The sequence below is a fragment of the Anastrepha ludens genome, chromosome 5 (assembly GCF_028408465.1).
Source record: "Anastrepha ludens isolate Willacy chromosome 5, idAnaLude1.1, whole genome shotgun sequence".
NCBI lineage: Eukaryota > Metazoa > Arthropoda > Insecta > Diptera > Tephritidae > Anastrepha > Anastrepha ludens.
In genome coordinates, this window is record NC_071501.1 from 69735744 (window position 1) to 70024101 (window position 288358).

Genomic DNA, 288358 nt, shown 5'->3' on the forward strand with positions numbered 1-288358 from the left:
CTTACTCACTCCCAAACATTTCATCATTTCATAAAGACCTACTCACTCAAACTCAGCGCTTGCATACTCAAGTGTATTTGGACGTGTAAGTATGTGTGTGTGTGTCTAGCTAAGCAGTCGTACCTGTACACCAATTACGCATAGATATCTTATCGGTTGATTGGTGACACAGCTAGGGCTCCCAAATACCTCAACCATCAACCCCAAAACGATCTCAACCCTTTCTTGCGCAGCAATAATCACCCTGTGTGGCTTATGTTACCCCGTCTGGCTTCTACGCACACATGTAAGTATGTATGCACCTACATATGACATAGCTGGCTTAAATTTTCTAACTACCTCGTTTTCGTATGTAAAGCATACCTTTGGGCGCAAAACCACACATAGCTTAATTCATATATGTATGTGTATGTAGATGTGCTGCGTAATCTCGAATGTCACCGAGTGTACAAATGCAAAGGTTGGGTATAGAATAGAAATGTCTGTACGTTGCTTCATAAACATTCACTCACTCGTGCAATCAGTCAGTCAGACAGTCATTCATTCAGCCACTCAATATTGAGCTAGTAAAAAAAAAACTGGAATTTCCTTTGCAGCCTTTTTGTTTTTGTTTTTGTTTTTGTCATTTTCATGTGAATTTCTGCATTCATAAACTGCTTGCCTTTGCATTTGCTTTTGATTGAATCAATGCTTTTCCGCCTTTCTGCTTTGCTGCTTTTCAGCTGGTTTGCTAAGCTCGGAAATGCTGCTGCCATTGTTGGACGGGGACACTTTTGAGGTTTCACCGAACGGTCGACAGTGATGTCCTTTGTTGCCAACAATAACGTATTAAGTTATTAAAAGCAAATTAGGGTTGAAGTTTTCAATGCCAATCAGGCTAACGCATACATACAAACATACAAGTAGATTTAAATGAGAAGTATTCAAGTTTTCACCAGCGGCACAAACACCACTCGAAGTGTGTGAGCAAGCTGTGTGTGGATGTTAGCTGATAACTGTTTGAATGCGTTTTGTTATTGTAGACCCTTTCTGTAGCTACTTTTGAATTGTATTGTTGATGTTGTTTGTGTTGTCGGCCTGTCATTGCTGCTGGTAGCACTAACGAGGTACAGTAATTATAGTGCAGTATTAGTCCACGTAAGCCCACCAGCAAACACACACACCCGCTCAAGCTCGCAATGAAAATAACACACACGCGCATACATACAAACAATCTATAATCACATACGTACATGCACACACACACATACACACATTTTACGAAAATGGGAGGCCGTAGGTAAGTGAGTAGATATGTGTGTGTGCACATAAACGATTTCGTGCCACATTATGACATTATCCTTAGTTTTTCATTTTCCATTCAAATCAATTTGCCTGTAAACGAATTTGGTAACTGTGTAAGTAAGCGTAGACAAGTGTGAGTTTGGTAGTTTATTAATGTGTCGGTCGTTAACGTACACTTACATAAATTCAAGCCAACACTACTAAGAAAATACATACACACGAATATTTATGTGTGCCTTGTAGCCTTTCCCAATAGTTTTGCGCCTCGTCGGCGTTTTGTTTTTGTTGTTTACATGTGTTTTGCTTTTGTGCCGTAATGCCTGATGTGGGAATTTCAGCTAATAAATATGAATTAATGTAAACATATTTTATGACATGCACTCATATGTGTGTGCACTTACATTTACACAAATACACACATGCATACATTGTATACCTACAGTAGACGACCAAATTGTTATAACTCGTACTCAGTAATTATTTTTTTGGAAACAATTAGTTTTATTTAACATTTTTTCAAATAATATTAGCCTTAAAAATTTATTCTGGGTTTTTTTTTTTTGATAGTACGAAATTTCTTTAACCTTTCGCAAGTTGATAATCCTTGCTCTCATTTTTTCTTTTTATTTATGAAAATTGTTTATCTGCAGCCCAGTTGAGTCTTGCAATCTGTGCGCAAAATTGTTTCAGCAGGTGGAAAGTAAGACATCATCAATAGTTTTATATTTCGTCCGACTGCATATTGCTTGCGATAGCTCATCTTGAAAATAATGGGTCTTTCAGTAAGAGGTGCTATTCCCGTAAAAAATCAATGGTTTCGTTGCTTGTGTGGCACGTAGCGCCGTCTTGTTGAAAATAAACGTTGTCCAAATCAATACCACCCAATTCCGGCCATAAAAAATCGTTAATAATCTCTCGATAGCGCAATCCATTCACCGTAACTATTTCTCCAGCTTGGGGGTTCAAACCCCCCCTTTTAGGAAGATTTCAGCAAGCATTTATATTTCAAATGGCCAAATTCCATTCCATCTGATACTCTTTACAGCCTTAGATGCGGGTCGAATTTTTTGGTGGGTGTATGTATTCAAATTGTCATTTACGTTCGTGCACTCACTTGTAAGTGCAAAGCGGTTTAAATTTGCCTTATTACTTATAACTGAACCGCAAAAGCGTGAGCGAAATTAGCGAACAATATGAAATTGAATTGCGGAAGCCAAGTATTGCGTCGAAACAGACCCAACGTTCCAACGTACAAACTGATTCAGCTGAAGATTATTTCCGCATAACAATCTACATGCCGTTTATTGATTCGTTTCTGGTACAATTGCAATCTCGATTCTTAAATCACCGCAATATTTTATCAAATTTCGCTTGCCTTTTTCGCAACAAAATGCAAATTTTCGAGGAAGAGTCCTGCGCTCAACTATTCCAATTATACTGTTCAATTTTGCACGACGATTCCCGTGAAATCTGGGTGAACGAAGTACAACTTTCGCGGAAGCTCATTGCCGGAAAGGAAATAAAAAACTCACTTGAAGCACTCGATATTTGTAATGAGGATGCGTTTCCAAATGTTAACCAGATGCTTCACGTGATGGCAGTTTTGCCTGTGACAACAGCGACGAATGAACGATCCTTCTCAACTTTGCGACGACTGAAAACGTATTTGAGATCAACAATGTTTGAAGATCGCCTGAACGGCTTAGCCTCACTCAATGTACATCGCGATGTCAAAATCGATCCGCAAATAATTTTGAAAGAGTTTTTTTCAGTACCTCGAAGAGTTGATTTATTACATACCTAAATGTAGCTAATTATTACTTTTGACAAAAAAATTTCTGTACTCTAAAAATTTTTTTTTCTTTTTTCATTGATTACGTAACTTGAGTTAAAACCATCCCCTCGGAAATTTTCTGCGCACGGGCCTGGCTACAACCGCAATATTTTCGGCTGTTCTTGAGCGACGTGCACGGGTTTTATTCTTCACATTACTAACTTGTCCCAATAGCTCGAATTTGTTCACCAATTTCTGTATTGCGGTCCGACAAGGTGCTTCACGATGACCCAAAAATGTTCGAGTTTTACCAACCATCTCTGCGAAATTTTCACAATTTTTATAGTGAATTTTAATAATTTTAATAATTTTAATGGGGTAGTTTCTACCTGTCGAATTAAAAAAAAAAAAATGACAGCTTCAAAAGTGGCAACTACCGAAATAGGGGGCTATTCAAAATAACACCTGCTATGTGTAAACCCTATAGTAAGCGCCTTGATTACGAATGTTTTGAGCCGATATTTTTTTAAGCTTTCTTTTTATCTTAAGCTTCATTCAGTTATCAGATCAGTCGCCATTGCAAACCTTTTTAATGATTGTCTGGCAAAAGCAAGAAATTTTGTACAGTTGGAAGTTATATGCAATTGTTCCTATCTATAAATCTGGTGATCTTTATAATGTAAGCAATTACAAACGAATCGTAAGGCAAAGTACCTTTCTTGTGTGCTTGGTTTTGTTTTAAAATCCAAACTTTTAAATCAGGTTAATTCCTCAATAACAAGTTTTCAGCTTGGCTTTATGTCTCATATGTAAGCCTGATTTACTAATATTTCACTAATAGCTAACTAATAATTTAGATATTAATTATACTGATTTTTCCAAAGCCGTTGACAAAGTTGACCACGCAATCCTTATGAGAATACTATTCGCCTATGGTCTTAGAGGAAATATCTTGACATTTTTCCATAGCTTTTAAGCAGAGAAGCACCTTTTGTAGAAATGGGCACATCTAATCATCCAGATATTCGGGCATACCCCAGGGACCAATCTTGTTTCACATTTTTATGATTTTTTAGCTGAATGCTTAATCTTCGTTGATAATAAAAAAATCTATTCTTGAAAATCCAATGTTTGACTGATTGCAGCGATCTTCAAGACGGTCTAGAAAATGTTCATGGATTGTGCGCAATGAACAGTTTATATTTTAATTCTCTCTTACGGAGTATCTATGAATGTCAGATTTGAAATACGAGGGGTGCCATTTATATGTTGGGATTAGAGAACAAAAACAAATTTTAATCATCGAAAATCACTTTATTGTTTTTCAAAATATTCTCCATGAAGATCTATACACTTTTGCATGCGTTTGAACCAATTGTCGAAGCACTTTTGCCACTCTGAATGAGATACCTTCAAAACATGCATTCTGAATGCCGCAACCGCTTCTTCAGGTGTCGAAAAACGTTGACCTCTCAGTTTGTTTTTCACTTACGGGAATAAAAAGAAGTCGTTCGGTGCCAAGTCAGGACTATACGGCGGATGACCCATTAATTCAATGGTTTGGGTGCTCAAAAATGCAGTTGTTCGAGCCGATGTGTGAGAGCTCGCATTGTCCTGGTGAAGAGTGATCCGTCTTTGGCGATTGGTTTTCCTAATTTCTTGGAAGACAACTGGCAAACAAATGGTTGTGTACCATTCAGAATTTACTGTTCTGCGTTGTTCTAGTGGTACGGTTGCGACATGTCCAGTTTTTCCGAAAAAACAGGCGACCATTTGCTTGGAAGTGCTTCGTGCGCAAACAACTCTTGTTGTATTTGGCTCATCTTGAAACACCCATACAGTCGATTGCTGTTTACTTTCGGGCTCATACGCGTAAATCCATGATTCATCACCTGTCACGATGTCATAGACGTGTTTCGAAGCCCCACGATCGTATTTTTTGAGCATTTCCTTCGACCAATCAACACGAGCCTTTTTTTGAGCGATTGACAAATTGTGTGGGATCCAACGCGAACAAATTTTTTTGACAGTCAAATGTTTATGCAATATTGAATGTATGCTGGTCCCACTAATGCCTAAGATTGTCTCAATCTCAAGATAGGTCACATGACGATCTTGCAATATCAGTTCGCGTACAGCATCAATGGTTTTCGGAACAACAACTGATTTTGGACGACCTTCACAAAATTCGTCTTGGAGTGAACTACGACCACGATTGAATTCACCATCCCATCGATAAACACTGGTCCTTGATGGAGCTTCATCGGCAAAAAATGAATTAAGTTCATCCATGTAATGTTGCGGAGTTAATCCACGTCGAAAGTTGTAAAAAATAATCGCACGAAAATGTTCACGATTTAATTCCATTTTTGGGCCGAGATGAATCTTTTAAGTTACTGTAAACAACACAAATAGCGCTGGTATTTCAAAACGTTCAGAGTACGTAAAAGCCAAAAAATGTCAAACTTTGCGATACAGCTGTCAGTTGCCAGATTGCAACACCAGGGTTGCCAAATCCTGCCAAATAAAAGGCACCCCTCGTAATAGCCTCTGTTGCTAGTTGCCTTAAATGTGAAATACAAGGTGGCGAAAAATGAAGCGCCCTATCGGAAGATTTACAATTTTTGCAAATGGCATCGTACGTCAATCATATTTGACACTTCTAAACTAGACAGCTGGAGTATACAAATAACAAGCAATGGAGGCATGTACGTCCAAATAAAGATTTTCATCATTTTTCTCTGCTTTATTTAGTAGAAAAGTTTTTTAAAACTGAACGATTAATTTTATGCTATCTTGTATAATCACTTGCTATATTTATATTTCATTTAAGTACATAAATAAATGAATAAATAAGAAATAATTTTAGATCTGAAATTCCATCAAAAATTTACCATCCAATAAAATCGTCAATGAAGATGAATTCACGAATATTAACTAAGAACCTTTTGCCAAAATATCGATCTTAAAAATATTTAATTCTCAAACTAGCTTTTGATGAGAAGCCTCACTCAGTGAAATCTGTGCGACTAGTCACACAAAAATTATTAAAGCAATGCGCGCATTTTGTAGCTATTTGTAAGTGGACTAAAAATTTATTTTCGTACTGAATTTTTATATTTTCTTGAATTTAGATATTTTACTTACTATGGCGGGAACCACAACGCGCTGATACGAGTAGAAAAGTACTTTAGAGAATGTTACATCCATTACTGAAAGAACGGAATACTCCCCGTTGCTGTGGAACTCTGCAAAGGCCTGGCGAAGCGTGCTAAATGACTCAATTTGCCGAAAATGGCCTCACATTGGAGTATAGAAAATTGAAAAAAATGAACAAGCGATTGTATGCATTCCATGATCAATGCATTCTGCACATTATCGTAAATTCTTCTGAAAATTTTATTGAATTGGAAATTGAAAAGCATTTCAAAATAATTTGAAAAAAAAAAATTATGCAATAATTTAAAGATTTTTGTAGTGTTAAAAATTTTGGTAAAAATTTGATTGATTCTTTATAAAGTACACAGTATGTTCAATAAATAACATAACTTTCCAGATGTAGAATAAAACACGTATCGTACTGTGTTTGAAAGTTATTTTTTATTCAAAATGGTCTCCATTTAACTCGATACAACGGTCAGAACGATCAACCAATTTCTGCATGGACTTTTTTATGTCATCTAATGGAATGTTCTTTAACACCTGTGTCACGGCTGCTTGAATGGCTGGAATATCATCATAAAACGCACCTTTCATGGCAGTTTTCAATTTAGGGTACAGAAAATAGTCGCATGGTGATAGATCAGGAGAATACGGTGGGTGGTCGATAACACAAATATGTTTTTGCATAAAAAATTCACCAACATTTTTGGTTTTGTGAGGTGGTGCATTATCATGCAATAAAAACAGCTGTTTCCCCTCTGGATATTCAGGTCTTACACGAACAATTCTTGGCCACAAACGATGCAAAACTTGTAAATAGTATTATGCATTAATAGTTTGACCTTCTGCAACAAATTCCTTTTGTACAATACCCTTGGAATCGTAGAACGTGATCAACATTGTTTTGATTCTTGACTTCTGAAAACGCTATTTCTTTGCTTTTGGCTCCTCTTTCGTCTTCCATTCCGCAGATTGACGCTTAGTTTCAGGGTCATATTTGAAGCGCCATACTTCGTCACCAGTTATGATCGAATCAAGAAAATCTGGATGGTTTTCAGCTGTTGAAATTATGTCTTTACAATGCTCTACACGAGCGATTTTTTGATCTTCATTTAATTGGTGTGGAACAAAGCGTGCACAAACTTTTCTTTTACCCAAATCGTCAGTTAAAATTTTCCAAGTAGTACCAGTAGATGAATTTAATTCTTCAGCCAACATTCTTACAGGGAAATTTCCGTCAACAGCAATGATTTCGAGGACTTTTTCCACCAATTCAGCACAATTGCTTGCTTCCGACCAGGTCTTTCATCATCATTCAAATCTTCACGACCATTTTTAAATCGTTTAAACGTATATATACATACGAACGAGCTAAACAATATACATTTGAACGACCTAAACAATCATCACCATAAACTTTTTGCATCAATTCGTACGTCTCACTAAATGTTTTTCCAAGTTTAACACAGAATTTAATATTTGCTTTTTGCTCCATTGTATTTTTACGACACAAGCACGAAACATACTGTCAATAAAAGGCGCGTAACTTTTTAACCTGTCAAACGATTTACATGAAGTTGGCTGCAGTTGGAAGCTGACGTTTGTACCTTTTCAATATGATCAAAGTTTAATAGATAGCTCTAGAGTTCCATGATTAAAATAAAAAGATCTCGTTATTTATTGAACATACTGGGTATGTACTCTATATACAATAATCCCTAGAAGTTGAATTAATCGAATACGTGTAGCGCACCAAATACCTACTAATTTTGGAGACCTGACTGTTTCCAGAAATTATGGAATTATATCTAGATGATAATAATATCTATAGATCAGAACTTGGCGCCATTTTATAAAGCAAGCAATGAAGTTTTTAAAGCTGAGGAAAATAATCCGATTTTATTGCATTGGAAGCTACTCAGATTGAAAATAATACTAAAAAGAACCGAAAAAGTTTGCAATAAAAAAAATATTATTCATAAAAAAATTTCAATGAAAAAATTCCATTTATATTAAATTTTAAACTAAAGCGTGGCGCTGAATATTTGTGATACAACAAAAAAATTAAAAAAATGCATTGCACGCATGGACTCCTCCTCCAAAAAGTGAATACTTGAAAAGGAGAATCCGCTAATTGTTGAACCAATATTATTTTTCATAAACACCACAATATTTCTTTATTAAATTATTTTTTTGGTAACAAAATTATCAAATTATTTCTCTGTTAAAATTGATGGATTTTAAATGAGTACAATAATTTGACCATCTACTGTATAAATTAACGTAAACTCCCACCATAGATTTGTATTAACTTTAGTACGTTATTCGTTGGGATATTTGCTGTACCCATGCATGCGCATCTATATCCTTATAGTTGTATATCTTAGTACATACAGATACGAAAATAATCTAAGTATACAAATTGTGGCGTTTAAGTTTTTCTTGTAGTTTACTTTCCTCGCCCAAGTTTACTTAATAAACATTTGTATGTAAATAGCAATTATTTTTAGATTTATTTAATTAGACATTCTAAGTTTCTGCTAGGTTTCTAGTGATTATCATAATAGAATAATTTGAGTAACAGCGGATCAACTGCATTTAAATGCATAGGTATTAAGCAAAGGTATACTTAAATTTGTTTAGCTGGCTACACAAAAAAAAAATTAGATAAAAAAAAAAATTTTTGGTTTTCTTATTGCGCCACAAGCACACTTCCAAATTAATCTCCATATCATCTTGAACTTTATTTAAGACAGTTTGATACCTTTTTGCTCAAAGCGTTGTATCTTCTGACGGAATGTTTTCGACTGTAGTCACTAGCTTGACGTGGTTTTGAATAAAGCATAATTTATCAGTAAATCATTGTTAATTTGGTTTTGTTAGTCCCATGAAGTAAAAAAAAAAAATTGCTTAGAAATGCAACTCATACCAAACAAACTGCTGGCGCATATACGCCCGAGTTAAACGTTTAATGCGACCAATTCATTTAAGAGAATCCATATTGGTTTTTCTCGATTTTGCCGAAAAAAGTGTTTGTTAACTGTAGACTCATACATACATATACGAAATTTTATGAAACTATGAAACTAACTATGGGGAGGATGGTTCCATGTATAGAAGTCCACGCAAGTGGGGAAAGTTACTGATCGCCATTCACTTGGGAATGGCCAGGACGATTCTTCTGCATATGGTTCAAGCAGCTCACAACGGCCGGGATTAGCCCACGTATCCTCTGGGTAGCTTCCGAACACCCGTTCGGGAGTGAGCTAACGTGAGAAGGCGAAACATTCCAGGATAGCTGGTTGTGCGTTGGGTTTGGGACCTACCACTTAAAAATCCCCCCCCAATGAAAAATTTGAAAAAGCCTCGGATGAAACCTCCCTATGCTGATGACGACCCCTGCAAACGAAATAAGGAATATGATTTGAGGGCATGCACCTGGAATGTCCGGTCCCTTAATGGGGAAGGTGCCTCTGCCCGGCTGGTTGATGTCCTCGTGAGAGTAAAGGCTGACATCACTGCCATCCAAGAGATGCGATGGACGGGGCAAGGTAAGAAGACCATAGGACCTTGCGACGTCTACTACAGCTGCCATGTAAAGGAGCGCAAATTCGGTGTCGGATTTGTTGTGGGAGAGAGACTTCGTCGCCAAGTACTGTCGTTCACTCCGGTGGACGAGCGTCTCGCAACAATCCGCATCAAAGCCCGTTTTTTTAACATATCGCTAATTTGCGCCCACGCCCCGACGGAAGAGAAGGACGATGCGACCAAAGAGTCTTTCTATGAGCGCTTGGAACGCTCCTATGAGCGCTGCCCCCGCCACGACATAAAAATCGTGCTTTTTTTGGTCCCACAGTCGGAAAATTCAGCCTGCACAACGAAACATCCGGTAACGGACAGAGGCTGATCGACTTCGCCGGGGCCCGAAACATGGTAGTCTGCAGCACCAGATTCCAGCATAAGAAGATTCACCAAGCCACCTGGCTGTCTCCTGATCGAAAAACACGAAACCAGATCGATCATGTTGTGATAGATGGAAGACACGCTTCTAGTGTATTAGATGTACGTACGATCCGAGGACCCAACATCGACTCGGATCACTACCTTGTTGCGGCCAAACTGCGCACACGCCTCTGTGCAGCAAAAAACGTGCATCTACCTACGCAAAGAATGTTCGACATCGAAAAGCTGCAATCACAACAGACAGCCAGAAGATTCGCCACTCGACTCTCACTCCTGCTCTCAGAGAGTACTGCCCAACAAACCGGCATCCACGAACAATGGAGCAACATTTCTCGTTCTCTACGTACCGCCGCCGAAGAAGAAATCGGATTCCGGCGAGCCCGAAAAAACAATTGGTCCGACGAGGAATGTCATGCTGTCGCAGAAAGAAAGGATGCCGCCTATAGAGCCACGCTGCGATCGGGCGCAACGCGAGCCATGTGGGATCGCTACAGAGAGCTGAAAAAGGAAGAGAGACGTATTATCCGAAAGAAGAAACGAGAGGCCGAAATACGTGAGTGCGAAGAGCTTGAGATGCTGGCCAACAGGAACAACGCCCGAAAATTCTACCAGAAAGATCGGCGGCTTACAGAAGGTTTTAAGACCGGGGCGTTTTCCTGTAAGAACAAAGACGGCGAACTGGTGACTGACGTACAGAGCAATCTTAAATTATGGAGGGAACACTTCTCGAACCTATTAAACAGTGACAGCTGCTCATGTCACCGAGAAAGTGAAGATCCCGATACCCCAATCGTTGACGACGGAATTGTCGTTCCGCTGCCCGATCATGACGAGGTGAGAATAGCGATAACGCGGCTAAAGAACAACAAAGCCGCGGGCGCCGACGGACTGCCGGGTGAGCTATTCAAACATGGCGGCGAGGAGCTGGTAAGGTGCATGCATCAGATTCTATCGAAAATATGGTCGGATGAAAGCATGCCTGCCGATTAGAATTTAAGTGTGATCTGCCCAATCCATAAGAAGGGCGATCCTGCAATTTGTGTCATTTACCGCGGGATTAGTCTTCTAAATATCGCCTATAAGGTTCCAGCGAGCGTATTGTGTGAAAGGCTGAAGCCCACCGTCAACCAACTGATTGGGCCTTATCAGTGTGGCTTCAGACCTGGAAGGTCTACCATCGACCAAATATTCTCAATACGCCAAATTTTGGAAAAGACCCATGAAAGGAGAATCGACACACACCATCTTTTCGTCGAATTCAAAGCTGCATTCGACAGTACGGAAAGGAGTTACCTGTATGCCGCGATGTCTGAATTTGGTATCCCCGCAAAACTAATACGGCTATGTAAGATGACGTTGCTCAACACCAGTAGCGCCGTCCGAATTGGGAAGGACCTCTCCAAGCCGATTGATACCAAGCGAGGTTTCAGACAGGGTGACTCGCTGTCGTGTGACTTCTTTAACCTGATGTTGGAGAGCATCGTACGAGCCGCAGAACTTAATCGCTCAGGCACAATTTTTTATAAGAGCGTACAATTGTTGGCGTATGCCGATGATATTGACATCATCGGCCTTAACAACCGCGCTGTTAGTTCTGCCTTCTCCAAACTGGACAAAGAGGCAAAGCGAATGGGTCTGGTGGTGAACGAGGACAAAACGAAGTACCTCCTGTCTTCAAACAAACAGTCGGCGCACTCGCGTATCGGCACCCACGTCACTGTAGACAGTTATAATTTCGAGGTTGTAAAAGACTTCGTCTATTTAGGAACCAGCATTAACACCGATAACAATGTCAGCCTTGAAATCCAACGTAGAATCTCTCTTGCCAACAAGTGCTACTTTGGACTAAGTAGGCAACTGAGCAGTAAAGTCCTCTCTCGACGAACAAAACTAACACTCTACAAGACTCTCATCATGCCCGTCCTAACGTATGGCGCAGAAGCGTGGACGATGACAACATCCGATGAAGCGACGCTTGGAGTGTTCGAGAGAAAGATTCTGCGTAAGATTTTTGGACCTTTGCACGTTGGCAATGGCGAATATCGCAGACGATGGAACGATGAGCTGTATGAGCTTTACGACGACATAGACATAGCGCAGCGAATAAAGATCCAGCGGCTACGTTGGCTGGGTCATGTCGTCCGAATGGATACAAACGCTCCGGCTTTGAAAGTATTCGATGCGGTACCAGCTGGTGGTAGCAGAGGAAGGGGGCGGCCTCCTCTGCGTTGGAAAGATCAGGTGGAGAAGGACTTGGCTTCACTTGGTGTGTCCAACTGGCGCCGGTTAGCACGAGAAAGAAACGACTGGCGCGCTTTGCTAAACTCGGCCAAAATCGCGTAAGCGGTATAGCGCCAATTAAGAAGAAGAAGATGAAACTAACAAAAACTATGAGTTCAACCGTGGCTTTCCGCGGAATAGATCAGTTGGTCAGTGTCTGCGAATATTGCGTTTATCCATAAAATATTGTCAGCGATAATGGTCCGCCGTTTCTAAGATGCGAATTCATTCGTTTTTGTAAAAGCCATGGTATTAAAATTTATAAAAGTCCGCCCTATTACACAGAAGTTAACGGATGAGCGGCACGTTGTGTTCAGAAAGTGAAAACTGTGTTCAAAAATAGTGTTTGAGCAAAGAAAATTCTTTATCCATGGAATAGGAAAAAAAAGAAAGTTTTACTTTACAATGGTATTCGCATTAGACTTGTCAAGAAGTGAGAGAATAGTTAATTCGAAAGACATTGATATATACAGGGTAATATTACTAAGTCGAACAATGACGAAAATAAGAGACTAAAGCTGGATTATGAGGTAGAGGAGGAAATACTTGTATATTACTTAAAAAATGTTAAGAAACCTTTTTTGTAGAGAATTGAATTTCCTTACAAAATCTTTATTGTTCGTTGTTTTATATTTATTTGTTGATAATTTGCAGAATTGCAAAATAAAAAACTTGAATAAAAAAAATACATCAATGTTCAAAGCTTGATTACTTGGAAACGACTCATCTGCAAATATTTTGAAGGAGATCTTTTTTGTAGGGAATTTAATTTACTAAAAATCTATGTATACAAAAATTTCTTTACCTCACTAGTTTGGGAGCTTTGACGCAAATTGAAAGCAAAAATAAAAAATCAAAATTGAATCTTAATATTAATATTAAGGGCTCAAATCTTCACAATATTTTTTTTTTATCACCTTGAACAAGTTTTTGGAAGAAGAAAAAAAATAGTCGATTTTCTTGGCCCAGTCTAATATATAGGCAAAATAGCCCTTTCTTGATAAAAAAGGACTTTTAAGCACATCTACTACACATACTTGTACTCGTATATAAATACTACATGCATTCATATCTAAATATGCACTTTCAAACGTGTACATATGTAATTATACCAGTATATGTGCAGAGGCATGCGTTTTGAAAACTTTTCAAAAAATCAATTTATACTTCTGTGCCACAAAATTGTTAGAAAACTTTCTCCCATTGCGAAAAAAGTAAATTCTAACCTCACCCGCACTAAAAAATCTGCAACACATTTAAATTACTTTCGACAATCCCATTCAAAGTGCATTTAAAGTTGGCAAATACTCTTCGAAAATATTCAGCAAAACATAAAAAATTCGCTTGCAATGGACAAAAATAACACCTTAGTAAGTAATTTCTTGCAAACAGTAGCGGAACTTTTGCCACCAACAAGCCATACCGCCCATTTGCATACTAGCATTAAAAGCGCCCAAAAATATGCAACTATACATATCAGCAGGTGGCACACGAGTTCAGGATACTTCTGCAACCAGCTGGAAGTCAGCCAAAGTTTTAAATTAATATATCAAAATTCAATTCCTTATGCAAACAGTTTGCTTCACCGAATTCCCCAGCCAACCGGGTTTGGAGGTACTTTTACAGTACCTAAAAGTACACATACACTGCTGCGCTGCCAAGTGGGAGAGTTGAACGTACGATATGGCAGGGGCAGAAATGATGTAAAAGCGAAAGCTTCATGGTGGCACGTCTCTGACGAAATTCAACTTTTCGAAGTTTATCCAATGTAACAATTCTTCAACAAAGTAAAAAGCAATAAAAGCAATGCAAAAAACAAAATACGGGAGAAAAAGTCTGTTGAAAAAACGCAAATATATAAGTTTTCAATTGACGTGGCCTTCTTCTGACTAGTTCACTGGCTTCGTGCCACAACTACAACATTGCAACAAGGCCTAGCACCTGCCTAGCTTTTTTCTTTGTTTTCTTATCTACTGATATGCTCCTTGTAGGTAGATATGTGTGTATGTAAATAGAAGTGCATACTGCACTTAACCGCTTAAAAGCTGGCAATGAAGGCAAACATAAAAAAAGCTTCGTATTGAAAAAAACAAAAAACATTGAAGCAGTGCCAAATAAGTAGACAAATAAATTCCAAACAGCCGTGCAAATGCAAAGAGCGCTTTGCATTGCTATTGCTAGGATGGACAAAATGCTGCAACAGTAGGAGGAGCAGAAATACCAGTGTGTGGTGAATTGTAGCGGCGGCAGTTGAGGTAAACTCATATGAAATGCTCCACTGCATGCATTACAACTTTATTGCAGTATTGCAAGTTAGCTAAGTTGTATATGTGTATGTTGGCTTGTATCTGATAGGTACATGTGCACGTACATATATGTACTTGTGGATGATCGGTCTGGCTGCCCAGCTACTTTGTGTGCCATTTTTTTCATTATCACATTTTCTTTTCTTTTGAGTCTGTCAGCAAAATTTCGATGCAAACGAGGGAGCTAGTGGGGGAGTTTCGCTGCCGGCATTTCAGTGTATATTTTCAACTACATGTAATCTGCATCTGTATACAAAATACCTGTGATAATCCTACGCTGGAAGTACTTACAGTATCGGCCAAAACTGAAGCACTATAAACTACAATAAGAAACAAATTTTTTTATTTAGTTCTTTATGGATAGCCGAACCATTTAGTAGTGATAAACAAAAACCTTTAGAGATATAAAGCTAGTAAATATTATTTTTTTAGAAGCTTTTTCATGGCAGAAATGCAAGTAGAGGTTTGCCATTGCCTGGCGAGGGGCGGTGGTCTTAGAAAAAATCCCTTATCTAGCATTTAGAGAAATGCTTCATGCTCACAGTGGGTTTGCTCTACCAAAAGGTATACACATCCATCCATGCGGCTACGGGGTTGTACAAATTAAGTATATATTTATGCCATCCGTTATTATTATTTGAAAGTAGGTCACAACTTATACTTTATTGTTTATATTTTATAGTCTAGTCTACACCAAGAATATTTTTATACAGCCCCCACAGTCTCTATAAACGAAGTGTGACCAAAATCGCCAATGCATTGTAGATTCCAGGAAGCTGTTAAGAAACTTTAACATACAAATTCTGTGCTTTGGTAAATCGAACCGTTAAATCGTATTTTCTTAATACCTTGCCATCACATAAATACATGCATACACATATATACAGGTCGGTCCATAAGTTCTTGCGTTTTTTAAAGGTGGTTTTAAAATTAATAAAAGAGATGTTTAAAGTATTTATTAATCAATAATATATTTTCCTTCATTATTTACAATGTTTTCCCAACTTTTAGGCAAATTTTTAATTCCCTGCTCAAAAAGTTGTTTGTCCTTGAAGCCAAAATACCCTTCGATATCTCTTTTTATAGCTTCTTTTGAGGAGTAGTTCTTGTTACTCATATGCGATTGAAGTCCACGGAAAAGGTGTTTAGCGGTATTAGCTCTTATCCGATCTCGTTCAGCTTGCCTAATGTTTGGCTTGCGGTATGAGGTCTTGCGTTTTCGTGGTGAAACAAAACTTTGCGTCTATTCACTAAAGACGGTCGATTTTTTTTTAAGTGCTGAGTTGTTTGATAGCTGCTAGGAATAATAATGAGCAGTTATCGTCTGGTTCGGTTCCAGAAGTTCATAATAAACAATACTGGCCATAAAAATAAAATAAATAATTGGCGCGTACACTTCTGTTAGGTGTTTGGCCGAGCTCCTCCTCCTATTTGTGGTGTGCGTCTTGATGTTGTTCCACAAATGGAGGGACCTACAGTTTCAAGTCGACTCCGAACGGCAGATATTTTTATGAGGAGCTTTTTCATGGCAGAAATACACTCGGAGGCTTGCCATTGCCGAGGGGTGACCGCTATTAGAAAAATGTTTTTATTAATTTTGCTTTCACCGAGATTCGAACCAACGACCTCTCTGTGAATTCCGAATGGTAATCACGCACCAACCCATTCGGCTACTGGTCATATCCCACCAAATAGACAGGAGAATCTTCTTGGGGTGAAGGCCATCTCTGGGGGTCGGTTCTGGTGTTTCATCTTTATCTAACCATTGGCGTTTGCGAACAAAATTATTATAAAAACCCCATTTTTCATCACCAGTAACGATACGGTTCAAAACACTTTCATTTTCAAGCCGTTGCAGCAGCTGAGAACACACATTCACTCTCTGCGGAAGGTTGGCGACGGAAAGTCTGTGCGGAACCCATTTTTCCAGCTTTGAAACCTTTCCCAACTGAACCAGGTGCCTGTGGACTGTTCCATGGGATGAATTTAACCTCAGAGCTCTCATATCGACCGTCAAATTTGGCTCAACTTCCACGAGTTCGAGCAAGGCGTTGTAGTTAAAGACATCAGGACGACCAGCGCGCGGGGCATTCTCCACGTGGCAGTAACCGCTTCGGAATTTTGAAGACCACTTTTGTGCAGTCCTTACACTCACGGTATTCTCTCCGTGAACAGTGTTTATTTCTATAGCAGCAGTTGTTGCATTTTTACCACTTTTATAAAAAAATACAAAATATGCCTCTTATACGCGTTCGAAGATTCCATTTTATTTTTTAACAACACGTGTTTCTATCCGCTCAATATATCAAAGAAAATATAAATAGTTCCGTTATATTCCGTGATTAATTTTTTGTATGCAAAAATCGTACAAAAGTGAAATTAATATGTAAAATACGCACGAACTTATGGACTGACCTGATATTTGCAAACTTTATATTTAGAGTTTTTAGAATAATTTCTGAGATAGTTTTATAGCCCATTAAATTTTTGTATAATAAAATGCTAGTTTTAAGTGGCTAAAAAATTGTGCTGATTTTTGACAATTTCTTGTTTGCTGGCGGTTTTGTGCTATTTTCTCCATATAACGAACGCTCGACATTTTATCAATTGAAGTGGAGTTGGATAATCAACACAAATCGTGTAATATGATGATTAAAGCACCACCAACTGGATAAATTAAAAAAAAAAAATTTTTTGAGTGTTTTTCTAAGAGCTTGAGAATTGAAAGTAAAAATATAAAACAGAAATTTTATTGGAATGAATTTTCCATTTTATAATCTGACAGATAATTTTGTGGCATTTATTTTTTGATTATGATATCCAGCATATGGCCACCTTGGCTACGAGTTACATACGCCCTTTGATCGGCTCGATTTTTGACTACCCTTTCCAAAAAATCTGGTGTACGGCGTCAATAGTGGCTTAAATATTGCAATAAATTTATTGTTAAGCGCCGTCTTGTCTTGTTGCGACAAATGTGGACGATGTTTAGCTGATTAATTTTTGGATGCAAAAATTCAGCTTGGCTCGATAGCGCTCGCCATTCACAGTAACCTCATTTTGAAGTAAATAAGGACCGATGATGCCTCCTGTACTCAATGAAATTCGGTAACAGATTTTTTAATTTTTTTCAAAGTAAATTTTCAAATCAATAATTTGGAAGCATTGTTCTGGCGTTAAACGATTTATGTTGACTTGCCAAAACTTACTGAATAGAAATGTCAACATTGTTTGTTATTCTCAGCTGTCAAATCATAGTTATCGATATCGACAGTTATCATGCAGCTGAAACAACTTCCTATACATAGTCTGTGACCATGAAACAAATTCGAACGTAATAACAATGTGTCGAAATATTTCGACCCCAGCACCATCACCAGATTTCAATTATAGCTAAAAATTAAGGAGTGAAGCCATAACTGCAGATAAAATTTCATTAAATTAAGCGTTTTTAGAATAATATGAGAGATATGAAAAATAATGGAAAGATTTGTGGAAAAAGTTTTGAAAAAGCTTTGGAAATTTGATAGAAACTAAATTGATTTTCTTTTGTATATTAAAGACGCATAATTTTGTATTTCAAGTGTTTCTTTTTTAATAGTTGCCGCTTTCGATGTAGAATCTCTCTGCTCGCGAGGGAATTCCGCTGCTCGCCATGCGAAAAAGTCTATATGAAAGCAAGAACAGGTTATCTTGATTATCACAAAACTTTGCTAATAGACCCTTAGCCCGACATGACGAGATGAAGACTTCTAAGTATAAGTAAGAATATTTTTTTTTATTATTATTTTGCATTATTTTGGCGGGAGTCTTTGAAAAGCAATATAATTGCATAACAGTTTGTCAAAATGAAAATAACGCAGCGTTACTGAACTATATGCAACTTGAATACAAGGGAATTTTTTTTATTCACTACTCGCTAGGTAGCTGATGAATCCAAAGCAGTTAGTAAGTTAATCGAGGAAGATTATATCGTCAAAATAATATCAGATTTGTCCCAAGAACCCCACTTTATCTATTTTGAGTAAAAGTGTAAAATCGATTTCACAGAAGCAATTTCGTAGCGGATTTTTTTAGTAGATATTGCGAGTGGGCTTGTAGGTAACTTACAGAAAGTTGGTCTGCGCTCGAAGCGCATTCTGAACGTAAAATGTAGGGTCCTCCATGGCACAAATTGTTGGAGAATCTTGAATGCATGCGCAAATTATACACCTATATATATAGGGGATGGCGCCCGCCGTAGCCGAATGGATTGGTATGTGAATGCCATTCGGGAGTGCATAGCGTCGAATCTCTGAGCATGATGAAATGATAGAAATGGTTTTCTAAGTCGCCACTCAGCAGGCAATGGCAAGCCAGCGAGTGTATTTCTACCATGGAAAAACTCCTCATAAAAAATATCTGCCGTTTGGAGTCGGCTTAAGGTAGTAGTCTGGTCAAATACTCATTTTTTATAGATATTTTTTAAGAATTTTTTTTTGTTTAAGAAAATAAAATGCGATCGTTTTGATTTTACAGTATGCTATTATTGACGTCAAATAGTATACAAAACATTTTTTTTTTTTTTTTTTTTGAGATATTTTTTTGTAGTAGTGTGGCACCAAAGTAAGCGTCTTAAAAAACAGACAGGTGGCTTGTCAGCAGCATTTTGGCTCTTCACGACATCTGAAACGAAAAAGTTAAACTGATTACACTGTGGAACAAATTCAGGTTAGCAAAAATTAGGTCCATTCTGAGAGTGGCGGGTGAAAATAGAGGCGAAATTAGAAGACCCGTATTGCGCCGTTTTTTTATGTTAGTTCGAATTTTTTTTTAATCGGCCTTCGAAGTTTGCAGTCAAATGCCGATTTTCAGTATATTGTTTCATACGTACCATAAAAATTTTCGAAATCAATTTTTTCGAAAATTGTAATTGTTGCACAGGTCTCTAGCAATAATTTGGCTTTTACAGATTGAAAAAATATCAATTAGTCGACGAGTTATAGCCAAAAAACCATATAAACATCGAACTTCGAAGGCCGATTAAAAAAAAATTCGAACTAACATAAAAAAACGGCGCGATACGGGTCTTCTAATTTCGCCTCTATTTTCACCCGCCACTCTCAGAATGGACCTAATTTTTGCTAACCTGAATTTGTTCCACAGTGTTATTATTGTGTAGGCAGGTGCTGCAAATGGGACAATTTTTTTGAAAAATAACAAAATGGGGACTTGTGAAAAAAAGTATGTTTTTCGGGCGGAAATCAGACTGTAGTATGGAAAGTTAGGGCTGAAAAGAAACAAAAGTAGCACCTGCCAGAATGACAAGCCTACAGAATAATACTGATTTATATTATATTATATAATTGGCGCTTTCATGAACTCTAACCCGTAAGCAATACGACTGTCATAGTACAAAAGTAATTTATTGTTCACAGGCATCATCCCCGTACCATTATCTGAAAGATATTTTTTTTTAAATAATCTTAATAAAATAATAATCATTATTTACCACCATAATTTCGCACCCTTCCTGTTTTTTCTTGCTGGGTTTTATGAGTTTCTAATTGCTATGGCTTGAAAGTAGGGTTTGCATTTTTTCATCCTGAGGGGAATTCTAAAGCTTAATTAAAATATTTTAACATTTTTTAGTGTCGGTTTTCGGATTCTGCTCTATTAGTTAATTTTTTCTTATTTATGAGTCTAGAAAAATATATATCTTGCTTCCCAGAAGAAGTAATTTTAAAAGAAGGAATGTTCCTCATTGGGCAAAATAGAGTGTTCGCCTTGATTTTCTTGTGTGCGTATGTGTGGGGTGGTTCCCCCAATTTTGGAATTAGAATATATGATTTTTTAACTTTTACAGCTAAAATAACTTCTGTAATGTAGAAATTCTGTCTATTAGTAGGCATTTACAAAATGGGTCACTTTTCTCTTAAATAAATTAGAGAATATTAAAGTCGAATTAAAGTTGTTGTCCAAAATCCCACTATTTGCGAAAATAACGACATTCTGGCATTGGCAGATAAATCACAATCACAACTCAAGTCACAGCTCACCCCAAGACAATTCGTATTTCCGAGCAAACAGAACCCATGTGACTATGACTACGAGTAAATTTTGAATTTTGCCTTTCTCCTTTCTATACTCTATAAACATAAAAATTTAAGCACCTAAGTTTTCATGCTGGTATTTCCTCTATTCCCCATTTTGGTGAAAGTTTTAAAGCCTGGTGGGCTCATATAATTACTTATATGTGCAAAGCTACAGCTAGGTATATAAATGCATACAGTTAGCAAAAGTATAGTGAAATTATCTGTATCTAAGCACTCACAAATTTTCCTACGGCTGTTCTGCCTTTGAACTGACTGCTCCACTAAAAACTCATAAAAATTCGGAAAACAGCATAAAGGAAGGACATTTTCTGCATTGACATACATATGTACATATGTGTTAGGGTGGGTCGATTTGTCCAGTATGTGAACAAAATGCATATAATCGTGTTATAAAACTAAAAATATATGGCCTTAAAAATAAATTCGGTTCTTTTAGATTCTAAAAAATGTCTGCCTATAAAAGTTGCCTGTTTTACTAAGGTAGAAGAATATTGTTTTGCTTTGAATAAATAAATTTAAAATCCTTACCAAATAATTGTAAAATATTTTTAGCAAAAGGCATCTCAGATGTTTATGCTATGAATTAACCTGTAAACTATAACAATCAACCTCGCAAGTTTCAAAAACTTCTGGTCGAAAAAAAGCTATAACCCGGTGGGTGACTGCTTCAATCGAAATTCTTCTTCGAGCTTTCCTATGTGGGCGCCTTAACTAGGTAATTTCTAAAGTAATTATGCAACTTGAGATGAGAATCTCAAATGAGACTCTTTGTGAACTTTCATTTGTAATTTTTTCATCCGACGGGTACCAAACTCAGCAGGCAACCAGATCTGTTGATGTCATCTCAGAAAAATGGCAGTGAGGCGGCGAATTTTGTCTAAATATTATAAAGGGGCGCCTCGGCAAAATGCTTGTACCAGGCATAATATGACATATATTTTAATGAAAAAATTTCAGAATCCTGCTGAAATATATAACAATAACACCTGAAAGTTTCGTTTCAATCGAATATTTCTTTCCTTCCAAAAAAAAGTCCACGAAAAAATCGATTTTTTGAAGCTAAAGCAGGATCCCCCCTTAAGCAGTTATTTATTGTGATCACACAAATATTTCTTAAAGGAATGATTTTAAACTATCAATTAGGTTTTTGTTTCCCTTTGTTGGCACTGAATTACTTTGAGGTCTTAGCTGAGAAGTTTCAGTGTCTCTCTTCTGATTTTTGGAAGCAGTATCGAAAACTAGAATTGTTAACATTTTCTTATTTCGCAAGTCCGCTAGACTAATGGCAAACGAGTAATCCTAACAGTATTTACACGATAGATACATATAAATGAACAACTAAAAACCTAAATTCGATTCGACCGACTCACTCATACACAGACACTACCGCAATGAGACAAATAAAAAAGTACATTTGAAAAAAGCGAAATAGTGAAAATGTTGCTCACATAGCAAACATTAGAACGAATATGTTGTGTGAATATAGATGTCTGTACATATGTACGTGCACGCTAACATGCCTAGTCACTTGCATGTTGCGAGTGCGAGGAGCCAAGGTTGGCAAGAGGATACCACATATATTGAGGTAACTTCATACAGATAGATGTAGCAGGATATGGGTGGATAGACAGAAGAGCTCTATATGAGGCGCTACTTTTGCTGTTGCCTCTGCACTTGTCGGTGATGTTGCTATTGGCGCTCGAAGGACGAACTTTTCACATCGAATTTTCTAGCTCAATAAATTTTTCAACAAAACTTTGTCATTCGGAAAATGCAGGTGTGCAATGCCAACAACAGCAACAGCAGCAAACAGGAAAGCGGCAACCAGCCACGGTGTGACAAAAGCAACAACATGCATGCTCTCTTCAATACATACATAGAGTATATATGTACGTATGTATACATATACACATACAGATGTGCATATGTGAGATTTTGGCTATCCAAAGGATTTTTTTCTATCACCACCCGAGCGAGGTGCCAGTACAGGCACCTACTTGCTTTGCCAAGTAACACCAGCGTATTTTTCAAGCAGTTATAGTTATTTTGTAACATTTTTTGCCTCTAATTTTTTTAGAGAACTTCCATATGTGAGTATGAGTATTTGGGTGCGTGTGTGTGACAATGTGCCTTTGCCATTTCTGAGCGCATAAAAGTACTAGGCGAGCACTTAAAAGTCCACCTGCAAGTGTATGGGTAGTGTGAGAGTGTTTGTGACATGTGGTAGATGTGGCAAATGTGGTGTGGCACGTTGCAACGTGTTGACGGTGTGAACCGAAGCACTTGGGCTGGTGGCCTGTTATGCATATGCACTATACATACACACGCGCAAATACACAAGTGTGTGTGTGGTGCCTTAACATTTTGTGGCTTTTGGACCGATTAGTGTCAACATGTGTTGCAACATTTCACTTACATGCGGTGCGTCTGTAGCAACTATTACCCATACTTAAGCGCTTGTATGTATGTATGCATGCTACATACGTTTTTGTGTGTGTGTGTGTGTAAGTAAGCTGATTTGCTCTACTCGTGTACGTTGATTGCAGTTGGCCGCCGCGAAGTAGCTCCGCGTTATACTTTCACTTAGCCAAGTCAGAGGTGCACCTGCATACTCACCTTTGAGTTGACAAATTTACATACATACTCACAATCTAACTAGCTGTTTATAAACGTTTGTAAGCTTGTATGTATGTGTGTATATATATTTCCGCATATGCTTTTCTTGGCTTAACTGCTCCTGCAAATGCATTTTATTTGTACCCTTTTTATATTTTCTTGCGCTAACTTTCTTTAAGCCATTTTCTGTTCGCCTAGTATCTTATTTTTTATTACTATTTTTATTTTTTTTTTTTTCTTCTTTTCTTGGTACATTTTTGCAAAATTAAACTTTCAACTCGATGGCATGTCGAACAAAGGTAATGCTCTTATTCGCAAATACACGAGCACATATGAGCCCGTAGCGCTATTTACATACCTATAGTCGCACACGCAGACATACCCTTCCATATGTTTTATTCCTTCTTCCAATTGAATTTGCACCGCAGTTGGATGTGGCGCGACCTACTTTCTCGGTACTACGAGTATATATTCAAATTTGCACAAAAGTATGTTTGTGTGGGTGTGTGCCTGTATGAAAGAACGTTAAGAGTTCCTTCACCTGTGTCGCATGTGTGAGAGAATGTATCTGTTTGCAGCAGTTGTGGCAAATTTAAAAAGATTTGCATTAAACTTTATGATTTTTTTATTGTTTTTTACAAGAGTATTTACTAAGTCTCTGGCGCGGTTTTTAAGTAGTTAGACAGGTTTACGAGTGTTTGCCGACGTACTTAAATTTACGTCATTTAATGTTGAACAAAGTCTTGAATCAACTCAAAGCTTTTAAATTTTTTATTCATTTACGAAGCAACTGTCTTCTACTACTGGAGCGGGGTATATTCAAAGGAGGTTTAGGCGAATCATAAGTCTCCTTAGAATAAACTCAGAATGCTCACGGGCATTCACCTCACAGGTCACTGCAGATTGCATAGTCATCTGCACATGAGTGGGATATGTTCCACTAGTATCTGTTATTTTTGTTTTCGTATTTTAAGTTCCCGGAGACTCCAGCACATTTTCGTCCTGAATGTAACGCTATAGCTAGGGGAAGGTTGGGACATCTCGGCCACATGCGGTCGGAAGAAAGGCAATCACGCTGAGCCCAACTCAGTTCTATCTTACATTTATTAAGGAAATTGAGTTTGGATGAGGTACTATGATAAGGACAGCATCGATGTCGAAGTGCGAACCTCATTTTCCTTCATTCATTGACTGTCTTATACAATTTACAAGATACTTTTGAACTACGAGAAAATTGCCAGCCTCGGATTCACAAAAAAAGTTTAGTAGTAGCATTCCATTATTTGCCTGTAAGCCAATCAACTTCAAGTATTTGAAAATTGAAAAATTAAACCTATATATTTTTTAAGCACTTTTAATGGGCGCTGATATATTTTTAAACTGGTAACATTGTACGCTTAACTAGCCTGCAGACTTTCCATCGTCAAAGAAAGTAGTACTGTAATGTATTGCTAGTCACTTTATATATGTAATTGGCGCGTACACCCTTTTTGGGTATTTGGCCGAGCTCCTCCTCCTATTTGTGGTGTGCGTCTTGATGTTGTTCCACAAATGGAGAGACCTACAGTTTCAAGCCGACTCCGACGGCAGATATTTTTATGAGGACCTTTTTATTTCATGGTAGAAATACACTCGGAGGTTTGCCATTGCCGGCCGAGGGGCGACCGCTATTAGAAAAATGTTTTTCTTAATTTTGGTGCTTCACCGAGATTTGAACCTATGTTCTCTCTGTGAATTCCGAATGGTAATCACGTACCAACCCATTCGGCTACGGCGGCCGCCTTCACACACAGTCACATTAAGTTTGGTTTTTCTCAAAGTAAGTACATTAGGGCTCTAGGTTTACTTAGATCGCGGCTAACGACATACTTAAGCCACTGTGGTACCGTAGTTTGATTTATACTCTGCACTGAACAATTCACAGCGTTGGATGACTCTTACTAGCTCTTTTATGCCCATATCAACTGCCTGATTTCGAGTGGTTACAAATGGTGCGCCTAGGTACCGAATTCTATTCCCGTACAGTGCACAGGGGTTGTAAAAGAGTAGACATGAAATCGTTTCTCTCATCACATCGTCCTTGCAGCACCAGTAGCATTTTCGAAAAGGCACGTCTAGCTTTTTTTTATGCCTGTCTATTTAGTAGAGCTCTCTAAGCACCGCGATAACATTAGACACAGTCTGCATAATAGAAGCGTGACCGCCATAACTTAAAAACTATTTTATCAATTCGGTTCTAATAAACTGCATTGCATGGGTCTATAACATCGGGTTTGAGAGAATGCCAAAATGTGTTCAATAAGGCTTTTGAAGTCATCATTAATCGTTTATCTGTTCACGAAGCTTACAGAGCATTTTGTCCATTTTATGTGTAGTTTTCCCCGCTGGCATCATCTACTTCTTTTTCTTCTTAGCTTCACAATCCGTGGTGGACCATAGCTTCATCAACAATTTTTCTCCACTTTTTTCTATCCATGGCTACATCTCTCCAGTTGTGTGCGTTCATTTGCTTAAGATCTGATTCGACGACATCTAACCATCGCTTTCGTGGGCGTCCTCTTTTTCTTCCTCCAATGGGTGTTAAAATAAAAGCTTTCCTAGCATTTCGCTCTTTCGGCATGCGCAGTCCCAGTGCCAATCCATCTAATTCGTTGGGCTTTCATAAATCGTAATACATTTTGTCTTTGAAAGATTTCTTCGATTTCATTGTTGTAGCAAATGCGGTAGCTGCCCTCTATTGTTGCAACCGGACCATATATTTTCGTTATGATACGTCTTTCTTTTCTTATTTCTGCGCCATATGTAAGGACGGGTCATATCAGTGCTTTGTACATTCTTATTTTCTGTGCTCTGGACAAATCTTTTGATTTAAATAGTTTTACGTTAACATAATAGGCGTTATTTGCAGCTTGGATTCTGTCGTTAATAGCTACCGCCGAATCTTTATCTGCTGATAGTTTAAAACCCAAGTATTTAAATTCAGTGATATTTTCGAAAACAAAGTTGTTTATACTTAGGTCATCGCGTGTCGTGTTGTTGGCTGACCGAATCATGTATTTGGTTTTCTCGGTATTTACATGTAGTCCCAAAGCTTTTGCATTTTTATCAATACGCGTGTAAGAGTGTTTCTGTCTTTAGCCATAATAAGAATATCATCAGCGTAGGCACATATCTGAAAATCATTATTAAATAATGTTCTATTCGTGTTTATTTCTTGAACAGTCGTGTGTAGCATTAAATTGAATACTAAACATCACAATGTGTCTCCTTGTTTTACTCCCGATATGATTACGAATGGGTCTGATAGGCTTCCTTGCACCGGTACCTTACTTGTTTTGTTCGACAATGTACAGAGAATCAAATTAATTAACTTCAAAGGTATTCCAATTTTCTGAAAGCAGCTTTTTATTTGTTTTCTATTTATACTGCCAAATGCCTGTTTGAAGTCAACAAAGAGGCAAAATATATCAATTTTATATTCGTAAAACTTTTCGAATATCTGGTGGACAGTAAAACCTTGATCAATCGTTGAGCGGTTGTTTCTAAAACCACATTGGTAATCGTCTAGGATGTCTTCAGCATAAATATTCAGTCTTTCAAATAGAATGTTAGTAAATACTTTATAACCTGTATTAAGTAAAGATATGCATCTGTAAGTTTGGCATTCAGTTTTATGCCCTTTTTTGTGTATAAGTACTATTATGCTTGATGCCCATCCAGTGGGTATTCCATTTGAATGCCATATTTGGTTTACTAAGGTGAATATTTGTTTATGTAGTTCATGTCCACTATATTTCAGAAGTTCTGCGGGTATTCCGTCTTCAGGCGGCATCATTCGTCCTTATTTCTTTCGAAATGAGGAATGAGTTGCCGTTACGGTGATTGGCGAGCGCTATCGAGCCATGCTGACTGAGTTTTTGTATGCAAAAATTAATCAGTTAAACATTGACGACTTTTGGCGCAACAATCGATTTTTTGTAATATTTGAGCCGCCATTGACGTCATAAGGCCATATTTATTGGAAAAAGAAGTGCAAAATTTTACTGACCGAATGGACCATGTAACTCATAGCCGTGGCGGGCATATGCCGGATATCATATTCAAAAAATAAATGCTATGAAATTATCTACAAGATTTTAATAAAAAAAATGCATTTCTACTATAAATATTTTTGTTTTTTATTATCATTTCAAGTTCTCAAAAAACAAAAACGTTCTAATTTGTAACTGGTTCATCACAATTAGCATAATATTATCTATTACGCTCACAAACTTAACTTAACTGACTTCTAAAATATGCAAAGTGGCGCAAAATTAATCACTCTATTGGAATGTTTATAATTTTTGCATAGGGCTTCGTACGTCAATCATATTTGACACTTATGAACTAGACAGCTGCATACAAACAGAGAAGCAATGAAGGGCGTGAAGGGCAAATATAGATTTCTATCGCTCAAAATATTTTTTTGATTTAGTAAAAAAGTTATTCATAAACAAAATTGGATGATTAATTTTGTGCCTGAGGCTTAAGACAACAGTATTTGTCCTGCAATTTTTACATTTAAATGATTTGCCAAATTGCTAAATTGTATAAATAAGCTATTTATAATCTTGCTGCATTTTATGAGCTCAAGTATTTCCGCACTATTTCCAATTCACTACAGGTGCATACATACATACATTATTAATGGGTGAGTAAATAAAAGTTACCACTAATTAATTTCATTTGACATCATGAAGTTTTCTATAATTATTATAGTTAAATAAGCAAGACAAGCAGTAAATTATGGCTAACCAACAAATTGAAAAAAGGAAAGAAAAAAAAATGAGCTAGCAAAAAACAAAACTTTATCTCTGTATGAGTAATGTATGTGAGACCGAAAATAGCAATTATTTAATTGGCAAATGAATGAAAAGATTAATTGAGAAGTGAAAGGCGAAAAGATGAAAGGGCAGGGAATGGTGCTATTCCATATAAATACCTGTGTTGCAGGTTGAATGAGTAGCTATGCAAGTACGAAATGTAGGTGTACACATATAATACACATATATATAGGTATGCATAGATCTATGAGCTGTGTATGTGAGTGTGGGCTATACCTTAAACAAATACGCGTAGCAAAATTAATTACATTATGCAAACATGCAAATAGCGAATGCAATAAATTACAGCAAAAGGAATTTCGGGAAGCAAATAAACTCACATAAACATGAACACATACGTATGGAAATGCACTTGCCCACATACATAAATATAACTACATTAAGCGAGGAGTAGCTGCATGGTGGATGTATGTAGAAGTGGCTATGTTGGCAAGCAAGCATGACCGGCTGACAGGCGAATGAGTGACTACTTAGTTGGTGGCGAAGAGGCAAAGCTGTGGAACGAGCGAGCCAACGTTTGCAATAAGCCGTCAAATAGACCAGCATACGAGTATTCGTGCAAGTGTGGCCATATTAAGCTTCTGCTTGCATTCTTGAAGGTATTCATACCCACCAAACAAAACTGAATGCAAAAGGTCCATTTAGGTGTCTTGAAATGGTTAGGAAATTTTATATTGTGCATACAAATTTTGTGAATATGAAAGACTATTAAAATGTATGGAGCTATTCCATGTCAAGTGACGCTTGATATTATTGTCATATTATGAACATTCTCGCATATTTTTTTTGAAAATTGGTATATTATTATACTTAAAAGCTTACAAGAGAGTTTAAAAAAATTAATAATTTTGGAATATATTCAATGTTTAAAATTTTGCTATAGAGTTTTTTAAAGTGAAAAATCTTCGGTTAATTTTAATATTATATTAAAAAATATATATTTTTTGGTCAGTGCAAAATACTGCTCTAGCGAAGTGCCAGCACACTTATTCATATACTAAGTCCGTTTGAATATCAGTCCAAGCATTCGCTAAACGTTAGTAAATAAATTTGCTATATTTTTCACTGGTTCGCTGTATGTATTTGAATATAACTCAAAAATCATGGTAATCCTAATATGAAACTTTAAGGGACAACTGAGCACAGACTCAATCAATATAAAAAAATAAGTAAAAAAATCTGATGGCGTGTGTTTTTATAAAATTACAGAGAAAACAAAAGCACAATTTTTTCTCAAAAATTAAAAAAAAAAAAATCTTTTCCATAACTTTTTTTATTTATATTAATAAAATTTTTTTTCCATAACTTTTTTTATTTAAAAAAATTTTGTTTTCAGCGTATATTTTTTCATAACATTTTTTTATAAATGCTAAATGGAATCGAAGTTATTTCACTTTAGAAAGCTATGTACAATATTTTCAACATCAAATACCAATGCTAAGAGACACTGAAGATATCACTTTGAAAAACTCCATACCAAAATTTTAAACACTGAATAAATCTAAAAATTTTAATTTTTTTTTTCAAAATTTTTTCTGTCTATTTCTTATTATTACCCCTATAGAGATGAGTATAATAATAAATACAGTTTTAGAAAAACGTATGCCAATGGCCAAAATACTGGGATCACTTGAGATGTAATCGCTTATTTATTAAGGGGGGAGCCTGGTTTATAATGTCAAAAAAGTCATTTTTTTTTCGTTTTAAGCGATTCCTAATATATTTCAGAATATTCACACAAAGTTACAGAGCCTAATTCTCAATATTTCCGTAGATACAAAGCCAAAGGTAGGCGAGCGTTAGGTAGTTACGCTGTGACCGGACAGCTATAGTACAAACTTTATCTTCTTTTCTCGACTTTTCATTTTTATGATTTCTTTGAATTGGCGTACATGAATGAAAAAAGAACTAATGAACCTTTTGAAATGAATCATAGATTGTTCCCTTCAGTATTAAATTCTCTTCTATTTGAACTAACAAAGTAGATAAAACAAAATTTTTCAGGATTTTTATACCAAGTTGAAGTGAATTTTTTTTATAGAAAGGCATTTTTTTCTTTAAAACCTCCAAAAAGTTGAAATTTTGGAATTTCTCTCAGTTTTCTTAGTTCATCTAGAATAAAAAATCATGATAATTAGAAATCCATTTGAATTGTTTGCTTTAGATAATAATTACGAGCTGTATCTTGTACGCCAGTTGGAAACTCCAGCGTTGCAGCGCTCTACTAATTTCTATGTTAAACATTTTTTTCAACTTATTTTAACCAGTACAAAAATTTTCTATACTTTTTAAATATTCATTAAAATATAGAAAAAATTTGCAGTGCTAAATTAATTTTTTCCTTAAAAAAAAAAAAATCGCAAAGAGATGCAATTTTTAGAACTCACAAACAAGGCTCCCCCCTTAAGCAATGCGTCATAAGCTCAGTAAAATACACTTTTTTTTAAGAATTTAATTTTTTCAGTATAAATTGCTTTCCAGTAGCACATTAAGTTCTGCGAAAGTTTGTTCGCAACTTTGTAACATCTAAAAAGCCTTTCTCAAGTATGCCTACTTCGATTTTCCTTCCTAAAAAATTTTATTAATCCTCTGCCGAAGCAGCTAAGTTTTTTGCCGAGTTTTAAGTATAGTTCAAATTTTGTTTCTGATGACGAGCGGCTCCTTGGCTTTTCATCTGAAATATGTACCTCCATTTAGTGCGCTGCATATTCCATCTAAAGAGAATATTAAGTTATTGCTTTCTACTAAACTTTCTTCGTTCACCTACGCAGACGCACTTTTTAATTAAAGGTTGTCCGATGCTAACAGCTTCTCTTGAAGTTACCATATCATTAATGGCTTTTACGCTGTCTCCTGGGCGCACAGAGTGCTACATTAGAAGGTGATCAGTGCTTTCTCGTTACTGAATTCAACTGGTTCCTGGATAAAGAACTGTCAACTGCTAGAAACTCAGATTGGATCAAATCTGAGCAAGAACCCTTTGGCCATTCGCATAAGCTTTGATGGTGCCATTCTGGTGACACCCTTCTTCTTCTCCCTGATTGACGCGATAATCACTAACGCAATTTTGGTCGCGTTCAACTAAGCGTGCCTGTCGTTTCTTTCTCGTGTTAACCGGCATCACTTTACAAAGGGAAAATTCCGGTTTTCGAAGTGTATGACCCTGCCATCTCTCATATTTTTCACTGCTTTCCACATTGGCTAAGGTTTAAGAGTACAATATTTAGTAAATGTTTATCTTCAGCTACTTTCCTTAATGATTGAAATTTAATTACCGTTCCACCTAACTTCAAAAATGAACGTCAAGTCGATGTTTGTGACTCATACTAGTAGGTGTCTGGAGTATATTCTATTAAGAACAAATCGGTATAGATTTGTCTCCGTTGGCTCGATAGTATATACTTGCTAACCCCTCTATAGGCAATAGCAAACCTTCGGAAGTCTATTTCTGTGATTAAAAAGGCTTCTCATAAAAATCATCTTCTGTTTGGAGTCGACTTATAACTGTAGATCGCTCCATTTGTTACACAACACCAAGATGCACCCACAAATTGGAGGAGAACACCAATGACCCAGCCAAGGATTTTAGTACCAATTACATTTATTATATGAACCCACTTTCTTCAAGACAAATGAACGCTAAGACTAACTTCAAATGGGGAGTATCCCCGTACGCGTTGACCCTGATAAGTGGTCCCAGTAAGGTTTATATTAGTTCGCTTCGAAACAGTTGTTTAATTGCTGTCCTGGGGATATTTGGCCGTAATTGGTTAATTATTTCAGATTCATAGTACTGGTTTCTCAGCGTGCCAAAAATGGCAGACAGATCTTTTATTACTATTATTGGTGCATAGTACACTGCTATTGTGCTTGCATGTCTATAATTGGTTACTTCATATGAACTTGAACACTTCAGCCTTTTTGTTCTGACTCACCAGAGAATTTGGAGACGCACCACATAGGTGTGCGATTCTTTGTCTTATGAGAGCTGTGAATGGCATCTAGAGTTTCACCGCCCCCCTTGCAAAGAAAGCGGATGCTTAATTCAGTATCATTTTACTGAAATGATAACGAAGACTATACTGCCTATACTATACTAGTATCAAGTGAGGGCTCGTTTACTTTCTTCATCAAGTCTTAGGAAGCTACTTGATGTTCTGCTAGAAGGAAGACTATAAAATACTAAGGTAAAGACTCACAAACTATTAATTTTGGGGGTATCTCTCTTCAGCGACCATTGGAATCATGCTAGCTGCTGTGGAAAATATGCAGGCATACGGATGCCAAGAAACCTCACATAGCCATGCGAACAGTCATTTTTTGCATTTGGGAGCATTCAGATTCTTTTTAAAGTCTTTTCTGATTTTATAATGTTGCCAATACAAAGTGCGGTTGCATGAGACCTGCGATGAATGGTCACCATATCTTATGGCATGGTTTGCATGTGATTAGCGTCTGCATGCCGAAAAAAGGGCATAATAATTGAGAGAGAGTGATAGAATGTAATGTAACTCATAAAATTATAATTTATAATTTTCGGCAAATAAATAACTTGCATCTTTGATTTGTGGAAATAAAGCTCCCTTATTGAGAATTTTTCTGAAACTAAAAAAAATATTCTTGAAAAGCTTAAGAATGAATGTTTTATTGGGTTATTGAGTGAATACACACGTACGTATTAATTTGTGTGTGCATGTGCCTTTCGTTACATGTACCTGTTTAAGTTTGCCTTGAAATGAACGTCAAATCACAACCGCAGAACAACAGTTGCTCTGGTTTTCCAAGAAATTTCCATTTCTGGCTCCACAGCGTGCTTGCCACGCAGCAAAATAATCTACAGCCACTAGCATAAGTCCCTTCATTTAGATTCGTTCACTAGCGCACTCACTTTCATAGTCACCGACTGGCTCACCTTTAGCATACAGGAGGCTAAATGGGATTGTGGTGAGCAAGAGTGTATGCATAGCAAGCTTGCAACATTAGCTACTTTCCATTACATTTGTCACATTGGCAAGCATATGGAAGTGCTTTTTGACGCTTGTGGCAGCTACTAGCAACTTGCAACTTGCATGCAACTGCTACATTAATGCTCGCCAAAATACGAGCATGCCGCTGCTAGCAAACATGCCACATTTGGTGCTTGCCACACTGGCATAAATCTATACAGAAATGAGTGAATAAACCAACAAGCCAACAATTTTCCTCTAATAGCAATCCGTTACAAAAGTATGACGTGTGTGCATAGATGCCTGTATGTACAGAGAATATGCAAGGGTTTGCACAATTTGCCGCCAGTACTGCAATACTTTCCACTGTTGTTTTTATTGCATGTTGCTCGTGCGACACATACTACTATACAATACATGAAATTTATGTTGCCACTCATGTCATCATCTCTTCGTTGAATTATGACAAAGTTAATAATATTATTAAGTGTAGATGGTGGCAAGCCAACAGTGTTGCCGCACGCATAAACCAGCATATTTTATTGCATACTAACAAAGTTGTAAATACACAGTTCGCTATGCACTAATAACAAAGCTAATTCATGTGCTTGCATATGTAGGTGTGGGCGTGTGTTTAGTCACAAACTCATTTGCTTAGCATCCACTCTGAGTTATGTTATTTATGTTGCAAGTGTCAAAGTAATAAGCGCAGCTCCATGTTGTTCTGTTTAAAGCGCTCTCCATATACGAGTACATAAATCCATGCATAAGTACGAATATCCACACACGGTTTCTATGTATGTATCTATGCCTGTAAGTAGGTATGTGCTGCAAATGAGTAAAATTTATTGTGTTGACAATATTTTATAAAAGCAAATCAGGCCCTGTTGTGGATAGATTTAGTGCATTCACGCAAATGCGCAACTCTATTCCATAAATACTGGACCTATTACCTATGTTTGTGCACATCTACTAGCAAATTTAAGCAAGAACATAACTGAGCATGCCCGAATACATGTACGTAAGTGGTTACGAAAATTTATGCATACTTTGAAATAATTAAATTTAAATAAATTCATGCGTATGTATGTGGGCATACTTACAGATTGGGTTATGCAGCAATTTATTTTCAAATCACAATAAAATAGTATGCATACATTAATATATGTACATATGCATGTGCTGTCGAGAAACCCTTCCGATTATAAGAAAGATTATTGAAGGCTGGCTTCCAGTTCAATTGATTTACAGATTTATTTTCATGATCGATTGACTTGCCATAATACAACTTAACAGAATGTAGCATAACAGAATAACACAAAAACCACATAAAAATAACATACCTGTAATATGAAACAATGTAATACAATTAACAGTAGGCAGGAGACCGTGGAGCCCTGTTCCCGTTAAATTTATATTTTTAACAGAACAACAGAATGTAGTAATAGTATATAGGGTGGGCCATGTAAAACTTGCTTTTTGAATCGGATATAAAAAAAAAAAACTAATCAATATTTTTTCAAACTTTTTTTTTATTTTGAAGATTGAACATTGTCATTTATGAATGAAAAATAATATCGGCCACGACTGGCTTTACAGTAGGCCATTCGATCAACCCAATTTTTAAGCACATTTTCAATTGTTTGGGCTCCAATTTCATGAATGGCAACTTTGATTTCGTGTTTTAACCCTCTAGTGCATATAACCGCCTACAGGCGGGCAACACTTAAAAGCAAAAAAAAAATAAACTAAAAACACGAAGTGCTTTTTTGCTTGTCTTGCATCTTACACGATTCATATTCTTCAGTTTACCCTTGATCGTGAAAGCTGCATGTGCTCATATTACAAAAATTTTGCAAGTGGAATTAAAAGAAGTGATCAAATAACCGAAAAAGTATTTTTCTGAGAAGGTGTTTTTGTGAGACTTCCTAAGAAGTGCCCTATTGGAATATTGAGTTAAAAAAATATTTGGTAAGTAGATTGAGAAGTGTAGAGTGAGATAAAGTGCTCTCCAAGTTTTTTTCTTATGTACATTGTGGCACTGTGTGCTTCACGCTGCAACCGTCTACAGGAGGCCGTATGCAGTGCGTTCAAAAAAAATGTTCAGTTATTTTGAACTTCCAGTTCACATATTATGCTGATTTATATTTTTTATCACTAGAAAAATGTCGCGGTGGGGACGCAAACGCAAATACGACTTGTCGAAGATGTCAGATGAGGAGTTCAATGACTTTATGGACTTTTGCGAAAACAGTGATGAGGAAATTGAAGGCGATGATTTCGATAGTAACAACGACGTGAATGATCCAGATTTTGTGGTCCCCAATCAAAATGATTCCTTTCTACAAGAAACAGCAAACAACATTTCTGTATCTGATCTTTTCTTTCCCTTGCTGTACCAACTGGTCCACAAGAAAATCTAAAAAGCATGTCTGTACCGGTTTCACAAGGGGAAATTGAAATTACAGGAACAGACGAATTTTCGGGAAGGGGTATACCAACTTCTTCAGCGCACTTTGAATGCGATGTTGCTAATCTTCGAAACAATATGAAAGAGTTTCAAAACTTACTGTGGCGTAAAAATCATCTTCAAATAAATGTTGAAGCGTTGACGTTTCATAACCCGAATCTTGAAGAGTTTTTTCACTTAAAAACACCATATGACTGCTTCGCATACTTTTTTAATACAGAGCTATTGGAACTGATTTGTGACGAAACCAATCTCTATGCTCGTCAGAAGAAAATAAATTCAACTTTCGTCTGGACAGTGCAAGAAATACGAAAATATATTGGCATACTGATATTTATGTCTATATATCGTTTTCCGAATGTGCGATCATATTGGGGCAGACATTCTTTTCAACCAATAAAAAATGCCATGCCAGTATTGTCCGTTTGTCAAGAAACATACCAGACTTTTCAAACCACATAGTGTATTTCGATAATTACTTTACGTCGCTTGGACTATTGGTTTACCTTCGAAGTCGTGGAATTTATTCGCTTGGAACTTTTCGAGCCAACCGTGTGAAAAACTGTAAACTATCTACCGATGAACAGCTAGTGGTGAAAAAAGCTCCTCGTGGATATTCGGAGGAATTCGTTGCCACCGCATTTGGAGTAGATATTTCTACTGTTGTTTGGAAGGACAGCAAACCAGTTCATTTAGCGTCAACATATGCAGGTGTGCAGCCATTTAACTCGAATAATCCGAGCGACCGGAACACATTGTCCCGTCGCTATAACCGCAATAGAAAACAGTATGAATATGTGAGCTGTCCAAACATTGTCAAAGAATACAACCGGCACATGGGCGGAGTAGACTTGATGGACAGTCTAATTGGTCGCTACAAAATTCGCATGAAGACTGGTAAATGGCCATCTCGTATATTTCACCATGTTATCGACTTGGCAATAGTGAATGCTTACGTTTTATACCATCGCATCAATCGTGAAAAACATCAGCGTGTCGAGCTTCCACGATTTCGGTAAGAAACCGCCGAAACTCTCCTGCTCATATCGGAAACGAAAAAATTAGGTCGCCCCACTGCTGCAGAAAAACAAGCCGAAGAAGTACCAAAGGGAAGCAAGTTACTGTACCTACCACCACCCAATATAAGGTATGATAGTCTCAATCATTGGCCAAATTTCTGCGATAAAAGTAGTAAACGGGAATGTCGTAACAAGCCATGTAAATCGCAGACTCAAGTTTATTGCGAAAAATGCAACATAAAGTGGTATCTGTCTGTCAAAAAATCATGTTTTAAGGAATTTCATGCTGAATAAAGGACATTTTTGAAGATATGATGGGAAGTTATTTCTAAGTAAATGTATATGTACATATATTCGTTCTTCTTAGATTTTGAACCAAACTTAACAATTTGTATACTATTTTATATATTATTGTACTTAAATTTTTATAAATAAACGTTTTCTGTTTACTTGTTTAAGTGGTATTGTATTTTCAGTAATTTTTTTTTAAGCTACCTGCATAAGACCGTCCAGAGGCGGGGTGCTAATTTCCAGGGCCACAGAGCGAATTCGGGTCGTACAAATAAAAATAATATTATATTTGTGTTTTATGGCCTCTAATTAGTACAAAACATAATTTTATTATAAAAAATCTTTTCTATGCACTAGAGGGTTAAAGCATCAATCGTCTCTGGATGGTTCGCATAGCATTTGATCTTAACGGCTCCCCACAAAAAATAGTCCAACGGGCTTAAATCACAGCTCCGAGGCGGCCTATTGATATCGGAATTTCGGCTGATTATTCGGTTTTTAATAACGGTAGCCAAAAGTTCGAGTGTAACTTTGGCAGTGTGACAAGTTGCACCGTCCTGTTGAAACCAAATGTCGTCCATGTCATCCTCTTCAATTTTTGGAAACAACTCGTGTCAGAGTAACGCTCACCATTTACTGTAACCGCGAGTACATTTTCGAAAAAAAATGGCCCGATGATTCCGCCAGACCAAAAGCCGCACCAAACAGTGACTCGTTGTGGATGCATTTGCTTCTCTACAGTAACGTATGGATTTTCTGAGCCCCAAATCCGACAATTTTGTCTTATTGACGTAGCCACCGATGTGAAAATGAGCTTCATCAGAAAAGAAGAAGAAGACTCACCACTTTGGGAAATAGGTTTTCAATATTTCCCAATTTTGTTCAAGCGTATAACGTCCCATTTCGTAAATGTCCAACCTTTAAGTAAATTATGAACACATTTGACATGTCATTTGTGTTACCATTCTCAAAAAAATAAGTGGTTCAAAAAGCAAACGCTATATGGCCCACCCTGTATTATATAATAATGGAAGAGAACATAACAAAAGTACGCCATAACAAAACATTGCATAACGGAGCAACAACAAAATATAAATAGCATAACATAGCACAACACAACTTAACATAACAAGCACAGCATAAAGTATTATAATAACATCGTGCTGAACGCCCTGAAAGCCATTTTCCGCTTAAAGTACGACAATAAATGTATTTTACATAATAACGGAATACAGGGTTGCCCATATTCGACGGACCCATCTGGCAACCCTGTATCTTTTTACAGAGACGTCAAATCGATTAATGACATTCCGCTCTCAAATTGTTGAAATTTACATTCAACAAAAGAAGTCAAATGAAGAAGAAGAAGAACAAAATCATCATGTCCGAGGTGGCTCATTTCTTATTGAATGGGACTGTAAACAAGCAAAATTGCTGTATTTACGCCACTGAAAATCCTCACGAAATTCAAGAGGTACCTCTTTACGACGAAAAAGTCACTGTTTGGTGCGGCGTTAGTGCGAAAACGATTATTGGGCCGTTTTTCTTCGAAAATGAATATGGTCAAAGTGTTACCGTCAATCCACTTTTGTGATGCCTATTATTCGTCGAAAGCGTATGAGGCAGTTCTGGTTTCAACAAGACGGCGCTCCACCACACACGGCTCGTACCACAATCGAGTTTTTGAAGAAATTGTTTCCTCGTCGTTTGATGTCGAAAAATGGCCACCGCGTTCGCCCGATTTAACGCCACCTGACTTCTTCATGTGGGGATATTTAAAATAAAAGGTTTATATTAATAAGCCAAAGACCATAGAAGAGCTCAAGAACAACATCCGTGAGGAAATAGCCACTATTCCAGCCGAAATGTTAGCTAAAACTATGGAAAATGCTGTAAAACGGGCACAATACGCCGTACAGGCTCAAGGCGGCCATTTGAGAGATATCATATTCAAAAAGTGATGTCAACAAATTTACTTGAACCAAGTAAAATGATTATTATCAGCAACATCAGAAAAATTGTGTTTTGTTCTGAAAAAAAACACATGGGTCCGTCGAATATGTCGTTCGCCCTCCCTATCGGAAAAAGTTGAAAAAGTAGTAAAAAAAAATAAAATCTTAAAACCCACACAACTCTATTATTTTTAATTCAATTACAGTCAAATATAGCTCAGTTGATGCAAAATTAAATTTACTAATATAATATATAACAGTAGTGTACTAAAAAAAATCCTCAATATCGGATAATATCGAAAAAATTATGTCAAAGTTGAAAAAATAAAAAAAATCCAAATACTTCCGTCTACAGTCTCGTCAGTTGTCATTTCAGAAAAATTGTCAACACACAAAAAACAAATTCGAAATTGGATGGAAATTGGCGAAGTTAGGAGTGATTCTTCACATCAACCTACTGAAAAACGGTTTTATGGCCATAAAATGAGATTTTTGGGGTGTATTGGAAATTTCTCCTATACCATTTTTCTTAGTTTTACTATACCTACAAGTTGTACTAGGTCTCCATAAAAGTATAATTTCACTGTCGCACAGTGTAATAATAAACGTAACACAACTAAGCATAGAGAACTTGACTTAAAGTAATATAACTAGCATAACTTAATTTAACATAACATCAAATGACAAACATAATGCAACGTCACTTAACTAACATTCAGCTGAAGGCCCTGGGAACATTTAAGTAGGAAAATAATTGCATTTGACTAACATAATAACAGTGCATAACAGAATACAATATAACATAATATTAGATAACATATAACAACATGATATAACATAATAGGACATAACATAACGTAATATAATTAAATGAAAGCTAAAGGCCCTAGCAGCCATGTTCCCCTTAAAGTACGGCATTAATTGTATTTTGTTCTTATAATAAATAAATAATAAGCATGAATAGCGTAAAATATGTGTAAGCCTGTGTCTGAAAATTCCATCAGTTCTATGAATAATAAACGAAAATAAAACTTTGCCTACCGAGACCACACTGACGCTTCCATACTCCCTCCGGAGTATGACGCAATACTCTAACTTCGAAACAAACAAATATTTTTTCTTTGTCAAATATGACGATATTTTTTTGTAAATTTGCGATTCTTTTTATGCTCAAACCAAACCGATAGATTATATTCAGGAATGCAGAAAATTATTACCATCTCTTCAACAGAACAGCTTTAACTTAAACTGGGGCCTAGCCCTATAATGTTGATCTGATAAATAAGGAAGTAGGTGAATGGGCGAAGAAATGATCTGAGGCAGGAGATGGAGAATCGAAGTCCCCTTGGATCTCCTTTTGACAAAATTTGAGGAGAGGACTAGAACAGCTACATACTAATAGGACTCGGATATCTGCAGAGTATCGGGTTCGTTTTGAGCAGTAGTCGATGAACGAATGAGACGGACATTACTGACACCTCTGTCTCGGGGTAATACTAGTAGCTATTATAGGAGTTATAAGGTTGCAGAAAAGGTATAGTCCATAAGGCAATTATTGTGTTCACGCGCCCAGATTACTGGAAATTCATTTCTTAGAGAACGCTTGAAATACTTTAGAAACAATTTATTTAAATACTTTAGAAACTCTCGGTGTTAGGGTTGATTAAATTTGGCAATAGGTAATGTTTTAACAACAAGTAGGTATAGAATAGGAAAAATCTTTCTTGGGCACCATAGAGAGCCTCTGCGGTCACCTCATGAACTCTAACACCTAATTTTTGTGTTTGTATTTATATACTTCTTTCATTACTTACACTTAGAAACTAGTTTGTATCGGGTTATTTCTAAATTTTTGTCCCTTTGTATGTCTATGTACTACAATAGCAACGTTAGTCCAGAAAAGTTATGCCAGAGATAGATTGCGGTGTTAGGGTAGCTGTTTATTTTGAGAAATTTCATGCAGCTCGATTCATATGGCTCGAGTGGAAGTGCAGGGTGGACCAAATAAGACCTACTAATGTTAAGAACAAATAACTTTTTTATTTTTTGACATATTAATTTCTCTCTTTTTGTAGGTTATAATTGTTGGAAATTTATTATGGAACCCTACCACAAGACCACCAACAATGACTACAATACGCTATTTGTTTTACACAATTAGCCACACAAATTGATTTTTTAACTAATGTTTTGATGTCGGATGAAGCGCATCTCCATTTAAATGGTTATGTCAACAAACAAAACTGTAGATTGTGGGCCTCTAAAACGAAGCAAACACAGTCCGGTATTCTGACAACCGGTGACTCCATTACCTATAGAATTCCGCTAAATGCTTATGAAAATTTTCCTTAATTGGACTCGTCATCATAGAAACATTGACTGAATTGAAAGAGTTTATGAATTGCCCACTTCAGGAGCCTGTCTGGTTAAATGCGTGATGAGGAAGCAAATGTGAGTGGAAGTCAATTGCACTTTCCTGAACCAGCAAAGAGGAAGTGATATTCGAACTAAATAGTTAAATAGTAAAGAGATTGGACTGAAGAACAAAAGCACGAAATCTTCTAATTAGAGCAAGACACTCCGCAAAAATAAAGTTCTTCTTTGAAATAACCAAAAAATGTAACTGAGCAGTTACTTAAGAGATTAGCTGAATTCATCAAATATTAGTAGTGGCTGTGTGACAGTAGTAGTGGCTGTTAAGTGTAGCTTGTGAAAGTGTGAAAAAATTTGCCTTCCATAGCTATTATAATGAATATTTATGTCTTCGGGGCAGTACCCCTTTCATGTCAATCTGTCTTTTTCAATCTAATCCAATTGGATAATTTCATAATCAACTTTTGACTCAGTGCCTTTTTCTCCTACATTCAAGCAGATTTAAGCACAAACCATTTTTCATCCTTTATATGAAAATATTGCTTACAAGACAAAAAACCCCTGAAGCTATAAACTCCTACTCCACAATGACCTGCACAAATGTATAAAATTTTACGACCTACTCGAAAAATGCTTCGCTGAAAATTGAAAATACCTAAACAAATAAAATTTGTATGCAAAGCAGATGATGAGAGGCACGCAAGTTAAGATTGACATCTGTCAGTTTATAATTAAGTAAAGTGAAAACATATTTTCAACCCACACTTCAAAATTCGAAAAAAACCAGAAAGCGAGTTGATACAAACGTGGTAAAATAGGAACGAGTGGCGAGCGTTGGATGAGGACATAGCGACACCAGCGATAAACTCAACTTTGGCTCTGTCTACTACAAATTTCCATACGCCTACTTCCCACTTTCCAAGAAAATCTATGGCGTATAATCATTTTGCTTTCTCTATGTGAAGATATTAATGCTGTCGGCATCATCATCACCATCATCATTTTTAACAACAGCAACAAGAACAACACAAACGCCAGCACCCTACTGCCACATCACCATTTCATATCATCATTCACTCGCCCTCACTTTGCTTCTAATTATGTCAAACGCCGGCGGCAAATGACTGCTGCTAGATAGCTAGGTAAATAAATGGTTGAGTGGGTATACAGCCATGCCTTAAGCAAAGTCTTTCGTAGATGAAAGCGAAGAGCGCCACATGCGTTTGCATCCAAAGGAAAACAAATATACAGCAGTAAAGAGGAGGAGTGGGCCAAGTATAAATTAAATATAAGAGTGCCGAAGAAAGATAGACAAGAAACAACAAGCACCCGGTAACGCACATGCACGAAAAATTGAGTGTGCGCCTCCTGCTGCTTGAACGTAGCCGGGTCCTCTTTTCACACTACCACCAGTCATTGTTGCCATTTTGCCTTAAAATATTACGCAATTAAGTATAATTGAAAATCTTCACTTGAAAATATGACGAAAACGTGCTACAGCGGTGACAAGAGGCAATGAGTAAATTGGGCGCCTGAAAATGTATATGTATTATGTTTGCATGTTTGCTTGGGAAGGCAAGGTGGTGGAAATAGTAAGTTGGCAACCAAATAGTGTAGAAAAAATATCCAAGTAGGCTTCAAAGATACTAAGGAATGTAATTTTAAATTAGTTTTCCAGTTCTTTTTTTCTAAAAAAATTGTGTGTGAGAATTTTTTCCAATTGCAAAAATTTCACTGTCAAAATAACTCTTCTTACTGTCGCTTGATCAGACAAAAAAATGAAAAAAGTAAGATGAAATTCCCTGCAGGGCGCGTATTGCAGAAATACAATATATGTTTGCATCTATTCATACACACATGTGAAGGCATGTCTGTTTGTTCAAAAACGAGTGTGCACTGGAAGCTTTTCATGGTTTCCATCCCGTACTATTTTCTGGCGACTGCTTCAAGTCCAGTTCCTCTTTTAGCGGAAAATTCCATAGGCGTTCGTTCCATACAGCGCCTTCGCAATGATTGCCACATTTTGCAAAATTTTGATTTTGTTCAATAATATGCATATGTACATACTTATATACACCTGTGCTCATAATAGTAGCAGCGCGACATATTCTTTTTTGTTTTTTTTTTTGGCGGTGAGGTTGGGTTAAAAATGCCTTCGCACCATATAGTAACCGTCGCTACTACGTGTGTTGTGATTCCACTAAAAATATCCCTCCTCTTCTCTTGGATTTTACCCTCCACCCCGGGACTGCTTCCGCATTGCTTCGAGGTAGAGGGACAAGACGGCGTCCTAAGAAGGACACTTATTTACTCACCCTGCGTCCAGGGTCGCCTGTTTTGAGAAACCTATGCTCAATGCTCTTCACCATAACTTTCCATTTCGCGCTTCCTCTACAAAATTTGTGACGACATTCCATTTTTCTTCGTCTATCATCATTTTCTCGATAATTTCTTCAGTTGTAAATACACCAATAGCTCGTTGCAGACCTGTTCTCTCTACGTTCCACCTTTCGCATTTAAAGAAGGTGTGCTCCGCATCATCATACTCAGTATCTCCATATATGCAGTTTGGTTGGCTCACTTTTCCCATTCGCCACAAATACAGGGTGGCGCACGAATCGTGCTACAAAAACAAAACGTAATAACTTTTTTTCTAATCAATGTATTTAACTTTTTGTTTTTTTATTGTATAGATAATTCAATTTTATTTTATGTAACTAATTAAATAGTTTTGAAAATAATAGAACGTAAATGACCTCCATGCTCATTCACGCATATGCGACACCTGATGAGAAAATTATTCATTGCGCACTGAAGGGTTGAAGTCGGGATCGCCTCAATTATTGTTGTGATGGGCTGCTTCAATTCAGTCAAATTACTTGGTTTTGCTTTATACACCTCTTGTTTGAGATAACCCCATAAAAAAAATCTGGTGCAGTGAGGTCAGGTGACCTTGGGGGCCAGCGGAAAGTGGAATTTCTGGATATCAATTTTTTTCTAAATTTTCGTTGGAGCTCCTCCATAACCGGTCTGGCTATATGTGCAGTTGCTCCATCTTGCTGGAACCAAATGCTGTTAAAAGGGATACGTCTTCGCCGCAGTTCTGGATAAAAAACTCCTTCAACATGTTTAAATAACGGTCCCCATTTACAGTCGCTGTTACACCGTTTTCTTCGAAGAAGTATGTCCCGACAATGCACCTTGATGAAACTGCGCACCACACTGTGACTCGTTCTGGGTGCAGTTCCATCTCATGGAGTATTTGTGGATTTGATTGACTCCATATACGGCAATTTTGCTTGTTTACATTGCCGTTTAGATCAAAATGGGCCTCATCAGACATAAGCAAGCAATTTATGAAGTTGTTGTCTTATTCGGCCATTTCAATAATTTTTGGCAAAATTCCAGGCGAATAGGCAAATCCAGAGGGTTTAATTTGCTTGTGATTTGAACTTTGTACGGAAACAAGTTTAAGTCATCATGAACTATCCGCTGCAATGACCGTCTGCTAACTCCAATTTGCGCCGACAAGTTACGAGTCGAAACTCTTGGATTTGCCTGAATTGACGATGCTACAGCCGCGATTGTGGCTTCGACCCGAACATGGGGATCTCGATGGTACGGTCTGCGTGCGATGCTTCCAGATTCAGCAAACATGTTCACCAGCCTCATAATGGTCCATCTGCTCGGGGGAGTGCCGCCAAACTCCCGCCTAAATTCCCTTTGGACGGAAATAATGGGCTGCAAAGCATGGTACCGCTGCACTATCCAAATCCTCTTTTCGGTATCCCAAGCCTCCATTTTTTGTAAATCTAAATACTAATCTGCAAAATAAAAAAAAAAAAAAGCCGATTACTCACACAGAAAAAAGTTATTACGTTTTGTTTTTGTAGCACGATTCGTGCGCCACCCTGTACTTGCGAAAGGACCCATGTCCGGACAAAAACTGTGTGAGGTAATAGTTAACCTCACCGTGCTTTCTTTCTACCCACTTTTTTAGATCGGGTATTAGTCTCGCTGTCCATCTACCATATCGTTCAGAGTTCCATCTTGCCTGACAAAGTGTGAGCGTTTGAACTCTAATATCAGAGAAACGTGGTACTGGGCTTCCTGTGTTCTTTGCCTCCCATCTCCGTTTGCGCTCTTGTGCTAGAATATCTATAGGGATGGTTCCGCTGATAACTAACACCGCTGCTTCAGATACTGTTCTATATGACGAAGCCACTCTGAGAGCGCAGGTACGTTGCACAGATTGCAAAGTTTTCCGCCGGCATTTCACCCTTAGCGAATCTGCCCATATTTCGCATCCGTATAAGAGAATCGAGATCATCGTGTCCATTAAAAGTTTTCGCTTGTTCTGCGTTGGACCTCCAAGGTTTGCCATGAGCTTACTTAACATGCCGCTTACTTTGGCAGCTCTTGTGGCTGCATGGTTTATATGCGCCCAGTAAGTTAGCCTTGTGTCTAATTGCACTCCTAGGTACTTGACCACTCTTTTTGTCGGTAAAGTGGCATCGAGTACTTGTATGTCCACTTCTAATGGGATACGTCTGTTCGTTAGAAGGATTAGCTCTGTTTTCTCTGTGGCCAGCTTTAATCCATGGTCTCTAGCCATGTCTGAACTCGGATCATCACCTGATTTAACTTCCTTTTGGCTTCGTCAGTGTTCCGGGCTATTATTAAAGCTGCAATGTCATCTGCGTATCCCACCAAATGCACATCCTCAGGCATCTCTATTCGAAGGATTTCATCGTAGCTTATATTCCAAAGTTCAGGTCCGAGTATTGATCCTTGGGCCGCACCTGCTGTTATAGCGCGACATATTGCTCACTTTTATAACGAATGAGTGAATATTTGTTTATATAACGCAAATGCACAGCAAAGCGAATCCAGTTTACCAAAAAAAATTTCAAAAATCTACGCGAATTTTTAGTCATTTTAAACTAGGGTTGGTGCGTGATTACCATTCGGAATTCAGGGTTGGAACTAGGGTTGGTGCGTGATTCCCATTCGTTGGTTCGAATCTCGGTGAAAGCAAAATTAATAAAAACATTTTTCTAATAGCGGTCGCCCCGCGGCAGGCAATGGCAAACCTCCGAGTGTATTTCTGCCATGAAAAAGCTCCTTATAAAAATATCTGCCGTTCGGAGTCGGCTTGAAACTGTAGGTCCCTCCATTTGTGGAACAACATCAAGATGCACACCACAAATAGGAGGAGGAGCTCGGCCAAACACCTAACAGAAGTGTACGCGCCAATTATTAATTTTTGTTTTTAATATTATATCAAATTTAATGAGTTACTGATCCTGATCCCAAAAATTTTTCGAAAGATTGTAAGTAAAGACTTCTAAATTTTGATGAGAATTTGGTGATTTTAACTAAAAAGTTTGTAATATTGATGAACATTTGTGGATTTTTTAAAATATTGTCCAATGTTTGAGAACTTGACTTATATGGTTTTTGTTGTAGTGTGAGCTATATTTTTCCAAACAAAATAATATAAAAAATTTAATAAAGTATAAATGCATAGTCCAAACTTTGTAATATATCACGCTGCTATTTTTGTGAACACTAGTGTACATATGCGCATATGTGTATTTACAATTTTTATCTTGATTGCTGTCAACAAAGACGATGATGTTAGCGCGGACAAGCAGCGGCGGCAAGTACCAAAGCATAATGCCCATGAAGGTCGATTAAAGTGATAACGGTAGATGTGAGGGAAACTACATATAAGCCTGTAAATGTATAGAGTAATGTATGTACATATGTGTGTGGTCTGCAACGTGGTGAAGATCTGGAGTTGCGAAGGGTAGTAGTTGAATGCAAGTCAATGGTGTTACAAATGACAAGAACGGCGGTGCTCATTTTAGCCACTCTCCACCGCAAATGCTCCTTTGTGGTTGAAATTGATGCAGTTGAGCCTTGCCGGTAGAATTGTTGTTTATTTGCTGCTACTTTTTTCGTCAATTTGTTTTTGATATGAGTGTGGAATTTTATTTTTTTATATGTAGGTAAAAATTTTACTCTGCCCAAAGAAAAGGGCTATAACACCAAAAGTGCAGCATGCCCTTCAGGCTCAATCTGATATTTTATCAAGATGTTGTCCACTTGCAATGTTTAGCGATTGCTGAAGAGCATAATTCAAACTTAGCACCCTATATTTTGCTTCTTTTTATGTAAACATGTGCTTGACTATCATGCGGAATCTGAACTGGCTGTAAATCAAAGCCTGAACCTGAGTAGCTAAAGAGTTTAGGAATCATTAACAGGAGAGTATTACTATTGGGTTGGTGAATAAGTTCGTAGCGTTTAACCTAGACTGGACTTTTATTTAAACAAAAAGCAATAATTATATTAATAAGTTAACTAATTATATACTCGCTGGTGCTGTTTACAACCTCTGCCCACCTCTCAACCAATTTGTTGATGCCTTTCCACCAAAAATCGAGTGGTCTGGTGTCATAGAAGGCCTTCCGCTACGAGATGTGTCATCGACGTCAAAGTCGGCATGTAAACCATTTCCGTGTTGTAGACATACCGATTACACCTTCTCCATACACGTCGCAATTGTCTCGGGCTGTTTCGGCAGCTTTCGAAAATGTTGATTTCTGCCTCCATTTCTAAGCCTTAAAATCAATAAAAAATTAAATAACTCAAAAATGCAATTAACGTAATTTTGTAGAGCAGAAAGAGTTCTATCGAATGAATACTTGCCCTTTGCCAAACAACAAACAAATCGTTGTAAAGTATGAACTTATTCCCCAACCCAGTACAATGGTTTACGTATTCAGGTGCATTTAGCTGCAATTTAATCAAGTCATTACTCATTTTCGATAAAGTTGTATGGTTTACCGGGTCATTGCATTTCTTTTTTAATTTTACATAGTTTCCATCTTTTCTGTTTTTATTACTATTTCGGCTCTATAATAAATGGAAATAGTTTTTCTCCATTAATGCTTCAAAGTGTCTACTTATAAAACACAGCCGTCCTCGCTTTGTATTTAGCTTTAGTTCATTTCAGCGTGACAATCGCCGGTCCTACTAACCTCATCTGTCTTTCATTTCAAACGTTTTTTTGCCAAACTAAAATCAAAGAGTATTGAAAATTAGAGACCAAAGATAGATTGACCGATATTGGAGCATATTATCTAAAGTGGTAACCTAAGATCCTACGGTTGACTGTGGCATACCTCCAATAGTTTTCTAGATCTGTGTTCATTTTATTGCAAAATTAAGATTAAAGTAGAGTGATAATCGGAGAAAAAAGATATACTGGTATTGAAAACAAATTATCTACATTTATAACCTAAGATCTCACTATTGGCTATTCCTAAGTAGCTTTAGAAGTTTTTTAGTTCCGGAATGACCTTATTCCTACCATTTGGCGTATCAATGTTAAAGCTCCTACCCTCTGTCATCCTATATAAATATATTATTGGCGCTTCCACATACCATTATTGGAGATTTGGCCGAGCTCGTCCTTCTATTTGTTGATTTTTATGAGGAGCCTTTTCATGGAAGAAAAGTCTTCAGGGGCCTTTTATCTTGTTCATGCGTCGTTATCTTGCTCATGGGTCGTTATCTTGCTTATGCGACGTTATCTTGCTCATGCGTCGTTGTCTTGCTCATGCGTCGTTATCTTGCTCATTCGTCGTTATCTAGCTCATTCGTCGTTATCTAGCTCATGCGGCGTTACCTTGCTTGAACTGTATGTTATGTTATGTTATGTTATGCTATGTTATGTTATGTTATGTTATGTTATGTTATGTTATGTTATGTTATGTTATGTTATGTTATGTTATGTTATGTTATGTTATGTTATGTTATGTTATGTTATGTTATGTTATGTTATGTTATGTTATGTTATGTTATGTTATGTTATGTTATGTTATGTTATGTTATGTTATGTTATGTTATGTTATGTTATGTTATGTTATGTTATGTTATGTTATGTTATGTTATGTTATGTTATGTTATGTTATGTTATGTTATGTTATGTTATGTTATGTTATGTTATGTTATGTTATGTTATGTTATGTTATGTTATGTTATGTTATGTTATGTTATGTTATGTTATGTTATGTTATGTTATGTTATGTTATGTTATGTTATGTTATGTTATGTTATGTTATGTTATGTTATGTTATGTTATGTTATGTTATGTTATGTTATGTTATGTTATGTTATGTTATGTTATGTTATGTTATGTTATGTTATGTTGTGTTATGTTATGTTATGTTATGTTATGTTATGTGATCAATTCCATTGCGATTCCATTTACCTCCTTCTCTATATCCATACAAAATATCTATCAAACAAATAAAATTAAATTTTCTTTTGAAAAATGCAACCATTCCATCAGTATTTTCTTATGACGTTGCACGTTAAACTATCGTCAGTAAACCTAATATACTTTACAGACAACTTGTTTTTTCTGTTAAATTTATCTTAGAAAGGAAGTAAATTAAAAACACTTACCACTTTATGCTGCCACGCAAGTTTGTGAATTTCTCCAAAGTGAGAAAGGCAACAATTGCATACGCCTGCATAAAAATAATTTTTCCACGTTTATATAAGCATTAAATTTATTATACTATTATTTTCCCCCACTTTATGCTAAAATTTAGTTTGGTTTTCCAAATCAAGAATTTTGCACACAAAATTATTGCCACTGAGGTCACGTTTGTGCAAAAACTAGAATTTCGTTTCAAACCGGACAAAGTGTAGAGTAATTGCTACAGGTTTCCTTCCATGTACTAAATATGTACTATGTATGTAAATATATATACATATAAACATTAGGGTGGGTAAATTTTTTTCCGACAACGTTTTTAGCAGATTCAGATTCTACATACAATTATAAGAAGAAAAGTCCAACCCTTAAAATCAATTTGGAGCCCCCCAGAATTTAATAGCAGCTGTTTTTAATTAATATGAAGTTCAAATGGAGATTATATTTACTTAGTTACTATGAATGAAATTTTTTTGATACAAACTTGTATTTCAGCTGTTTTTGGTAAAAACAATTTATATTTGATGTCATTTGTATATTTAAAGAATCGCAAGACGGCATTAAATACTAAAAATAATTTTTCTCTTGAAAATTTTTTCAAAAAAAAAAAAAAATGAATGAAGCCACTTTTCCTATTACAACGTTACAAAATTGCATATGATGAGATTTGCAACGTCATTTTGCTATTCTTGAAAAAACAAATATGAAAAATAATTTTTGTTTTTGCATACGATCCTGAACATTTTCTTCCACGTAATCTTAAAAAACTTCTTTCCGAACAAGTGTTTTATATGAAGGAAGATACTTAACATCGTATGCAAAGGTTTAAACTTAAATTGTATTTAAAAAAAATTGAATTGGTTATAAAACTGCATATAAAATACAGCTTTAGCTTTAGAAGCTCTTCAAAATTTAAGGGCTGCAAATTGATTTTAGAGCTATGCTCCACTGAATTTTTTTTCTTACAATCACTTGCAGAATCCGAGTCTGCTGGGAACGATGGCGCAAAAAATCATTCCATACAAATTAACACACCCTAATGTACATATATATGCGTTTGTGTATTAATTTAGCAGTAAGCTTTTGAAAAAAATTTTGTTTCCCATTTGCCACGCTTTCCACTCTTCGAGTTGTGTGTCAGAGGTTTTGTGACATAAATGTATGTATGTGTGTACACGTTTATCTAAGTAAGTATGCAGACTTCCAGCAAAATTTAGCGACAATAAATTTTTCGCTTAACTTGCAATTTGACTCAGCATAGGTCAAGTATGAGTACAGCAACAGGGAGCGCAAAAGTGAAGGAAATGAATTTGTATGCTGGACTACCATACACGGAGAATTATTATTCCATTTAATTTTAAAGCATTTAAACTCTATTTAAGGTTAAATGAATAGTTGGGAGAATACCCAAAGAATTACCCATTGGGAAGTAATAAAAGAACTCCGTCAAAACTAAAGGCTTATAAGACATTTTACGTAAAATAGGCAATTGCATAATATGCGAAGAGTAAACATCAGGACATTGGAAATGAGACAGAGTGCCGGCTCTATCTGGAGATGATGAAACTACAGAGCATATTTTGTGCACCTGTATTGCCTTGGCAGAGAAAACTGGATGAAAACGGAAATGCTGGTGTTGCAGATGTTCTGAAATTTGTCGCCAAGGTGAAAAATTTAATTAAATAAGCTGGCTTTTTAGTCAACTCACAGCCTCAGGCAGGGAACATATAGCTGAAATAGAACCTGATGTAAAATATTTAAGGTAGTAGTGCCAGTCAATGAGCACTAGGGCGGGTCGATTTAAAAATCGATCATTGCTCTGTGAAAATCGTATTCTGGGGATCAAAATAAGAAACTTTCCCGAAGGAACCATACCTCTAAAACGAATTCTGATGTCTCCCAATTTGGGTCGAACTTTTGGGTAGGGTCAAATTTTGAAAAATCCCACTTTGACCTATTTAGAGTGCTCCAATCGAATCCAAATGTATGACCGACCCCCACTAACTTTGGACGGCAAATCCACCCATGCCAGTGGCACACCCCCTGGAACTCCCCTGGGGGGTTCCCAATGCAATCATTTCAAAATATCACCATTTTTGGTCTTTACATGAGAAAAGAAACTAAAAACTTTGACCCAAATTGGGGGACATCAGAATTCGTTTTAGAGGTATGGTTCCTTCGGCAAAGTTTTTTATTTTGATCCCTAGAATATGATTTTCACAGAGCAATGGGCGATTTTTTGCCTCCCCACAAATCGACCCGGCCTAATGAGCACCATACATATTGTATATAAAATTATTATTATTATTATTAAGGTTAAATAAATTCCTTTAGTTTGAAGCCTTACAAAATTGCTAAGATTCTTGTAACACATGCGCTGAAAAGTCCCGAGCCTAACATTCACCTCTTTTTCAGTTAGTACTAACCTTAGAAAGGCAGCTGTTAAAGTTTCCTAATATTAAATCTATTAGTTTGTTAGTTATTGTGCTATGATTGAGACTACTTTTGTTATTTTCTAAACAATGGATCAAAAAGAATTTCGTGTTTTATCTTACAATGCTTCTTGATGCGCACCATAAGAAACAATAACAAAACGATGGTTTGCTGGCTTCAAATGTGGTCGTAGAGGCACCGATTATGCAAAACGCAGTGCACGCCCAAATGACCCGAAAACACCAGAAAACTTCAAATGCCTAAAATCGTTTTGAATGGTAGAAAAGTTAAGCTGATTACGTTAGCTGACATCGTAAAGATATCAAAAGAATGCATTTTTTACAGCTTGAACATTTGGCTATGAGTGAGCTCTGTTCAATGCGTTTGTTCACTGATGACCAAAAACCACCCTGTCGCAAGTCAATCAAAACAATGGCAAAACTACATGAATTGAGCTTCGAATCGTATCCGAACCCACCATATTCGCCAGATTTGGTTCCCAGATTTGGACTGCTGGCTATTTGTAGACCTAAGAGAAAATGCTAACCGGTGAGATATCTCGCTTGACTGAGGGGTTATCGCTGGAACTAAAGCCGCTTTTGAGGCAAAAGATAAATCGTTCTACAAAAGTGGAACTGATATGTTAGAGCGGCGCGGAAATAATTGCGTTGTTCTTGATGAGCGTTTTGCTGATGAATAAAGCGGAATTTGAACAAAAAAAACATGCATTCTTGGTTAGGTCCGGGACTTTTTAACCCATGTGTTATTGTATCGCACATAAGCGGTATAGAAGGAATCAAACAAGTTTTTATTGAATTTGAAACATCTTACAAATTTCATTGTCATCTTTTGACTTCAATACTCTTATAGCAGTGATTTGCTTTTGTAGCTTGCTCTTTTGCTGCTCATATTATGCACAGCTCTGTTGATCGTTCTGTCCTCTTAGAAAATCTGGTGTTCAATATCCCTTTTCGGATCCTTTTTTCAGTTGTTGTCTAAAGGGACTTTCAAATGCCTTATACAGCACTACCCTACGCAACAGACCGAACCTTCTTACTTAATTATTTTTATTAGAGTCAAAGCTAGTGAGCAAAAATATATTAGTAGTTACTGTTAATATCACCAAAATAAACAAAAATGCTTTTTCCAAAAAGTCGTGGGAAATTTTTTTTTTTTCAACTTTATAGTTAGCCATTTCTCAAAGTGTATATCTAAATTTGTCGTTGTTATAGCAGCAAAAATTATCACTGCAAGAGTACGTCCACTTTACTTTAATCCTCTTCCCAACACTCAAACTCCTTTGCATGCGAAGCATCGTCAAGTAGTAGCGCTTCAACTCGTCACGTCCGAACAAATTACATAGCTACAATGAGGTATGAGAGCAACAACAAATGTACGGAAAATATTTAAATATGATACACTCACATAAACACAAAATAAAAACAACAACACTACTATTGCCACTAAACAAAATATATGCAAGCCACTCAAAAAGATAAAACAAACCGAAACAGTACAAAAGTTTCATATCATTTTGCTAGCAGCCACATACCAATCGGCACACACACGCACACACTTGAAAAATAAACGTTCGCACAGAAGCCAGCGAGAACGTTCACTAACAACTCGTTCATTCTAACATATTTACCATTTTAGTCAGAGACTATTCTAACACTCCATATTTCGTGTGTGTATGTGTGCGTTTGAGTGGGTAGCCTATATTAATGTTACTCATACGCCTGGTGGTGCGCTATGAAAATTATTGTTTTGGGTCATTTTGTGGAGGCTCGTTCGTTGAAACTCGCTTGAAGTGCTGCCCACTCGGTCACTTCAGCCTCAGATGTTAGAAAACAACAACAACAAAAAAGTAAAATATAACAACACCACCACCGACGTTTATTTGCTCCGCACATAAATTCTTAGAGAAATTGGAATTTTTGTGGTCTCCTCGTTATTTGTTTGCCAAACGTTTTGCTTATGTGCATATAAGTCCCTGTGTATGTGTTGATGATGTGCTTCATCTGCTTATGATGTGCTTCATCTGCTTGTGTTCGTGTGTCACATTTTGAGTGATTTAAAGCGGATTTCTGTACTGGCATCCGTTGCCAGCGGCGTTAGCAACTATTTGTAAGCAAATGCAGCGGTTTTATTTGTTTTCTGTTTTGCAGTCTATTTAGTTACTGTTACTGTGTGCAGTTGTGTAGGTGTTTTTGAAGTTTGTGCCAAAAAGAATTTATGTGCCATTCTAGTGGCATAGTTTTAGGCATTTAACTTCTCATTACGGCTAACTTGATTAAAGTAATAAATAAATAAATAGAATATGTAGGCCATTCTACCGACAGCCTTTTTTGTCATCCGTAGATAAAGTCAAACGATACGACAACGAAAGTGTTCCTAAAATTTTTGCAACAATTTGATGATAATAAAGCGGTTTTAATATTTATGGGGATTTAGGTGACTTTCTTAGTTGGCTGGGTGGGTTTTTGATGGGTGATTTTTGATTCTACTATATTATATGGGAACAGTGAGGGGTTTTTCAAGGTTTTTATGGTTCTGCCCCGTTAGATAGGTAGATAAGTATATAGTTGCCATCCTCATCTTTACCGTGGACGGAGGCGCACTTAGGCCCGCGGCTCTACTACAATGGTTCAACTTCATTTTGTGCCTTTCTAGGCTAGTTGAGTATAGAATTCTGCATATTGAATTCGATACTGTAAAATTTATCTTCATTAAATCCTTTATTGTGAAATGCAACTTTTAAAAATTGTTGATTGCATACTTTTGTATTGAATATTGTGAGCAGCGCAAGGATAATGAAAAGAAGAGTGTTTCTTATAAAATTATTCTACAATTTTTTAATTAAAAATTTGTTAAAATTCCATGAAAATGTATTTCCAAAATTAAAAAAAAATACTTCAAACTAAAAAGTAGTTTCGATACTCTCCTTGTAAAATTATCCACATGTGAAAGTACTCTGTGGACAAAAAGTAAGGTGAATTTGGTTGTAAAATGAAACATCTTTATTTATTCTTCTAAATCAATTTCATCCCCTTCAAAATAATCCCCTCTCGATGAAATACACTTATGGCAACGATTTTTCCAATCCCCGAAACATGACAAATAGTCCATTTCCGGTATAGCCATCAGCACCTTCTTCGATTCAGCTTTTATCTCCTCAATCGACTCGAAACGCGTTCCCCGGAGTGGTCTCTTGAGTTTTGGGAATAGCCAGAAGTCACATGGAGCCAAATCAGGCTAATACGGTGGTTGCGGAACGATTTGCGTGGAATTTTTGGCGAAATGGTCACGAAGAACGAGTGCAGTGTGAAACGGTGCATTATCGTGATGCAAAAACCAAGAGTTGTTGGCCCATAATTCTGGTATTTTTAGACGAATTGCTTCACGTAAACTTCGCATGACGCTCAAATAATATTCCTTATTAACAGTTTGGCCAGGTGGAAGGAATTCATAGTGCACCACACCACGAAAATCGAGAAAAACTGTCATCATGACCTTTATTTTTGAACGACTTTGACGTGCTCTTTTCGGTCTGGCCTTGCCTTTAGCACGATATTTGATTGATTGGTCGGTTGTTTCAGGGTCGTAAGCATAAATCCAAGTCTCATCTCCCGTAATGATGCATTTGAGCGTGTCCTGATAGTCTGAAATCATTGTTTCACACACATCAACGCGACGACTTTTTTCCAAGAAATTGAGAGTTTTCGGTACCAAACGAGATTTGACTTTTCTTAGGCCCAAATGGTCTTTCAAAATGGTTTTCACGGATCCTTCTGATACGAGTATTCCGATCATATCAATAAGGTCTTTAACAGTCAACCGACGATTTTTGAGCACTAACTTCTTCACTTTATTGACGTGTTGGTCATCTGTTGACGTCGATGGTCGTCCGGAGCGCTCCAAGTCATCAACACGTTCTCGATCCTCTTTGAAGTCTTTGTACCACTTACAAACATTTTTCTGCGACATGGTCGAATCACCAAATGCCTTCCGCAGTATGCTAAACGTTTCCGCAGCCGAAATTTCATTCCGCAAACAAAATTTGATGGCACTTCTCTGCTCAATCAAATCAGACATTGTAAAAATCGAAAAATGCACTCTTGGTCGTTTGGTAAATACAAGCGTAAATATATTACTGATAATGACATTCAGGCGGCCACCGTAGCCGAATGGGTTGGTGCGTGATTACCATTCGGAATTCACAGAGAGGTCGTTGGTTCGAATCTCGGTGAAAGCAAATTAATAAAAAAAAAATTTTCTAATAGCGGCCGCCCCTCGGCAGGCAATGGCAAACCTCCGAGAGTATTTCTGCCATGAAAAGGCTCCTCATAAAAATATTTGCCGTTCGGAGTCGGCTTGAAATTGTAGGTCCCTCCATTTGTGGAACAACATCAAGACGCACACCACAAATAGGAGGAGGAGCTCGGCCAAACACGCCGCCAATTACTTACTTTTCTTTTTAATGACATTCACATGAAAGTTGGCCCAGATGTTACTAACAGTGCTGCCAACTCATGAAAAACATAACTAGAGCGACACTTTAATCACGCGAAGTTTGACAAATAAATTCACCTTACTTTTTGCCCACAGTATATTAGTGATTTAAAATATATATTATTTGCTCCAAAAATGATAGAGTAAACTTTAATATTTTTAACGGGTTTCGGGTTTTGAATAATTTAAAAAAATTGTATTGTAGACTGCTTCGGTAAAAATATATTATGAAAATAACTAAATATTTTATTTTCATAATATATTTTTAAATAAGTAGTACATAAATATAGTAATAAAGTTTTAAGTTTTTCGAAAAAATTCATTTGCAGATTTTATAATTTTGTTTTTATCAAAAGAGATATTTTCTTTCGTTATTGAGGTTTTTGGAACTAATTCTTTTTATTTTTCAAATAAAAAAAAAACATATAAAATAATACGACTCACTTCCGAAGCCTCTCCCAAATGACGGGAAAAATATTGAATTAAATGAAATAGGAAGAAGTGTGCCCTTCTTCTTCGCATCCGCAAGATTCTCAAAATGTTTGGCATAAAGGGTGATAGTAAGCCAATATTATTAAAAATTACTAAAAAGTTTCAACACCCAGAATTAATTCAGCTTTATTTTGTCCTAACGGAGTTTTGAAAATACAGAATTATAACCCAAAGTAATTCGGGCTGTTTGAAATTTTTTTCATATTTTTTTCAAAAATTTTGGCAAAAAAAAATTTTTATGCAGATTTTAGTAACTCTCTATTTCTATGTTTCTAAAAATAAAGCCAGTTTCTTAAATCAGCAGGTGCATCAGAGAAGCGAAAAGTTATCAGTCTAGTTCCGACAATAGCCATACATGTTGCAAACAACATATTCAATTTTCAATTAATATGTTTGAATAATTTCAACCCCCCGCCGTGCCGAAAAAGTCGCTTCGAGAAAAATGAGTTCAAAGCTAGACCCATGGAGAGCGCGTCCGCCGCTCTCTACCTAGTTAATGGGCTGTAAGAGCTATAATATTGGAAATTTCTGCATACAAATTTTGCAGTATATTCTTAAATACTACACTTTCGATTTATCGAAAAAAACAAAAAATCAATTTTTTGAAATTTCTATACGATCGGGTCCTCTTAAGTGGTTACAGCGCATATAATAAAGGAAATTAAGTGGCGTGAAATACCTCGCTGTTGGCAAATGAATTTCCAAAAACATTAAATGCATGATGATACATAAAGACTGAGGTATTTCGGGAGAGTAAAATCTAACAATTTAAGTAACTTATTGACAAAAGCTCTCGAGCATCTGCTGACGAACTTATGAGAGAGAGAAAGAGAGTATGTGAATGCACAGCCAAGGTCTTCATTTCATTTTTCCAAAGCAGAATTAGCCTTAATTTCTTATATCTTATATTTATATTCTACTCTACGTTTAATCGCATTTACGTTCTAATTATTCAATCAACTTAAAATGTGCATCTAACAGTGCAACATGATTTTGTTACCAAATTCGGTGTATTAGAATATAAAAATTATAGGCTGTGTATCGCAGGCTGTGTAGGCAGAAAGAGTGGATCCGACTTTAAGCAAAAGAACCTTTTTTTCAACTTTCAATTTTATGGCGCCTTTGAACGGTGGCTGGTTTTTATGGGAATCTTTATATTGACAGATTGCATAGTGATTCTTCATTACGCCAAGGAATATTTGCGCAGAGCAACTCTGTACTATTTTACTACATTTGACTGCATTTGACCTACAACACTTAAGCGGTTACTCCACATCAAATGCATAACTTTTCATAGTTCTGTAATCCACCCGAAAATAAACAAATCTGAGTCATACGAGTATAAGCACTCACACGCATCCATTTTTCATAGCTGTCAGCTGGCCGACCGAAGAAGGGAAAATTGCTTGCAGACACTTAGATAGACTAGATGATCGGTCAAGAAGTCCAGCACTCATTCAATTACGATAATTGTCGACATATCACGAGCGTCAACACAACAAGCAATCGCACGCCACAAATATCCACACACACAAATGCACAAAAGTGCTTTGGTGAAATGATAAAGCTCTGAAAAATTATGAATCATTGTTAACATTACGAAATGACAATGAAAATACGAACACTGCAAGCAAGCCAAATAACAAAAACAATCAAAAAACTCGCTGGACAGTGAGTGAACAAATAAACCACTACTGCAAAGGACACCCCCTTGACAAACATACAGCGTATGTATGTATACAAATGTTCACACAACATATACACATACATGCATATTTATGAAACGAAGTACGGTTAAATGCATGAACAAACAAAGCGACGCACTCCCATTAGGCGTGTTTGTCTGTCGTGCAGAGAGTGAGTTTGCGAGCAAGAGGCGGAGTTGGGGGTGTTAGTGTTGGTTGGCTAGGTGATTCAATGAAATACAAAACTTCAAAAGGGCGTAAATACCAATTGAGCAAACATTTTTATTTTTTCCATTTTCTGCTTTTCTAAACATTGCGTGTGACTTGGGCACCCTTCAGAATGTTCAATGGATTTTGGTGACGCTTTATTTATTTGTTTGTGTTAGATACTTACATGTGTTTGTTTACATATGCCACATATATAAATGTAAGTGCGTGTATGTGTGCTGCGGCACAATATTTGACAACATTTTCAACAGCCAAGCGTCAAAGCAAAGTATTTTTTCGGGGTGTTGAGCCAAATGGCCACAAAAACATTTTATAAATTGGAAAGGAAAAGTATTAAAGCATATTTTTGTGTGTTAAGCGATTTCTAGGTAGAACAGCTTGCAATTAAAGTGGTAATAAATTGTTGACAAAAAACCAAAAACTGAAATGCTAAAATTAGCAAAGTTATGGAAGCGCTCAGGAGTATTTATATGCAGTTGAAAGTGGTGTAAGTATATTTTATTTTATATGTATATATACATTAAATTTATGTAAATTTTTAATATTATTAAAAAAAAATTATAGTTTTAGTGACATTAGAACACGATTATAAACCTATCTTGCTATACGGAGTCTGGTGGAACTCGCTAGAAAGGATGGTATCAGTTAAGAAGCTGGAGAGGGTACAAAGGTCTGCCCTCGTTGGAATCAGTGCGGCGCTCCGTACCATTCCTACTCTAGCGCTTAACGCTATGCTGAAATGTGGCGAATGTAGGAAAAACTACCGCTGCACGCGCCGCAATCAGACTAAGGTGTTGGGGCCACAGGCTAGACTTAAGTTACGGACACTCAAGAATTCTTAAAAACTTTGAGTTAATCTCCATGGTGCTGGACCACTGGAGACCCACGCTAGGTCCGAGCGGACCTTTTTCTACTCACATTCCCTCAAGGGCTGAGTGGGCGGGGTGCAACATTCGGCGGCAAGGCATGGCAAACATGTTCACGGATGGCTCGAAATTGGACAGAAGGGTTGGTGGGGCAGTATTCTGTAAGGAGCCTCGCATGAAACTTAAATTTAGGCTCCCGCACCACTGTAGCGTTTTCCAAGCGGAGGTATACGCAATTAAGGAAGCGGTGGACTGGTTGCTTAAGTCGGTAATTACCGTTAAGGAAGTAAATATTTACTCCGATAGCCAATCGGCAATTACGGCCTTGAGCTCACTGTTTGTGCGTTCGCGATTGGTCGTGGAATGTCTGGCTTCTCTCTCGATTGCATCCGAATACTTCATCATCAGGCTCATTTGGGTTCCCGGGCACACCGGCAAAGAGGGAAACTGCTGGGCTGATGAGCTGGCTAGACAGGGAACTTTGGAGACGGTTTGAGAGAATTGGGGTTCCCCTGAGAACCTGTGGTCTGCTCCTGGAACGATGGGACTCGAGTCAACTCAGCAAGCGCTGGTCGTGCAAGGTCGCGAGATCTTTCTGGCCACGGGTAGATCGGGGACGCTCAAGGGAACTCCTAAGGCTAACAAAGCCCCAGCTTTCGAATTTGGTGGGCATCCTTACCGGACATTGTCCGTTAGGTGTTCATGCCGTGAGACTTGGGATTGCCTCAAGTCTGTTCTGCAGAAACTGTCTGGAGGACGAGGTGGAATCATCTCAATACCTTCTTCTCAGCTGCCCTGCTCTCGTGTGGCAAAGACTTAGACATCTGGGCTCTCACTTTTTCGCTACGCCTGCGGATATCGCCGGTGTAAATATCATAAATTTGGTGAAGTTCATCAGTAGCTTGTTGCGGCTAACTACGAACGCAAATCAGCCACCGTCGGCGTCGACGTAAAATGTATGGTCATCATTGTCTCAAATCGCAAGGCTCCTTCTTCCTTCCCTTCTCCTTTCTCCTCTCCCATGTATGGCACCACAACGGACGATTTTTTAATATTTGTTTAAGTCAGCCCGTAGCTAGGGCAGCCATTTAACCTCACCTAACCCATGACAGAAGAACTTAAGCCACTTTCAATGAAAAAAAAATCTTAGATTTACAAAGTGTTAACTACGTCGTTTCAATTTAAACAAAACAAATTTTTTTCATGAAATTTTTTTAAATACTTCAGCAATAAAAAAATAAAGGCTTTATTTCAACCAAAACTATTTATACTTTATTATTTATACTTTTACAATTAATATATTTAAACTTTTTTCATTATGATCAAGTTTTCGAAAATAATCATGAGGTATTGGAGGAATATCTGGTATTAAATCAATCATAGCAGTAGTTGTTCGAATGCGATGGATCTGGAATGATGATATAAACGTATTGTTTGAAATTTAAATTTGAAAAGTCAAGCCAAGAAGCACCGAGAGATTTGGTAGCTCCTAAAACACTCAGGCTAAAAAGTCCGTTGTATTTAAAGCTCTGGAAAGTGAAAGGTTAGATAGTCATGGAGGAAAGGAAAGAAGTAGCAGCAGGAAAAGTATGGGATGGAATAAAGGAATAGAGGTAATTAGACCTGCTCAAGGCAATTAAAAGCAAATAATGTTTTTTTCTTTATCCAGCCGAAAGCCTGCGAGCTAGCGCTACTTTTTCTAGTTTGTATGATTTTTTTGATTTTATTATATAAACTTTGTTAAAGTAAAAAAATAATTAATAATAGTAAAAATATAATTTTCAGATGAAAATATGGTATCCGCGATAGTCTAAAGATAAGATAAAAAGTGATATTTTAACTCTCTTAGTGGCAAAGTTTGCAAATAGGAAACTAATATTCCCACGCAACCTATAAAATAAAAACAAAAATTAAATAATCTGAAAGATTAAAATAAAAGCATTTGATGCAAAAGGCGTTAAATATGAACTATAGATAAATTGATTTGTGTGCTACTTGTAATATGTCCGATTTGCATTTCTCTTCATAAGAAACTGAGTAATTGCCATATTGAGGTATCATGGAAAATAATAAGAAATAAAAGATGGCTGATATGGCAGATAGTTATTTGAAGATTGCTTGTGTGTGCAAATCTGTTCCTATTCACTAACTTATATATTATTTAAATACAAATTAAAACCCTATGAATATAATATGTATATTTCAAAAAAGGGAGCAACGTCCTAAATTTACATGTATATGCACGAGAAGCCATGACCAGGTTAGATTTTAAATTGAAATAAAACCAAGAAAATTCGAATTGATTATTTTTTGTGTAGAAGTATTAATGACATTTATTTTTTAAACATAACCCCTTTCGAATGTTGGCTCCAACTGCGCCATAATTCGGTCATCCGTAAACACCAATTCGGAATGACTCACTGGACGACTTTATCTCATCATCTCGTGAATAACTTTTGGCTGTTGACTTTCAAGGCCTCAATTGAAACTAGTTTATCCACAAAGTATTTAGACTTTACAAAACCTTACACATAAAAGTCGAAAGATGTGATATCATACGATTTTGGTGGTCAAAGCACTGGTCCGATACGAGAGCAAAAATGTTCACTGAAAGGACGACGCAGTAAATCCTATGTTTGTGTTGTGGAAATTACGTGCTTCAGTTTGCAGCTTCAAAAAGTCGTTTACCATGGCGTGATAGCGTTCGCCATTTTCTGTTACACTGGAGTCAGCCTCGCCTTCGAAGGAATATGAGCAGATGATTCCCCTAGGCCATAGGCCCCCCCAAACTGTTGTTTTCAGTGGGTGCTCTTGTATGTCGCATGGCTTCGGGTTGACGTAACCATTAAGTCAAAAATGGGTCTCAGGTAATCCGAATGAGAATTCAAATAAAAATATAACGAAAAGGATTTACGAAAACGAATATTAATACTGATTTGAATGCGAATGCGAATGGGAAATTGAGTGCAAATATGAATACAAATGCGACTGAAAATACGAATACTAGTATGAATGAATACGAATATGGAACGAGCCACAAATACGCATGCGAATACGAATAAGAATATCAGCCAGAATAAAACAAAAATTCAAAAGAGAAAACATAATTAGTAAGAATTCGAATACGAGTATGAATACGAATATAAACACGAATGAGAAAGTCAGTATGAATACAAATAAAAATAAGGAAATAAATACAGTACGAGTATGAACGCCTCTCAATTTAGTAGTATTCTTTCAATTATGTGAAATAATTGAAAAAAGTAAGATCAGGTAACTTAGTCGAGTCTCGTGAGGGTTGATCTCGTAACAAATTCAGTCATTTTGCTTACTACGGATTAAGAAATGGGTAGACAGATTTACAAATGCGTTAATTTTTCTTATTATTTTGCATATTAAGAAATGAGTAGCTTCGCTAAAGACGAATGCTTGGTAAAAGTTTTTTTCAACTTTTTGCTAATTTTCAGATCATTCAGCGAACTTATGACATAGACAAAATGTAGGGGTTCCACACTAGGTGGAACTAAATGGCAACAAGCCAAGATTTTCTTCGAAAATTGGTCATTTTGTGGGCTGGCATAAGGCAAGTTGCTGATAAGGGCTGCGGAAGTAGGATTCGCGGTCACAATCACTTCTACAGCTCGCAATTATGGGCATCAACTATCCATAAGAGTGCAGAACATAAACATAAATTATATATATAATTGGTGCGTACACCTTTTTTGGGTGTTTGGCCGAGCTTCTCTTCCTGTTTGTGGTGTGCGTCTTGATGATGTTCCACAAATGGAGGGTCCAACAGTTTCAAGCCGACTCCGAACGGCAGATATTTTTATGAGGAGCTTTTTCATGTCAGAAATACACTCGGAGGTTTGCCATTGCCTACCGAGGGGCGGCATAGCGCCACCTTATTAGTACAAGCCAACAGGGCTCCCTACAGAAAGAGCTATACATAGAAACACACACACCCGTTACATTTATGAGTTGCCTTAACAACCGCGCTGTTAGTTCTGCCTTCTCCAAACTGGATAAAGAGGCAAAGCGAATGGGTTTGGTGGTGAGCGAGGACAAAACGAAGTACCTCCTGTCTTCAAACAAACAGTCGGCGCACTCGCGTATCGGCACCCACGTCACGTAGGCAGTTATAATTTCGAGGTTGTAAAAGACTTCGTCTATTTAGGAATCAGCATTAACACCGATAATAATGTCAGCCTTGAAATCCAACGTAGAATCTCTCTTGCCAACAATTGCTATTTTGGACTAAGTAGGCACCTAAGCAGCAAAGCCCTCTCTCGACGAACAAAACTAACACTCTACAAGACTCTCATCATGCCCGCCCTAACGTATGGCGCACAAGCGTGAACGATGACAACATCCGATGAAGCGACACTTGGAGTGTTCGGGAGAAAGATTCTGCGTAAGATTTTTGGACCTTTGCACGTTGGCAGCGGCGAATATCGCAGACGATGGAACGATGAGCTGTATGAGCTTTACGACGCCATAGACATAGTGCAGCGAATAAAGATCCAGCGGCTACGTTGGCTGGGTCATGTCATCCGAATGGATACAAACGCTCCGGCTCTGAAACTATTCGGTGCGGTACCAGCTCGTGGTAGCAGAGGAAGAGAAAAGCCTCCTCTGCGTTAGAAAGATAAGGTGGAGAAGGACATGTCTTCACTTGGTATGTCCATTTGGCGCCGGTTAGCACGAGAAAGAAACGACTGGCGCGCTTTGTTAAGCTCGGCTAAAATCGCGTAAGCGGTTATCGCGCCAATTAAGAAGAAGAAGAATGAGCACCACTATAAAAGTTGTAAACATTTTTTGAACACCTTAAAAGAACATAGTTCTGCCTGTTGTATACAACACTTTTAATTTTTTCAATGCCAAAAATCGAGCTGACTCATGCTTTAAGCAACTGCCACATGGGTGGGTGCCTCCAACCATCCACCATTGCCTAGGCAAGCAAAGCAAGTATCAGAAAATCCGGGCCTTGTTTTCATTTTTTCATAGCAATCGTGTTGAACATAGCCGCAGGGCACACCCAGCTAAATAAAATGAAACAAGCTCCAACCTAACGACGGACTAACAAGCCAACCAAACAACCGAGCAGCCCATAACCAGCTGACAAACAAAATAGTCAATGAAGCAGGCAACCGGCGAGTTAAGCAAGCAAGCTGAAAAAAAAACCACAAAACAAATGTGTAGCTGGAATGAACAAGTAACTTTGGGTGTATGTTGTTGTTGTCATCGTTTTACATGAAGCAAATCAGCGCGGGTGGTGCTGATGAATTAGTAAAAGGGGACTGGATGGACAAATGGTGTAAAGCGAATGAGGCAGAAAAAGTGGTAAAAAATGAGGCTGACCTGTGTATAGATGTGTAGATGGATGGTCAACGCGAAAGTGTGTTGGTGTGTGTACATGCATGCGTGTGTGTGTATGAGCTTGCTTGTTGCCTGGGCGAATGCATTTGGCGCGACAAAATCGAGTCTGGAAATGTAGTCATGGAATACAAAAACACTAAAAAAACAGGAAAGTACCCCAAACTGACGTTGTTGTCAAACAAACAAGCCTGCAGACGTTCTCAGGAGAAATGCAAAGCAAAGAGGTTAAAGGATATGAAACTAAAAAATGTAAACATTGCAAAACAACCGAGTATTTTTTATTTGTTCCGGTAAAGCAACACCAGCAGTTGTTGCTATTGTTGTTTTCTTTCTACTTTCAACAATGTTGCTTAATTTGGAGGTTGCTCTTGTTGCAACTTCCAATTTTCTATGACTTCAGTGACCGGTGAGATTGCTGTTTGGCTTTAGCTTTTGTTTTTATCCTTGTTTTTGTTTTTTGTTTTTTTTACTTCAGCCATAGCTTTGCTTTCCTGTGTGACCTGTGTGCCATTTTTTCCTTTATTTTTTGATATTTTTTCACTATTTCCTTGACTTGGTGTATGGCTTGTTGGCACATTGGCGCAGATAAAAACACAAACAAAAAGAAAGAAAGTGTATTTATATTGGTAGTGGAATTATTTAACTGAGGTGAGCAATCAACAAAAGCCCAACTTGAAGTCCCAATGCACAAACGACTGAGAGCAAAGGTCAAGTAACTGAGTTCAGTTTGGCGAAATTGAAAAAAAGCAAATTTAATATTTTAAAGGAAAAACAACTTAATTTTAAAGAAGCTGGTGAAGAACAAATATTTTTGTCTTTCAAGCCACAAATGTAGAGTCCACGATTTGTTTTCAATTTGTATGATACCTGTATTTCGACAGTCGCAGCCCTTTCCCGGTAGGAATCTTGAAATTGCTTTGAGCTAAAACAACGTTGAGAAATATTGCAAACTTATTTCCGGAGTGAATTTTAATTTGCCCAAAAAGTGCGTTATCAAATTATCTCTTCTGTTGAAGTGCATTTTCATCCCGGCGGAAGCAAGCGAAATTGTCGCAACTGGGAATCGAAAAAAACTCGCAGAGCCAATGTATTCTCAGTGAGTCACACTTTGATGCGAATTTTGGAGCGGTGGTATCATTAGCCCATCTTTCATTGAAAATGCTATTGGAAACGTCATTCCGGTCAATGATGTACGTTAGAGATAGATAAACGATTTTTTGCTGCCGAAAATTCACGACATGGACTTGCTTCTTGCAAAACGCCACACAACCCGTACCGCACCAATCTACTTTTTTCGCGCAGAGTTGGGTTATTGAGTTATCAGCCATCTCTGTGATGTCAATTGACCATCACGCACGCAATTTGTCGCAGTTAGATGTCAACTCAGGTAGTCACATAAATGAAGTCGAATTCCCTAAATAGCAATAATATTTCTTCTTTCGAATAAACCCATAAGATACCGAAACATTGGGTTTGTTCATTTTCCCTTTTTGAATTTTTAAAAGGAAGCTACTGCATGGATCACCTTGTAAATTCAAATTTTCGTAAGTTCAAGAACAAAAGACAAGTAATTTTTTTTAATATGAAACAGTGGGCGTGGCGACATGTATTACTACTGCCAGTTCCGGACAGTTTTTCTTCGTTGCTATTTTCCTGCCACAGGCGGAAGATTAAGAAATCGTGGAATGGTGAGAAAATTGTGCGAAATTTAATATGAAATTATTTTTGCTATTCGATAACTTTTTCCCCCAGTCTAAAATACTTATCATGTCTTACAAAAAATAAATTTATTCATCAAAAAAAAAAAATGTTGCCCGGGGCTTAAAAATGTGCACAAATATTGTTTTTCTATGGAAATTAAACTATGATAATAATAATCTGAAATAGCTAAGTCTAGTTACAGAGGGAGTGATTAAGTCTTTTAAATCCGCAATTGTGTAGGATAATTTTCGGAATACGTCTCTTGTTAACGGGTGGCGCAAACGCAGACCAACTCGAGCCTCTTTTCCCCTGTTTTTTTCTTTTAATGATACCTTACCAAAGGCAGTGCATAAAATCTCTCTGTAAAATTGACACCTGATTTATTATCGTTAAGTAAGTTGCTGTTTGCGTGACAATAAAACAAAACCATAGTTTTTCCTTCACACCATTTTGTGCCACTGCATAGTCTCCTAATTCAACTCAGATTTGTAGTGATGAACCAAGTTATATCTCTAGTAACAATCCGAACGAGAAACTATTCCTTGAAATGACTAAAATGATGCAAAAACTCATATAAACACTTGACCCGCGACTCCTCCTGAAGTGGTGTCGGAATACGGGGTACCCGATTTGATCTGATATTTGTTTAATTTTTGTTTGCTAGTCAATTACTTTATTTTGCAAAAATAAAAACGAAGCATTAATACATGCAACGATTTAAGTCACGTTGATGGCTTTACTGAACACCGAGTCGTATAGATATATCGTTTTTTGAATAGATACTCATAATGATGAAGTATGATTTGCTCGCACAAATGGCAATGGAGACAGCAGATATGACCATTTATGCATATTGCGATTTATTTTCGTCTAAATAATTGCAGAAAATATTACGTGCTATTTAAAGCAGACACACTTAAGTATGTTTAGACTTTTTTAAAGAATTTTAACCCAAATTGAGAGAAATGTTTTACTTAAAAAACTTACACACATTCTTGTGGGAAACAATTTCGAAAAAATTTAAACTGAATTTCAAACAATTTTATAAAAATTTGCAAACCGACCAACAATACTCGTACGAAACTGGGGCAAATACACTAAAGTGGCCGGCAAATAGTTAATGCCAAATACAGTTTGTAGCATCAACAAGCTGTGGAACATTTTTTATAAATTGCTTGGTTGTTAGGCGGAAATTCAAAACATGCCACACGCATGCAGCAAATGTGCAGAAATGCCACAATGCTGAAAAATGCAATAATAACAAATGAAAGGATAGCAGAAAAAAATGATATGAAAAATGGCAGGCAAAATGCACATAACAAAACAACAACAACAGCAGCCACAACATAGCAAGGATGCAGGAATGGCATTTTTGTAAAATGTAAGAAACTGTTGTTGTTGAAATTAAGAAAATCTACAAAAATATTTATATACACATACATGCATACATTTGAGCTGTTGTGTGCAATGCAAAATGTGCATGAAATGTGAAATGTGTAAGAAATGCAAAATGTATGAGAAAGAAAGAAAACCAAATTATGCAAAACCAGTGGTTTATAAAAAAGTAATAAATAAATTATAGTAGAGGATATAGTGAAGGATTAAATACTGATGTTATTTGAGTGGCTAATACCGGTCGCCCCTCGGCAGGCAATGGCAAACCTCCGAGTGTATTTCTGCCATAAAAAAGCTCCTCATAAAAATATCTGCCGTTCGGAGTCGGCTTGAAACTGTAAGTCCCTCCATTTGTGGAACAACATCAATACGCACACCACAAATAGGAGGAGGAGCTCGGCCAAACACCTAACAGAAGTGTACGCGCCAATTATTTATTTTTTTTTATTTGAGTGGCTTTGTTTCCTGGGCTGAATGACGTTTAATTAGCGTCTATCAGCGGTTTAATATCACAACCCTCTGTTGTTTTTGTGGTTGAGTTTCCAAGAGTAACGTATCATATTGTAACTCTGTTGTGTTTAGAAAGAAACAAAGATACTTGAATTCCAGTCCTGAAATTTTGTTAGTTTTGTTGAGCATTAGTTTGGCAAAAGCTCGTAATCTTGCTCTTGATAAAACCGAACAATTGCAAAGATAGTGAAAATGACTTTCTTTCTACCCCTCTTCTGCACAACCCCGGCATATATATTTATTATTGTACACGTGCATACTCACCATGTGCTCCCTACCTTCCAGTCTCTTGTGAGAATTGCCGTTAGTCTTGAGAGGTTGGGCCGACTATCCCCAAGCAGTTGTTTGGTCTTTGATACGCCATAGTCAGACCGTCATTCTATACTTGGCACATGCGCCTTCCATTGTCTATGTACTTGCAATGATGTTATAGTGGGACTTTAGTTTCGCCTTAATCTGGCTGAAGAGAACATCTATTGGTTCCACATCGGTGATCTTAAGGAGATTCCTAGCCTAGCCAGCTCATCCGCCTTCTCACTACACTCGCTGCTCCTGGGGCGTAGAATCCATTCAAAACGGATTTTAAGCTATTGACTGAGAGCGTTGGGTTCCATACACCGCATTATAAATTTGGAAGTTATACTGTTTCAGTTGAAAGCTTTTACAGAAGCCGTGAAGGCAGCTGACTTGGCTCCAACTTGCATGATGTCAAAGATGGTTTTGAAGGCTTTCGGGATTGCTACCACTTCTGTCTGGATAGTTGTAGGGATTCTCAGTAGAAACCTACTCGGACGCCGCAGTTCATCTTAGCACCGTCTGTTTAAATTTCTGCATGAAAATCTTTCAAATTTCAATTTCAATTCAATTTTCAATTTCACCTACTCCAATCTGCTTTAGATAGAAATACTACAGAAATATCTTAATGGAGTGAAGGCCGGGTGAGAGATAGTCGGTGGTGGTGTTAAACAAACAATGACGTTTGCAGAAGGATTTTACTGTGACTATACATTCTAGGGGTCTAATTCCTAGAAATAAATACTCATTAACTTTTAACAAAGTTAATACAGTATAATCTCGATAATTCGGACAATTAAATACCAGAGGTTGTCCGAAATATCGAATTTTCCGGATTATCGAGTGCGTAAAAAATTTAATAGAAATCAGTAGATCAGTAATTAAATGAAATAAACTTTTATTTAATCTTAAATTGATTAATATTCAATGAGTTATATGTACATATATTAGTTTTTATTCGGCCGTAAAATAAATCAATATATTCGTTTGCCGCAATTTTGTTTCATTTCTCTTTCTGAAGGCAATATCTCTGAGACTCACAAGTTTTAAAATGTTTCCGGATGAAAATTCCTGTTCCTCTGCATATTTAATACAACTATCAAATGCGACAATAGCTTGAGAGTGCGAAATTTTAGGATCTTGACTTTCATTTTCGTCAAGACTGCTGTTCTCGTTATCTTCTTCCTCAATCTCGTTGATATCGAAATCAGTGTCGTCATTCAACCACTCAGTAATCTCGTTATCATTATATACATCAGGGGATATTTCAACAAGAAGATCAATTATTTTAGTTGAGCTGCTGGGCCGTAGCATCGCAAGAGGCAAATCATCATCTGAGTCCCATTCTTCGTCATAAAGAATTTTGTTAAAACATTTTCTGAGCACGCGTTCATCCACATTTTTCCAAGCATTAGACGATAAAAAAGCCACATCTTTTAATGTAAAGTTTTTTAAAGATTCCGGGAGATTGCTCGTTGGCCTGGACAAAAGTAGAGACAAAAAACTCTTCCGATAGTTTGTCTTTAAAATTCGGATAGCATTTTGGTCCATTGGCTGTATAAGAGCCGTGCAGTTTGGTGGCAAAAACATAACATATATGTCCTTATCGGCATCCGACAGTGATTGGGGATGGCAAGTTGCATTGTCTAGCAGTAAAATGGCTTTGGCTGGTAAATTCTTTTCCTTTAAGTAACGCTTTACTTCTTTAACGAATGAGTTTTCAAACCAATTTTTAAAGGTTTGCTCTGTCATCCAAGCATTTTTGGTATGGGAGTACCCTAGCGGAAGGTTTACATTTTTAAACGCTCTGGGGTTTTTGGCTTTCCCTATCATGAACAATGGAAGTTTATGTTCTCCGGTTGCATTACAACAAACTAGAAGTGTTACTCTTTCTTTTCCAATTTCGCGCCCAGTGCGGATTTTTCATTATGCAATGCAAGGGTTTTTTCTGGAAGTTTTCTCCAAAACAAAGCAGTCGCATCTGCATTATAAACCTGATCATACGTAATGCCCATTTCTGCAATTTTCTTTCGCAATTTTTCAATAAAGGGTTGCACAGCAGTAGAATCATTGGAAAGTTTTTCGCCAGATATTTTTAAGAATTTAATTCCATATCGGGAACGAAAATTACTAAACCAACCATTACTAGCCACAAATTCCACACTTTGTTCGTAAATTTGGGAACAAATTGTTTGGCCTTTTCTTTGATGATTTCCGAGGAAATCGGTGCATTGTTTCGTCTTGCGTTTACAAACAATTTATACAAGTGGTCTTCCATCTTTTCAAACTCCGCAGGTCGCATAGTTTTACGCTTTCCAAGGCCACATTCTGTTCTAGCAATGTAACTGCAAAATATAATCAAAGGAGGGTAAACTCTTCTTACAAAATGTTTTCGTTTTTTACCTATCAATCTTTAATCCACTTGATTTTATGTCCGAAATTGTAGATTTACCTACATTGTATTGCGCAGCTAGCTGTCGAATTGACTGTCCTTCACTTAGTTTCTTAAGAACTTCTTTTTTCTGGTCTATCGTTAAAAACGTATGTTTTTTCTTAGCTGCTGGTGCCATAGTTAAATTTATACAGTCCACAGTTAAAGAAATTATGGAGTTAATGTTTGAAATTAGCTACTGAACTACACGTTACGCAAATATGCTTATGAATATGAACTAGGAGGCTGACGAGCACTTAAACGCACTATTCACGCAAAGTAGTTAGCAGGGGAGGATTATAAAATAAAATAAAAAATAACGGAATTCCTTTTTATTTTAGCATATTCACTGGATAATAAAGAAGTGTCCGAATTTTAGAGGTACATAAATACGTGGTGTCCGGATTACAGAGACTTCTATAGAAAACGTTTTGGTGACCGGATTACCGCGCTGTCCGAATTATCAAGTGTCCGAATTACCAAGATTAGACTGTACTTTGAAATACATTTAGGGAACATATTTTTGAATTCAATTGTAGTGGTCTGAAACTTTTGGGCAAGACTGTAAAAGGCGTAGTGGTATACTGGTCGTGAAAGCAGCAACAGCAAATGCAACATCGACATCAAACAGCTTGACAACAGCTGAAATAATAAGCAAATGCAAATGAAACAAAAACAAAAGTAAAACACAACAAACAACAACAGTAAAAAAGCAGTTACCGGACGTACGCCTGAAGGCAAATGGACAAACAAATAACCCACCGAGTAACCGAACCAAGGCAGTCCACCAGCCTTGCCTTACAAACCAGCGACTATGCTGCGCTTGTTGGAGCAACTTGCAACAACAACAACAACTAGTCATATATGTGCGTCGGTGTTTGCATGTGTTTACGTGCAATTTACAATAACAACGTATAAGCGCAACAATTTCAATTATGCTGCATGTCAGTGTTTCAGTGTCGTTGTCGTCAGCCCTATCATTACAGTTGTTGTTGACTCCTTTCGTTTTTGCTATTTCCACGAATGTACTAGTGTGTGTGTGTGTGTTTTGGCATTTACATCAGCTCAGCTGAGCTTCGTATGTTGTTCGAGTAATTGTAATTGTAATTGTCATTGCATTACACAACATAAAGTGTTGTTTATGCCTGATTGTTGTTGTTGCTGTAATTGTTGCTGCTGCTGCTATCGCACAAGCCAAGAGAGAATGAATGGTAGCAGTAGCAGCAAAGGTTTGCAGTAACAACAACAACAACAACAAACAGTAATACATAACGATAACAACTGACTACAGCTGCAATAATAAATGCAACGATGTGCCGGTCGAAAACAGTAGCCGTATCGGCGTATCGGGTAATATTCGTAGCGGCTGCAACAGCTGCAGTGGCTGAAATGAAATAGCCGCCGGTCAAATTGTGCATGGCATTCACTTTTTGAATGTGTGTGCGTTTCGTTTTGCGTGAATTCGTAGCGCAACAACATCTTTTGTTATGCTGTAATTGCTCTTTTCACATGTTGTATATGAGCGTGTACGTGTGTAGTTGCAAATGTATGCATGTGTCTATGTATGCAAATTTTATCGCTTAAGAGCACAATTTTACAGCAGTTAAAATGTCAGCACTTGCTATTTTTTATTTATTTCGTGGCAACAATCCTCAAGGATGTAATTGATCTTTTTCATTTGTACGCAAAGCAACAGGCAAAAATGTAAAGCCTTAGAAATTCAAAGTTTTGATATTGAAATAGCAAAGCCTTTAGCACGGAAAAAAACCAGCAATGATGCCTTCCAAAAAGATCCTCAGTTTTATTAAAAAAGCTGAAGTTTATGCAGGCAACACTATACTGCGAGGTGCTCTTTTCATGTTTTAATGATAGGTACTTTTGCGTCAAACTCGAAAATGCAAAAAATATTTAAACGTAGACATTCCACTGGGAAGCATTTTGGGTCATCTGCTATATCTCCTGTACGTTCACGACCTACCATCGACAAATCAGCAAGTAACTGCAACATTTGCGGAAGGTATTGCCATATTTGCAGTCGATACCAAAAACCCAACGAATAACCTATAAGAAGCTGTTAACCTTCTCCTACATGGGTTAACAAATTAAGAGTAAAGCTAAACAAAAGCAAGTCAGCACTTATAGTATTTTCTTTATAAAACTCTACTTACATCTCCCAACGAGAAAAAATACCTAAGCATACGAGAAAAAATACCTAAGCATAAAACTTGATGCCAAACTACGCTGGAAAGTTCATGTAAAGAAACAACAGGAAGAGATTGACTTGAAATTAAATAAGCTTTTTTAACTCAAGCTTATGAATTCTCAACAAATTACTTATTTACAAAAAACACTAACACCGGTTTGGCCACACCAAATAGAATTTTTGGCTAGCCAAAAGCCTCTAACCAACGTCTGCAAAACAAAATTCTTCAGAGCATAGTAAACGCGCCTTCATCGTGATCTTGTCATACCAGCTGTGACTGAACTAACGAAGCAATTGGAAACTCAGAACAGTTGATCAAATAGTGATTATAATCTTAAATGCTTCTTAAAACAAGTTAAACTATCAAATGAAAATTGATTATTAGTGTTCTTCTATAAGCCCAGATGCAATTGAACAACGCTTTTAAAAAATGAGATAGAATCGTTAATAATGAGAAATAAAATTTAAAAAATAATAATTTTGTTCCAAATACGTTCGCCAACTGGAAAATTCATAACCCCCATTTCAGGTGGTCGCTACTGCCTAACATAGATGTGTTGCAGTCAAACAATTGAAAAAAATGCAAAAGAGCTAATACAATGTACGATCTCTTGATTTTTGCAGCACGGGAAGCTTTATCAAAGCATAAGAATTTGGAAATGCTAAAACTTTATCAAAGCATAAGTATTTGGAAACGTTAAAAGTTGTGGTTCCCATCATAGTCATCAAACATTCCACTTTTCGCTTACAGGTTGCTCCCACATGCTGAAGGATTACTGTCGAAAATATTTAAAATTTACCTACTCCATAGATTACCACCAAAAGCGAGTACATAACTTTTTCGCAAAGCTGTTCGTTAATATTTGCTATCTGCATAGTTTTGCTGATCTCTAACTATTACCGTACTAAATTACGGAAGTGTTGTTCATGAGCGGATTTTGATGGTCGTCTAGGGCGACTACAATGTTCGCTGCGCACCTTTCTCGATTTTCCTACCCCTTATGTAATTTAATTTTTCTTAATATTACGTCGGAATAGAAGAACTTCTGCAACTTACTTAATATTTCTTTATCAGAAGTATGGATCTGCAAAGAACATTTAATACACATTTTTTCTGTCCAAATTATAAATTTTAAAATCGTTAAGTTTACTTTCTATTCTTCAAAACGCATCTACGCATCTTTGAACGATTACCTAATATCAAATTCGCCACAGATATAAATGACAATGTGCCTTCTTCTCTTCGTATATATCTAAAAACTTCCAAACTTTTCCAAGCAGAATATATTGGAGGCAATTCAAAATATCTCAACTTTTCAAAATCAAATATGCACGGAAAATAAACCTACTCTGACATGATGGAAATAAATCTATCATAAAAAATAGTTATAACCTTCCCATGTACCAAATACTGCAAAAAGTAGCAGTACCCAGTACCAACCCCGAAAAAAAGCATTGAGTAAAAAACCACTTCCTTCAGGTACCGACGAATCACCATGTATTAGGGCGGGTCGATTTAAAAATCGCTCATTGCTCTGTGAAAATCCTATTCTAGGGATCAAAATAAGAAACTTTGCCGAAGGAACCATACCTCTAAAACGAATTCTGATGCTCCCCAATTTTGACCACGAAACATCATAAAGGAAAAAATGAGTACATTCACATTAATTCAGGCTTACAGAACTTTGCAGACTAGAGGTACAAAATAATTTAAATATAATATTTAAAGATAAAACTTAAAAGAAATTTGATTCCAGTTTAGGTAAAAATGGTGACTTAGGATGAGCGGAATCAATATTGAGGCTAATATTCTATTAATTTCATTAAGAGACCTTGGAATGAGAAGTTAATTTAAATAATTTCATTTTAAAATTTTGACATGCAACGGAAAGTAAGAATGCAAAACCCTTTGGGGAAAATTGTAACTTATCTGAGAGCCAAACTCAGGAAATATCATGAAGAGTTGGTCTTTGATGGGCTCAAAGATATTTTTAAAAAACAATTTGCATGTACACCTTGAAATGAGGGCTTATGATCAATGCGTTATATCCGTTATAACCCATGGCTGCGAAACATCTATACTGAGCGTGAAAAGAAGACTTTCAAATGCAGCTCTGAGACATAAAACAAAAGTTATAAAGGATGTAATGCAAAGAGTTACCAGAGCAAAATGGAGATGGGCTGGTCACATATCGCACTTTACGGTTAACTGAAGGACAAAGAGAACAATAGAAGGGCGATCACGAGAAGACAAGAGGAAAATTGGGTGACCGTCCACAAGATAGATCGATGACACTGAAAGAATAACGGCAAATTGGATAATAGCAGCACAAGATAGAGAACAGTGGACGCAAACGGCTGGATGATGATGATGATGATCTGATGGAGTGGATCTGTGTAAATGTATTATACGCCTTGAGGAAAGTAGAACAAATTCGCTGATACATGCATATCTTTTTATGCTTATCTTTTTTACCACAATCCATTGCTGGAGCCTAGTTACATTTTAGAAACTGTTTGATTTTTTCCTATAGTGATTTCAGAGCCCAGATTTTTTTTTTTCTGTTTTTGAACAATGTGACCCCTATTTAAGTGTCATTGTAACAGCAAACTTCGAATTTAAAGTGTGTGTGAGAGTTCTTGGATATCGGTTTGTGTTACCTAACTAAGAATAACTCACTTTCTCCTTTTAATGCGCTTGCTCTTGTTGCAAGGCCTTGTGAGCATTATTATGGGAGCCAGTCGATGAGAAGCGTACTTACTTTTAAAAATACCACTTATCAAAACAAATGGCGCCATTGTTCTTTACAATAATTCTACGTTGCTTATTCTTTCGCTTATTTGGCCTTCAACACTTGCAACTTTTCTCTTTGTATAGTTGCGTGACGCGCAGAACTTTCACAGGAAACTTGAAGAAAACTTCTATACTTTTGTTTTTGATTATTCAGCGTACTCTAACAATTTTCATGACACAATGCACGAACCATGCAATAATTTACATGACAAAGACGGAAAGTGCATAAATAAATATAAAACAAATATTAAACAGAAAAAGGAGAAAAAAGAAATATAAAAGAAAGCGAATAAAAAGAGTCTGAGAATTTCTTGCCGAGTTTGGCAAGTTGAATTGCGTGTCGACTCTGTTTGCCTCTGCCACCTTTTGACAATTATTTCGCTTCTTGCTTGGCTCCACCTTTAGTCCACAGTCGTCAGCCCCTGGCTGCACTGCTCTCGGTTGCATGCAACAAATAAATTTGTGTTAAATTCATGCGCTCATGAATGCACGCTTGCCTCTTTCATTTTTCACAACTTAACGGCAACAACTTTGTGCGACTTTGTATATAAAACACAGTGACACACAACAACCAACGGACAGACGGCCGAGCCCATTAGCGATTAAGTTTAGCCATTTTCCGAGCTGGTTACGCGGTGCAGCTAGCTAGGCAGCCAGCGAGTCAGTTAACTAAGCCAAACGTTTTATGTTGCTTGTTGCAAGTTGTTTGCGCCAGGTGTTTGCAACGCGCGCGTGCCACACCAAAGTTGCAAAGAAAATAAACTGCAACGCCAACAATGAATAAGATTGTACGTACAACTATGTGCATAAAAATTTTAAATGGAAATTGTTAAGAAGTGGAACAGTTGACACGGGAGTGCAGTAAGGAAATGCGAAATTGTGTTATGCCTATGTTGCATGCAACATTTTGCAACATCTGGCGCCATATGCTGATTACAAACGCACAGATTTTTAAAAGTAACCTGCGGCATGGATGACAGCAGAAACGCTGATATTCTGAGTAAGCACATAAAAGTCATATAAAAATGTACAAAAGTTCGTAGCGTGAAAGTGAAACTAGGTTATCCGAAGATAAGCACAGAAGTTGCTTCAAAAGGAAAAAAGCGGCTCTTAAGGTTTGCTATTTAAAAAGATTCTTTAACGGTACGAAACTCTTTGTCATTAATTAGTGAACTCGATGGTCTTAAAGAGACTTTGAGAGATTAGGAGTTTGCAGCCGGAAGCAGAAAAACATCATCCCAGCCGTCTATGTAAATAAAAGTAGAAAGATTTCACACAGCTTAAGTGTTTTGTGGCTCCCAACTATAACAGCAATGAGCTCATTAAATTGCGTAACAAAAATTACTTTTTTTTTTGGTATTTTTTTTTGTTATTCGGTAAACATTTCATGTGCAAGTGAAACTATCGATTTTATAAAAAAAATGCATTTACTTTTCGTTACTTTTAAATATAGATTTTTGTAAATAGTATTTTTTGCGTATACTTTATACCACAAATGGAAAGTTCAACTATTATTTTTATTTTATTTTTTTGCGTTGTTATAAGACAACAAGAAGAACGAAGTTGAAGTAGTAGGAGAATTCGTTTATTTAGGAACCAGCCATAACACCAATAATAATGTTGGCCTTGAAACTCAACCGAGAATCTTTCTTACCAACAAGTGCTACTTTGAACTAAGTAGGCAACTGTGTAGTAAAGTCCTTTCTCGACAAATAAAACTAACACTCCACAAGGCTCTCATCATGCCCATCCTGTTGTAAGCAGCATAAACCTGACGATGATGAGGCGCACCTATGAGTGTTTGAGAGAAATATTCTGCCGAAGACTTTTTGACCTTAGTCCTTGGCGAAGGTCTGAGAATAAGTTCGTAGCGTTTTTACCTAGATTATACTTTTATTTAAACTAAAAATAATAATTATATCAATAAGTTCATCAATTATATATACATTCGCCGTTGCTACTTACAATCTATTCCCACTTCTCGAGCAATATTTTGATGCCGTTCCACCAAGAATCGCCTGGTCTGCTGTCAAAGAAGTTGTTCAGGCCGTTTTTAAGGACCTCTTTGTTATCGAAGTTAATACCCTTCATATGGTTTGGCAGAGAGCGTAAAAGATGGTAATCGATCAGTGCAAGGTACGGAGAATACGGCGGATGCTGAGGGAGTTCCCATTCGAGCTATTGGAGTGCGGCTTTGACGACTTGTGCAACACGGAGCCTGGGGGCCTGGCGTTATCGTAAATTGGTTTGGTTTGACCATATCAATTAGGTCTTTTCAGTCGATTAGCCCCATTCACACGGTGTAGCTGGGTAATACAGAGCAGAGTAAAGCAGAAAAGCAATTTCAAAGCGATTTTCTTTTTTTTTCTTTTCTTTTTTTTTTTTTTTTCTTGAGCTCGTGAGACACTCAGGCTCCCAATGCGTTCAATTCTATTAAATGAAGATTATTGAGAGTCGTTTTATGATCGCAGTTAAAATTTTTTCCGCGAATTTACGATTGGTTTTTCAATCATTCTCCTTCAAAAGTGATTTGAGACGTTCTTCATGGAATTCAGAAGGCCTTCCGCTAAGGAACGTGTCATCGACGTCAAAGTCGCCATTTTTGAACTTTGTGAATCAATTCGGTGCTGTAGACTCGCCTAAGACATCTTCTCCATACACGTCGCAATTGTCCTGGGTTGCTTCGGCGGCTTTTTGACCTCGATGAAAAGCAAAGAAGAGCAGATGTCGAAAATGTTGATTTCTGCCTCCTGGGTATTCCATTTCCAAGTCTCAAAATAAATAAAAAATTAAATAACTCAAGAATTCAATTAATACAGTTTTGTAGAGAAGAAAGAGTTCTACCAAATGATAGAATGCCAAACAGCAAACAAATAGTTGTAAAATAAAAGAGCATATAAAACATTATGAACCTCTTTCCCAACCCAATATATAAAATCTAGAGTCTTACCTGCATCTAGCATCTTTTTTAGACACATTTTCCTGTCTCTCAATTGATTTGGTTGAGATTATGTAAGAAAGTGTTCCAAAGCCTAAGTTGGGCGAGTTGCTTGGTGCCGACAAAGCAGAGCCAGACTTCGGTAGATATCACTGACAGAGTTTCCCTGCTGGTATGCTTTCGCAGGTGCTATTCAGCTATAAAACTCTTCAGTAAGGTTGTTTTTTATATAGAGAAAATCCGCGACAGCGTCAGGGAAAAATTTATAAAAAACCAACGAGGCGTTTCAGTAACTTTAAGCTTTTACTTTACTATGTATACTGAAATTTAAAAAGCTATAAAATTGTAATGAGATGCACGAATTATTTAGCAATCTTTATTTAGAGTTTTACAAATAACGTTATTAATATTGTCACAGAAAAAAGAAGAGCCAGAATAATATATTAAGTAATAATAGATGACACGCATAGTGTTGCCAGAAATAACTTCAACAAATTGCATACCTGAAATCTTTCTAAAATTTCGTATTAAGCAGAAACAGTGGAATTGCAATGAAAAGTTTGAGGATTTTTTTAGTTTTTGTACTAATTCTGGAATTTGGATTACTTTTATAAAAAAGTAATCATCACTCAAAACAGCAAGGAAAATGGTTAAAATTGGTGAAAGCATTTTTCTTGCCACGTCTAACGACACTTTAAGAATCACTTCAAACTTTCAACTCTTGGGGGTATCACCTCCACTTATCGCTCAACTCTGTAAAATTATTTTATATTTTTCTTCAATTACAATCCGAGTGTTGGCACAAATTAACGACGAACACCAAAGGTACACACGCATACATACACATTCATACATACGCAAATAAACAGACAGCTCAAGTATATGTACTTCAGGAGCGCACATTCCTTGCGAGTAAGTGTTGCACGAGCGTCTATGTGTACTTGCTTGGATTAATTGAAAACCCATATGCGTGCAGATTTTTCCCATTTCAAAAACAAACTCAACCGGAAACGTTGAAAATACACCTTGAAATTGCAAACGGCATGCAGCATGTGGCAAACTGCAAAGCACTCGAATGAGATACTTGAATGTGCAACGAGCAACGCGTAGAATGTTGCTTGCAAAGGAATTCACTCACAAGTGAATGAAACATTAAAATGCTAAAAATAAATGAAACCAGAATGAAACGGAAAAATAAGCCCAAAAGGAAGCAGAACAATGACAGTACGAGTAGGACGAACAGTGAGAAAAAGGCGAAAGCAAAAATGCAGAATAAATAAACAGACGCATACGAGTGTGCATACGCTCAAGAATATGCGACCAAAGAAATAAAGAAATCAAGCCAGCTGGGGTAGGACGACGTTCTGGTTTATGCATTCCAATGGAGAGGAGAGTGCGCGTTTGCAATTCCTCGAGAAGCATTTCATAGCTACCGACGCGCTACCGCCAGCTTAGGTCGGCCCAGTGCTGTTGGCTGAAATGCAGTTGGCAATTTGCATTGCCATCATTTGCAATTCGCATTAAGTTTATAATTCCTACAAAGCAATGCGGAGATAAAGCGAGAAAAAGAAATAAAAAAACTAAAAAAAAAAAAAAAAAAAAAATGAGTGAATAAAAATCGAAAAATGCAGCCAGGAAGTAGCTGCGTGGCAGTGCTTTACGCTACCTTTATTACCTTTTGCCACACAGCTTCGCCATTTCACTTGTCACTCGGGCACTTTAGTGTTGCCACCTGCACATACATACATACTTATATTAACTCTTTGCACCTTTCTTTTCTTCATTATAACAAGAATGTAGTGACTTCTTGCATTTAATTCTTTTTTTATATTTAAAATTTTTTCCATTTCCATTGCCTCGTTGCAGGTTCACATCCGCCACGGATAGTCGAGCATCCGATAGATACGACGGTGCCGCGGCACGAACCGGCGACACTTAATTGCAAAGCGGAGGGCTCACCAACGCCCACAATACAATGGTTTAAGGATGGTGTGCCACTGAAAATACTGCCAGGATCCCACAGGATTACATTGCCGGCAGGTGGATTGTTTTTTCTCAAGGTAAGACAAACAGCCAACATTGGCAACAACAAACTTAAATAGTTGGTACTAAGTAAAGCAGCATTAAAATTTCTCGACGGTCTCTTTTCTTCTGTTTTTTTATGTTTTTTCCGTTTCTGTTGCATACTTTCGTGCGTCAGCCGCGCTTGGTATACATTTCTATTTAATTTAAATTTTGTGTTATTTGTATTTTATCCTTTATTTTCATTTTTCCATTTGTTATTTGCTTCTTTTCTGTCATTTCGCCGCTGAGCCGGATTTATGGGTCGCTGCAATGGTAATGGCACTGAGCTTTGTAAATGAGCCTGTGGCAGTGCAATTATATGAAGGCATAACAATACTCGTAGTACGCGCTTTTTTTAACACATATACATACATTTTTATAATAGATCAAGCGCCTGCAGGTACCGGAAAAGCTTAGCACATGAATTGGCGTCGCCTATGGAGGCATTGGTTTATTTATCTATTTTTTCCTTTTTTAACGCTTATTTTTATGTGGGAGCTCTTTAATTTCCAATTTAAATACCGACTTAATAATTGGAATGTATTTGGAGTAGTGTTTTTAATTAAAAAAATATTTGTAAAATTTTTTTATTTAGGTACTTTAAGCGAACAAATAAGTTTTAAAGGTTTGTTTTGTGGTTCCGAATACTTTAGTCAGACAAATTTTGTACATTATTTGTTTTATATTTATGTTTGTTGATATTACTAATATTTGAGTGGGTGTCCGCAGTATTTGAAAGGGTTGATGCATGACCACCATTCGGAAGGGGACAGGTTCGAATTTCCGGCCTTGAAATATCAAATGATAGGGAGAGTTCTTTCCAGTAGCGTTCGCCTCTCGGTAGTGAACACTATACTTATTAACTTAATAACTATTAATAATTTATTAGAAAATGTAAAAACGTCTATTTCCACCTGCTAAAACTTTATTTAATGTGTCATAATTAATTGGATCGATTGCCGAAACAAATATTTATCTGCAACTGTCATTTGAGCTCTTTTTCTACATTTCTCACTCGTCGCCAATGCAACTTTAGTAGCGTACAACTTTTTCTGTAAATAGCCACGTCGTCAATAGGCGTTGTAAAATCGGACGAGCGAGAATTCAAGTTAAAATCCAAGTTTTTGGAGATGAGGCCCAAGGTAATATTTCCACATGCACGTGCACTTACTTCCACCCAGTTCCATGTCCACTTTTCACCATTTGCACCCATGTACACCCACTTCCACCATTTTCCACATGCACAATCACTCATATCCACCCGCTGCCACCCACTTCTATGTCCACTTTTCACGATTTTCCACCAAGTTCACTCACTTCCACCATTTTCCACATGCACATGGTGTAAATTCTAAAACTGTTTTTTTTTTTTCAAAAAGTCGCTGCGAGAATCACCACTGACTGTACGGTCTTCTTCTTCCTTGAAAAGTATATCTCATTGCTCAAGCTGTTTCCATCCCAAAAACCTAGTTGATTTTATGCCAATTCAGTTCTATTTTATGGAATACGGCTTATCTGGAGGCAACAAACGTTGAATCAATTGCACTTCATAGTGAAATAAAGGCAGCTATTTCTTCACAATCACTCATAAAGTAGAGTCAGGGTGTTCAGTTGCGAGGAACCGTGCTGGGGATTTCAAGAACAGTCGAATGCGACGAAAGTGTGGTATGTGTCGATTCTCCTTTCATGGCTCTTTTTCAAGACTTGGTGTATTGTGAATATCTGGTCGATGGTGGACTTTCCAGATCGAAAGCCCCACTGGTATGGTCCAATCAGTTGGTTAATAGTGGGCTTCAGTTTATGACACAATACACTTTCTAGAAACTGATAAGCGGTATTTAAAAAACTAGTTCCGCGATAGTTGGCATATATTGCAAAATGCAAATGGATTGGCTATTAATCTGGTCCTGACGCATGCTTGGACTGGCCCATTTTAATTGAAAATCTTCTCCAGCTGTTATCATTTTTCACATTCAAATGATAACATTTTTCACTGCCAATTTCCATCCGTTTCAAAAATTGGTAACATCTTTGGTTGGTTAGTTAGAGTGGTGATTCTTCCAGAATCCATCTAGCGCTTCCGCACCATTTTGTTGCCACATCCTCGTTACCAACATGTTTAACAGTGTTTACAGCAAGACTATATCCAGTCTGGCAGCTTAGGTATCTTATTAGGTGGTTGACGTCTAAGCCAGACTCTCGAACAGCGGTTTGCCCTGGGTTAACATTCTGTCCTTGCATAGGGCAGGGAAGGTAACATCTTTCATTTCTACTAAAAAAAAAAGGGGGTTGTCTGTAAATTCGGTTTACTGACGATAGTTTAACGTGACAATGTCATAAGAAAATATTGATGGAATGGTTGCAATTTTCAAAACAAAATTTTATTTATTTGATAGATATTTTGTATGGATATAGAGGAGGAGGTAAAAGGAATTGCAATGGAATAGGTCAAGTTATAATACATTTACACAAACGTGAAAAATGACGAAACATTTATCAAATTCTTGAAAGATATCTTCAATTTCGTTGTGCATCAGACGTTAATAAGTCAACAACACTAAGAGGCAACATCATCGATTTGCCTTTTTCAAGACACTTTACACTCGAAACACTCCCTTTCATTTCCTACTACAGAGAAATGGTTCATTACCATGCACACAGGAAGAAGGCATATGCAAATACAAGTATGTGAATTTATATACAAATGCGCATATACTTACATATACATACATATATACGCTCACTTAAGTAGGAGAGAGCAAAATGTCGAACGTTACCGTTCGTTTGCTTTGTTTGCTTTGTCGTTCGTTCCGCGCTTTCGCTTGCAGTTCATTCAAGGTAACGACAATGAGCAAGGTAACGACAAATGAGCAAGGTAACGACACATTTTTTCGTGCGTGCAGCCGGCTAAATCGAATTATAAGACGTTATCACGTCAAAAACTGAAGGTGTCAATTCGGTCTAAACATAAATTCGATTCACTTAGCACTGACCTTCATTTTGAGCCTTCAAGCAGTAACGCTTAGTCTAGAAATATGTCTTGACAACAGGCCTTTCATTATTGACTTGTTGTAGTTGATCAAAATCTGATTCGCTATTTTCAGATACATATCAGGCATTCAAGTGATGTGCAATTGTATTTGTTACTAACTCATCCGAGTAACCAGCGCAGTATCAATAAGTATTAAGAAAACCAGACTTCCTAGCTAACTTTTTTTAGAGTTTTCAAGTTCTTTGAGGGTATTGCCTGCTGGAAAAGACATAATAATAATTATTTTATTTTTTATTATTTAATAATTTGGTGGGTGTGGTGTGTTTCTTTTTCTTTTGCATTTTCTCAGAAATGGAGGGGCTCGCAATTTTGTGCCGCCTCTGCACGGCAGGTGGTTTTCTATGAGCAGCTTTTTCATGGCAGAAATATACTCGCGGCTAGCCATTGCCAGCAATCTGGAGTGCAATGCGTGGGAACAGTTCGGCACCTCTCCACAGAGAAGGAATTTATAAAACACATTTCTTTTGAGCGTTGTGTGCATTTAGTTTTTCGATGAATATCAGCTGCTAATTCAGTATTTAGTACAGAATTCGAAAACTCGTTTTGTTGCTTGTTTATTATGTACAGGGCCCGCCATCTATCGTTACGGATTTGAACTAGGTATTATTTGAAGAATGGTAACACTTAGCTGTCATCTGATTTGAAAGAAAATTAGTTTTATTCTTCCGCTGAACGAAAATGGTTGTGTATACGCTCAAAGAGCCGACCACCCAATGGTTTTCGCTTCGCTTCATGGGCTTGGGATCGACTTGAAGAAAATGAAGACTTTTACCGAAAAATCATCTTTTCCATCTCGGCGGGTATGTTAACAAACAAAATTGCCGCATTTGGGGCTCAGAAAACCCGCACGCACTCGAAGAAAAGCCGATGCATTCACAACGAGTCACTGTTTGGTGCGGATTTTGGTCGAGAGGGATCATTGGTCCATTTTTCTTCGAAAATGAGCGAGGAGTGGCCGTAGCCGTCAATGGAGAGCGTTACCGGGCCATGTTGAACGAATTTTTGTTCCGAGAAATTGAAGAGGAGGATATTGGTGGCATTTGGTTCCAATAAGATGGCGCTACTTCTTCTTCAATCTTTTGCGCACTGTCTTCGAAGATCGCATTATCAGCCGAAATTCTGACATCGTTTGGCCGCCTCGGAGCTGCGAGTTGACGCCGTTGGATATTATCTTTGGGGTGCCGTCAAAGACCAGTGTTATGCCAACAAACCAGCAACAATTGATGCACTGAAGACCAACATACGCGATGTCATAGCTGAAATACAGCCGCATACAATCGAAAATGTGTTGAAAAATTGGACCGATCGTATGGGATGGTGCATGGCTTGCCGAGGCAGCCATATGAATGAAGTTGTGTTCCATCATTAACCTGAAGAATTGTACTTCAAAATAAAAAAAAAACAGTTTGGAAAAATTTTGAGTAGTTTCTTTTTTATAGCATTTTTAATTCCGTAAAGTTATATGGCGGACCCTTTATTTGTTAAATTTTTCCAATGCAAGTGTGGTATAACACATATTTAACTGTTACTTCTCATGCCCATCACTTTATTAAGTTCCTGCCATCATTTGGTAGCCCCACGGACACAACCTTCAGCTTTACCATAGCCATCGTTTGTTTGCTAAACTAAGTATTTTTTTCAAGACCTAGTATTATTTACTTTTTAATTACAGCCTCAAGCATTTCTTTTCATTTATGTTTTGGTAATTACTTCCTGACTCGCTTTCGGTATTAAAATCTTCATTTTTCAATCAGAGACAGACGCGTTGCACTTTTCCTTTGTTTACCAGGCGGTGTTGCCTCTTTTATTTAGTTTAATTCGCTTTGCTTTTGTATAATTTTTATTCCTATTTAAATACCCATTCTACTGCGCTCACACTACTTTTGTTTTTTTTTCTGACTGCTTTTGCAATTTTTTTTTGTTTTTCCGTATTTGCATTTAAATTCTCATTTTTCAACTGTTGAGCGTTTGAGCGCACTAATTACTTTTTTATTTATTTTTTGTGGAATTTTTTGCTTTTCCGCTTCTTTCTTAAACAAATTTCATTGCGTGTCACTATGTGTTGTTGTTTTGCCTTGCAGCGTTCTGCAGTCGCCGGAATTTGACTTTAAATTGTAAAGAACACTGGGGGAAAAAAAAAAAAAAACTTAAAAGCAGAAATGCTCAACTTCATTAACGCAAGGTAAATAGCGTTGGCAAATCCAGAGGCAATGTTTAATTCAACTTTACGAACCTGCCGCAACCTTCCTTCATTCATTCGTTCATTCATTTTCCGGCTGGCTTTGGGACACTGGCATTGCTGTTGTTGTTTTTGCTAAAGCTGTTGTTGCTCTTGCTACTTTTTGCTTTTAGTTAGACTATTTCAACTGTCATTTTCCTATCTGTGTGTTTGTGTGTCTTTCTGCACCACTACCACCACTTTTGGTTTATGATTGTGTGCCTGTTACAAGTTTGGTATTTTTTGCAGTCGGGTAACGGTGCAACGTAGCACTGTCAGCTGCTGCTAGCTACGCTTACTCTGAAATCTTCTCCCCATTAATGTACCTCTTCGACAGCGCTACTCATACCCACGACTCTCTTATAGTCATTTATTTTTCACTACTTCTCCTACTTTTCACCCGCTTTCACCCTTTCAGCCGTCGCACTTATTTGGTTATCTGTCTGCTTCGCGTCTGTCGATTTCGCACACTCAATGCCTGATAACTTGGCTAACTGGCTGTCTGGCCGACTATAAGCTGAGTGCAAGTGCACTCTGTGTGTTCACCTCCACGTCTCTCTCCCTATGTCTGCGTGTTTGTTTAGGCGCGTATGTGTATGTGTGTGTGCATGCAGCTGTTAGTGCACTTCATACATATGCAATGTTTATTTACCTTTTTGAGTGTATTTGCTTAATGCAGACGAAAACTCTATCACACGCACACACATTCGCTCATATGTTTGTGTGTATGTGTACTTAGTTCCAGCTCAAGCTGCAATCAGCAGCCTACAAAGCAACACTTTAATGATTTCAACTCTTCTCCAATCCTTGTCATCCCTATTCTGCCCTTGCTTAGCACTTTGTTTTCTTATGCCTTTGCTCTCGCTCCCTTTGCACTTTCTAAATCGCACCTTTTACTTTGCCTGCTGATACAACCAACTACTTTTTATTCGCTCCCCTTGGCTCTTCAACATATTCACACCTTTCGACCGAGCTTCTAATTTCAAAAGTACTTTATGTAAATAAATTCATTCCATAGCGAAGGTGGAAAATTTGTTGTTGCTTCATGGCTGTTTACAGTGTCTGGCTATCTGCTACACTTCTTTGTAACTTAGCTCACCCGCTGAATGACTTAAATGCAACCAACTAATTATCAAAGTTATTTAGTTGATTTACAATAAATTTACTTATTTCTGCATAGCGAAGGCATTTTAAACATTCTGGGAATCTCTTTACTGTTGCAAGAGTTGTAATTTGCTTATTATAATCACTAAATACTTTCTGTACAGTAAAAGATTTCATTTGACTCCAACGAATTATGATTTAGAGAAACGGGATAGGCTGATTGGCTTATGGGAAATGTAAGATCGATACTAGAAAGGCGAGCGGTGGGGGACTTTATATGGTATATTCGAGCTTTAAAGCCCATGGAACTTGTCAACGCGGCTTGAGCATTCAATGCCAAATACAACAAAAGTAGCATCTGCTTTTATCACCCACTGTGAAAATAATTTGAGAAGGAAGTACCACAATAATGGAATTCCGTTTGAAAGTATGAAGAATTATTACAATTATTATCATTATTATTTTTATTAAGCAGAACAGGGGTGAGTAACTTTTTTGATCAACGCACCGACTTAAATTTTAATTTTTTTGTACTGCGCATATAAAATCACACCTATTAATAATCTAATCATAATAAACATTACAGTAAAAAAAATACAAAATTAAAGAAAGATAAAAATTGCATACGCAAAATAAAAACAAATAGGGAAAAACGGAAAAACGAATTTACTTGATACTAACTGATAAATACCAGGCGGAATTGATGAGGTAGCAGAAGCTGTGGGCACCTTTCAGAAAAGGCAACTGTTTAGCACTTTACCTGTAAATGTTCGGGCTTGGCAGCTGGACGGTTAAGATCACTGGGTGCTGTTTTCTCCGACAGCCTGGAGCAGTGCGATAATCTAAATCCCATCAATCTTCTCCATTATATCAACATCTCTGGCTGGCTGTAGATATCTGCTTGTTGCAGATCTCATAACGGCGCTTCAGTGCTACTTGAGGAGTGCCAGACTGGCACTTTACTCATTTCACCTACCACACATTAGTAGTTTTCTAATCATAGATCACTCAGTTTTGAGCGGTGGCCATTTTTAATTAATTTCATGGTTGAAAGTAATTGTTCGCCAACATAAGTACTTCCGAATAGAGACATCATATGCTTTGCATTTTTCATCAAAAGCGTAAATTTCTCAGAGCTCACGCAAGATGTATACAATTTTTCGCTGTTTATTAAAAAAAATACATAGAAAATCGGTGTTGTCCTGCATGGCAACCACTTCCATTTGAAAGTCTTCGGGAATTGCATCCACAGCGATATAAAATGGCGGGGAAAATATTTTCATGGAAACTGTTGTCTTCTCAGCATTGAACACTTGAATTCGTAATTGAAATTTATTGATTAAAATGTCTACATATTATGCGGGCGCCGTAGCCAAATGGGTTGGTGCGCGACTAGCACTCAGAATTCACAGAGAGAACGTTGGTTCGAATCTCGGTGAAAAACACCAAAATTAAGAAAAATATTTTTCTAATAGCGGTCGCCCCTCGGCAGGTAATTGCACACCTCCGAGTGTATTTCTGCCATGAAAAAGCTCCTGATAAAAATATCTGCCGTTCGGAGTCGGCTTGAAACTGTAGGCTCCTCCAGTTGTGGAACAACATCAATTTACTCCCTCTTAAAATCATCACATTTCACGCGAATGTATTGCTCTTGCTTACGCTTCGTAAAAAGTACAAGAGTCGTTTGAAACGTCCGTGCAAAGTCAGAGAGATGGCACTACTGGCGCGTATCGAGGTTATGTTTAATTAGTTGTATCTCTTGAAAGAACGCACACTAATTTTCAGCCAGATCGGTATATTTCTTGTTATTTCACATTCGTTTGAATCGAATAAGTGGACCAATTTTCCTCTTTTACCACGCCAGCTTCAGCAGATATGCTCTTAAAATTAAGGGAAATAGGGTTTCAACTCTTTTCACTTCTTCTCTATTCTCAAGGTTTGGCTCACTTGGAGGAAGTGATTGCAGAAACAATTGGCTATTTTTTATATTCGGAAAAATCCTATTATTCGGTATAGATCAACAAACTAGAAGTGTACGTTGGACGAAATGCAAATGCTTAAAAGGAGAGTATGTCGAAAAATTAATGTAAAATTGAAAAGGAAGCATTTCAGATGTGCTGCAAACGAGTAGAACCCGCCAACACTTCAGAATTGAGGCCAAAAGGGAGATATTGGGCTACTGTGATGCGAAATCAAAGAAAAGATGGGAAGGATGTTGATAATCATACAGTTTGTGTGTGGAACCTAATGAGGGATATAAAACAAATAATTTAGCAAAAATTGAGAAAATATATTTTTTTGACCAAATTACCTAAAAACTAAATAAAATATACTTATTTCTGATTAAAAATCGAATTCTAAACAAAAATAATAAAACTCCGTGGGTAAAACTAAGGGGCTAAAAACTGTGTGCAATTTCTTTTTGGTATGAAAACAACTCTACAAATTATACTAAAACTTTATATACCTTTTGGCTATCCAAAAAAGTATAGTTCTTAAACTAAAGAAGTAACACGTAGGCGGATTGGAGGGTTCAATTAGTTGAGGAAAAAAATTGGTAAGAAGGAAAAAAATCTGAAAATGCGTGACTAATACTAGAAACTTAGCAAGTTAAATTTTTTTATTGGTTATAATTCGTTCTTGAAATGACCGCTCTTATTCCTAATACAAATTCTCATTCCTTCCTTGAATTTTTTTAGTTTTATTTTTGATTGTTTCTTTTATATCAGGTACTAATCAGATGGTATTTTGAATCGATGCTTTGTTGTTTGATGACTACCTGCTGATTCCATTCAGTTAAACTATTCTTACAGTATTACACCATTTTAGATACCCAGAATATATTGGTATATTTATCGCAATATTAAATTGCGGTCGCCGTAGCCGAATGGGTTGGTGCGTGACTACCATTCGGAATTCACAGAGAGAACGTCGGTTCGAATCTCGGTGAAAACACCAAAATTAAGAAAAACATTTGTCTAATAGCGGTCGCCCTTCGGCAGGCAATGGCACACCTCCGAGTGTATTTCTGCCATGAAAAAGCTCCTCCTAAAAAATATCTGCCGTTCCGAGTCGGCTTGAAACTGTAGGTCCCTCCATTTGTGGAACAACATCAAGACACAAACCACAAAGTGCAGAAAAAGTTTTTTCTAATAGTAGTCGTCCCTCGGCAGGCAATGGCATACCTCCGAGTGTATTTCTGCCATGAAAAAGCTCCTCCTAAAAAATATCTGCCGTTCCGAGTCGGCTTGAAACTGTAGGTCCCTCCATTTGTGGAACAACAACTAGACGCACGTCAGAAATAGGAGGATCAGCTCAGCCAAACACGCGAAAGGGTATAAGCGCCAATTATATATAATATATATATATATTAGGCCGGGTCGATTTGTGAGGAGGCAAAAAAATCGGCCATTCCTCTGTAAAAATCACATTCTATGGATCAAAATAAGAAACTTTGCCGAAGGAACCATACCTCTAAAACGAATTCTGATGTCCCCCAATTTGGGTCGAACTTTTTAGTTTCTTTTCTCATGTAATGGCCAAAAATTGTGATATTTTGAAATGATTGTGTGGGGAGCCCCCCAGGGGACTTCCAGGAGGTGTGCCACTGGCATGGGTGGATCGGCCGTCCAAAGTTAGTGGGGGTCGGTCATATATTTGGACTCGATTGCAGCACTCTAAATGCGTCAAAGTGGGATTTTTCGTTCGACGCAAATTGAGGGACATCAGAGTTCGTTTTAGAGGTATGGTTACTTCGGCAAAGTTTCTTATTTCGATCCCTAGAATACGATTTTCACAGAGCAATGAGCGATTTTTTAATCGACTTGCCCTAATATATATATATTAGGTTTAGAAGATTTTACACAGCTTAGGGCGTGGTCTTTATTAGTTTGTTTAAATAAATCTATTCCCAATTTTTTATGCGAATCTGAAACGTGGTCGATTGACTGTGAGTCGCAGAATTTATTGTATATTTTACAGCAGTGTTTTTATTTAAGATGCTTTTGTAAGTGATTCTTCTAGGTCATATACGGCTTCTTGCTCGCACAATTTGACTTTTTCTGTGAAGGTTGCATTTGTTTTGTATTTAAAGCTATTACTGTTAATTATATTTATTTTTATTTATTTATTTGAAGAAGGTAAGAAAATAATTTCAGTCTAGCCTATTTGCATGAAGTCCGACAGTATTTTGTAAGGTTTTTTGTCACCAAACTAAAAGGAAAAAGAAGTCACAATCAAATGAAGAAACATGTCGAAAAACCATCAAATCTTTTTTGAGTTCAGAAACGTATTAAAAAATTTAAATTTTTACCAAATTTAAACTCTGAATATAGCTAAAGAAATATAATCAATATTTTACAGACGCATAGGCGTATGAGTAGCACCCATGTGAGTACTCTTTAATAACTATTTCCGCTACAGCAGAGTTGAGGAAAGAAAACTGCAGCAGTCACTTTCACTGCGCACAAACATCGTTCAAACATTATGCACGTACAGGCGAGCACAAAAAATACATACACATACACATTTTTACGTGTATGCGATACTCGCACACACATGTCCCTCGATACGCATATACCCTAGCCTTTTTACGAAAAACTTACTTACCATTGAGTTCACCAAAAAAGCTGCTAAATCACTTCAAAGTGCGCTTATTTTTCGCAAGAGTAGCATAAAAGTTCTAAAGAGCTGCTTATGTGCCCTTCATTTATATACTGCTTTCGCAGCCATTAGTTATAGTCCTATATACGAGTATTTTGTGGAGAAAACACAAGCGAATCTTAACCTAAGAAAAATGGTAAAAGAAGTTTGTATTAGTTGAAGAAAATTGCGCGCATAGCTCTTCGCCGGCAGCAACATAACAACTATACGAGTACAACGTGGAGCAGAACAACCATAAAGGGCAGCTGGTGAAAAGGAGTACGCAACAGAAAATTCATTGCTGCCGACACGCGACCTGGCACTCTGCAACTACATAAAAGAAATAAATTGTGTATATTTGTAAGAGCTGAGAGTGTGGCGGTAGTGAATGAAGCAGATAAAGCATCCCGTGAAATAACCCAAAAATGGAGTAGATAAACTTACATACTTTTATATGCACATAATTGTGTATGTACTTACGCGAGTAGAGTGCTGCTTGGCAACTCTGCCAGCCTTAGACAATATTTTATGTGGTGCAAATGTAGCTGCTGCTCTAAAATTTGTGCGAGGCATTCGTTAAAGGAGCGAAATTTGGTGGGTGAACAGACCGTGGTGGTGACCCTATTGTGTGCAGTTCTCGAGTATCAAGGAACCACCCAGCGCATTAGTTGCTAGAACAATATTTATACTCACTTTCATAGCGCTGCGTTACCGAGACCTTAAATGCTGAATTTATTTGTATTTTTTGGTTTCTCGTTTCACTTGGTTCGTTGATCAGCTGTTACTTCTCGAACTTTTACATCTATGCGCTGTGTGTTTGTGTAAGTGAGTACCTTGTTTGTTGTACGTGCGTGCTACGTGCATATTTGTCACAGCAGTTGAGTTAAACATTATCTCGTAAATTTGTTTAATGCACGTTTAAGCATATAAATAAATGTTGGTGTTGTGACAACGAAAGTACTTATTTTAAGTTACAGAAATGTGACAAAAGCAAGTGTTAGCAACTCAGCAATTTTTCAGGATAATAAAGTGCTTTGCAGAAATTAAGAAAAGGCAAAACACGAATGTTGTTATAATGGTAACTTTGGGAATGAAGAACTCGCTTGAATATGTTTGAAGCATTTTTTTGTTAATGGCCAGCGTCGCGTATACTTACCCGACTTCTTGATATGCATTTTTAGGCTTAAGTGGTGGCAGTATTGGCGGTAGTTACTGAATTTAAGTGCAGTGTTTTGGGATTCCTGAGATTTCTGATAGTTATAAAGTAGTTCCGAAACCTAACTTTTTTAAATTAGATAAAACTCAATATTTCGAGTATTTTATAGAAGAAAGCGCTGATTTAAACTCTGATCACTCACCAATTGTATTCACTTTAAGCGAATACTTAATATCAAAAATAAACAAACCAACACTCGTGAATCATAAAACCGACTGGCAAAGTTTTAAGTTAATTCTAAAGGAAAATATAAATCTGAATGCTTCCATAAAATCGAGAAAGAAATTAGACGAAGAAATCGAAAATATATCAAAATTATCCAACAAGCGGCCTGGCAATGCACACCGGAAATAAAAAGAAGACTTAAAGGAAATAGTTATCCGAGGGAGATTTTAATGCTAATAAAAAATAAACGTAGATTGAGAAGAAAATGGCAACAAACCAGAGCACCACAAGACAAAGCCAAACTCAATAATCGCTCTACACAACTAAAATAAGCAATAAAACAACTTAAAAATGACTCCATTAGAGATGCTCTAGAAAACTTAACGAGCGATAAACGTACGGACTATACACTTTGAAAGGCAACTAAAATCTTGAAAAGGCCTATTATGCATTCCCCACCAATAAAAAATTATGATGGCAGCTGGGCCAAATCTAATGAACAAAAAGCTGAGAGATGTGCCGAATATCTTCAAAACATTTTTCATCCTAACGAAGGAGATGAGTTAGAAAATATAATATACCTCATCCTATTCGACAAAAAATCGATAAAATCCCCTTGACTTCCTTTAAAGAGGTAAACGACACTATTAAAAATAAAATAGATAGCAAAAAAGCACCCGGTTATGACCTTATAACAGGGAAAATATTAAAAGAATTGCCCAATAATGCTATTGTCAAATTGATACATTTGATTAATGCTGCATTTCGTTTAGAATATGTACCGCAACAATGGAAAATAGCGGAAGTTATTATGCTTCCAAAACCAGGAAAGCCACCACACGATGTGACATCATACCGACCAATATCGTTGTTACCAATTTTATCTAAGCTTTTTGAAAAAATCTTGCTAAAAAGATTAAAACCATTGTTAGGTGCAAAATGCCTGGTACCAAACCATCAATTTGGTTTTCGAAATGAGCACTCAACGATTGATCAAGTGCACCGCATTACTCATGTAATTGAAAAATCACTGCAAGAAAAACAAATCTGTTCTGCGGTATTCCTGGATGTATCGCAAGCTTTTGATAAAGTATGGCATGCGGGACTAATCCATAAACTTCCAGCAGTTCTACCAATCCAGTACTCAAACATTTTAAAATCCTACTTAACGAGCAGATACTTTAGAATAAAGCAAGCAGATGTCTATTCAGAACTGAAAGATATTAATGCAGGTGTCCCGCAAGGCCAGTTTTGTATCTCTTGTATACTAACGATATGCGCACATGCAGCAATACAACAACTGCACCATTTGCCGATGATACTGCAGTATTAGCAACTGATGAAAAACACTTAGAAGCAATTCAGAAGTTACAAGCATCAGTAAATGTAATTCAAAATTGGACCAAAAAATGGCGTGTCAAGTCAAACGAAACCAAGTCTGTGCATGTTGACTTCACTAATAGAAATATAAATTATAAACCAATATTTATCAATAATACGGCAATACCGCATGCAAATACGGCAAAATATCTAGGAATGACCTTAGATGCTAAGCTGAGATGGAAAGCACATATCAAGAAAAAACACGAGGAGTTAATTCTTAAATACAAGAAAATGTATTCTCTGTTAAGCCGACATTCTAAACTCTCTATTTATAACAAAATACTTTTATACAACCAAATACTGAAACCAGTGTGGTCATATGGCATACAGCTCTGGGGCTGCACCAGTGAAAGCAACAAAAACATCATTCAACGATTCCAAAATAAAGCATTACGCGACATCGTTAGAGCGCCGTGGTACATTCGTAATTGCAATCTACATAAGGATCTTAATATAGACACCATTACGGATATCATAAAAAAATTCGCAAATAAACATAAAGAGAGACTTCAGCAGCACATCAATGATGAAGCAGCCAAACTACTTGTAACTGATGACCTCACGAGAAGATTAAAAAGGACGAAACCGCATGATCTCTTTTCATAAAATTTTGTCTTTACTTGAGATGTTTTAATTTAATTAAATATATATAAAATGAATTGCTTATTAGTTTTGTTAACTAGATTGCAATAGTAATAAAAAAATAAAAAAAATTTAACTGAAAACGTTAACAACAGCTTAGAATGTTAGAAACTTGTAGCTTAAATTATGTAAAAGCCCAAAAATTATAAACATCTTGTTCATTTCATTTAAGATATGTTTTTAAGAATAACAAAGCATTTCAAGTTAAGGTTTTAGGCTGCATTTTCTGCTCACAAAACGAAAAGCACCACTTTATATGTTAGTGTTGGGTGGCCGCCGTAGACGAATGGGTCGATTTATTCAAAATTTTAAAATTACTTCATTATAAAGTCATATTTAAAGAATATTGTGTGAAATTTTCATTGATTTTTATGAAGAAATGAGTTGGTGGCAGCGAATCTTCGCGGACGTCTCATAAAAAAGTTGTATTGCGGTGTCCCTCAGAACTCATTACTGGATCAACTAAAATCAAAAAACCAAATTGATTTCATCAGCTAATAAAGTTTCGCAGGTAACAACGTCGAATTTTTTTTTTTTTTTTTTTTTTAAATTTTTTAAAGCGCTTTGAAGTCAAAACACCGATTTTTCATAAAAAAAACTTGAAAACTTTGTTGTTTTAAAATATGACAAAATTTAAAACAAAAAAAAGTCGACGTCATTACCTCGTGAATAAAGTAAAGAAACAAAAAAACCAAATTTGAAAAGAATCGGTGCAGTAGATATGAATCTACAGTGGACAGCGACCGTAAAAAAGGCAAGTGGGAGAAAAACGCGTTTAAAGATTTTCGGCAGCGTAAAATCCGGTTGGAGAGGTAGATACTTAATCCTTTGTGTCTTTGTCAATTTTACTCTAATGCACTTCAAACTTTCACACAATAATCTTAAGATGTTATAATAGGTCGTGCGGTTTTACAACAGATGGCGTAACTTGATTATTATTCCATCGATCCACATTTCCAAACATTCATTGGAGAGCTACTGTCGTAAGGCACAAACGTCAGTATAAGTTTTTTATTTGAAGCGTAAACAACAATATTTTTACCACACTTGAAAATGTCGAATTTCGTGCCAAATAATGTGTTTTTGCGGGGAATTCTTCTTCATTATTTTAATATGAAGAAAAAAGCAGCCGAAAGTCATCGTATCTTGGTGGAAGTTTATGGTGAGCATGCTCTATCTGAGCGAACGTGCCAGAAGTGGTTTGCACGCTTTAAAAGTGGTGATTTTGGCTTGGAAGACGAAGAACGCGAGGGTGCGCCGCCAAAGTTCATGGATACCGAATTGGAGGAATTGCTCGATCAAGATCCGGCTCAAACGCAAGAAGAGGTTGCAAAAACTTTGGGAGTTGATCAATCAACCATTTCCAAACGTTTAAAAGCCATGGGAATGATCCGAAAGGTAGGCCATTGGGTGCCGTATGAATTGAAGCCAAGAGACGTTGAACGCCGTTTTATGGCATGCGAACAACTGCTTCAACGGCACAAAAGAAAGGGTTTTTTGCATCGAATTGTGACTGGCGATGAAAAGTGGGTCCATTACGACAATCCAAAACGTCGGGCAACGTATGGATACCCTGGCCATGCTTCAACATCGACGTCGGCGCAGAATATTCATGGCCTGAAGGTTATGCTGTGTATCTGGTGGGACCAGCTGGGTGTTGTGTATTATGAGCTACTGAAACCGAATGAAACGATTACGGGGGATGTCTACCGACGACAATTGATGCGTTTGAGCCGAGCACTGCGAGAAAAACGGCCGCAATACGCCGATAGACACGACAAAGTTATTTTGCAACATGACAATGCTCGGCCACATGTTGCACAAGTGGTCAAAACATACTTAGAAACGCTCAAATGGGATGTCCTACCCCACCCGCCGTATAGTCCATACCTTGCGCCATCCGATTACTATCTCTTCCGATCGATGCAACATGGCCTGGCTGACCAGCACTTCCGTAATTACGATGAAGTCAAAAAATGGATCGATTCGTGGATTGCGGCAAAACCGACCGAATTTTTCACAAAGGGAATCCGTGAATTGCCAGAAAGATGGGAAAAAGTAGTAGTAAGCGATGGACAATATTTTGAATATTAAATTTGTAACCATTTTACGTCAATAAAGTTTCAAATTTCGAAAAAAAACCGCACGAACTTATTCATAGTCCTATTAGAATAATTTAAAAAAAAAAAAAAATTAAAAAAAAAAATACCATACTACCCCCTTAAAACTGTAGGTCCTTCCATTTGTGGAACAACATCAAAACGCACACCACAAATAGGAGAGTGGAGTTGAAAAACACTTAAAAATACTTTAATTATATTATTTTCGAAAAATAGTAGATATTCCATATTAAGTACAACAGCAAATATACTCGTATAACCTGTATACCGTCATTAGGCTCATGCAATCTCTTCACCAGCTGAAAGTCGAGGCCTGTTTAAAGAGTGAATCGACCAAGCTTTCCTTGGAGATTTGCATGTTGACCTTTTGGCTGTTCATAAGTCTTCGCGGGAAAGTATGTGATGCTTATTCATGTACATTATTCATATATGTTGTGGAAAATATTTCTGAGATACTTATTACTAATCTATATCTTTGAACTACCAATTTGATTTAAAAAAAAAATTTGATTTATATTCTATTTTTGCATCGAAAAAGGGTAATGCATCGAAAGGGGTACTATACACAAGTTAGCTAAGGATCGGCAAAAGTTGGAATACCACGAGGAGAAAAAATAATAATTGCATTTTTCAAACTTAAATAAATTTTTTGTGTTCTAATTAAAATTTGTGTTTCCGTCTGGTGATACGCAGAGGATTTCTGGCTGTCGAGAATGCAACCATTCATAAAGAAGCTAACTTACACGGTTAAGGTGGCGAAAAATTAATCATACATTTTTTTAATAAGGAAAATAAGTACCTTGAATTATAGAAATATCTATTTTGACTTTATTGCTTCTGTGGTTTGTCAATGATTATATCTACGTTGAATTATTGGGATGGTTGACTGCATTATATTTTCCAATTCTCTTTGTGCAATAGTTACTAAAATAGTAACTAAAGAAAAGCGGTCGGAATGGGTCGCTAGACATGACAAACTGATTTTGCTGCATAACAACGCCAGACCACACGTTGCTAAATCGCTCCCAAAATATTTAGAGGGACTGAATTGGGAAATCTTACCCCACCCACCGTATTCCCCAGACAATGCACCTTCGGATTATCATATGTTCTGATCAATGCAGTCAGCCCTTATTGGAGAGCGGTTCACTTTTTACGAGTGCATCGCAAACTGGCCCAATGAATGAATCAAGTCGAAAAAACTCGAATTTTTCGTCAGAGCAGTCCATATGCTGCCTGAAAGATGGAATAAAGTTATAACTTTATAATCATAAACATAACATCATGTATTATTTAGTTGTTTAAATAATTCGTAACTTTGGCTAAGAAAGGACGGGGACTTATTTCCATACCCAATATATGACTGTGGGCAAAAAGTAAGGTGAATTTATTTGTCAAACTTCGCGGGATTAAAATTTCGCTCTAGTTATTTTTTTCATGAGTTGGCAGCACTGTTAATAACATCTGGGCAAACTTTCATGTATATGGAATTTACGCTTGTGTTTATCAAATGACCAAGAGTGCATTTTTCGATTTTTGCAATGTCTGATTTGATTGAGCAGAGAAGTGCCATCAAATTTTGTTTGCGGAATGAAATTTCGGCTGCGGAAACGTTTAGCATATTGCAGGAGGCATTTGGTGATTAGACCATGTCGCAGAAAAATGTTTATAAGTGGTACAAAAACTTCAAAGAGGGTCGAGAACGTGTTAATGACTTGGAGCGCTCCGGATGACCATCGACGTCAACAGATGACCAACACGTCAATAAAGTGAAGGAGTTGGTGCTCAAAAATCGTCGGTTGACTGTTAAAGACCTTACTGATATGATCGGAATATCAGAAGGATCTGTGAAAACCATTTTGAAAGACCATTTGGGCCTACGAAAAGTCAAATCTCGTTTGGTACCGAAAACTCTCAATTTCTTGGAAAAAAGTAGTCGCGTTGATGTGTGGAAACAATGCTTTCAAACTATCAGGACAAGCTCAAATGCATCATTACGGGAGATGAGACTTGGATTTATGTTTACAACCCTGAAACAACCGACCAATCAAGCGGATATCGTGCTAAAGGTGAGGCTAGACCGAAAAGAGCACGTCAAAGTCGTTCACAAATAAAAGTCATGATGACAGTTTTTTTCGATTTTCGTGGTGTGGTGCACTATGAATTCCTTCAACCTGGCCAAACTGTTAATAAGGAGTATTATTTGAGCGTCATGCGTCGTTTACGTGAAGCAATCCGTCTAAAAAGACCAGAATTATGGGCCAACAACTCTTGGTTTTTGCATCACGATAATGCACCGTCTCACACTGCACTCGTTCTTCGTGAGCATTTCGCCAAAAATTCCACGCATATCATTCCGCAACCACCGTATTCGCCTGATTTGGCTCCGTAATTGAGGAGATAAAAGCTGAATCGAAGAAGGTGCTGATGGCTATACCGGAAATGGACTATTTGGCATGTTTCGGTGATTGGAAAAATCGTTGGCATAAGTGTATTTCATCGAGAGGGGATTATTTTGAAGGAGATGAAATTGATTTACAAGAATAAATAAAGATTTTTCATTTTACAACCAAATTCACCTTACTTTTTGCCCACAGGGTTAGATAATAAAGTCATTTTTTTTGTTTTTGTTTTTGGAAATAGAGACCCAGTAAAAATATTTCTTGCCTAAAACTCCCTTTAACCTTTTTTGAATAGAGACTTGTAATTAAAGTTTTGAACTCAGACCTAAATTCCAATTCAGTTTTCCCGAAATTTTATATTTTTCCAATTTTATTTGAAATTAAAGATTTCGATACCTTTACTGATTTCAAATCAGGTGCACACAAAACGAGGTGCATTCACAGCTGATTATTTCCAGCAAACTTTCCTTTGTGGCATTAAAGAATTTGCTATTTTTAGTACAAAAGTAAGACCAGTTATCTACAAAAAATTTCTTAAAGCGAAAAAGCTTTATTCCATAAGTACTTTCTTAGTCACTTCAGGAATCTTCAAATGAGCATACAAAAACACAGTCCAATAAAAAATGTATTTATTGGACATAGGAATATTATGTTAAATAACAAATTGCTAAAACTTCAGCACGAAGTATTCTAGAAAATTTTAAATAAATCCAGAAAAGAGCAAGCAGCTTTAAATTGCGTTCCCAAAATACCATTCTACCAATGCACGCTCACGCAAACTAAATTACCCGCAGTGCGTACAGCAACATCGCCAACAAGCTACAATCGCACAGCGCTCCCACCAACACAATCACAAACAAAATCACTCCCCAATGATTGCGCGCCGAAAATTTATGATTATTTTAAATTAAAACGGAAACAAATGTTTTCAGCAAATGACAACGTTAACAGCACATCGCAAGATGGGGACAACTGGTGTGATACCATTGGCGGCGATGATGGCAATGGCAATGGCGGTGCCGCTGAATTGACTGCCAACCAAAACAGCGGCCAAACAAAAAACAAAAATTTAGCACTAGCGCACGAGAGTAAAGTGGCGCCAATGGTGCATAACGAAAATTGTATAGCCGCAATCACGCGTTTAATGCGGCCGCACCTTCTTTTTCCAATTCCACAATTTTTGCGAGCGCCCGGTGCTTTAGCGCTGGTTACATGCGTTTGCCTTGCCTTGGCCCTCGTAGTCGGTTGTAGCAATTTTTTTGCGCCAGAATGACTAAACTCACTTGTTTTAGTGTGTGTATTGCTTCTTGCCAATAACAATATAGACTCCCTGCATTGATTTGGAGCTGTGCTATCAAGTCGCCAACTCAAACTGCGCGCTAAGTAGTCCATTTTTCGATAGCCGCGTTGTAGTTAGTCATTGATGGTACGCACCGACGTCACACAAAAGCCACTTTCCGGTTCGCGAAGGAATCGACAATCACATAGACAAATACATTTATATTTCTACAGCTAACTCTATGGCATCCTGTAGAGCTGTAGAGCTGAGTTAGGTCTGCTCCCATTCATTCATTATAAATGCTTTCAACTCATCCCAAAGCATCGTGCTCCTATTACCGACTATTCCAGCTTGCCACTCATTCTATTCATTCTATTTCAAATCATTAGAAACATAATAAATTTATTTGGCTTTTAGTACGTGCAAAATGACAAACAAATATAACTAAAATCCTACTTCTATTATTGTCTGGCTTAGCTGTTGAGCCAGTTGGCTGTTAGATGCGGGCTGCTTACCACTGACAGTTGAAAGCTGACTGCAAATCAAAAATAAATATACAGTGACTTCAAAAATGTATCTCATTATGATTTCGGTGTACATCAGATGCCCCATCTATATTAGATGGCTGATGGCGAAGAATTTATTAATTTTGATTTCCTCGCGTTAAAATTGTATTTGATACAGAACAATTTATTGTCCCAATGACTTTAATATCAAGAAGATGGAACACACACATTTGAGTTCTTTTTCTCGTATTTTTCATTACATTTTGGAGTATTCCTGGGGTCATGTTTTCGATTTTTCGCCAATATGACCACTTGACGGAACATTTCCACACTTCAAACTGTGAAAGGACAAGTTATTGCGTTTTTGTTGTCTTTGATGTGTTTTTTTTTAATATGTTTTGATTAATATTCCTTTACTGTAACGCTCGGATTGTTAACTTCTGAGTTTCAGGAGCCACTGTTTGTTGCAAAGCGAAACGAATAAGTTTCATTGGTAGCGGATTATTGTTAAAGCGACTAGGGTTCGATGTTATAAATGGAACTGTTTTGTTTTTGTGCATGAATATGCTTTCCCAAATGTTGCCTCATTACGAGTTATAAGCAAGAACCGTATACATAAATCATTTTATTAGCGACTCTTGCACATACATACATTACTGCTTTTATTTTATGAACATATACAAGGTGGCGCAAAATTTATCATCCATTTTCGTTTTCCAATAACTTTTTTACTTAGTAAAACAAATGATTTCTAAAAATAAAACCTTTATTTTATTCTTCTTCTTCCTGATTGGTGTGATAACCGCTTACGCGATTTTTGACGCGTTTAACAGAGCGCGTTAATCGTTTTTCAGTTTGAAACATGAAGTGAACCCAAGTCCTTTTCCACCTAATCTTACCAATGCAGAGGAAGTCTTCCCCTTCTTCTGCTACCATCCGCATCTAATACTTTCAGAGTCGAAGCGTTTGCTTCTATTTGAACAACATGACCAAGTCAGCGTAGCCGCTAGATCTTTATTCGCTGTGCTATGTCTATGTCGTCGTAAAGCTCCTACAGCTCATCGTTCCATAGCCTCCGATATGCGCCGTGCAAAGGTCCAAAAATCTTACGCAGAATCTTTCTCTCAAACGCTGCAAGCGTCGCTTCATCAGATAATGCCATCGTCCACGCTTCTGCGCCTTACGTTAGGACGGGCGTGATGAGAGCCTTGTAGAATGTTAGTTTTGTTCGTCAAGAAAGGACTTTACTACTCACTTGCCTACTTAGTCTGGAGTGTCACTTGTTGGTAAGAGAGATTTTCTGTTGGATTTCAAGGCTATCAATATTGTCGGTGTTAATACTGATTCCTAAATAAAGGAAGTCAAGCCTCGAAACCATAAATGCCAAGAGTGACGTGGGTGCCGATATGTGAGGGCACCGACCGGTTGCTTGATGACAGGAGGTACTTCGTTTTGTCGCCGTTCTCCTTGCATCTTACCTATTATTTTTGCATCTTTTTCCAGCTGTCTATTTGACAAATGCAAAAGTTATTTTTCCTCATTCATTATTTTTCACTATTTGCAAAAATTATGAATCTACCGAAAGATTGATTACCATATTTTGGTACCTTGTATACCATCACTTAAATAAAAAGAGTTGCGATAAGTATGTAAACCTCTATTATTGCATATTTTAAATTATACACATTTTTTTTTAACTAAACTCATAAAATTTCAAGTTACAATGGAGTTTATGGTCATGAAAAATATAGTATTACTTCTTGTCGGACTGAGGAAGACTAATTAGAACTTTATTATGAAAGAGCCATTAGATATTCTCAGAAATAAAGTTGAAAATATACTAAAGCGTGGTCAATTTATACTGACATGTCAATAAGTACTGAAAAGTGTGGGGAAAAGTACCTCCAATCTGATCAGCTTTTAATTGGTAAGCGTGAAATTTGACTACATTACCAACCTAAAACAATGTATTAAAGCAAAAAATTTTAAAACAGTTCCAGAGAGAAGCGAGTGGAACATCTTCACAGGCCCAAATCTAGGGTCTACTGCTACTTTCATAAATGGACGAACGCTAAACAGCGGCTGTTGTCAGTGGATCTCGATGCATTTTAGTCTACGGTACTACAGCGTCTTTCAGGTTGAATTAAGACGGACAGAAAAGCGGATTTTTGGTTGATTATTACATAGTTTTCTGTTTACCTCATGCAGTTTTCGAGATGTCGCTGAATATGATCATACAAATTTGTAATATCTGTATAATCCGTTTACCGATGAAAGTGATGATTTATGGTGATGATGCCTCAGGTTACAAGTCGCAAAATCGGCAAAAGCAAATAGATAAAATTCGAGCATCAACATACACTATTTATTAAGGTTGAGAATATTTCTTCAAAGCTCCAGCTTTTTTTTATTGTTACACTAAATGTTTAGTAATTTATGTTACCTTAATTGTACCTACATTACATTAGTTTTGTGTATTTCTAGGCACCCCTAGTCGTATGAGTAACTATTTAATTTGAATTGAATTTCTCTGTACGAACATTTCAACATTTCGCTTTAGTTTACTCTATAAAATAAAAACAAATGAGTGCAAATGGTTTTATATTTTTTTATTATCTAACATAGAAAATACTTTGCTCACATTTCCTATTAAAAATATTTATAAAAAGTAGTACTTACACTCATACATATCTACATGCAACGATGAGAAGGGAGAAAACGAAAAGCAAATAACTAAAAAATAACAAAATGAAAAAGTGAAAAGCGAGAAAAGCTTAGCACGATCTCATTAAACGCAAATCATTTGCTACTTTACGCCTTACTAAGCTGCATATTAAAAATAGTACTTTATATTTGCACCATAGTAAGCAAATACCTACATTCACACACAAGTACATGCACTTGCACATACACATACTTATTTGCATTCATATTTTTATGCAGAAAAGCTTCATATTTTTCACTTTCCACTTTCGCAGCTATATTTTCATTTCAACTTTTAATTTTCCTAAGTCATCTAAGTACAAATAATAAGCAGAATGTACGCTTAAGTATCGCCGACTGGCTTGGCTGCTTTTCAAATTAGTAAACAAAACAACGATGAAGCAGCCATTAAAGTGTGAGGCAGTAATGCAAGACAGAATAAAAGCACGAAAGTGAGAAAAAGTAAAGTAAAGCAAAGTAGAATAAAAGGCGCAAAAATAATAGAAAATCGCGGAGATAGAAAGCAATGGAGGAACGCAGAGAATAGTGGAATATATAGGAGAAGAAGAAGTATCACTGATAAAAGTGGGTAAGAGGACTTATGCAGATTGACTAAAAAGATGAAGAAGAGAATTGCAGTGAAAGCAATAGAATGGCTACAATAACAAGTGTAAGCAGAAAAGTAATAGAAAGCAGCAAAACATTTATCGTGCAATAGAGAAAAAATACACAGGCCGAGGGAAATGGAGGGACGAAAGAAAGTGAGAGAGAAAGAAAGAAAAAAACGACAGGTGGCTAAATATCAGCCAGAGTGGCATATTTACTCATAGTTACATACTAAATCTTTTTTAATGAGCACATTTCAATAGGAGCTTGAATGTAAAGTGGACTAGCATACAGACAATTTCGCTGGAAATGTACGCATACAAAGTTGGATGGTGCGCAGACGAAATCTTACGCATGTAATTGTGTAGATTTGTATTACAAGCAACTGATATTTGATCCTTGACTATTGCCTATTACACTTTCTCATTTCGTTTGTTACATTAAGGAAAAAAATTTAATGTTGCAAGCATTGGTTGGTTGGTTGGTTTAAGTGGTGATTCTTTTGCCACATCCTCGCTACCAACTTGTTTACCAGTTATTTACAGCTTGACTATATCCAGTCTGTGCGGTTCAGGAACCTTATTAGGTTGTTGACATCTAAGTCATACAGCTGTTCCAGACTCTCGAACAGCGGTTGGCCCAGGGTTAACATTCTGTTCTTCCATAGGGCAGGGCATTCGCAGAAGAAATGGAAGATTGTTTCCTTTTTCTCCGGTTGTTTACAACTGTGACAGTATGTGTTGTGAGGGATGCCCATTTTGGCTGCTTGTTCTCCTACAGACCAGAAGCCAGTTATGACTGCCGTTAGTCTCCAGGCGTCCCGTCGTTTCATGTTTACCAATATTGAGGATTGTTTGAGGTTGTAGGTGGGCCATAACGTTCTGCTAATTTTGCATTTCGTCTGGTCTCTCCATCTACAATCCGCGATTCGAAGGTATTTTAGGGAAGTTGCACTCTTGACTGCACCTAATGGTGTGAATACCGATTCTGCAAGAGCGTTATTCTTGGCAGATTCCCTTCTTGCCAGTTCATACGCTTTTTCATTACCTTCGATGCTCCTATGTCCCGGGACCCAGATTAAGGTAACTTTATGGTATTCGCTCAATGCTCAGAGGAGTGGAGATAATACTCCCCCCTGTGCAGTGCCCCTGCGGACTCTTTTTCTTATGTTGATATTGCCCATATAAGCTCTAATTGTGCTGGTTTCTAGCATAGATATGATCCAATTGCTGATACATTTTTTCACCCCTAAGTCTATTAACGCCCGTTGGATAGCATCAGTGCTAACATTATTAAATGCGCCGTCTATGTCAAGAAAAGCTGCCATAGTGTACCTACTGTTTGCTTGCTAGAGACCCCTCTATTGTTCGGATTACCTCGTGAAGCGCTGTCTCCGTCGATTTGCCTTTGAGGTAAGCATGTTGTGCAATTGATATACTGGAGCTCTCCAGCGAGCTTCTAATGTGTATGTCTAAAAGCAATTCGAATGTTTTTAGAACGAAGGACGACAGACTAATTGGCCTAAAGTCCTTCGCTGTTTCATGTCCCCTTCTGCCCACCTTTGGTATGATGATGACTCTAACAGGTTTCTAGCTATTTGGAATATAACCTAGGCTTAGACACGCTTTGAAAATTTGCATTAGCCATGGCAGAATATTATCAAGAGTTTCCTGTAACATCTTTGGAAAAATCCCGTCAGGGCCTGGAGATTTAGAAGGTGAAAACGATTTGATTGCCTATGCAACCTTCTATTTTGTGACTATTACATCCGCAAGATGCTGTGGGTTATAGCGGCTCCACCGAATTCTCCCAACATCGCTTTCGTGAGCGCTACATCCCGGAAAATTAGTATTTAAGAGAAGTTCTAGAGACTCTTCTGCCGTAGAAGTCCAAGTGCCATTGAATGATCTTTGGACAAGATACGGCTGAGCCTCGCAGAATCTCTGGTAGATTCGATCGAAGAACAAAAATCTCTCCAGCTCTCTCTTAGTTGCCTTTTTGTACTGTCTCCGACTATCTCTGTACTGTTGCAAATTACCTGTTGAGTAGCTGAGATTAACATTTTTTCTGGCTTCTTCCCTTAATTTCGAGAGCTCATTGCTCCACCAGGGAGGATGTGTTTTTTTGCTATATTTAATTGGACACGACGTCTTGTAGGCCCTACTGAATGTCTTCTTCAATGTTCCAACCCTACTCTCAAGGTTTTCCGTGAGAGTGATTTGGCTGATCGGAATTCCTCCCAACCTATTGTTCACTACATTTTTGAACTTTTTCCAATTAGTTCTTAGTGGGTTTCGATACGGTAAGGGTGTATCCACCCTCAGATCCAGCTCGAAAAGGATCGAGCTGTGATCCGAGAAAGAATTTTTGTTGGCGACCCTCCATTTTTCTGCCCTTACCGAACTGTTTACGGACAGTAAAGTAACATCAATTACTTCCGCCCATCCCCTAAAGTACTCCGTACTAGGACAGGTGAAAGTAGGGGTGTTCGTTGCAAGCATACGCGTGAATAAAATTGAGCAGTTTTCGATCTCTAGCCTGTTTTTCATATTTCCTTTAATCTTAATCTTTATCTTTATCTTTATCTTTATCTTTATCTTTATCTTTATCTTTATCTTTATCTTTATCTTTATCTTTATCTTTATCTTTATCTTTATCTTTATCTTTATCTTTATCTTTATCTTTATCTTTATCTTTATCTTTATCTTTATCTTTATCTTTATCTTTATCTTTATCTTTATCTTTATCTTTATCTTTATCTTTATCTTTATCTTTATCTTTATCTTTATCTTTATCTTTATCTTTATCTTTATCTTTATCTTTATCTTTATCTTTATCTTTATCTTTATCTTTATATTTATCTTTATCTTTATCTTTGTCTTTAACTTTATCCAAATTATCTTTACATTGTGTAAAATAAGTACCCGGAATTTAAAAAAAAAAACACATTTTTTCATATTATTCATCATTATTTGTTGGATCGCCTTCAAAATAGGCTCCTTTTGAGCCGATACAAATATTCCAACGAACAACCCAGTCATCCATGGACCGCTGGTAGGCCGGCGCCGGAATGGCCTTCAGCTCCTTTAGCGAATTTTTTTTAATGTCTTCAATCGACTCAAAACGCCTTCCCCGAAGACGATTGCTGACTGGTTTGCATATCGTACTCGTAGACCCATGTCTCATCACCAGTTATTATGCGTTTCATGAACGTAGGGTCCGTATTAGCTCGGGAAACCATGTCTTCAGAGACCTCCTTCCGATGCTCTTTTTGCAAAAAATTGAGCTCTTTCGGAACAAGCCGAGCGGCGACGCGGCGCATGCCCAACACACCAGTCAAAATGTTCTGAGCGGTCATGTGAGAGATGTTAAGCTCACGACCGATCTCTCTGGTACTCAAACGACGATTTTCAAATATAATTTTCTTAATTTCTTCGACGTTTTCGTCGGTCGTAACGATCGATGGTCGTCCGGAGCGAGGCAAATCTTCTACCACTTCACGGCCCTCCTTGAACGTCTTGTACCACTCGTAGGTTTGTGTTTTGGATAAACACGAGTCACCATAGGCTTCCCGCAACATATTTAATGTATTGGCACACGCAATTTTGTTCGCAACGCAAAATTTAATGCAAACCCTCTACTCCACAAGTTTATCCATAGTAAAATTCGCCAAGTAAACAAAAGATCAACTCACTTTGACTGCAGAATAAAACACACTAAGTAATAGATCCCGTTCTAATAAGGCTTGTGCATTCAAGGACATGTGTACCAACATGAAAAAACCAAATTTGAAGTGTCAGGTATTCCCGGGAGAGTTTAAATTATAAATTCCGGGTACTTATTTTACACAATGTATAACCAAATTTAATGCCTCAAATCTTCATTGCAAATACGGCTTCAAAATAGTACGCAAGGTGAATGCTGCACTCTTGTTCAGGTAAATTATTCACCCTATCCTCTCTATATAAGTTACAACGATTTGCGACTCGCATTACGTCTTGACATGCGAAACTTTTACTTATTCTCAAGTCGTTGGTTAAAAACTATTTCCTTTATAAAGTTGGTATTTTCACTCACTCGAAACCTTACCCAAATTTTAGGAAAACTAATAAGAACGCATGTTTGCTAGTAGATTTAAAAACATAGCAGCATTTATTGTACAACAATTTCCCTAAGGTAGCAGCAACAAAAAAATATATGTAAGCCAACAACTTGATATTTCTGTAAGTAACTGCTTTAGGCAAGGAAGAATGTGGCTGAATATAGGAAATGTTGTGGAAGGAAATAATGCGACGAGTATTATCCTTAAAATGTGTGTTGCATAGTTACAAAGAGAGGCATAACGGCTAAGGGACAGAATAGTAGAGCTGAAAGTGGAAAAACAATAGACAAAAGTGGCAACAGCAGTAATGACAAAAATATTCAAAGGAGGCGCACACGAAAATGAGAAAATGCGAGACCATTTGAATAGAGCTTTGCATAACAAAGCAACAAAATATGCAGGCTAGAGTGTAATCCTGTGCGAGCCCTCATGTGCGTATGACACACAAATACGAATGTGTATGTGTATTTTGTTGTTATTTAGCAAAACTGCCAGTAAGCAACATCTTTTCAAAAATTGTGCTTATAAATTTGCAAACGCTGCAGAAATTTAGTACACGATATACTCGCACATATACATTTATACAACCCGCGACAAATGATGGTACATCAAAATTTTGTGTTTGTTCAATAAAAAAAACAAGTTTGAAATTTGTTATAAAAATTTGAAAAAATCAATAGCCTTTTGATCACTTGTTTTCAATTATAATTTCTAAAAAAGCTTTTTTGTTTGCAGCTTATGAAATTTCAGGAAATTAAAGTATGATATTGCAAAAAAATTCAATTGATTCTTTATAATTTTTTGTACCTTGACGGTACTGCGTAGTATCTCCGTATGCCGAGGACTTTAAAGTATTTGCAACCTTCACAGATCTACGCGACTGCAATCCGACATAAATAGAGTCAGTGAATGGTGGTGCAAAAATCAGTTCACGCTTAATATTAATAAATGCTTTCATGTAACTTATAGTAAGCATACCAACCATACTCCTTAGAGTGTTGCGGGCTCCGTCTTACAATCTGTGAGCCAATTGAAGGACCTTGGTGCTGTATTTTTTGATTCCAAGGTCACATATAATAGCCATCTCGATTGTATTCTTTCCCGCTCATATGTTAGCTTTTATCCGCCAAAACTGTCGAGTGTTTACGAACGCCTACATACTTAAATCTCTGTAGTGTGCATTGTTTAGGTCAACACTGGAGTATGCCAAACGCTGCCTTTGAATGCCTTACAAAAAATTGAATCTAACCGCTTTGAGCGAGTTCAAACATTTGTTCTAAAATTTGCTCTCTGTTTGTGAATTTCTACTGCCACTACCTTCTTACTATTCTCATTACCAGCTTAGGCTCTCTCCACTTGAGGAAAGAAGAAAATGGATCTGGAAAATGGTGCCCTCATTTGACATTAACATCATAACTGGCTCTATTCACTGTTTCTAATTATTAGAAAGATCGTTTTTAACATTCCCTCTAGAATTTTTTGCTCTTCTTCTAAAAGTAGTTATGATGTCAACACTCCCATGTCAAGAACTTTTGCTGAACTAACTTAGTCTTCAATGCTTTAGATTTTGATTTCACGCAATCAAGACCCATTTACTATAGTTAAATATTTACGAATGTTTTTCTCTGCGACACATCACTACTATTTTACGCTGGCTCAGGTATTTTGTATTTGTCTCAATTTCAAGATTTATCTGCATTTAGATTATTGTTAGTCTGTACGAATAGTGTATACTTCAAGGCTTGAAAAAAATATAGGTGAATATATATGCATATTTAGTCTATAAGGATCTTGTAATCGTAAACTTAAATAAATCAAAAAAGTCAAAAATTGTAAAAAATTTAACTTTTAACAAAATTAAAGAGCATAAAAAAAAAAGAAAAAACAAGCATGAAAATTTGTATGTGCTATCGTTTTGTCGCAGGGGGTACATAAGTACATACATGTATACAAATATTTTTAGCCATATTATACCCAATGCCACCAACTAAAGCCAACTATGCTAAAGCTTGCAGTTACGCATTCATTCTCTGCGAGCTCATTGTGAACCGAGGAAAAATCCCTGAGTCAAAAATTCTCAAAAAGAAGCTGACGCATCTAATGCCTGCGAGTTCATATAATGTGTAAGTCCGTGAATGCTATCAAGGAAATTTTATGTATGAGGGGACCTAGGAAATTTCGCTTTTTGTGTTGTAAGGTTTTCTCGATTGTTCGGGACTGGTATTAAATGAGAAGAATTATATGTATAAAGATAAAATGTATCTCAGCTTCCACTGATGCAAACTGCGAACATTGATTTTGGTTTGAATGCATCAGTACTGCGGCAGTGGTCTTCCTACATGGTATAGTGTCGGAAGTGTGTCAGGATTTGGGTTGAAAAGACGAATTAGTCAGTGCGCTTTTATTTTCCATAAGAAGCGGATAGTTCACTACATATTTAAGAGGTACTCTTCGTACCGAATTCAACTAGTACCGAACTAGTTAAGCTGAGGTTCGTGTAGACCTGCAAACCCATGCTGATACCATTAATTTTTCAAGTTGGCTCTCTGATTCCCAATGTGGTGAAAAAACTTCGTATCTCTAAAAAACGATAAAGTATTTTTGATGGTTGCGTATTAGGCCGGGTCGATTTGTGGGGAGGCAAAAAAATCGCCCATTGCTTTGTGAAAATCATATTCTAGGGATCAAAATAAGAAACTTTGTCGAAGGAATTATACCTCTAAAACGAATTCTGATGTCCCCCAATTTGGGTCGAACTCTTTAGTTTCTTTTCTCATGTAAAGGTGATATTTTGAAATGATTGTATAGGGAACCCCCCAGGGGAGTTCCAGGGGGTGTGCCACTGGCATGGGTGGATCGGCCGTCTAAAGTTAGTGGGGGTCGGTCATACATTTGGACTCAATTGGAGCACTCTAAATGGGCCAAAGTGGGATTTTTCGTTCGACCCAAATTGGGGGGCATCAGAATTCGTTTTAGAGGTATGGTTCCTTCGGCAAAGTTTCTTATTTTCATCCCTAGAATACGATTTTCACAGAGCAATGAGCGATTTTTAAATCGACCCGCCCTAGTGCGCATTGTTAGTCTGTCAGATATCCAAAGAAGTAAGAGTTTAGTCAATGATTATATCGGCTTCCAGCAAGAGCGGGACAGTCTTCAACGCTCTACATCCTCCTGGTTCTTGTAGCTGCGACTCTGCGACTTTAGTCATTAGAGGAAAACCGTATACGTTTCCCATGTGTTCCTATTAAGCAGAACTCGGGCGATCAATTTAGAGGTATCGGATTTTAAATTGAAATAAAACAGCGCAAATTCAAATAGATTGCTCAACCTTTATTATTTTTGTGTAGACCCATTCATGACATTTATTTTTTAAAGATAATCTTTTTCAAATGTTGGCCATAACTACGCCGTAATTCGGCCATTCGGTCGGTATCTCGTGAATAACTTTAGTAATGTTAGTTCCCAATACTTCAATCGAAGCTGGTTTATCCACAAACCATTTAGACTTTACATACCCCCACAAATAAAAGTCCAAAGCTGTGATATCACACGATCTTGTTGACAAAAGACGAGAGATAAATTGTTCACCAAAACAATGACGCCGTAAATTCATTGCTTCACGGGATGTATAGAAAGTGGCACCATCTTGTTGAAACGTTATGTTGTGGAGATCACAGGCTTCTATTATATATATATAATTCTGTGTTTGGCCGAGCTCCTCCTCCTATTTGTGGTATGCATTTTGATGTTGTTCCACACAGGCTTCTATTACCGGCACCAAAAATTCGTTTATTATCGCCATTCACTGTTACGTTGACGCTAGCTTCGTCCCATTGGCCTTCTTAATGTAGACTGACCTGATTCAGAGCTTGCTGAGGATAAAGAGTTGCCCACAAACTGGGCAGAGTTGACTAATTTAACATCAATTCCTCCCCTAGCCAGCTCATCCGCGACATAATTTCCAGAGGCGCCTGTACTCAAGGCTTAGTCAGCTCATTTAGAACAGCTCGGGCAGCTTGACTGTCAAAGTAGAAAGTGAAACCAAACTGCTTAACTCCTAGTGAATATAAATTCATGACTAGTTGAATTCCGTCTCTTTTTTGTAAGCAGTTGGTGAGTTTTAAACGGCAATATTCTATGAAGTGTCAATTGTTCACCACTGTATCTATTTTTCGATAGCTCGAAAGTGATACAAAATTCGATTAATAAGATTTAGATGCTCTGCAACTTGTTTTTGATAATTCCAAATGTTAAATTCAAAAAAATATATATTTTTTTTTCGGATAGGTTGCTCTATAAAGTCGTACTCTAGCTGACTTATAAAGCCGTATTCTAGCTATCGCTGCTGCTTTCGCTGTCGCAATAGTCGATGGGGTAGAACACTGGCGTACCGTTTAGTAGATTTTTTCATAAGTAGCACTCTAGCAGCTTTCTTTTTAGAAAAATAATATATTATTTTCAAACTGGTTCTTCTCAGGTGAGTTTGAAACCATGGCTAGACCGCGTTCTTTAATTTTTCTACTTTGCTACTCAGGTGCGTGCCAATCGTCCTGATAACCCTGTTTTCATGGTTCTTGATGGGAAACATTAGATCTTGTCCTGTGCATCTGGCTTGACATAGTTAGATATCAGATTATTTTATGTTTAGCCCTAGTTTTTTATATTTGTCAAAATATATGAGAAATAGTATGCAAGTAAAGAGTCTGGGACAGACCTTTGGGAAACACACAAGCCCTTCTTGGTTTTTGTCACTGCAATATTAATTTTTAACACGACTGTCTAACCCAACCAAACTTTGAACTATACATTTTCTTAATGAATGCGGAGTAAATGTTCGAAGAAGTTTTCATCGTCTCAAGCCATTCAACGAAGGGCAATAGTTTCAGTTATTCAATGAGAATAGCTACCTGCAAGTGCTTGCTTCTTAAAGTATGATACTAATGGCTTAATCCAACGCCAGGCTCTCAATGTTCTATCTCTGTGTAGAAAATATACCTATTGTCCGATGGTGTTTTTCATGATAATGGACTACTAAAACTGTCAAACTTTCTAAAGAAGAAATTATACCATTTTTTGCCCTAGAACGCCGTATAGGGGTATGGTTGATTCCAAAGTCGCTACAGTGGTAATAATTCAATAATGCACCCTGTTTGTTTTTTATATTTTTAAATATTCATATTATCAAATCATGTCAAAAGTGAAGCATATTGCCTTTCAACTGATGAATTTGAGTTTCTTCCGGACTAAATTACCACCAGTTTTGGACTAGTTACCTTTAGTTCGCTTATGCCTGGTTACTAGGGCGGATCGATTTAAAAATCTCTCATTGCTCTGTGAAAATCGTATTCTAGGGATCAAAATAAGAAACTTTGCCGGAGGAACCATACCTCTAAAACGAATTCTGATGTCCCCCAATTCGGGTCGAACGAAAAATCCCACTTTGACCCATTTAGAGTGCTCCAATCGAGTCCAAAGAGAGATCCAACGTAGAATCTCTCTTGCCAACAAGTGCTACTTTGGACTAAGTAGGCAATTGAGTAGTAAAGTCCTCTCTCGACGAACAAAACTAACACTCTACAAGACTCTCATCATGCCCGTCCTAACGTATGGCGCAGAAGCTTGGACGATGACAACATCCGATGAAGCGACGCTTGGAGTGTTCGAGAGAAAGATTCTGCGTAAGATTTTTGGACCTTTGCACGTTGGCAACAGCGAATATCCCAGACGATGGAACGATGAGCTGTATGAGCTTTACGACGACATAGACATAGCGCAGCGAATAAAGATCCAGCGGCTACGTTGGCTGGGTCATGTCGTCCGAATGGATACAAACGCTCCGGCTTTGAAAGTATTCGATGCGGTACCAGCTGGTGGTAGCAGAGGAAGAGGGCGGCCTCCTCTGCGTTGGAAAGATCAGGTGGAGAAGGACTTGGCTTCACTTGGTGTGTCCAACTGGCGCCGGTTAGCACGAGAAAGAAACGACTGACGCGCTTTGTTAAACTCGGCCAAAATCGCGTAAGCGGTTATAGCGCCAATTAAGAAGAAGAATCGAGTCCAAATGTATGACCGACCCCAACTAACTTTGGACGGCCGATCCACCTATGCCAGTGGCACACCCCCTGGAACTCCCCTGGAGGGTTCCCCATACAATCATTTCAAAATATCACCATTTTTGGCCTTTACATCAGAAAAGAAACTAAAAAGCTCGGCTCAAATTGGTTCAGAATTCGTTTTAGAGGTATGGTTCCTTCGGCAAGGTTTCTTATTTTGATCCCTAGAATATGATTTTCACAGAGCAAAGGGGGATTTTTTTGCCTCCCCACAAATCGACCCGGCCTACTGGTTACGCACCAATGTTAATGCGTAAGGAAATGAGTCAGTTACGAGCTTTATGAACTTTATGGGTGGTATAAAAGGTTGTTGAAATTATAAGCTTCAGCTTCCGTGAGCACCATTTCAGGCCTGGGGCATCAAACCACTCAAATGTGCTTGTTACGTAGCCTTTCGTACCACTTTCGCGGTTGTGTCAGCGCTTATTGTTATTTTTTCGATACCCGCTGGAAAGTTTACATCATTCGATAAGAAATGGAGCATTTCCATCACATAAAACCAAATAGAAATTAAATTTAATATTTAAATGACTCCATCACTCGGCTTTGTGCCTTTTACGCCAGCCTTTTGTCTTCACCCTCACACTCTCTCACACACACAAACTCAGATATCCCACATAATTTATTTGCTGGTAATGAATAACTCAGCATTTATGCGGTTCATTTAATCGCAAAAGCCATTTAAGTTAGTTGACAATTTGTCAGTCTGTCTGCCTGCCAGCTTGTTTGTTGGGTGCCGCTCATTTCTTTAGTCAAACGCTTAACCACAGGGCTAAATTTAGAACAAGCGTTTGTCAACTGTTGTTGAATATATTTTGTTGTAAAAATATTTTTATATGCACGCACATATATGATTTTTAATTAAAATAATTTATTATGAATTAAAACGAATTTCAAATGAGTTCGCTCATTAAATTTTCAACAACTAAGTACTGATGGATAGAAGAGAAATAACGAAGTCGTCAAATTTAGGGAAGTTGGGTGCGTCAACAGAGCGAGCACAGAGATATGTTTGTATGCACATACATACACATAGCGATTTAATCCTTTTCCTCGCTAATGGTTTTCAAAATTTTACTATGCATGTAGAGCATTAATTAACATAAAAAGAGCAAATCAATTTATTAACTGCTCAAAACTACATCAAGTATTAAATATAATAAATCAGTATTGGACAATAAGCAAATATTTAAGATGTCCAGAGCCACTTTTTTCTAAAAAAAAATTAAGATAAAAATAAAAGAAACAGCATAGAATAAAGTAAAACTAAAATACTAATATAAGAGGTAAATCAAATAAAATAATATTAAAATTATTAAATTAGAAGAAACAAAAAATGTAAATAAGGCACACTAAATTAAAATGAAATAAATTAAAATAAAATAACATAAAATAAAAAAATAATGTAAAGAAGTTTGAAATAAATAGAAAAGTATCAAATAACTTAACGATCAATTAAATTACTTAAATTTATTTAGGCTAAGAAGGTTATAGGTTCGGTTAGATTAAATAAAGTTAACTTAAATTAAACTGAAGTGAATTAAAGTTAAGAAAAAATAAAAGGCAAAATGTAAAAAACTCAAAATAAAATATAAAGAAATAAATAAAATTATAACAAAATCAAATAAATTAAAATAAAGTAGTATAAAGAGAAAAACAAATAAAGTATTGGAGGTTGAATTAGTTTTAAAGGTGACACACAGATGGCGCTATTTATCACTTTATCGCGTTGGCAATACTGAATATATATTCATGACAAAGCCTCATCCCTAGGCTTTGTTTATCAGTATCTGTCATTTCGCTGAAGTATAAACAACGCAGTGTTTTCGTGCTCCGAGTATGTCAACTTTCGTGCCGTCGAAACGCAATTTGCGGGAAGCTTTGCTTTTCTGCTTCAATTTGAAAAAAAATACAGCCCAAGCCCGTGAATTGCTGCAGGAGGCCTACCCAGACCATACTCCGTCGATTTCAACATGTGAGTACTGGTTTCGACGATTCAAAAGTGGTGATTTTTACACCGAAGACAAGGAGCATCTTGGCCAGCCCAAAAAGTTCGAGGACGCGGAATTGGGGGAATTGGTAAACGAGGACTCGTGCCAAACCCAAGAAGAGCTTACTGAATCATTGGGCGTTGATAAATCAACCGTTTGCAAGCGTCTAAAAGCGATGGGAATGATCCAAAAGCAAGGACATTGGGTCCCGTACGAGTTGAAGCTGCGCGACGTCGAACGGCGACTTTTTACGTGCGAATTGCTGATCGAGCGACAAAATCGGAAGGGCTTTTTGCATCGGGTGGTGACTGGCGACGAAAAATGGATCCACTACGATAACCAAAACGCAAAAAATCATGGGGTTTGCCCGGCCACGCATCAAAGTCGACGGCCAATCAGAATATTCACGGCAAGAAAATCATGCTCTGCATTTGGTGGGATCAGGTCGGCGTCGTATATTTTGAGCTGCTCCAACCGGGCGAAACAATCACGGGGGATCGTTACCGACTGCAATTGATGCGTTTAAGCCGGGCATTGAAAGAAAAACGCCAGGAAACGGTAAAAAGGCACGACAAGGTTATTTTGCAACATGACAACGCTCGGCCGCATGTTGCTCAACCTGTCAAAAAATACCTTGGAACGCTTGGCTGGGAAGTGTTACCCCACCCGCCGTATAGTCCAGACATAGCTCCCTCCGATTATCATTTGTTCCGGCATATGAAATTGCCCGAAAGATGGGCGAAAGTTGTAGCTAGCGATGGCCAATACTTCGAATAAAATATTTTGTACCGTTTTTTTCACAATAAAGCCCCAAATCTTCGAAAAAAACCTTTAAAACTAATTCAACCTACTAAACAAGTTAAAAATTTTAAATGAAAACAAAAATTTAAAATAAATTATATCGAAACATAGTTATATTAAATAAAATTAAGATATATAAAAAAGTATGAAGAAAATTAAAGAAGGTAAATAGTGCCGTCCGCCGTGGAATGGGTTTGTGCGTGCCTGTTATTCCGAATTCGGAGTAAATAGGTTCGAATCTCGGTCAAACACCAATGTGAAGAAAAAGTATTTTTCTAATAGCGGTCGCCCTTCGGCAGGCAATGGCAAACCTCTGCCATGTAAAAGCTCCTCTTAAAAAATATCTGTCGTTCATAGTCGGCTTAAAACTGTAGGCCCTTCCATTTGTGGAACAACATCAAAAGGCACACCATAAATAGGAGGCGCAGCTCGGCCAAACACCCAAAAAGGAGTGCAAATTGAGATACTCAAACTAAAAAAAGAAAAACAAAAGAGTACTCGCATAAATTTGTGAAAACTGTACTAAATCCAGGTCACAATGGAATGGATAATGGATAAAATTTAATACTTTTATCCTGTATTACCCTACCAAATATTAACGGACAAACTCTCTCACTTTCTCAAAGTGCAAAGTGCTTAGGGGTAATTCTGGACTCCAAGCTTAGCTGGAAATTTAACGTCGGAGAACGGGTAAGGAAGGCATAAATTGCTTTATATGCCTGTAAACGTATGCTTGGAAGAAAATGGGGTCTTCAACCTAATCACACATTATAGCTGTATAAGGCGGTTATACGACCTATACGACCATATGGTTCGGTAATTTGGTGGAAAGCTCTGGGGAGAGAATACAATACCAAATTACTCGGCAAAATACAAAGATCAGCCTGTGCAACAAAGGTCGGTGCCATCAGATCATGTTCTAGAGAGGCTCTCAATGCACTGACACATATTACTCCAATATACCTACACATTAAGAAGACGGCAACCATGATTGCGTTTAGGTTAAATGAAGCGGGTCGCTGGAAAGGAAAAACTTATGGTCACGCTAGTCTATTAGTGCGACAAACTCAGTTAATCTCGCTGAGAACTGATTACATCGTCCCGACGGTAGCATTCAATACGAGTTTCGCCACTCTCTTTTCATCTAAGGAAGAATGGAATAAGGGATTCTCTCTAAACAACTTCGGCACTACAGTCTATACAGATGGCAGTAAAATGAACTATGGTGTTGGAGCTGGTATATTGAGAAAAATTTAAATTGAGAAACCTGTGCGTTTCCCTAATAGCAGCAGTGTCTTCCAGGCGGAAGTACTGGCAATTGGGGAAGCCTGTGGGCTACTAATCGCAGACTTATCTTTTAAGGGCAATATCGCTATTCTCGGATAGCCAAGCTGCAATCCAGACACTGGACTCGGCTACAACAATCTCTAAACTGGTAGAACAAAATAATAGTAATAGCCTTGAGTGAAAACCAAACAGGTACCTTAATTTGGGTCCCGGGACATCGGAACATTGATGGTAACGAAAACGCAGATGAACTGGAAAGAGGGGGATCTATCATGAATAACGCTCTTGTAGAATCGGTATTCACACCAATAGGTGCAGTCAGGAATGCAATTTCCCTAAAATACCACCGAATCGCGGATTGCAGATGGAAAGACCAGACGGAATGCAAAATTAGCAGAACGTTATGGCCTACCTGCAACCTCAAACAATCGTCGACATTAATAAGCATAAGAAAATTCTATTTCGTACTAAAACCAGAATTTGTAATCTAAAAAACATTTGCTGTTCGTAATGAAATAAAATAAATATGCAAAAATTGTCCTGCACTAAAATTTAAAAATTTGTATGCGATTTAAAAATCTCATTTTGTAAAAATTCAGAATTGTTATTCACAATAGTACATTTTGATCTCCTGTTCTAAAATTCACAAATTTTGAAGGTTTTGTATTCAGTTTGTATGAATTTTCGAACTTGTAATCAAAATTGTACTATTTGTTCGCTATTTACCAGCAGAATTATCCTGTTGAAAATTCATAAATTGTTATTGGTTTAAAAAAAATTTATTTTTTGTGTAATTTATAATACAGCATTTTTCGATCACTCACAGCAATCATTTTTTGCAAAACAGTTGAACATATTTTTAGGACAGCTGAAGCTCATCAATTCGTATGGGCTTGGTTGGTTGGTTGGTTTAAGGGTGACCCCGCATCGGAGTGCCACTTAGACCGCAAGTTGGGTCCGTTGTGTTGCCCTAGAGCTCATTATGTTATATGATTTCCCCACCTAACCGAGATTTTTATTGTAGATTTTGGTCAAAGATATTAATTCGTTTCGAGAACTTGATGAGAGATTCGATTTTCAGGTTCGAGAGTACTGAAAGGTTGTCAATTGTTGGTCGATACTTCCTCATCTTCGTCCTCGCAGTATCTCCACAGGTCGTTCTGAGGAACCCCGAGCCGACGTGCGTGAGTGCCCAAAAGGCAGTGGCGGGTGATTAGAGATATTATGTGCCTTAGTTCGTGTTTCGAAAGACTTATATGGGTTTTTGTCTGTCTCAAATTGTAGGATGGCCAGATTTGTCTGGTCGTAACGCAACTAGTTTCCACTCGCCACCTCCGATCAGCAATGCTGTGAAAATCTCGATCAATGATCATTTTACATGTTGAGAGCGGAATGTTTTGTAACATTTGGTTGCGCAGCTCCAGCTCTCGCGAGCTCATCAGCTTTGCAGTTACCTTCGAATCCACTGTGACCCGGTATCCGGATAACTTGGACAGAATTCTGAACACTTATCTCGTTAAAAGATAAGAGACAGGATCGAACCACATCTGAGTGGGTATAAGAGGAGTTGAGTGCTCGAACGGCCGCTTGACTGTCCGCTTTGGATATCCTCTAGTGATATTCTCTTTTTCTAAGTTTCTTAACATCGAAAAATATTCTATGGTGATGATTTCGTTTCCTTCTAAATTCTTCTTCTTCTTGATTGGCGCAATAGCCGCTTATGCGATTTTGACCAAGTTTTGCGCTAAGCTACTAGTTTACATGTTTGAATTTTTGATAAAATTCCAACTATAGAAGTAATTTTCCTTATTACAGTAAAATAACTTTTCCCATCTATTTTTTTCTTCTTTCAGCAAGCATTAATTCTTTCAGCTACCCTACCATCGCTTTGAAATAAAAAGTGTATAGGAATTATTTATCATTACTCAATTTTAAACATTTAAAACTTTCACATTAAAACAATTTATCACAGTGTCAGATCAGGCAAATCTAATATTCAGCAAACCAAACCGTATCCGCAAGGCGAACCTGAAAAAGAAACATCATTGCCTTATCAGCGCGCTGTTATGGATGTAAACTCATTCTGAAATAACAAAAAAAAAACTGTATAAAAGCGAAACACAAAAACAAAAAAAAAATAATAAAAAATGTCTTACATCAAAACAAAAAAAAGTCCAAACAAGAATTCACGCAATTTATTTATGCTGCCATCAACGAAAATTTATCGACTTAATTTCGCTTTGGCTGCGTTGCCTGGATGCGCTCGACTGCTCGCAAACGACTTTCAACTTGTTTGCTCTCTTTTTTCTGTTAGATATTTTTTCTTACATACATACACACATCCCGCTTCCACAGACACGCGTACAACCTAGCTAGCGCACTTTGTGTGTAGTTAGTAAAGGAACACCAAAAACAAAATAACTGACAACCACAACAAACGTCGCACATCTTCTACTTATTCTGCGAAAACTTCGAAAATAACCACAAAACCACAATTTTCTTCCGACTGAAATGAAATATCGCCGCATACATATGTAACACTCGTACCAGCTGCTGCCGTTCCTTAAAGTTTACCGTTTTCCACGCACGCACAACTTAGTTAACGCACACGTAAGCGTGGTTCGTGTAGGAGTGCGCGCGTGTGTGGGCATATTTCTGTGCTGCCTTGAAATGTAAATATGGCATAGAGAATGTGATCCTTTCGCGAACTAGGAAGCTCTCATATCAGTGCTATGTGCGTCGTGTTGCATGAACAATGCGCGAAAAGCGAAAATGAATCCTTTCACTCACACATTGTGCCACGTTGTGTGGGTGTGCGTTAAACGACTAGTTTTAAGTTTTAAGCATTTATTTGTTGTTTACAAATACGCAGGCATACGGTGTTGCATATGCCATATATTTGCTCCTTGAAGTAAGTCCTTCGGCACTGTCTTGCTCGCCGCTTTTCTTGCCACACTACCTTTTTTGTCGGCATTTAAACTTAACAACTTGTTTGGGACTTGTATCATTACATTTGGCTTTATTGCTTCTGTATGCCTATTGTTTGGTCGTTTTGTTGTTGTTCTCGTATTTATTTAAGTGTAGACTACCTAAGTATTATTCCATTATTACATTTAACGCTGCTCGTATGCTTCCTATAAACGTCTTACCAGTATTTGTATATGTGAGTGTGTGTTTGCAGTAGTATTTCTATGGATATTTACATTGGCGCGTATTCTTCTCTTATTTGCTGAAATGTTTGCCTTCATTTGGTTATGATTGTGTGCGAGAGTAAATGTGTGCTTGTTTGCCAACATTATCCTTTTATATTCTACTTGATTTGATATATTTGTGTGCTTTGTTGTTGCGTCTTTATACACTGAACAACAAGGCAATTTTGATGTGCTTGAGTTGATTGCATTGGGGGCAACTGGGGGAAAGTTGAAAAGTTTAAGCTCAGTTGTAAAATCTGACTATTCGAAAGAGACAACTTTGCCCTATATTTATTAAAGGTTCACTTTTGCTATTATTATATTATATGTTTGTTATGGAGTATTTGACATAGAGATACATATAAAGGTTAATTAAATTTTTTGACTTGTTCTAAAAGTGCTCGGCCACGCAAAGGTATCATCTTAAATCACCTGCATAAAACGTGGGCCCTTGCAACGAGAAAGTGATACCAACGATGAGTACCTAAAAATATTTGTCAAAGTTGTCAGCTGTTCTCAATAATTTCGGGAAACTTTTAATTGCATTAAAACTATCGACATCGATAACTATGGTTTGACTGTAGCTGTGGGGACCTTTCAAAGAAGGAGACTGTTGAGCACTTCCTCTGTAAATGTTCGGGTTTGGCTGCTAGACGATTAACTGGAAGCTCATTTTTGAATACAATTTTTTCACCAATTTCTGTATTGCGGTCCGACAAGGTGCTTCACGATGACCCAAAAATGTTTGAGTTTTACGAACCGCCTCTGCCAAATTTTCACAATTTTTATAGTGAATTTTAATAATTTCAATGCGTTGTTTAAGCGTCTATCGTTTCATTTTTATTAATGGCGTAGTTTCTACTTGTCAAATATCAAAAAATGACAGCTTCAAAAGTGGCATCTACCGAACTAGCGGGATATTCAACATAACACCTGTTATTAGAAAACCCTTTACATACATATATATTTAGGTATATACAGAGTTGCCCATATTCGACGGACCCATGTGTTTTTTGGGCCCATTCCAATCGACGAGGCTTGTCCACAGGTAACAGTCTTTGCGTCAATTGAATCTTTAACGGGAATAAATGCAAATCAATGCGGATAATTCGTTGTAAAGTGGTCCGATCAATGCCCAACTGCCTAGAACGGCGATTTTGGGATGTGCTTGGCGACGTCTCAACACTGGCCCGTACAAGAGCAAGCTTCTCATCCGATCGCCTTGGTCGTACAAACCTTGGTCGTGCCTTTCGTACAAACGTTTAATGGTCTTCTTAGAAGGCGCACTTTTCACATTATTTAATTTTTTGGCTTTTACGTACTCAGAACGTTTTGAAATACCAGCGCTATTTGTGTTGTTTACAGTAATTTAAAAGATTCACCTCGCTCCAAAAATGGAATTAAATCGTGAACATTTTCGTGCGATTATTTTTTACAACTTTCGACGTGGATTAACTCAGCAACATTGAATGGATGAACTTAATTCATTTTTTGGCGATGAAGCTCCATCAAGGACCAGTGTTTATCGATGGTATGGTGAGTTTAATCGTGGTCGTAGTTCACTCCAAGACGAATTTCGTGAAAGTCGTCCAAAATCAGTTGTTGTTCCGAAAACCATTAATGCTGTGCGCGAACTGATATTGCAAGATCGTCATGTGACCTATCGTGAGATTGAGACAATCTTAGGCATTAGTGGGACCAGCATACATTCAATATTGCATAAACTTTTGACTGTCAAAAAAATTTGTTCGCGTTGGATCCCACACAGTTTGTCAATCGCTCAAAAAAAGGCTCGTGTCGATTGGTCGAAGGAAATGCTCAAAAAATACGATCGCGGGGCTTCGAAACACGTCTATGACATCGTGACAGGTGATGAATCATGGATTTACGCGTATGAGCCCGAAAGTAAACAGCAGTCGACTGTATGGGTGTTTCAAGATGACCCAAATCCAACAAAAGTTGTTCGCGCACGAAGCACTTCCAAGCAAATGGTCGCCTGTTTTTTCGGAAAAACTGGACATGTCGCAACCGTACCACTAGAACAACGCAGAACAGTAAATTCTGAGTGGTACACAACCATTTGTTTGGCAGTTGTGTTCCAAGAAATTAGGAAAACCAATCGCCAAAGACGTATTACTCTTCACCAGGACAGTGCGAGCTCTCACACATCGGCTCAAACAACTGCATTTTTGAGCACCCAAAACATCGAATTAATGGGTCATCCGCCGTATAGTCCTGACTTGGCACCGAACGACTTCTTTTTATTCCCGTAAGTGAAAAACAAACTGAGAGGTCAACGTTTTTCGACACCTGAAGAAGCGGTTGCGGCATTTAGAATGCATGTTTTGGAGGTGCCTCATTCAGAGTGGCAAAAGTGCTTCGACAATTGGTTCAAACGCATGCAAAAGTGTATAGATCTTCATGGAGAATATTTTGAAAAACAATAAAGTGATTTTCGATGATTAAAATTTGTTTTTGTTCTCTAATCCCGAAATATAAAAGGCACACCTCGTATGAATACAGAAATATCTGCCTGACAGTTGGTTAAGTGCATGTCGACTACCTGTTTGAATTCCCACACCTGCATCTGCATTAAAGTTTTATTCATATCACTTTACAATTTATATGAAAGCCCTGAATTCAAGAATTCAATCTCAAATCGAATGTCCTACTAAGAGGAATTTCAGCTTATCATATTTATAATATTATATTGTTTTATATTATTCTGAAAGTTCTCTCTGTTTTATGTATTTCGAAGTATTTATCTTCTTATTCGCGCTTACCAAAATAAATATTTTCATACGGACTCAGATGTCATCTTCTCTTTATTCAAATATTTCCTCGATGTGTGCGTACATATTCTAAAAATGCGAAAAAGTATATATAGATGTGTGTGCCTGTATATGTGTGTTTATTTGCTGCGGGGTTTATTTGCACAAGTGTTGCTCGTTATATTTGTTATAAATTGAGTTTTGAACAATTTTGTGAATGCGTTCAAGTATAACGAGCAGCAAAGCAGCTGGTGGTTCAATGAAAAGTACTGAACATTTTTGGTAAAGTGTTAGTGTAAGTACGTACGGGTAAATGCATGCATATGTAGGCACATATACACATATATTTTCATTTTGTGCATATGTATTGTACACACAAACATGTACACTTTCTGATTCTATTCGGTAGTTCAATTTCAAATGTGGGGAATACCCACGCACACTAGTAAGTAAATACGTGTGTTTTTGACTGTCTTGAAAATATGTAGGTCGTCTTCTGAAAAATATATGCAATTTTTCTTCCCAGTTAGGTTGTTCAAGTCAAGCGTTAAATTGTTGCTTGTTATGCGTGAATTCTTATTTGCTTTCACAACTCAAATAAAGTTTTAATTTCTTAAATGAAATGCATAAAGTAACTTAAAAGAGCAATTGGTTTGGGATCAAAAGTGTTTTAAAATTCTTGCCATTTATGTGGTATTTCAAATATCTGATTATAAATTAATGTAATTTGATAAATAAATTTGATAAAAGAATAAATAATACTCAAATGCAGCAAAGCCCAATCCAAACAGGAATACCCATATAAAAGTCATTGTTGTATGCTAAACGGATCCCGATCCTTGATGCATGTTTAAAATCTTAAATGTCGGCTTATACAGGCTAAGGATCTATCCTTCTCAACCTGTGACAGCATTAAATTTTTTTAATTTAAAAGCTGCCATTGCACATTGCCAAGTGGATATGAAAGGTTTATCCAACCTTCTATCACGAAATAGCTAACCCAATGTTCAACTGTTTAGCAAGTGAAGCATTATTTTGATACCCTGGAATCTCTTTTACTGTCCTTTACCACGACGTACTTCTTTTTTTAAACCACTTGCATTTCTTAGTTACTATTTATATTGGTTAGTCAAGGGGCACCTCAAGATATCTAGTTGTTTTTTCTTTGTATGTCATTGACGATCACTCAAAGCGGTAATGAAAAGCATTTGGACTCAAGTTTGCGGCTATGACATCGCGACTTGTACGAGGGAACTAATTTAACTGCATGCTTAAAAAGGACCGAATGTGCTTTAGTCATGACAGCTTTGATCTTGTCAGAAGGCCTTCTGTTTTTAACTTGGAACAACATCACTACCTAATATATCCTTCCATCTTGGCCTAGTCATTTATGCGAAATACAAGTGAAGTTTTTCTCTTAAAAACTCCGTGTGAACAAGGCAGTATCACAGCTTCGTACTTATCAAGAAAGCCTTCGGTTCTGGCCAATTCATGAGCCTTCTCGTTATCTGCCGGTGTAGCCAATTACCTAAACTTTTGGGATATGCTTTGATTCGGCAGTTATTATTATTACCTATTCTCCGTTTTGTCTTTGATGATACCCTTGAAAGTGCTGCCTGTCTATATAAAGAAAAGTATGTATTTGTTTTTTTTAGAAAGTCGTTCCCGAAACTTCAATTTCTCCCCTAGCACTTCGCTTTTAAAATTCCAACAAACTTAACTAACTATTTAGGCGAAAGAAAACACCTAGGTAAATATTCATCAAGAGGAGTATAGCTGAACTTTGGACTGTTAGGAAGTTGGGTACTAAAACCAACTTAATCTTTCAGAGAATTTAAGAGGATTCTAAAAGCAAGTGACCAATTCGGATGCAACATATCTCTAGGTGTTTAGGCCACACCCTAAAGTCTAATAACCACACCCTAGGCTCCTTCTCCAAAAAGTAGACGCTGTACAGAGGCGAGAACGCAGTTAATGGCCACAGATGGGGCAACTAGTGAGCACTCTGTGGCAGGGCAATCTTGAAGAAAGCGTTATGCCTCAGTATAGTGCATTTATAGTGAAAACTCCCTTTGTGAGCTCAATAATTAGAAGCAACCCTTTAAATCCGCTAAAGTCAAAGAAAAAAGCGTTAATCCTATATTCGCTTGCGGCGTGTTGGACACTTGGTTGTCTACTATCCCGTCTTTCCTATTTCACATTGCTTAGTTGGATGTAGTGATAAGGGTTCCTTCTCTATTAGAGCCTTATTATACTCCAATGGAACTTGCAGACCCCCTGCGAAGGAAGATAATACGGCCAAAAAACGTATCTACTACTGCTGCATGAGCGAGACAACTAAAAATACTAAAAATTATTGAAGAAACTAGGCTCCCAAAAATAGATCTTTCAGGTCGAAATACAAAATCCTTTCACAATGATAAAACTATAGCTTTATTTTTAAAAATGCGGCTTAAGATATTTAGAACTCCAACTCTGAGAACTCAATATGAAGTACATCCTCGGAGTGATTCAAACGTCGCACAAGTATTCCATTTTCACAGAGTGCCCTGATTATGATCGTGGTCGTTTCGTGCCTGTTATCTTTCATCCTGGTCAATATGTAGACATCCTATGTAGTCCTTTGCAAATGGCATCTAACATAAAACGAGAAATCAACTTCCTCTTTTTCTAGAGTAATCAACTTTATTCTACCTGGCACTAGTAAGTTCATCTACCATACAGTTCCGCTCTATGATCACGGGCTTAAATGAGGTGGATTGTGTTTTGTTTGGAGATCTTCTGTTTAGGTAGGCAATATTCCAGCACATATTTCAAAAACGCAGAAGCTCCCTGCAATTGAAGTCATATCTTCTTAGAAGATTCTGGCCTTATTCATAGATTAAAGACCTTGAAGCGATATCCCACCCTGCAATCTAAGCAACTGAATAATATTTACTACGTATAAGTAAAGCATCACCGAGGTAAATTTAAAATATTTAGTAAAACTAACGCATATGCACTCACAAATAATTCTGCATCTTGTTGCAATAGAAATGCAAATGTCATAGTAAGACCCGATTTACACGAGGAGACATCTGGAAGGGAAACATTTTGTTCAAGGGCGAAGGACGGTCGGGGAAGAGAGAAGGGATTTTGTCTCCCGTACTCGGCGACACGCTTTGCTCTTCTTATTCGTATTTCTTATCTTAAAGCAATTTTTGACGTTGCTTCATTCGTTTTCTTCTTTTGTGGAAGAAAGTTCTAAGTTATGTGTTGGTTTTCAATCAAACGGAAGATAACAACGATGACAAACATCCGAACGCTGCTTGGGAAATGCACGATTATTTTTGCTAGTAAATTAGGTATAATTTAAAATAGTTATGCGACATGTTTATGTTGATTTCTAATTTTTCCCTGCATTTCTAGATACTCAAGTTAATTTTAAGTTAATTATTTACATAAGAAGTATTTTTAATTTATTGTTTTTTATTCAGGTATAAGAATTTATAAATATATTTCAATAAAAAAAAACAACAAATTATTTATTGTTTAACCAGTTTGCATTTTTCATTCATATATTTAAGAAACTGTTGTCGAACGCTCTCTGCTTTACATGTAAGCGCGTGCTAGAATACATCCGAACCAGACGATGCTAAAGTATTAAATGTCAAAATGTCGCCGAAACATTTTTGCCCGTGTGTACGCGAATGAAACATCAAAAGAGAACTTCCAGTGTCTCCCTTCCAGATGTCTCCTCGTGTAAATCGGGTCTAAGAAATTACTCAATTTAACCACTCACAGCTGCAGTAATATGATCAAACCGAGACGTGAAGCGTCTACATGTACGATTTAATCTTGCCTTACGCTAAGGTGGTTTTCAGAGCGTACTTAGTGTTGTGAAGAATAACGTTAACCTTTGCTGATTGAATGTAGTTGATTTCATATGTAAAACTGAAATGGATTTCAGTCCGAGTTTGAAGGTGGCTACAAATTTTCAGAAAGGTTTTGGTGGATCCACATATTCTCTTTGAACAGCCAAGAGGCCCATCCAGGGCTTAATAACTATACCACTACTTTACTATCAGCCAGAAAAGAATGCTCAAAAAAATGTGTCGCTTTACCAGAGTTTAAGATTTAACGCAAGCCTTAGGCCTCCCTAAATGTTTTTAGACTTAACTCGACTATATTTTACGATTTTTTTTTAGTGGAGAAAATCCAACATTTATTATTAAAGTTTTTAACCAACAAACCAATATACATTTCTTAGGTCGGAAGCTGCACTCAAGCATACCCAGGAGCATAGTTTTCGTAGTATTTTAGTTTTTTTTCGGTGTCATAATTTTAGGCGATACATCTGTGAGAGAGAACTGATTAGAAAGTGTCAAAATAACGAAATTGTTTAATCAAAAGGCAAAAGTTAAGTTAGGTTATTATAAACATGAAATAAAACGTCATAAAAAATGTTGTTCGGAAATAAAAAAAAAGTGAAGAAACTATAAAAATGATTCACCTCTACAACAGACAGTCGAATTCACTGAAAACGAGTAGATAGACAAATAATAGGAATGCCGACATGAAAAATGTTCAAAGTTCATTTTTTTAGAATAAAATGGTTTTATTTCAAAACTTTTAGCGTAACATTAATCACATGAGCTATATACATATATTCGTAGTTAAAACATTTGAATTAAACCTATACATAAACTTAAAATTTAATTCAGGTAAAGATATATAAAAAATTGCTTCCACATAAAAATATAATACTTAGTTTCTCTAAACTTTTAACACTAAATGGTCTTAAAGCTCATCAAAACTATTTAAAGACATTAATACTTCGTGGTATATCCTCGATTTCTTAACACTGCTTCGCACCTTCGTGGCATTGAGTCGATGAGATCCTGACAACGCTTAATTGGGATTCCTTTCCAAGCCTCTTTTACCCCCTTCCATAAATCTTTCGAATTGGTGGGTTTTTGTTGATCAACACATTTTTTAATATCGGTCCATAGATTTTCTATTGGGTTGAGGTCGGCAGACTGAGCAGGCCAGCGCATAAGCTCAATCCCATTGACTCTGAACCATTCTTTCGCTGACTTACTCGTGTGCTTAGGATCATTATCCTGTTGAAATATCTATTTTAGTGGTAGAATATGCCATATGTGGCATATGGTAGCATAACTTCTTCAAATATCCTCACATAAACCTTTTGATCCATAATTCCTTCGATTAAATATATTGGACCTACGGCGCCATACGAAAAGCTACCCCATACCAAGACCTTAGCGCCACCATGCTTCACGGTTTTTGTTGTGAATCGAGGATTATATTCCATATTGGGTGGGCGTCGAACATACTTTCTGGAGCCTGAACTGTCAAACAACTCGATTTTACTTTCATCTGACCACAAAATATTTCGCCATTTACTAGCAGGCCAAGATTTATGCTCCTGTGCAAACTCTATACGGGCTTCTTTTTTAGAAGGGTCCGGAGACTTCCTGCGTATAAATTATGATTACCAAATGTCTCGTACAGTTTCAGCACTAACTGGTAAATGAAGATCGTCGCGTATTTTCCTTGCGGAAACAAATGGGTTACCTTTCCAGGTGCGTATGATGTTGCGATCGTCCTTAGAGGAAAGTTTTTGTTTTCGCCCGCGTTTTTCAGCTTTTGTTTTATAATACAAGACGTTTGCTATCATTTGTGCAGAACATCCAAGTATATTTTGAATTTCCTTGTACGTTTGTCCGCTGTTCTTGAGACCTTTGATTACAGCTCGCTTCTCTTCCGTACAATGCTTTCCTATACCCACTGAGATAAAATAAATCAACCCAAATATTAACAATAATTCTTCGAAATTATTAGTAACCTTCTTACTTTTCGATTTTTGTAAATATGTTTGCTAGTTTATCGATATTTTAAGAAGCAAAGTTCGCACTCCTATTATTTTGTGTAGCGCAATAACAACCTTCTACAACAAAATGTATTACAGTTTTAAAATAGGGAAAGCAATAATAAATTTCGATTCACATTTCAATACTAGTGATCCGTTAGGTGTACCGTTATGAATCGGCGTCACTTGCGTTAGCGATAAAAAAAATTGTGCACTCACTTATATTTTTCATATCGGCACTCCTATTTTTTTGTGGACAGCTGTACACCCAGATATGCGCCAAATTCTGTACCCACTGAAACATGGTTCCATTGTTCCTTCCACTTCCTCAAGGACTTCGAATAGAAAATTCATGAAATCTCATTTCGTAGCTACTAATTAAGAAAACTATATATTTTCCTTTATGTAGAATTAATATTCTTTGTGACCCCTTTTCTTTAAATATCTAACTTCTTCACGCTAAATGAATTGCTTTGATTTCCTTTCTGCCTACATTTAGTAAATGTTGACCCTATTTGCTGTTGGCTGCATGTATTGCTAAAACATTTTTTGTTAAATTTTTCATTTTTATAGTAAAATCTATTCTTGAAATTACCCAATTTATTTCAAGTGAACACTCATCAATTTACTCGATACATTTAACCTAAAAAGGGGCTTGTAAAGGCATACACGCGACACAAATCGAACCAATTTCTAGCTCTCGCCCTACTTATGCATCATCAACCCACACACTTGCTTACACATTACACCCAGTTCGTTCCCTCACTTATCACGTCTGACATCCCTCATCAATTCGTATGACGCCTAAGTTTGCTAAATTGCATCTCATCATAACCTGGTTATGATTTATTACTGCAATTACTTACCTACTCAAAATTTCTAACATCCTTGTGAATATCTATTTACCTATGTATTCCTGTATATGAGGTGATAAAAAAAAACAACAAAAAATTGTTAGCGTCAATCTGAAATCCTTTCCAATTTATCAAAATACAAAAACAACCGAATGCCTTATGGGTGTAGTTGTGTGCGTAATCTGTTAAAAATTCACATCACTCATGGAGCAACCATGCGCCACCAACACAGCCATCCAAATCACAGGAAGGGTATGTAGGAGGAGCAAGGAAAATTGGAAGTAAGCTTATGGAAAAGTGAAAGCACAAGTGAAAGTGTGGGCGTACCAATTTACATATTTTCCTGATTTTCCGTGTATAAATAATGCAAATTGTTTAATGTTTCAGAAATTGAAAAATGGTACAACATTCGATGTTGATTTGTAATCATATCTTGTGGGATTGCGTTTGAATTTTTCGTTTATACTCGTAATGTGATTGAGTAATGATAAGTAAGCATACACATACTGACTAGTTAGAGTTGGGGTGTATGGGTTGTTCCATTAGGAAACGAACTTAAACTCGTGGAGTAAATCCTTTATTATAATGTCACCGTAAGAAGAACACAGGGTACTTTTAAGGCAACTTTTCATTTAGCATCCTAGCATGCACAATTTGAGAAGGCTAGAAGAGGTCCGATTTTAAATATTTATTTAGTATTTTGGGCTTAAAAAGATGCTGTTTTTTTGTTCAAGCGAAGCGTATGAATGTTTTACACTGAGCCGGTGCAGTTCTCTGGTGACCACCATGCGGAAGTGCATCAGTTCAAATTTCCGTATATGCACCCCAAATGATAGAAAAAGTTGTTTCTAGTAGCTGTCACCTCTCGGCAAGCTATGGCAAACCTCGGTGTGTATTCCTGCTGAAATAATATTTGTCATATACAGAGGAATTCGTACTATTTCAAAATGTATTAGTTTAAAATATTCCTTCACTTCTCTTCCACCCATTCAAAGAGCAGGTTAATATCGTTCCGAGGTAGGCTGATATTTCAAGTCAGCCCCCCAATTCTCAATAGGATTTAGAGCCAGCATTTACGCAGGAAAATTCATCAGCTAAAATTATTAAATATTCAAGCAATCTTTTCACGATTTTAGCAGAGTGTTTTGGATTGGAAACGTAAGTTTTTGAAGATATGTACATATGTTCCAGTATCTTGTACTACTTCCAGAATGTTCCTAATCAAGATACATAAATAATCCTTTTTACGCATAGTTTCATCGATTCTAACTATAGATCAGATCCCATAAGTTGTTATACATCCCATAACAACAATGACCCGTCGCCTTGCTGGAGTGTTTTTTGAACTTGCGATGGGCTTGTGGGATTGCGTTCTTTCGCCCAAAGCCTTACACATTTATCCGCCTGTATCCGGTTTACTTTCATCTCGTCAGGCCAAATAACCTTTAAATTTATGATCCACTAAAAATAACATACACAATACTTATGCCGTGAGTGAAATGTTTTACTTACCGCTTTCCAATTTTCTGCAGTCTACGAGTCTTATTTCAACATGAAATCTATGCTTTCCTTAAGATTTTTCGGTGACTGTCTTAACTTCCTTTTATTGAAGGAAGCTTTTAATCCAACCTTCTTAGGGCCATTTGCGCTGTGCAGTAATTCATAGGCTGAGTAACAAATGCAACAGCCTCCTTTGTGCTCTTCATATAGGTCCAGAAAGAGGTGGCCTAAATTTCTTGCTTTTGTTTGAGTTATTTTCTTTGGCTTTCCTTTCATTTAAGAGTGTCTTAAGTAGTATTTCAATTGCATTTAAATTTTTTATTAATATTTCCACTGATCGAGTATTCCTAGTCGATTGGCAATATTTGGCATGAAAACTTAAACAAAAGGGAAAAGAGAAACATATACCCGGAGCGCTTAGTCACGGGATATGCGAACTTTCAATGGCAGCGCCTTCCTTTGTGGAGAGGGACTGTCTTAGGGCTGTTCGTCTTTGTCAATTTATTCGCCATATAATTAATCATGCATCACTAGGCATCTATCTCTATACCTATGCCCAACATCACTTTGAGGAATATGACTGCTAAAGAATGAAGAAAAGAAAACGTTTATAAGACAGGTTTATTAGACTTTATTTTCTGGGTATTTGGCCGAGCTCCTCCTCCTATTTATGGCGTGCGTCTTGATGCTGTTCCACAAATGGAGGGACATAGAGTCTCAAACCGACTCCGAATGGCAGATCTTTTTTATGCCTTTTCATGTAGAAATACACTACCGCTATTAGAATAAACTTTTTCTTCATTCTGGTATTTATTGGGGTTGACGCTTAGCCCATTTGCTTTTGACCAGTTTTCAACCATGTTTAGTAAATCTTGCATGACTTATCTAAGTGTATTGGGAAATCTCCCTCTTACTACCATTGCAACATCGTCCGCAATGTGAATTCTTTATTATAAATTGACTTCTCGATTTCTGTAACAAGTGAGTTAAGTGCTGTTTCAGTAGATTTCCCTTTACAGTACGCATGTTGTGAGATACTAAGCTTATTAAAGCTGATGTTAGCCTTAATATGCTCTTCTAAAATTCTTTCTAATGTTTTTAGCAAAAAGGAGGATATGCTAATTGGCCTGAAATCCTTGGGTGTTGTGTGTGAACTTTCTCCCGCTTTAGGAACAAAGACAACTTTTACCTCTTTCCATACTGATGGGACACTTGTAAGTTTCAGAGCAGCCTTAAATATGGCGGTCAACCACTCCATGATGTAGTTGAGTGAATGTTGTATTTGGGCCGGGAATAATCAATCTGGACCTGGTGATTTAAAGGGTTTGAACGTGTTCACTGCCCAGGTTATCCTGATTATTTCTTCAATGTCAGAGTTAGGTCTTTCTGTACTATTGTTGATTAATACGTTAAATGATTCGTTGCTGGGAAAGTGTGTGTCCACTAGCAACTTCAGAGTTCCGTCACTAGAAATAGTCCAATTCTTATCCGGAGGTATCCGTAGGAATAGTGTTTTTTCGAAAGGATTTTTCGCAGTCTCGAAGCCTCTGTGGTTCCTTCGATTTCTCCACAGAACGTTCTCCAACCAGACCTTTTCGCTTTCCTAACTTATTTTTTGTAAGTTTTTAGCTTACTGTAATAGCAGTCTCAGTCTTTATTCTCTCGTGTCGCTTTCGCTCTATTAAACTGTCTTCTGCTGTCATTGCTGAAAGTAGTCAGGTCTTCTGACCACCAGGGCGGCTTTTTCTTCCAGCAACTACAGCTTTACATGTATAGTTCTTACTGAAAGATCGGTTTGGTACTAAATGAATGGTACTATGAATTGTACTAAAATTTGTTTTTAGCGTAGAAACCGAAATATTTAATAAACCTTAAAGTGTTTGCTATTTATGTATACTACAAAAACATCTCGTACTAAAACTTAAGCCTTGTACTTAAATTAATACAATAGTTTTATTGAAATTTGGAATTTTAATTAAAATGTATCGTTTTTTTTATATTTTGCTCTCTAATGGTTTTGGAAATATTCACGTAATAAGCAGTAATAATGCATGCAGAGGTACTCCGCAAGGTGGGGTACTATCGCCGCTATTATGGTTACTTGTAGCAAATGAAATACTTAAGAAACTTGACGGAGGGGCACCAAAACTAGTGGCATATGCCGATGACATAGCTATAGGAGTTACGGGAAAGTGCCTCGACACCATCAGTAATGTGATGAACAACACTCTCAAAACGCTACACCAATGGGCATCTCACGCAGGGCTAGGTATAAACGCGGAAAAAACGGACATGGACAACGTTGAGGAGAGGGTGAAAAAGGCCAGTAATGCGTTGTACGCATGTAAAAGAATGCTGGGCGTTACTTGGGGTCTATCACCCTCTCTGATGCATTGGTGCTACACAGCAGTAGTTAGACCGATATGGCGGTATGGAACCTTAGTATGATGGACTGCGACGAGAAAACTGACATACTTAATGCCACTGGAAAGGATTCAACGACTCGCTGCTCTGTGCATAACAGGAGCGATGAAAACCACTCCAACGGCGGCGCTGGAAATGATACTCAACATGCCACCTATTGACTTCATGGCGGAAAACCTGGCAGCGAAATCCGCGAGGAGGCTAATGGCTGCGGAGTATTCACCTGCAGAACCTTCGGTCACAGCTCAATAGGAAAGTGGAGCTCAGGTGGCATGGACTACATGACTCCGTACTTTAATTGGAAGAGAAGGTTTCGCACTACAATTGAAGAGGAGGGATGGCACAAAGGCATGAAGCTTGGCCATAGAACTTTTCACATCTATACAGACGGCTCTAAAACTCTAGACGGAGTGGGAGCGGGTATTTACTGCTCAAAACTAGGAACAAGGCAGCCTATCAAGCTGCCAGACCACAGCAGTATTTTCCAAGCGGAAGTTTTTGCTGTGGGGAAAGCCGCGGAGCTAGCCTACACTAGAACAAGAAAAAACTCAACAATTAATATATACGTGGATAGTCAAGCAGCAATAAGAGCAATAAGCTCATATTGTATTAAGTCCAAAAATGTTCGACGGAGCAGGGAGGCCATAGAAAGGCTATCCGGAAACAATAGGCTGCATATCTACTGGGTGGCTGGTCACAAAGGCATAATGGGGAACGAAATAGTAGATCAGATAGCCAAAAGTGCTGTTAGACTACCTTTTGAGCAAGAGAACGACATACCAAAACCGCTAAACACAATATACAATGAAATGGACGACCACATGAAAAGGCAAGTGGAAGCTAGGTGGATTAACCTGACCACATGCAAAACAGCAAAAGTCATGTGTAGAACTAACGACAAAAACTGACTCAATTCGTACTTACGCTCTCGCGAAAGGAATGCAGAACTATCATAGGTATGCTAACAGGTCATAATCTTTTGGCTGCACATGCGCACAAGATAGGGATTGCTAACACGGACAAATGCAGGAAATGCAGAGAGGATGTTGAGGAAACCGTAGAACACCTTCTGTGCGTTTGTCCGGCATTATCAAAAACGCGACTAAGATGCATGGAAGCCCCACTGTTTGAGGATCTGGAAGGCGTCTCAAAAGCGGAGCTCCCAGCCCTACTTAGATTCGCCAATAGCGCTGACATCCTACATGATGTCTACTTTAGGTATTCAGAAAGGTCGATCTCCATCTGGTATCGCTAGGGACCAAAAGGTCTATGCGTGGCTTATTGCCAACTAGGCTAACCTAACCTAACCTAATAAGCAGTGATGATAACACCTAAAATTTAGTACTACTTTAAAATGAGGCTGTACTAAGAATTGCATTTATTCAAGTTATCACAGTTTATTGCAAAATATACAGTTTTTGTTAAAATTAAAGTTCCTACATATTTAGTACTAAAGTACTAATAAACGCTTGTTGTACTAAAAGTTGGAACACGTAAAATTTTATTCCCCTTCATGATGCACGAACTTGTTGATAGCTTTCTAATCTATATTCTATGAGTTTTTCAAGCAGTATTTGGGAAGCAAACCCGGCAAAAATAAGGAAAACGTATACTCGTTTTCCATATTTATTCTTCTCTTAGATGGTATTTCTTTATAGGAATTTAATTTGCATTTCGTTAATAAAAACTGAGTAAGCGAATATTTAGCTAACAAAAAGATAGCTCTTTGCTGCATGCACTTTACCTGTATCCAAAACTTCAACTTTTTCGTTTTTTGTCCTTTTATACTTCTCTCAAACTGATAAAAATAAACGTAATTCATTTTTCTTTCTCCTTTTACTTTCAGGTTGTAAACTCGCGCCGCGAAACTGATGCTGGCGTCTATTGGTGTGAGGCGAAAAATGAGCTGGGTGTGGCGAGAAGTCGAAATGCGACGTTGCAGGTTGCTGGTGAGTTTGCAAGAAAATATCCACAAGCAAATTTCATATTTGAACACACACACAGGCTTACGTGTATATACACCACACAAAAGTGCAAATACTTAAATGCATATGGCGCTACTTAGAAGCACGGGATAGGGTTAAAGTACGAAAAAAACAACAACAAATTTCAAAAATAAAATTAAAGACAACCAGCGTTCAACTCAACCATGTCAACGACGAGCCACGCGGGACTTGAAATTCAAACACATGCGATATTTGCACCTTCTCATGGGTATGTGTACACCTACGTGTGTGTGCGTGTATGCCTATGCTACCGCTATGCGAATGTAGTACTAAGCACACGATCTCAGCGAGTTTTATCTGCGTTGTCATCGCCCAAGTGCCGCTGTTCCTCTTCGCCGTTTTCGTTGCGCTCCTCCCTTTCGATTTGCGCTGCTGCGCTGGGCTTCTGCCAGCCAGCCAACTCAAATAACCCTCATTTCTTCAACATCCTTGCAAATGTTTTCGGCTTTCGATTTTCCTGCGCTGCCTTGGGCTACATTAAATGTATGCAAAGTTGCTTGGTTGAGTTAAAAAATTTGCTTTCCGCACGACCAGGTGCACGCCCCACCTTTGCGCCACTCCATTTTACGCGTGCCCTCCTTTCCTCTTCGATGATATGTGTAGCCAGTTTTTCACATGAGCGGCCGCATGCTTGCGCTTTCACAATGAAGAGGATAGACACGCGAAGATACTCGCACATGAAATGATACTGGCACAAGGTTGCTGCCCTTTGCGGCAAGCACACTGCCGGCGGTGACTCCATATGGTGCGGTGCATGTGCACCCAATACGCCAGCGTCTTTACCTTATTGAATAGCTGGTGTAGCTAATTTCTAGCAATACTTTTTATTCCTTTTATGCTGGGTTATATATTTCTCCCTTTTTAGTACGAAATTTGGTTTTTTTATTACCACTTGGAGTGCTTGTATATGTATGTGTGTGCACGTGTGCGCGTGGGTGTGTACCTTTTTCAATTTCTTATTTCTTTTGCAAATAGCTGCGAGGGTATTTTTCAATATTTGCATGAAAATCACGAAAAGCACGTCGATTCTGGGTTGTCAGTTTTAGTAATCGAAGCAACTGCTCCGACAAGCAGCCAGCGCAAGACACACGACTACATTGAAAAGCATAAACCGTTAGCTTTTCTAAAATATGCACACCTACGAAAGATGTGTGTACGTTGCATGCTTGTAAAATTTTTGCTCATCTCAGCTGGGCAAACGTTTTTCGAATTATTAAATTTTTGACTCCTTCACTTCCTTGCGCTTTGTTTTTGTTTTTTTTTTTTGCTTCGCCAATCTATGCGCCTTCAAATCAAATCCTATCCTTCACTCAATCTCTTCTCTTCCCTTCCTCCTACTCATTTACACTTTTATTTGTTTGTGTTTTTTCTTTCGAAAGAAAAAGGTTAATTCTAGCTGCCAGGAATTGTTGCACGTACTTTGTAGAAAGAAGAATAACTGCTTTTGCTGCTGACTGGCATGGCGGCACCTATTTTACGTCAACTCAAGTTCCGATACAAGTTTTGCATATTTTATAGGAGCACATATTTTATTAGTAGAATAGCTCTTTCGAAGCTCCTTTCTAAAATGCTTGCGTTGGTGTGCTTGCCGCTTGTGCCAGGTTCTGGTTGCCACCGCCAGGCACAGACTTTGTATCTCTGCATACCTGAACTTACCTACGAGCGAGTGTATTGCTGCTACATTGTCATGCAGCACCTTCCTCGTTATTGGTAATGATATTCATGTAACTTAAGTCAACTTAAATCGATAAAAAGTATAAAAATCATTCTGTTTCTGCCTTTGCTTTTACCAGCCAGCAAAATGGTTATGCAAATATTGTCGTTGAATTTTTACATAGTAACACATTTTCAGGGTAAGAGCGAACTGGGTTAAGTGTATGCCATAAAATGAAAACACGAGTACTTAGCTCGCATAATTGGAAGTATGAGCACTACTAAGTATCAAAGGTAAGAAATGAAGTGAGGGCGCAGCGAAACTATTTTGTTGAAACCCAAATGAGCGCATTCTAATGAATGCCAGCCAGTGATGCCAACCACCAAGCAAGGAATACAAATCTCCGAGTGCATTTTCGTGATGAAAGAACTTCTTATGGAAAGTGTGTCTTTTCAGTAGTTACTATTGGGAGTACTTAGCAGTCACTAGATTTTTATAAATTTATAAAAGAGGCCTGAATTTCCTAGTATTTAAGGTTGCTAGTTCAGAATATTCCAAAACGTAGTTTTCAGTACTATCATCGCTATCGTTTAGATCTAGAAAATACAAGCTCTCGCAGCTTGCCTTCCAGGCACACAATGCTACAGATATGGTATGCGCTTAAAGAAAATTAGACTCGACAGATGCAAGCAGCTTCTTCGGTGGCATGCGTTCAACGGCCATGAAAATATTCCTTTCACAGATAAGAAACATTTCACTGTTGAAGCAATTTTAAATAAGCAAAGTGACAAAATCTATGCTAAAATTTGTAAAGACGCAAAAACTGTTGTTCCAAAGGTTCAACCTGGCTACCATCTAGCCTCCGTAATGGAATGGTAGGGAGTGTCTTGTAAAAGCGTTACTTGCCTTCATTTCCGCGAGATCTCTTAGAAGGCAAGCAGGATGTCTTAGCGTGGTGAAGCAGTTGAGCAGCACTCTCTTCAAGAGAGCGTTGGATTTTCCAGCAGGCTTCTACTTCAGCCCATAAGGCAAAAACCATCCAGCAAGTATATTTCTGGGTTCATAGCCGCAGAAGATTGGCCGTCTGGAAGTCCAGATCTGTATCCGATCTGAATACATTGGACTACAGTTTGTGGTCAGAGTTGGAAAATATAACCTGTGGAAGACCCCACAGAAATTTGGAGAATCTCAAACATTCTTTCAATATCCATGGAAACCGTGCGTGCTGCAATAATTAAAAGGTCTTATTGTTTGAAGGCTTGTGTAAAAGCAAATGGAGAAAATTTCGAACAAAAATTTAATTTTTTTCTTTAATATTTGTATGATTAAATAAAATTAACCTCGTTAAAAAAAAATATTTATTATAATTTCATATATATGTACATATACTGACTTGGAGGCAGGTACAGTCACAAAAAGCTTTAAGAAGCCATATTCGCGATAAAGCAAGCCCACTTGAAGTGTCGCAATCCTCTAAAGAGACCTTTAATCAAGGTTTACAATAATTTTGCTTTCTTATAATTCTAAAAAGTACTATAGACTTGATAAAACTACTTTATAATATTTGTTAGAGAGGCTTGGAATGTAAACGCCAATAATAAGCAATTGGACAGCAAACGGGGATTGGAAAAAATGGGGTCGTCTTTTTGGCCCAATCACCTTTCAATAAATCTCCACCTCAGTAATTGTGTTCGGAGGCAGCGTAGAATGTAGATCTCGCCAAAGGTGGAATAACATCAAGTTTGGTGTGCAACTAGGAGGAGGAGCTCATCCAAATATCCATCAAAGTGTGTAAGTGCCAACCTTTATTGGGGGTTAGGCCAAGCTTCTCTCTCAATTTGTGGTTTTCGTCTAGATCTTGTCCTACTGTTGTAGGAACCTTTAATTTAATGGCGCTTCTGGACGGCAGATGACTTTAATGAGAAGGTTTCTCAAAGCCGCAATACGCCAGAAAGTTTTCTACATTCCACCAATATTTGAGAAAACTAGTTGTATTATTTAACTGAATCTTCATCTGCGCAGTGGGCTCCGAACCTGACAAATACACAGAACTAAGGCAGCCACTCATATTATATAGCCAGTTACTCTTATTAAGTTTAGAAAATCTATTATCTTCATTCCGTATGTGTAAAGCTCAATAGATCTATTGCTATCGATGTTGGGCCCTCGGATCCTACGTACAGCTAATACACTTGAAGCGTGTCTTCCATCTATCACAACATGATCGATCTGGTTTCGTGATTTCCGATCAGGAGACAGCCACGTTGCTTGATATATTTTCTTATGCTGGAATCTGGTGCTGCAGACTACCATGTTTCGGGCCCCGGCGAAGTCGATCAGCCTCTGTCCGTTACCGGATGTTTCGTTGTGCAGGCTGAATTTTCCGACTGTGGGACCAAAAATTACCTCCTTGCCCACCCTGGCGTTGAGGCGCTAAGCACGATTTTTACGTCGTGGTGGGCAGCAGGGAATCTTTTGGGCGCATCGTCCTTCTCTTCCGTCGCGACGGGGCGTGGGCGCAAATTAGCGAGATGTTAAAAAATCGCGTTTTGATGCGGCTTATTGCGAGACGCTCGTCCACCGGAGTGACCGACAGTACTTGGCGACGAAGTCTCTCTCCCACAACAAATCCGACACCGAATTTGCGCTCCTTTACATGGCAGCTGTAGTAGACGTCGCAAGGTCCTATGGTTTTCTTACCTTGCCCCGTCCATCGCATCTCTTGGATGGCAGTGATGTCAGGCTTTACTCTCACGAGGACATCAACCAGCCGGGCAGAGGCACCTTCCCCATTAAGGGACCGGACATTCCAGGTGCATGCCCTCAAATCATATTCCTTATTTCGTTTGCAGGGGTCGTCATCAGTATAGGGAGATCTCATCCGAGGCTTTTTCAAACTTTTCATTGGGGGGGATTTTTAAGTGGCAGGTCCCAAACCCAACGCACAACCAGCTATCCTGGAATGTTTCGCCTTCTCACGTTAGCTCACTCCCGAACGGGTGTTCGGAAGCTACCCAGAGGATACGTGGGCTAATCCCGGCCGTTGTGAGCTGCTTGAACCATATGCAGAAGAATCGTCCTGGCCATTCCCAAGTGAATGGCGATCAGTAACTTTCCCCACTTGCGTGGACATGAAACCATCCTCCATGAAGAGCACCTCCTGTCATCAAAAACGCGTGGTTCGGTCGAGAGTACGGTTAGAAAAGAGAGTCAAACTTTATTTTCATAGTGCATTAAAGCAAACGAACTAAAATATAATGAAAAGTGTAAGTTAATGAAAGGTTGCATTCTTAGTTATTGCATGAGTTAGTTAGTGATATGTGATGTTGCCACTTATAAATATTAATCTAGTCTGATCTATCACAATTTAAAATAAGCAGATAACTAATCAAATCACACCCAATCTTCTTATCCAACTTAATTTTATTTAAAGGGATGTGCATATAAAATTATTAGAAAATTTTAATTTGTTGCTTCGATAATATTTCATATACATACACACATGGAGTGGCGGTCACAATAATGACACCACGACAACCTGCAAAGTTTTGACTATTTATTTATTTATTTTTTTTTTATTTCAGATGAAAGTTTAGTTTATACTATGACAAAAACTATGTAATTCAAAGTGTAAAATTTTCAACCTAATTCAAAAAAACCAAAAAAAAAAAATACAGTATATTACAATATTTTTAATTTTTATTAAAATTTTTTAATTATATTACCTTTTATTTCAAATAAAAAAACTTATTTTTAAATTAGGGAAAAACAGCATTTTCATCATTCCCTGAAAAGAATTTTGAAAAGCGAGCATTGGATGAAATTGCATAGGTAACATCGCCGACGGAAAAAAAATCAGTTATTGATTTATTCTTTTAAGTTTTAATATTTTACAAAAATTGAATGAGTTATAAGACTATACACACAGAATTTTCTTAAAATGCCCAAAAATTTGAAATTTTTATGAATTTTATCAAATTTTATACTTTTGAGTTATTTGGTTTTCGTTGAAGTGTGAACTATGTTTTAGTGAATTATTAAAATTACAAAAAATAAATAAATAGTCAAAACTTTGCCATTTGTTGCACTCATGCTATTATTGTGGCCGCCACTTTGCACATCATGGAATTCCTCAGCTTTTATAAATTTTAGACACCTAATTCTATGTATGTGTGCACACCTTCAAAAGAATATTACCATTACTTTTCCGAACTCTATTCAATTTTGCTAAATTTATCGAAAAACTCATAACAATTTCTCTGTCAAAATCCATTTAAATTGAATTGCTTTATAATTTTCAAAGTTCGAATCTAACGCAATGATGCGTATACGCCATGGCCTGCGAATACAATAATGCGATTGATGCCATTAAAAATCAATAACATCACCGGCGGCAATTGGCTTTGTTATAGGAATGTTTCCTGAGCGATACCGAACAACAGCCGCTCGCACACTCCCTCATTGCCACATTTTATACCGTAAATGTCTACATTTTTCCGCGCAATTCGCTTTCACTTCCAATTTCAATTGAAAAACGAGCCGAAGTAAAAGAAAATCAGAGTAAAGTTAAAAGAAATAAATACAAAAGAAAATATAAACCAAACCGGTGGATACATTTGGCGCCTACAGATTTTGCCAGTGACATTGACAGTTTCCGACAGTAAGGTAACGGAAAGAGTGAACAACAAAGCGGAGTATGCAATAACAAAAACTTAAGTGCTATACAGTTACTTCGCTAAAATCGCATGCCTGGTAAGAAAAGGCAAGAAGTTGCCGCGAACGATTTGCTTAAAGTCGTCATTCATAAAAAAGTGAAACTGGGAGCCTACCGCGCAGTGTGTCACCACCTGCCACAAGCTGCAATAATAACAAAAAAAATGCATGTAATCGCGACAACAATACCCGCAGAAGGTGCCTAGGATAATAATTTTGTTGGCGTCACATTTTCAGAGGAAATAATTGTGATAAAGGTAAACGCCTGACTTCCCACAAACTTCCACCACACAGCGCAACATTTCATCTTCACACTGTCTATAGGGAGCGGTGTGTGAGATGAGGCTGCACCGAGTTGCAAACAAAGTCTGAAATAAACAATATTGACTTCTTCCACATCACTGCCTTCAGCACACCACTCCCTCACTCAATCACTCATCCACTCAACCAATGCGCCAATTGACGTGCGCATATCATTTGCGTGCGAATTTTCTGTTTCCTTAAGCGCAAAGTAGAGTGCCACAGAACAGAAAAAACAACAGCAAAGCGCTACGCTGCCACTTTGAGACGCACCGACGCCGCTACATTTATATAATTTCCTCTTAAATTTCCTTAGAAGTTTTTTTTTGCCTTGATTTGAGGCCGCTGGCACACCTGCTGCAGTACCGAGTAAAGTAGGCTGAATATGCGAGCCTGCTTGTTTTGCCTGCTACATAGCTTACTATACTTGCTTACCACAAGCCTATCCGCCATGTTGCCACCACATATCCTTTTGCCATCTTTCACCTTATCCGCCTGTTCGCCTATTTGCTGCCATTGACGTTGATGCCCCACGCCCTAGCGCCCTGAAGCCATGACCTAGCCAGCCAGCCAGCCAGTCAACCAGTCGGCTAGTCAGCCAGCCATCCTTTTGACTTTAAGCAGCTCTATGTGCGCGCCCTCTCAGCTGTTTATAATGTTGCTCGCTTGTCACTGCCAACGTCAGCAGCGCCCACCACTACCGCCTCCACTGGCACCGAAACTGGCACTGGCACTTCGGCGCTGCTGTTGATTTTGATTAATTTATTGATTGTTGGCGTGCTTTTGCCGACTGCTTTCGCACATTTCGCCTCTGATTTTCACCTGCAAATCATCACGCAGCAGTTGGCTTGATACCCTAGGCATTTTGTTAATGGTTTGTCGACCCTACCCATAAACATTAGGTCTAACATGGCTTTTCCTGTGATCGCATTCATTTCATTTCCCTCCTCTGCGGACGGTTGCCTTGGATTTGAGGTGCGTTCGTGTGGTGTTTTTCTATTTTTAATCAATTTTGATGTGTTTTTTTATACTTTTTATTCATTATTTTATTAAATTTTAACCATCCAAACGTAAATCACTCATTTACTCAACACCATTTTTCAACTTTCTCAATATCAAATAAAATGTCTGTAGTTGCAAGTGTTGCTGCTGCCACCACTTCCGCCTAGCGTGCATTCCATTTTACCTTCCCGCGTCCAACTTTGATTTATTATGATTTATGTGCGTAACATTTTGATAAGAAATTTATGATTTTGATATTAATATTCATTAGTATCGAATTATTTACCATTATGTGGCTGCGCCTGTCTTTTCTGGTAATGTAGCGGTGGCTTTGAAAAGCGCTGACCTACGCTAAGCGGAAGTGAATTGCAATTTAAGTGAAATTAAATTTTTGGATCAGGAAAATGGATTAACTACCGACAAAAACGGAAATGTAATTAGGCGCCAGGCGGAATAAAGTTGTATTATACTTTGTGAATAAAAATAGTAAAACAGTTCTCTTTTGATTGCTTTCAAGCTTGAACTGAATTGGAGCACCAAGCGCGATATAAAATCTGCCAAAAAAGGAACGGAAAGCCGTTAAGAAGAATTTGGAAAACAGCTGCGTAGATTTTATACCTAAAAACATGCAAAAGTTCTACAGTGTAATTAAAGGGAAAAAAGTGAATTTCAACCTCGTGTAAATAGAAATTTTATTTGTCTTTTGTTTCAGTTCCCATTTGGAAATAATTAATTTGGCAGTAGACATTCCAGATTGGGATTCTTTATTTACTGGGGTTCAAGTTGTCAGTTGTTTTGATAATTAATATCTGTAAAAAAATCTATCTGTAAAAAAATCTACCTGTGATAAGAAATAGCTACAGAGTACATTGGTACGTCAGAAGTCGCTGAAGGCTCACCCTCTGTCTCCACTTCAGCATGCCTATCAGAGTGGAAAATCCTGCAAGTCGGCACTGCAAAACCTTGTTGCTAGGGTAGAGCTGGCCATCGGCAGGAGGGACTACGCTATGGGCATCTTTTTAGACATACAGGGGGCGTTTGATAATGCCACTTTTGACAGTATGCGTAACTCTTGCTAGTAAATTGGATTCGTTCGATGCTGGCCCAAAGAATCGTTTCGGTGCGAGCAGAGGAAGATCCGCTGGTGTCATCTGGGGTTAATAGACGCTGCCCCCAAAGCGGTGTGCTGTCTCCATTGCTCTGGTGCATGGTAATCGATCCTCTACTCACCACCTTAAACGATTCGGGAATCTACGCACAAGCATATGCGGACGATGTTGCTTGTTTGGTAACAGGGCCTTCGCTTATGAACATTTGCAGGAAAGTGCAGAAAACTTTGGATCGGATTGACACTTGGCGCTGCGCGAACGGGCTATCGGCAAATCCCGCCAAGACTGGTATTGTCCTCTTTACCAGAAGGAGGAAGCTTGATGGACTCGTTCTGCCAAAGCTAAAAGGAGTCACAATCCAGCTATCCAAGGAAATTAAATATCTTGGAGTAATCCTCGATAGTAAGCTCCTATGGAAATCACACGTTGAAACAAAGGCATCCAAAGCACTGACAGCTTTCTGGCAGTGCAAAGGTGTCTTTGGGAAAACGTGGGGTCTCTCTCCTAGCAAGGTCCTATGGATCTACACGGCTATGATAAGACCCATTATAACCTATGCATCAGTGGTCTGGATGAGTAGACTCTCTCTAGTGGGAGTCAGGAGGACCTTATCGAGAATACAACGCACTGTGGCTATCTGTTGCACCGTAGCTTTTTCGACTACTTTAGGCCCGGCATTAGATGCTCTGATTGGTTTACCACCACTTGATGCTTTCATCCAAAGAGAGGCCTTGAAGGCCATCTGCAGACTGAAACACAAGAGGAACTGGTACGGCCCCTGTCCAGCATTGGAACACAGAAGGCATGGACGTCGATCCAACGATTCTCTCCATGCCCCTTGACTCCATGCCATCAAGAGTCGTACTTGAAAAGAGATACAGTGTAGTGCTACCAGAGGCTCAGTTGTGGGAAGACTCAGAAAATGAGCCCGGCAAACACTGTTTTCGCATTTTAACGGATGGCTCCAGGACCGAGCATGGCTCCGGCTCTGGGGTCTACGTGGAAACCAGCGGAACAAAACTGCACTTTGCTCTTGGAATGCATGCATCTGTGTTTCAAGCGTATGCGTTGTCGGGACAACTAGCAAGTGCAGCACTCAGACATTAATTGAGTCCATTGTACTACACTTGGATTCCCTTTTAATTTTCTTTAAATCTACCCGATCTCCGAAGAAATCTGAGTAGATCTTGTGGTGCCAGGGAGCGAAGATGGTCGCTTCTTAACACATCAGTGCCAAAGACCTCAAAACTGATTCGAGCGAAGGCGGGGCAGACACACAGGAAGTGGTCCGCCGTCTCATCCTCCTCTTCACAAGCTGGGCAGAGCACACTGACTGAGATGCCCAACCTTTCCAAGTGCTTTGCCCACAGAAAGTGGCCCGTCATCAGTCCAACCAGCCGTCTGCACTCCCCTCTGCTTAATGACAGAAGGGTTTGCGACAGTCAATCGGACATGACAGGTAACATCAGTTTTGTCCATCTGCAGTCTCTCTCAGCCTGCCAAGCTCGCTTGTGGGTGGTAGTTACCCATTTGCTAACCGTGGCCGTGATGGCCGCAGAAGGGAGTGGCAAAACGGGCTCTGGGCCAAAGAAGTTGGCCGCATAGCCCATCTTTAAAAAAAATATATATACTCTGTAATCGTAAGTACATCAGACTATAAATCTTCAATCTACTTTATACAATGTCGTTGTTTTGTGTAAAAGAAATTAATTAAATTTGAATATAAGCAAGTGTTTCCATGTCTCTCATTCTAAAACTTACTTTTCATACCTACTTTCTGCCGCATTCGTGGTTCCAGATTATGCAATTCAATTGATGTGGTATTTGACTCTGGATCCTCTTTTCAAAAACATTTAAATTACACTATTTCAAAGTCATATTCTATACTTTCAATTATTCGAAATTTTAGTTCAGACTTCGTTGATCCAGAAACTCTAAAGTTGTTATATACCTCTGTTGTGCGTTCGAAGCTGGAATATTCCATCTGTATTTGCAAACTGTATTATGCTTCTCATATTAGTAGGTTTGCAGAGTGTCTTCGTCCGTTGTGCTTTGCGTTTTTTGCATTGTACATTAGATATAAAAAGGCGGCTGTAGCGGAATGGGTTGGTGCGTGACTGTCATTCGGAAGTGTGAAAGTTGGAATCTTCGTGCAGCCAATGGCAATCCTCGGAATGTATTTCTGCTTTGAAAAATATCTATTTATGATTTATATGAGTACATATTTGCATACATTTCACGAAGGAACTTTGTTCAAATAAGTAATCGAAATTTATACAAAGTTCCGTAATGTATGCGACAACCATTGACGGTCACGATGTCTCCTTCCTCATAAGAAAGAAATTGTATCCAATGACAGCTGGATGTCATTGACAACTTTGGCAGCCGCAGAAACATATCTTTTTCATAACGTTACCTCGTCAAACTTCATACAAGGGTTGTTATTTATAGTTCGGGCTTAATCATGGAAAAAATAAGCAAAAGTATTTGAAAACAGGTTTTCTATTTTTCAGAATATTCCCCATGATGATCAGCACACTTAAACACTTGTTCCAATTTTTAATGCACTTTGTCCAATCGATTTTCCAGGGCATTTTGAAGTTGTGTGGTATCCCAAGTGAACACACCCTTCCTGCCACAAGATGATAGTGCAAACTTTTAGTGAAGCCCATCATCCGAGTCTTATTGCCCAGGGATGCCTCAATGTCTTGCCCATCTTTTCCATGCACTTCGCGCGCAACATCGGTATCTTCTGGTACAGGAACTGATTTTGGACGACCTTCCCGGAATGCTTCGATAAGCGAACAGCGACCACGAGAAAATTCATTGAAGTATTATTTTTGCTTACTCAATTATCCCAAGGAACTTTGGGCTCATCCCCTTGTCGACGGATCAATGTACACCCTCGGTTAGTCCAAGCGGAACTCTTTCCCCTTACATCCCATCATGGGATGAGCTTAAAGGGGCTCTGCAAGGAGCTACCCATCGGACTCAAATTCAGGATACCGCACCGCTACAGTGTGTTCTAATCTTACAATCAAAGAAGCAGGTGATTGGCTACTCACTTGATTACCTGCTAAGAAAGCAAATATTTACTCCGATAACCAAGCGGCAATTAGAGACCTGGGCTCCTTTGTGGTGCATTCGAAACTGGTCAGGGAATGTCTAGCTTCGATTGAAGGCGAATTCTTTGACGTAAAGCTCATTTGGGCGTGCGAGCGATCTTCTGAGGTTGACAAAATCGCAGCTCTGGAACTTCGTGGGTGTTCTCACAGAGCACCATACACGAGGTGTGCATGCTGTTAGGCTTGTATTTACCTTCAGCAGTATGGACAATGAGGTGGAATCATCTCAGCACCTTCTCCTTATCTGCCTTGCTCTCGCGGCGCTAAGATTTAAGCATCTTGGCTTTTACTTCTTTGCTACTCCTGCTAATACAGCAGGCCTTGAAATCTAAAGCTGATGAACTTCATGAGCAGCATAAAGTGGTTAACCACAACACAGCCATCCTTCGTAATCCGCATATACTAAACACATCCCATAAATTCCCGATGGTTATTTCCAATATTAGAAGTATAGAAGTATCCAAGACCAGAAATATAAATAGCCCGTACGAGTACTACACAGACATTCATTTAGTTACTGATTGTCGAAAACTACTCTTCCATCTATTTCTCCGTAGATCGTATATCCATCTTTACCCTCCACCTTTAGTCGGTTTGTACTACATTTGCATTTTCCCCGATTTTTCACATTTACACATACAATAGTATCAAAATAAATTATACGAACGCATTTGAAGTTCTTCTTGACGCGACTATTGCCACTTTATGTGACTCCTTTTTTAGAGTTGCAACGACGAGAGTCCGCATTGTCTCCAATTGCAGGCAAGTTTTTTTTTTGTGCTACACAACTTGTCATTTTCACAATTCAGCAAAGAAGAAGCAAAGAATTCAAAAGACAAAAAATACGAAAACAAAAAGCAATAAAAATGTCGGAAGAGATATACGCAAGCGCCACGTACTTAGGTACTCAGTCACTTCGCCGTCTACACCTCCGCAGCACATCAGCTTTAGGGGAAGTCACCCCAACTGTGGAAACGGAACTGAATTTACCTTTTCGGACATTTTTTATATTTCTTTCATTGCATTTTTCATTCTCGCAGTTAACAATATTTTTCTCTATTTCTGTTGGAGATTTTCCGTTTTTTGTGGCCAACAGTTTGTCGATAGCACACCAGAACTTACAAATATAATTATGTACAGGGTGTGGCATATTAATTTCGTGAATGCAGTTATTGACTAGTTTTCAAAATGCTCAATGGGTTTAGAAAAGTTACGAGTATATTATTCTTTAGCAGAAACACCCTTTTATAATTTAATTGAAGTAGCTTCCAAAAACAATATCGATTACACAGGCCGACAAAATTTAACCAACATTCAGACCCAGAAACCAGACTATATATGTATTTCCGATGGTTTATGATGTTTCTAAATTTTCCTACACCTGAAAATCGATTAAGATAACATAGACATGATATAGTCGATTACTAATTTCCTTGAATTGAGTCTTATTTTTCTTAAAATTTTGTCTCACACCATAAGTGTGCTGACTCACCACACCCCTACACTATCGATTTTCAGGTGTAGGAGAATTTAGAAACATGAAAATTTCAAAATGCGATATCTCTGCGAAAAAAAATGATATTTGAGCAAACAAAACGCCATTTGAAAGAAGAAGACTTGTGTTTAAAGATGCCATCCTTTAATTTTGGTGAAAGAAAACATCTGCAAGGCTACATAACCTCAAATATGGGCAAAAACGGTGTTTTTTGCACTTTTAGGTTAGGATATCTCGAAAACCAGAACTGATAGCGCATTTCTAAGGCCAGATTTGGATTCAGCACATCATAAACCTTCGGAAATATATAGTCCGGTTTCTAGGTCTGGGATGCTGTCGGCCTGTGTTACTAATAAGACATTCGACCTATTTTTCATCATTTCCCAATATTCATCCATTCTGGCGCGAATATTCTCCAAACACTTCAATGGAAAAGTTTTCTTCTTAAAAAATATTCGCAAAAGGAAGAGCGATGAAATCAAGTCCGAAGATTTGATCTCAGTCATCAAAATTTTCTCTAAAAAATTTGGCCAAAAGGATTAAGCCACTGTAGCGGCGAGAAAATATACATATTTTTTGGGAATTTCTTTTCAGCGGGACAAGTATTAGTTTTATTAATATTGTACTTGTCGCAAATTATGTAAACTAGTTTTTATGATGTACAGGAAAATTACGGCTTCACAACTTTTCTTCGACGAAGCCTTTTTTGTATGGCAAGCGACCTCTTAACACATTTATAATTTATAATTTACAGTAAAAAAAAAATCGAAAAAGTTGTAAAAATACCTTATGGTTATATAGTTGTTTAAATAAATAAATAAAAAAACAAAACTATTTAAGAATTAAAAATAATAATCAGCCAAAAATTATATTTAAAATGAAGTGTAATATTTAGAAATCCTTCCGCGCTTATATGTAGAATTTAGCTGTGAATATGCAATATAAGGATTCAAATATGCGATATATTTTTCACATAAAATCTGTTCAAATTATGGTGATAGATCATTGCAATTTTAGAGGCTGCTTGTCTCCTTCTGGAATTTAGAGAATTCATTTAAATCTTACTTCTGATAAGGCTACTTGGTATTTTTTGCCTTTATACTAGAATTTCACAAACTGCCAGCATAAAACAGCAACACTAAAAAATATGTTGAGGCTATGTTACGAAAGCAACATACACATGTTTCAACAGGCGATGCTACAGAACTTCACTGTTTCAGGCAGCTCAGCCACAGTCGGGTTCATAGTGACTTTGGATGAAAAATGGATCCACTATGACAACCCTAAGCGGTAAATATCATACGTGAAGCCCGGCCAACCAGCGAAACCGACGCCGGAGAAGAATATTCATTGCGCCAAGGTAATGCTCTGCATTTGGTGGGATCAGAAAGGTGTGATCTACTATGAGCTGTTGAAATCGGCCCAGACGATCACAGGGGACCTCTACCGAACACAATTGATTCGTTTGAAGAGAGCAATCGCCGAAAAACGGCCGGAATATGCGATCAGGCACGGGGCCATAATTTTACAACAAGATAACGCTCGGCCGCATGTTGCCCAACCGGCCAAAACATATTTGGAAAACAGTGGGTGGGAAATTTACCTCACCCGCCTTATAGCCCAGACATTGCCCCGTCCTGCTACCATTTGTTCCGGTCGATGCAGAACGCACTCACTGGAATACGATTCACTTCACTTGAGGGTATCAAGAATTGGCTCGATTCCTTCTTGGCAGCCAAGCCGGCGCAATTCTTTTGGGACGGTATCCACAAATTACCAGAAAGACGGAAAAAAGTAGCTAACGATGGACAATACTTTGAATAAAATATATTGTATTAAATTTTTATAATAAAGCTTCAAATTCACTCAAAAAATCCTTAAAATTAAGTTATAGAACAATATATTTATATCCTAACTGAAGGGTGAAGCGAAGCAAATATATTTAAAATTTTCTTAATAAGCTTTCTTTATTGGTAAGGGAAGAAATTATTTTTCTATATTTTAAATCACACTTCCCAAAGTCTCGAGTGGTCTTCGACATGTTAGTATAAAGGAATCTAAATGGCGAATCAGCACCGCTCTCAGTCTTCAGAATTTCCCACCAAATATCTGGCATAACTTCTTTATGAATATCATCAGATGATATTTGCGGAAGCCACACTTTGCGGCTTGGGTTGTTTCTAATCGGAACTTCCAAATACTCCACATAGCGGATCCACTGAAGCTTAAGCTCATTAGCCCGGCGGTGATAAGCGCCATTTGGATTTTTTGCAACACTACTCTAAGAGTTTAAATGTTTCTCATGTGTAACAGCCCCGTACTCCAAAAAATGTTTGTCTAAGAGACAAATCGTGTCTTCAGTGGGGGCCGTTTCACGATATGACGAAATGGGCTTTCTTCTCTTCTTAATTGGCGCTATAACCGCTTACGCGATTTTGGCCGAGTTTAACAAAGCGCGCCAGTCGTTTCTTTCTCGTGCTAACCGGCGCCAGTTGGACACACCAAGTGAAGCCAAGTCCTTCTCCTCCTGATCTTTCCAACGCAGAGGAGGCCGCCCTCTTCCTCTGCTACCACCAGCTGGTACCGCATCGAATACTTTCAAAGCCGGAGCGTTTGTATCCATTCGGACGACATGACCCAGCCAACGTAGCCGCTGGATCTTTATTCGCTGCGCTATGTCTATGTCGTCGTAAAGCTCATACAGCTCATCGTTCCATCGTATGCGATATTCGCTGTTGCCATCGTGCAAAGGTCCAAAAATCTTACGCAGAATCTTTCTCTCGAACACTCCAAGCGTCGCTTCATCGGCTGTTGTCATCGTCCAAGCTTCTGCGCCATACGTTAGGACGGACATGATGAGAGTCTTGTAGAGTGTTAGTTTTGTTCGTCGAGAGAGGACTTTACTACTCCTCGTTTGGTATCAAACGGCTCGGAGAGGTCCTTCCCAATTCTGACTGTGATGTTGGTGTTGAGCAACGTCATCTTACATAGCCGTATTAGTTTTGCGGGGATACCAAATTCAGACATCGCGGCATACAGATAACTCCTTTCCGTACTGTCGAATGCAGCTTTGAAGTCGACGAAAAGATGGTGTGTGTCGATTCTCCTTTCATGGGTATTTTCCAAGATTTGACGTATTGAGAATATTTGGTCGGTGGTAGACTTTCCAGGTCTGAAGCCACACTGATAAGGTCCAATCAGTTGGTTGACGGTGGGCTTCAGCCTTTCACACAATACGCTCGCTAGAACCTTATAGGCGATATTTAGAAGACTAATCCCGCGGTAATTGGCACAACTTGCAGGATCGCCCTTCTTATGGATTGGGCAGAGCACACTTAAATTCCAATCGGCAGGCATGCTTTCATCCGACCATATTTTGCATAGAGCTGGATCTTTATTATAGCTCATAGAAGCTGATGCGTGCACCTTACCAGTTCCTCGCCGCCATGTTTGAATAGCTCACCCGGCAGTCCGTCGGCGCCCGCGGCTTTGTTGTTCTTTGGATTAATAAATTTGGATTAATAAAATTGGTGATTTATTTCTATTGTAGTTGAGTCTTTTTGTAGTTGAGTCGCTCCACAGGCTCGTTCTTTCGACATGCATCGCTAAATGGCTTAAATTGCACCGAATCGGTATTTAAAACACAGAATCGATGGCGTTGGTCGATTGAGAGTTGTCAAAGTTATACAATAATCCCCTTGACCAGAATAATATATAGTACATACACCCTGTAAATTAAACTTGACTACGTTTCGAATCGCCATTTACTAATACTACACTACTTCTCTTCTGTGCAAAAAATCCTTTACGATTGAAGTTCCTAACATTTTCGTTATTTTCTTGGTATTTGTTGTTTTCTTGTTGTTGTTGCTGTTGTCTAGTCCGAGCGACAGGCACAAGTGAAATAAATCAAGTTTTGTTAAGCTGACCGCATACCTTCCCAACATTAAAGCCCACACACATACTCACATATACACTGCTACACCATTTGGCAGCACCCTTTTGCTGAATTTCCTCTACCTTTACCTTTATTTTTGCTGCCCTCCGTTGCTCCGCTTCCCCCTTCAGTTAGCATGTACGTTTATATTCTCCTGGCTATGTGTCTGCCAGTGTGCCTCTCATCTCGTTGAGTGCTTCTGCATCCCTTCTCCATTTCTCTACCGTTTCCAATTCGTCGTGTATTTTTTTTTCTCTTTCAAACCATTTTTCTTCATTTTGGCACGGTTTTGTCCATTTGCTTGTCTGCTCGCTGGTTCGCTGGTTGGTTAGGTAATAGGTTTTACTTTTTATTTGCCCGGTTTGACCGACGGTTTCGTATTTCTCCCATCCACTTGCGGCGGCGTTGCGTACGTTTGCACTAACTCATAGATTTTTTTGCTGATATATTTTATGGAATTGAATTAAATTTATGCAATTATGGAAATTAAAACCTTTTTCTGAACACAAAATTACATTTCTTAATAACTGGAAAAATTTTTTTCGCCAAACATGTGTACTTGCATATATGCTCATTAGGGCGGGTCGATTTAAAAATCGCTCATTGCTCTGTGAAAATCGTATTCTAGGGATCAAAATAGGGATCCTTCGGCAAAGGTTCTTATTTCGATCCCTAGAATACGATTTTCACAGAGCAATGGGCGATTTTTTTACCTCCCCACAAATCGACCCGGCCTAATGCTCATGTATGTATGTACTTATACTCGTATTTCGTCTATAGATTCGTCCTGTAGATTACAAGGTAGCGGAACGTACCGAAATACGATAAATGATGTGAACGAAATATCGTCGAATTATAAAGTCAAATAATTATAATTTGAAGCATTTTTTGAACAATTTTCTTTTACTAATGGGAAAATTATTCTTGAGCATAATAAAGGGCATCTGCGACTATAGGGGGCTACTTTAAGAACAGCTGATAATTTTAACAAATCTGACGAAGTGACTCTTGAATATTTAAATTTCTCAAAAATATGAAGCAGTCATGCAAAAACTTCTTAAACTTTTGTAATTGGGTCAAGATCCAGAAATTCGTGAAATCATTAATTTTAAGTACTTCCGTGATTCTAAAGTGGTATTGATTAAAATTATATGCACTATCTTAAAAATAATTATTACTAGCTAAAACTTCGAGCACCAGCTACATATAATCAAACTCTGTCGTACGGAACAACAGAGATCTAAGAAATTCAAGACAATATTTTTTTCTTTTGAACCAGCCGTTTTTTTCTCGTGCTAACCGACGCCAGTTGCATACACCCAGTGAAGCCAAGCTCTTTTCTATCTGAACTTTCCAATACAAAGAAGGTCTTCCTCTTCCTTTACTATCATCAGGCAGTACGCCATAAAATACTGCCAGAGCTGAATCGTTTGTATTCGGACGACATCACTTTGCCAGCGGGGCCGCTGGATCTTTATTATAGCTCATTCTTCCATCGTTCAAAAATCTTCCCTCCGTTATTTCTCATCAACTGTTTCAGGTCGGTCCCATCAGATTTTTCCTCTTCCAAGCTTCTGCGCTATACAAAAGGACATCATGCCTATAAAAGACATATAAAGTGAGGTTTTTGTTCAATGAGTGAGGTTTTAAGAATAGTCTCTAGAAATGATGCAACCTGATATGTGTCATGTTTTATAATCTGCTAAAGTAGAAAATAAAGTAATCATAGATAATCGCGACTGACAACAACTTAGAAATTTTAAGCGAGATCTGAGCCTAAAACTGCCAGAATAAGAGCTGGCACATATGTCGTTAACATCTTGAGCCATGGCCGCACCTGGCAACATGCACGCAAATATTTGGGAAGATTAAACAAATGTACCACTTCAACTTCCTCATTCTATAGAGTTTAGTCTTACCGATTCAGAATTTTTCTAATCAACGTGCGACTCGGCTTAGCAGCGATTTCCTAATTTCCAAATAATATGAATTTCTAACTTTTGACTGAATGCCCCCTAATCAAGCAAATGACTTCTCTTATTTTTCTTAATTTTATTACCTATGATGGTATCAAGCCATTGTTGGAGAGAGGTTTTTCCTATAAAAGTTATTAAATTTCAAATAAGCACCACGCGACGTGGACTGCCACCAATATCAGAATATTAGCATAGTATTTTGTCTCATCAAGAGTCGCTCAGTAAGATGATACTTTCTAAGTATAAAATGAAATGGGCAATATTTTGGACATGGACAATATTTCGAAATGTCTCGATCTGAGCGTCTCCATGTAAGTATCATACTTTTATATGCTCAGCTTGAAATAAAATTAACCAAACACACGATTTTTCAAGTGCACTGGCAGGATAATTTTTGTGGAAAAGAATTTGTGGTTTTACTTACATAGTCAATTTATGGTATGTATGTTTGGGTTGGATATGAGCCAAATGGAACCATAAAAGGGGTTTTCAGAAAACGCTCAAACCTTGTGATATCTGCCCGGAAAGTTATTCTACAATACCTATTAGTGAAAGTACAGCGTGATTCCGTTCATTCCGGAGATTATCGTTTATATTTTTTAAACTTCTTATATCTTTGACAACAATTTTTTTCAGGCATTTAAACGATGGCTGTTGTTATTATAACCTTAATTTACCATAATTACCTGTGGGCAAAAATTAAGGTGAATTTGGTTGTAAAATGAAAAATCTTTATTTATTCTTGTAAAATTTCATCAATTTCATCCCCTTCAAAACAATCCCCTCTCGATGAAATACACTTATGCCAACGATTTTTCCAATCCCCGAAACATGCCAAATAGTCCATATCGGGTATAGCCATCAGCACCTTCTTCGATTCAGCTTTTATCTCCTCAATCGACTCGAAACGCGTTCCCCGGAGTGGTCTCTTGAGTTTTGGGAATAGCCAGAAGTCACACGGAGCCAAATCAGGCAAATACGGTGGTTACGGAACGATACGCGTGGAATTTTTGGCGAAATGGTCACGAAGAATGAGTGCAGTGTGAGACGGTGCATTCTCGTGATGCAAAAACCAAGAGTTGTTGGCCCATAATTCTGGTCTTTTTAGACGAATTGCTTCACGTAAACGACACATAACGCTCAAATAATATTCCTTATTAACAGTTTGGCCAGGTGGAAGGAATTCATAGTGCACCACACCACGAAAATCGAACAAAACTGTCATCATGACCTTTATTTTTGAACGACTTTCACGTGCTCTTTTCGGTCTGGCCTCGCCTTTAGACGACATTCGCTTGATTGGTCGGTTGTTTCAGGGTCGTAAGCATAAATCCAAGTCTCATCTCCCGTAATGATGCATTTGAGCTTGTCCTGATAGTCTGAAAGCATTGTTTCACACACATCAACGCGACGACTTTTTTCCAAGAAATTGAGAGTTTTCGGTACCAAACGCGATTTGACTTTTCTTAGGCCCAAATGGTCTTTCAAAATGGTTTTCACAGATCCTTCTGATACGAGTATTCCGATCATATCAGTAAGGTCTTTAACAGTCAACCGACGATTTTTGAGCACTAACTCCTTCACTTTATTGACGTGTTGGTCATCTGTTGACGTCGATGATCGTCCGGAGCGCTCCAAGTCAACAACACGTTCTCGACCCTCTTTGAAGTTTTTGTACCACTTATAAACATTTTTCTGCGACATGGTCGAATCACCAAATGCCTTCTGCAACATGCTAAACGTTTCCGCAGCCGAAATTTCATTCCGCAAACAAAATTTGATGGCACTTCTCTGCTCAATCAAATCAGACATTGTAAAAATCGAAAAATGCACTCTTGGTCGTTTGGTAAACACAAGCGTAAATATATTACTGATAATGACATTCACATGAAAGTTGGCCCAGATGTTATTAACAGTGCTGCCAACTCATGAAAAAAATAAGTAGAGCGAAATTTTAATCCCGCAAAGTTTGACAAATAAATTCACCTTACTTTTTGCCCACAGTATATAGTATATACCAGGAAATCACACGGAGCAGCTATAGCTGCAAACATCGCTTTCTTTCCTCGGCAAAATTGTGCTGGGTCATATGCCCTCAAATTATGATATTCGTACAGAAATTAATCACGTTGTTCCCAAAATGTTCCGATAATTAACAGACGTAGCACAAGGTATCGAGGTGCAAATCTCATCAATAATCTAATCTAAATGTAGACAAAAAGATCCATCTCTCAGAGCAAAGTGTGCCAAAGAACTAACAGAGGGGCTTAACGGAGAAACGTCATCCACACAATTTTTCACCTGAGTTATTAGTTCCATTGATCCATGGGACATACACTCGCAGTGCAATACTCTTATGAAAATTTGGAAAAATCGCTAGGTGATTTGACTCAAGAGGCAAACAGGTTTTTTGGCAAGGAATTCACGAATTGCTTGGGAGATGTGAAAAATATGTATTTGTCTGTCTAAAATATATGGAATGCATGAAATACCAATAGCAAGCGCATATTTATTTAATTAAAAAACTCCGCTTTCATAGCTCTACACCTTGAATCACACTTTCAAAAACGTTTCTAATTTCATATCACGCTTTTCTCCATTTCCTATTTGTTTTTTTATTTTCAGTAACTTTTTTTTTCACCTCACTCACGAGTCGTCTTGTTTTATACAGTCCTATTTAGGTACATGTATGTGCGTACATTTGCTTATCGTTAAGTCTTTCGATATTTTTGCTGATTTATTTACTAGTTTTTGTTTTCTTACTCTTCCTTTTATTCTTCTTTTTACTCTTGCCATTTGACATCGCAATTAATGACACTTTCTGACTTTCAATTCCATTTCAACCATTTAGTAGAATTGTATGAAGTCATAGAAAAGACGACAGACGATTTCCCAGCAAATTACAAATGAACGCCAACAAAAGTCATGGCAACATTTGTGAAAGAAGATGCAAAAGCAACAAAAGTTAAAATGGAAAGAAAGTTGAAACAACACAAATAAATTGAAAGTCATCAATGTTAGTAAAGTAATGAGAGTAAATCTTTTGAAATTTCATTTCATTCAAAATCTCTGTAAAATTCACTAATTCTCTTGCTGCTTTTCAGAAAATCAAACGGAATGAAATGATTTCAAATTAAACAAAAAAATGTGAAAATGTTCCCTTCTCATGGCTTTTGGCAAAATGTTCGCTTCATTTAAATCGCTTTGTAGAGAATTTTCTGAAAATAGCAAAATAAGAAAAAAATTTATATCTGTGCATATATATACAGCTGAGTTGAAAATAATACAATAGGTGTACAAGAAATTAATTGGCTTTAGCAATTATTTTTGGTATAATTTTTTTTTTTTTTGTTAGTGTTACAATAATTGATAGATTCTTCAGTTCTCGTTCCTAAGATGAACAATTTTCCGCCAGCCGTCAGTTTATGCAGACCTCTTAAAATTGTAAGGAACTCACAAATTAAAAGGCAAACATAATGTGAATGCGCCGATACAAAATTTAATACGGTTTGTATATGACGATCTATGAAAAACTAAGCAGGGAAAACAAAATATATGCCCTTCGCAAATAAATCGCGCGGTGATGCATAGATTGAAATCGATGGTGAATACATACAGAGCGCCGACAAATCTAAATACTTAGGTCTCTTAGCAGCAGTAATTCTGACACTTCCGTGGCAATAGATGACCGAGTAAGCGCGGGAAATATAGCATTCTTTGCACACATAAAATTTTTCAAGTCTCTATTGCAAACAAAAACTCAAAAGATGACAATGTACAGTGTAAAGCGCTTGTACAACCCATAATAACATAAGCAGCGAGGTATGGGGACTTAAAACAACAGACATCGATCAAATACTGAAGTTTGAAAGAAAGATACTGCGAACAATATGTGGTCCCGTCCGGCGAGATGACGGAAAATATCCGATAAGATACAATCACGAGCTCGACGCATTGATACATAATGGAAGCGCAATATATATATATATATAATTGGTGCGTAAACCCTTTTTGGGTGTTTGGCCGAGCTCCTCCTCCTATTTGTGGTATGCGTCTTGATGTTGTTCCACAAATGGAGGGACCTACAGTTTCAAGCCGACTCCGAACGGCAGATATTTTTTATGAGGGGCTTTTTCATGGCAGAAATACACTCGGAGGTTTGCCATTGCCTGCCGAGGGGCGACCGCAATTAGAAAAATGTTTTTCTTAATTTTGGTGTTTCACCGAGATTCGAACCAACGTTTTCTCTGTGAATTCCGGATGGTAATCACGCACCAATCCATTCGGCTACGGCGGCTCGAAACGCAATACGCTTATAAAAAGTGAACGAATCTCGGCTGGTGCACATACAGGATGCTCATATGGAGAACTGACATTATAGCGTTCCATAGACAACCAATTGGACGGAGAGGTCGAGGAAGGCTAAATAGGCGCTGGGTTGATGAGGTCACAGCCGACCTGCAAAAATAGGGATCACAAACTGGAAAGGCGTAGTAGAAGATCGCTCGGAGTGGAAAACCTTGGTTGTGGTAGTAATGGTCTGCACAAGATTGTAGTGTTATTGATGATGATGGTGATTTGAGCTTTAAGCATTGGATTGATTGATGGAAAGGTGCTAAATTTTTCTGCGGGCGCAAAATTGTCTCAGTTTTACTCAGTCTGCGCAGCAAAGCCAACGCGACTTCTGATCTCAAATCTGGCGTTTTCAAGTCAAGTCACTTCCGGCCATTGCAATATGAAATAAGTCCCCTCCACTAAGGATGCGTTTTTTAGAACTCGTTTTAAAAATATACTCTGGGATTGAAATGATTAATAAACGAGATGTACGTGACTCAAACGATAAAGAAAAAATTACGGCACGAAACTCCAAACTACCAAAAATGGCAGAACATTTGAAGAAGTCTAATCGAAAACCAGCTACCAGGTGGCGCAAAATTAGTCACCCAATTTTATTTTTGAATAATTTTTACTACATCACTAAAATATGATTTTGACTCACGGAAATTTTTATTTTGACCTTTATGCGCTCCATCGCCTGTAGGTTTGCACACTGCAGCTCTTTAGTTCAGAGGTGTCAAATATAATAGACGTGCGACGCCATTTGCAAAATTATAAATCTTCCAACAAGGTGATTAATTTTGTGCCACCTTTTATTTCCAACGATTTTGGGACTTGATGAAATTTCATATCATTTTTCTAAAAAAATACGAAATTCATCTCCTTCCTCTTGATTGGCGCGATAAACGATACGCGATTTTGGCCGAGTTTAACAAAGTGCACCAGTCCTTTCTTGCTCGTGCTAACCGGTACCAATTGGACACACCAAGTGAAGCGAATTCCTTCTCAACCTGATCTTTCTAACGCGAGGAGGTCTACTTTCAGAGCCGGAGCGTTTGTAGCTATTTGGACGACATAACCTAGCCAACGAAGCCGCTGGATCTTTATTCGTTGCCTGTGTTTATGTTGAATACGAAATTAGCTTCGAAAAATTTAAAAAATGCGGCCAAAAAACTGTCAAATATCCTTGGTACTCTACTCTGGTAGAAGTCCATAGAATATTAGCACATGGTAAGCAGATTATTTCTTCTTCTTCTTTACCTAGGCTGTCTCGACGAAAATACGTGAGAAGCGCAGAGGAAATTTTATAAACAGGACAGGAGCTTGTATGTAGAGCTTCTGAATCATCGGATCACCACTTGCTGTTAATTGATTTTACTATTATTATTGAGAGGTTGATTGAGCAGAAAATGCCGATGACGGTGAATATGTCAACGAATACTCAGTGGAGTTTTATGTTAAAAATTAAATAAAAAATGTAATAAGTTAAAGGTGAAGTGCAAACAAAACTATGGTATTTTTTGGACAAATGGTCTAGTACAGGTGTTGAAATTACAAGACTTTGAATATACAGGTTTTTATCTATTGTATATTTTTTTAAATTTCTGCCAAAAAATTTTGATTTGCAACCTCTGTGCAGTATAGTTCTTAAATTTACCACTCCATCAGCCCTTTGAGAGATGCAGTGATTTTCGCGACAAGTGAAATGTTAAATAAAGGGCTCAATTTGTTGCATGAGGAGTTTTCTCATAACAGAATTACACTCGGAGGTTTGCCATTGCCTGCCGAATGGTGACCGCTATTGGAAAAAACATTTTCTTAATTTTGGTGTTTCACCGAGATTCGAATCTACGTTCTCTCTGAATTCCGAATGGTAGTCACGCACCCAGACATTCAGCTATGGAGGCCGCTGGGCTAATAGTCGATTAAAATAAAAACCTAAAAAAATATTATTAAACCCGAGAAAAGGCCCTTTTTTCAATTATTGTTAAAATAGTGCGTCTTATTTGATTTCAAAAAACTGCCAAATTCATAATAGTAAAATTTACTTCTGAAAGTCTTAACGTAATGATAAAATTACTTTGAATGCAACATCGCAGGGCAATTATGGCAAATCCTCATCACTGTTCTTCGCTTAATAAGCACTCCAATCAATAGTAGGAAAATAATCAGCAAATAAAATATTTTAGTAATATACATTTTACACACATTTTCAAACTAGTTCATGTACGTAGTTCTCTCATTTCATACATCAGTTCCACTTTCAAAGCTTCTTCTTTATTACTTCCTACCGCAAGCAACGTCATTGAACATCTTTGGTTGCTGCCAGACAGCCAATGCAGTCAGAAATCGATGTTTTATTTGTTAATTTATATTTTCGCAATTTAATTTTCTTCCATTTCTATTTCTTCCATTTCTATGCAGTCAGTTTTTATTGAATACGCGCGCGCGCGTCCAGTTCAATTTGATTTTTATACGCCTGGACACCTGCGCCGCTACCTCACCACTATTAAATGAAGACATAATACATACATGCATACATACATACATGAATCATTTTGTACAGAAATAAATTCGAAAACATCTTCTGTTGTGAACCCCTGATTAGTTGTAAAAATATTGGGAACCCCTGATTACTTGTAAAACGTTGGGAACCCTTGATTAGTTGTAAAAACATTTGGTGTACTATATACTTTATGTATTTGATTCCCGCTAATTCTGTGTATGCGTGTTTGTACACAACTAGTATGTCCGCACAATAGGTAACGGTCAATGCAGAGTTCCTATTTCGTTGTTTCTTGTTCGCGTACATATGTACAAACGCGCATATATAGAATTAGCGCTAATTTGTATGTGTCCTTCGCCGAATTTGCCGCTGCGTTAATGACTGGTTCGATTTCAGAAATCAGTCGTTAGCCAGCGGAGGGAGGACACACTGCGAAATAAACGCTACAACGCACGGAAAGTTAAATTCGCAATTCCCTCTTTTTTTTCACAAAAACTTTATTTCGCACGTCCGTTCGAAGTCATTTGTTCGCCACTTGTTCCAGCCAGGACCTAGGTAAGCATGGCGACACCAGTTTCAAAGGCCACTACACCTGCATCAGTAGCCGACCAGCAAAGGGTGTCGGATACTGGCACTGCCGTCGGTGTAGTGGATTTGCCAAGTGCTCCCGTTGCCGAGGGAGTCACCACTCGTGCTTCATCTGCCGCCCGCCAAGAAGTGATGTTCCAGGCTATGCAAAAACGCATCGCCGCGCTTGAACGTAGCCTGAAAGTTGCCCAAGACAAAATAAGGGAACACGAGTTAACCAACGAAGCCCAGCGCGCTGATGCGCAAAGCATAGCCAGTGCACCCAGCGACAGTTCCGCCAACGAATCTGCCTTGCCGTCATCAAGCCTGCCGATGACACAGATCCAGTTGCTTCAGCCGCAATCGCCGTTAATAACATGTGCTGCTACCTGTGTGCATACGGTGCAGCCGCCGCCGCCTCAGAACGCTACACGTTATCAGATGTACACCGCTACTCGTTCCTCACCGCTTATTTACACATCCTCAACAAATGGGACGTACAGCAGCTCGACTTTGCCTCCGGGCGACACATTTGTTAGCAGTCTTCCGTCAACGGTGCCAATTTCCGCTAATGTGGGCTCCTTACCCTTGCAGTTTTCAACCCAGCCAAGGAAATTGCAAGATTTGCCGGAGTTTAGCGGGAAACCAGAGGACTGGCCGATATTTTTTACTGCCTACACCGAGTCAACCACTGTCTATGGGTACAGTCGCTTTGAGAACAACTTACGCCTGCAGAAGTGCTTAAAGGGTGAAGCCCGAGAAGCTGTTAAATCGCTACTAATCCATCCAAACAACGTGGCCAATATCATAGAGCAACTTAAGTTCCGATTCGGTCGCCCAGAGCAATTAATTCGAAGCCAGCTAGCCCATGTTCGAGAAATTGCCCCGATATCGGAAAGCTCAGTGGTAAAGTTGATACCATTTGCGACGAAGATTAGCAACGTCTGTGCATTTTTACGTTCTGCATGTGGCGGAGAGCAGTATTTAGTGAATCCAACACTCCTCGATGAGCTCGTCGGAAAGTTACCCATGAGCAAGCGTATCGAATGGGCAGTCTTTGCGTCATCTTTACAGCCTTACGCAACTGTTCAGCATTTTAGCGATTGGCTCACTCAACTTGCCAACGTCATCTGCACGGTTTACGATGGAAAAGCAGCGAAAGATTCGAAGCGTCGGGTTGTGTTGCACGCTGCCGAATCTCAACGTCATTCAGCCTGCCCTATTTGCCAGGGCCAACATAAGCCAGCCGATTGTACGCAGTTTAGTCAACTTACAGTGCCGGAAAGGTGGGAGGAAGTGAAGCGACGTCACCTTTGTTTTTCTTGTCTCAACGTTGGACATGGGTCGCGCAATTGCCAACGGCGCAAACTATGTTCAACTGACGGGTGCAAACGGTGGCATCATAAATTGTTGCACGATATTGGGAAAATAATCGATGGGTCATCAAACCAGTCACCGCGGCCTCGAGATCGCCAACGACGTACTTCCATTGCCGATACACATACAGGTATTAGTACGAGGACGCAGCCAGCGTCTCGTATTGAACAGCAAGGTGATGCGGGTGCAGCGGTCCTTAGTTGCAGTACAGATAACAATAGTAAGTTATTATTTCGGATTCTGCCGGTCGTGCTGTATGGGAACCAAAAGCGCGTTGAGACGTACGCACTTTTAGATGAAGGTTCGTCAATAACAATGATTGATAGCACACTAATTGAAGAGCTCGGCTTACGTGGCCGGACTGAACGCTTGAACCTACAGTGGTTCGGAGGACGTGCCGCTCAGGAGTCGGCCATGGTGGTAGATCTACTCGTGAGTGGTGCCGGTATGCAAAAGAGACATAAGTTACGAAGGGTTTATGGTGTTTCAAACTTGCAGCTGCCTTCTCAGAGTCTGAATAAATCCGATTTGCGTTGCCATGAAAGCCAATTGAATAAGCTGGCAGTTGAACCATACGCACAAGTCAAGCCAAAGCTGCTAATCGGACTCGACCACTGCCACCTCGGTTTGCCGTCAACTACAATGCAGCTAAACAAGTGTGGGCCATTCGCTGCGAATACTGAGCTAGGATGGGTTGTATTTGGGCCAACAATGAACTCCGATCCATCATTGCCATCATGCTTATTCGTTAACTGCCACACTGATCAATCTCTACATAATATGGTTGCTGAATACTTCGAGACGGAAAGCTTTGGGGTTCGAGCTGCACCTATCATGGAGAGTGAAGCTGACGTCCGTGCTCGGGAAATCTTGAAGTCTACTACATGCCGTGTTGAAGGAAGGTACCAGACTGGTCTGCTCTGGAAACGTTCCGACATACAGCTACCTGCCAGCTATTCTATGGCTTTGAAAAGATTAGCGGGTGTTGAAGCAAAAATGAGGCGCGATACAGACTTTGCCGCTGAATATAACCGCATCATAAGTTCTTACGTCATGAAAGACTACGCACGAAAGCTGTCGCCAGAAGAAGCCGCTTTAACTTGCAATAGAACATGGTACCTGCCTCATTTTGCCGTGAAGAATCCAAATAAGCCAGGCAAGTTACGCATGGTGTTCGACGCAGCTGCTGAGGTGGACGGTGTGTCCCTTAATTCACAGCTTATGAAGGGTCCGCAAGAGTATCGGTCTTTGCCTGCTATACTATTCCACTTTCGGGAAGGAGCAACGGGCGTGTGTGGGGACATCAAAGAGATGTTTCACCAGGTGCTGGTTCAACGTGACGACAGATGTGCGCAACGATTTCTTTGGCGCCAAGGTGATACTACCAGACAGCCCGAGGTATATGAGATGCGCGTAATGACCTTTGGAGCAGCATGTTCGCCTTGCGCCGCCAATTATGTGAAGACGATCAATGCGTTGGAGTATGGCAACAAAGTCAAGGGTGCTACCCGAGCCGTGAAATCGATACTGGACTACCATTATGTCGATGACTATGTCGATAGCTTTGACACAGAGGAAGAAGCAGCTGACATAACGAAACAAGTTCGAGCAATACATAAGATGGCCGGTTTCGATCTTTGCAATTTCGCGTCAAACTCGTTAAGAGTGACAGAAGCACTTAATGGTGACGGGAATATCCGTCAAATAGCAAATAAAGAAGGAGTACTGGTGGACAGAGTACTCGGTTTGTTTTGGCAGGCATCAACCGACACTTTTGGGCTTAAACTGAGAACGACAGCATGGGTCCTGCGATTCATTGACGTTTGCCGCCGCCGTAAACCGCCAGACCGAGGCTATGGGTTGACTGCCAAAGAAGTTGAGACTGCTAAGCTTTGTTTGTGCCGCCTCGTTCAACGCGGTGAATACGCCGAAGAGTTTCAGCACATCGAAAGCGGTCGCAACCTGCCACGCACCAGTTCGCTCATTCAACTTTCGCCGTATATAGACGAAGATGGTGTTCTTCGTGTACGAGGACGCATAGAAGCTGCCAGCTGGCTCCCAATAAGCGCGAGACGCCCTATCATACTACCGCCAAAGCATTGTTTCTCAAATCTGGTCGCCATGCACTACCACGTCAAAATGCATCATCAAAATCTAGAAGCCACTATTTGTGAGATACGTCGCCTTTATTGGGTACCACGCCTCAGGAGTTTGCTGCGCAGTATAGTCGCCAATTGCGCCATTTGTCGCTTAAGAAAAATCCATGCCGTATCGCCATTGATGGGCCCTCTTCCGATTGATAGACTCACTCCTTATGTCAGGCCATTCAGCTATACGGGCCTTGATTACTTTGGACCGATAACAGTAACTGTTCGCCGCGCCAACGAAAAAAGATGGGTGGCGTTATTTACGTGCCTGACAGTCAGGGCTGTGCATCTGGAGTTGGCTCATGACCTCAGCACTGACTCATGCATAATCGTATTGCGCAACTTTATAAATCGTCGCGGCGTTCCCGTACGTGTGAGGTCCGATAATGGGAAGAACTTCGTCGGTGCTGACATGGAAGCAAAGCGCTTCAGTGAAGTCTTCGATTGCAATCGCCTGCAGGGTGAGCTATCGCAAAGGGGCGTAGAGTGGATTTTTAACTCGCCTTTCAACCCGGCAGAGGGGGGCGCTTGGGAACGATTGGTGCAGTGCGTAAAGAGAGTACTACGATGCACTTTGAAGGAAACGTCGCCACGGGAGCACACGCTCAACTGCTTCCTAATCGAGGCGGAAAATATTGTGAATTCTCGGCCGTTGACGCACTTGCCCATCTATGTCAACCAGGAGCAGCCGCTGACTCCAAATGACTTCCTTCTCGGTGAAGCCAACACACCGCGAACTCCGATTGCCAGCGAAGTTCTGGAAACCAAATGCTTTCTTCGACAACAGTGGCGTCTTGCTCGACAACTAAGGGACCATTTTTGGAAACGATGGATAGCGGAATACCTTCCGACATTGACACGCCGGGTGAAGTGGTGCCAAAGAACAAAACCTCTGCAGATAGATGACCTCGTCTTCATATGCGACCCAAATATATCTCGTCGGGACTGGTGTCGAGGCAAGGTGGAACGTTTGTATGCAGGAGCGGATGGTGAGGTCAGACGAGCTGACGTACGCACTTCGAGTGGATTAAAGCGCCGTGCCGTCTCCAAATTGGCAGTTCTGGACGTTGATGATGGTGAATCGGGTTGATTCACGGAGGCGGGAATGTTGTGAACCCCTGATTAGTTGTAAAAATATTGGGAACCCCTGATTACTTGTAAAACGTTGGGAACCCTTGATTAGTTGTAAAAACATTTGGTGTACTATATACTTTATGTATTTGATTCCCGCTAATTCTGTGTATGCGTGTTTGTACACAACTAGTATGTCCGCACAATAGGTAACGGTCAATGCAGAGTTCCTATTTCGTTGTTTCTTGTTCGCGTACATATGTACAAACGCGCATATATAGAATTAGCGCTAATTTGTATGTGTCCTTCGCCGAATTTGCCGCTGCGTTAATGACTGGTTCGATTTCAGAAATCAGTCGTTAGCCAGCGGAGGGAGGACACACTGCGAAATAAACGCTACAACGCACGGAAAGTTAAATTCGCAATTCCCTCTTTTTTTTCACATCTTCATATGTCTGCTCTCTAGACAATCTCCCGTCCCACACGCTCTGGAGTGCAGACTCAGTTGATGCTTCAATAAATGTGAAAGCATTATATAGTAAAAAAACAAAAAAAGGAAGAGAAAATACGGTACTTATACCCATACTCACTATTTCTTTGAAACTTTCATGTACATGCACCTTCGCTCTTCACCGTCTACACTCACCACAAGTGAAATCAAAAGTTGAAAAGTTTGTTGCTTGGACTTTTACTAAATTTTTGTTTTTGTTGATCCAAAAAGTCTGACCGTTGGCTTTCTCCTTTGGAAAATATGTCTGACTTTTACTGTTCAACTGTGTCCGTTGCCATCATTTTTTGCATGCTGTTGTTTTTATTGCCTCTGTCGTTATTGTAGTTGCTCAACTGGCCCTCAGACAGACATTATTGTAATTGATTTTTCTGGTGTAAAAATTTAATCATCGCACAACACACATACGCATTCTTAAATGCTGTAGTCATATATAAGTATAGACGTGAGTATGTACCAACAAAAAATACACTCAAGTATAAAAAGTTACATACGAGTGGAGATACTTGAAAATACGGTGCGAAGATGTTGGTGCCTACGAGGGCACCACGGAAAATTAGAACAAATGGTGTAGCCATCTCAAATTCAGCATTTTGCTTGACAAGCAGCATTTTTAAAAGAATGCACAATAGCTTTCTAATTGTTCTGTCAATTAGTTTAGCTGTGACATCAATTTAAAATGGAGGTCTGCCACCACTTCTTAGAAAATGATAAAACAGTGTGGCCGTTAAACACTAATAAAAAAGCAAAGGGAAAATGAAAAGTACAATGAGGAATATTCATCATCGATTAAAAGCATACCCACTACTGGTTCATTCACTTTCGGTGCAGTCGTACCCACATATTATATAATTCTGAGCCTTCTGGTTACCACACTAAAACCCAAATCGGACTATTGGCAAGTGAAAGTGTGTAAACTTGAAGAGACCTTCAACTTATCGCAAGGATTGTTACGGTGTGTAAACTTGAAGGGACTACCAACTTATCGCATGGATTACAAATTTCAGTAGGATATAAATATTTGCTTTCGAAAGATCTGTCCACAAAATTTATGTATCATTTTCTCACTCTTGACAATGAACGGAATCACTTCGCAACTTTAAGCCAGTATTTGGTGATGACCAATCGGATTCCGGTTGAGTTCTTGTGTCTTTTCGGAGGCGCGGATGAAACACAAATAGTCATAATAGCGGTCTTCTCGTACTGAATCAAAGACTTAGAATGCCTAGTATTGCTAGAATGGCTGAAAATGCGATGTGATAAAAAGTTGTGTTCTACCAAGTGCGCACTCACAATAACATTCAGTTAAATATAAGTTCATTGCGAGTTACCCCCCTTAGTTAAAGGAGCAGCAAGATACGAATACCTGACAGAAAGTATTGACAGACCAGAGCCATATGAAATGATAGCGGTGTCCATATTTATACTGACGGCCCAAAGATATACAATGGCACTGAATCGCCAGTGCAGTCGGAACAATTATTTTTAAATATCCCCTTTGGACTCCCAGACTGGTGTAGCGTCTTCCAATTCCAATTCAGGAGGTCGCTCGATCATCCAACAACACAACACTTTGTTCGATTTCCTTTCACTGTGGAGTGGAGGGAATGAAGAATGGATTAGTGCGTAAGGAAAGGCACTGAGTTTGACTTTCAACGAGTGGTAGAGGACATAAGCATTCCTCAAAACGAATTATACACTGCGATTGACCTGATTGTAATCGCGAAAACCAATGGAAGATGGTCTCTGACTACTAATTGCAGGCTCTCCAAAGCACTCTAGGCAAAACTGAATCTTAAAAGAGCAAAATATCTACTTCAATTCAACAGATCAAACACCAACGTCTTCATAGGTACTTTAACGGGTCACTGCACTATCAACACCCTAACCAGTAGAATGGTCACAATGACTCCTGCAGGAACTGTGGAGATGAAGCAGAAATTGAGTCGCTACGACCCCTCCTCTGTGAATGTCCTGCAATTCAAAGAATCCGTGCCAAATATCTTGGCGATTATTTCTTTGAGCACCTGGGAAATTTGCAAAATATCTCACTAGTTACCTGCTTAAGAAGATCTAAGATGTTTAAGCAACTTAGTTAGGGGAAGGAAAACAAATGCAGGTAACATAATGGGCTTTAGCGGCACCGAGTGTCTTGTCTTAGACAAGCAACCTGGCTAAGCTTACATTAGCTTATCTACCCCTCAACCTGCACATTTCCCAGATTTAGCCACCTGAAACCACTTTTTTAATTAAATATGAAAGATGAGACAAATATGGTAGTGTAGTTGGTTGCCGAACTTTTTCGAACTTCTTTAGTTAAATTATTAATAGGTGGCTGATCATATTAGAATTGATATATGTAAACCATATTTCTCTTTTATGCTCCATTCAGACCCCTGAAATGTGTAGGCATGGTGTAGTAAAAATCGACCTCCAGGAAGTACTTCGGAGTAATTTCGTATGCCATTCTATTTTATATTTTGTTCAGATCCTACGCATCACAACTTTCAACGAAATTATTGATCTGGACAAACGATTTATTAAAAATCTGTGAATAACTTCTTTTCTTACATAAATTTGAAATTTCTGAATATCAGTGCCCCAGTTTCTATATGGTTCACTGTATATTTTTACTCATATGCATACTCACAAACATCTGAAATACAGGCATATCCATCTAGTTGAACAAAACTTTCCCTGACTAGTTTTCTTTTAAACTACCGATCAAAAGCCATAACTATTGAGCGGCAAAGTTAGTTATGCCATAAATGCGAGCATGAAAAGAGCGAGACAACTGCAAAGTGCCAATATTTATGTGACATACTGCATAAGTGGCAAATGAAATGCCACGAGAGTGATTTCGGCAAAATAACATTTGATAATACTTTACTGTTTTAATGAGCAACTATCAAGAATCTCAAACAGTTGTGTGCTAGTTAATGTTGGAAAACTTGGAATATTGCACTCAGCATAAGTACGAAAGATTGCTTAAGCGCACATTTGCGGTCCTTAAAAGCTTAACTTTTACGCCAATACTTACACTAGTACCCATGTGGGTCTGTGTTTATTGTTCTACACTAGTAAGAACTTTGAGACTTTCGCCCATGCTAGTGCTACGCTCTAAACTCAGTGGATAGCTAGAAATAAATCTAAAATGGATGCTGAGTGGGACAGTTGGTGCTTGGTTTGTATCAGCAGCGATGGCATGTGTGTATAATAATGTATGCCAACTTCCCTTGTGACTGCCAAAGCCATGAAGGCTATGAAGAAAACGCGTTCTCCCCACACACATTGATGAAGGTCTAATGAGTTGACTTAATCACAGCTGATTCAAATCGTGATGAAAGAATGATGAGGGTTGTTCGACTTCAATAAAAACAGAATTTCTGTTGTTTACTTTACTTTGATATCAGAACTAGTTCCTGAGATATGCAGAGATGCAAAGTGCAGATCGAAAGAGTAGACTAGAAATAGAGTAGTATTTTTCTTCCAATTAAAGAAGTTGCATAAAATATTACCATATTGGTAGCAAACAAAAGGTGTGCTTAGGATCGAGCTTTAATTCAGACATTTTTTTTGCATAGGGCTGTGATCTGCATACTTCAAAAAAAAAATAAGTGAAATGTAACAAGTTTAGTAACGAATTGCAGGCGTTTAAGAAAACTCTAATCGACACATATTTTTAATAAGGTTGCCATTTACATATTTAAAAATTTTAAATTATCCAAATAAGTTGCAAAAAATAATATAATAGCGGCAGCAAACTACAGATAAACCTATTTTTGAATTTGCCACCTGTTGAATAAATTAAGACTGATTATATTATATAAGTTACATAAAATATTAAAAACCTGGTAGCAAATAAAGCAGTTAGAGCATGCTTTAATTCAGGCATATTTCTGAATAGGGCTGTCATCTATATACTTAAGTAATAATATTGGTAGCTAATGGCAAGTGTTTGAGAAAACTTAGAACCAGACACATTTTTGACTAAGATGGCCACTTATTTGATAAATTAAAACTAATTATAGAAGTTAAAAAAAGTGAAACAATTTGGTACCAAACAGAAAATGTCTGAGACAGATATAATTCAGATATTTTTTAATAGGGTTTTCATCTACATACTTCAAAAAATAAAATAATTTAAAAATAATTTAGCTAAGTGAAATATAAGAAGATTGGTTGCAAATGATAGACGTTTAAGAAAACTCTAATCGAGACATAATTTAATCAGGTTGACACTTATTTACATATTTAAAAAATTTAAATTGATTAAAAGATTTCGAAAAATATTGTAATATTGGCACCAAGCCAAAGATGTCTGAGAAAACAAAAACCTATCTACTTATTGTAATTAATTAAAATTAATTGAGGAAGTTACATACAATTTTACATTATTAGTAACAAACAGAAGATGATTGTGAAAACTTTAACACAATATTTTTTGTTTATGAATAGAGTTAGACACCACACACATACTAAAAAAAATGAAAATTAATTGAATAAGTTGTATCGGGTGTTTTTTTTAATTTGAGAGCAAAAATTATAATTCAAATCAGAAATATTGCTGGACTGAATTTTTTATTAAAGATAATCTGGCAGATAATTTCATGGCATTTGGGTTTTTTGTTTTTGAATATGATACCCGGCATTTGTCCGCCACGGCGAGGAGTTACATGGCCTTTTTCAAATTATTTAAAAATTAAATAAAATGCCATAATAAGGGCACGAAATTAAAGTTACTTAAATTATTTATTTACAGCAACAAATGGTTAAGTTAAAATTATTTCATTTAGAGTTTCCATGTGCACAATGCCTTAGATGTTATTTGAAAGTTATAATTCGAGGAGAGATTCATAGACTTACGCTAGAGGTCGTAGTGGATTTGATGATGCTAATAGAATGTACTAAAAGCAAAATATTGGATTTAGTAATAAAATGTGGGTGCTAAATTCTAAATATACTAAAGTTATAAGTCCTTGCCTTTCTAAGAGTTCGAACTTAAAACTTACTCGTATTTTACATATAATTGGTGCACATACCATTCGTTAGCTGTTTAGTTGAACTCCTCTTCCAATTTGTGGTGTGCATTTCCAAGTTGTTCCACAAACTAATATACCTACAATTGCCTCATCCGAACGGCAGATGGTTTTTATGCGCAGCAGAAATACACTCGGATATTCGGTTTGCAGAGGGAAGACCGCTGACGGCATATAATGCAGTGAACTGTGCCAAACGGAACCAATTCAAAACACATTTTTCAATGGGTTGCACATTTCCATTTTGTGGCCCAAAGCTATATGAAAGTAAATATTTAAAAACATTCCATAGGGTCAGGGCAATAATCTCTACCATTCACTACCATGCAATAGTTCGAATTTCTGCTGGGTATTTAACTTACACATGCCATTAATTTTTGTAATTATATATTATATTTGGCATACTCTTTTAGCTCATTGTTGCATCCAATTACGTTAATTGCTAAATTTGTAAAGTTCGCCAAAAAGTTCTGTACTCATCGCCTTTCGTCTTTCAATGCTTCGGATCGTAACATCCCGAAGTTCATATGCAAGTCCATATATACCTACATACAATATACACATACATATGCATGTACTTATATATAATGAGTATAACGGCGCTAAGTGTTCTATTCCCTTACAATTCAATTCCTTCAAAACAGTGAAATTGTACGGAGTTGCTCACCCACACTTTGAAATTGAAAGTAAAACTTTTGGTTGACATTAATTAACGATTTCAAATTTGAGTTTGTGGGTTTGCGTAGTGAAGGTTGGCATTGTGGTCTTTCGGATGTCAGATGTCGGCTGTGATTTGATTGATTGTTGCGCATTGCCTTTTGGACACAAAGTTGCGAAACAAGCAACTGTGACTCGTCCGGTATTCTTCAATTAATTACAGTTTCTTTTTTTGCTGAAGATTTTTTTGAACGGAAAAGTTGATCACAGTCATGTCCAACCAAAAACCAAGTGGGTTCGGGGCAGAGTTCCAATTTTTTGTTGTATCTGTTTTTTTGGCAGATCTTAGTAAATCTCAGTAAATATGTAATTATTTTCCTGTTCTATGGCAGCCGACGTGGCCGAATGAATTGGTACGTGACTACCATTCGGATTTCAGAGAGAACGTAGGTTCGAATCTCAGTGAAACACCTAAATGAAGAAAACGTTTTTTCTAATAGCGGACGCCTCTCGGCAGGCAATGGCAAACCTCCGAATGTATTTCTGCCATGAAAACGCTCCTCATTAAAAATATCTACCATTTGGAGTCGGCTTAAAACTGTAGGTCCTTCCTTTTGTGGAACAACGTCAAGACGCGCGCCACAAATAGGAGGAATTTTGCTTTAATCCTCAAAATTTGGACTTAGATTCAAAAAACCTATTTTTCATAGATCGGCTGCCTTATATTGTGAATCATGTAATTCACCGCCTTTTACAAAGGTCAGATCTCAATCTCATCACATATTTATGAGCGATTGTAGAAAAAAATGTATTGTACCTCTAGACTGTAAGGTTTTGTAGCCATATACTTAATCAGGCCACAGACTTGATTCTAGTCTCACTAATTTTTTGCTAGCTTAATTGGCCGAAAACACCTGTTACCGAGTCACACCCTACCGAATAATGTCTCGCCAGGTGTCCCTGTTTTCAGCACACCTTTTCCGATTTCTTAAGTCAAGAGAAGCCAAATTATCTTCAATTTGGTCTTTTCACCGGACATGAGGACGTCTTCTTCGCCGCCGGCCGCCATCTACCGTTTCAAAGACCTTCTTCGCCGTAGCAGTTCCTTCCCTACGCACGACATGACCCAGCCACCTTAGTCGATGCAGACTAACTCATTTGACTATACTATCAATATCTCCGTGAAGCTCATACAGCTTGTGGTTCATTCGAATGCGGTAATCGTTATCTACGCGAGCAGGCCCAAAAATCTTGCGAAGTACTTTCCTCTCAAAACTCCAAGAGCGGCTGCATCTTATTGTTTTACTGTCCAGAGATCAGCGCCCAAGAGAAGCACCGGGATGATTAGCGTCTTGTGGACTGTTGCTTTCGTTTGTCGAGAGAGAGCTTCACTACTCAATTGTGCACTTAGCCCAAAGTAGCACCTATTGGCAAGAGAGATTCTCCAATTGGTTTTAAGATAAATGAAGTCCTTGACCACGTCGATTTTATAACTGTTAACTTCGATCTGTGGTTCAGCACGCCACGACTCCCTGCAGGACTCCAGCATATATTTGGACTCGTCGTATATATTTGCCCTCGTTTACGCTTAGACCCAATCGTGCGGACTCTTTTTCAGTAATCGTAAAAGCGGCGGCGACTTCCCGCTTGGTATGACCAAAGATATCGACGTAATCATTATACACAAGGAGCTAGACACTTTTATGGAATTTTTTTTTATGGAGTTAGTAAATGAAATAAAATAATAAATAGCAATTTTTGGCTTCAAACTATGAAGTACACCAATTTCATATGAAAAATTTGCTTAAAAAAACGTTTTTCCAAAATTAATATGTTAAGATTTTTGTTTTACTTATATATTGGGTAGTCGAAAAAGTCTTTTCGTATTTCTAATCAAACTTCAACTAATTTTTTTATATTTATAATGAACTTTACTAAACCAAATATGTACCGTTTTGGTCGACCACCTTTTGCCATTTTTCTTCTAGAGACATTATTCCATCAGTGTAAAACTTTTGTGGTTTCTCTTGAAGCCAACTTTACTCCATTAAGGGAGTTCTGCATTGACCGAAACAAATGGTAGTCCGATGGTGGAAGGTTAGGGCTATATGGTGGATGCATCAAAACTTCCCAGCCAAGCTCTCCCAGTTTTTGCCGAGCCATCAAAGATGTGTGTGGCCTAGCGCTGTCCTGATGGAAGACGACGCCCTTTCTGCTGGTCAGTTCTGGCCGTTTTTTTTCGATTGCTTGCTTCAATCTCATCATTTGTTGACAGTAAAATGTAGAAACAATACTTCGAGCAGGCTGGAACAGCTCTTAGTGGATGATTCCTTTCCAATCCCACCAAACACACAGCATAACCTTTCGAGGCGTCAGTACTGGCTTTCCGACCATTTGTTGAGCTTCACCACCCTTGCACCATGACCTTTTTCCCACATTATTGTCGTATTTGATCCACTTTTTGTCTCCAGTTACCATTCGCTTCAGAAATGGTTCGATTTCATTTCGGTTCAGCAAAGAATCGCAGATGTTAATTCGGTCCATTAAATTTTTCACAGTCAATTCATGTGGTACCCAAACATCGAGCTTCTTTTTGTAATCAGCCTTTTTTAAATAGTTCAAAACCGTTTGATGATGAATGTTTAGTGCCTTGTCGATGTCATAGCAGCTTATGTGACGGTTCTGGTCAATCTTTTCCATAATTTCATCGACTTTTTCAACGATAGGTTGACCGGAGCGAGGTGCATATTTCACATCGAAATTTCCAGAACGGAAGCGAGCGAACCATTGTTGTGCTACACGAACTGATACAGCATCGTCTCCGTAAACTTCACAAATTTTATTGGTGGCTTGCGTGGCATTCTTCCCTTTTTTATACAAAAATTTCAAAATATAGCGAATTTCTTCATTATTTTCACTCATTTTTGAACCGCTATAACTTTTTTTCAACTTCTCCGAATTAAATTTTTTTTTTGTTAAATGAAGCTTGAAATGTCACCTTTCTAACACCATATGATATGACACAATGTGATTGGTAGCACTGGAGACAGATCACTCCAACGACATCTATTGACAAAATACAAAAAGACTTTTTCGACTACCCAATATATTAACTACTTATGCTACCAGCTGCAGGACCGATTGTTTGAGCCACTAAATTTACTCGAACATTGAATACATAGAATTCAATACACATATCTACGCGTCCCTCTTAATATTGAATATCATTTGCTTCTAATTTTCACTCTCCATTCGTGCATATCGCATTCATTCAAAGTTCGCTTCACGCGCAGACAGCAAACCCTTAACCCTTCGATATTCCGCATCCCATCCGTTTGCTGCGCATTCACTTCACTGTCTCTTTGGCTGGTATGCGTGGTATTTCTTAATCGTCTCTTACAAAATTTATCTACTTACGTCTAATCCTTCATTTCTCAAGCAGCCGAAGCATTTTTAGCATTTCACGCACACATTTTTTCTCACAATTTATTTAAACCACTTTCAACTTAAATAAAATATTTTTTATCCTTTTTCTTCTTTTTAGTGTTGCGCGACGAATTCCGTCTGGAACCGCAGAATACTCGCATAGCACAGGGTGATACGGCGCTGCTGGAATGTGCCGCACCACGTGGCATACCCGAGCCGACGGTCACATGGAAGAAAGGTGGCCAGAAATTGGAGTTGGATAGTACGAAGCGTATACGCATTGTCGATGGTGGCAATTTGGCCATACAGGATGCACGTCAAAGTGACGAGGGTCAATATCAGTGCATTGCCAAGAATCCAGTGGGCGTGCGAGAATCTGTGTTGGCGACGCTCAAGGTGCATGGTGAGTAATGGAATGAAAAAATCCATACAAACATGTGCGTATGTTCGTTAGGGCAGGTTAATATTTTTTCCTGCAACGCAAATGCGAATTCTACATAAAATTACTAGAAAAAAGGTCCATAAGAGCGTCCAAATGTTAAAAGAAGCTGTTTTTAGTAAATACGAAGTTAATGTTATTTTGTTTTACTACAAATTTCTACTTGAGGATTTTTTGATGCAAAGAAATATTTTTTATATGTAGTTTTTATTTATAGAACCCTAAGATGTTCCAAAACAAATTTTTATTGTAATATTGCATAGTAAAAGTGGTTGCATACATTTTTTTCTTAAATTTTTTTTTTGTGTTTTACAATTAGCAACGTTACACAGGTTTAATTTGATTTTATACCCTTTCAAGATGAGGTATTATTTTTTCTCTACTTTCTCTTTTCATAGACATTACTTTCGCTAAATTTTCGTATTAATTCAATTAATTCCTTTCATAATTTTGGGAACTCGAAATTGAATTTAGAGTTTTGCTCTAAAGAAATTTTTGTCTTATATTTTATACAGAATCCGAATCTGCTAGAAACGAAGTCGGAAAAATCCTTTATTAAAATTGACCCTCCCTAAAGTAAAAGGTTTTTCAGTAAGAGCGCTTCAACTTTTGAACTTTTTTGAATAAAACACAAACGGTTTGACTTTTTTAACTAATTTTTTTTTATTATCGAGTTTGAACATATACATTTAAGTATGAAATTCGATTTCTTTTGCATGACCACCGCGTGCACGTTTTACGAAGTCCAATCGTTGAACCCAATTTTGGACCACTCTTTTGCATAAATCGGCCGAAATTCCAGCAATGTCGCGTTCAATATTGGCTCTGAGCTCACAAATCGTCGCCGGCTTGTTACTGCAGACCAATGACTTCACATAACCCCAAAACGGGACGGCTTGTTAAATGGACCGTAAAATGGCCGTAATGCTCTTAAAGTAGCAGCAACAGAACGATTACTTTCATAAAAAATTTGCACGATTTGCAATCGTTGCTCAAGTGTGTAGCGTTCCATGATGAAATGTATACTAATGAAGTTTACAAATGACAAGCGAAAAATAAAAAATATTGCGTCGTTCGCCCTCCCTATCGGAAAAAAGTTGAAGCGCACCTATTGAATAACCCTATATGTATGCATGTAAGTATGTGAGTATGTATTGCATATGAGTATGAGTTGTACTCCCATAGCAAGCACCTCACGTAGACACAGGCAAGTGTCAGTGTGTTATCGGTTTGCTGGCAATTTGCACAGCTGATTGGCACCAAAATTGACTTGGCAACTGACAACTGGCAGCCACAATGACTTAGTTTGGCGGCAATGTGTTATGTGTTCGATTGTGTGGCATGTGTGTACATACATACTTTTTTATTAAATCGCAAATTTATGGCAAAGTTGTTCCAGTTCCATTGGTGTTTGCTTTTCCCAGAGCTCATACTTACTCACCCTGGTTGTTAAAACAATTTTTTATAATTTGTTTTTTTTTTTTTTTGTAACTTTTAGTATTTTTGTAATTTTGCTTTTGTTATCGTTGCAGTGAAACCATTCATCATACGTGGGCCACACGATCAAACGGTGCTGGAAGGCTCATCAGTGACGTTTCCTTGCCGTGTTGGCGGTGATCCAATGCCAGATGTTTTATGGTTGCGCACAGCATCCGGCGGAAATATGCCATTGGGTAAGTGGAAATGCAGTCGCAGAAATGCAATAGTGGAAATAAGGTAATATTTTTCAATTGGCTTGCAGAGTGTGTGTTTTTTTTCAGTGATGGTGAGCACTATCTGCACTTTAGTCTTTAATATAAAGAAAATTTCATTAAATTTCGAAGAATATATCGAGGAGCCGCAATAGTAGTTTCTTAGATGTCTCTCAATTAAAGTGGGTCCTCTATCTGAGATTGTTAAGATTAAGACAATTGGTTTACATCACTCGAATGGGTGATAAATAGCAAAATGTATAAATGTATGATACAATAAACGACACTGAAATTCAGACACTTGGGTAGAGATTAATTACCGTTGAACTTTGAAGAAATCTAGTAGGCTTAACATTTTTTTGTACCGCTTCGTTCACACACCTTTTTTTGTCATTATTGGGCCATGCGATTGGTAAGTTATGGAAAAAGTGAAAAGTGCCGAACTAATATACAAAAGGCTATACTTCTGCTGGAAGGCACCACTTGCGAAGTCCTAGATTTTTATATATTCCACCACTAAGGCAAAACATATACGAACGAGTAGCGAGCAACATAATAACGAATCAGCAGTTGCAGAAATCAGAGAGCTACATTTTTCATCCTCACTTTACCATAAATGAAAAGAGAATTTTTTGAAAAAATGTTCCTTTTGCTTTGGAAATTGGAATACGAGTAGTAATACGAAACAATAGATAAAATTGTGTAATGCACATCGATACCGAACTTTTAAATAAATAGTGCCCCAATCGGCTGAGTCCATTTTGACTTTCTGCAGTTTAAAAATTAAATTTCAGGGGATTGAGTATTTGTGGATTACGAATGGTGACTAATTCGCGGTTATGTTAGCCGCTTTATGCTGCTGATGAAGCTCATCAGATTTCTGATATCAAGGTCTGCTATGTCGGCAGGCATGAGAAAGAAGTGAGAAACAAGATGCTTGAATCTTAGTCCCGCGAGAGTGGGGCAGATAAAGAGAAGGTTTCTCGGATGATTCCACATCTTTCTCCATACAGCTGACGCAAAGAGGACCCGAAGTAATTCCAAGTATCACAGCATGCACACCTCGTGGATAGTGTCCTGTGAGGACAGCCACGAAGTTCGAGAGCTGAGGTTCTGTTACCCTCAGAATATCCCTCGAACGCCTCCGACGTGACTTTCAAGACCTTAAAAGTTTGTGTCCTTAACCAGCGCTCGCTGAGTTGATGTGAAGCTGATCGTTCCAGGAATAGAACGCAGGTTGTCAAGGGGATTCCGATCCTCTCCTTTCGCGGAGATCTCTTGCCTAGCCAGCTCCTTCCCTGTGCATTTTTTCTGCAGTGCCGCTATGACTAGGTACCCAGATTAGTCTTACGTCAAGGAATTCGGATGCAATCGAAAGTGAAACTAGCCATTCCCTAACCAGTCTCGAAAGCATCACAACTGCGCCCAGGGCCCTAGTTGTCACTTGGTTATCAGAGTAAATATTTAATTTTTTAACAGTTATTACGCGAGTAAGTAGCCAATCCGCTGCTGCTTTTGACTGCGGCTACCTCTGCTTGGAACACACGGCAGTGTTCCGGTAACCGAAATTAAAGTCTGATGGATAGCTCTTTCTAAAATACTCCTCCTCCAACCCTTCCTTCTAACTTCAAGCCATCCGTGAACAGGTTCACCAAACACTGGTGATTCCAATGAGTGCAGATCTTTGAACTCTCTCCAGCTTCTGCATGTAAAGGCTATTTTGATTTACTCCAAAATACTTGGAAATCCTTTTTTGAAATATTCAGGATATAATAAAATGTATATAGGCGTCTAGACAGTCGCAAAAGGCAGTTGGAGAAATTTCGGCATTAGTATCACTTGGCTACTACAATCGTCCAGCAAAGTGAATGAAGTATTGTAATCTGAGATAAAGTTCTAAAGTTAAACTAGTGCAGTAGTTTTCGAAGCGTAACCTTTTAAATAGCTTCTACTAGTATTAGCTAAGTGTCCAGTATTTAATCAGTCAACAAAGGATCAGCGTCTAAGCATAGCTTAACAGTCATCATGTTTATCTTTTATAAAGTTAGTTTCCATTTTCTTTTACTTCAACTGAACTCTACATACTCCATTCCCTTCACACAGATCGCGTCAGTGTACTCGAGGACCGTAGTTTGCGTCTGGAACGTGTCACTGTAGCCGATGAGGGCGAGTATAGCTGTGAGGCTGACAATGTCGTCGGTGCGATCTCTGCAATGGGTACGCTGACAGTTTATGGTGAGTAAAGGAAACATTTTGTATTTCAAATCTTAAGAAATTGTAGCCGCTAGCAACCTGTGCACATTTTACTTATGCCAATTTATGTGTATTTGCTATTCCAAAACCCACCAAAACCATCGATGCACTACCGTACCTTGCATCCTGTATGCCTATAGCACCTCCCAAGTTCATACAACGTCCGTCTAGCAAGTCCATCGAGCTGGGTGCCGACACTTCTTTCGAATGCCGCGCAAGTGGCAATCCGCGCCCCACACTCTTCTGGACAATCAAGAATAATCGCACGATAATATTTCCGGGTGCACCGCCCTTAGATCGATTCCAGAGCATAAACACTGAAGAGGGTCATTCCATATTAACGTTGACAAATTTTCAACGCACCGACCGCGATTTGGTTGTGGTTTGCAATGCTGTGAATGAGGTTGCAACAATAACGGCACGTGCCCAACTAATACTCGACTCACAAGAAGACCGTCCACCGCCCATTATCATTGCTGGTCCCGTTAATCAGACACTACCTGTCAAATCCTTGGCTACGCTGCAGTGCAAGGCTATTGGACTGCCAAATCCAACGATTTCCTGGTATCGCGATGGCATACCAGTGCATCCCAATGCGAAGGTGAATATCACAGCAGCCGGCGATTTGATAATTTCCGATTTGGACCGCAAAGAGGATCAGGGTTTGTATACATGTGTAGCCAGCAGTCGCACAGGCAAGTCCACTTGGAGTGGTTATCTGCGCATCGAAGTGCCCACCAATCCGAATATTAAATTCTATCGTGCACCCGAGCAAACCAAATGTCCTAATGCTCCCGGCCAACCTACAGTATTGAACGCATCCGCCAATGCGCTTACCATTGTCTGGCCGACGAGCGACAAGGCGGGTGCTTCACCACTACTCGGCTACACAGTTGAAATGTACTCGACAAACAAGAGTAAGACGTGGATTCCCATCGCCGCACGCTTGAGTGAACCCATTTTCACGGTTGAAGGTCTTAGTGGTGGGGCGGCGTACATGTTCATTGTGCGCGCTGAGAATGCGCACGGTTTCTCGCCGCCTAGTCCCATTTCAGAGCCAATTACGGCTGGCAAATTAGTTGGTGCCGGTAGTAGAAGTGGTCCAGGTGGAGGCGGTGGTAGTGGTGGTGGTGGTGGTGTTTCTGCTGCAGGCGGTGCGTCAACTTCGGAACTGCTACTCAATGAAGCGGAAGCTGTGCTGCAGACAAGCGACATGGTCGAGCTGCTCGAGGCCAATGCCACCGATTCGACAACGGTACGCCTCGCTTGGGACATTGACAGCGGTCAGTATATCGAAGGATTCTACATTTATGCGCGTGAATTGCATTCGGCCGAGTACAAAATGATGACCATATTGAATGCAGGCAGTGGTTCGACGGCATGCACCGTAAATGGACTGGAGAAGGCGAGTGTCTATGAGTTTTTTCTTGTGCCATTTTACAAGAGCGTCGTAGGCAAACCGTCCAATTCGAAACGTATACGAACTATGGAAGATGGTAAGTAACAATGAACGAAAAGGGAAATAAAAGTCAATGAGTTTTAAGGACGTCACACCATTGTGGCAGTGTAACATTGAATAGGATACATATCTGCCCAAGTGAGTGTATGTGTGCAGTGAAGCAAACGCAGAGGACTTTTGTTCATTTTTGGGTTTTATGTGCCTGATACTTGATTAGGTTTTACACTCACATTCCAAAACAAAGCGCACAGAAAAGCTGAAAATACTTGCCACAAAATGGCGAACCCACACACCGAAAGGTTACGTAGGCATAGACACTAAAGGCTCCCCATTGAATGCTGTGATTGTCCTTTTGGTCGTAGCAGCTTTAGTTGAGTGATTTATAGCCTGAAATGACACCGCTCTAAACGGCAATTTTCATTTAAAACTACTAAACACTTACCTCACACAACACGCAGCCCAGTAGGAACATTGAGTTTATGAACTGTTTATTTGCCGGCTGCCCTCAAATATTAGTTATTTGTACTGGAGATGTAATTGGTGCTTCGTAAGTTCGAGGTCACTTCACGCTATTATAATTGTTCAAATGAAACACATTCCGGTGTGACACAAAATGGGACGAGACCTGGTGCAGAAGTATACATACTCGATTCTTCCTAATGCCCCATGTAAATAATCCATGGTTTCCTTTGACAAATGGATTCCAAACGGTTGATATCTCTCTGCCTCAGCAATGTTTCAGGACTCTAGCATGGTTTTCAGGTAGTGCTGGGATCGATAGTACGTACGCAGTTTTCTGAGCTGTTTTTAAAAATGAGTTTGTCGTACATATCTGCTTTGTAATTTTCCATAAGTGTCGACTGACAGTGACTGCCGCGTGCGTGCAATTTCCATACAAAATTTATTGCACGTGAAGTGGAAAATGGGAATAACCTTCGTCTAACTTTGTTTTTCTTAAATACATTTTATTCGAATATACAGCAATATTAGGCTGACATGCGATTTTAAAGCGATTGGCAAGCCAATAATATTCAAAAATTTGATAAAAATATAAGCGAGAAGAAAACATCTTTATTTTTAACTGTTTAAAAAACTAATAAAATTGACATTACTAATCACTAGAAAACAATTTCGAAAAAGTTTTAGTAACTATAACTTCCGCATTAATTCGAATTTCGAAAAATTGTTAAATTTGGATTTTTATATGATAATCGTAGTGGATCAGAAAAAATTAGTTTTACAAATATTGTTCCACCTTCCAAAAAATGCTGGGTCGCTTCACAAATTTCTCTATTCTCAATAAGTAATAACGAATAAATGAATAATAATAACTCGGGATAATAACCTATTATTGCACATAATAATTGCAAATTACAAGTCACACGTAGTACGAGAAACTTCCATATCTCACCTTTGGACCAGAGTATGACCCAATCAGGCTTTGGCAGCAACAAATTTTTAAATCCACCGTAAAGCAAGGCACCGTCAGAAAATTGTTGGAGCTACAAAATTGGTGTTTGATTAATCTCCCTGATCCCAGTACCTGGAAATGGTATTCTGATTTCATTGTGAACACCACAGTATTTGTTCTTTACTCATTCATGGCTTACTCCTAAGTGTGGTTAACTATTTAAAATTTGATGCATACATAAAATTGCGTTTTATTACTACTATGTAGGAAATTACCAACTGCTATGTTGTCCCTGTAACACTAAGGTTTGCAATGATTTCATTTTTTTTGCGATATTTCACGCACGCTTTTAACGACCAAAAGGAGCATTCACGTCAACTCGTTTTAGTGCCGTGCAAGCTTATGAGCAAACGCATACCGTTTTCGCGCGTTCCTGATAGGTGATAGGGTCGATTTGTGGGGAGGCAAAAAAATCGCCCATTACTTTATGAAAATCATATTCTAGGGATCAAAATAAGAAACTTTGCCGAAGGAACCATACCTCTAAAACGAATTCTGATGTCCCCCAATTTGGGTCGAACTCTTTAGTTTCTTTTCTCATGTAAAGGTGATATTTTGAAATGATTGTATGGGGAACCCCCAGGGGAGTTCCAGGGGGTATGCCACTGGCATGGGTGGATCGGCCGTCCAAAGTTAGTGGGGGTCGGTCATACATTTGGACTCGATTGGAGCACTCTAAATGGGCCAAAGTGGGATTTTTCGTTCGACCCAAATTGGGGGACATCAGAATTCGTTTTAGAGGTATGGTTCCTTCGGCAAAGTTTCTTATTTTGATCCCTAGAATAAGATTTTTACAGAGCAATGAGCGATTTTTAAATCGACCCGCCCTAGTGAACAGTAATAATTAAGGTTTTTTTAACCTCACTTATTTTTAAGTCAAAACGTACTATTTTTATGATGATCTTAATTTTTACTTTATTTATCATATTTATTTTATTTTGCTTTTGATCAACTTTTTATTAAATAAGAAAATATGTTTGGTTATGAAAATATTTATTTTGACCTTTACGCGCTCCACTGCTTGTCTGTTTGTATACTGCAGCTGTCTAATTCACAAGTATGAAATATGACTGGCGTACGGCGCCATTTGCAAAAATTACCAATCGCCCGGTAGGGTGATTAATTTTGCGCCACCTTTTATAAGCTCATAATGAATATAGATGGCGTGCACATGTGTTGTTAGATGTTGGCCAGGTCTCTTTTCCAATTTCTTGAGTGCGTCCTGATGTTGTTCTACAATTGAAAGGAGCAACAGTTTAATGCTGCCTCTTTATGTGATAAAACACTCACAAAAGGATTGGTGCAGCCAGAATAAAAATTACTAATTTAGTACACTTGAAAATACCAAATCTAAAATCTTTACATGTTCTTTACTTTAAAGATGCTCACCTGTCTTTTAACTAAAAATTACACCACATTTTAGCTCAATACATTCTGTCCTACTGACGATTTCTGCCGAGTGGTTGCTTTTACGACGAACAAAAAGTGCGTGTGTTTGTTTGTTGGAATACATTTAATACTTAGCTGGATTTCATTTGATGTTTATAATTTATCATCGCATGCAATTAATAATAGAACTCTACTTTTTTGATTTCCCTTTTATTAAATGGTACAAAAGACCTAAAAAATAATTACGTTTTTTACCCCTTTACTCATACTCTTGTCAACAGCTGATAGGACTAAGTTGGGGTCTGTCCCCATCTATCGTATATTGGCTTTACATAGCAATTGTCAGACCAATCCTAACATACGGCATATTAGTATGGTGGCCAGCTTTAGATAAATTGTACATTAAAAGAACCATGGCACACGTACAAAGAATGGCCAGTCTTTGCATCTGCGGGCCCTCAGAACCACACCCACAGATGTACTAAATATCATGCTTAACATTTTACCAATAGAGCAGTACGGTAAGCAAACAGCTGCCAAAGCTACTCTCAGACTAAGAGATCGGCCTACTCAGAACTAACCAAAGAGGACACTCTTTAATTTTAGAACAATTTCCCTGCATTCCCGGCACAACGGATTTCTGTAAGACCAAGCACATCAATTTAAATAAATCCTTTGCCACAATATTTCCATCCAAAGAGGAATGGGATAACGGGCTTATTGTTAAGAAAAATTATTTAAACTTCTACACAGATGGCTCAAAACTGAACACCAGAGTAGGTGGAGGGGTCTACTCCGATAAACTCGGAGTATGCCAATCATTTCGCTTACCTGACCATTGCAGTGTATTTCAGGCGGAAGTCACTGCCATAAGTCACTGCCTCACAGAAATAAAAACGAGAGTATTATCCACAAATGAAGTCTTCATTTACTCGGACAGTCAAGCGGCAATAAAAACGCTTGAATAAAAAACGCACTCGCCAAAACAGTTCTAGAATGTTTTGAACTACTAAATGACGTATCTAAGAGCTACAACGTGCACCTTATCTGGGTGCCAGGCCACAGGAATATTGCAGGAAACTGTAAGGCGGATGAACTTGCACGAAACGGTACAACGCTCGATCTCGAACCGGATAAGGCGCTGATACCCATGCCCATAGCCACTTGTAAATTACTTATAGGCAGGGGAAACATCAAAAAGGTAAATACAATCTGGCAAAACCTCACAACATGCGAACTAAGCAGACAGACATGGCCGAACTGGAACTGCGGTCGATCAAAGATCTTGCTAAGATTCAACAGAGAATCTATAAGAAAAATGATAGGTGTATTAACTGGTCATTGTTTAATGAGCAGCCACGCTAGAAGGTTAGGACTCCCGTACTTCGCATTTATCTTAAAAACTTACGAAGCAAGTTGAAGAATTTTTGTACAATAAATTTAAAGTTTTAAAACTAAAAATTTTACATTATTTTTTTAAAGTGGTCTGCCAGATGAACATTAAAAGAAAAGCAGTATCTTAACATTGCGCTTACCTTTCAAATAAAATTAGTAAAAACTGTAGGCTATCAGCCAACTGAACACTTTGGGGGGTAAACATTACTTTATGAAATACCTAAATGCTCTCTAATGCTCTCTATTATACGTTTTATAATAAATTTTGTACGAGTTGAATAATTAAAAAAAACGAAAAAAATACTAACTACATAAAAATGACGTCTGAGTACAGTTTTCTGCGCTTTTTGCTGTTTAATAATAACAAAAAAGTAGTTTGGCATGCGACCAAGGGAATGAAGTGTATTGTGTATGGAATTAGACTATTTATGCGAATTTTGTTAAAAAAAAAAATAAAAACTTCTATAGTTTAAAACTACAATAGTCATTGAGAATTTCCGCTTCTCCCTTCATTATTCGTCATATCAGTCAAAGTCCCATTCAAGGCTATGTTCATGTTTATATATTCAAATTTTAAAAATAATAGGGACGCGGTTTTAAGAAATCACCACTACCATTGAAAAACGGTGAGATTTGTACTTCGATGTTAAGGTCTTTTGTGTCCCTTACCGTGAATAGGAGCATTTTGTTAATAAATATATGTATGTATGTACATATTTCTCAGAGTACTTTTAGTGAAATTTTTGCACAAATGTTTCCCAATTGGGTTGCACACAACCACCTACACATTACCAAAGCTCACACCACCACAAAATAGCTTTAGTACACTTTTGCTCCGCATTAGATTGCTGTCACTTAACAAGGGTCATTGAGTTGCCAGACCATCTACATACACATACATAATAGGACTATGAATAAGTTCGTGCGGTTTTTTTTCGAAATTTGAAACTTTATTGACGTAAAATGGTTACAAATTTAATATTCAAAATATTGTCCATCGCTTACTACTACTTTTTCCCATCTTTCTGGCAATTCACGGATTCCCTTTGTGAAAAATTCGGTCGGTTTTGCCGCAATCCACGAATCGATCCATTTTTTGACTTCATCGTAATTACGGAAGTGCTGGTCAGCCAGGCCATGTTGCATCGATCGGAAGAGATAATAATCGGATGGCGCAAGGTCTGGACTATACGGCGGGTGGGGCAGGACATCCCATTTGAGCGTTTCTAAGTATGTTTTGATCACTTGTGCAACATGTGGCCGAGCATTGTCATGTTGCAAAATAACTTTGTCGTGTCTATCGGCGTATTGCGGCCGTTTTTCTCGCAGTGCTCGGCTCAAACGCATCAATTGTCGTCGGTAGACATCCCCCGTAATCGTTTCATTCGGTTTCAGTAGCTCATAATACACAACACCCAGCTGGTCCCACCAGATACACAGCATAACCTTCAGGCCATGAATATTCTGCGCCGACGTCGATGTTGAAGCATGGCCAGGGTATCCATACGTTGCCCGACGTTTTGGATTGTCGTAATGGACCCACTTTTCATCGCCAGTCACAATTCGATGCAAAAAACCCTTTCTTTTGTGCCGTTGAAGCAGTTGATCGCATGCCATAAAACGGCGTTCAACGTCTCTTGGCTTCAATTCATACGGCACCCAATGGCCTACCTTTCGGATCATTCCCATGGCTTTTAAACGTTTGGAAATGGTTGATTGATCAACTCCCAAAGTTTTTGCAACCTCTTCTTGCGTTTGAGTCGGATCTTGATCGAGCAATTCCTCCAATTCGGTATCCATGAACTTTGGCGGCGCACCCTCGCGTTCTTCGTCTTCCAAGCCAAAATCACCACTTTTAAAGCGTGCAAACCACTTCTGGCACGTTCGCTCAGATAGAGCATGCTCACCATAAACTTCCACCAAGATACGATGACTTTCGGCTGCTTTTTTCTTCATATTAAAATAATGAAGAAGAATTCCCCGCAAAAACACATTATTTGGCACGAAATTCGACATTTTCAAGTGTGGTAAAAATATTGTTGTTTACGCTTCAAATAAAAAACTTATACTGACGTTTGTGCCTTACGACAGTAGCTCTCCAATGAATGTTTGGAAATGTGGATCGATGGAATAATAATCAAGTTACGCCATCTGTTGTAAAACCGCACGAACTTATAAATAGACCTATTATATATTTGTATATCCTTGCATACTTAGTGGCCGATTGTATTAAAGCGTCAATTTCATTTACAGTACCCGAGTCACCGCCATACGCCATGGAGGCCATACAATTCAATCGGACATCGGTGTTTCTCAAATGGCAGCCACCCTATCCAAACAAGACGCGTAATGGTGCGTATAAAATTCAAATAAACACATACACACATATATATACCTATGCACATGTACATAAAACGAGATGTGATTTCCGCAAAGTGCACGAAATATCTTACCTTTTCACCGTTCGAAAATTAAATAGCTCAAAACCTTAGCACTCCTGAATCCTGTTCTCTGTTCCCTGACAATGTTTGCAGCATTTGGCAAATTTCATTTTGTATTCAAAAAGAAATGAGAATTCTGCTATTTTTTCTCATATCCATTTCTTTTGCTTTTTTATGGTTTATTCTACATTTTGACTCTCTTTATTTCTCTCTCTCTCTCCTTCCATTACTTTCATTTTCATTGCAGGTATTTTGACCAACTACAATGTGCTGGTGAAGGGACTGGACTCACACAATACTACGCGCATTTTCAAAAATATGACAATCGATGCCGGCTCACCGACATTGCTGCTCGCCAACCTTAGCACCGGTGTTACATATTACATTTCCGTTGCGGCTGCCACAAAGGTGGGTGTGGGTCCATTCAGCAAGCCGGCTATACTGCGTATGGATCCACGCACACAATCGCTCGACACCGGATACACAAGGTTCGTCATACGCCCCAGAGGTCTACTAGTACTTATACAACAACATTTACATATTTTCACATACACACACACACATTAACATATACATGTAAACATTTGATAGTCCAAACAAGCGCCAATGGCGTCAGACTATTTATATACATCCAGAATTTTTCCGTTGCTACCTTCATTGGTAATGCTGTTGTTGTTTTTGTAACTTCCAATTATGCTGGCCACCAACTAGCCAGTCACCCAGCCAAGCCAAGTCAAACCGAGCCAGAGCAGGCAGTAATGACGTTTGGCCATCGAAAACGCCATGAGCGCAATCAGAACACACCAGCAAAGGCAACAGCAGCATCAGCGACAACACCAAAGGCAACAAAACATCATCAGCATATTCAACAACAACAACAAGAATAGTAATAAAGCAATATAAATAGCAAGAAGAGCAACAACAACAACGTACGGGTACAACATCCGTAAATCGACAGCAATTTCGCTTGTTTCCTGTGCAAATTTGCTTCTGATTAAAGTGAAAATGTAGCCGTTACCACTGCTGTTTGCGACGCTGTTGCTTGCTGGCTGGCTCACATATGTACATACATTGTCGCTTATTTTCATACCATCCATTACACATCAGTACATCAATTTCTATTCCCTCATTTTCTCCTCATAATTTTGCGCTTCTCTGCTGCTCCTCTTTCACAGATATCCCATCAATCGCGACATTGCCGACGATTTTCTAACACAAACTTGGTTCATCATTTTACTGGGTTCTATTATAGCGTTAATTGTGTTTCTATTCGGCGCTTTGGTCCTCTTCAAACGCTACCAATTCATTAAGCAAACATCGTTGGGCAGTTTACATGGTAAGTATCAAATAGACAAACACAAACACATGTGTCCCCAATGTCCTGTAGGAAAATCTACTAACACAGCCTCAGTTCGTTCTCCTTTCTATGGAAAAGCGATTCCAAAGCAAGTCAACAGAGTATTTTTGGCATGGTTCTGAAATTGTTTTTTTGTAGGCTTGAGTATAGCAAAAAGTAAACTGAAGAAATGTTGAAAAAAAATTTAATAATTTGCATTTTATTCAGAGATAAAATTTTGGAACGGAGTTTTTAAACACAAATATCTTCTGTTCTTTTTAACATTTTTCTGAATTTATTTTTGTTTAGTTTTTAAGATAAGTATAAGATGAACTATACTTTTTAAAAAAGTATGTTGAGGAAAAAATTAAAATTGTTTAGTTCCTAATTATTCAGAAAAAATATTTTGATGGAGTTTTTCACAAGTGAGGAGAAAATTATTTTTTAACAGATTTCAACAACAAACTAAATTTTTTAATATACATACAATTTTTTTCCAATAACACGGTGCGACAAAAAAAACAAAATTAAATATACTTTTATGGAGACCTAGTACAACTTGTGGGCATAGAAAAACTAAGAAAAATGGTATAGGAGAAATTTTCAATACACCCCCAAAATCTCATTTTATGGCCATAAAACCGTTTTTCAGTAGGTTGATGTGAAGAATCACTCCTAACTTCGCCAATTTCTATCCGATTTCGAATTTGTTTTTTTAATTCGACAGAACAAAAACAAACCTTTTTGACAGTATGTTGAACATTTTTCTGAAATGACAACTGACGAGACTGTAGACGGAAGTATTTGGAATTTTTTTATTTTTTCTCTATTTTTTCAACTTTGACATAATTTTTACGATATTATCCGTTAGTGAGGATTTTTTTTAGTACACTACTGTTATAGTAAATTTTATTTTGCGTCGAATGAGCTATGTTTGACTGTAATTGAATTAAAATTAATGGAGTCGTGTGAGTTTTAAGATTTTAGTTTTTTTTTTACTAATTTGGTATGTAGGTAATATATAACTTACGCTAAATGGGAATAAGGGCGTGTTTTGATGCGTTATTATAGATACGTAATATTTATTGGAGTATATATGTATACATAAGAGTACACTGTACTGCATACAACAGAACTGGTTAGAACTTACGAAAATATCTGACATATTATAGCACATTTTTTTTCAATAGAAATATGAAAAAGCTCCCAAGTGTACCAAAGTTCACACTGTACATTTTTTTTTTTTTTTTTTTTTTTTTTTTTTTTTTTTTTTTTTTTTTTTTTATTAACGCATCTTAAAGTACAGGCAGAATAACGTTTAGAAATTACAACTAGTACAACGGAATAAAGATACTAACGAGCAATTTTTATTGAACATATATATTAAAAAAGGAAAAAAATAAGATGCCTCAATATTCATAAATTCATTATGAATGTATAAATATATAAGGTACAGCTGCTACTGGGTGCCCATCTGGTCTAAAACTGTTTTACGCTTGAGCCGCCGACGATGAGTATTTGGCTGAAGCAAAGCCAATGCTTCAGCGTTGACATGTGTACTTAAACGTTGTCTGTGAGCCATGGCGTACTTTTTCGCCACGTCAGTGATGGGTAAGATACCAAGATCACGATGGAGGTCGAGATTTCTCACATAGTATGGAGCATTGACGATGTTGCGCAACACTTTATTTTGGAATCGTTGGATAACAGTCATGCAAGATTCGCTTGAGCATCCCCATAGCTGAATGCCATACGTCCAGACCGGTTTGAGTATTTGATTATATAGCAGTAGTTTGTTGTTCGTTGACAGAATAGAGTGTCTGCCAATAAGATAAAGAAGGTTTTTTGTTTTTAATTCCAGCTCTTTACGCTTTTTCTTGACATGCGCCCTCCAACGCAGTTTAGCATCAAGGGTTATACCAAGATATTTTGCCTCGTTGACGTACGGTATATTTACGCTGTTTATGTAGACTGGCTTGTAAATTGTTTTTTTCAGGCCGAATACAATGTGAACTGATTTGGAGTTATTTAATTTGATACGCCATTTTTTCGCCCATGTTGCAATAGAACTCACCGCTGATTGCAATTTCGTCGTTGTAGTCTCTATCACTTCTCCAACTGCTAGGATAGCCGTGTCATCTGCAAAGGTTGCGGTAACGTGTTGCTCGTGAACCGGTAAGTCATACGTATACAAGAGATACAAGAGAGGGCCTAGGATGCTTCCTTGAGGTACCCCCGCGCGTGCTTTTTGCAATGAGGAATAGGCGTTGTCAAGTCTGACACGAAAGTATCTGCCATCAAGGTAGGAAGAAAGGATTTCGCAATAATTCCTGGGCAAAATCAATTTTAGTTTGTGGAGTAAGCCCGTATGCCAAACTTTGTCAAACGCCTGCGAGACGTCAAGGAACACCGCTGCGCAAACTTTGTTTTCCTCTATCGCGCACTCTATGGTTCTAACAACTCTGTGAACTTGGTCGATAGTGGAGTGATTTTTTCGAAAGCCAAATTGGTGCGTTGGAATAACTCTCTTGTTTTCTATAATCGGCAACATTCGAGTCAGTAGCAGTCGTTCAAAAAGTTTGGACAGCATTGGTAGCAGAGAAATAGGTCGGTATGAAGACACATCATTTGGCGATTTTCCGGCTTTCAGAATCATAATTACTTCTGCTGTCTTCCAGTACATAGGAACATATTTTAACAAAAAACACAAATTAATCAATTGAGACAGACAAGTAACACAATTAATGGGCAATCTCTGAAGAATTTCTGCAGTTATGAGGTCGAAACCAGGCGTTTTTTTCGCTTTCATTTTGAAAATTTCGCTCATTACTTCTTCGTTACTAACTGGCTCAATGCTGACATCGCTTTCAATCCAATTTGACGAGATGTCAATATCTTCAGATCCATCATTGGCACAGAAGGTTTTACAAAGATTCTCTGCAAATAAATTTGCTTTTTGCTCATTGGATTTTGCCCATTGGGTGTCGTTTATTTTGATGGGTGCTATGTGTTTTATCGGTCGGTTAAATGACTTTGCTGCCTTCCATAAAGAGTAGTCTGTGGATTTATCAGATGTGAGGCTCTTAAGAAATCGATTGAAATTATCATTTTTAAATGTCTGAATTTGAATGTGTAGTTGTTTTGTTGTTTGGTTGAGTTTCAATTTGTCCTCAGGATATCTGGTTTGCTGCCAACGACGTCTAAGTTTTCGTTTTTTATTTATCAGCAACTTGATATATGATGGGTATTTTTTCTTGTTTGATGTGACTTCTTGCTGGGGCGTACTGTTCCAAGCTGCGTTTTGAATTATTTGCGTGAACTGAAGCACGGCATCATCAAGATCATCAACAGTCACGATACGGCCGGTGTCTACCACTACAGCTTGTAATTGCAGTTGGAAGTACTGCCAGTCGGTGAAGTTATTAAATAGACGAGGAGACGTTTTATTTAGTACCGCATTCCCTGATATTTCTAAAAGGATCGGTGAGTGGTCAGAGTTCAGATCGAAGCCTTCGGAAATAGAAAGATGGTTTGCGGGAATATTTTTGAAGACAAAAAAGTCAATCAAATCAGGTACTTTGTTGGTGTCTGTAGGCCAATATGTTGGCTTGCCAGTTGAAATTATTTCGCAACCTCTTTGTCTTATGGCTTTAAACATTTCGCGCCCTTTCGTTGTTGTAAGCCTAGACCCCCAATGTACGTGCTTAGCGTTGAAATCGCCTCCTATAATAAAACGTCCTTTGTATCTTTCGATGAGAGATACGTAATCTTCAGATTTTAGTTGATGTCTGGGTGGGCTGTATAAAGCTGTTAGTAATATTTGTTGCTCGAAGGCCTCGACAGAAACGGAAGTTGTTTGAAATTCCTCGGCGCTGAGTTGGTCTTCCAAGTGGTGGGTTATATTATTTTTTATGAGAACGGCGCTGCCACCTCTTGCACAATTGTTGGGGTGAATAGTATGGTATAGGGAATAATGTTTAAAATTCAAATATGAATGCCTTGTGAAGTGTGTTTCAGCTATTAGGCATACATCAATTTCGTCGTTGTTTAGCAGAACTTCTAGCTCTGTTTGGTGTTTAGCTAGACCGTTGGCATTCCATAATATTATTTTTAGTGTTTTATTCATAGTCAAAAAATTGCATGTTTTGTTCAAGGGCACACAAGCGTTTTTCAATTGATTTGAAGATTTGGCTTTGTTCATTTAATTTGCTTAATATAGCTGAAAGGGGATTTTGCACAATAGGTTCGTTCGGTAATAAATTTTTGGTAATTTGTGCGTATGTAGCCGGTTTATTTATTATAGGGATTTTTGTCGGATTATTTGTAAGACTTGTAGTAGTTGTAGCACGTTTTGGGATTGTTTGTTGTTTGTTTGTACTATTTACTGGTTTTGAATTTTGGGATCGCTTTTTCGTTCTAATCTTTTGGAGTTCTTTCGCCACTATACAGCCTCTGTAATTTGCAGGGTGGGACTCTCCGCAGTTACAACACTTTGGGCTTTCTAGCTCAGTTTTTTTGCAATCAATGGTGGCATGCTTACCTGCACATTTGACGCATCGTGAGGGTTTCCCGCAAAAGTTTTTAGTATGGCCAAAAGATTGGCATTTTTTACACTGCGGTATCAGATTTGTAGATTTGACAGGTTCAACTTTTACTATGGTGTTCAATATATTTTGAATTCCGTAAATTTTTTTCACATCTTCAGACGGATCGAAGGTGATGAGAAACATTTCGAGTGGTTCCTTTGTTTTCCACTTGAGTTTGTTTATGGCGCTTAAAGCATTTAGCCCTTGTGATTTTAAGTCATTCACTATTAGATCGCTGTCGCAGGAATGGTGGAGATTTTTAATTATTACCTTGATAGGTCTATTTTGCTTATTCTCATAGCTGTGCCAAGGAATATTTTCATTTGACAACAATTTTGTTACAGACCGATAGTCATACGAATCGAACGTTATTACTTTGCATGCATCGTTGTTTAAAAGTTTAATGAAAAATTTATTTTTTATTGTGGCAATAAGTTGACTATGAAGTTTTTTAAAATCATTATTACCATTGATAATTATTGGAGGAGGACGAGGTATTTTATTAACTTGTTCCGTTTTTGTTGGTTTTGCTGAATCATTAGCACTACTTGTAGATTTTGATGGTGTTACAGCTTCAGGAGAAGATTCAGCTTTACGTTTTTTGGATGGCCTTTTTTTCTTTAGGATCCAGTCGGTTTCTCTAGCAAGTTCTTCTTCATCAGTTTCATAAACTTCAACACATGTTTTTTTTGTGATGTTTAAATCAGTTTTATTATCATCAGCGCATTTAGAAGATTTAAGTTTGCCGTTTTCTATTTTGAGATGGGATATCTCATTTTGTAGAGCAGAGCATAATTTTTCTAAGTCAACAATTTTTTGCATTAGATCTTTATTACGCACTTCACTGTTTGTGTTGGAATGATTGGGCCCACCACCCTGTGGTGGAGAACCCATTTCACCTCGGTATAGGCCGTATGGTAACACTCTTTTCGTAGGGTCGATAATGCAGTCAACGGTGACAGCTGGTTGTCAGCCACACGAGATTTGTTTACTTACACTCGCGATAGCGGAGTTTTGTTTATTGTAAATTTTTTCTTTACAGTTTGCTTTTGTTTGCTTTATTAACGTTGATTTTCCACTAAAAATAAATGTCGTGATTTTAAATGCTTGTTATGTACTGGTATTCGTTTGCAGTTTCACACTCCTACAAATGCAGTCCTTGCTATTGTAGTTTTTATTATTCTTTTAAGGGATTTCGATCCCTTTTCTTCACCCTTTTTTCAATTCTCTTTAACACAAATTGTATTTGTAACACTTTCACCCCATTGTATGGCAATTGCCATAATTTATGGGTTTATCAAGTATCTTATTGAGGGTTTTTAAGGTATCTTAGAATTGTTTACACTATTTCGCACCCGTCTGTTATTTTAACGATTTGTTTATATTATTGCGATATTTTTTCACCTATTACTTCATTAATTTTGCAAAATTCACGCAGTCGAAAACACAACGACTACTTCGCACCGAACGAATGGCGAATCCCACTGGCGAAACACTGTACATTGATTAACAAAAGAAGTTTGTTATTATAATTTAACCTTATTAAAACGTCAAAGTTTTATTGTTTGTTTCATTGAAATTCAAGGGATATAAATCAAAACGTTGCCAGAAAAGTCGAATTTCTCAATATTCTCCGATGATGTGGCATCATCAGCCTTATCATAAACCAGATGATTGTTATTTTCATAAAACGGACGTAAACGGTCATCATTATAAAGCTCGAAAGCACATAAAGTATGCTGATGTTGCAACTGTTAAGAACCCCGTAGTCTTGGACGATATGATTGACTCAACTGCAGATCATGAACTGAAGGAAGTTCAACTCATTGCTGATGATGATCAAACTGATAACAATAAACCTGATGATGAAGAGTACTTTCCGTCTGGTTCTAAGTCTTCAGAACGACACATTGTATCAAATTCAGATTTTCAGGATCTTTCTCGTGATTTAATTCTATCGGGAAGACAATCTGAAACGCTCGCTTCTCGATTTAAACAATGGAATTTAGTTGAACACGACTTCAGATGAATGATGATGATCGAATTTTTTACAGAGAAGTATTCAAAACTGATGAAGAGAATGACAAATGTACCGTACCATACTAAACTCCAAAGGGCCGTTTCCAATGCATTTTTAAGTTTGGAACCAGTTCCGTTGTGTACTGCACCGTACCATACCGTACAGTGCTGCACTGCACAATACTCCAATAAGTATTATGTGTTTATAATGACACTTGTTATCATTTTCATGCTTCGAAACGCGCCCTTATTCCCATTTAGCGTAAGTTATACCTACATACCAAATTAGTCACACGACTCCATTAATTTTAATTCAATTACAACCAAACATAGCTCATTCGACGCAAAATAAAATTTACTATAACAGTAGTGTACTAAATAAAATCCTCACTAACGGATAATATCGTAAAAATTATGGCAAAGTTGAAAAAATAGAGAAAAAATAAAAAAAATCCAAATACTTCCGTCTACAGTCTCGTCAGTTGTCATTTCAGAAAAATGTTCAACATACTGTCAAAAAGGTTTGTTTTTGTTCTGTCGAATTAAAAAAACAAATTCGAAATCGGATAGAAATTGGCGAAGGTAGGAGTGATTCTTCACATCAACCTACTGAAAAACGGTTTTATGGCCATAAAATGAGATTTTGGGGGTGTATTGGAAATTTCTCCTATACCATTTTTCTTAGTTTTTCAAAACCTACAAGTTGTACTAGGTCTCCATAAAAGTATAATTTCACTGTCGCACAGTGTAATTTTAAATTTTTTCCCCATAAAATTTTGAAAGGAAGTATATTTTATCCTAAAAAATAACAATAAAGTTACTCAAGCCATAGTAATAAAGCAATTTTCGGAAACATTTAAGGAAACATCCAAACTACTTGGACCGCTTGACTTGGAATTGCTCGTAAGCAATTGGTGTATTTTACACGACAATGTTTCTCGAAATCCCAATCGCTCACCAGCATCCATTCTTAGATCATTTTGAACTTAATATTAGTTCATATCTAATACGCCTTGTGTATATTTTCTACCTCCTCGGAAATAGTACCAGACTTAACAGATGAGCTTTAGTACACTAAACATCCATTTTTCAAAGGTTTAAAACTAGTACTAAAGGGGGCAGTCTAGTAAGTCTATGTATATTTTTTGCCAGCTGAATTACAGTACTGGAGTTAGCAAGTGTGAACTTGTATTCTCTTCAGCACTTTATTGATAGTTTGGAAGTACTACTAAATACGGCAGACGAGGTGTAGTCATAAATTCAACAAATGAAATTTATTACACTGTACAAACTTGTTTTCAAGCGCTTGTCATCTAGTTTTTGATGATTCGCAACTAGTACTGAAGTGGTCAGAAGAGACCTGAGACGCTTATCATTCATTTTTGGATGGTGTGGAACCAGTACTAAAATGGTCAGAAGATATCCAAATGTTTATCATCCAGTTTTCGATAATTCGGAACTTGTAATTAATTGGCCAGAAGAGATATAAGACACTCACCATCGAGTTTCCGATGATTGAGAACTAGTACTAAAGTGGGCGGAGGAACTACTCATCCATTTCTCGAATGTAGTACCAAGTAGCATCCACTTTCGTTAGCCCTACAGAGTTTTATTCGATTGCTGTGTGGTGATATTTCACAGCTCTTCTTCTTATTGAGATGTTCCTTTTAGTATTTGTTTGAATTTATTTTACTTTGTAGTTTTTACCTTCAAGTCCCAATGTGAGATTTTGTCATTAGTTCAGGCTTTCCTGCAGGGTATCGCTTACGCAAATACTCCTGGTTATTGATATAAACAAGTATGATTTTGGACCAAGTGAATATGTGGACTTGAATTAGAAATACCTAGATCTGTTTTTCGCTGAAATTTAACGGGTAATGTCGTTTCTGTGCAAACAATTCTTCATTCGAAAAAAAAAAAAAAAATTGCTCGCTAGTATCTTTATTTCGTTGTACTAGTTGCAATTTCTAAACGTTATTCTGTTTATACTTTAAGATGCGTTAACAAAAAAAAACAAAAAAAAAGAAATCGCCTGCGTATTCTCCTGGCAATTTTCTTCACGGTTTATGTATAAGAAATGCGTGTGTCTTCGACATTTGACCAGGTAATAAAATATTTCTGTGTTTATCAAGAAGGACGAGTGTTAAATCATGTTTCACAATAGATCAGCTCTGGTCGCAGTGCGTAATGGCCTTCTAATAATACATCGTGTTCCCCCAGTAAAAGTGTAATGGTATTGCTGATAGACTCAAAACATAAGAACCCTAAAAATCGCTTATATTTATGGATGCGTCCAATCTCTCAAACGTAGAATACCTTTCATAATATGCAGTTTATAGGTAGCTGACAGTATCTTAAATATGGTTATTCGAATCTGTAACTCAATTCGAGCATAACAGCTATCAAACAAATATAAATGTCGGACTTTCAAGATGGATTTTACTGGTTACTCCGGCGATTGGTGGTGATTGGAGACCAACATTGTTCTCAGTCAGTGCTAGATGAATAAAAAATATTGTAGGCTTCCTCCTTGCAAATCAGAGAAAACATTTTTGTTCCTCCGTTTATTCAATTAGTTACTGCATCAAATACTTTCAAAGCTGGAGTATTTTCCTATATCTATTTGTGATTTTTTAAGAGCTATAGAAAAGTTTTTCAAAAAAACACACGTAAAATTCAGAAAAATTCATGAAATTTTTATTTAAATCGATAGTAGAGTCCATATAATTTATTGTTTGAAGATTATTTCAAGCAAATGTTGACCGCGACTGCGCTTCAAATGGTCCATCCACTTAGTCCAATTTTGGCATACTCTTTCCAATGTTTCGGCCGGTATCTCACATATAAATGCTTTAATGTGGTCTTCCAATGCGTTAATTGAAGCAGGCTTGTCTGAATAGACATGAGCTTTAACATAGTCCCACAAAAAATAATCTAAAGTCGTTATATCGCACGATCTGGGTGGCCAATTGACAGGTCCCGAATGTGAAATAAAATATTCACCGAACTCGCCTCTCAACAAGTCCATGGTTGCGCGTGCTGTGTGGCATGTGGCACCGTCTTGCTGAAACCACATGTCATGCAAGTCAAGCTCTTGCATTTTGGACAAAAAAAAGTTGGATATCATTTCACGGTAACGCTCACCATTCACAGTTACGTTACGCAGCATCTTTGAAGAAGTACGGTCCAATGATCCAGTCCACAAGCCGCACCAAACTGTGACCTTTTCTGGATACATTGGTAGCTCTTGCAATTCTTCTGGCTGATCTTCACTCCAAAGTCGACAATTCTGCTTATTTACGTACCCATTGATCCAAAAATGAGCTTCGTCGCTGAACACAATTTTTCGATAAAAAAGTGGATCTTCGGACAACTTTCCAAGAGCCCATTTACCAAAAATACTGCGTTGCGGTAGGTCGTTCGGCTTCAATTCTTGCACCAGCTGTATTTTGAAAGGCTTCGCACCTAAATCCTTTCGCAAAATGTTCCACGTTGTTGAGTAACAGAGGCCCAATTGCTTTGAACGGCGACGAATCGATAATTGATGGTCATCATTAACAGTGGGCGATACAGCTGCGATATTTTCTTCAGTTCGCACTCTACGTAAGCGTGTTCGTGGTTTGATGTCCAATAATTTAAATTTGGTTCTAAATTTAGTCGCAATAACTCGAATAGCCGCTTCAGTGCGTCGATTGAACTGACCATAAAATGAAAGAAGCGCGCGATAAACTTTCTTCACAGAACAGGCATTTTTATAATACAATTCAATGATCTGCAAGCGTTTTTCGTTTGTAAGACGGTTTATGGTTAAATTATAGACCAAACTGAAGATGCTTCACAGTGAAACAAAACACGAAACGTGCGTCAGCTGTTTAAACCAACCAAAATCACCCGTTATATAGATCCTCTGAATTTCTGTGCGCTGCACTTTATCTATGGCATTGTAAAGCTCATACAGTTTCTCATTTCATCGTTTGTCATATTCGCGGTCACGAAGAAGTCCTTGAATCTTCTGCAAAATTTATCTCTCGAACAATGCAAGGGCTACCCTATCCTGTGTTTTTATCGTTAAATTCAGACCATGCTGGTTAAAGTGATGTACGGCAACTTTCTCTAGACTCAATTCCAAAATTTGAGGTGGTATGAATATCTAGTCGGCGCAGACCGAAGGCCACACTGTTATTTTGTCATCAGTTCATTCAACAAATAATTAACTTTTCCATAAAAATTGTTCCCTTGAGTCATTGATGAAATATTCGGAAGAACTTCACCTATATACAGGTAGTACAGATCTCTGGCTCCCACAGCTTTTCTGGCTCCCAAAGTTCTCTAAACGCTTTTGGCAATTGATATTTCATCATACTTTGTTGTCACTTTTATTGACAATGATTGGGTGATCTAGTATTTTTCTTCAATTTCTTCATAACTTCATAACTAAGCAAATGAGTTTATAGACTATCACAGGAAATCGCGCAAGTCTGCAAATTTTCTGTTAGACGAATACCTTTTGGTAGAAATTAGGAAATTTGACGGATATCAAAGGATTCAACTCTCAAAAGACATTATTGGACTATTGATATTTGTTCTGACGAAAAGTAAAGAAGTTCTGCTTTTAGTGGATATATCCAATGTCTTGTGATGTCCATATTAATATCATAGCATATTAAGATTTAAAAGAATTTTTTGAAAATGGGTATGTAGGTGTAGTGGCTTAAGTACCAGTCTGGCACTCCCCAAGTAGCAATAAAGCGCCCTTTTGATACCATCTAACTGCCAAGGCCAGAAATTTACAGAGAAAGTGTTCAACAGTTCTTGAACTTCCCTGAAAGGTCCTCACAGCTTCTACAATGGGGATTAAATGGTAAAACCTAGCTTTTCTCGACGTGTGCCGACCCCCCAATGACCGGTAAATACAGCTACGTGTTTGGAAATTGAATGGCATGGAGCCCACAGAACTTTCTGAATGTTCCATCTATTGCACGGATGTCAAAAGGTTTTCGGAATAGTATAGGAAGAAATTGAGCTTCCACTTTATTCATAGGAATGCCGATTACCGGGTGAAGGGCCTCTGAAATCAATTCAGTCGACCCCTCCCTGGCAAGCTCATTAGCAATTTTATTTTCCTCTATGTTCCTATGTCCTGAAACCTAGATCAGAGAAATGTTACCTGCACAAATAAGTTTTTTGTGTTCCAGAAGTTGACCAGTTTGGATCTGCATTATGGCGTCGTCACAGCCTTGATAACAGCTTGACTATCGTAAAAATGTGAATGTCTCCTTCTTTCCAGCGTTCTCTAAGCATACTACATGCCTGTAGATTTTTTTCTAGTAGCAGCATTCCCCAGTTCAAAGGAAATAGATAAATTGGCTGATTTAGAGAAAACCCCAGCTGCGATTCTCAAAAACAATTTCGTTGATGAACAAATAAAAAACTGAGTATGCAGCATTACTACTTGTATATAAGATTTAAAGCTTCACGTGCAGAATTATACAATTCTGTTAGGATAACTTTTACTGTCACATGTGCTAAGCAGCAGCTTGGCTTATGATAGTTGTTTATGCGGCCCACCGAGTACGAGTACAAGAGATGGAATCTCTCTGATTGTCAGAGACATTTTGTTGAACTGTACATTACAAGAATAGCATCATGAGTCCAATGGCGAATCTGCTGTGGTTACAACTTTTCGACATAGAACTTTCTTCACAAAATATTGATTCAAGTCGATCAGCACCTAAGGACGCACGTAAATCCAAAACTCTGCCAGTAAGCGCTTTCCGTCTATGGGAGACATCGATTGGGTTGGTTGGCCATGTAGCTTGATGAATCCTTTTGTGATTGGACCTGGTGATAGGTGATAGATTACTATATTTTTATCCACGGTAAAGGTGAGGAGTTGGATTTTCAGATCGAATGTCCAGAAATCCCTTGTTTATCAACCCTAGCTCTTAAGTCGCAAACCAAGATCTTTGATCCCATTTGATTTATTTTCAGTCGAATTGATTTGTTTTTCACTGAAACTTGACCTGGGATCCGCTCAAACCAACGCACAAATGCCATAGATTTTTTTTTTTTTTTTTTTGAGCCACAAAATGTCCAAATAGTGTGTGGCTCAAGGTCGATAGATTACGAGATTGCGACTTCCATGAAAGTGTTTCTGGCATAAGAAGTATAAAACAATAAGAAGGCCGGCAGAGTACCATAAATAAAAAACAAATACAATAAAACAAAAACAAATACAAACATTATCAGCTGATCCTGTCAACTTTGCTGAAATCAGGTTACTCACCACAGATCACAGATGTCGCCAGTTCTGCATTTTTTCCACCGTTTGAGTTACTTGTTGTGTATAAGCGGAATAGATTTGGCATTAAAAATAAAGATTCTTAAATTCTATATACATAGTCCTGTTTCAATTTGATTTCAGTAGTACGTCTATATGCACCTTATTGTGTGATTTTCATACACTTAGAAATAAATCACACTTATAAATCTTCGAACAAAACGGTCCTATAGTAAATAAATCTGAAGTAGGCAGCCAATGTAATCTGCGCAGTTTTATCAATAAAATCAAGCATTTCATCAAATTTGCTTGATACTTCCGGCCGAGCACAAGGAAACCGATTTATTAAAAAAGTAAATTAATAAAAAATAGTCTTGGCATGTGAATCCATAAGTAAATTTGTACAAAACAAAGGCAATAAATATTTCATGCGAAGCACCTACACAAAAGCCTAACAACTGCTGGCGTAGCCGATTAGTGATATTTTCATGTAAAAATGCAAGGAAAAGAAGTTTGCAGAAAATCCACAAAACAAAGAAGAATAAATCGTTCCTAATACATAAATTCACATAATACAAAAACAAACAAAAAAACGAGCTAAAGCAGGCCTGACTAAGAATTACAAGAAAACAATCGCTGAATTCATAGTGGAATGAGAAATGATTGGAGGACACGTAAAAACGGCATTAATTATGTGTATCCCAGAAACAGAAAAAAAAAAAAATGAATGCAAATAGAATTATAATAAACTCCACAAAAAGGCTTAGCAAATTAGGCGAGTTGATTAAGAGGCGCACATTAGGATCGAAAGGATACACCTCTGCCAGTATTTGCTATTTGCACTCAAATAACTCACAGTAATCGCGAGTAGCTCACGGCATGAAAAATGTAAAAAATATAATTCTAAACTGCAAGTTCTCAAATACGAGGGCGATGAAAAAGTTTGCAGAATGAAGAGGACGGCATGTGAAACCTTCAAGAAAAAGTTCTGAGAACAACCCTTTTTTTTATTTTTTTTTGTCGGGACAACTAGCAAGTGCAGCACTCAGACATTAATTGAGTGCATTGTACCACCCTTGGATTCCCTTTTAATTTTCTTTAAATCTACCCGATCTCCGAAGAAATCTGTGTAGACCTCAAACCTGATTCGAGCGAAGGCGGGGCAGACACACAGGAAGTGGTTCGCCGTCTCATCCTCCTCTTCACAAGCTGGGCAGAGTACACTGTCTGAGATGCCCAATACAGAATGAAGAGGACGGCATGTGAAACCTTCAAGAAAAAGTTCTCAGAACAACCCCTAGTTGACGCTCTAAGTCAGCTGATTTGAGTTCTGTTGTCTTTGTGCTAGGTTTCTTTTGCGTGATTAACATTCCTACCAAAATTGTATCGCTCTTGCTTGAAATCTGTTAAAGTTACGCCGCCTTCAGTAATCTACCACTGCACGTGTTTTCGGTTTTTTATAGTTTTAAAAATTAATTTTTCCATATGTCAGTGATCGTTGGCTAACCGACCAGCCTGAGCGCTGATTGTCTTCAATTCACTCTCTATCTTGGGTAAATAGAGTTTTACACTTATTAATTATTCCTTTTCTTGGGCACAAGTACTCGTTAGTGGATTACTTCCTCACCATAAGGATGTGTGCTATTTTACTTCGCTGAGTGAGGAACTTAGGCCCTTATTATGAGCAACATTCGATCTTCGACTGTAGTCGAAAGTGCTGATCGAAAGAATTTTCATTTGGTATTATGGTGCTTATTCGCTGAAAAATAGGTCTATTGTGAATTTCGATCGCTCGGCGCATTTACAATAGATAATTTTTCCTCAGCAGAAAAAGCGATTGTATTGAATTTCTTTGTTAACAACATTTTTAAAAGTTAAAAAAAGTATTTTTTGTGAAAATGAGTACAACGGAGTTGTGGTTCGACAATTCGTCGGTCGATGAAAGATTAGTGGAACTAGCTAGGAGTAGAAAACGGTTGAGGGACGCAACCAACCCCCTAGAAATGGTTTCCACTCAGTAAGTTTAAAATTTTCAAAATGTGTTGACGTACTTAGTATTACAGAAATTTCTTTACAGATTTTTAAAGAACTTTAGATTATCTAAAGACTAGTTTATGAACCTACTGTCCAGTACAGAATACCAGTTGCAGCAGTGCACCCGAGCCATATCCATTCCAAATATTTTAAAGCTAGCAACAGTTCTGCGATTTTGTGCTCAGGGATCGTACCAATTGAGCATTGGTAATAAAGGTATGCTAGGACTTGCTCGACCCACAGTGTCTGTTGTGCTATCGGAAGTAATAAAGGACATACAACAAACAACATGTTAAAGAGAGAAGTATCATTGAGAGAACAATTGGAGTCTTGAAAAACCGATTTAGATTTTTGTTGCAGGCAAGAGCTCTCCACTATTATCCAAAAAAAGCAACACAAATTATTAATATGTATGGAGCTTTGAACAACATTTGTCTGTTTTACAATGTTCAACTTCCGGATGAAGAGTTATCCGATGAGACCCTCAACGATGATGCTGGAGATATTGAAGTGAAGTCAAATAACAGAGAAGCAGAAAACATAAGAAATGAAATTCTTATAATATTTTAGAAAAAACTAAATAGTATTAAATAAAAACCTTTACGCCATAGTATCTTTTTTATTTTTCTTATAAATTTTCTTTATTCAAATATTCGTCGTTTGAAAATAAAATATGGATTTCCCTTCTTCTACGTATTTTAATTTAATACAAACATCACAAAAAAACCATTATTAACCTTAATCCATTTTGCTGCCGTTCTAACTGGTGGTCCCAAGCAATACAGCTCCGTTGTAAACTCCTCCCACTTTTTTGCTGCTTGAACTTTGGTGCAAATCCATTTTGCGAATTGTGGATTATCTTTTATTAATGCAACCAGCCTTTCTTATTGCTGTTTGGTACTCACGACTTTCAACCTGCATAAAATTAACAAAATTAGTATATGTTTATTATTTGGTTACTATAAAACCATAAATAATAGCAAAGAACTTACATTTTAACAAATTTTCATACAATACGCTACCCAATCGAAAGCAAAATTGCATTTGACTCTAAATTCGGTGTACAACGAAAATTTCGGCAGGGCTGCACTGCTCATAATACTAAATTGACATTCGATTTTCGAACTTCGACAACCAGCGAATATCGAAGATCGAATCCAACTCATAATAGGGGCCTTAGTCTCAGCATGACTAAGTCCATTGAAATAAAACTTCTTGATATTTTCTGTTTAATTGACTTATTTATCTCTGGCGATGTCTCAAGGAACCGATGGCAATAGATGTTACTCTCTGTATTTATAGTTGCATATAATCGTCAAATAGTGCTAAGCTAAAAGGTGCGCTCTCTAAAACCACCATTCTGTGAACTTTTTGATCACCCCTCGTAGGAATAAACAAAAATTTATTAAAAAAAAAAAACACAAAAAGGCTAAAAGCACGCAAAATATAGATATTTTTGAATATCGTCTTCGTGCTCAGGCTATCTAAATGGGGCTTAATATTATGGCATTTGTTATAAACGCTACAACCGCAATTACAAATATATTCATGTAGGTTACTGCCATTGTACCTAAATCCATTGAAAGTCCTCCGCCATGCTATGGGCTGATATCCTTACTTATTTAGCATACATTTATTTTCTTTTCTTCTCTCCGCACTGCTCGTTTATCTATTCTACTTCTTCTTCTCCTTATTTCAGGGAATCACGCAATCGGTGCCGTGCGAAAATTCCCTACGCTGCCACTGAATGCGAATGGCGTTTGGATCGATCCGACCGGCGGGGTATGGCGTCAGGCGAGCACCTGCACGACAAAGGACCAACTTCCGGACTACGCGCAAGTCACTGGGCAACAAACGTTGCCATTACCGGATTATGAACGGTAAGTTGTAGCGCTGTTATTTTGGAAATTTCAATACAAAAGCATACAAACCCTACAAACAAGCATACACAAGCACGCACTTAAACCAACGTAATCTACGAAAAATGGTATTTGGCAGCAAAGCATTCGCCGCATGACGCTATTGGTCGCCCCACCTATGCAAGAAAATTAGTTATCTATTGTTTAGTCAAAGGAGTGGATGTAGTCTATGCTGAGGCGCTTATGCTAGCGCAAGCCGATATGAAATGTGCGTGTTGCTAATTATCTATATTAATATTGAAGGAACTGATTGTAGTTGGCGGTATACTTGGGTGTAAATGGTGAATGGTTGCATTTTCATTCTCTTCCATCGCCTCACTCCACTTTGCTGCTTTTTCTTTTAATTGCTGTTTTCCAATTTGCATTTCCGGCTCCATTTATTTCTGAGCATTTCGCTGCTTTTGCTTCTCATGGTATTTGAACTTGTTTTTGGTTTCGTTGATTTTACCTGTAAGGTTTTTTTCTTTCCATTAGCTATCACTTACCATAACTTTGCAAGTTACTCTTCGCTGATAAGCGTTTGCAAAAGTTTCCAATGTAGGCTATAAAATTAAATGTTATTACGTTTCGGTTCGGGTTATCTTTCTCAAATAGTTTTGTTTTCGTGATTTCTTTGCAAATTCATGTTGTTTGACTATAAACCTTAGATTGAAGTACTTGGCACGGATTTTAACGATCACTAAGTTGATTAAACAAAAAGAGTTAATTATACCAAAAAAATGTTTTACTAGGGAAGAACTACGCTAAATAAAAATTGGACCGTTGTTGAACTAATGCTAAGTCTGGCAACGCCCCAAGGTGTAACGTCCCCATTTACAGTGTCGGACAAAACATATTGGACTGGTGCCTATTATTAACACTAGCAACTCTAGCAATGACAAATATCAGGTCAGTCCATAACTTCGTGCGTGTTTTAAAGGTGGTTTTAAAATTAATAAAAAAGATGTTTAAAGTATTTATTAATGAATAATATATTTTCCTTCATTATTTACAATGTCTTACCAACGTTTAGGCACATTTTTAATGCCCTGGTCAAGAAATTTTTTGTCATTGGGGCCAAAATACGCTTCGATATCGCTTTCTATAGCTTCTTTTGCGAAGTAGTTCTTGTTACTCATAGGGGATTGAAGTCCACGGAAAAGGTGATAATCACAAGGTGCAATATCCGGAGAGTATGATGGATGCGGCATTAGCTCCCATCCGAGCTCGTTCAGCTTGCCTAATGTTTGCCTTGCGGTATGAGGTCTTGCGTTATCGTGGTGAAGAAACAAACCTTTGCGTCTATTCACTAAAGATAGTCGATTTTTTTTTTAAGTGTCTCATTCCGGTTTGATAGCGGATGGGAATAATAATCAGCAGTTATCGTCTGGTTTGGTTCCATAAGTTCATAATAAACAATACCGGCCATATCACCGGCCATAGACAGGAGAATCTTCTTGAGGTGAGGGTCATCTCTAGGGGTTGGTTCTGGAGTTTCATCTTTATCTAACCATAAGCGTTTGCGAACAAAATTATTATAAAGAACCCATTTTTCATCACCAGTAACGATACGTTTCAAAAAACTATCATTATCAAGCCGTTGCAGCAGCTGAGAACACACATTCACTCTCTGCTGAAGGTTGGCGACGGAAAGTCTATGCGGAACCCATTTGCCCAGCTTTTAAACCTTTCCCAACTAAATCAGGTGCCTGTGAACGGTTAACCTCTGAGCTATCATATCGACTGTGAAATTTTGCTCAGCTTCCACGAGCTCGAGCAAGGCGTCGGAGTTAAAGACATCAGGACGATCAGCGCGAGCGCATCCTCCACGTCACAGTTACCACTTCAGAATTTTGAATACCACTTTTGCGCAGTCCTTTCACTCACGATATCCTCTCCGTGAACAGTGTTTATTTCTGCAGCAGCAGTTGTTGCATTTTCACCACTTTTATAAAAAATATACAAAATATGCCTCTTATACGCGTTCGAAGATTCCATTTTATTTTTTAACAAAACGTGCTTCTATCCGCTCAATATATCAAAGAAAATATAAATAGTTCCGTTATATTACGCGTATAATTGTTTGTATGCAAAAATCGTGCAAAAGTGAAATTATGGGTAAATACTTACGAACTTATGGGCTGACCTGATATTATTCTGAATATAAATAATAAAATTTTTTCAAAATAAAAGGAGAAATAATTACTTTAAAAAAACAAAAACAATTGAATAATTTACTTCATTCGTGACATTATATTGGGAGGTTGAATTAGTTTTAAAGGTTTTTTTCGAAGATTTGGGGCTTTATTGTGAAAAAACGGTACAAAATATTTTATTTGAAGTATTGGCCATCGCTAGCTACAACTTTCGCCCATCTTTCGGGCAATTTCCGGATGCCGTTTCTCCAAAATTCTGGGGGCTGCTTGGCTATCCATGACTCAACCCATATTTTGGTAGCCTCGTACGAGGAGAACCGCTGGTCCGCCAAATCGAGACTCATATGCCGGAACAAATGATAATCCAAGGTATTTTTTGACAGGTTGAGCAACATGCGGCCGAGCGTTGTCATGTTGCAAAATAACCTTGTCGTGCCTTTTTACCGTTTCCGGCCGTTTTTCTTTCAATGCCCGGCTTAAACGCATCAATTGCACTCGGTAACGATCCTCCGTGATTGTTTCGCCCGGTTGGAGCAGCTCAAAATATACGACGCCGACCTGATCCCACCAAATGCAGAGCATGATTTTCTTGCCGTGAATATTCTGCTTGGCCGTCGACGTTGATGCGTGGCCGGGCAAACCCCATGATTTTTTGCGTTTTGGGTTATCGTAGTGGATCCATTTTTCGTCGCCAGTCACCACCCGATGCAAAAAACCCTTCCGATTTTGTCGCTCGATCAGCAATTCGCACGTAAAAAGTCGCCGTTCGACGTCGCGCAGCTTCAACTCGTACGGGACCCAATGTCCTTGCTTTTGGATCATTCCCATCGCTTTTAGACGCTTGCAAACGGTTGATTTATCAACGCCCAATGATTCAGCAAGCTCTTCTTGGGTTTGGCACGAGTCCTCGTTTACCAATTTCCCCAATTCCGCGTCCTCGAACTTTTTGGGCTGGCCAAGACGCTCCTTGTCTTCGGTGTGAAAATGACCACTTTTGAATCGTCGAAACCAGTACTCACATGTTGAAATCGACGGAGTATGGTCTGGGTAGGCCTCCTGCAGCAATTCACGGGCTTGGGCTGTATTTTTTTTCAAATTGAAGCAGAAAAGCAAAGCTTCCCGCAAATTGCGTTTCGACGGCACGAAAGTTGACATACTCGGAGCACGAAAACACTGCGTTGTTTATACTTCAGCGAAATGACAGATACTGATAAACAAAGCCTAGGGATGAGGCTTTGTCATGAATATATCTTCAGTATTGACAAAGCGATAAAGTGATAAATAGCGCCATCTGTGTGTCACCTTTAAAACTAATTCAACCTCCCAATATTTGTTCGGGGATAGCTGTAGTGATAGATATCTCGTAAAGTATTGATCGAAAAATGTAAAGTTTATATTTGTTGTCAAGGTGACATTACACACTAAACAAATTCTTTTGCTACTTTTTGTATGTTTCGCGCAGTTGTAAGTTACAGGGTGCTAACAATGGAAGTTAACAAAAAGAAAATTCGGTACTTTTTACAGTTTTCTTTGATAAATGCGAAAATGCAAGCCAGTCCTGGCCAGGCTGAAATTGTGAATGGAGTTTATAGTGCCGATACTGTAACAGCTAATTATAGGAAATTTTGGTTCCATTGATTCCGTTCAGGCATTTTTGATGCTAAAGAAATTGTGGATAATGTCGATAAAATCACAGAAATAATCGAAGTTGACCGGCATTTTAGTAGTCGTAGCATCACCCAGGAGTTAAAGATCGACCACAAAACAGTTTTAAACCATTTGCGCAAAAATTTTAGGCAAAAACAATGGATTTATTTTTTCCTAACTAATGTACACGACAAAATCACAGCTAGAATTCTAAAGAAGTTACCACACAAATCCACTCTCTACTTAAGAAACATAAACTCAGCATCACGAATTAAAAATGTTCGACTGCCTTGGAAAGTTGCCGAAATCATTGCAATGTCTTAACCAAATAAAGACGCTTCGCAACCCTCTTACCATCCTTACCCAAACGTTTTGAGAAACTTATACTTGACCGCCTTGACCCCGTACTGCAGCCGTGAAACTCCATTCCTTTCGACCAATTTGGATTTCGTCGAAAATATCCAATAGAGTAACAAATAAAATATTGTCAGGAATTGACTTTTGACAGCGTGAGGAACAAAGGACTACTATTTAAACTTACACAGTATCTTACACTGGGCTACTATCTGATAATGAAAAGCTATGGTTTTTCAATAAGGGCGGGTAGATGTTGAAATGGAATAAAATGGCGTTTGCTGTGTGGCACGTAGCGCCGTTCTGCTGGAACCACATGTCGTCTAGGTCCATATGGTCCAATATGGGTCGTAAGAAATTGGAAGGGCCACCACGTCTACCGAAAAATGGGCGCAACGTTTGCGTTAATGAACACTCATTTTGATAATAAAGTTTTATCATTTGAACGTGCTGTTCAATCGTGTAACTTGCCCTGATGATTTGGCATAAGCAACTGAATAATAAACCAAAGATTTGGCAGATGTCACCAAAACAAAATGGCTGCTACAGGGCGCCAAAATCGACCCGCGCCAATTGAAAAACCCTTTACATAGCCAACAGACAATTTTATGTAAAATATGGAGACAAATACTCTACTTCTACTCAACACATAGAAGCCGGGGTACCTCAAGGCAGTGTACTAGGGCCTGCACTATATGTGTTGTACACAGCTTACGAGGTGTGTTCAAAAAGTATCGCGAATTTTGAATTTTCGCAAGTTACGTATATTCGAATTTTGATTTTTTTGTGGCGGTATGTTGGTACTCATGTCTCTCACTCATGCCGACGAGTTCGGCCATTTTGAATGTTCAGTTAATTGTTGGCAGCTGCTTTGCTTGCATGTGTTTCGGCTCGTCTTCGATTTTTACCTATTCAAAAAGTTGGATCAAAGAATCTGTACCAAATTTTGTGTGAAAAACGAAATTAAGTGCGCGGATGCATTCCGAATTTTAGCTATGTCATACGAAGAAGCTACTTTGGACCAAAGCAACGTTTATCGGTGGTACAAAATGTTCTCAGAAGGCCGAGAAGATGTGAACGACGAAAAGCGTGCCGGACGCCCGAGCACTTCAACAACAGACGAAAAAATTGATGAAGTGAAGAAAATTGTATTGGCCAATCGACGAATCACCGTTAGAGAAGTTGATGAGGACCTAGACATATCGATTGGCTCGTACCATTCGATTTTTGTCAATGATTTGGGCATGAGACGGGTCACCGCAAAATTCGTACCAAAACTGCTCAATTTCGACCGAAAGCAGCATCGCATGAACATTGCTAATGAGATGTTGGACTCTGTCCGCGACGACCCAAACTTGCTCCAGAGAGTCATAACTGGTGACGAATCGTGGGTTTATGGTTATGACGTGGAAACCAAAGCTCAATCATTTCAATGGAAGCTGCCGCACGAACCAAGACCGAAAAAAGCGCGCCAAGTTCGGTCGATTGTAAAAGTTTTGCTTACCGTCTTCTTCGATTGCAGGGGCGTTGTGCATCATGAGTGCTTGCCACAGGGTAAAACGGTCAATGAGGAATATTACCTGCAAGTAATGCGCAATTTGCGGGAAGAAATCCTCCAGAAACATCCGCATTTGTGGAAGAACAAAAATTGGCTCTTGCATCACGATAACGCCCCTGCTCACACATCGTTGCTTGTGCGCGACTTTTTGGCCAACAACAACATACTTATGATGCCACAGCCACCGTATTCTCCAGATCTGGCCCCCTGTGACTTTTTCTTGCTCCCGAAACTGAAGAGGCCCATGAAAGGGCGACGCAACGCTACCATTGACGAGATAAACACGGCATCGAAGGAGGAGCTGAACAAGATAAAAAAATGATTTTTTCAAGTGAAAAACTGAAAGTGAAAACTGGAAAAAAAGTTGGCACAAGTGCGTAATATATCATGGGGATTACTTTGAAGGGGACAAAATTCATTCCAGGTTAAGTTCCCGGCGCACTTTCTAAATCTAGCAATCGCATCCCAGTGTTTGATGGCCTTCCTCGTCTACGGTTGCATTGGGGATTCCACTCAATAGTGTCTGTGGTTAAATCATCATAGTGTCTACGAAGGATGTGGTCAATCCAACTCCATTTTCTTCTGCAAATCTCTGCAGTTTGCTGAGTTGTTCTAGAAGTAAATAAGCGTTAGGTATGATTTAGTTTAAGTGGCCAATGAATGTGAATCGGGCATAAAAAGCAACACCCAACTCCAGGATTTCTTCAATGGTGAATAAAGTAAAGTACCGACAAAAAATAATACCGAAATATGAAGAAGGTGATTTTAGAACATTTCTTAAACGACCGCCACCGTAATATTGACGTCTAATGGAGTGACATTTTTTTCGAGAAAGGACATCACTATTAATCTTATATCGACAACAATCAGCGAAGAAAAATCAACGCAATTTTTGTAAAGGCATCCTACTCACGCAACAACTCCAATTCATTTAAAAACATGTATCTTCAACTTAAACTAATATCTTAATAGAATTCTGTCCCAAAATATGCATGGCATTTGATCTCATTAAACACGATTTGGATAGTGCAAGGGTGCCACGGATTCAGTGAGTGATAAGAAAACGCGGTTGAATCGTCACTAAAAACTAAAAACTCGCCCATTAGCCTAAGAATTTATTAGTCACAACTGGCAAACAGTTATTTAACCTCATATTATGCACTCAAAAATTAAGCAACCCCTCACCATCCATACTCGTAGAATAACACCACCAAGTGGAACTACTTCCCTCAAGAAAATCATATAAATAATTAAAAACCACCATCCGCGGCTGGCAACAACCAGTAGCCCACGCACCACAATGCTTCGAAGCCATTAAAGTGTTACACTTGAGTGCATTTTAGGAAAATGCCGAAAATAATGCAAGCAAGGTTACCAGAAAAACATAGAAACATCAAGTACCGCCAGCTGGCATTTTAGCGCATTCGCTTGAAGAAAAACAAAACTTGTGCAAATGAAATGGAATGGCAATGTCAGCCACGTGTTTGGAGCTGCTTGAGGTGCACACCCCCACCATAACCATTGCTAGCGGTGTAGAAACAATTATAAAAACAACAATAAGACAAAAAATAGCGGCAATGCTAGGCAACAGCATTGTTGTTGGCAATTGGCAATAAAAGTGAGCAGTGTTGAAAGAAATTTAATATTTCACTAGCGCTTCCTACATTTCTTAGCGCGGAGCAGATACCCCAGTTGGGTCGGCTATCAAACAGTCTGTCGGCTGTGTTGTTGCTTTTTGTCTGCCCGTCCAACTGTCTGCTTGTTTGCTTGTCGACCAACGCACCTTTTGCTGCGCTTAATGAATTCCAGCGAAGTTCGTAGGTTGTAACTCTACTCCCCCTGCTTATACTCCTTCTCCACCTCCTCCATCTTCATCTCCAACTCCTCCACTACGCCCACTGTACCACCCGCGCCTTTTGCGTGCTAGCAAATCACATTGCGTATACCTTTTTTGTATTGCTTAAAATTTAATGTAGCAAATAAAAACAGTAAGTGGCAAACGAAAAAAATAAATAAAAATAAAGCAACTGCTGCTTCGTCGTTGCAAGCTCGGCACAGTTGATAGGTAACACCCGCGTTGCTGCATTTATTTGTTTTTTTTTTGTTGCTTTTATTGCTGTTGTTTGTATTTGTTCATACACATTCATTCTCGCAAGTATTGTTTCTCCTTCCCCTTACTCTACCTCCGCTCTGCGCATTCAACTCCTTCTCCCTTCTTCACTTCCACACCTCTTAGCGCACAGTTCATTTCCCGTATATCAACCATATTTTCACTAGGAAATTTCATTATATCCGTTTTACATTTGAAACGTGTGCGTCGCAGTAAAATTTATTGCCATCAAAGCCATTAACATTCAGGTTTTTTCTCAATATGTTGGCGTTTTGCACTCCGGCCCCCCTTCTATTTCTATCTGCTCACTTCAGCGCCTACTTCTCCCCACTGCTGTAAATTTTTCAATAGCGTTTTTTCCTCATTGACGACTATTAAAAATATTCAAATAGAGTGTCGTCGTAGTGGGTGATGTTTTTTGTTGTGATGTGATCGGCTGTTCACTGGTTTTACTCTCACGAATATAAAAAAAAATCCAATTAAACCGTTTAATTGGTACTTTTACAATACCGTTTATTGCTGCTATTTTTTATTACTTGCTTTTCCCATCATTATTGACAACAACGTTTTGAGAAGTACCAATAATGTTGGTGTCGCTTTCTCAAAACAGTTGATTTCACTGTTACCTATAATTTATGTCAAATGGACAGCAGTAATTTATTGTTGCTTTATTGACATCAAATATACATAACTCAATTCTACTTAATTCCAGATTCCAACATTTACAGAGTCCAAAAATTTACTGAACATTTTTGTTAGGCAAAGTTCAGCGTATTTGTTTTTCCTTTATGGTACGAGTATTTGTTGAGAGAATTTTTTGTATTTTGTTTGTTCTAAGAGAATAATTTATATATAATTTTATTAAGCATTAATATCATTGGTTACCATTTCCGCATTAGAAAGTTAATGTCAATGCCACACAAAAATATTTTTTGATTTTAGCTCTCATATCTGCACGCCCTAAACTCCAAGTAGTAATTAGACGAGCCAATATATTGCGCATCTCTGCAAACATACTAATATTTAACACAGTTTTGTATTTTTTTTAATACGCCTCTTTACATATATCGAATCTCTCCTACTTCATTACATACATATACTCCAATTGCATTTATTTATTTATTACAGACAGAATAATAGATTAATGCAAAACAATTCAATCAAAAACAGATTTAGCTTTTTATTTATTTATTTCAATTCAATGAAGAAAATGTAACATGTGCCCTAGTCTACAGAGAAAGAATATTGGAGAATACTGCTGTCCCAGGGATTATTTTTTCAGACAGCACAAAACTTAAGTAGTGTGCACCCCCACAAATGTTGACCAGAGAAACAAAAATTCTGCAATAAGAAAACCACACTCCTGCTGTTTGAGACGAAATGACGACCAAATCCTGTAACTTAAGACGAAATGACGACAAAATTTTAGTTAATTTTTTCAGCACTTCGAATTACGTTTTACACAACAATGATAGAAAGAAGATTGCGCCCATCAGAGAGTGCGTGACGTCACGTTTTTCCGAGTTGTGCAGTATTGCAAACCATTTGCTCTTCGCAATAAATTTAGTGCTTTTTTATGCCGAAAATGCGAAAATTTTGAAGTTTGTTTCTTGTTTTTTAATTCAAAGCTACCGAAACTTTAAGTTAAAAAAAATTGTATTATTAAACAAAAGAAGATTAAAAAAGGTAACTCTGAGAAGATTTGTTTTTGTTTTGTAATTACACTGTAAATCTTATTGTTAGATCAGTCAGTGTGAGTCGCTTTAATCTTCGTTTGATGTTTTCTGCCGGTACTATTTTATGCATTTGTACGTTTTGGTGGACTAACAGTCGCTGGATATGCTTAGTGGTACATTTTGTGATTGTTTCTTGGATAGTGTTTACGTTTAAGTCACGATGTATGGCTATTTGTTATATTTCGTAATATTTTGGATTGTGTTCGCTGTATAAGCTGAAGATTTGTGTTTTTAGCCGTACCCCATATTTTAATTCCGTATTTCCAGATAGGAGTAATAATTATTTTGTATATAGTCACCTTATTATAAAGTGATAGTTTTTAAGTTTGTCCGATTAGCCAACTTAATTGCCAGTACTTATTCTTAATTTGATTTCTTTTATTAATGATATGCTGTTTTCATGTTAGTTTTTCGTCAATAGTTATTCCAAGATATTTTGCTGCTGGGCACATTTTTATTTTGTTGTTTTTTAAGGTAGCATTATATTTTGATGTATTTTTGTTTGTATATATAACTTGTATAGTTTTGTCTTTATTAACTTTTATACCCCATTCCTCAAACCAATTTACTGTATTGTTTATTAATTTTTGAAGTGTAAAGGTCGCCAGTTTTTCGTCATTGTTTGATGCCATTAATATAGTATCATCCGCAAACGTTGCTATCATTGCATTATCTGTTGTAGGAGTTGGCACATCTGCGGTGTATATAAGATATAAAAGAGGACCTAATACGCTGTCTTGCGGTACTCCAGCTGTCATTTGTAGAATATCGGAATATTCGTCTTCATATCTTATATAAAATATTCGATCAGTTATGTACACATTTTAAAATGCGTTTGAATTTACTGACTGCGGATTACAACCATAGAGGTGTAATCGTTTCTTCCCGCCATCAATCCTTTGTGGGACATAGGGCCTCAAGAGATGTATTCGTTGTAAAAATAAGCCACAAAATACCAGAAAATACTAAAGAAACTGTATTGACATTTTACTTATACTATAGCGAATAAGTCGTTCCCTTAACAAAAGAGTATCGCTTAACAAAAAAAAACTCATAAATTAAATTGTACACAAGCATAACACATTCACTTAAAAAAATGCACATTCTAAAGACAATTTGTCATGCATAGAAAGTTCTTTAAATGATTCAATAAAAACTTGGTGATTTAATTATTTTCTTTAAATGGGCATTTTAGTGCGTTTTTATATCCAAAGCTAGGCAACACTGCAGTAGCGAGAGAGAGATTTGACTGCCGAAAGCAGAAGAACACCAACAACACCTGCAATCGCGAGCAATGCCATCAGATGTTAAAAAAAAGTAAAGCTAAATAAAACTGAGTGAATTATTTAACTAATTATTAAAAAATGTATATTTTACAAAATTATAAACATGACATTTTAATTAGAGCAGCTAGAAAAATGTCATAAAGAGAGAGAACTAAAACTCCGAGACTAAATAACAAAAAAAAAATTCTAAATCAAGTTACGATCATGGTAATCTGGCCATACTGGTGCTAAAATCACGTAACTCGTTGTCAAATTCGCTGAGAGCAAAGTAACGGGACCACGATAGGCGCCATCTCATAATTCTTTCCATCATGCGTTTTACATATATTTTCAAAAATATTCCCCTTTTTATATAAAAAATATTGCAATCAAAGCCTGCTTATTTTCACAGAATACAAAACCTACTTATTTTCACAAATAACAAATGCTGATAAGCCTTGAAGTTTTAACTCACAAATATTATATCATAGATTACATTATGAGTGAATATTTGAGTATTTTAATATTCAATGCGAATGCCATTGCCAAATACTTAGAATTTAGTTAATATAAACAATTCATTAAGTAAAGCATATTAAATTTTCTCAAAACTCTGAAAGCATAATTAATTAGTTCAAACCATACCTAACCAGAAAATATTATGATTGCGCAAGCTTCGGTGAGGAATAGTGAAATTAATTTCTGCAGTAGTGATGAGGAGTCGGTCTCCCCACTTATCGAAAGTAAGGGAGAAAATAGTCCCTCTAATGTCTAGTGTTTTCAGATTAATGAGAAAACATCGAATTTTAGAAAGTGTGGAATTGGATTACTAGAATGCAAAGAACGTAACGCTTATGGACAAAGACTTTCTGCCTTCTAATATGACAAGGATAATATGGTTTCCAAATAAAGTTGGAATATTCTAGCTTCGAACGCACACGAGAGGTATACAACAGCTTTAGAGTGTATAGATCAACAAAGTCTGAACTAAAACGTCGAATAAAATATCAATTATGTGCTACTTAAACATTCAAATTAAATTTTTTCTGTCGCATCACCTCTTAAATAAGTGTCACCTTTTAATAGTGAGTCGCTAATATTTAGAAATACATTTTTAACTATTGCAGAAAAATGTCATTTTGGATTTAAATATACAATAAAAGAATACGAAAATGTCTTAAAATCAACCTCGGTGGACTTTTAAAAATTAGCCAAACATTTTGGTCTAAGCACCTTTTCCACATTATTAAAGGAAAGATACTGGGCGAAATAACGATTCTTGAAAGCGAATTCTTCCAATTTTTATGATTTTAGGTATAATATTGTATATTTTGGTTCATAACCACGCCTCGCTTGCAATGTTTATGCAATTAATGTTGGGAAAAACTTTGCAGGCGAAAATAGCTGGAAGGTATTAAAAATCCGGTGCAAGTCGGAGCAATATGGAGGCAGTTATTAGCATACATTTGTATATACATATTAAAAAAAAAAAAATTTTACTCTATTTTATAAGATAAAGGGATGTAACTATTTGTTATTTTATTTGCAACAATTTATTACAATTGCTGAGTGGTAATCCCTCGCAATACGTTCACAGATTTAATGGCAGTTCCATTGAACATGTCTTGTCCTAATAAGTAGTTTAAATATATTGTTTAGGAATTCAATTAGCGTGATTTTATTTTCTAAATGTCTTCATTTAACGCGATTTATTTTGTTCCATTCCTCCAATGGTCGCTTTCCGTTTCCGCTCTCATGTAAAACTCCTATCTGTAGCCTCTATTGTATTGTCGTTAAACCGCTGACCAACAACGCTTGTTACTTAATGCTAACGAGCAGCCAACCCATTAAAAGTGAAGGAAGGGGAACAGCGCGCCTCCTATGCGCATGTATTTGTGTGTAGATTTGTATGGTATTCGCATGACCAGACCGAGCAACGCTCATAAATACTCAATCATTTTGCCAAAAAACAACAACAATTTCCGGCAACAAAACCCCAGCCAGTTGTGACATGCACGCCAAAACACCGACAGCCAGCCAAGCAACCAGGCAGTTGTATGAAAAATCGGAAGGAAGAAAAAAATCGAAACACCGCAACGACATGCAACAAACCAATTCAAGTTGTTGGTGCATATGAACTGAACATGCAATGAAATGTTGCAAATGTTGTGTGTGTGGCATGAGCTCACTCCACCACCCGAAGGTAGTGTGGCAATATGGCATATTCAATTTTTGAATGGCGCGGGCGCTCGCGTTTGTATGTTGGGTGCGTATGAATGTATGTATGTTTATGCTATGCATTTCCGTTCTAATGGAAATGTTCACTCGTTTGCCAGGAAGTCACAACAACAGCAAGCAACACAAAAACATTATAATAGAAAACACACTTCGCCGCATTCACACACTTACCCGCCACTCTTCTTCGCCAACTCTCAACTAACCAAAGACTTTTGTTTTTCTTTTTCCCTTTCCCCTTCTTAATTTTTCTGCTTTCAGTCTAACACCGCTCAACATGCCTGATTATGCGGAGGTTGCATGTTCAACATTCAAATCGCCCAACGGCCCGCTGGGACACGTAACGCTAAACGGAAATGCACATGCCACATTGCAACAAACATCCGGTGGCAGTGGTGGCGGTAATGGCAACAATGTGCCAGCCATCGTTGGCATTAACAATGGCAGCGCGCTCTATGATAGCTGCGGTGCATATGCAACAACAAATTTGGTGGCAAATGCCAAACTCTATCAGAATCGTTATGGCACAACGGCGAAAATAACACCATTACTGCCGACATCGGCCAACGCTGTAGCCAATGGCAAGGCAACACGCCAACTAAACAACACCAGCGGCAACAATAATAACAACAGCCCAGCGCATAGTAAACACGATGACTATCGCGCCGCTGGCATGTATTCCGCGCCACCCAGCACCCACTATGCTGGCCTCATCGATTTGGCTGCGGCAAACCCTTTCAATGACAAAATGACCGCCTCCACCGCATCTACGGCGATTTTGAGCGCCTCGCCCGCGAAAAGCGCAAACAACAAGAAAATTGTGCACTCCAATGCGGTCGACGTGAAGAGTCCTTATGGTGGCAGTTGTGTTGGCAGCCAGCAAAAAATCAACATCACCGAAAATAAACTAGATCTCATGAGCAACATCAGCCGCATCTCGCCCACACCTACGAATGGTTCGTCCGCCTCGTCTGCCGCAACTGCTTCAAGTTCCGCGGGTAGCGATAGCGTTGGCGCAGCAACAAATGCAACTCTGATGCCGCGCCTGAATCCCTTCAACACTACCAATAACAACAGCAGTGGCAGTGGCAATGCCAGCAATGCCACTAGCGCTAATCAACGACAATTACAACAGCAGCAGCAACAACAGCTGCTGGCCGCTAGCAATGCGCTGCGCCAAGGGCTCGGTGCCTTTGCCAACACCACTTTGGCCGCGCAGATGGTCAGCGGTGGCGGTGCGGGCACATTGCGTCGCCAACGTCATCCGAAAATATTCAAAAGCGAGAATAACATTAACTTTGGCAATCTATATAGCAGCGGCAATTCATGCGCCAGCAGCAATAAATCACAACTGCTCATCAGCCACATTGGCAGTGGCGGTGGTGGCGGTGGTGGCGGTAGTGGCAATGCGCTACCACTAAGCGCTGCAAATAGCAGCGTCGCTCACTTCGATTTTCTCACAGGCGGCGATGATAATGAACTTGGTAGTGTTGGCGGCAGAAAAACTAACGACATCACCGATGTTGCCAGCGACTTTGGTGCCGCGCTCAGCACATCAACGAATCAACTGCTCAATGATTGGGCTTCCAACACCTCAGCAACAGCGCCCGAGCAGCAGTCAAACTCACAATCACATTCACACTCGCAAGCCAACAATCAACCAACCCACCAATCAAACCATCAACACCATCCCAATTACAATCACAGCTTTGGCAGCAAACAGCCGAGTAAACAGCATTTGTATGTGAAGGCGAAAGATGGCTCCTGGTCCGCCGTATCCTCGGATGCATATCAGACCTTCAAGCAGCAGCAGCAGCAGCAACAAAAGCAATCGCTAGCAGCAGGTGAAAAGACAAAACAACAGTCGGCAGTAACAGCAAGTCAGAATAGTAATTTCGATGCTAGCAATAATAGTTGTAATAGTATTAGTAGTAGTAATACAGGCGCAGCGCAGAAAAGCTTTGATAGCTGCTTAAATGCATACAGCGCCTCGCCGCAAAAGAGTAGCGCTAATAATAGTAGTTGTAATTATAGTAATACGCCCGCCGCCCAACACACAGATACCCAAGCATTTACAGCCACAGTCACAGTCACAGCCACAAGCACACCCTTACATGCTCAAGCTCAAACACAACCCCAACAAAACGCAATGACAGCAACGAAATATTTTAGCAGCTTCGGCCCAAGCGATAAAGTATAAAGCGTACGCAGTCTCTGAATTTGGCTCTCTGGTCTTAAAGAAGAGCTGTAGTAAGTAGCGGTTAAATAGTTGCCCACTTACCTACGAGACAAGCGAGAGCACCTCAGCATTTTGACAAGTTTGGACTATTTTTTTGAATTTGAATAATTTTTGTTTATAAAAGTGTAGCGCATTGCTCAACAGAAACGATTTTGGTTTTATAGCCCAATAAATTTCAGTACAAGAAAATTTAAAGTTTCTAAAAAATTTCGTTGATTTTTTATAATTCCCCTCCCTGACAGTTTTGCACATTTTCTCCTTATAAAAAAATTTCGTTTTATATGAAGAAGAAAAATTATAAAAAATCAGCGAGGTGTTTAATGCACTTTATTATACTTAAACTATTCGGTTTCAAAACTGCATGCAAAAATCTTTCTAGAAATTCTTTTCTTCGAATTTGTTTATCAAATTTTCAAATTAAATTTATAACGCTTTTGCTAGACAATGAAGAATCAATGGATTGGTTACTTGCTTCTGCAATTACGGTAAGGGAGGTAAATATCTTCTCCAACAGCCAGGTGTCAATTACGGGCCTGGATCCATTACTACACTTTTACGAAAAAATCAATCAAATTCTAAAAATTAAAATAGTCAAAACTGCTCAAAATGTCAATCAACTATCGTTTTGTTGCGGGGTGTACATAAATTGTGTACTTTATAGAGAGATATCGGCGTACTTCTAAAATATATATGTAAGTACCCAAAAACTGGAATGCGATAATGGGATGAGACTTAAATGTATTGTACTATATATGAATAACGTTGTTAGTGTCATAAAAGTGTATTTGCGCTTCATTAGAAATGGCAGAAATAGGGATAGCAAAGTTCAATGAAGCGACGAGTAAAAAAACTGAGAGTAGTTGAAAGGGGTTAGTGGTGTTTTGGTGCATAAGTAAGGCAAATACAGAGATCGTGTATTGAGGGCTCGGTAGGTCAAATTACCACTTTTTCTATGCAAAACTCAAAATGCTGGAGCCATTATCTGAAACTGATCAATAGAAATGTTGAATAACTTTGGCAATGCTCAATAAAGTAGATTTAAGTCGAATTTACATTACAAAATTATATATATATGTATGTATGTATATATATATATATTTTCTAGTGGCTCCTAAGCGCACCATAGCGCCCCGACATATAGATTATAACTTGATTTGTTTGAAGCTAGACATTTTTTTTTTGTCCCAAGAAATGGTAATGCTTTCTGCGCTTCTGCTTCAACCTGGCATCCCGAAGTATTAGCAGGTCTCCCGCCCCAATGGCGATGGTTGTGCTTCGTGGTGGATAGGTGTTTATTTAGTTGCAGCCCAAAGGTTAGTGCTACGAGCAGTTAGGTTCCACGTTTCATAACCATATACTATAGTTCTACTGACTTCACGTGGGCGTTAAAAATCCTCAGATCGTCGATCTGCAGACTTTATGTGGCATGCCAAAGGTAGCTCGTCCTTTTGCTATGCAATTTGGTCTATCTAAAATATCTACATGTTGCTGACCCATCATTTTTTGTAACGACGCTACCAAGATAAAATAATTATAAATTTGATGACAATAAATTAGTTTTATGTCACGCACTTTTTTTTTGTAAAACTAATGCCCACAAAAAAAAAATTAATTTTAAATCACTTTTCCCGGCGCACCTAGACCGATATCGCTATAACTTTTACTCGAATATTGTCTTTAAAATACTCTAATGTATTCGACTGTTTAGCATGCATTTCACTCTTTCAAACGTTGGGAGATCTTAGTAGAAAATCAATTTCACCCTTTTTTGACAACACACAGCCCCAGGAATTTGCTATGCAAACCGTCTATTCTTATGAGTATGCACAGTGTAACAAATGTCGTCACATTTTTGGATCGTTTTGCGCTAACAGAAGGTGCACTAAATAACATCCACAGATAGAGTTCGCCCTAGACTTTCTCGCTGACTTTGAAGAAGAATGGCACGCTTATAGTTTGGTGAGCCAACATCGATCAACATAGTAACCTTTCGTTCAATCATAGTTCGTCATTGTTCGATAAAACGCACTTTTCTTTGTTTTGAATGTTTAATTTTTGCACAGAAAACCTGGTAATTTGACTCTTAACCGCAGTGCGTAGAGTGGGTCTTGATATTTATGTGCGTAAAAGCACAAATAAGTTTAAACTTCTGAAAATATCTGAGAATTTCGCTGTAAAGTAAACATATTGGTACACTCATTAAAATGTTAAAAAACTTGATTCTTAAAGGATCTACTTAGCAGAAAAATACACACCGAGAATTCATAAATATAAAGGGAAAATAATGATCACATTTTGCTAGCTAAAACCTACAAAACTAATTGATGGGTATTATTGGCGAAATATTGATTGTTCCAAAAAATTCTTCTAATACTTATAATCACAATTTTTTTAATTTTAATTTATTTGTGCTGGTATTAAACACAAAGGCGACTTTGTCAATACATTTAAGAATTTTTTTTTATTTATTCTTCCAAGCAACCTTCAAATCCATCAAAGTATTCCCTTTTCGAGGAATCACACTTGTGCTAACATCTTCTTCTTCATTCCATTGCAAGTAGCTAAAAAAAGACAAAAAATGCTAAATAACGATGAAAAGTTGCAGAATATTTGAATGCAGAAGTGTATTCAAGTTCTTCTAATTTGGTATCAAATCCATTTAATTATCCGAAAAACTCATAAAACTAAGCTTACCATGTGTATGTATTCTCTTACTGGGAAATAAAAGACGGGCTTAATAGTATTAGAGACAAATGATCATCAGAGAAGATCCTTACTGAAATTTTCAAAAATATTCTTACTAAAATTTTAACCCTCCATTGACCGTATAAACATAATAATTTCGAGACCTTTGAAAGTAAGCGTCGAAAACACCCACACGGATAAGATCTATTGAGTTAAAATGGTCCAGAAAAATATGAGCCATTAAATTTAATTTAAAATATCAAAGATAATATCAATGGTGAATGCAGTTTTATAAATGATTTTTCAAATAATTTAGATCAAACAGAAACTAAATTAAGTAGAGTTCAATACATTGTAAAAAAAATTTTTGCGTTTAGAGACAAAACAGTTGAGGGTCAAATATTCTATAGGTTTTCCTCTTTCATAACTGCTGTACTTCGTTTTCGCCTTTTGTTCGTCCCATTTTGTCTGCACTGTTATCAAACTCTTTCTCCGAGACGGCTTTCAGCTCACTCAACCTCTCACGTCGCATCTCTGCTATGGGCTCAAAATGTTATACCCAAAATGCACTTTTTAAATTGAAGAGCCAGAATTCGCATGAAGCTAATTCAGGTAATCCAGTGCTTGTAGAACTGGCTTATTTATGGGTTCAGCTTCTGGCTAAACGAACAGGAAGAAAAAATGAGTTCCGAGATGGCACAGAACCAAAATGTCGCCTCACCACCAATTGAGATTTTTTTCTTGCGAACAACTTCGCATAAACAATAGATTATATTCCTTGCCAACAGTTTTGTTGGGTGAACGAAATTCATAGTATCACCAGCTACAACAATCGATGGAAAGTGTTAACCCGGCACTGGTCTGGTGGTTCATATATCTTACAGGTAACTCAAATGATCAATAACAGCTAATTGTTTTACCATCTCAATATAAATTTCGTGCTATGTTCCCTTTCTGGTACGATATTTTCACAATTGGTCGACTGTTGCGAGGCCGCTAGTATAAGCCCAGACCTCAGTTAAGAAGCATTTCATAGCCAATTCATTTAAAAATATTTGTGGTAAAGAACAGTTTTGGTAACTTTTACGTATACTGTAGGAGATTCAGTAAAGATCTGAAGAGTTTGTTAGAAATGCTTTTCAATCTTCCGCGATTATATTGACCTTTTCGACACATGCGTTGTGATTAAGGCCTCCTCAAAGCCTGGGTTATTTACTAAACGACGTATTGTAGATTATGCGGGATTAGATACTATGAATTTCACGCTCAGTGGGTAACGTTTGACGAAAGGATAGCTGATTTGATAATAAATTTCGTTGTTGAATTATAAAGCTTTCTACGCTTATATGTCAGGAATACATATGTAAATAAATACAAGGAGTTAGAAATATTCATAAAGTTTTTTATGCCATTTTTTTTGTTGTTAGCATACATCGCTTGAACGCTTGAAGCACATAGAATGCAGCGATCGTCAACAGAAAATTTATTAAAAATCAAAGGGAATTTTCTACAATTTCAAACTTATGCTTTGTTCCACTAAATACTTTAATAACACAAAAAAAGTTTTAAATATTCTTCGAAATTCTGATAAAAAGCTCGTGAAATTTTGGAGTTTTGGACAAATGTGAAACCTCGATTTATGCCAAATTAAAGAAATTCTGATGAAAATTTCCTGATTTTTTTTTAATGTAATTAAATTTATTTTTCAGCAATTTGAAACTTCTTCTTTCTTATATTTGAATAGAAATTTGCTATGAAAGGGCATACCAGAAAAAAATTTAAATATTTTGAGTAAAAAGTTCTATGACTGCAGGAGTGCAATATTTCGATTCTCACGTCTTTTACTGTAGAATGTGGCGCAAAATTAATCATTAAATTTATTTATGAATAAGTTTTCTATTAAATAAAAAAAATTAATTTGAGTGATGGGGACCTTTTTTCTTTACCTTTACGCGCTGCACTGTTTGTCTGTTTGTATACAGCAGCTGTCTACTGCACAACTGTGAAATATGATTGTTGATTGATTGGTGATTGACTTGTAAAAATTATAATTCTTCCATCGGAGGTGATGAATTTTGCGCCATCTTGTACTTAAAAAATGTTGAAGTATAAAAAAAGACATCGTGCCAAGATTTTTTTGATTGACTGTAGACGTGGATGGTCGAGGTTTGTGATTGCATCTGCTTATTTTCCTTAAGATGCTCTGGAAGAGCCACTCGTAGGAAGGCCACCAACCTCGCCAAGTTCTGTGAGCGGCGCAATTTGGGCCTTGTTCTCAATTCCGATGCTAATGCCCAGCATACAATCTAGGACAGCAGCAAATGCAATTAACGGAGCTCTCGGCTATTCGAGTTTAACGCTTCCTCTTGCCTAAACATACACAACAAGGGCACACAGCCTACGTTTGTAACTGCTAGAAGGCAGGAGGTGATTGATCTCACGCTATCAAACTCAAAACTTAGGTGGTCAGTCAAATGGAGAGTACTTACCGAGTTTCATTGTGGCGAGGAGGCAAAAATGCCATTGCCATCTATGGGCAAAGCACATGGGAAAGGTAGGCATCTCATACAGTGCACTCTGTTCAGCATGTGGAGAAGAGGATGAGACGGCGTACCACTTTCGGTGCGTCTGCCCGGCCTTCGCTCGAATCAGGCTTGAGGTCTTTGGCACTGATGTGTTAAGAAGCTATCACCTTGGCTCCTGGACACCACAAGATCTACTCAGATTTCTTCAGAGGTCGGGTATTTGTAAAGAAAATTAAAAAGTGAACCCGAGGTGGACTTAATTGTGTCTGAGTGCTGTACTTGCTAGTCTGTCCCGACTGCATTCTCGCAAAATTTGGCAGCTATAGCCTTACTAAGTGAACGTTCAAGTATTCCTAACGGAAACCCCATTTACAATGAATTTATGCGCCGCCTCACTTCGAAACTATTTATCTAAATCTTGTCTCTTTTCAATGCCACTAAGCACCTAAGCACTACAACTGTGAACTGTGAATACTATTTATGATGAAGTATTGTATCTATGAAATGGGAGTTGTAAATAGTTCAATTGCATCTAAAATATGCCCATCTACAATTATAAGAAGCAGATACTATGGAATAAAATTTGAAATTAGAAATAAAATAAAATATAATATACAAATTATATCTACTTAAAACACACAAATAAATCTCACAAATAAATTAGGCGAATAAGTGAAAGCGGTAAAATCCAACGAGAACTGCCAAAATCGCGGCATTTATACTACAAAAGAAAATTTTATTGCAGAAACACGTCACAATTGAACAGAAAAATTTAACGCAAATACTTAACAAATTAAAAATGTACTAAATAAGAAATGAATGAGTAAATTAATGAATACATTTAAAGTTATTATTATTACTATTAAAAACATACGCAAAATAGTAAACAAAAAAAAAAAGTGAAAAAAAATGAACGCCGCCAACGAAGCAAAACGGCAGGCATTCCACGTTGCGTAAGTTATTTAAGTTAAAAAAAAATTCATATCCTTCGAGTACATAAAAACATTTAGTTAAATAGCAACGGCGAATGCCTGCAACTGCTCTTCTCATACTTATTTAGGTAGAACTCAGAAACCACCACCCTCCTTGTAGCCTATGTAGCAAATAGTTGGAGAACACGTTGCACTCAAATCAATCATGCAACCTGAAACAAAAAAAAAAACAAAACAAAAACTAAAAACTAAAAAAAAAAACAAAAACAAAATAACCAAGCAAACGAAGCGCCGGTGCACGCAAACTAAAAATTTACGAAGACCTAACAAAAGTATGGTCGTACTCACCTATAATTATGTAATTTGTAATTTAAAGAGTCCCCCTAAACACCCTCCACCTTTTTGGGCAAATACAAAAATAGAAATAAATAAAAATAAAAACTAAATAAAAAGCAGAAAATATGTACGAACGCTAATAATAAGGCTGTTAATTGTATTTGTAAAGAGTAAAGTAAAACAATATTTAATTATGTATTATAAGCAACTAATAAAAGTAAATAAAAATTATGCTGAATAAATAAACAAGAAAAAAATTGTTTGCTTCATTCATTTTTATTTGGCTAATTTACCACGTAGATGCTAATACTTGCTTTTTGTAGCTCACCAGGTTTGTACTTTCTTTCTTTATGGCTCATCAGGTAAGTAACTCCACAGCTCAAAGAAAACTGCATTCAGCTACCCGCTTTCATGTGTGATCTCACAGGTTATGCGGTGTTTCTCATTCAACGCTACACCTGCTACTGGGTTATGTTTGTCTAGCGATTTGGCAGAAATCACCCCAAGCAATTTAGTGCGCCTTGCGACTTGAGTGACGCAACAAAAATGTGAAAGCTAATACAAGGTTTGCTATCTGCAGCTAGTTGTTAGAGAACCCAGTTCATTTGCACACCTGGAATTATCAAAACTTAAGCAATGCATTTCCTTACAATTCTCTATCATCTGGTTCATATTTGTCAGCGTTATTCGATACTTTTCCTTGTAAGGTAGCACACTAGACGGCATCGAAAAAAAGTACGCCATACACGTTTGAGCTTAAAATATTTTTAAAAGGCAATTCACAAAAACAAAAATGACCAGAAAAACCTTTTCATAGCATGCCGATGTTGAAGACTTTCAGAAACACTTGCAGCAATATTTTCAAAAGAATGCCCAGTTTTTGGTCTGCCAGTTCTTTTTCTATTTTCGGCAGAACTATTATAAATAGTTTCGTGAAATTTTTCCACCATCCTTTGAAATGTTGCCTTCATTATCCAAGAAAAAAGATGACGTATTTTATGATAAGTTGTTCTTAAAGAGCCACAATCTGCATAACATAAAATCTCCGAAACGATATTCGCCATTGTTAAGTAAGTGATTTTACATTTGCGTTCCGTACATTGGAATAGTATATACATATACATATATAGTATACGAGGGGTGCCTTTTATATTTCGGGATTAGAGAACAAAAACAAATTTTAATCCTCGAAAATCACTTTATTGTTTTTCAAAATTTTCTCCATGAAGATCTATACACTTTTGCATGCGTTTGAACCAATTGTCGAAGCACTTTTGCCACTCTGAATGAGATACCTCCAAAACATGCATTCTGAATGCCGCAACCGCTTCTTCAGGTGTCGAAAAACGTTGACCTCTCAGTTTGTTTTTTACGTACGGGAATAAAAAGAAGTCATTCGGTGCCAAGTCAGGACTATACGGCGGATGACCCATTAATTCGATGTTTTGGGTGCTCAAAAATGCAGTTGTTTGAGCCGATGTGTGAGAGCTCGCATTGTTCTGGTGAAGAGTGATCCGTCTTTGGCGATTGGTTTTCCTAATTTCTTGGAACACAACTGGCAAACAAATGGTTGTGTACCACTCAGAATTTACTGTTCTGCGTTGTTCTAGTGGTACGGTGGCGACATGTCCAGTTTTTCCGAAAAAACAGGCGACCATTTGCTTGGAAGTGCTTCGTGCGCGAACATTTTTTGTTGGATTTGGCTCATCTTGAAACACCCATACAGTCAACTGCTGTTTACTTTCAGGCTCATACGCATAAATCCGTGATTCATCACCTGTCACGATGTCATAGACATGTTTCGAAGCCTCGCGAGCCTTTTTTTGAGTGATTGACAAATTGTGTGGGATCCAACGCGAACAAATTTTTTTGACAGTCAAATGTTTATGCAATATTGAATGTATGCTGGTCCCACTAATGCCTAAGATTGTCTCAATCTCACGATAGGTCACATGACGATCTTGCAATATCAGTTCACGCACAGCATCAATGGTTTTCGGAACAACAACTGATTTTGGACGACCTTCACGAAATTCGTCCTGGAGTGAACTACGACCACGATTGAATTCACCATCCCATCGATAAACATTGGTCCTTGATGGAGCTTCATCGCCAAAATATGAATTAAGTTCATCCATGTAATGTTGCTGAGTAAATCCACGTCGAAAGTTGTAAAAAATAATCGCACGAAAATGTTCACGATTTAATTCCATTTTTGGACCGAGGTGAATCTTTAAGTTACTGTAAACAACACAAATAGCGCTGGTATTTCAAAACGTTCTGAGTACGTAAAAGCCAAAAAATGTCAAACTTTGGAATACAGCTGTTAGTTGCCAGATTGCAACACCAGGGTTGCCAAATCCTGCCAAATAAAAGGCACCTCTCGTATATAACTCCTTGTGGATCATAGGGCGTCAACAATTTCAGATCGCCAGCGAGTACGGTTTTGCGCTATGACCCTCAGCTCTGTCTATGATAAGCCAAGAGCTACCATTGTGGACTCGGTTGATCTTCGCCAGTTTATACGAGGTCTTCCAACTGAACGTCCTGCTTGTTGGAACGGGTTCCACCTTAACGCTTGCTTAACCACGTTGCTGTCGTATTTTCAACGTGTGTGACCAATCCAATGCCAATTCGTTCTCCGCACTTCACAGGCAATCTCGACCTGATTGGTAATCCTAAGCAAATCAGAGTTGCTTATTTTACGGGGTCAGATGATTCGTAGTATGTTCATGAAAATTTGAAAGCATTTTGTGATTGCCACTGTAACCTTTCAAGTAGCACACCCATACAGCATGCCTTGAATATTTTCAGTTTGGTACCTACGCTTAAGTTGTTGTTCTGCCATAGGGGCGCGAGAAGGCAAATGCAGACTTCGCTTTGCATACTCTTTGTTCAACATCTATGTTAGAGCCTCCATTTGCGTCGACAATACTCCCGAGGTAGCAAAACGTCTTTTACGCTTCGAACTGCTGTCAATGGTCCAAAGGTGATACTGTTGAGGTACACGGCTTTAGTTTTATTGACGTTTAAGTCCAGTCGAGCGAAATTGCTGTTGCCCGGACGTTGTTATACCCTTAAGATCAGAAAACTTGGGTGAAAGTAAGCAGAGGTCATCGGCGTAGGTCATGTATCTCAACATGTATCTAACAGGAAACACCTGCTTGGAGGTGCAGGTAGTTTGTTTAACTATCACCAAGCTAGGATAGGCGGGTTGGCCACCTACTTATTCGAATCTTACTTGCTAACGAATCGTCAAATTCACAGCCTTTGTACCCTATGTATCGTTAAAATAGTAGACTAAATGCAAATTATTTATTTAAAAGCAACGCCCGCTGCTTTTTCGCTGGTATTTTCTTATATTAGGTGGCGTAAGAAGTTATCAAACTTTTTTGGTTTTATTTCGAATTTATCATAGTTATGATTATCGCAATGGAAATAGTTTAAAGGAGTTTGCTAACTAGTCAGCAATTCCTTGGTAATGGAATAAGTGCTCACATGTCGAATTGACTTGCCGATTTCCATGATTTTAACAACATTTTCGATGACTGACCCACCAGAATATGCCTTTACTTCGACACCGACATTAGCACATGTGGAATTTTTGCAAACACAAATTTGCAAATACATACACTGTATTGAGCCTATAACTAGAGAGTTTTTTAGCGCCAACTATGACTTTCCCGTAGTGGTACGAACAAAATTTACGATTTTTATGTTTTTTTAACTTTTTTGGCAATTGCTGTAACACTGGGTGCAACGGTGTGGTAATGGATTCATCAAAAATAAAACTGTATAGGCATTTTTTAGAGGCATAATGTCACCTTTAAATCGCCGTATGATATATAGTATGACAGGAAAAACAACTAGCGGACAACTTTCTGAACTTTATCTTCATTGAATATTTTTTCGGTTAGGTTATGGTGGTATGTAGTAGGTCTTTACGACCAACTCAGTTAGACCTTACGGGTCCGTTGTGATACCACTGTGCTACTTTTCTTCGTGGAACCATTTTGTATCTCTTATGAAGTATGAAGATTGGTCCCATCCCAACGCCAAACAGTTCTATCAGAGAACTGGAAAAGCATTTAATTTTTTCGTAGCCAAAGGCATCCCAATGATACTTCTATCACTGAGAAATTGAAGAGAAGTATCTTTTCTGTATAGCTCATCGGATTTACAATTTTCCTCAATACCTCTGTGCTCCGGAAGTCAAATAAAGCTGACCATGAATACGACACTAATATCATTTAGTGCTGCCCCCATTCTTGTGTTGCCTTTGATCTTAGTATAGCCACATTCATTGATTTAATGGTCGCCTGGCTATCCGAGAATATATTTATAGTAGTTTTTGTTGCGGCATGCGTATTTAGATATGTAGCCACTTCTTTTATAGCTAGAAAATCTACCTGATAGACGCTGCAGTAGTCTCGTAGTCGAACGGATTGTTCCAGTCCTGATTCCTTCGAAAATATTCTATAGCCATCCTTATTGTCTAGCTTGGAACCATCTATATAGAAATTTAATGCACCCCTTCTCCATGGTTTTGGTGTCTACCACTGCCTTCTTGACGGTATACTCGGCTTGAAGAGCCTGTCGAAGGTGAGTCTAGGAATAGAATAGTATATTTCATGTTTGTGACTATTCAGAGTTTGCAAACTAGAGGCGTGGCCAAACCACTGGTCTTTCCATAGCGCCATACTTTTAAGTCTAAGCGCCCCCTCTTCCCCTACGAGATTTAGTGCAGGCTAATTGATTAGCACTTCCAGTGAGCTGTTTGGGGTAGTCTTTACAGCACCAAAGATGCATAAAAAAGTTGTTCTTTATACCTTACTCATGATTTTAGCGTCGCCTTTTGAGCAGATGGCCACTATACAAGTATTCCATGTATTAAAATTGGCCTAACTACAGAAGTATAAAGCCAATGTGTAACACGAGGTGTTAACCCCCATTTAATACCGCCTGCATTTTTGTAAGTATATAATGCAACGTTGGCCTTCTTTACCCTTTCCGCAATATTAAGTTTCTACGTGAGTTTCCTATCTGATATCAGTTCTAAGTGCTTGACGTTTTCTCGGTTATCAAGACTCTTTGACTCTACAACCCTTGACAGTCACGTTGCTTACTATCTCATATAGAGAGAAATAGGGTTCGATTTTACCGTTATGCCTTAAACCGCATCAAGCGTCAATCTTTGTGGATGCATTGATACTTGATTGAAAAGTTTGGGCTTGGGGTTGCTCCAATAATGGCAATTCGCTTGTTGACATAGCCGCGAAGCCAAAAATGTGCCTCATGTGCAAAGACGATTCTTTGAGCAAAATCCGGTTGCCCGTTTAACACTTCCAGCGCAAAATAAGCGAACTCGTGGTATGGGCTACCACAGTCCGGCTCAGTTCTTGCGTTAGCATAATATTACAATATACAGATGTAAACCCAAATCAAATAGGAAAATAAGTTCAAATTTTTCGACGTTGCAACAAACGTACGTAAATAGTCATGATGACAACCAACCTCACACGCAAGCGCGAAGCAGTTCAAGATGAAATGTTGTTCATGCTCAATATTTTGGTAGGTGGATGCCATTGAGGACTTTGGAAGTCGCAAAAACGTAGCACTTTTCCATACGCTACATCGCCACCCTTCCGACGAGGGTCGTTGTTTAAAACTAAGCAAAGGTCGTTTAAACGGGTTTACTGTTTTTCAAAATATTCCCCATGATGGTCCATACGCTAATAAACTTTTGGATTCATTTGAACCAATTTTCACAGCTCTTTGAATAGTTGAGTTCCCAGAACATTTTTGAAGTTGTGTGGGATCCAACGTGAACACACCTCTCTTACTACGATGTGATTAAGTAAAATTCGTATTGAAGCTCGTCATAAGAGTACTAATGCCTGCATTCTTGTCTTTCTAATCCTGGTCGAAAATTGCAAAAATAAGCCCTCGAAAACGGTTAATTCCATTTTTTTGTTGAGATGGCGTTTTAAGGCCACTGTCAACTACATTAATATGACTTACGCATCAATAATTTTTGAATGCTTTTTCGGCAAAATATGTTAAGCTTTCCGATGAAAATGCCAGATTTTCCACGACAACACTAGAAGAGCCCAATAGTTCTTCTTCTTGATTTGCGCGTTTTTGGCCGAACTTAACAGAGGGCGCCAGTCGTTTCTTTCTCGTGATAAACAGTGCCAGTTGGATATACCAAGTGAAACAGAGTCAAAAATCAGCTGGATATCTTTTCAATCAGCCGATACCGCATCGAATACTTTCAGAGCCGAAACGTTTGTATCCATTCGAATGACATGACCCAGCCAACGTAAGAGATGTATCTTTATTCGCTGCACTATGTCTATGTCGTCGTAAGACTCATACATCTCATTTTTTCGTCGCCTACTATACTCGTCGTCACGAACGCTCAAAGGTCCAAAAATCTTCCGCAAAGTCTTTCTCTCAAACTCTCCAAAGGATGCCTCATCGGATGTTGTCATCGTCCAAGCTTCTGCGCCATACGATGGGACGGGCATGGTGGCAGCCTTATGAATTGTTAGCTTTGTTCGTCAAGAGAGGACTTTACTACTCAAGCCTCGTACGCAGGAAGATATATATATATGGCGCGTACACCCCTTTGGCTGTTTGGCCGAGCTCCTCCTCCTATTTGTGGCGTGCGTCTTGATGTTGTTCCACAAATAGAGGGACCTACAGTTAAGGAGCTTTTTCATGGCAGAAATACACTCTGAGGTTTGCCTTTACCTGCCCAGGGGCTACCGCTATTAGAAAATGTTTTTCTCAATTTAGGTGTTTCACCGAGATTCGAACCTACGAATCCTACGGAAGACCTTAACATAAATCAGTTATTCATCAGTTAAAATTTTTGCTGAAAAAAATCAATTATGACTTCGAATTTTTATGAAAACTACCCATTTCTACATCAGCAAACTACATCAGCATATTGTGCATGCCTCTACATGGAGTTATAATAATCATAGCTATAATTGTAAAAATTAGATAGTCAGCTTAATACGTCTATTCTCCACTGTGCAAGTCCTTTGTGCACCCGGTGGTGAAAATTCACAGTTTTTGCTAAATATAGCGAATTGAAAATTATTAAAAAAATAATTATTAAAAAAATAAAATATAGATGTAGCAAAAATATTGCGAAAACAACCAGTTCCTGCCATTGATGAGGGCTATAAAATAAATATAAACATTACTGCTCATTTAAAGTAGTATTTAATTTCATTTAATTGCACCAGCAACAGCACGCAGTAAATTTGTATGCAACCGACGTAAAAACGCACAATTATTACATTTCATTAAATTTTTATTTGAATGCATTTACATTTGATTTCACTTAGTTACGCATTTACACATTTGCAACGCACTCATTCGTTCATTTCATTATTCATTCAGTCACTTGCCGCCTCACTCAGTTAAATTTAATTGCAGCCACAACAATTTGGCCATTAAAACGTCGCCACAGCGCCTACATCGTTTTGGATAATTCCATGGATTTTATCCTCTAAATGCGCACCACAGCAAGCCACCAATTTAGCCAATACGTACGTACTTACATGTGACCGATGTATAGCCGTTGTTACCAAAACCAACAGCTGCAGCACCACCATCACCACCACCCCAACTTCGAGCGGCTTGTTCACCAAAAATAGCAACCCATTAGATTTTTACTCATCCCCCTGGCTTGGGTGGTTGCTTTCATCTAAGGCCTGCACGCCATTGCCCTATTGGGTGGGCTCTATGGAGTGGGCGTCACAATAATTAAGTAATATTTCAATGCAAAACAGCGAGCAAATATTGTAAATACTTTTAGTGCCTGCCCAATGTCCAACTGCGATTTATGCTAGCCAACGTTCGACCACAATTTATGCAAAATGCGTTGCAAAGGTAAATGTTGCAACATTTTCAAAATTGCTCCCCATCAACAACTAAAGCTTTCAACTCAATCCTTTGCTATCCTTCTACATCGTTCGCCTTGCAACGCCCCAATTGCCTCATATCCAACCGCCTACATTTTAGATTTCAATTAACCTAAAATGCATTGCCATATCATTTAGATTTAAGCATCAGTATCTCACACTTGCAGCCCTTCACCTTTCAGCAAATGCTTTCATATTTACTGTGGCACATATATAAATGCAATTTTCAGTTTCCCCTCCGATGAAGTGTAACTAACTTGGACATTCCTACTCTCTACTCTCGCCTTGTATTACGTATATTAGTATTTATAGCTCAGTACTTACACACAGGCATATGCACATATTTCCATGCATGTAGTAATGTAAGTGGCCATAGCATGTGGCGTGCAGCATGTGGCAACATATGTTGCATAGAAAATAGAAAATCACAAATAACATTTTGTTTTTGCTATTCGGTTGCTGCTTTTTGTGGAGAAATATATTTGTCGACAAATGAAATGGAACAGCAACATGGAAATAAGGCACATAGCAGCTGATATGCTTGACATGCTTTTGAAACATACACATGTACAAATGTATCTATTGCACATGGATGTGCACGTATACATACTCAGACGAACATGTGGTAATATGCCATAAGCCTGAGAAATTTTTTTTTTTTTTGATTTTGCGAAACTAACTTCAGTAGAGATAACCCAATGAGTGGCAAAATATCTATCATGATTTTGATTTATCAGTATCAGAAATAAGACTCAGATCTGTCTGAGTTTCAGTACATTTCTTCATCAAAAAATCTGAATTTAATGCTTGGGAAATTTGTGTAGAGGTGTAGCTTTAATATACCTAAATAAGGAGGCTAATCCAGCTATAGCATAAGTAGAAGCAAAAGGTATGCGCCAAAAGGATTATGATATGGTCCACTAACTTCAGTAGTTTCTGCAACCACTCACCGAATATTCCAGCACACCTTCTTTTTGATGTTGTAGCAGCATAAATATTCCCCATACATGCACTAGGAATGCTTTTGGAGTGACAGTCCTTAACCGCATCATTTCGTTAACGTCACCTTTTTCTCGAATGTGACTCTATAGCGCGAAGAAGTTTGAGATTTTTCAGAAGAAAGGTATATGCACTCAGCCCAATCCAGCTCTGTACTAGGTACAGAGCCAGAACTGGGTATGTATGAGCTACTGTGGTGAGTAGAAGGTACAAAGGATCCTACAGTCGAAGTTCAAACCTCAGTTTCGTTTATTCGTTCATTCAATGAACTATGTGCCATTTCCAGCGACCGCCAACCGCTGAGTGCGAAGCTTTCTCTCTCGAACCTAGTAGCTCTCTCTTCTACCAGGTGTTTTTTTGAGCTGCTTGAGAACTATCGATATCAATAAGTATGGTTTGACAACAGAAAATGATAAACTGTGTTGAATCATTTAACTCTCGAACCCCAGAACTCCCAGAACAATACTTCCGAATTGTGGAAATTTATTTTGAAAAAAAAAATCTGTTCGCGAGATTCATAGAGCGAAATGTTGAAGAAGACGCCGAAATTTCGATTCGTCGTCGTTCTCAACTTATTGGCCTTTGTCCCTCGACTACGAGGAAAATTTTATGAAGAATCTTGCCTTGGGTACCTATAAAACACAGTTCGTGCAAGAATTGAAGCCAAATGACTATCGCTTGCGTAGCATTTTTGCTGATTGGGCTCATTTAGATTTATTATTCAGATTTATTGGAAAATGTAGTCTGATCGAATGGACCATGTAACTCGCAGCCGTGGCGGAAATATGCCAGATATTTTATTGAATAAATAAATGCCATGAAATAAACATTTAAGATTATTATCATTTTAAGATCTCAAGCTCTTAAAAAAAACATCATTTATAAGAAAATCAAAAAGTCAAACAAGTATGCTTCTATTTTATTTATAATTTCATGCGAAGATATTTGCCGTCCGAGACCGGTTGGCTTTGAGAGGGTGGAATGAAAAGTAAGTGGAAATATTAGCATAGAATCTCAGAGATAGTTTCAGATTATTAACAATAAATACAGAAAAAATTAAGTTTCAGTTTATTATAAATAAATAAAAGTTTTAAATAAATTTTCCTATTTTTTTACTTATTTTAATAAAGTGAACCCGAAGCAAAAGGGATTGCAGAATGGTGAATATTATTCCAAAGATTGTTGCGCTTTTGGCAAATGAAAATAAATTATAAAATGCTTACGCTCCTCAGCAGACTCTTTATTATATTATTTTTCGCTATCTCTTGTACTTATTATTATTAGAAGACCATTACGCACTGCGACCAGAGCTGATCTATTGTGAAAGGTCTATTTTTGTAACCCTAGAGTTTTAGGCTTTTTAAAAATTTTAGCACAATTTTGGGTTTGTTGTTCCAAATATTGCATGGAGATACTACGATACCACCAAGGTGATGAAGTCTCGGTCTGCCCAACGCAGGACATTCACAAAGCACATGTTCTGAGCTTTCTATGTCCATTTCGCAAAAGCGGCAGACATTGGTCTCAGATAGACCAATATTATTTAGATGATACCTCAGGCTGCAGTGACCTGTAAGATATCCTGTTAAAAGACGCAAATCTACTCTGTTTAGTGAGAGAAGTTTGTCAGATATTCCTTTGTTGGGACTTAGGAATAGTTTGGCTTGGCGCTGACCGGCACAGTTTAGCCAGTGTGCGGCAAGTTTTCTTTCTTCCCATTTCCTAAGGAACTCATTAATGTGGCCTTTTGTGAGTCGACAGAAAGGCTCAGGACCAGTGAGTTGCATATTTGCTCCTTTTTTTGCAAGGTCATCAGCCATTTCATTTCCCTCATGTCCTTCATGTCCCGGAATCCAGCCTAGTGTTACTATGTTGAGGTTCCCTTACGTGTTGAGAAGGTTTAGGCAATCATTTACCAGTTTGGAGGTGATAGTTCTTGATAGAAGGGCTTTTAGAGCCGCTTGGCTATCTGAAAGTATGTAGATGTGAGTACCTCTCATTTTCCTTCTAAGGCATTCTCTCACATATATTTCGATGGCATGTATTTCTGCCTGGAATATTGTTGGGTAGAATCCTATCGGAATCGATTTTTTGATTGATTCCTGCCCCTGTTCTACCATTTTCCAATTTGGACCCATCAGTAAACCATAGCTGGGAGCCAGGTTTGAAAGTGATAGAGTTAGTTCTCCAGTCTGTTCGTTCATTAATTATAACTTGGAAGTTCCTGAAGAGTATTGGTTTGGGTGTTAGTATATCATCCCTATGAAGAATGGGACTATGTAAGAAGTCTTCTAAGATCTTTAAATGTCCTTTCATGTCCCCACTTTTAAGTTCAGATATACATTTTAACCTTAAGGCACTCGAGCCAGCTTCCCTTTCAATTAAGATTGGAAGCGGTGGTATGTTCAGGAGAGCACACCCAATACATCCGTGTATTTGTACTTAATTAGGTTTGCTTAATTCAAGTAATTTTTAAAATGAATAATAATAATTAGTATGATTTTGACACTTTTACACCAGCTGTGAATGAAAAATAAAATCCAAAACGCAGTTTGCCATTGTGAATTAAAATGACATGACGATCCGTTTGCATTCATATGTCATCTTCCCATTCAGATTGACGTATCACGAAATGGTTTCTCATGCAATTGCCGATACGTTCATGGATGTTACAACTCGAGCCCAAGTGATGTCTAAAATTGGTTTTAATTTTCTGTTTCCCCATACTGTTTCCAAATAACATTGCAATACTTAAAATTAATATTTATTTAAATTTCCGCAGTTTTATTTTGTGAGCTCCAGGCCGGCTTGGCAATAAAACACAAATAAAATGGCAACTTTTATCTACATATTTGCTTTATTTAGTTGGCGATATTTCAACCTCGATTAGAAGTCATCTTCAGGAACTCTTAATTGTGCCTCGTCGATATTTGAATACTTAATATTATTAAAATTTATGAACAACAAATTCTTACAGACTTAAATAAGATTATAAAAACGATTACAGAAGGGTAATGAAAATGTCAACTCGATAATAGATGAAATCTGGTTGCACTCATTAAGAGTGCGAGCAATTGGCGCATTTCATATATATAGTTTGTTTTGTTATTACTTCTTAAAATGGGTACGATTTTCGCAGTTCTCTTGGAATATTAAATTCTTTTCCATAAGGGCACCCTTTATAATGCCATATATAAAAATTTAGGAGGAAACAGATCTTCACTTTCTACAGGTTAGAGATTTAAGGAACGTAAACAAGCAATTTTATGAAGAGATTCCGTAGGTCTGTACCGCAAATCATACTTGAGAAAAACCTTTTGAATTTTCTTAATCCTGTTGATTGAGAATTGTTGGTAAGGCCGCTAAATAATAGTGACCAAACAAATTTAAGCAAAATTGAGATCTATCGCACCACTAATAGAGATTTTCAACTTCAGCTTGAAAATTCAACATACGAGGTCTGTTAGAAAAGTATCCAAAGTCGGATACTCGTATCATCTGCAGAATTTATTAACGGGTAAATTTTCAACTCATCAGTGTACAACAGAAACTTATCATATAAAAAGCAAGGGCAAATGTCATTAACGAGCAATACGATAAAAAGCGAACCTATAATACTGTGCTGAGGGACGTCTGACATTGCACGAAAGAGTTCAACACACTACCCTTTTACTTACGGCTTAAGCCATTGTAAAAAAAATTTGTAAGCTAGTTTATGTATTAGTGTCTTATGAGACATAGCCATGAAAATGCTCTTCCATATGCCGTTCGTAGTCGGCTTAAAACGGTAGGTCCCTTTGGAGAATTTCTCATGGTTATCTTTCCTGAACTACAGTTTTAATGATTTTGCTATTCAGTAGCCCGTTTCATAACAAAAATCGGTAGAACAAATTTAGCTATTTTGGTTAGCAAACTAAAGTACAACAATTTTGTGCGCTTAACTTAGGAATCAGTGATTAAATTAAAATTAAAACTTTGAAATTACATAATCAAATAATTATAATATAATAAAAATATAAAAAAAGGCGCGAACATGTCTTTCCATTTATTCATTTGCCGGAGAGGAGCTAATGCGCCCTGAAACAGTGGATCGACGTTTGTTCCGGGATGTGGAAAATCATTTCCATTTGGATGCAGGGAAGTCATGAAAACTATTCCGGTTAACTCCAAACTTGGCTGAAGACTAATTTCTCAGCTTGACACTTAACTTAGAGGTTTCAGAATAATGGTGATTTCGACTGAAAAACAGGTAAATCTTGTGATTTTCAAGTTATTTCATTCTAAAAATTGCATTTATATAGGGTGATTTTTAAGAGCTTGAGAACGCAGAGGCAGCCTTCTTCTTCCTCTGCTACTTTCAGAATCGGAGCGATTATTTCCATTCGGACGTAACCGTTGCCCTATGTATGTATATTAGGCCGGGTCGATTTGTGGGGAGGCAAAAAAATCGCACATTGCTCTGTGAAAATCGTATTCTAGAGATCAAAATAAGAAACTTTGCTGAAGGAACCATAACTCTAAAACGAATTCTGATGTCCCCCAATTTGGGTCGAACTTTTTAGTTTCTTTTCTCATGTAAAGGCCAAAAATGGTGATATTTTGAAATGATTGTATGGGGAACCCCCCAGAGGAGTTCCAGGGGGTGTGCCACTGGCATGGGTGGATCGGCCGTCCAAAGTTAGTGGGGGTCAGTCATACATTTGGACCCGATTGGAGCACTCTAAATGGGTCAAAGTGGGATTTTTCGTTCGACCCAAATTGGGGGACATCAGAATTCGTTTTAGAGTTATGGTTCCTTCGGCAAAGTTTCTTATTTTGATCCCTAGAATACGACTTTCACAAAGTAATGAGCGATTTTTAAATCGACCCGCCCTAATGTATATGTTGTCGTAAAGCTCTTACAGCTCATTGTTCCATCGTCTACGATACTTGTCATCATCAACTTGCAAAAGTCCAATAATCTTCCGTAGAATCTTAGTCTCAAGCACTCCAAGGGATGCCTCATCGGAAGTTGTCATCGTCCAAGCTTCTGCGCCATACGTTAAGACGTTAGTTAGTGCAAAGCGCAAATGTTGTAGGCAGACGGGCAGAATAGCATAGGCAGAATATCAGATTGTTTAAAATTAGCGAATTACACTGTAGGTCAACTAATTGAGGTTGCTCATTTTGATTGCCAGAAACCAAAATAAAAAGGCCTTAAACACCAAAAACATACAAAATATTTACTTTTTTATATATACTTAATATAAACTAACACATTTAAGATAATTTTTCTATAGTTCTATAGTTCTTGATAATATAATATATTATAAAAATCTGTAGTTGCCTTACAACTGAATTGTATTTATTTATAATTACATTTCGTATAAATAAGTAAATAAATAAAATTAAAAAGGGAACATATGGATAACAAAATGTTCCGCAAACAGAGTTTCAAAGTTTTATCGAAATCGCAAGTCGCAAAAGTAAGTAGGAATGAGAGAACGGCTGAGAGTATTTGTTCCTATTTCGCGATGTCCGCAAACGGTAGAGAGTAGCACTTCGGGCTATTCTCTATCCCCATGGCGATGCTCGACAATCGTTATCTCTAACCAGCTGTAGAATATTCCTTAGCTATTTGAAGTCATTGATCCACGCAAACAACGCAAGAAAGTGGTGTATCGCTTTGAAAGCATTGAATTAATCAATCATCAAATGATTCAGAACAGAGTCTAGCATTGATGCCTCAAGATGGCAAGGATGCTCTCGTCGCAAATAAAAAATAAACTATCGATTGGAGTTTTATTTTTTGGTTTGGTTAAAACGATGCTTCAATTATCGAAATATATCCAAGAAGTTGCCCGACCTTTGGTAACTGCTTGAGGCACATTTTTAGTGCGAAAGTAATATGCTCAAAGTTGAGGATCAAAAGTGTCAGCCAAAGGTCATAGGAGGGCAATTGTTTTTAATTTTGTAAAATGGGGTTTTCTTTTACAGGTGAGTATTAATATATGATACATAATATTAAGTGCTAACCATGACGAATAGGCGAAGCAACTGGAATAAACAACGCTGGAAAGGAGCTGCCAAAAATTACATTTGTCTGGAAGCGCTTAATGTGTATTAGTAAGACCGCATTCAATTCGTTACATGTAATGCTCGCGCTTGACGAGTTTTACTCGATAACTTTGTTGTCACTTTCACACGAAAATTTTTCGTAAAGTGAGCAGAGCAAAGAAGTGGCAAATCGAAGGCGCCTAATTCATAATTTTAAAATTTTTCGATATAAGTCATTTTCACTATGATCCACCACAAATAATAAATTTAAATTAACTATCGATTTTAAACTAGAGTACTAAATATATAGTTCGACAATTTTCCCAAAAAATTTTTTTAATGATTTTGTAGCCAAATTTTGTATTGCATTTATAGAACAGAGCCATTTTGTGCCCTGCTAAGAGTAACTTCTTCACAATTATTCGGGTAGTAGAGAAAGAAGCTGGTGACTGACATCCAGGGTATTCTCAAATTATGGAGGGAATACTTCTCGAGTCTATTAAATAGTGACAGGTGTGCATGTCACAGAGAATGTGAAGATCCCGACACCCCAATCGTTGATGATGGAATCGTCGTTCCGCTACCCGACCATGACGAGGTGAAAATAGCGATAACGCGGCCAAAGAACAACAAAGCCGCGGGCGCCGACGGACTGCCGGCTGAGCAAGCTGGCGGCGAGGAGCTGGTAAGGTGCATGCATCAGATCCTATGCAAAATATGGTCGGATGAAAGCATGCCTGCCAATTGGAATTTAAGTGTGCTCTGCCCAATCCATAAGAAGGGTGATCCTGCAATCTGTGCCAATTACCGCAGGATTAGTCCTCTAAATATCGCCTATAAGGTTCTAGCGAGCGTATTGTGTGAAAGGCTGAAGCCCACCGTCAACCAACTGATTGGACCTTATCAGTGTGGATTTAGACCTGGAAAGTCGAAAGTCGGAAGTACCATCGACCAAATATTCACAATACGCCAAATCTTGGAAAAGACTCATGAAAGGAGAATCAACACACACCATGTTTCGTCGACAGTACGAAAAGGAGTTTCCTGTATGCCGCGATGTCTGAATTTGGTATTCCCGCAAAACTAATATGGTTATGCAAGACGACGTTGCTCAACATCAGCAGGCGCCGTCAGAATTGGGAAGCAAGCCGTTTGATCCCAAATGAGGTTTCAGACAGGGTGACTCGCTGTCGTGTGACTTCTTTAACCTGATGTTGGAGAGCATCGTACGAGCCGCAGAACTTAATCGCTCAGGCACAATTTTTTATAAGAGCGTACAATTGCTGGCGTATGCCGATGATATTGACATCATCGGCCTTAACAACCGCGCTGTTAGTTGTGCCTTCCCAAACTTGATAAAGAGGCAAGAGGCAAAGCGAAAGGGTCTGATGGTGAACGAGGATAAAACGAAGTACCTCCTGTCATTAAACAAACAGTCGGCGCACTCGCGTATCGGCACCCACGTCACTGTAGACAGTTATAATTTCGAGGTTGTAAAGAACTTCGTATACTTAGGAACTAGCGTTAACATCGATAACAATGTCAGCCTTGAAATCCACTTGCCAACAAGTGCTATTTTGAACTAAGTAGGCAACTGAGTAGTAAAGTCCCCTCTCGACGAACAAAACTAACACTCTAAAAGACTCTCATCATGCCCGTCCTAACGAATGAAGCATGGACGATGACAACATCCGATGAAGCGACGCTTGGAGTGTTTGAGAGAAAGATTCTGCCTAAGATTTTTGGACCTTTGCACGTTGGCAACGGCGAATATCGCGGGCGATGGAACGATGAGCTGCATTGTCTTTACGACGGCATAGACATAGTGCAGCGATTAAAGATTCAGCGCCTACGTTGGCTGGGTCATGTCGCGCGAATGGATACTAACACTGTGGTTCTGAAAGTATTCGATGTGGTACCAGCTAGTGTTAGCAGAGGAAGAGGAAGGCCTGCTTTGCGTTGGAAAGATCAGGAGGAGAAGGACTTGGCTTCACTTGGTGTGTAAAATTGCGCCAGTTAGCACGAGAAAGCAACGACTGCCGCGCTTTGTTAAACTCGGTCAAATTCGCGGTTATCGCGCCAATTAAAAAGAAGAAGAAGAAGTAGAGAAACAAAGAATATCATACTGGGACAATCTGCCAGGCTTATCGCAATCAAAATCAAGGATGGGTAGCTTCAACCTAGTGTTTTAAAGATTCTGTGGAATTAAATAAGAACTATTTGAGAATCATCACAGAAATGCTGAGAAGGCATGGTAGATAGATTATCCCCTTACTATCCTAGGAACACACTTCAATGTGACTTGCAATTTCTACGGAGAAGAAGATAAAGTGGCCAAGAATGTGCTGGATAAATGCTCAACGTATGCGGCAGAGCACCTGGGTAAAGATATTTCACCAGAGGAAGAAAAAAACTCAGTATAATAGGGCAAACACTAAAATTTATTGAGGAAGGCGCGAATTTCAGGTCGTGCTGCTAAATCTGTGCATAGTAATAATAATAATGCAGTAAAGTAATCTATGCCAACGTAAAGATAACTACATTTGAAATAAAAATAATAAGCATCAGAGTCAACGTCGATTGTTTAAGAAGTGATTTCAAATAGAAAATTATGATTTTGTCGTAAAAAAATGTTAAAAACAAATTATGTTTATGAAAGTCGCAATTGCTCCAAAAATTAATGATGGAGCGTCAAAATAATTTATTGAAAACTCGCAGATATAGTTTTGTTACTTATAAAGCAATGCGTTGAGGTTTTGGAACGTTTGCTGTGTCATTAACTTTCTCGCTCCCTTAGAAAAATCCTTTAATTTTTTTTTTGTATAAAATGTATTGATTTTGAAATGAATTCGTAAATAGAAATCAAAGTTAAATATTTGATAGTAACTGCTTACTTACTGTAGCTTAAATCTGTAGATTCTTCTATTTGCGGAACAACATCAAGGCGCACACCACAAATAGGAGGAGGAGCTCGACGAAACATCCTCAAAAGGTTTAAGTGAGAATTTTTCTTCTTCTTAATTGGCGCGATAACCGCTTACGCGATAAGTGAGAATTACTTATATATATACATATTATATGTATGTGTATATAAAGGTGTCGGTCTGATATATGGTTATTAGGGCGGGTCGATTTAAAAATCGCTCATTGCTCTGTGAAAATCGTATTCTAGGGATCAAAATAAGAAACTTTGCTGAAGGAACCATACCTCTAAAACGAATTCTGATGTCCCCCAATTTGGGTCGAACGAAAAATCCCACTTTGACCCATTTAGAGTGCTCCAATCGAGTCCAAATGTATGACCGACTCCCTCTAACTTTGTACGGCCGATCCACCCATCCAGTGGCACACCCCCTGGAACTCCCCTGGGGGTTCCCCATACAATCATTTCAAAATATCACCATTTTTGGCCTTTACATGAGAAAAGAAGCTGAAAAGTTCGACCCAAATTGGGGGTCATCAGAATTCGTTTTAGAGGTGTGGTTCCTTCGGCAAAGTTTCTTATTTTAATGCCTAGAATATGACTTTCACAGAGCAATGGGCGATTTTTTTGCCTCCCCACAAATCGACCCGGCCTAATGGTTATCCAACATGATTTAGTTTAAAACATTTTTTTCTATACACAAGTATTTTGTCAACTTTTCATAAATCAGTACTGTAAAACATTTCTTAGCGAATCATAACATAAATGCTTACTGAGCTATGTCCAACTGTATAGCATTCAAAACGCACACACTAGCAAAAACTGGCCCCACCCAGGCGGTGGCTGTAATTATAGAAAGAAAAATTGCTAGTTGCAAATTGCAAATGAAAATTTGTTTGCAACGCCGGTTATTCAAATAATTTGCGTTAGGATTTAAAGCATGGAAAACCTGGCTGAGGTCAACGAGTGAATCCAATGCAAGTTGATTGAAAAATGGTATTCTACTACATACATACATAGACAGTATTTTTAATAAATGCGACTTACTATTTTTTTTTTTAATTTTCTCTCTAAAATATTTTAAAATGCACTAACTGCAAACAAAGCCGATACACACAAAGTTTTATTTTAATAGTTAACAGTTTGCCTTCCCTCACACCAACGAAGTGTGTACACAAAAACAAAAACTCCCGAGCGGTACGCCAAGAATTATGCTTTACTTATTTGGTATATTGTGCTCGCAGTAGCCAGCTGTGCATTTAACCAAATAAACTCATACCCTGCTTTTGTCCAAAACTATAGGCACTGCATTTCACTGCTGACCGCTTTCGGATCGTACTTAAAATTTATTGTAGGCGTTGGTGCATTCAATCGTAACTTTATGACCCTCTTATGTATCTACAAGCCAGCCTCTGGCTCTGTCCGCCTCCCTGGGAAAAATATGAAATTACTATTTACTGCCAACCAACAGTTATTTATCTTGCCCTGCCTTTCCTTGTCCAGCTTGTGATACACGTATTTACCCTAACCAGCTGATGTGTACTTATTTGCACTGGCCCCAATGCCCTTTCCTACTATTCGCTCCTACTGCTGCCCTACTCTGTTCACTATTAACTGCTAAAGTTTGCGTTGTAACTATCTTTGACGCACGTTCCATTGTCCGTTAGTTGAGCGACTTACCTGCTCTCCTCCTCTCGTCCTCTTCCCGCATCTTCTCTTCTAAGACATAGTTATATTTTATGAGCTTCGCATGTACAGCGAAAAGTGCGAATGTTGTAGTTTTTTATGATGACCTGTCGTTTATTTCATCCTTTTTCATTACTCGTTTGTATAGGGTATAGAATGGCAACAAGCAATAACTAACTAGCAGTAGCAACATTGCCAACTACATATAACAACAGCTATAGAGGTACAACAAGAGCATTGCCGGACGGCATTAATAACAACAGCAGAAGGAGCAAAACAAGCCCAAGCGAGGACAATAAGAGGGCAGTCTTTGTAATCATCATCATTCGCGTCCGCTCCCATTACCACCCTCCGCCCCTTACTCATCACCATCATCATCATCATTGTCAGCGTCTGCATCGTCAGCCAAACTAATGGCCTATAAAAGAATCAATTTTCAATTCGTTTAGGCTACCGCCCTCCGTGTATCGCCACTACCTATCACCACCGAAGCCAACTGTTGTTCGCTTGGCCCTTTTAAGGTCGCCTCTGACAGCCGCTACATACTTCAACTAACGGCCTGCGTTCTTGGCATGTGCATTCTGCAGCTGCCGATGTGCTGATATTGTTAAATCGTTGCTTTTACAAAAGTGCTGCGACGCGCTGGACCCAAACTAAATAGTAGTTTGTACGCCCTTTTAACTTTCTTTCTCTACTTTGCCTTTTTTTCGCTTTTGCCTTCGCTTTCAATTTTTGTTATTTATTCAATACAAGAAATAGTAGTAAAAATCGTATCTTTTATTAAGGGTTAAGCAGCAGCATAGCAGCACTTTTGTTACAAGTAAAAGCTTAAAAATACTACTTTTTTGCTATATTCAAGCCCTCTCGCTTAACTTTTTTATGTTCACTACAAAAATTTATGCTGTCAATAAAGTACTTTGGTTATTGAAAGTTGTGTAGCTGGACTATTAGCAGGAATATTGGCTAACAGTGGAAAAAGCAGCTGGAAAAGGGTTAATGGGTTTTTAGTTGTTGACACGAATAATATGATTTTTGCCACATAATAATAAAGTAAGTAAAATAGATTATGCAATTTAATTTCAACGTAAATAGAACTCGCACAATTGGAACATCGATGCACAAAAGCTGATGGTGCTTGAGAAAGGAAGGAATGTGTGTACGAGTATTTATAAATGCTTCGGCTAACCATAACTCAACGGCATTCAAGAAATTTCAGGATTGGAACAGAAATTCTGGGTTAAGAAGACGTTTATCGTTTTCCTCGGATTCTTCGGATTGGAATAGTACAAACCCAACAAACACATTGATTGGGAGAAAAAGAAGTCCTGTTAAATGGATACGAAATTTACAAAATCATTACAGGACAAAAGGTTTGGCATGCAGGAATAGGGGAGGAAAATTAATACCTGCAAAAACATTTGTCGATATATCATGCAGATGCCGTCAAAACTGCAATCGAAAAAATATTTCGGATGAGAGAGAGGCAGCCATGAAAGAATTTTTTAGTTTACATAGTCAACTTCACCAAAAATATTTTCTTAAGAGGTTGTATCAAAGTTAATGAAATAAAAAGAAAGCGCCCCACGAATGAAACTAAAGAACGAAGATCACATTCGTTTACATATTATTTTCGAAAAGAGGGACTTGGTATTACCGTTTGTAAGAAATATTTTAGAGACACTTATCAGGGGAGCGACGGGAGGATATACGATTGTTGTTCTAAAGAACAAGTTACATCTTTGGTTGATAAGCGCAAAGGTCACGTTGCAAGCAATCAAATAGATGATACAAATGTTATAAAGCATATAAAGTCATTTCCAGCCTACTGTAGTCACTATACTAGAGCTCATAGTCCAAGACGACAATACTTAAATCCTGACTTAAATATTAAGAAGATGTATGAGCTATACGTCACAGAATGTGAAAAGGAAAACGTAGCACCAATGAAAGAAAAATATTATTATGTTTTCTCTATAAAATTGTATTTACATTTTAAACAACCATCAAAGGATACGTGTCAAACATGCGATGTTTTTCAATCTTCAGACGATGAGGGAATTAACATGGCAAGAATTGAAAAGGAAAATAACTTAGAAGAGGCTGAGCGGGCTCGCAGTCAGTTGTTCATATTTTCTTTTGACTTGGAAAAAGCGTTAGCCTTTCCCAAGTTGGCCACATCCGTAGCTTATTATAAGCGAAATTTATATGTTTATAATTTTAGATCTCACGAATTTAATAAAAATATAAGCCACATGTTTGTTTGGCCAGAAACTGAAGGATCTCGTGGGTCTCAAGAAATTTCAACTTGTCTAAAAAAGTACATAAAGACTTACGTTGCAAAGCTGCGTATCAAGCTGCCAGACCACAGAACTATTTTCCAAACGGAAGTTTTTGCTGTGGGGAAAGCCGCGGAGCTAGCCTACACTTGAACAAGAAAGAACTCAACAATTAATATATACGTGGATAGTCAAGCAGCAATAAGAGCAATAAGCTCATATTGTATTAAGTCCAAAAATGTTCGACGGAGCAGGGAGGCCATAGAAAGGCTAGCCGCAAACAGTAGGCTGCATATCTACTGGGTACCTGGTCACAAAAGCATTATGGGGAACGAAATAGTAGATGAGATAGCAAAAAGTGCTGTTAGACTACCTTTTGAGCAAGAGAACGACATACCAAAACCGCTAAACACAATATACAATGAAATGGACGACTACATGAAAAGGCCAGTGGAAGCCAGGTGGACTAATTTGACCACATGCAAAACAACAAAAGTTATGTGTAGAACTAACAACAAAAAACTGACTCAATTCGTACTTACACTCACGCGAAAGGAATGCAGAACTATTATAGGCATGCTTACAGGTCACAATCTATTGGCTGCACATGCGTACAAGATAGGGATTGCTAACACGGACAAATGCAGGAAATGCAGAGAGGATGTTGAGGAAACTTTAGAACATCTTCTGTGCGTTTGTCCGGCATTATCAAAAACGCGACTAAGATGCCTGGGAGCCCCACTGTTTGAGGGTCTGGAAGACGTCTCAAAAGCGGAGCTCCCAGCCCTACTTAGATTCGCCAAAAGCGCTGACATCCTACATGATGTCTACTTTAGGTATTCATAGAGGTCGATCTCCATCTGGTATCGCTAGGGACTAAAAGGTCTATGCGTGGCTTATTGCCAACCAGGCTAACCTAACCTAACCTACGTTGCAAGCTTTGAAAAAATAAGAACATTTTTGGATTCGTGTACCGGTCAAAATAGAAATATTAAAACCGTCTTAAGTTTATTGACATTTGTTCAAAGCACGGAAATCAAAGCTGAATCAATTGGCATGAAATTTTTGTAAGTGGACACAGCTTTTTGCCCAATGACTCAGATTTTGCCATTACTGAGTCATGTGCGAAAAAAAAATCAAAACATTTCTTCACCAGATGATTGATGCCATATAATCAAAACATGTAAAAAGAAATTGCCGTTTCATCTAATCCAAATGACTCGCCAAGATTTTTTGTCAAGAAAAGCAACCGTCACAGTGCTTCCAGTAAATTGGCTTAAAATACGCTGGATAAAGTTAGAAAGGTCCAAACCCTATCTCATACAATTCAAATGGGACTATAATAAAGATATAGAATTTCAAGCCATTAATATAAGAAAATCTTTAGTGGGTAGACCGCAAGGTTTGAAAAATATAAATCAGCTTTTATTATATCCTAAAGGTAGAACTGTGATAAAGGAAATATGGAATATAAATATATAAACACGATTACTATAAGAACTTGTCAACAAATCGAAATGAATAATCCTTGCATACAGCTGATGAAGAAGACATTATTTATAATATTGCTGAATCATCCCAAAGAATAATATCTTAGCCGCATAAAGCTGCTACAAATTAAATACGAAAATTATTTTATAACCGAACTTCCAACATTCATTTTTATGCAAAAGCTGTGATAAAAATGTATAATAACTAACTTTTTCTGTAATAAAAACTTAAAAATGAAAAGACTAAATTTAACTTTATTACTTTTTTCAGTTGACAAATCGATTAACTCCATCAGTCACATAAAAACTGTAACATTACTGACGATTGTTTGTTGGCTATTCTTTCTTATTAACTTTATATACCGTTAGATGCAAGCTGTATCTGCAATTATGCATTCCACATTATGTATTTGCAACCATATTATCAGAGGAATTTTTAAAAGCAATATACATTACATCATCGCGTTTCTCAAATTTTCGTTTTATGGGATGATATCTAAGTTTGTGGAATTTTTCTAATATTTTTATGAAGTTTGAAAATTGAATTATATAATTTTTGTTGGGCAATGAAAAATTATATTAAAAATTCCAAATCTTTCGAACTGGATGAACTCTTCTAAAATTGTATGTTTAAAATGTTTGTAGATTATTACTTTAACCACTGTTGGATTTCCGGATTCATCTTAACTTTTTTTTCGTTTCTTAAAAAAAATTCACCTCCTCGTCGCCACCGTTGGATTTCCTTATTTGAAAAAAATTCAGAATAAACAAAAATGTAATAGTTTAATGAACACCAAGAATTAGCTGAATGTCAATCCAACGAAGACGAGTTTACATCCCTGGGCAAAGCCTTCCGGACCATGGGAGCGACTTCATATTGATTATGCTGGTCCAATTGATTCGTATTATTATCTTGTAGTTATCGACGCGTTTTCAAAATGGCCAGAAGTAATTCGAACAAAATCGATTACAACAGCGCTAACGATTTTTAGTTTGAATGAAATTTTTGCTAGATTTGGATTGCCGAAAACAATAGTATCTGATAATGGCACCCAATTTACCAGTCACCAATTCCAGCAATTTGTAGCAGAGCACGGCATTCAACACATTCGCAGCAGTCCTTACCATCCCATGTCTAACGGTCAAGCTGAGAGGTTTGTGGATACTTTCAAACGGGCACTAAAAAAGTTGAACGGGGAGGGGGTATCTGCACAAAATCTTATAGTATTTTTACAAGTTTACAGATCCACACCAAATAAGCAGAACGAAGAAAACAAATCACCGGCCGAAGTGTTACTCGGAAGAACTTAATTTGCTTAAGCCAACTTTTTCTACTGAGCCTGCACTTTATAGCGATAAACAACTTAAAATGAAAAATCAGTTTAATAGAAAGCACGGTGCTAAACAAAAGCATTATGAGATCCAAGACGTTGTTTTTATAAGCGTGCACAAAAGCAAAGACAGTTTAAATGGATGAAAGGAACGGTGGCTGAACGCATGGGGAAAGTTTTGTACAACATACGATTGCAGAATAGTAAGATTATTCGATGTCACGCGAATCAAATGCGAAAATGTTTTGAAGGAAGCTCATCAGTGATGGAAAACGAAGCTGTATGCAATGACAAAAGACTGGCGGAAGCGTTTCAATTATATGAAATCGCACCACAGCATGTTTTAAACCATAATCCTACACCAGCTAATAATCCAAACGAGGCGTTGGAACAGTTGGAACAGGTACCATTACCATCACAATCTAAGATTGGAACAACTAACAATGGGCAGTCACGCGATAATGATATGCAAAGTATGGGGACTGGAAACCAAACCACATCAGTGCAACCGTATGTACGACCGCAACGTATTCGTAAACCAGTTGACCGTTTTAAACCAACTTGAGAAAAACTTATCCGATAAATATACTAAAAAAAGGAGGTGTGTTGGCAACGCAGTTTTGGCTATGGCCTGTGTTGGCAGCGCAGCTGCGAGATAGAACGTGCTAGGGTGAAATCTGACAACCATTTTGATCTTTTAATTAAATAAAATAGTAAAGAAAGCGAAAACGAAGTTTCATTTCATCAAGATCCGGAAATCCAACAGGCTCTTTATTTAAACTTCATAAAACTTATTCACAAAAAAATAAGTAAATAAATAAATAATGCCTTAAAACTTATTCTTGCTGATACCGCAGCTGATAGAAATATTCCTGTACTGTCTGAGGCTAAATTACGTCCCTAGAAGGTTTTATACCTAAACCAGGTAAAAGCAGCCATTTGCGTCCCAAGGACTGCATGCCAATTAGTCTCTTATAGCTAGCGTACACGAAGGGGAAGTTCACTGAAACACCTCTTCACAGGGTGGTGCTACATATTATATAAAGAAAGAGCTACACTATGGAGAATATGCGATAGAGGTCTTCCTTGATATATCTGAAGCCTTCAACAATGTATCCAAGGAATTTTTAATACATAGAGGGCCTGGATTTAACTGATGTCGATTGACCTGCTATTCAACACTGGTTGGGCAGCCTCGGGCGAATGGAGGTCCAGTACAATCTCGAAAAAAGCAAACAGAGGAACTCCATAATGATAAATCAGATTATCTTCGAACTTCAGAATAGCGGACCAAAACCGACACATATGCTGATGACTTGTCTGTTATCAAGTAGGTGTCCACAAGCGATGAGTGAAATACTCACAAGGACTGGACGGAATAGGTCGGACTCTAGAAAATCTAGATATGACAGACTTTATACTCTTTACAAGGAAGTACAATATTCCTAACTAGTCACCTCCGAGGCCTGGAAGTGTTGAGTTGACACCAAATCGACTAAATACCTCGGCATTGTTGTGTAGGAGTTTACAAAGTTATGATAAAATTAGATTATTTAGCATTATCCTAACATACATTTGTATTTATCTAGGAGTTTAAAACTTATTTTTCTTTTGATTATACAATAGGTTATCATTATTATTTGGAATGTCTTTGACATATATGGTTTACTAGTATGTTGAACGACGTGCGATAAAGTGACTTATGTCAAAAGATTGGGAAGTGTGGAAAGGATTGCGGGAATATTCCTAGCGTCATTATAGAGGGAAATGGACGGCAGAAATGTCTAGAATCCACATAACGTCCATACCATTTCTTTACAGATGGGTCCAAAATGGCGGAAAAAGTAGGAGCTGCTTTCTTTTGCACGCAATTTGATCTCCAAAAGTCTTTCGAACTCCCAAATGATTGTACGAAAGGTGAAATCTGTGGACGTACTCTGCGGAAACGGGCAGCTTTGGAAACACAGTCGATATGGGAACACTTAGCCTAAACACAAAAAGCTGAACGACTTGCTCAAACTCGCAAAAACGTGTATCACCAATTACATAAAATAATAGTTCAACACTGGTAACACAATGGACCCTAGAGGCCAGATCAGCCAGCATTACCTAATCTAACTAGAGAAGCCTAGTACAGTTTTTCTTTTTTAAATTTGTTTAGTGCAATTCACCCCTTTAACAGCCTTTTTAGTTAAATTTCATAAACTTTTTTTTAATTCCACTTTGTCACTAATATATCTCATTTGCAAAGCCATAAATCCTCTTAGCGGCCTATTTCATAAGCCTCGTTATATACAAATTGAATAAAATACTCAATATAATACACTTTTTTACATAAATAGAAAGTGAGTTCCAATCTGAAACGTGCTTTCCTTCATCGGTTTTGATTTAATTCTTCTACACAGTTCTTTACCATTTTGATTTTACTGTTAGATGGCAAGCAATGCAATAGTCTCGTTTATAGAACGAATGCTAACTGGGCGAACGATAAGCGCAAATTTGGGTGACACATTTGTTAAAAAAATTTCCCATCAGGGGTACACCCCAAGGTGGGGTAATTTCTCCACTTCTGTGGAACCTAACTGTCAATAATCTTCTACAAGAACTTGAAAAAATTGGAGGTAAAATAATATCATATGCCGATGATATTGTAATAGCAATCTCGTGGAAATACCTTCCAACATTATGTGACCTCCAACAAAGATATCTCAACAGACTATCACTTTGGTGTAAAAGTCGAGGACTAGAGGTAAATTCGGAAAAAACGGATCTGATACTTTTTAGTAGGAAACACAAAACACCTGCTCTACACAGCAGTGGTTAGGCCAATTCTCTACTACGGTATTGTAATATGGTGGGATGCCCTTCTGAAGGGTGTGAACATCAAGAAACTTGACAAGGTGCAAAGACTAGCGTCTATTCTGATAACCGGCGCCATGTCAACCACACCATCGAAAGCATTATATGCGATATTAAACCTCCTTCCGGTAGATCTGCAGGGAATAGTTAACGCACGCAGTGCGCAATAAGGCTGAACACTCTAAACAAGTGGTCAAACACGGATTATGGTCACGGTAAAATCCTGGTTGGCACTTTGGGGCTTCCCGGACTGGTGGACTATGCACTCCCGCCTATACTTGCCATTACATCGTTTACGACCCTCCTACCCTCAAGGGAAGAGTGGGAACGGGACGACGTGAGACAGGGCGAGTCCATCCATGTATACACAGATGGCTCAAAGCTCGAGGGCAGGGTGGGCGGAGGTGTATATTCCGAACATCTGGGGATCTCCTTCAGTTTTCGGCTCCCCGACTACTTTAATGTCTTTCAGGTTGAACTGATCGCAATAATAAAAGCCGCGACACTGATACAGTGTGATGCGATATCCGGAAATGATATCTACATTTTCACTGATAGCCAAGCGGCGATAAAATCCCTCACAAAACAGTCGACAACCTCCAAGGTAGCCATGAAATGCCGCACATCTCTTAACGAGATGGCTGAGTCATTTCACCTAAAGGTAACATGGGTTCCTGGCCATCGCGACATTGAGGGTAACTGTAGAGCCGATGAACTAGCAAGACTCGGCACTAAATTGTCTGACGAGCACATAGATAATGACATAGGAATACCCTTACAAACATGTAAGCTACTCATCCTTGAAGAAATTGTAAAGAAAGCAAACGAAAGATGGCGTAATGAAGCCACCTGCAAAATCGCCAGTCAACTGTGGCCGACTCTAAATGCTAAACGCACAGAATCTCTGCTAAGCCAAAATAAACACAGTCTTAGCACACTGCTCGCAGTCATAACGGGGCACTGCCTAATAGGTAGACATGCCCAAAGAATGGGTATGCAAACACATGACTCTTGTAGAAGTTGTCTAGATGAGGACGAGAAAGAGACAATCTCACACCTACTGTGCCACTGCCCTGCTCTATCCAGACGCAGGTTTACTATTCTGGGTAGACAATTTTTTAATGAGTTAGAAGACCTCAGTTCTATAGAAATCAGAGATATTTTAAAATTTTTGAAAAACACACACTGGTTTTAGGACAGATAGGGACAAGCTCCCCACCGCTTCAACCTAACCTAACCTAGATGGCAACGCCCTACACAAATAATTTGAATTATAGCTTTTTTCATTCATTCCCGAAATCCAGTGATGAACAATGGCCGCTGATATTGGCGTCTCTAAGTAAGCAATGCAAAATACTGAGATGTTCCTCTTTATGACCGAGGCAGCAAAAATGTTACATATAAATTATTTCAATGCTCAATACTATTAGAAACATTTACCATGAAGTAATTTGTCTCCTTAAGCCGACTTATTTGTGGAGTTACTGCCAACATGTAAAAGTATGTTATAATTATTCACTCGAGAGCATAAATTTTGATTTAGCTTTTACTAAAACAAAAATATAAGTACTTTATTTCGATATCGAATACAATAAAAACTCATAAGAATCAATTAAAACTAATTTATATTGCCAATAAATTCAATTGAAGCCATTAATGCAGTTGGGTATAAAAAAATTTATAAACTTTCCCGAACAAATTTATACGGCTTGCTGTTTCTAATCGCTTCGAGTTCCTGCAAAATCAGCTAAAAAGCTTAAGTGTCGTAAACTTATAAATTGTACACTTTCTGGTAACTGAAGTACCAACTATGAAGTTTGGTTTGCTTTTTTCAAAGCACAAATAAAATTTGTTGACATCTACGCATTTTATTGACGGGAAAGGCCAAGAGAAATGGTTGTATAGCAAAAAAACCCCACAGCAGTGCACGCAAAAAACATATTAAACATATTTTTATAGCTCTTGCATACCCAGCCAGCATAACATTTAAGATTTTACGATATCGAACTAATTCTTGATGTTTCCCCATAAACAGACTTGCGCGTACGTATGAACTGCTAAGCAACAATGTAAGGGCAGAGCGTATAGCAAATGAGCAATAACACAAAAAAAAAGTAAGCCAAAAACACCAATAAATACTCTGATAAGGAAGTGAACGGTTTTCTGCAACTTATACGAATTGCGAACAAATTTGATGTCATAAAGTGGAATATGGCAAAATCCATACTTTTATATCCTCCGAAAAAGCATTGGGAGCATAGAGGAAGGAAATAAGAAGTAAGGCAGCCGATATAATGCAGCATCATAGCAACAACAATAAGGAAATACAACAACAAAAGCAATGCAATATACTAAAGTAATAAAAAAATATCAGCAAAGCAAAATCGGAGGAAAACAATTTTCTGCTACGTGCCACACTAACTGACCAGCAGCAGGCAAGCGAGTCTGTAAGGCAAGTGGAGAGAAAATGTACTTTAATGGAAAGCAGTGTGGAAACAAACCCCATAGGGAAACTGGAGGGAAACAAGCACTGGAGCGTTGTACTCCGCAAGAACGTGGAACAATTGTGTCGATTTTCTCGAAGCATTTCCTGGTCGCGTAAACTGCCGTTTTGACAATTTGGCAAGACCAGCAAGATCAACCGAAGTCGCGGGTTTACGCCTTTAAGGAGAGTATTCAACAGGAATGCGAACTGTTATCACCAGAAGTATTGCAAGAGGTCGTAGAAAATGCGATAAAATGGGCACAAATTTGTACCAATACTACCCGTATCCACTTAACGGATATCATCTTTTCTACTTGACAAACCAAATTGTTAACGTCAAAATAAAGATTTCTTTGACTCAAAATTATTTTTTAGTAAAAAAAGTATTTAACGTTGGATGATTAGTTAAGATTTACTTAATAAATTGTTTGACCAAGTTTCTGCTCCAATTTGTTGCGTGCGACTTGATGTTGATTAACAACTGTTTATGTTTTATGCCACTGTCAATGGCCAAATGGCTTTTATGATAATATTTTTCATGGCAGAAGTACACTCCAAGGTTTGACATTGCTTGCCAAGAAGTGACCGATATTAAAAAAAAAAATCTCTTCTAACATTTGGTGTTTTATTATAGCGGATTTGGAACCCAGACTATGTCGAATAATAGCCATGCACAATACCATTCTTCTACGGCGACCGGCGTGGATGCATCTTTCAGAATTAGAAGCAGTTCCTAGATTGCTCGAAGTTGGGCAAAAAGTTGCTGGAGGAATATTTTATAAAGAGCCACCTATTAAGCTTAGGTTTAGGCTTAGTCAATTGGCTACTAGTAAGTGAAGTTCATTTTCAAGAAATAAAAATTTATTTTGATAGGTATGCAGTAGGCTGGGTCGATTTGTGGGGAGGCAAAAAAATCGCCCATTGCTCTGTGAAAATCATGTTCTAGGGATCAAAATAAGAAACTTTGCCGAAGGAACCATACCTCTAAAACGAATTCTGATGTCCCCCGATTTGGGTCGAAGTTTTTAGTTTCTTTTCTCATGTAAAGGCCGAAAATGGTGATATTTTGAAATGATTGTATGGGGAACCCCCCAGGGGAGTTCCAGGGGGTGTGCCACTAGCATGGGTGGATCGGCCGTCCAAAGTTAGTGGGGGTCGGTCATACATTTGGACTCGATTGGAGCACTCTAAATGGGTCAAAGTGGGATTTCCCAAATTGGGGGACATCAGAATTCGTTTTAGAGGTATGGTTCCTTCGGCAAAGTTTCTTATTTTGATCCCTAGAATACGATTTTCACAGAGCAATGAGCGATTTTTAAATCGACCCGCCCTAGTATGCATGGATCCAGATCGCAGACTCACTGATGGTGCACTCGAAATCAATCGTGAATGCTAGAATCGCCATTTCGCAAGCCAGCCGACTTAGCTAGTAATATTTTATGGTCACTCGATCGCAGAGACATTATCGCAAACTGTATGGCTGAAGAACTGTCTAAGCAGGGAGCTGGCTAGTTTCCCCATTCAAAGAGGAAGTTGAGATTCCTTTTGCTACCTTCTAAAGCCTGTTGAAAACCTGTCACTTAAGTCAGCGTAGTGAGCGTTAGACGAGAACCCTAACATTCACAATTCTTTGCACATCTAGATTGGGGTCAGTGGGAGGAGCTCCTATTTCTAGGTTATATTACCTTATATGACATTATTTCCTCTCGCAATTCTGACCGATTTAAAATCCAAACAAATTGGCTTGAAATATTTTTTAATAATTTTCTGTATTTATAATGACTTTTTCGAGCTACTAACAGTATAAAAAGGACATATATTGAGCCCATTTCAAATGAAAATGTCTTAAAATTTGTACATTATTTACTGTAAAGGAGCATTTTTTTCATATTTTCAGATAGCTAAGCGGTATTGGCGGCAACGAGTTCGCTGTGGCCTTAGCAAAAGTAGGCTCATCTGTCATCTACCTCGCACTAGGAGCTCACAAATGAAATTTGTTTCAGATATTCTCTACTGGGGCGCTACGTTTTCACATTCAAAACATCATCTAATCTCTTACTACTTATTTCTGCTTCCTCTTACCTTTCGTATTTTGTCGCACACTGATAGAGCAAAAATGCAATCAAGTTTAATCAGAATTTTCGCATCTGCAAGATACGCAATGAAAACGGCAACAATAGGAGTAACAACACGCTTGTTCATACATACGACTAGAAGTATCATATTTGTGTATGTTTGCAAGGACAGTAGCAGCAATGATAGCTGTATTAGACAATAACAACAATACAAATTGCAAACGAAACTCCCATAAAAGCAGCAAACGAAGTTCGGAAGCTGTTTACATATATAGGTAAATACAACTAGCCGGTGTTTGTGAGAAAAATACATGGGATAGAAGGGCTCCAAGACCTCCTAGATAAAAATTAGGTTTGGTCTGTGTAAAAGGAAGGAGGCATTAAAATTTTCGCTATATGTAGCCATATTTTTTTTAATACAAGCTGAGCTTTAGCTTCCTATACCTAACTTACGCATGACGTAACTGATCCGAAAAATGGCTTATGTTTAGGGTTGAGTATAAAAATTACTTCTTTTACTTTAAATTATTTAATAATTTTCATATTTATTCAATTTTGAAAGTTTTTTCATAGAGTTATTTATGGTGAAATATCTTCAATTCTTTTTAACATTTCTTTACTTTTTTTTTCTTCAGCATAAATATACTTTTTAAACAATTTTTTTTGCAAAATTGGCGATTTTACTTTTAAATGTATTTGAGAATATTTAATTTCACAGTTTACAGCATAACCACACACCAAACTATAAATTTCATTTTTTTATGTGAAAGAAAACACCCACTAGCGCCAGCAAAAGAAATTGTCAAAAAACAGCGCGATTTTCGAATTACTTGTAATTTACTGGATAAAAATTAAATGGGTGGAGTTTTACGGGCACGAAATTTTCTAGAAAGATCTGAAATTATGACGAAAATTTAATAAATTTAAATCTACCTTTGCACAAAGTTTGAAACTTGTGAGTTTTGTAGGCATATTTCCATAAACAAAAATTATTAAAATTAAACTAAAAAAATAAATAAATTGCAAAAGTTTTCGTTTTCATTTATTCATTTAATTCAATTAATAGTCTAAAAATACAGTATTTCTTACAGACTATGAAAACAGACTAATGCTAAATTAATTAATCAAAATAAAATTAAACTTACAATTAACTAGCTTCAATTGTAATAAGTAAAAGAAAAAGATAAAATTTCTTATAACTTACAGAGGAGGATTATTCATTTTAGTAAGTCAAGAAATACAAAGTTTCTTACAGACTACATACAACAAAATTAAAGCTTAGGAAACTAAATTAACAAAATATATTAGGTAATTATTTAGAATTCTTACAAAGGAAGAAATTTTTTAATTGGGTATTAAATACATGTTTCGCCCTGGAAAAGGCTAGATCCAAAAGGGAGGCGAGATAGTTAATGTCAGACAGCGTTCTAACAAGAGGTGCTTTGGAACTATATAATGTCCTCCTAACGCCAACATGAAAAATTTTGACATGGCGAAAGTTCCTGCAAGGAACATTAAAATGTATTCTTTCTAGAAGAAACGGGCAGTCAATTAGTCCATTAACCAGATCGAAAATAAAAGAAACTGCCTCAAACGTACCTCTGTCACTTAATGGACAGAGACTATGGCTTATCAAAAATAGTCCAACTATTTTTCAGTTCAAATATTCCTCAATTAAATTGACTGTGAGCTCTGATGGAGATTACGTGGACAGGCCAAATCTCACCAAAAGGATATTCAGGATTGACAGAGCCAAAACTTTATCAACAACTCCGTTGCCAATCAGTGAAAATAATTGGAACAACGCTTATGAGAGTCTTGAAAAAAATTGAATTATGAAATTAATGAAACGGTTCAACGAAACGGTTCAATGAAACTGTCTTGCCATCCTTCTGTTGCTTAAGTAAATTTTGAATCCGAATCTGAATCTGAATAATATCGTAAATGAATGTACAAAGAGGGTAGTTTTCGAATGAAAAAAATACCTATCAACGAATATCAACATAGAAGAGAATGATATTATACTTGAAATACAAAACGACTTATCTATATTTCATTAAAAAAAAATCCATTTTATTAACCCTCCGTTGGGCATCTTTTTTATGGCACCCGGGTATGGCCTGACCTATGGGCCTTTGCTTTCATTTGCAACATTTTTGGTTTCATGGCATTGGCAGCGTTTTGTATTTGCAAGAAAGTTCATGGGCTCAAAAAACATGATGCGAGACGAAATTTGTTGACGACTTTATCGAATACATAAGTCCCAGCAAACATCGAAAATCGTAGGAATAATCCCGCCATTATTTCTCAATTCACTACTCGTTTGGATCTAATCATTTTTCCACAAGATTTGTAGTCAACCAACCAACCGGAGCCGGATACACTCTCAGCGAGGAGAGATTGCCGTTTTTGTCTACGAAAAGCTTTGTCGAAAAACTCGTTTATATTGTATTCAGTTGTCAACTGCACTCAAAATATCTTATACATCTTTTGCTTGCTTTCCACCTAATCCATAAATAAATATCATATCATATTTTACCATTAACTTCATTGTAATCAACTTTTTTTTCTTCATCCTTTCGAAATGAATCAAAATAAAGCACAAAACAAAAAACAATTTTCAGTGTTTATTTTTGCTTCTGTAAGTAGCCCAATGCATGTCAAAACTAATGAAAAAGGTAAGAAACTAAAATTATATACCTGCGATACTTAAAAATTAACTATAAATGTGGCGCATTTGCCACATATTCCCATACAAATGCATGTAAATACATAGGCCATCTGGCCAGACGCGAATATGTTACCCAACCGAAGATATAACTTTTCATAGATCGTATATAAACTATAGAAAATTAAATTTTAGGAAGCAACTGGGAAGCAACGGAAATCGAAAAAAGTCCGGCCAGGCCTGGGTGCCCAACGGAATGGTACCTTTTTTTTTATTTTGTGGTTTTTCTTTTACAACATTCTAGTATATTGACGAATGAATATTTTTATACAAAAGGTTCAAACCGGTTTTTGGATCTACTGTAAAAAATATTTTTTTGTAGATTTTGCATATAAGCTCTTGAAATAGCAAATAAAGATTTCAGTCATTATTTATTTGCTATTTCAAGGGCTTATATCCAAAATCTATAATCCAAGAAATTAATAAAGACAATACTGAAAGACTTATGCTCATAGTGAAATCCCAACCACTACAAAGGAAGTGGTATTTGGCCAGTTTCTGAGGGCAAAAAAAAAAATATCGGACTGCCTCCCATTGCCTTCGTATAGTACTTTCAGACTCTAATATGTACTAAAATAGAGTAGGTGTATATATATACAATAGTGCTGGAGCAAAAGAACAAAAACTCAGCAAACAGCAGGCGCGCACACACATACCGCAATTCAATTTCTTCGTACCGCGTCACACTCAAGCACCAGCAAAAGTGTGTTTACTTCCTCTGTAAACATGTACAATTCTCGTTTATAAGTGTATGCGTATATCCGGCGGAAAAACTATCAGCTAAACTATTGTCCACTAAGCAAAAACGCCAGCTGCAGAGAGAAGATACTTTTCCCTACTCTACAAGTGCATTTGTATGTTTGAAAGCTGCTCCGATGCACACGAGAATGCCTGCAATAAAGCGAAGAACTAACCCAAAGTAATTTAGGCGAAGTAATAGTTCGAGACCTATCTGATCTCAGCGTAATGAGTTTAGCTCAGATTAGTTTACTATTTTTATTATATTTTCTGCAATCATTTTTTGGTGAGAGTTGCCTCATGAGGGCATGCGTCAACCCTCGCATGGCCTCCCTTCCGCGGCATAGACAACCATGGGACCTCTAGGGGACGACTACACTTTACAGGCTTTGGATAGCGGCTTCGAGTGGGGACCCACTTAAAATAAAACATGAATACCAATACTAATACGACAAGCACAACAACAAAACAAACACCAAAAACTTCAGGTGGTAGCGGGAACTCGGAGCCGAGTCCTAAAACCATTTCTCGTAGGACAGGAGGGGCGAAATCGCTTCCTCGCAAATTCTCGCGGGGTACAACCCCAAGAGCTGAAACTCTTAGTAGCAGCAAAATGTCGGAATCGACTAATAGGGCAAAACACAAACGGGACCCTGAGGGGAGGTCGGAACCGACTTCCAACAAGAACATGGGGGTCACAAGCGGGAACCTGCTTATGGTAGGTAGGGGACTGCAGGCGGAACCGTCTGCGTTTCCTAATTTAGCGGCACTGGATGGGGTGGCCAGTACCAGTAAGGGGTCCTCCCTCAGTTTTCCGGAGGCTTCGGGGTTGCCTATTCGGGGACCCCCTGTTAAGCTTAAACGGCAGGCTGGGCAAAGCAAACGGTCCTTCTCCGACCTTCGTCTTGCTACCAAAATCCTGGAGCCTACGGCGACCAAAATGTATCTCAGCTATCTGAGAAACATTCTCAGACACTTCAGTGGGCCAGGAAGGTTCTGCGTGGGGCAGAAGAAGGCAGAGTAAAGAGAGAAAACTTAGTGTTCATCCCCTCATTGACGGATCAGTGTGTGCCCTCGCTTAGTCCAAGTGGAACTTTCTCCAACCACATTCCACCAAGGAAGGAGTGGACCGGGGGCAACACTTTGGTTAACCTGTTCACGGATGGCTCGAAGCTGGACAGTAGGATTGGAGGAGGAGTGTTCTGCAAAGAGCTCCCCATCAAACCCAAATTCAGGCTACCGGATCACTGCAGTGTGTTCCAAGCAGAGGTGGCTGCAATTAAAGAATCAGCTGACTGGCTACTTACTTGCATAATAACTGTTAAGAAGGTAAATATTTACTCCGATAGCCAAGCGGCAATTAGGATCCTAGGCTCTATGATGGTGCATCCGAAACTGGTCAGGGAATGTCTGGTCTCTCTCTCGATTGCAAGATAATTTGGGTACCTGGTCACAGTGACATTACTGGAAACTGCGAAGCCGACGAGCTGGGCAGACAGGGGACCTGTGAGGCAATATGCCCGCGATAGGAGAGGATCGGGATCCCTTTGACAACCTGCGCTCTACTCCTGGTAGGATGGGCTTTGCACCAACTCAGCGAGCGCTGGGCAAGTACACGAACGTGTAAGGTCGCGAAGTCCTTCTGGCCACGTTTTGATAGGAGGCGTTCGAGGGATATTCTGAGGATGACAAAATCTCATCTCTCAAATTTCGTGGGCATCCTCACGGGGCACTGTCCGCGGGGTATACATGCCGTGAGGCTCGGAATTACTTAAAGCCCTTTTTGCGTCAGTTGTATGGAGGATGAGGTGGAATCATCTCAGCACCTGCTCCTCAGCTGCCCAGCTCTCACGGGACTAAGCTTCAAGCATCTTGGTTCTCACTTCTTTTCTGCGCCTGCTGATATAGCAGATATGGAAAACAAAAATCTGATGAACTTCATCAGCAACACACAACCGTAGATTAGTCACCGTTCGTAGTTCACAAACACTCAACCTTCCCCATCCCTTTCCCTTTCGTCCTCCTTTTTCCTTCACCTCTTTTCCCCCTCTTGCAATGTTATCACAAAGGATGAACCAAACATCTTCGTCCAACTGGGCCCAATCTCTGGGCAATCATCACTACCTAACCTAACCTTCGTAAGTACAGCCATATTGCTCGTAGAAGGCCTGACTAGCATTAGCAAAGGTCAAAACAATTTAAGTACATGTAGTGATAGGATGGGATAAATATTTAGGTCCTACCAATTAAGGTAAGTAGAAGGAGCCCGATTTAATTTCTTTTAACCTAACTCTTAGTTCCTAAGCATGCGAAATGTTGGATCTGTCAGCTGTTTAAAAATAAAAAAACTAATTTAAAATTAATCATTAACAATTTATATCAATATTTTCGGCAGATTATGAATTTATTTCATTCCAATATTTATGATTATTGCATTAACGCGACAGCTTTCGCTGGCGTCGCTGTAACGCATCCCGTTAACTGTGTTTTCCATGGGCTTGGTGACGGTTTCAGGCTCTATCTCTCGAATGGCTTACTCGATATTTGTCTTAAGGACCAGTTCTTAATGGATTGTTGCATAATATCGGTCCTTAGAAGTACGCAACAAAAAATTCGAACGGCGTCAAATCAAACCTCTGAGTTGGCCAATTGAGATCGCCGAGATGGCTGAGTTTTGTGTATTAGCATAGCCATCAAATGGCATTCAGTAACAAAGGTGACTTTGACTTCTTTTCAGTAAAGGGGCTGTTTGGGTTGGGAAAGAAGTTTGCAAAATTTCCCAACGGTGTTAAAGAGTAAAGTGATTAATTTTAATTCGCGGCGATATGTTATTGTGTTTTTGCCAATATTTTTAGTGGAAAAAAGCCGACACTGTTCAAACAAAAAAAATATGTGCCTTTCATTTTGAGATAGCATTCGAGCGGCTAATTTATGGTTAGATGGTTAGACTAACTATAAATTCGTGATTAGTGCTCGGTAAAGATGGAAGGGCCTTTCGGATATGTACCTTTACGACTGATGTGGCTGCCTTGTTACAGAAGTGAAGCTTTTTATGGAGCTTCCTGCCAATATGCGAAAACTAGATAACTTTCTGATATGGACGTCGTGCGTAGTTATGTATGTATCGAATATGGGGGCGCCGTCTGCCCGTTCCTAGTTAGAATAGTCACTCTTTAGTGATCTTACCTTGATTCCTTACTAGCCAAAGAATATGGAAAGAAAGTTCCGATTTGACAAATGGCGCTTTCTCTCCTCGCCATACGTTCGGAGTGATGCCGATTCCCCTTAAACCTGTGAAGGTTTTGTACTAGTGGATTCACTTCACCGTGTCATCAAAATATATTTAGAACTATGTGGAGCTGCTTATCGTAATTTTGTAGCTTTCCTTTTCAGCTTAGAAAAGATGGCGGCTACCGTTATTTTCGCGACCCACTCTGTGCATGAAACACCAGATGACAGAAAAAATTTTGCTTTACATGACACTATTATGAAAAGTCTCCTCACAAAACCCATTTGTCATTCGGAAGCGGCATGAGACTCTAGTCCTCACCATTTGCTTCGAGACGCAAATTCAAATTGGAGCAGCTGGACCAAATATTTAAAGAACGATTAACATAGTGCATGTATCCACATGTTGAGGAGCCGTTAACAGGAATCCACCGCATAAATTACCACACTCTGTATCCCTTTTGTACTAGTTGTGAGATAGTCTCATAGTATACAGTACGGTTCTAGTTTTAGAACACTAGGGATACCTTGAATGTGCAGTACTATGTGATTATGTATGTATTAGCAAGTGTGCATGTTAGGAATTGTGTGCATTGTTATTGTAGTACTAGTGCTCATGTTAAATTACTTCCACGCATACGTACTGAGGACTAAGCGATTATGAACAACCCAACACACACGCACGCACCCATATGAACACAAACTCACATGCGTAAATAAAAAGTACCCATTACCGGATATTTACGTATGTATCTTTTACTCTTTGTGTGCAGATTTTTGCCTAATTCCATACTTCAGTTAGTTGACCACTCGGTTGGTTGCTCAGTTTTTGCTGGTTTTATGCTTTATTGCTGCCTATTTTCTTTGTCGTTTGGTTTTTATGTCGCACTTTGTTTGCTGTCTTTCCCACTTATGCCTCCATGAGAATGTATGTATGTGTGTGTGTACTGTAAGAAGCGTCAACGCGCACTTGGATGCTCGCAACTTTATGACTATTTTGTCACTATGTACCCGGTTGGCGAGTGTCCTTCTGTGTGTAAGCGGGTTTCCTCTCATTAAATTGTCATAAAACACGTGTGACTGCAATTTCTCTATCTCAGCAATGGTTGACAACAAATTGGTTTCGGTTGTATGATTCATAGATATAGAGTTAAATGTCTATTTCCGTCCTAAAATTCATCCTAAAGGACGGACTTTTGTAAAGGATTAACTGTAATTATCTTAGGCAAATGTGATAAGCAGCTAGCAGCTGTCCTTATTCAATTTAGAAAAGTATTTGAGCTAAAAGCTTGAAAGAAAAAAAATACACCACTCCGCAGTCGACACAAAAGGAAATGTCCTGCTCAGAATAACAATTTCACAATGGTTTGACCAGTTTTAACTATTTCTCTTTTCTTTTTTAATGCTTATTATTTTTTTTATAAACACATAGTTCATTCTACAACAAATATCACATAAATCAAAGCTTAAAACTTTGTACAAGATTTATAAAAATTCAAAAAAAATTTCAGCAAAACTTATAACTTCTTAATTTGAATCCTTAGAAAAAATTTGGGAAGGCAATTTTATAGCTTAATCAATTTTAGTATAACAAGGTGCAAGTTTGAAGTTTTTTATATTTTTTGGTTGATATTCGATATAGAATATTTTTACCTTTTCCATTACCCAAGAATTCAAAACTAGTCAAAAAATTAAACGGAAACATTAGCTTAAGAATAATTACAACTACTTTAATCTCAACTTTTTATTTGATCTCCTACTTTTGGTTTCTCCTTACTACTTTCTTACAAAAAAAACCGCTCGCCCTTCCCTCAAAAATAATCTGAACCATCGACAAAATTTACTAACAAAATTTCAAATTACTAGCTTTCCAAATTCAGAGAATAAATGCCGTTACATTTACAATTGGGATTTATACAGCAAACCAACAAATAAAAATTGCCAACAATCAGCATGAAAGTTAATAGTTTACACAAAAACAAAATATGGCAAACAAAAACGCTCGATGGTCTCAAAGCCGTTTTGCTTGTTTAATTAGAAAATGCTGTAACGCAAAGCGCTGAGGTTTGGGTTAGGGGTGATCACAACGAGGGAACTAAAATGCGAAGGGGGGCGCATTTGGGACAATTACCATCGTTAAGTGGGTGGTTTGTTTGTTAGCCGTTGTAGCGGTAGTGCAGTGAAGGGCAGTAAAAACTTATGTCACAGTTGTGGTGGTGGCGGAGTACCTGTAGCGTTGCGCTGTTGAAGCGGTTTGCCTGCTGGTTTTTCCGATGTGTTTTGCGTTGGTTGCGCTTTTGGTATTGGAGAAATCACAAATTAAATGAACGCCCCACCAGTGTGCGCCTCTCTATCTATTTCCCTTGCCCCACTCACTTGATTCTCCGCGCCAACGAAACAAAACAACCTTTTTGTTTAATGTTTTCAACATTTTATGCCATTTGTTGGCTATTCAGCTGCTGGTGAGTTGTCAGCTTATTTTATTATTTGTAGCTTTCCTTTGGCGTTGGCTGACGATGTTCACTGCTGCATCCTTAGCTTCTTGCAGTACTTCCTTCTTCTGCTCTTTCAGTCTTTTTAATGTTTTTGTCTGAATACCGCTTGGCGTTTACATTTCACAAGCTCCCTTCTGGGAGCTGAAATTAAATTGGTCTGCTTTGCGTTTATGTTGCGCTTTTCGCTTTTCGGTTTTCAAATGCTCCTGCCTGATACTCGCCTATGCCTTTGTTGCCCATCACTTACACTTTTTACCGCTATTGCTGACTGCCACGGCTGCTGCTGCTGCTGCTGTTACTGCTCCTGCGGCTAAAAGTGGTTTTACTGCACCATTGGTTAGCTGTGCGGCAGGGCTCAACTTTCTGGTAAATAACTGCGTGTGCCTTCTGGGACCTCCCTTTGGCTGCTTCTACGCTCCACTTTGCTTCGGTTTGGTTGTTGCTTGGTTTTTCGCATTTGCTTACTACTTCTCACTCTCTTTCCCTCTATGCTTTGTTTCCTGTGGCCTTGGCTGTGCACATTTTTGTTGAAATTAAAATGCTTGTTTTCACTTTATGCAAATTGTTCGTAATTTCAGCGCTCGCCAACAAATAAACAAATACACAAAAAAGCAGAAATTAAACAAATATTTGCTCAACTGCAAAAGCACTCACTCACACCAGCAAAAATTTAAGCTCACGTGCACGCACACCTCCACAATTGTTGGCGCAAAAAGCTTCGGTAATCTATTGGTGCTACTGGCAACTGCAATTGCCTGGTTTTTGACTGAGTGACTGCGAGAGCGAGGGAAAGTGTGAGTGCTCTGATGCTCTGCAGCTCTGCTGCTACTGTTTATTTACCTTGTATATTTTCATATGCGCTTACTTTTTGTATTTTTGCATCTGTATATGTTTTGTTTTTGGGGTTTTATTAACGTCGCCGGCATTGCCATTTGGTTTGGTCTCTTGAGGTTTACGAGATATTAAAATGTTTTCACAAGTGCTTAACTGTCTTTGCGCTGTCAATTTAAATTAAAATCAAGCCAACAATCAAGTCAACAATGGGAAATGGTGGCTCATTTTGTTTGCGCTTAACATTTTGAGTTTTGTTGCGCGAATTGGTTAGTGAGAAGTTGGAGAAAGTCAAAGATTTGCTTATTACCGATGCTGCGTTCATTTTATACCCGCGCTCACTTGTGCACAAGGGTATTAACGTTTTGCTCACATAACCGTTGCTTTTAATAACAGAAAGAAGTCGAGATATACACCAAAATGTTTAGAATGGTGAGAGGAGTCGATTAAGCAGAGTTTGTCCATCTCTCCGTCTGTTCGCCCGTGCTCACAATAATTCGATCAGAAATTAACATAATTCAAGGATACTTGGAACATGTCTTACTCTTTGTCCAAGGAAGTTTGGTACTGAAAACGGTAATTTTGAAAAAACGGAAAAAACGTAATATATCTGTGACAAATAGAAAAAAAAAAACAAAGTAAAAATTCTCAAATTTGGTACAAATGTTAAACAAAACAAATAAGCATGATAATAGAATTTTGTTTTAAATCCCTGTGGCTTTTAGACTTTTTCTTGTAAAGACTAAATGTTCTTCCATCCATCTAATCTTCTTCTTATTAATTGGCGCTATAACCGCTTACGCGTTTTTGGCCGAGTTTAACAAAGCGCGCCAGTCGTTTCTTTCTCGTGCTAACCGGCGTCAGTTGAACACACCAAGAGAAGCCAAGTCCTTCTCCACCTGATCTTTCCACCCAGAGGAGGCCTTCCTCTTCCTCTGCTACCACCAGCTGGTACCGTATCAAATACTTTCAAAGCCGGAGCGTTTGTACGAGCATCCATTCGGACAACATGACCCAGCCAGCGTAGCCGCTGTCTATGTCGCTGCGCTATGTCTATGTCGTCGTAAAGCTCATACAGCTCCATCCATCCATCTAATACTGCAAGGCTTAACTTTCATTGTCTATGCGTTTGTTTGATTCCAAAAATTAACAGCCAGCCCAAATCAATTTTACTAAATTGTGCGTGGGTAAATAAAACTCGATTCGTACCAAACTTAGCCTTCCTCACATGTTATTTTTGGTAATCACAATTATGCGACAGCGGGTTAAGGCTGATTTTCCTTTCCAGTTTTTCATTCATGCATGCAAACCATTCTGTTGCCACCCTCTTTCAACAATTTTAATTTTTAGTGTAGAGTGCAGAGTTCGGAACCACAGTTTTTATACTAACCGCTGGTGCGTCGCTCACAAATTCACTAGTCCATAATTTGTGTACCCCAGCACAATAGTGTACCAAAGCAGAGGCTCCCTAGCTGTACGTCATGGTAACATGGAATGCCGCCGAACTATTCTGAGGCTTACTACATGCGGTGCAGGTAAACTGCATTAGAATTATACGACAAAGTCCTATTATATAATTCCATTTAAAACCAACAAGTTGGATAAGTCACGTTCTCGACCTGTTCTCTCCAACGAAAAGGATATCTCCTTCTTCCTCTGCTGCGGCTCACAAATTTTTCGCAGAATATTTTCCTCGAACCCTCCAAGGATGTCGCCTTTTTGGATGTCGTCATCGTTCAAGCTGCTCCTCCTCCTTAGAAGTGCAAAAATTGAGAACCCCTGAAACAGAGAATAACAAATTAACAAAAAGTTTGTTTGCAACAGCTAAATGAATCGAGATTGAGTGGGAAATACAGGAAAAAATAATGTCATACATATAAAAAAAGTTAAGTTGATATTGAAAAGGATTAAAATCTGAGACTCATCAGACCAACCTTTCACGTAACGGCATTCTCAAAAATGCAACAATGTGATATATCAGTAAACAGCAAATCTAATTTTCTAATTTGTGCGGCATGATTTCAGAGCACAAATACGACTTATATTTTTTCTTAAATAAGCGCGATATCGTCTACTTTCTACTAACTTTTTATCAAACTCTACCAAAATGCTATCGAAAATTATTGAAGTTTCGCCAAAAAGTACGCCGAGGGCTTGTGCTTGCATATGTTATTATCCCAGCATCAGCAGTACATGGGTAAGAAGACGATTGACGATTAAGGATTATTTTTGAGCGAGTTGTGCTCGATTTCTTATGGCTTGGTTATGAATTTATTGACAAAACAATTTAACATATACCAGACGGAGCTTCTCCTATAGTCGACTACGTGGCAGGACACACCTCTGATGGAACTATAGCGCCTAATTAACTGAATTTTATTTTTAATATGAGCATTCGTATTCGTATATTCGGCGGCCGCCATAGCCAAATGGGTTGGTACGAGTTATTTAATTTATTTGTCCTTTATTTCAGATAAAACACTATTTCCGGCTAGCAATTTCTACCACGACTGCAGATCCACGACAGTTTTCTAAAGAAAGATGTATCTTCTTGGGATAATAATGCTGGTTTTCTGGAAGCTAAAAGAAGAATAAGCCATTTGAGAGTTGAGAATGATACTGCTGAAAGGGATATTAAATTAATGCAAGATTTTAACGGACTTATCATGGCTGAAGAAGAACAGCGCAGTAAGAACTCGATGTGTCCAGCAACATAGAAAATTGGATACAGACTGTAAAAAAGCTACTCTAAAAAGAAGTTACCGAGAGTGATTGTTATTAATTTATGTTTTTAATTAAATATTAATGTTCATCTCGTTTAATTTTTACTTTTATTCATTTAATTTATTGTATTTATAGATATCATATAGCATTCCGAATTTTCAAGACAAAAACGATTTTTACTAAACTTTGAGGCTCGGCCGGCACTGGCGACATTTAAGCTAGAAAGATGAAATTCTATATTTAATCATCTTATAGCATAAGTAAAAAATGTAGAGGGGCTACTTGCCGAAATAAAAAAAAAAAACAAAAAATTGTCATATAGGGGACACCCTAACTCTTACTGTCGACTGCCGTTTTGTTTCCGCCTCGTATACATAGATACAAGATTCGTAACCTGTTTCGATTTAACAGCCATAATTTGAACGAACGCTGGTGAATTTCTCCAAAAATGGCACAAATGATAACAAATCTTCTTGGCGGCTGAATGCTAATGCAATATTGAATGTATGCCGGTCCCATAAATGCCTAAAGATGCCCATATCTCACTATATGTCACATGTGTTATCAATTGACATACTACATTGATTTTTTCTCATCCCCAAACTGTTTTCGAATGACCTTCACGAAACTCATTCTTCAAGGATCGACGGCTGCATTGGAACTCGTTATGCCAGCCTTTCACAGGAGCAAAATGCGGCGATTTAAGTTGACCAATGCACGCTTGCCTCGATTATCCTCACCGAAAATCGTAATAAATCATCGAGCGAAATTTTTCAAAAACTGAAAAAACAAAACAAATAAAACTCATAAGTGATACTTTTATATATAAGTTTATGCTGAAAAATACCAAACTTTTTGATAAAAATGTAGAGTTACAGCTCATCATATGTAGTGCTGCAACAGCGGAAAAAATAAAAGGTAACCCTCTTACTATCTGTAAAATAAAAAAGTTTGTTGAAGGTTTATAAAGCATATATCGACAGATAAATAAAAAAAATCAATTAAAGCAATAATTTAATTTGTCGTTTCGCTACCAATCTGGCCTTGAGCTCAGCCCGCACGACTAAAATAAAGAGTGATTTTTTAAGAGCTATAGCAAAAACACACGTATAATTCAAAAAAATTCATGAAATTTTTATTAAATCATATCATTTAATGTTTGAAGATTATTTCATGCAAATGTTGACCGCGACTGCGCTTCAAATGGTCCACCCGCTTAGTCCAATTTGGCATACTCCTTCCAATGTTTCGGCCGGTATCTCAGATATAAATGCTTTAATATTGTCTTCCAATGCGTTAACTGAAGCAGGCTTGTCTGAATAGACATGAGCTTTATCATAACCCAACAAAAAATAATCTAAAGTCGTTATATCGCACGATCTGGGTGCCCAATTGACGGGTCCCGAACGAGAAATAAAATGTTCACCGAACTCGCCTCTCAACAAGTCCATTGTTACGCGTGCTGTGTGGAATGTGGCACCGTCTTGCTGAAACTACATGTCATGCAAGTCAAGCTCTTGCAGTTTGGGCAAAAAAAAGTTGATATCATTTCACGGTAGCGCTCACCATTGACAGTTACGTTACGATTCGCAGCGTCTTTGAAGAAGTACCGTCCTTCAGCCCATAAACCACACCAAACTGTGACCTTTTCTGCTTTTTTGGATACATTGGTAGCTCTTGCAATTCTTCTGGCTGATCTTCACTCCAAAATCGACAATTGTGCTTATTTACATACGTACCCATTGATCCAAAAATGAACTTCGTCGCTGAACACAATTTTTCGATAAAAAAGTGGATCTTCGACCAACTTTCCAAGAGCCCATTCACCAAATATTCTGCGTTGCAGTAGGTCGTTCGGCTTCAATTCTTGCACCAGCTGTATTTTGAAAGGCTTCACACCTAAATCCTTTCGCAAAATTTTCCACGTTGTTGAGTAACAGAGGCCCAATTGCTGCGAACGGCGACGAATCGATAATTGATGGTCATCATTGACACTGGCCGATACAGCTGCGATATTTTCTTCAGTTCGCACTCTACGTAAGCGTGTTGGTGGTTTGATGTCCAATAATTTAAATTTTGTTCTAAATTTGGTCACAATATCTCGAATAGTCGCTTCAGTGGGTCGATTGAACTGACCATAAAATGGAAGAAGCGCGCGATAAACTTTCTTAACAGAACACGCATTTTTATAATACAATTCAATCACAGGCAAGCGTTTTTCGTTTGTAAGACGATTCATGGTTAAATTATAGACCAAACTGAAGATGTTTGACAATGAAACAAAACACGAAACGTGCGTCAGTTGTTTAAACCAACCGTTTAAAAAGATAATAGCTAAAAAATCACCCGCTAGTTTAAGTCGCGTTATCATTTGAAATGAAATTACACTATTGCGTAATTGCATTACTGGAAATTTTTTTATTAAATTTACCCTAAAAATGTTGCATGAAGTATATGCGAATACTTGCACAAACCGCTCCCTTCTTCCAAAGTTACCTTAACTTCCTGTCTGATAGGTAAAAATCGTAACAGCACTGCTCGGGCGATCAGCCGGTATGCAAAATTGTTGTTTCCCGTCTAGCCAGCGGCAATGGCCAACAAAATGTACACACACAAATGCAAATGCAAACAAGTATAAAAAGAAAACTCAAATATTTTATGCCAACGAATTTTCATGACAATTCTGCGAATTTCTGCCTTTCAGTGCTTCACCATTTCGACACTTTTCCGCCACTCCCCCGACACTTTCATGATTCTCTACAAATGTAGCTTTAGCTTCATGCTCATATATTTCTGTGTGTGTGGGTGTGTCTGCTTTACTGCCTTGGTTGGCTAACTCATTGTTGTTTACCTCAGATCTGCTTATTGTTGTGTTCTTAACTCAGCAACAGCTCAGCAATGAACTTGGAATGCTGAATGTTGAATGTTTTAAATGTGACTGAGGATTTGTATATAGCAGAAAATAGATGTGTTGCTGTGCTGGCTTACAGCTTGTTGCACTTCGCTTGGTGACTGCTGTTGCCGCCACCGGTTTGCTGTTGACTGTTTTTTTTTTTTCTTTCTTTCTTGTCCTTTTTACTGCTAAAATATTCAGTCGTCTGGCTTGGCTGAGCGCTCCACCTTTGACAATCGCACAAGGCAACTACTACAATGGCGGTGGCGATAGCATGGCTACTTGACTACTTAAGTACTTAACTGATTTTTCAAATATGCCAGTGTCATTTTATGCTAGTCAACAGTTAAATGGCAGAAATCAGAAATTTTGCGCTTCACCGATGAGGCTTTTCGACTGTTCACATTCTTTTTCTTAGAATTCTATTTATTTTAATTCTACTTTTCGCTTTCAGCATGTCTTTGCCAATTTAGCTAGTTGGCTTCTGTCGCGAGACAAGACCCTACCACTGGAGTTCAACTGAGATGCACTCTAGTGTGAAAGTAGCGCTGTCTGGAAGAGATCTCATACTACTTGGGTTTCACGCAAATTTAATTTCCCTTCTGGTAATGAATGTCTTACGAAAAGTAGTCCACTTGGTGATTAATTAAAGAAAATAAAGGTATTTTATATATTATTTTCAGTTTCTAAGCAATCAAATAAAAAACAGCAACTTCTATAAATTTCCAAAAATCGATTTTTGGTTTCTTCGAAAGTATAGTATATTAGGCCGGGTCGATTTGTGGTGAGGCAAAAAAATCGCCCATTGCTCTGTGAAAATCATATTCTAGGGATCAAAATAAGAAACTTCGCCGAAGGAACCATACTTCTAAAACGAATTCTGATGTCCACCAAGTTGGGTCGAACTTTTTAGTTTCTTTTCTCATGTAAAGGCCAAAAATGGTGATATTTTGAAATGATTGTATGGGGAACACCCCAGGGGAGTTCCAGAGGGTGTGCCACTGGCATGGGAGGATCGGCCGTCCAAAGTTAGTGGGGGTCGGTCATACATTTGGACTCGATTGGAGCACTCTAAATGGGTCAAAGTGGGATTTTTCGTTCAACCTAAATTGGGGGACATCAGAATTCGTTTTAGAGGTATGGTTCCTTCGGCAAAGTTTCTTATTTTGATCCCTAGAATACGATTTTCACAGAGCAATGATCGATTTTTTAATCGACCCGCCCTAGTGTATATTTATGCGGAAATTCCCAATATTATAGCTCCTACAGCCCATTAACTAGGTAGACAGCGGTCTGCGCACTCCTGTATCTCAGACTTTAAACTCAGTTATCTCGAAACGACTTTTTTCGGGAAGGTGTTATAAAAAAAACAAAACCATTAAATCGAATCGTCTGAAATTCTAATATGTTGCTCACAACATCAATGGCTTTCGCCCGTACTAGAGACATATCATTATTTCAGTTATTTCGTAGATTTTGATTAAAAAACGGGAAAACCCCGATTTTTAGAGTGTGAAATTCAAAACCGCGCCGTTTTGCCAACTTTTTTATTATTTTAGTGCGGGACACCAACAGTCATACTGATTAATAATTTTTTTGGTTTTTGTGTTTCAGCTAAATGGAAGAGCCAAAATGGACAACACCGTCCAGGTCCAAGTTTTCGGGAGGGTTAGCTTCAGCGCCGTTTTTTAAATTATTAAAATTAAAAGAAAAAATTGTTTCTCATTTTTGTATGAAAAAGAAGTTAAATAGAAAGCCTACAAAATTTAAATATCGTTTTTAATTTTTTTTTTTATTGTAAAAAAGACTACCAGAACCCCTTCAGAAGTACATAAAATAATAATCCGACACAAACTACACAGCACTGATAACACAATGTGCGCTAGAGATCTAAGTGAGATATTTTTTACAGATCAACCAGCACTACCTAACCTATCTTTGGAGTGTTGTTGTTTGCTTATATCTTGTCTCAAAATAGAAGACTTTTTAGACAACACCCCTACTGATAATAAAATCTATAGAAAACAGTTTGAGATGTCAGAATAATCAGCATTGGAAGGGCGTTTTCCTTTAAGCTCTTTGCGGCGCTCATCTGGCCGTAGATCTCCTCTTTTTCAAACTTATTTTGTTATTACTTCTTATAATTAGTTTAGATACTAAGTTGGTGGACTCAGGATTTGCTATGAAACTGCATGAGAATTATCTCATCCTTTTCTGTGTCTTCTTGTACAAATTCGTTCACAAGTACTTCTATTCGGTAGGCATAACTCCCTATCAGACAAGTCTTTTAAAAACAGATGTTATAAGGCTAATACTCGTATTGCATTTTCTTAAACTATAAACCAGTTCGTTAGCACTATGTGCCGAAAACACTTAAATGGCAAAACTGCTGGCGCGATTATCACGTCATCTATCATTCGTCATTTAGGTAAGTTTCCCAAAATTAGTATTTAATTCGTAAATTTTCGAGGATACTCCAAGTTCAGTAATTAGGTTTTCAACAGGAAGTGTGAAATTGCAAAAATTCATGAGCCTTGTAATTCCTTTCCAAGTCGCAGTATTCTACTATAGCCTTTAATATTTTTGAGTGAAATTACTCAGATTTTCAGTAAAATATTTGAGATATTTCACGGCTTCCAGGAAAGGATTTGACTGTTTTATAAGTGATTTTATAGCCGTGTAAGTCTCAGTGGAGATCGTCGATTGCTTCATAAGAAATTATTTAACCAGCCAATCATCAATGAAAACGTAGATGTAACCCCAAAGTACCATTACAACAATATCGTAGTTTTGTTGTAAGCAAAAGGTGATCCCGAGGTGAACGAAAACCACAACTCCGTCAACTTTACCATCAGCCCTCGAGCCATTTGTGTGTTTATACAGGCTTACTGGGAAAGTCATCCTAAATACAGATTTAAGGACCTAGTATTTAGGTAATTTCTAACTAATTTGGTTACATGATTTGAAGTCCAAGATTTAACCATTTTCAAGATATTAGATTTTAATGATTTTATAATCAAATTTTTGTTTTTGCTCGGACGTCCATCTTTTTTAATCATAGTTCAAGAATACGAGGGGTGCCTTGTATATGTCGGGATTTGGCAAACCTGGTGTTGCAATTTGGCAACTGACATCTGTATCGCAAAGTTTGACATTTTTTGGCTTTTACGTACTCAGAACGTTTTGAAATACCAGCGCTATTTGTGTTGTTTATAGTAACTTAAAAGATTCACCTCGGTCCAAAAATGGAATTAAATCGTGAACATTTTCGTGCGATTATTTTTTACAACTTTCGACGTGGTTTAACTCAGCAACATTGCATGGATGAACTTAATTCATTTCTTGGCGATGAAGCTCCATCAAGGACCAGTGTTTATCGATGGTATGGTGTATTCAATCGTGGTCGTAGTTCACTCCAAGACGAATTTCGTGAAGGTCGTCCAAAATCAGTTGTTGCTCCGAAAACCATTGATGCTGTGTGCGAACTGATATTGCAAGATCGTCATGTGACCTATCGTGAGATTGAGATAATCTTAGGCATTAGTGGGACCAGCATACATTCAATATTGCATAAACATTTGACCGTCAAAAAAATTTGTTCGCGTTGGATCCCACACAAATTGTCAATCGCTCAAAAAAGGCTCGTGTCGATTGGTCGAAGGAAAAGGCTTCGAAACACGTCTACGACATCGTGACAGGTGATGAATCATGGATTTACGCGTATGAGCCCGAAAGTAAACAGCAGTCGACTGTATGGGTGTTTCAAGATGAGTCAAATCCAACAAAAGTTGTTCGCGCACGAAGCACTTCCAAGCAAATGGTCGCCTGTTTTTTCGGAAAAACTGGACATGTCGCAACCGTACCACTAGAACAACGCAGAACAGTAAATTCTGAGTGGTACACAACCATTTGTTTGCCAGTTGTCTTCCAAGAAATTAGGAAAACCAATCGCCAAAGACGGATTACTCTTCACCAGGACAATGCGAGCTCTCACACATCGGCTCAAACTACTGCATTTTTGAGCACCCAAAACATCGAATTAACGGGTCATCCGCCGTATAGTCCTGACTTGGCACCGAATGACTTCTTTTTATTCCCGTACGTAAAAAACAAACTGAGAGGTCAACGTTTTTCGACACCTGAAGAAGCGGTTGCGGCATTCAGAATGCATGTTTTGGAGGTACCTCATTCAGAGTGGCAAAAGTGCTTCGACAATTGGTTCAAACGCATGCAAAATGTATAGATCTTCATGGAGAATATTTCGAAAAACAATAAACTGATTTTCGATTATTAAAATTTGTTTTTGTTCTCTAATCCCGACATATAAAAGGCACCCCTCGTACAATTTTTTTTTCTGTTATTTTTTTTGATCGGGGGACCCTCCATTTGTGCATGCGGCACTGCTAAACCATTCTTTTATTCCCTTAGTCTACTTATGCGGAAGGTGGAATACAATGTGCCTGTTTTTGCTTCTGGCTGCGTGATTTGGCTTGTGAATTTGATTTTGATGTCTGCTTGTGAACATGGCACCGTATACGAATGAGAAATACGTTGGCATCGTAATGTGTTACCAACTCTCCGAAAGGATGTCGCCGTGGACACTTGATGAATGCATCCTACTCGGCGAGTACTTGATGATAGCGTGTTTGATTGAACTTATCGAAGACTACGACAAACTGATTTGGTTATGGGACGGCGCACTAATATGGGTCGATGACGTAATTTTGGCGAGGGACAAGAAAGCGTTTCTGCAGCAGACTCAACAACAGCTATGAATGTTGTTGAAGAACAAATGTGTTTGTTTCAGTAGAAGATCTGCTTTTGCATACTACTCAGGACTTCCCGTATCACTACGTGCCTGTGTAATTGATAGAAGAAAGAGATCAACTGAGGTAACTAGACTTTTGCAGATTTATGTTCGTTCCGATGTCAAAGATGCATCTGTCTTTAAAAAATCTTTTGCAGAGATAAGTCTAAGTCTACATTATAAATATTTTCTGATTGCGTGAATGGTGAAGACCACGACAATCTTAAGGAAAAATTTACTCGAACTAATGAAGGACGTGCTTCTTGCCGTAACGCCATGTATTTGCAACTTTATGGTTGGCCAGTTCAGTACGGAAGAAGTATTCGAGCTTGGTTTGAGAATAAATGCCCCTTCATATTGGTTGCAAGAAGTGCTCCAATGCCATGGTCGGCAGGAAGCCCCGACTTAACGCCCACCGATTTTTACCTTTTGAGGCCAAATGAATCGCCTCGCATACAATAAGATGACTCTGATCAGTAAAGGGGATGTCGTATAACAAATTTGACACCTAATGAATGAAAAACTATTTCAACGAATAAATAAATATTTATATATATACTGATAAGTATGTATCACATTTGTTTGAAATTAGGGAACATTGGTTCTTCGTTCTTTAATCCATTTTCGAGGTAAATTTTAAGTTCTGGGTTTGCATATTTTTCTACTTGATTTGTCTTACGGCTTGTTGTGTGTTTTCAAAGAAGTTTATTTTCACTACCACCGAGTGTTATTTTTGTATTCATACTTACTTCAACTGTTGGCATTGAAGCAACTGTGAAACGCTGGTGCAATGATTTCCCAAGTGGCTGTCGATCCTTTCAGAATGAATCTCGTGAAGGCCGTCTAATTATTAGTTGATAACGCAAGATCAACATATGACACATTACTAGATAGGCGCCTTCTTGGGCATGAGTGGGGATAGTATACTTTCAATATTGCATGAGCACTTAGTTGTGAAGAACATTTGTTCTCGTTAGATAGTGCGTAATTTGATAATGTCCCAAAGAAGGACTCGTGTCGATTGATGTAAAAAAAATTTTGAACAAATGTTAAAACCACATCTATGAAATCATAAGAGTTGAAGAACCTTGGATCATGCACATGAGTCGAAAACAAAATGAGAGTCGCCGGTATGGGGGTTACAAGACAAGGTTAGTTAAACAAAAGTTGTTCGCAGAAGAATCCCCTCAAAACAAATGGTAGCCTGTTTTTTTTCAGAAAACATGGTACTAACGCAAATGTACCTGCAGAGAATCGTTAAACAGTAAATTCTGAGTGCAAACTAATTTGATTGCCAGAAGTTTTCGGATAATTAAGGAAGCCAACCGTCGAAGACGAATCACCCTTCATTAGAACACTACAAACTCCACGCTTCGATTCGCACAAGAGAGTTTTCAAGCATTTGAATAATGGATCATCCGCCCCTCAGACCTGATTTTACATCTAATGACTTATTTTTGTTTTTAAGCATCAAAAAATGATGTCCGAGGTCAACTTTTCAACGTCTGGGGAAGCTGCAGAACAGCTCGATTTGGAGGAATCCACGTCTGAGTGGCAGAACATTTAAGGTTGTTTCCAAAATTGGTTCAAGTGAACGCAGAAATATATTAATTTACAAGCAGCATATTTTGAAACCCTGCAAAGGTATTTTCATAATTATTTTACTATGTTTTCATTAATGGGCGCAAAATAAAAAGGCAACCCTCGACAAAATTTGCAAGTTCTTAAACAATGGGTTTGGCAAGTGAACAGGTTTACATTAACCCAGAGAAAATGGGTGAAATTCACAATATTGAGAGGTATTTAAGGACATTTTTTAAACTAGAATTGCTTTAGCTTCAGTTGTATTTTTTTTAATACGACAACATCCGCTGTTAAGGGTTAATGGTTAATGGTAGTAAAGGGTTAAGGTATGGCCCTTTAGCACTGCGACCATATTGATCTATTGTGCACCCTATGCTGTCTATTGACTGTTAAGTAAGCTTTTGAATTGTACCAGTTCCTTCTGAGGGAGTGATTCTTCATCTGTAAGCATGAACTTGTTTAAAAAACCTTTTCCTTCTATGCGGCAGCCCCGGACATTCGTTGATGAGATGTTCTATAGACTCCTCATCTTCGCAGCAAAATCTGCAGGTGCTGGTGTTAGTTATGTCTAATTTATGTAAATGTTTGTTGCAGGTGAAGTGACCCGTGAGGGCGCCTGTGAGAGTGCGGATGCTCTTTTTGTTTGACGTGAGGGCCATGTTAGCTCTTTAGCTCTTGAAACTTAGGAACTTTTTGGAGTGTCTAAGACCCTCTACGTTGTTTCAATGCTGATTTAATACAGTTTTGGCCCAGTATTTTACTTTTTGTCTTAGGCTGCTTTTGTTGAATCCGAACATGGGACTAGGTCCGATGAAGTTTACATCTGCCCCTTTTTTGGCTTGAAAGTCTGCCTTTTCGTTGCCGTCATATCCCTCATGTCCTGGTACCCAAGTTAATGAGGCATTGTTTTTGGATGCAGGTTATTGACATCCGCTGTTAAAATGTAATTTAATTATTAAAATGTACCTTACGACTGCAATGGCTAAAATTACAAAATTAATATGAACTTTGATTTAACATTTTGATACCATTAATATCCCTTTGTAGGAATTTTACTAAACTGTATTTGAAATAAAAATATTTTCAATATGTTCGTACTCCCTTCTAAGATTACTAACAAACTTGTTCGCAAATAAAAAAGGATAATTTATATGGAATGTCACCAAATTAAAACCCTTGCGTTAGAATTTACCATCAAATAAACCACTTAAACCCCAAAAAATTTATCCCTTAATCTCATAAATTATCCCAACTCATACGACCCCAGAGTGGACTGGCTGTACACACTTATATATGTACCCGTTTGTCGGGCTGGCTGGCAGGCAGCCACCGCAGCAGAGCAATCAACGCAGCGTGACATGTCGTCGCCGAAGTCAACACAGTCGACGCTTTCGACGCCATAGTCATTGCTGCCATGAACCGTTGAAGGCTGCCAAATGCATTGCGAGACAGCAGTAAAGACAAGTAAGCAAGCAAGCGAAGCATTGAAATGGTGTGTTAAGTATACGCCATGGCATACGCAAAGCGTTTTGAAGTTGAAGAGGAAAAAATTTTCTGCCAGCCCGCAGTCGTAGTATGACAAGTGCGACTACTGTACAGTCTACTACGCTATGCTGACATTTAGACTGCCAAAACCACATGCTCTTTATCAGGGTCTCGACCTGCAGTCGACGTCAGCGAGTCCAACGCCAAGATAATATAATTTAAGTGACATTTTTGTTTATGGTTGTTACAATTTCACGTTCAAGTGGCGAGGAGCATTGGCGGCGGTGGTGGTGAAAAGGGATCAACTAACTAACTAAGCTTCAATTACGGCACTAAAGCGCCTTCTTTCAATTTTATTTCAGTTCTTCCCCTACCTTTTCTTTCATTTAACCCCAACCCGACACATTCATTCCCCATTTTACCCCATTTGCGACCGCAACTATCAAATTATCCCTTCTTCGCTCTTACCCTCTCACATTCCTACAGCGAGCTAATACCCTTCCTTGGCTTTGTCGTTGCCGCCGTTGCG

The 288358-nt window shown here is 38.0% G+C and overlaps 1 protein-coding gene across 1 annotated transcript; it reads left to right on the plus strand.

Moving 5' to 3' along the window:
* Positions 1-35474: 35474 nt before the first annotated feature.
* Positions 35475-225899, plus strand: LOC128864751 (uncharacterized). The gene is made up of 13 exons (XM_054104507.1): positions 35475-35678; positions 36367-36676; positions 81657-81850; positions 138641-138743; positions 179866-180150; positions 181719-181859; positions 183981-184112; positions 184271-185626; positions 192098-192196; positions 192533-192773; positions 193461-193621; positions 210240-210420; positions 223761-225899. Exons 1-13 carry the CDS (start codon positions 35475-35477, stop codon positions 225697-225699), a joined length of 5346 nt encoding a protein of 1781 aa, XP_053960482.1. The 3' UTR covers positions 225700-225899.
* Positions 225900-288358: the final 62459 nt, after the last annotated feature.

Bases quoted from the DNA above. Each gene is read 5' to 3' on its own strand.
- LOC128864751 (XM_054104507.1), top strand. From the start codon at position 35,475: ATGTCGCGGTGGGGACGCAAACGCAAATACGACTTGTCGAAGATGTCA. The intron at 180,151-181,718 runs GTGAGTAATGGA...TTATCGTTGCAG, and splicing joins GGCGACGCTCAAGGTGCATG to TGAAACCATTCATCATACGT. The intron at 193,622-210,239 runs GTAAGTATCAAA...TCCTTATTTCAG, and splicing joins ATCGTTGGGCAGTTTACATG to GGAATCACGCAATCGGTGCC.